The 211,565-nt window shown below is 46.8% G+C and overlaps 3 protein-coding genes across 6 annotated transcripts; all 3 read right to left on the minus strand.

Annotated features, from left to right (window-relative positions):
* Positions 1-869: 869 nt before the first annotated feature.
* csmd3a (CUB and Sushi multiple domains 3a) lies at positions 870-142,452 on the minus strand. Of its 4 annotated transcripts, none has more exons than XM_077012340.1 (70): positions 142,129-142,452; positions 129,401-129,623; positions 121,303-121,415; positions 113,209-113,403; positions 106,650-106,857; positions 102,068-102,180; positions 100,778-100,855; positions 98,571-98,658; positions 97,321-97,445; positions 96,549-96,670; positions 94,569-94,672; positions 93,596-93,708; positions 93,284-93,466; positions 91,833-92,165; positions 88,689-88,883; positions 87,836-87,974; positions 85,685-85,872; positions 85,146-85,334; positions 83,069-83,185; positions 82,486-82,701; positions 80,210-80,398; positions 79,545-79,714; positions 78,909-79,065; positions 76,178-76,369; positions 73,023-73,149; positions 71,751-71,953; positions 70,440-70,631; positions 69,054-69,192; positions 67,549-67,736; positions 66,965-67,159; positions 61,975-62,091; positions 54,547-54,660; positions 54,167-54,262; positions 53,871-54,074; positions 49,703-49,827; positions 49,173-49,269; positions 47,795-47,899; positions 47,458-47,576; positions 46,986-47,055; positions 45,644-45,760; positions 45,100-45,309; positions 43,625-43,813; positions 42,756-42,933; positions 41,406-41,551; positions 37,652-37,732; positions 37,256-37,369; positions 36,723-36,911; positions 35,019-35,177; positions 34,356-34,544; positions 32,127-32,312; positions 31,675-31,869; positions 30,459-30,632; positions 28,623-28,796; positions 27,727-27,900; positions 26,848-27,033; positions 25,520-25,693; positions 21,098-21,280; positions 19,491-19,667; positions 17,065-17,244; positions 12,487-12,660; positions 9,741-9,914; positions 8,200-8,273; positions 6,473-6,584; positions 5,920-6,099; positions 5,560-5,625; positions 5,044-5,202; positions 4,575-4,687; positions 3,206-3,293; positions 2,722-2,860; positions 870-2,398 (listed from the first exon to the last, which is right to left on the minus strand). In XM_077012340.1, exons 1-70 carry the CDS (start codon positions 142,304-142,306, stop codon positions 2,239-2,241), a joined length of 10,833 nt encoding a protein of 3,610 aa, XP_076868455.1. In that variant the 5' UTR covers positions 142,307-142,452; the 3' UTR covers positions 870-2,238. The 4 variants fall into 4 exon arrangements, with proteins under 4 accessions (XP_076868455.1, XP_076868457.1, XP_076868456.1 ...); XM_077012342.1 differs by having other exon boundaries at positions 35,031-35,177; positions 142,129-142,451; XM_077012341.1 differs by having other exon boundaries at positions 35,031-35,177; positions 106,650-106,860; positions 142,129-142,451.
* A 26,324-nt stretch (positions 142,453-168,776) lies between these two features.
* On the minus strand, positions 168,777-201,010 carry eif3ha (eukaryotic translation initiation factor 3, subunit H, a). Its single transcript, XM_077012359.1, has 8 exons — positions 200,899-201,010; positions 195,870-196,026; positions 178,279-178,446; positions 176,490-176,589; positions 175,622-175,771; positions 172,763-172,883; positions 170,094-170,226; positions 168,777-169,058 (listed from the first exon to the last, which is right to left on the minus strand). The coding sequence occupies exons 1-8, from the start codon at positions 200,977-200,979 to the stop codon at positions 168,961-168,963; spliced, it is 1,008 nt and encodes a 335-aa protein (XP_076868474.1). The 5' UTR covers positions 200,980-201,010; the 3' UTR covers positions 168,777-168,960.
* A 402-nt stretch (positions 201,011-201,412) lies between these two features.
* rad21a (RAD21 cohesin complex component a) lies at positions 201,413-208,052 on the minus strand. The gene is made up of 14 exons (XM_077012361.1): positions 207,896-208,052; positions 206,724-206,906; positions 206,469-206,598; positions 206,256-206,355; positions 205,770-205,876; positions 205,363-205,560; positions 205,095-205,220; positions 204,713-204,844; positions 204,238-204,461; positions 203,813-203,966; positions 203,399-203,547; positions 203,070-203,249; positions 202,730-202,813; positions 201,413-202,363 (listed from the first exon to the last, which is right to left on the minus strand). The coding sequence occupies exons 2-14, from the start codon at positions 206,865-206,867 to the stop codon at positions 202,172-202,174; spliced, it is 1,920 nt and encodes a 639-aa protein (XP_076868476.1). The 5' UTR covers positions 206,868-206,906; positions 207,896-208,052; the 3' UTR covers positions 201,413-202,171.
* Positions 208,053-211,565: the final 3,513 nt, after the last annotated feature.

A 211,565-nucleotide genomic window follows, 5' to 3' on the forward strand; every position in this document is an offset into this window, starting at 1 on the left:
AGAGGGTCAGACACACTTGCCACACTCGCTCAGATGCTGCTCAACTTCCAGCCATCAGGGAGGTCTTGCAACCTGTATCACACGGATCTGCAGGGTGTGAAGTGAAACCACTTCATAAAGCACTTTGAAACCAATCGCAATCTTTTGGAAATAAATCCATTTCATCTTTAACACGGCAGTTACTTTAAAGTGCCTTCACATGTAGGCTCCTGTAAAGCTGCTGGAATTTGCGCCATGAATACTAATTCCACCAAGACTGATTTACAGTGACTTATTTACTGTACATTGCCAAATGTCCTGTCTGCTCATCTACTAGGTCTACTCTATCTACACCTGATTTGATCAGCAGAGGTCTAGCTTTGTTTTGCTGTCCTCTCCAGGGTTTGAATACCTCAATCATGCCAGAGCTGCACTGTGAAGAACAGAACATTTGTGACATACCTGTCCAGAGATCTTTGATCTTCTGCCTTGGTTTGGCACGCAGTTTTCAGGGGCTGCTGGTCTGTCCAGGGCTTGTGAAACCCTCTGGCTTTTGAGAACACACTTTCATTCCTACTCATGGCGTGTGCCCCACGTCATCCCAGAGAAGAAGTGAGATAATATGAACACAGCCCACATTCAGCTTCTTCAGTCATCGTATGCTGAGGTCAGACCAGGCTGGTGCCTGAAAATCCATCCTTCACATCCACCCCTGCAACCGCCCCACCCACCCCTGTCCCCTCTCACCCGCCCTTTGCCCCTCCCACCGCTCCTGGCTCCTCCCCCATGCCTCACACACTGCTGTAGGCATTTCAAATGAAGGCCTTCAGCTCCCAACACACCATGGGATGATTATTAGGAAAAGCAGTTACATTTTATTTGTAAATGGCATTTACAAATGGATATTTACATTACATAATCTTTTGTTTTTACAAATTTGTACTTTTCGCAAAAATATATCTCTTTTCAAAAAGTTTAAATATCTGTACATTTGTTATGAATATATTTACACACAATGTGGACCCATCTGTAGGAGCCAATATTCAAACAAAACCCAAATCTAAAGTTTTCACATTTACTGTGAATAAGAATTTTAGCCAAATACACTAAACAACAACACATTTGTCAAAGAAAGAAAAACAACCAACCAACTTTGTCAAAGAAACAAATGCATGAAAGGCCATATAAATATACAAACTGCGAACAGAAAAGCACGACAGGATTTTCAGCACAGAAAATTCAAACGTAGTAGCGATGCTACACCAAATCACATTTGGCAGGCGTGTGCAAAAGTGACGTCTCATTAAGAGCTTTCCTCTTCAAAGTAATGAAAAATGAGTAAATCAGAAGTATGAGAAGTAAATATATATATTTTTTCATAAGCAAAACAGGTGGAGTATTCAACAAGGCACTGATATGAGAATGGACACACTCGATGATGACTCAACCACTACGTGGTGGTTTGTCAGATATCACATGCGTAGGGACAGAACTCTTACTCAAATAAGAACGCAAATCATTGGCAAATTGGCAAGATCAGGGGCCACGTAATGGTCCAAAACTCCTCCATGATGAAACTCCTGATGCGGAAATGCAACCCACCGCGAGTGGCTGGCCGAGGATTAGTAGCACTTCTTACCAAATCACAAACCAAATAAACAAAACTACGTGGGTGTGGCGGAGCGTAAAGCGTGGCCAATCGAACGGCAGAGTGGAGGGCGCGTTCGCCAACCACTTCCTTTAACCTGCTCAGGACCGATGTGAGGGAGGGTGCGCCATGTGTGAGAAGGGGGAGGCCAGTTCAATAAAGCAATATACACACAATGACGCAAGGAACCTCAGAGCAGGTCAGCGCAGCAGTCTGGGAAAGGCTCACGAGACCCTTACTCCGTCATACACACGGCGCTCGATCCCCGAGGGGTTAAAATAATGCACGGACAAAACCTCTTTTTCTTTCCCTCTGAAATACAAAAATCTACAGCACTCTTAGAGTGAGATACGCAGCTTAAAACACTCCACTCCAATTGTGAAGCTATCTTCTCCTCAGACTGCACCTCCCCCACTCCAAAAAGCAGGCCATGCTTAAAGCCACAGGCGGATGTGAGTATTGGCTCCCCTACTGTGCTTGAGTTCCTCCTCTACGCCCGTGCGTCCTCCCAGACGCGGGGCAGACTTCCTGTCGGGCCTCCGGTGCGGGAAAAAAACAGATCCCTGCACCCGACGCAAAGTCCTGCGGCCCACGCGGCTTCCGGACCGGCGTCAAACCATTGTGCAGACGGTGTTGAGGTTGGGGTCGAAGCGGACCACCTTCCCCTCGATGGTTTTGGAGTTGGTGTTGTACATGGGGTTCTCGAAGGTGGCCTGGCCGTTGCTGTTCTCGTGCGCCGAGCAGCCTGTGTATTCGGCCTTATCCGTCCTCCTGGAAACACACAGAGGGCTGAGCACGTTCACGCCTGTGACTCACAGCAACGCGCCTGCTGCCTCTGGTTTTTAGCTTACCTAATTGACTTCCAAAAAATGACTATTACCAACATCAACGCAAACTGCCCAAAGCCAAATCCCCCCCCAGGTGTGGGGGGGTGGGGATAGGGGCAGGTGTGGGGGGGTGGGGGGGTGGGTGGGTGTGCATTCCCAGAAGCAGAATGAGTTATTGTGATCCCATATATCATCAGAGAAAACAAAAGTTGCTTTGGGTTTTACAGACAGGAGAATCAGGGAAGCGATTCCAGTGGTTGTACGTACCGCTGTTTGTAGAGATAAAATCCGAACCCTGCGCATATCAGGGCAAAGAAAGGCACGAGGATGGCCACAGCCACGGAGCTGCTGCTGGTACCGGGCGGTCCGCCGTCCGCCATGCGAGTGCTGTCTGTGACGTTCACACCTGGGTGGGAGGACACAGGACTCACCTCAGCAACACAACACATCCCTGCCACACGTTTACAATGCAGGATCATTAGAAACACGCCACCTACAGTATGATTGGTTGTACTGCAGTCTTAGACTATATTCCTGGTTTGGTAAAAGTGGTGTATTAAAAAACCTGGAATTCTAACGGTATTAACTCATAGGGTTAGGGGTAGGTTTAACGAAGAGGTTTCAAAGGGTTAACCCTAATCCTAACTTTGGATGTAAACTAACAGTAGGTACAGCTCATTGAAGGTCACTGCAGCATAAGATCAGTGAGAAGCATCATGAGGGCTTTGATCAGGAGTGGAGCGTGGCGTACTTTGTCTCTGCAGTCCGAACTGTCCGTAATCCCGTCCCTGTATGTAGCCCTGGAACACGTACGCGTCCCCCTCGTGCTCCGCCGAGACCTGCAGACGGAAATGAGTTTTGCGCAGCTGAAAGAGAGTGCAGCTACTTGAATGGTGAGTGCTTTCATGCCTAAGTAGCCCCTCTAACAAAGTGACTTCGCCTGGAGAAGAAAGGCGTCATTTCACAAGCCTTAAGTGTTTTAGTATCAGAGTTCTTCACTCCAGTTCAAAACAAGTGCTTTTTTTTTTTTTTTACATTTTTAATGGTTTTTCCACCAAGCTTTTGGTTTTACATGCTAAATTCTTCTCAGTCATACGACGTAGTCACACGACCTAGTCACATGACCTAGTCACATGGCCTCTAATAGTCCCTCTGGTAATAGTGCAAATCGGATAGATGCATCTGTAGCACAGCAGGTAGTGAGTTAGACACTTTGGAACATGATGGATTATACGAGAAATGTAGAGCAGAGGAAGAAATATCAGGTAATGGGGGAAAGTGTGGAGACGGTGTTACTGGCTAATTCACTCCAGCACAAGCAGGAAGGGTTCTTGGCGGAAAATGCTACAAAGGTAAATAAGGCCCTAAATCCTGATCTAAATCTGGTGTAAACGCAGAACATGCAGCTGTGTAATCGGTGCTGCGCATTTCTCATGTCTAGCCGAGTCAGTGCTAATATAACTCATAATACACCACTGAAGTTTGCTTTAGACTGCCGGAGTTTTCAGGCTATTCCTGAAGATTTTTTTAGACCAATATATTGTGCTGAAAAAGCTGAACAGAAGAGATAATCAACAGTCACAATATCCTACTATGCAGTCATATTAGCAACATCCACAATGACAACAGGAGGAGTCACCAGGAGGGTCACTGGGGTTCATCACAGCCAGTTTCACAGTCTCCACAGAGCAGACCCTACCAATGGCTCCCAGAGACTGTTTAGTTAAAGAAATGGCCCACATACTCTCCTGTGAGGTCCAACAGTGAGCCCTAACCCCTAACTCTATCCCTAAACCCCTAACCCTAACTCTAACCCTAACCCCCAACCCTAAACCCTAACTCTACAAGTATAGCGTTTTACCATCATGATAAATATCTGCTGAGTAACACATGGGAAGAAATCATATTTTGTAGAACAGTTAATCAATGCATAAACAATCACAGTACGCTAATGCATGTATATAGTAAATAAACCCTCAATCCAGCTGCCAATAAATTACAATACACATCAGTTATTGTAGATGCAGTATTCAATTAGTCAGTATATTATTGCAGAAATGGCAACAATGTTTCAGAGTGCAGGCAAATAAATCAAGAATGACAAAGAAACGTGTGGTTACAAAGCCATCCATGGTCCAGGAGTCCTCAGTGGGCGTAGTGAGCGAGTCGCTATCCAGCGCCCTGATGAGATACAGCACCAGGGTCAGACGAGCCTCTCTGCTCTTATACATACCTGCATTCAGAGAAGAAAAACTGAAATTATTCATGTGCAAAAAGTCTGGCTGCAAACAACAACAACAAAAAAATGCAGTTTGACCTTAACAGTCATTAAAAAGCAAACAAAGAAACGCCTTTGATGAACTGCGACCACAACATACCTCTAGAGCCCAAACATGAAAGCACTACACACTCTTTAAAAAAAAAGACGCAAACATGACTTAATAAATCATACAAAGGGAATTAAGTTCTACAGAGGAACAAATGTCTTTATGAAGACCCACAGGCCGACGTAATAACACCGCGTGGGCTTCTCACGCAGCCCTCTGGACGTCTGCGGCGTGCAGGAGCGCGGCGATTACCACGTCTCACCTGACAGCAGGAGCTGCCCAGTCCTGCAGCTCAGAGTGGCGTTCACTCTCCCCGTGGTAGCGTTGAAGCGCGTGATGGTCAGCGTGCTCGGCTGTTTGACTGCCCTGTACTGCAGCGATCCCTTCCAGACGGACGCCGCGGCGAACACGTCGTCGGGAACTGCAATCGAGAGCGTTTACGCTGTCAAGAGGAGGGGGGGGGGGGGGGGGCGAAGCTGCCGGGCCTCTCTCTCCCACACCGTGCTGGATAATTAGTCCTTCAGAGAGGAGCCCTGTTGTTTTACTTTACTGCAGATCTCAAAGCGAACAGATGAAGTGGTAAAGCTGGTGGCTGTAATGACGTCTTGATTTAAAAGAACTAAGAAAGCCTTCAATAAATACACATTATATAATGTTCAATGTAAAACACACCCCTATATACAAATATTACATATAAATAAAGTTGATCTATGTCTTCCCAACACATGTTAAAAACATGTGCCACATAGATTAGACGAGAGGTGTGTGTGCATCTCACCATTGGGTTTGGGGTTCGGTGTTCCTTGAACAGGCACTGTCAGTTTTTCCAAATGTTTTGAGCCGACTGAAAGAGAATTGTGAGTGTTGTTCACCGACAACCACAGTAACACATTACATGCCTGACTTCCTCAGGCTGAGACAGATAATACTGCTACTTAGTTTCCACCACAGAACACACAGAGACACACACACACACACTCACACACAAGCAAAGTACCAAGCTACAAAGTTCAAGCACAAAGAAAATTGAATTTCAAAGAGCTCTCGGTGACAAAACAGGCACACACAAAAAAGGCGTGTTTCTGTGTGTGTGTGTGTGTGTGTGTGTGTGTGTGTGCGTGTGACTCCGGTGACCTACTTCTGCAAACGGGCACTTTCCCCGTCCAGGATCCATCGGGCCGGCACACTCTATGCTCAGAGCCCCCGGTGAGAAGGAAGCCGGGCTGGCAGGAGTAGATGAGGGTGTATCCAAGCGTGGGCAGGTCCATGGACACCACGTTGGCGTGCAGAGGACTGCGTGGCTGCTTGCACGAGTGGGCTGCATGGAGAGACGTGGGGAGATGTGGGGAGAGGTGGGGAGACGGGTTAGGGGCTTCCGTCTCCCAGCCATGGCCTGCCTGACAGATGACGGCTCAGGAAGGTTGCGCTAAGCGGTCCGTGACAAACGAGGCCGCCTTCACGCAGCCCGAACCCTGGAAGGCTGGGAAAACGCTCCTTTATTATTCTTTCTGGGGACGGAGATGAAGGGGTGGGGGGCGGTACGGGGCGGGTGGAACACCTGGAGGGCGATCCTGACACGAGAAGTGTGAGGAAAACCGATGGCTTCTCCTGGTGGTGCTCATGCAGCTGCCGACCAACCCTGGAGGCCCTGGAGGTGTGTGAGGAGCAGACGGGTGGAGGAGGGGACTTACGTATGCACTCCGGCTGGGAGCCACTCCAGGTAAGGTCCGGCTGGCAGGTCCGCGTGGTGGAGCCCAGTAACAAGTGCCCAGTCTGGCAGTGGAACCTCACCACGCTGCCCACCTGAGATACAACACACACCTTTAAAACACAGGTCAGAAATATCCAGACATACATACACAAGATGCATGAAAGTGCACACAGACGCGCTCAACAAACTAATCATAACCCAATGAATGAACTTTGATTGACTGAAGCATTTTGTTTTAAGTCTGTCAAAGTACTTCAAAACCAAGAGGATTTCAGATGCAGCCACTAAAAGAAGGCATTGCTCATCTGGGGAATCAGAGTGGTACTGAAACACTCCCCGTACACACCAGCCTTTCCTGTAAACGAATCCTCAACATTACCCATAAGGTTCTCATCATGTGCTCATGGATGTTTAAACATCATCTTCAATAAAGTCATGGCAAGATAAAATGTGTGCATTTGTTACAGAACCTATTTTAATTTGATTTGGCAGGCAGGAATTTTCCCAAAGGCTCACAGACTGCACACAGCCACGTTAGGATGGCACGTTCCTCACTAGACATCCACCGCACCGCACGGATCCGTTCAGACCCTGAAGCAACACTCTTCATACTACATCCACACACTTCGATTAGCTGGCACAGACGTGGACGAGAAGGTCTGGTCAGGAGGTGTCCAGGAGGTGTCCAGGAGCACCTGGGCACTAGTTTTGATCATGTAGGAGGCCGTGGCAGCTTTGCTCAGCACTGGCACGCATGGGTCGCGATGCGGCAGCTACGTTCCTCAGTCATGGTCACTGGAGAGGAGTGAGAGCATGCCTGCCTCAGAGCATCAGGGCCCATTATGTCATCTCCAAACGAGATGTCACACGACACCGCCGGGCCCAGTGCGCTGGCGGGAATGGCTCGCCACTAGCCAGGAGCAAATGATGATGGCTAGCTCTCCATCCTGCCCTTCAAACCTCATTCCCCAGTGGCCAGAGGAGGATCACCAGTCGAGCTGAAGAGCAACTCAGCCTGTGTGGCCTTTAGACGTTAGCTGGCTGTGACGGGCTCCGTGACCACCCAACACCACCCTACACCACCCTCCCCTCCCCCAACACCACCCTCCCCTCCATCTTTCCCCGAGCCTGGCCCTTCTGAGGCAGACGGCTGACAGAACCACCGGCTGTTAACGCGGCGACGGTGGATCGGGGTTCTGAAAGCGAGCGCTAGGAACAGCGAGTCTCCGCTGACAATGGGAGCTGACAGACACGGCAAAAGTCACACACATCTTTAAACGGCCGGAAGATTCTCAGACGGCAATTCGCTGAATGATCCTGACAATAAGTCAATTGTGCTTTGGAAGAAAGGGGCAAAAGGAAAAATACTTTGTGTAACACACACACACAAACACACACGCACACACTTAAAATGAACAGTCTATCTACAGTATTATGGTTCTGATGTTTGCAGAGGACTTAACAATAAAAAAATGAACAGGGCACAATGAAAAGCAGATGTCAAGCAGGACATACTTGAATTCTGAATTGCCAAATACATTGATGAGGTACTGATACTATCAGTTACTATCAGTTATAGTAACTAATCCAATTCATTAACGCATGTATAGCAATTCAAGATAACCAACCAGACTGCAGTGAAAGTTCTCCTTTCTAATGCAGTCACACGCTTGCCTGTCTGACGTCATCTAAGTGCTTCTCCTTTACCTTGAAACCCAGGGTTGCGTTCAAAGAACCATATTCTGGAGATCCTGGATTTTCACAAGTGGTGCTGGTTGGTTCTGCAGTGAGAGAGACACATATGGTGATCATGATCATGATCATCCCCATCATCATCATCATCGCCATCATCATCATCATCCTCCACCAGCTGTACCACCACTAATTACTCAACCTTAGGGACAATCTGAACTGCATTAGATGCAGCAATGACACAGGCACAGCTGTAGAAGACACTCCTGTGTTGACCGGGCCGTCGTGTTGGGTCAGCGCACGCACTAACACTGGCCTTGGAACGGCAGATCCAGCCGAACAAAAGTAGAATGACGCTGCATTTTCAGGCACTGTTTCATATGCTGTCAGGTTTCCACTGTGGCCGCTAAGCTGTTATCCTATAGAGTTTGAACAGTCTGTAACATTCTTTGCTTAAGTTTCCACTTGAGGTTAAATACTCCAGTGGGTTTGCTTTTACAGGTGGAAGTAAAGGACCTGTGATTTATTCTGGTTATACTGCAGAACTTCCTAGAATTACAGGCAGACTTCATAAAGACGGCGGGGAAAAAAAAATCTTTTATCTCTTTTGCAATGAAAATGACAGAAATCTAACCTTTCAGTTAGGTAAATATGTATTTGTAATATATTTCCCTAATGGAAGGGCGGGCTTCTTTCATATTTTCAGTGGAAGATGAAGGAGATAAACATGAAAGCCTTTGTTTACTCTGCCTTCCTGGCTCGATGGTTGCCAAGGATGTCAGGAATTCTAGAGGGCAGAGCAGACGTATGAATTTGGTAATTAGATGTTCCCTCTTCTTGATTAATCTACCCTTTTTATTGGAGAAGTTCTAATGTCACTCAGCGATCTGTTACTAAAAGCTCATTAAACCAGTCTGATATTGATGTCAATTAACATTATCATCAGTAGTCAACAGCAGGGTGAATGTTTACATTAGGGAGATGGGAGTGGCTGCAGAAATGAAGGATTTGAGCAGAGGGTTTATAAACAAGTGCTTGTCTTTCCCTCGTGGACTGCTTTCCATTCAACTAGGACTGTGGGGTTTCTCTGCTTTCAGAGATGTAGAAGATACAAAATCCCTGTGTGAGGTCCTGGGCTCCTGGTGAGCAGTTACCTTGTACATGCTTCCTGTAGTTTATATATGACAGCTACAGCTGCAACAGGTCTATGCAAATCAGCCAATTAAATACAGCACCATGACCTGATTGGTAGGCTTCAGGGTAAAACGATCATATTCATTTACATGTTTTTTTCCCTCTAATCAATAACCCATGTATTTCCTGTTGCAAGGTCAACAGTCAATCAGGAACAAGCAACATACCAGTGAAATTAAAGATATACTTAAAGATATAGACAATATGATGCTAAGCAGTGTATTTCATACATAGGAGAGCTAGGTTTGAAGCATTGGTGTAAAAACTGAATGTATTTCTTATTTGTCTCATATATGGTCTGAACAGGGTTTTGTGAAATGGTCTTTCTCAGTGCCTTCAGAGTAAGTTATTGATTACTTTACCTATACATCGAGGTTGGCTCCCACTCCAGGTACCGTCGGCCAGACAGATGCGTGTGGTTGAGCCCACCAGCAGGTAGGGGGCGCTACAGCTGTACATGACCTCTGATTTAAAGATGAAACTCTGCCCCTCCCTCTTGGCATGGGAAGGGATGCCTGGATCACCGCAGAACTTGGCTGTAGGAAACAAGGCTTCGATGTTGACATAAAAGACAGTAGGAGACAGTAAAACTGGCTTTGATCTAAATTAGGTCTAAGAAGGGGAGGAGTCCGATCTCCACTGATAATAAGGATTCTGCTTCAAAGCACTACAGAATGTTTGGCTAATATGTACACACTGTTTTCTGTGATAACGTTCTGCCGTATAAAAGACCTGCAGCATTCTGTATATCTGTGATTCATAACCAATCGTAACGACCGACAACGTTGGTATCACGCTGGATGTGCGGACAACAAGCGCACACTTTCACGGCTTACACAAATTAAACGGGAAAGAAGAATGAATGATCAAACTTGGGAATGATTTCACAGAGCTCAGTTTCCAAGGGCAGACTACAAATCCCCCCGTGTCCCAACCTCAGACTCCCATCGTTAATACTTCCTCATTATTCATGGGGCTCAGTGACCTCGTGGTTCTACGGTCACCTTTCACCTGTCGGACTGGATCAGTGAGATGAATGTGGGGGAGGGGAGGAGATCTACTGCAGGAATCGGCTGCGATGCTCAGTGTCAATAAATTACCTGTTTATTTAATTACAAGCATGAGCTAACGTTAAGTGCCTAATCAGCAGGGAGAATGTGATTAACACAAGGTGAAGAGAGTGTGAGCACGCCACGTATCGACAGGCCGACACGAATTACATTTTTCATGTGTGTGAGGTGCAGAGGGCAAAACTGCATGACATATAAATTACAGCAAAGCTGCAGGAAAACGCTGATCAGAGAACTTCAGCGTTTGTGTCCCTCATGCCAGAGGAGCGCGCACTGGAACACAAAGGTAGCGCCTCCGCCGGAGAGGAGCACGAAGGACGAAGGGTCATGGGTCACGAGCAGGAACGAAGGGAGATGGGGCTGGGATCCGGTCCGGTCCGGATGGGAGGATGATGAAATGGGCCGCGCGAGAGAGGAGCTTGTGTGACCGGAGTATGTCGGTGTGAAGTGCATCATGACGATGCATTGGCACGATAGTGGCTCACAGGGGGCCGTGACCAACAGGCCTCAGCTAAGCGCTAAGCGCTAACCCCTTTGCTAACCATTTACAGATCGAGGGGTCATCACAAGGGCTTCAAGTCTCCTTAACTTCTGTTTCATGGGAAATCTCACACATAAAATCCTTCCTGATTCCTCCCTGCAGTGACAAACCTGGAGCCGTCATGCTCAGTGAGTGTCCAAGGTGGTGCGTTATTTAAATCCACAAACAACTGTACCAGTTCTAGAGTAGAGCGGGTGTTGCAAACTCTTCAGCCCCCTCAGCTGGGGGGTGGGGGTTGGGGTGGGGGGGGGGTCCCATGAAAATGCAACAGGGCGATTATAGACAAATATGCAAATGGGAGGTGGGGCAGAGGCCTCTCCAGAGCAGGCAGACCAATAGGATGCGCTGTTGTCTATTCTGCCCACGTCGCCGGGGCGACACAGGCTAAAGGCGCCTCTGCCGTGAATGAAGCAGCCATGTGCCTACTGTATGCCACCCCAATTTTAATCCAGGCTGTTTGTGTGTGTGTGCGCGCGTGTGTGTGCGTGTGAAAGAATAATTTAAACAGCTCCAGGCCAAAGCAAGTTGTGCATAATAAATGGAACTAGAGAAGGCCCAGCCAGGCCCCGGTGTCGGCGAAGTTCCTTGATGAATAATACAGGACTTTAGAGGCGCCCGAAACAGCACACAACAAAGGCGGAATCTTAATTTCGTAGCTGCAGCTTGGCTCGGATGGGCAGCTTTATGTGTGGCGTTCGCCGTGGCGCTGTCCGTGGTGCTGAATGTGTGTTAGCGTGATTAAAAGCATCCATTAAAGCCACTGATTCAGGTCTTTAATACTCACACACGCCGCTGATCTCCGTATCTGAACAGCAACTCTAGCACCTGAGCTGCCATTCCGGTTTCTGCACAGACATGATCTGCACTGCTATAACTGCACATTTCTACTGTAACAGTAATCCGGGAACAGAGAGTCAGTTCCTTGCTGGAGTGAATTATGATTTGTGCCTTATCAGCACTAAAGAAGTGACAGAATGTTCAGATCCCCCCCGCCCCCTCACTCCCACTGACGTCATAGTTCCACGTTCTACCCCTGCGCTTTTTCTAATAGAATCACAAATGGAAGCGTGTGCTAGGAAAGAGGCTCGGCCTGGACCGGCTCCTTGCCAGGAGCGAACAAGCAGAAAGGGTTTGAAAACGTTTCTCCAGGGCTGAAGTTAGCAGCGTGCTCAGAGCTGAGGGGCATGCAGTGGTCAGCGTCCACCTCCGTGACCTCTACGCCAAGGTCAAAGAAAGAGTCGATTACCTAAAGTAGTGCAGCTGCCTGGCTCAAGAACTGAGGAGAAAAGCTCAGCTAAAAAAAAAAAAAAAAAAAGAAACCTTGAGTAGCCAGAGAGGCTCTTCCCACTGATCACCGCATGATGTCGGCCCTTTTAAATATTAACCAGGCCTCACTTCACCGGGGAACTTAAATGCCCAGGAGGAGATAAGCAGCATGCTGTCTGTTATCATCAAACGGATGTGGATGGAGCCGGTGCAGGTGGGGGGGGGACTCACGCATGCACAGGGGCACCTCGCCGCTCCAGGAGCCGCTGGCCACGCAGGTGAGCACCGCCGGGAGGGAGAGCTCGTAGCCGCTCAGGCAGCGGTAGCTCACGCTCGTGCCCCACTGGAAGAGGGATCCCTCCACCTCACCGTTGGCTATCTGGGCCGGAGGGGGGCAGGTCACCACTGCGGAGGAGAAGATGACAGTGGAGAGGGGTTAGGGCACATTTACTGCAGAACAAACGAGGATCAGCTGGAAAAATGACATTTGAAGACTTCATTTATACTGTGTGTTGTAGTACTAGTACTATGTACTCATAGACTACATGAGTCATAGACTACATTTTACTATCTACTATCACTTTGTCCCCGATAGACAAACCCCTATACTGAAACCCCTATAAGATAACTTCCCTTCCCCGAACCTTTATCCCTTATATATATCTTAGAAACTGAGCTACATTAGACAGCCTGTTAATAATTTAAACATCTGTAGAACAAAAGAAAGCTTTAGGTACCCCCTCCACACCTTGGATGTATGACACAGCACCTTAAAGCTGAAAAATCTAAACGAATCAAAACTTGTTCTGGGTCAATCCCAGGCAAGCGGAGAGTGTGGGCCATGCATTTTGAAGCAGTTCTTTTTGCCCTCCAGCCACTCTGAAGTGCATCTTCTTGCTTCCTGCTCCTGGCCCCCCCCCAGCACTCCCTCACAGGGCCCCCGGCTAAACCGCACTGTACGCCGGACGACAGTTGCTGAACAGCCACCCGAATCCATCTTCCGTTACTGCACCGCTCATCCACCTGAGGTTCTGGGGGAGGACGTTACGAGGGAGGCGTGTCTGCACACGACGCGCTGTTGCCGGACGGCCGACCGACCGACCGAGCCGGGCACCTTGCCGCTTCTCACCAAACTTCTTCTGCCAGTGAGTATATATGATTATGCACAAGCAATATTGAACATGCTAATCGCCCTTGCATTGACAAAATCAACGCCTGTCGATTTGCATATGCGGGGCCTGGCGTGCAGTTTTGAATTGCAAATCAGTGTATTGCAGAAGTATGGGGGTTGGGTTGGGGGGGGGGGGTGTGGTTGGGATGCAAAACAAGTCCACTGGTATTTTGACATAGATGGAGATGAAGCCATAGGGAGCAGCTGGGATTGAGCAGCCAATGAATAAATCATGAGCTGTTTTGACGAGCGAGCGTCCCAATAAAAGAAAAAAGAAAACAAATGACAACATGCCGTGTATCCTCCACTGTATGCCCCTATCCCCCATTGCACCATGGGAACCGTGCAGCAAGCCCGTCGGCGAGCTAAGCGACGTCGGCCGCGCTTCCAAAACGCAATTACACATCCCTTTATGCTGGGTGACTTCACCTCCCCCTCACCTTATTGTGGCAAATAAAGATGACCAGCTTGGCGCTAATGAAGTCGGGCGGGACTCTGGGAGACACCCAGCCGCGTGTCTTCTCCTGGACTGGAGGAGGCTTCACCGGAGCTGCTGCCCTCGCCGTCTTTGGCACCAGGGGAGGAAGATTGGCCGGTGGAAGGAAGGCTCTGGTCCCGAGCCTCCGGTTCCGAATGCTAATTCTCCAGTCAACATCGGACTGCCGGAGGGGAGTGTGGGACCTCGAGGGGCACAACCGAAGCGCTCAGGCCTCTCGCTTCCGACCTAAACCCGGCCGCCCCCCCCAAGAAAGGACGTGCAGTCGATACACGGCGCCTGAACGGGCTTCACGCAAAACTGGAATCTGGACGAGCCAACTCGCGAGCGATGTTCCGGCACGGTGCCAGGCGCTCGATGAGGGGTTGGGAACGGGGTGAGCTTAGCCGCCTTTCCCGTGGCTCGGTGAGCGATAGCCCCAGCTGCATCTCCTCTGCTTCTGTCTGAGGTCAGACCCAGCAGGCGCAGTGCCTGTGGGACGTCTGCGCAGTCAAGCCGCAGACCCCACGAGTCATGCAGGCCAAGCATGAACGGTAAGATGGCCTGGATGAGGAGCCCGATAGCTCCTGGCAAACAGTTCGATGGCAGGCACTGAGCTTGAAGCACTTGAAATCAGGGCATGTCTGTATAAATTAATTTGTCCTGTGGGGAAACGTGTCAACAGGTGCAACTTTCAGCTAAAGTAAGGTTTGTTTTGTTTGTTTTTTTTTTACACTGTGGCCTGCAATTGAAACAGGAAATCCCAGAATTTGCAGCGGTGCAAATGCACTAGTGCTAATAGTGTTTATAAAAAACCGAGCACTTAGAAGCTGGTGAGGACCGTGAGGTGAGGTGAGGACTGGGTAAAGATGGCAGCGGATCAAAAACGGGAGCTGCAGAACCAGTGGACCGGACCGGACCCAGCAGCGGAGCGCGGCAGAGGCAGGCGGGCCAGGGCACGTACAGCACGGCAACATCGTGCACCGCCACCATCTCAGCAGCGATGATAGGCACACTGCCTCTTTGCCAAGTCCAAGATGGGAAGTAACCACACATTAATCAATGTATCGACTACCCCACTCACTACCAAATAATACAACTATAAAGACATGAACAAACTTTACGTTGGCTTGATATAGCCTGCAAAAAAAAAAAACGATTATACTCTACGTAGAAAAAAAGATTTTCATTGGACATTGTGCAAATGCCATTACGCCAAGCACAAGCAACCTGCGTAACCTGGGCAACAGACGAATGACGTACGAGAGTCTGATGGATGCGATGTGCAAGCAGAAACATGCAGGAGGAGTTTGCTGTGAGTCCAGGGTGAGAACGGCGGAGATGTTGGCCCTGGCATTCGTGGGCCTTTCTGACAGCACATCTGCAGCAGTATGACTTCAAGCAAGATCTGCGAGTTCTTTGTGGGGACACGTTGGACGGGGAGAGAGAAAGCGGGTCGACATATGGAGAGATGGACCTGTCTGTGCTCCCGCCTGGCTGTCTGTCCGCGCTCGTGTGTGTTTGCTACGTGTGAAGGCTCTCTTCTGTGTGCGGAGAGAACTCTCCGGGCTCAGCGTCTAATCTCACACAGGTCAGTGGACACTGACAAGCCTCAACCGGGCTGTCCGGGGGGAGAGTCAGAGATAAAAAAAAAGAAGGAAAAAAAGAGATAGAGAAAGAGAAAAAAACAGGAGAAAGAGAGGAAGAGAAAGAGAGCCTTGAGGCGGGGGCGGATGCTGCCTGATGGGCTGACGGGGGGAGCCTCGGGGGCCGTCCCCCTCACACAGCTGCTGATGCTGGCTTCAGCTGACCACTCTACAAGCACAACCTGTTCCCGTAGCAGCACCAAAGGAGCGAACATCACCATCATTACCACGCCACACGAGTGCTTCACAGCAGGACCCCACAGCCACTTGCCCTCGCTGCTCATTAAGAGAATTGTAACGGGACGCGCTGTGATGAAGGAGACAGACAATTTTGCTTTTGTCTTGGTGAGAAATTCAGTTCCCACACAGCTATATAACCTGACATGAACTAAGTAAAACATTATTATATCCGCGTTGAATCATGAAGAACCTTTGTACGTGTGCAGCTACAATGTTTTTCTGCCACGCCTGATTATTGCTTCAACAAACGCTCCCGCATTCCCATTTATTCATGATATATTCCCATTTCATATTAATGAGGTTAGAACATCTACAATCAGCAAACAGCAATCACCTGCTCTTATTTTTACCTGTCACAATCTTTGCTTATTATTTATGTCGTTATTAGCTGGAAAATTTGTTAGTGATTAGTTAATGTGCCATATTTATGAGAACAATAAGGAAAGTTCAAAAGCAATATTGTAAAGAAAGCCCCTCAAGCCAAAAAAATATATAAAAAATTCTCTCCAACATCGTGAAGAAAGATCACACATTTGGAGCAGCTGCGATCCAAACCCGCCTCCCTTACTTCAATATTGCCCAGTCAGTACTGATGAGGGGATTCATCTCAAACAGGGAGAGAGGCTGCATTTGAATGGGTGGGTTCTGCAAACCCTGCAGCCGTAATTCCGAGAGAGATTGTGGAGAATTAGCGGCTTGTGGCTGGAAATCCTACAAGCGGGAGCCTTCGAAGAGACAGCAGCAGTTTCTCTTTGGTCTGTGAGGAGGTGAACCACCATACAGAAGAGCACAGAGAGGGGCAGATCCAAGCAGGAGAAGCCCATCTGATTGGTAGGGGCCACTGGGATGTGCTCAGTGACTAAAGTGCATGGCCTAGTTAACGTTTAAGCCAGAAGTTGCTTGGAGCAGGCGATGTAGGTGCCATTATTTATTCATAAAGTTCCACCAATCCCCCCCCAACCCCTCCACCACCTTCCTCAATCTCCTGACTCTCCCTCTCTGTGTGGGAAAAGCAGAGAGAGGTTCTTTGATGTTCTTCGTGACGGGCTCCTCAGAAACAATGACCTGTTTTCTGATCGCAGCTGTCTTGGCAGCGCTGTAGAATCGCAGGGGTTTTGCGTTTGGTCTGTACATCCTCCGAAAGTCTCTAAATATCTCCCCCCGGCATGAGACCAGACAACGATGCGAGACATCACCCGTTACCTCATACTTCTGAACTTCTCGGAAACAGACAGACAACGGACGCGGACGTGAGGGTATCTCAGACCAGGGCCTACCTTGGCAGGCGGGCGGCCGGCCGCTCCAGGTGCCGTTCTGGGTGCAGGTGCGCGTGCCGATGCTCCCGTTCTCCATCAGGTAGCCCGGCTGGCAGGCGTAGCTGACGTTGTGGCCCACGGTGAAGAGCTCTCCGAAGCGCAGGCCGTTGGCGGACACGCCCGGGTCGCCGCAGCTGATCACTGTCGGACAGGTCGCACACGCCGACAATGACTAGCGGCAGTGCAGATCAACAACATGACAACTTACGTCGTGTGTACTCTGGGTTATTCACACACGTCTGCCTACCAATGAAGACTCAAGTTCAAACACACCATAGCGTGCACTCTAACCAGGGCTGCTAGGAAGGTACCCTACCATCATTCATGCGTCTGAAAGATGCCCTTTACATCAGCGGGGTATCATTCACGGCAATGTGAAGACGTTCAAACAAAGCTCCCTTTGGTTGTGTACACAGCACTGTCAGCCCTACTCAGAACTCAATAAGGAGGTGTTTTCATTGGCTAAGGTGCAGGATGAAATGATGATGGATAGCAGCACTTAGCCCATCTCTGTGTGCTGAGCAGTACTTGCGCACGGTCATCTGTGCCTCTCCACGCGCTAATCCACTCTCGTACCACAGCGTTAATAAAGAGGGTCTATAGTGTAGTGGGCCAAGGCTGCGCACCGTCTAGACAAACCCAGTACGAGACACGAGCGTGTGCTATGGAAATATGGGCCAGTTCCACCTGGGCACAGACTGTACATATCTTGTCTTGGGGGGGGGGGGGGGGGGGGGGGGGGATTGGTTTATTTATTTTACAAGCCATCCAGGATTGGCTGAGCAGAGGGGGCGGAGTCCTGGCCTGGCAGCAGATGGAGAGATGGGGTGGTTCAATTGGGGGCTGTTCAATGTAAACGTTGTCTGCTTGCTATTGATCAAATGGTCAACTAGCTGTAACGAGAAGAATTCAGAAGAATTCATATTCCTTCTGCGTGTTGCTCACACGTCCTGAAGGCTACTGCGAGAGAGAGAGGCGTGAAGGTCTTCTCTTGGACTTCTTCCTCTATCCCTGCCCCCTCCTCTTCGTTCTCTCTCAATTCTATTCTTTCTCTCTTTCCTCTCAATCACTCTTTTATGACTTCACGGTATTCCCCGTATTCATTTATTAATAATATCCTGCACATAGCCTCCCTCATCATATTATTCACACATTTGTAGACACAAACTTTCCTTGTCACACTTCTAATAAACCCATCTGTTTCCTTAAACCCACACACAGCCAGGCTCGCTGAAACAGCAACACATGCACATAAACCTAATTGGTTAAATGCTAATCAATAATTAATAGCTGCAATTATAATTGCATCCCAAGCCTGGATGCCTGTTGCAGGCAGACACGCTGTTTGAAGCAATCAGTCACTTGAATGCTTCACAGATGCCCAAAGCCGGCCAAACAGAATGTTCACCCCCACACTAATGATCACCAGCAGCACGGACACGCGGTCTTACCCCCCAGATCTCAACTTCTGGACATAACTTGTGCAATTCTTCACAACCCTTGATGTGCTTTTTGATTCCGAATGCTGGCGTTTCCTTCAAGCTCCACGTTGTTTTTTTGGCCTGCGTTAATTGCCATGTGTTGCTAAACTGCCTCCTCACTATAATAAGTAATTTGTGTCATTGCCCTCCCAGGCAGAAGAGGGCGCCACCTTTGGTTCGGGCGCCTGTCAAACAGCCGTTCTGTAGCCAAACGAAGTCCATTAGTGACGCTGCCCTGTGCCTTATTACCCCCGGCTCCCATCCAGTGTTAATCTCTTGACTTCATCCATTAACAAACTGCACTGCATCATGGGAACGCAGGCATTCACTAATAACAGTGAAGAGGCCTATTGAAATTCTCCATAGCCACACTTTGCTGTTAAACCCCACCCCACCCCCCACCCCCCTTTCATTATTTTGTCTCTGTGCCGACATCAATCTCACATTATTCGTCAGTCAGAGATTGATCGCCCGAGTCGCTCCGTGCAGCTATTATGCAGCCGAAGCCGGCAAACAAATCTCTTTATATTAATGAGATTTCTGGCGAGGGAAGCTGCTGCCGGCCCCGGCACGCCGCCGTGAGGGCGGGAACTCTGCAGAGGCCGTCCAATTACAATCAAGCTGCCCGGCCAGTGGGAATGATCCAGGAGCACTCTGGGAACTCTCCTGGAAGGCCAAGGGAACACTCCGGGAACGCTCCTTTGCTGCTTTGGCAGCGTTTCCTCCACAGAGGCAGTGAGAGGAGAGCCAGGGTGGAGAGGAGTGGACCAGCCAGGGGAGAGAGCTGGGGAGAGAGGGGAGAGAGCTGGGGAGAGGGGGGAGAGAGCTGGGGAGAGGGGGGAGAGAGCTGGGGAGAGAGGCAGCTCGCACGGGCTCAGGTGGGGTGTGTTATGGAGGAGCGCTTACGGGTGCAGTTGGGCTCGGAGCCGGACCAGGTGCCGTTGGCCAGGCACACCCGCGAGGCCGCCCCCACCAGCCGGTAGCCATCAGCGCAGGAGTAGATGACCGAGTGGGAGAAAGCGGTGCCTTCCAGGCAGGAGACTCGACCGTTGGCAGGGCCACCGGGGTTACCACACTGAATGGCTGCAGAGGGGAGGAAGAGGAGGAAGAGGAAGAAAACATGTGGGGGGGGGGGGGGGAATTGGAGGCAAAGAGTGAACCAAAAGAGAGAAGAGAGAAAAGAGGGATGAGAAAAGAAGATTGGAAAGGCAAATAAGTTAAAAACAGGGGCAGATGGAGAACGAGACAGAACATGACCATCGGTACTCAGTACAGTACTAACGGACAGGCTCCATGTTTTGCATTGGGGCAGGTTCTCAATATAGGGGCATTACTGTAATGTGTGTTTCCTTTTGACTTAAATCAGTGACTTCACGAGAAATATTGATCACATTTTTGAGAGTTTGTTTAGGAGCCTTTATTGCACGCGTGCGCACACACACACACACACACACACACACACACACACACACACACACACACACACAGGAAATAAAAACATTACACCAAAGAGAATCTAAATGAACTTCCCAACAGGGCTGCATGGTACCAACAAATCTGTTATTATATTGCCACTGTGAAATGCCTTGCGATAGATCTCCCCTAATGTGACAAGGGTAAAGATTGGCCTGCATTCTACTGACTAGAATTATTTATGCTTGTTATACCACGTCAGTGTCATGATTTATCAAAGCAGCCCAGTACACTCATCTGGAAGACCCGAGACCGGTTAGGAGACGTTCAGGACGCACTAACAAACACTGCTAACAGACTCGTTTGAAAATCAGTTTTCTAACAGTCAACAAACAGCTCTGCTATCCAGATCAAGGAAACAACACTCTGAGGGCAAGTATTACATTCATTGTATTCTAAAAATACATTAAAAAGATTTCACATGGGCCAAGAGGCCGACGGGACCTCGGCGCTGTTCTCTCTGCTGTTGATTAAGCAGCAGGAGGATAAACGCCGTGTGGCCTCTGTGGGGTTAAAGTGTGGGGGCAGCATGGGCTCTGAAGGACCAGCATGCTTTCTGGGGCCTGATGGGATTTAATGTGAGACAAGCTGTTAGATCAAAGTAAAAAAAAGAGAAGAGAGAGAGAGAGAAAGAGAGAGAGACCATTTGGGCTGGAGAGAGTCTCAGAGGTCCAGAGAGCTAACAAAGTGCAGATCAGTTTTAGAGCACGGTCTGGGCGGTAACCAGTCACCCTGCAGAGACCATGGACAGGGTGTTGGCTTGAAAGATTTCACAGCAGAAAGCAAACTGTCTAACCATATACCACCCCCCCCCCCCCCCACCCCCCCCCCCCCATTCCCTCGGTTGACGAACACCCCGGGCCTTGCGGTCCTGGGGGGGGTATGTAGTGCCTTGGCCGTGTCCGGGCACTGTAGCAGAAGGCACGCTCACACAAATATTGGGTTAGGGAGGGAGGGTTCTTGTGGATGTGTGTACTGTGGATGCATGTGTGTGTGTGTGTGCAGGGCGGGGCCCTGCGGTGTCGAGGGCTCACACGTACGCTTGCAGGTGGGCTGGCGTCCGGACCAGGTGCCGTTGGGGAAGCAGATGCGCTCGGCTGAGCCGTACAGCGTGTGACCCGGGGGGCAGGTGAAGCGCACTTTGGACCGCAGCTGAAAGGTGCCCTCCTCCCGCGTGGCATGTGCCGGCGTGCCTGGGTCACCACACTCACCCGCCGTCTCTCCTGCACACACACACACACACGGCGTTCATCATATGAAGACTAACACTCCTGCCTCTCCTCCTATGTCTTCCTCTCACTCACACTCCCTGCCTGTGGCTGGGGAGCAGTGCTGTGTGATCTATCGGAAGGTTAATAAGTCAGGGCCGAGCCGGGCCAGCGCCGGGCCCGCGTGCGTCACCCGGCTCCCTGAATCATTCTGCACTGCCACTCACTCATTTGTTAGAGACGTGATCTCAGACAGCCGAGCGTCTGGGCGGATGGCAGGTGGTTATCCCAGAGGACGGCGCTACCTGTTCTCCCTGCCACTGCTCCACGGCTCACGGGAGATCCGGGGAGGGAGCGTTCTTTAGTCATCTGGTTAACCCCTTATTCGGAGCACTGGCAGCAGTGTAATTACCATGAGGCTTTAGGAAATGCCACCTTAAAGGGTACGCTCTGCTATTTCCCTGGGGTTTTGCTACTTAAAGCTCCATAGCAAAATGGCAACTTTGTCACAGAGAAAGATCGTAAAAAAAAAAAAAAAAGGGAAGCAATACAGACATGGTAATTAGCAATAAAACTTGTAGGGCGTCAATAGCATAAACGTTAACATAAACATTAACCTAAATGTCGTTAGCATAATATTACCATAAGTCATTATTATTGGAAAAGGTAGGGGATTTAGCAGAACACGAACATTGCCTCCCCCACCGCAACCACCAAACCAAGTCAGTTCATTGAAAGACTCAATTAGATCAAAGAAATACATCATCAGCACTGCCACGGCACAGAGAAATTCACCTAGCGATAAATCACGAAGTACAGGGTCCTACAGAATGACGATTATCATCCTGATGCTTGCTAGCATAAATGATTAGCATAAATCATCTCCATAAAGCACGAATGGAGCGGTTGTGGCCAGGAGTCATGTCAAACGGCATCGATTCAATAGCAAAGCAACCCCTGCCAGAGTCTCCCTTGACCCTGACGAAATCCTTTTTAATTACACGTATGGGTACCCGAGGCTCGATCTATGCTCACAGTAGGCTCAATCTATGCTCGCGATAGGCTTGTGGGGACCCAGGAGAGGAATTTAGTTGGTGATTAAAAGCAGTAGAAGCAGCACAAGCGTTGCTGGAGCGTTGCTGGAGCATTGCTGGAGCGTTGCTCTCGCCTCCTGGACACTCCAGGCTTCCTTCGGAAATAAATGCAAACGCGCTCCTCTGCCTCTCGACAGTGCCGCCGGTGAGGAATGAGTTTCTTTTTTCAGTTTGGGAGAAATCTAGGACGTTCTTCTCCTCAACGGCGGCACGTGACGGGTTGGAGCGGGGCTAGGAGAACGCGGCGTGCGTTTTCGTCCGGTCCGAGCTCGGCGCCCCTGACGAAACCAGAGGGAAAGAGGAAAACAAAAGGCCTCGGACTTTCTGCCGAGCCGTCTGCGCGCTGAGCAGCTACCACGGACAGAGCCAGCCTGGCACGCCAGGTGCTGATCCGTCGCCAGCTGCCGTCCTAGAAAGTGCCGGAACGCGCTCGAGGAACCAGAGGCCAGCTGTGGGCTGCGCTGGGGCGCGGGGAGCCGGAGCGGGCCGAGCTGCTGATTGGGTGGGCGTGGTGTCTCTGAAGTGCCATCAACACCCTGCAGCTTAGCGCAGTGCGACCAGGCTCAAGCGTGGATCAGAGCAGCAGCGCTAACTTGGGCACGTGGGAGCGTATCGATTTGGCTTCCTCTGCCTACTTCCGTGTGCCGTACTGGAAGTATTGGCTTTCTGTCCACGCACAATTCGTGCTGCCAACTAATTTGATTTAGGAGCAAAACACAGTGCAACTCTTGGTACAGCTCGTGGTAAAACTGTCGAGCTTTCTGCATATCTTCCAAGCCCAGGAACCTTCACGCTAGCCAAAGCCAACATGCTCTTGGCAGGCCAGAACGGGTTTTAAAATGGAGCTGAAGGTAAATAGTACCTGGGTGTAAGGTACCGTCTTTCAATATTTGCGGCCTGCAATTGGTATGTTCCAGTTGGTTGCAGGCGGCGTTCGGGAGCCCAGGTGAAAATGTGAGCAGGAAAAAGAAGCAGCACGCTGGGCAGAAAGTTGCGGATATCCAGCAGACCGAGGATGAAGATCAAACCTAGCCTGTCAGTCTGGAGACGTTCACACAGAATAGGAGAGTATTTCCAATACAAAACTCACTGAGAAACAGAGGACACAAAGTGTGTGAAGGAGGTAGAGTGGTGAGAGAGAGAGAGAGAGAGAGAGAGAGAGTAGGGAGAGAGAGAGAGAGAGAGAGAGAGAGAGTAGGGAGGAACAGGGAGGGAAGAAATAAAGAGATTAAGAAAAGTGGTGGAAGAGGGAGAGAGTGAGCAGGGTAAAAATGGGGAGCTAGACTGAGAGCAAGAAAGAGAGAGAGAGTGAGAGTGGGTGAGAAAAGGAGAGAGTGAGAGATTAGGTGAAAGAGAGTGAGTGAGCATTAGAGAGTGAGTGAGAATTAGAGAGTGAGTGAGAGCTAGAGAGAGTGAGAGAGAGAGAGAGAGAGTGAGAGTGAATGAGAGAGAATAAAAGCTGGCCTGCATGTGTGCAGCTTTTAAGCATGTGGTGGCTGCGGGTGCCTCATTCTTTGGGATTTTGGGGGAGTGGGGTGTGGAGTTGGGTGTGTGGGGGTTTAGGGGCTTGGGATTTGGAGTGGGAGGGTGTGGAGTGTGTAGGTTTTGGAGTAAGGGGTGTGGGGTGGGGAGTGGGGGTTTTGGGGGTGTGGAAATTGGAGTGGGCGGTGTGGAGATTTTGGGGTGTGGGGGCTTTGGTGGTGTTGGGTGTGAGGTGTGGAGTGTGGGGTTTTGGGGGTGTGGGGTATGGAGTGTGGGATTTCGGAGGTGTGGGGTATGAAGTGTGGGGGTTTTGGGGGTGTGGGGTATGGAGTGTGGGGGTTTTGGGGGTGTGGGGTATGGAGTGTGGGGGTTTTGGGGGTGTGGGGTTTCGGGGGGTGTGGGGTATGGAGTGTGGGGGTTTCGAGGGGGTGTGGGGTATGGAGTCTGGGGGTTTCGGGGGTGTGGGGTATGGAGTGTGGGGTTTGAGGGGGTGTGGGGTATGGAGTGTGGGGGTTTGAGGGGGTGTGGGGTATGGAGTGTGGGGTTTGAGGGGGTGTGGGGTATGGAGTGTGGGGGTTTGAGGGGGTGTGGGGTATGGAGTGTGGGGTTTGAGGGGGTGTGGGGTATGAAGTGTGGGGGTTTCGAGGGGGTGTGGGGTATGGAGTGTGGGGTTTCGAGGGGGTGTGGGGTATGGAGTGTGGGGTTTGAGGGGGTGTGGGGTATGGAGTGTGGGGGTTTCGAGGGGGTGTGGGGTATGGAGTGTGGGGGTTTCGGGGGGTGTGGGGTATGGAGTGTGGGGTTTGAGGGGGTGTGGGGTATGGAGTGTGGGGGTTTCGAGGGGGTGTGGGGTATGGAGTGTGGGGTTTGAGGGGGTGTGGGGTATGGAGTGTGGGGTTTGAGGGGGTGTGGGGTATGGAGTGTGGCGGTGGGAGGGAGTAGATGAAGTGCTTCTGGTTACAGGGTCAGACGCAGCAGATGTGAGACCTGAGGGGAAACAGGTGGATGGAGCGAGAAAGTGAGAGAAAGAGAGAGAATGAGAGAGAGAGACGGATGGAGGGAAAGATGGATCGAGTTAGGTAGAGAGGGAGAGAGGGAGGGAGGGAAGAGACACCAGCTTGTGAAAGCAAATGGGGTTTTTACAGTCTCCATCATTAAAACGAGTGCGAATCGTGGCAAGCTGAGGCTGGAATTAGTGACGCTCTATCAATTAGACGAATGGTCTTTGAGGGACAACACTACACACACACAGACAGGAGTCATTACTCAAAAGGATTTAATTACAACACAAAAGGCCAACAATTCCAAACAGGCCGGCTACACACACAGATGCTGCATGCTCTTGTATGCAGCTATAAGCGTTTCATATTTCTACCCCCCCCTCCCCATTTCTGTCTGTCTTTCTGTCTGTCTCTCTCTCTCGGTCAGCGGGTCTCTCTCTCTCTCCCAACAGCCCTCCATAGCCAAGCAGAATAAAGCGATAAAAATGGCTCAAAGAAAGGCAGGTAGCACAGTTTCTTATCTTTACCACTAAAGTGAGCAGGCCCCCAGTGTGACTGAGTCCAAGTCTACTGACCACTACCCTCCATAACACAAAGCCTACCCTGCAGGCCCCGATAACACCAGCCAGGCTGCTCTCTCCTGCACTCCCCGACCTTCCCACCCCCAGACAACACCTGACCTGAGCAGTGGGGCACGGAGCCGCTCCATTGGCCGTTGAGCTGGCAGTTGCGGCTGGAATCTCCAATCAGCTCTCGGCCCCCGGTGCAGGCGTACCGCACAGTGGCGCCGAAGGTGAACTTGTCTCCAGTAAAGACCGCGTGGGGTGGAACACCAGGATGGCCACACTCGACCTCTGAAACACAGGGCACAGGGGTCAGAGGTCAGTGCAGAGGCCTTGGTTACTTGTACTGTGCCTTCACGCTGTGGGAACTGCTCTTGTGCTTGGTCCATAAAGGCAAGGTTTTCATTGCTCATTTTGAACTCTCTGTGAGCCCCTAGTGACCAATATCATTTTTGGGACTACATTTCCCAAGTCCCGGTGGCTACCATAATAGAAGTTTATTAGACCAGTCTGTGTGTAAAATCCACGCATGTTGAACCTGAATAAAATGAAAAACATGTTGAATAGTGTGGACCTAAAACCCTATTCTGAACACGGTCCTCGTGAATTGCATTCATATGAAGTAAGAAGATGTTGGTGAACTTTATTTGACTTCTTGCGTCTGACATAGGAGTGTGTGTTCTTCACTGCAGTCCCACATCCTTCTGTACTACACGGTCTTCCCAGAGAGATTTAACACGCCGGAGAAGAACAGGATGGCTGGACATCATCAGCCGTGGTCCGTTCACTGCACAACTGAGATGGCTTCTCCAGCCCCATCCATCAATCATGGGCAAGGAGGTGGGGCTAAAAAGGAGGCATAGCCAATTAGTGCCTCACATGCAAATGAGGTAAACTTCCCCCTCCAAAGTGCAGGAATGAGAACAGCTGTCCACCACACACTCATCTCAGAAAGAGAGAAGAGAAAAAATAAGATTTACAATAATGTTTCATTTTGTGCCTTCAAGGGAATAAGATTCTGCATGTGATGCTCTGGGCTTTAAACAGCTTTGGTGTTTTCTAATCTAAACGCAGCAATACAGAAGCAAGCTGTGGTCTAGTCTCTGCTGAGGGATCGCTCTCCTAAGTTGATTCACAAGGTTATGATGGACGTCTACTGAGAGGACGCCAGCAGAGAGAAAGCTCCCCACATTTGCCAATATATTCAATTTAAAATCGCAAAGCTCCCAGTTTGGTCATACAAGCCACGAAATTGTGCAAATGTTCTTTTTATCCTTTTTTTTTTTTTAAACCAACTTTTATTTTATTGTGACATATACGTTTGTACATAAATCCTTCCCATAAATGAAACCAAAATAAAACCAAACAAAGGAGATATGATAAGATAAATAGTATCACGGTTTCAATGTGCTAGGATGAGGAAGAGCAGAGGAAGAGTAGCATACCCATGCATTCTGGTAGCGGCCTGTCCCAGTAACCCAGTGGCTGGCAGGTCAGAACCGCTGCCCCGAACAGGGAGTACCCAGGGTTGCAGTCGTACGACACCACCGTCCCGAAGGTGAAGTTCCCAAATTCGATCTTGCTCTTCCGTATAGAATTAGCAGGTATCCCTGGGTCGGTGCAGTTAACCACTGGGAAAACAGCGACGAAAACATAAAACACAGCTCGTCAGTCACAAACACAGCAGGACGTGCGGCATAAAGAGCCATCAACGGAGCTGGAATAGTCTAATGCTGCACAGTTGCCTTTTGGTGTTTAATATGCATTTGCATTGCCACCTGGATTAATGGCTCACTATGCTGCTGTCATTTTAAGCGCGAGTTAGATCTTCCATCTGTCATCACCTATTGAGAAAAGTTTGCTCAAACCCCTTTAAACACAAAACGAGTTTGAACGATGAGACTGGCTTTTGAAACATGACAAAACATGTACTGAAGCAGTATTGAGTTATCAAGTTTAATTTAATGAGCAGAACCAGATGCGAGATCACAAATGCCTCTCCAAAGTGGCTGTCAGCCACATACAGCCATGCTAGAGTCTCCAAAGAGACTCAGTTACGCTCGTGTTGAATGGACAGACACTGGTGAATGCAGGTATCCACACGGAAGCTGTTATTTCTTGAGGCACAGGGGTGAAGCCCGTCACAATCCAGTTCCATAATTTCATGAATTACCCTTTGTCTCAGAGGGGGAACCTACAGCGGTGGCCGGCGATATGGATCATTCCTGCTCTAAATGAAGTGGCGGTCAGCTGGGATGTTGAAATAACCATGGCGACCTTTATGGCTGTCGCTAAGGTCGGACCCTGGCGATGGGAGAACCCACCTCTGCAGGTGGGAGGCTGATGGCTCCAGTGGCGGTCGGCCTGACATTGCGCGCGCGACGGCCCCTCCAGCACGTAGCCGTCGTTGCAGACGAAGGTGACCACGTCGTTCAGGTTGAAGCCGTCACCCGCCGTGCGGCCGTAGATCGGACTGCCGGGGTGGCCACAGCTGACAGCTGCCCGAGACAAAGTAAGAGTGTTAGCAGTTGCCTCGGCAACACGAAAGGACACTCCGGCGTCCCGAGGTGTCGCCGTACCGCGTCGGTCTGTGACGCCATGAACACTTTGCTGATACTGTACTACAAACACTTTTGACTATTTTAGCCCTCAAAGCTACATATGTATGACATAACAAAAAACAGGCAACAAAAAAGTGAGAGTAATTTTTCAAGCGTCTCTGCACCGCAAATGTCTTTCCTTTTAAACAGATGGAATTAGATCAGTGCTCCGTGCCATGTTTGCTATTGTGTGTTCACACTGAGTCAACCCCCCCCCCCTTATTTTTGGCTGGTTTTATTGTGTGCTAAAGGTTTGCTTGCTTTGTGTTACTCTGCGTTCATGTCGACCTAATCCTGCAGATCAGACCCTCCCACAGCCTGGAGATGCCCGAGGCGTTCTTCTGTTCCAGCCGTGCCTGATCCCACTAACCGTGATCCTAAACCCCTCAATCACCTTGGCTCAGGTGTGCCGGAAGCAGCAAGGTGGACGGGGCTGCCAAAGGGCTTCTGGAGAAGAGCACTGGGAGGTCTACAGGAGATAGCAGCTTTAGCGCTCTGCTCACCTGGGCAGGCACTCTCTGCTTAACCACACCCTCAAGAGACTGAGCTGTGGGCGGGGCTAAAACGTGCAGGGGGGGCGGACGTACGGGCGGGGCGGGAGGGAATGCGGGGGAACTCACACACGCAGGATGGCAGTTGTCCCGACCACGTGTGGTCCTGCTGACAGATACGCACGGAGGAGCCCAGCAGGCGGAAGCCGGGGCTGCACTGGTACACCACCGTGTCCCGGTAGCCGAAGTTCTCGCCGATCACCTGCCCGTTCACGATCCGTTCCGGTTCGCCGCAGTGACCCGCTGGGAGAGGGAAACGTGTTCTTAGGCAGAGTTTACGGCATGCGCCTTCTTTGACTCATCTTTTTTTCACTGTCGGTTTAAATGAGAGAGACATGAGAGAGATGTTTTGATCTTCGGTTTCACCCCGAGTTGGAACCCCAAGAGCATCATCGACTCAAGTGAGAACTAGTTTTGCTAGCGGGACTCCGTCTGGTAGTCAGCGATTCTTCACTTCCCTTAACGGCACGCAGCTCTTTCCGACACATCCACGCGTGAAGTAACTCTTGCTAAAGATAATCAACCAGCCAGCTCGCTAGATGTTAAAATCAGAGGCTGATGGGAAGTTATGACACACCTGCTCTTCGCAAAAGGAAAGCCAGAAGCAGCTTAAAAAAAACATTACATGTAGTGTGAACCCCCCCACCAGTATTTCAGTGTGCTTCGCGTTCAGCCGTCCAAACATGCACCACGAAGCCTGCGCCATCCGTCCACCCCCTCCACCCCCTCCACCCCCCTCCACCCCCCTCCACCCTGACGCGGCGTAAAGGCCTGCGGAAGCAAGCAGCCTCCAGGGTTGAGGCGCGGCGTGTTAGCCTTCCACAGATGGTGCCGTTGCGCTCGGCTGTTGCAGAGGCATCTGTTGGGCATAAGGCAGGTGTTTGGGGCCCACCGCGTCTCCGGAGCATCGCGAGGGATCTCGGGCTGGGAGGCTCTGGTCTGACTATCTGGGGGGGGTCAGTTCCAGTGCTACGTCACCTGACTCCCCCTGCTAGGAGAGGCGTGGATCACAACAGCTATTCTGGCCCATGCTCCTGCTTCAAGAGAAGGGAAGGAGAATAAAAATGGCTCCTGTCCGACCCGATTCCCATTCCTGCTCTCTCACTCCCATTTCCTGTAGCTCTTGTTTGAAAGTGAAATTCATTCCCTCCGTCGGAGCCACGGACCTCTTTGACATAGCTATTATAACACTGCCGTGCTCTGGAATGACTTGGGAGGTGTTTCGAAATATCAAAGCAGTTTTAACGCTGGCAAGAGAAAAGGCCACACACAGCAGGTGTCCTGCCGGGGAGAGATGTGCTGTTTTCAAACCTGCGAAACTGCTGAGATTATTTCTGAGAGGTTATTTGTACATTACGAGAGCAGCTTTGATCAGAGACGTGATATTGAGGACATAAAGTCTTCTACACTTTTAGTGACACGTAGCTGGAATGAACTGTTCTGTTTAGAGACAAGGAAAATCAAATATACAAGCCATTCATTTACCTTTAGTGAACTGACACAATATTACAGAAAGCAGTGACATCCCTGGTAAACACATATTTCTTCATCACATCAAACCCTTTCCCCCAGGGTCGACTATAGCTCTTACAAGTCTGAAGTTTATTGACTTTGGACTTTGATCATTTATATTAAAGTCCGCTGATCAGATTTACCCTATTTAACTTCAACATGAACTCTGACAGTTCTGACATCTATGCTGAACTGAACTAAACCATCCAGGAATAACAACAACACTGGTTGTAATAGTGTGACTGTATCCTAGAGTGTTAACATGACCAACACTGAAATAAAAGCAGGAAGCAGACGCCCCCGTGTACATGAACGATCTCCCAACAGCCCACATTAAAGTTAATCCTCGGCTGCAGTGTGGGTAAGTCACGACGGAGAGGTCGGTGTCGGTACCCAAGCAGCGTGTCTCCGTGCCACTCCACAGCCCGGACGCCAGGCACTCACGTACGGTGGAGCCCACCAGAACGTAGCCCGCCACGCAGGTGAAAATGGCCGTCGCGCCGAAGGTCGTTTGAGTTCCAATTTTCTTCCCATTAGGAGGAGTGGGCAGCGTCCCGCATGAAATAACTGTGACAATAGAGAGGGAGAGGAATGAGCAGGCATGCACCTCAAAGTCAAAGGTACAGCTGTAATTTACACCCAATTTGATGGTCTCCTTTTTATACCACCCTCCCCCCCCCACCCCGCCCAAAACATGCACCATGGTTACAAGGACAGCACAAAAAATGTCTCGGCCAGGCTGCCAAAATGACTAATCTTGATAACGCCTTGGTTTATTGGCTTTGGAGAAAGTGAGCTTCTAGAAGTGTTGGATCGAAACAAGCCTCTGTATTGAGGCGCGAAGATACGGGCACCGCGTGTGGTCGTGACATAAATATATGAGCCTCTCGCCAGCCTTGTAGCTGAAGCCAGACAGCTACAGCTGAGCCATTATCTCTTACAATAGCGACTTGTGCCTTCTTTCCTTTGGATAAGCGTCATTTTGGAGAAATGCCGCGGGTCCTTCCTGGCCCGGGAGCAGGACTGCATCACTGATAACACGCATGATAAGGTGCGTTATAGTTCAAGGTTCCGCCACCCGCTCGAGAGGACCACAAACGCATTTGGCTTCATTCTACCCTCCCATTCATCTGTTCACTTAAGTGGGGGGGGGGGGGGGGGGGGGTGTTTGATTTTTCACGTAACGCTGGAAAGCCCCCTGGCCGATAACGCAACGTGCTTGATAAATGGCCCCCCGACTGTCTTACGCCAGCGAGGATTTTATCGAAGGCGGCAAAGTCCGTCACTGGTTTTAGCCGCCGACTGCTTCCCTGACAGCGATAAGAATGTTTGTGATATTATCGCATAACCACGGGTTGCATTTGGAATCATGCGTAACCAAGTAGGCATCTCATCATACGGCAGTCTACACCTTCACGTAAGCGCCTCAGCTGAGCGGAGACGCCCACGCGTCCCCCTCTCAGTGCCCAGCTCACAGAGACAACAGTCCTGCAGGAAAACACACAACCCAAGCTGCCTGATAACCTCAAATGAAGCAGCCGCTGCATTATATATAAGGGGCGGTCACGGTCGAAGCTATCGCGTCTGATCATGACAACCTCTAACTCACTCTTGCAGCGGGGTCGGTCATTTCTCCAGCTCCACGTCCCATTGGATGTGCAGTGGATGTGGGCGGGACCCAAGCGGTAGTATCCTGGGTTACAGTTGAAGGCGACTTTGGTTCCATATTCGTAGCGAGAGCCATTAACAACCCTCCACTTGCCGTGATCCAAAGAGAAGGAGCCGATACTTGGGCACACCATGACTGGGGAAGGTAAACAGAGGGAAACATTGACACCAAACACCTAGAACAAGCCACCTTCACCCTGAAAAAAACAAAGGCTGGATCAGTGAAACGTTTATCGAGTTAGCGTGATGAAGATGAAATCGGCCTGAACCATAGCCATGTGGTCAAATATGCACACAAGCCGTTATTACACCGTTAAGTCCTTGTTAAGATCTCTGCGCCCTGTGGAATGCACCCAGCAGATCAGGCAGACAGGAGGCGCCGTGCCGTCTCACCGGTGCAGCGGGGAATCTTGTTGTGGCTGCTCCACGTGCCGTCTGCCTGGCACACCGTGCTGGTCACCTCCTTGGAGGAGAGGCGGAAGCCCTCATTACAGAAGTACGTGGCCCGCGTGGCCGCAGAGTAGTCGGGCGCCAACACTCCTCCGTTGACGGGGGCCTGTGGCACGCCGCACGACACCGCTAGGGAAGAGCACACCCAACCCATCAGCACACATCACGGCACAGAGATCACCGTGGCAAACTCCGCCCCCGTGCCGCTCTCACCCATACCGGGTCACATATTTTAACCACAGAGAACAGCTGCTTCCCAAAAACGTGTAAAAGTGGCCATTCGTCGATGGAGTGTTAAACTGGGAATTGCATGTAATGTAGAAACACATCTTACCAGACACAACCGAAAACATCAACCCAACCGCTGCTGTGAAATATGCTCGCCATCTAAAATGAGGAATTAATGTTTTGTCTTTGAGCAGACAGTAGCAACGGTGCCTTATAATCAGCGTGAAGACTGTGTAGAAGGACAAGCTCCCGTTACATTACGGGAAGGCAAAGTCCGTCTGTGCTCTGTGACCAGTCCCACTGATTCAGTAGGATCTCCGTGGACGTGGGATGAGTTGGAGGGCTCGTCATGCTCCTCCAAGCAGGCAGAAGCTGTCAGCTATGCTGTGTGGCTAGTTGCAAACAAACATGGATGCAAACTGCATGCCCATCTTAAGAGCGTGAAGAGTTTATGCTTGCAGGCAATTGGAAATTATTTCAAAGTTGCAGCTGCAAATGATGAAATTGGGTGAAAACTGCTTTGCATAAATCTTAAGACTTAAAAAAATATATTTATTTATCTAAAGACACCCAGCAGGATTACCTCCCATAACAATGGAGGTTTGTTAATCATTACTACTATTAGTATTTCCTGATATCATTACGGGCCTGCTCGTGCACTAAACTATTCTTATTTGAGATCTGGATTAGTATCAAAATTCCATGTTTTAAAGTTCAAAGAACAGAAGAGGAGTAAATGCCATATAAATACCACAGCATTGCCTGTAGAGAGTGATTTTAACCACAGAGAGTTACACAGTGAGAAATATCCAGGCTGTTTTGTCTGCAATGTCAATTTAACAGCAAAACAACCATTTGCAATCTGCGAAGGCAGGAAATGCAGACGAAGGTGCAATTTACGGTGTCTTTAATTTGATCAAATGAAGGCGTTCGTATGCGTTTCTTTGTATTGCTCAGTAGCTGTAATTAAAATTTTGGTAGCAGCATCCTTATTGGCTTCCAAAAATGGGAAATGCTGCCTGGCTAATTGTTAGCCTGTCAAATACCAGTGAATCTACGCAGCTCTCAGCAGTAGCCAATTACCCACGAACAAGCTGAATGGCCCTATGGCCAGAAGAACAGGGGTTGAGTCAATGCCATTGATTCAGCTCCACTATGGCAAGTCCGATCTGACCGTTACCCATCAATTATCCCTTCAAGACCCCATCCCAAAGTTTAGCGGACTTGGCAGGTCAGTAGGGGTCTCCCCGGGTGTTGGGCTCAGCTTGACCCCGGGCACCATCACCTAGTGTTCGCTGTGACCATCTCACAGGACCATGATTAGCTAATGCGGTGGATATATTTTAAAATTAAGCTCAGGGAACAGACATAGTTGAGGGTCGTTCAAAGCCGGCATCAGTAAGGCTGTGGAACATAATGGGAAGTACAATTATTGAGCACTAAAAATCTAATCAAATAAGTCAAGCAACAATGGCACTCACATAGCTTGCTGATGACGGTCTATGAATAGAGAGAGCCTTTTGTTCTTTAATTAGAAATCTATGCTGATGCCACTTGATATAACATCTTTCTGAATTGACTAGCCAACCAGTACAAATCCTCTCTTCTGCACGTTGCCCAGTCTGGAAGAGGGCATCAACGTTTCAGACAGCTTGGCAATGCAGCTAGCACACTCTCGCTTTTTACTGAATTTATCATTTATCATCATTACATTTGGATCACTTAAATGACAGCCCTAAGGAAGATGTTTGTGAAAGGCAGTTTAGATCCGTGAAAAGGCTTTCTGACATACATATTACACGCCAATGCTTCTATAACGAGACTAATGACCACTGACAGTGGAAGCACAGGGAGAATAGTTATGCTAGCAGCACGAGGCTAGGCCTGACGTCTACCTAACTTGGTTAACTCCAATCCAATCAGGTGATCGGTGCTAGCTCATACCTTGGCACGCTGGTACGGAGGAGTCCCAGACCAGGTAACCGAACTCGGTCTTCCTGCAGACGGCCATGCTTTTGCCGATGAGCCTGTAGCCCCGGTCACACGCCCAACGGACGACGCTGTTGACGTGGCCGCCAGTTTGGCTAACCACGAAGCCATGCTGAGGAGAGTCTGGGGTACTGCAGTACATTGCTACAGGCGAACACACAGGCCATGAGGAACATATAACAGCTCAGACAGGCATGTTCATACTGTAATCTCTTCCTCTCAGTCTTAACACAAACACACGATTAATATATTTAACACACAATTATCGGTAGTCAGAATTGAACGTATGTTGCGTGATTATCTAACACATTTTTTTGCTATAGTATCAGTAAAGAATGTTCTGCAATACTGATCTAATAAAACATCCACAAACATTTAACAGAAAGACAACATGTGCTCACAGAGGACGGAACGAGGAGGTGAGGGTGGAGGTGAGGGTGGAGGTGGGGGTGGAGGTGGAGGTGGGGGTGGAGGTGGAGGTGGGGTTGGTTGTGAGGGTGGAGGTGGAGGTGGGTGTGGTAGCAAGGCACGACTAGAATGGGCAGACACAGACGCACGACGACAGGTACGCATGCAGTCGACAAAAAAATCGTTACCGATCGGGAAGGGGATACATACTTTGATACTCACCCACGTACGTGATGCGGAAGCCCCTCCTGTTGGTGCCGTGGTCGGACGACCAGCGCAGGAAGAGCTGGTGGCCCGTGGTGGTTAGTGTAAAGGGCACAGCCAAATCTCCGCTGAGAACAGCCAGACTCTGGCTATAGCTGCTGGGCCCTGAGGGAGAAAGCCCACCGACAGAGGGGATCAAACAGATCCATACACAGCAACCGGACTCCCTTTGATCCCGTTAACTCCATTAGTATCCTGCTCTCACGGTTCTTTCTGCAGCTGTGACTAGAGATGTTAAAGGGTCACCTTAAAACACTACACAGTCTGGGTCTTCTCAAAAAGACCCTGGGTACTTCCTCATTTTGCAAGCCTACCAATTACCATGGGCACAGTCCCCAAGGACTGCATAGTGATTAGCTTAACATTACCATTTATCTAGACTGCATATGCACTTGAATAACCGAACAAATGACAACAAACCAGTGAGCAAAAAGGTAGGCGATCAAACACAGACATTGTGTGGGGTTGAACAATTCCTCCTCTTACCACTTGCACACGTGTCTTTAATATGCTCAGATGGCATAGACAAAGTGGGCCGGGGGACCTCAGACATGCGTGATCAAATGGAATATATTACTGTGTCAGATCGACATTATAAGTGAATTCAGCTGGTTTTAGCAGCGTTTGATCAAAGTTCTATCCTGTTATAGCTTGTAGTACACTTTGCAGGATGATTAATATAATGCTCAAGGCTGGTGTAATCATTAACTTAAAAATATATATTTTCCACCTTTTTTTTCCCTGGGACTTAAACAGGACTTTTTTGTAAACCACTGGATTACTGTTATCATTAACAAGGCTAACAATACATTAAACACGTCGAGAAGCTGTTACCATGGTTTCATATGCCTAAAGCAAAATTCCCTTAACTGCACACATTATTAGCAGCAAACATGCTTAAAGCATTCCTTTAAAGCCAAACTTATTTAAGACCATTTGTGGTGATTCATGACATTATAAATAAATAAATAAAAAAACACACACATATCTATATATATATATCTCATGATGCAACATATCTCAACTTCAGAGCAACCGAGAACCTCCATAATCACTGTATGTGACATGTACAGTTCAAGCCAAATATGGAGCAGGTCAGACAAGCATAACATCTAAAAGTTAAAGAGAAAAGAAAAGCCCATCTGGATCCCTGTGAAGTCCTGCAGCTACCAGGTCGTGGAAGGGTGAGCGTGACCCGGCCAACACAGCAAGGACGGCACCACCGAGGCTCACTGCTCCCAGCGTGCAGGAGCTTTACAAATGCCACGGGCATCTAACGAGCTTCCAATCAATGATGAGTAATCGGGCAATTTACTAATAGTGCACACTTAAGTAATTACTGCCTAATGACATTCTAAATGAATTCTGGAATAATAAATATCTTGATCATCAATTTCGGTCATCAATTAGTTCTTCAGGGTCCTTGATGTCTAGAGTATCTCATGAGTCTTATCACGGGATATGGAAAGACGTGTATTTATTTTAATACCCTCCCCTGTTCGTCAAGAAACTGAAAAATTAAACCCGCAGTTCATTATACAGAATTAGTAATCATGGAGATTACGACAACCATGCATTGCTAGTGAAAAAAGTGGCACATTTTAAAGGGGACTGGGGTGAGAAGCATGCACAGGAGGACACTATATATACCGTCAAAGACCTCCAGCATATCAAACTCTTTTTCGGTCTGGAAGAACTCGAAGTGCAGGGTGACGTTGTAGCCTTTCTCCACACTTATCATCCAGGAGCACATCTGCAGATTGGGATAAGTGTCTGGATACCCAGGGCTCAGGATCACGCCCGTCGAGTCAAACAGGACCTTGTTATCAGGACATTGCACTGTAACGAAAGTGGTGAAAAATCTTTTTGTTTCAGCACGAAAACCATTTGCATTGGCTTTTAGAATCACTGTAAAAAAAGGTTATCTGGCTATACTACTAAATTGTCCTGGTCAGTATGAATGATTGTATGTGTCTGCATGTCCAGTGATGTCTACTCTAATAAAAGTTGGATATGTTAATTATAAAGCAACCTTGAGATCCTTGAAAGACGCAATATAAATATAACTTGGTTCATTCATAAAGACCTTAAAAGCCTTAATGGCTGCCATCGGGACCCATGGTGCAGGACATTAATGAGGCGATCACGAGCAACAAATGAGACGGCGTGCGAGACTAGTTCACCTTGGCAAACGGGAGGCGGGCCATCCATCTGTAGCCTCTCGACCAACCTACAGGTCAGGACCTCACTGCCCACCAGTGTGAAGCCAGGCAGACAACGATACCTGATGATGTCTCCTGTTGAGTGATAACACACACACACGCATACGTGCATGGGCTCCGGCTCCTCAACACATCAGCTAATTAAGACTGACTTCTCATAAAAGCAACCATCAAGTGCTCTTTGGTTGACAGGCTGGATGGATTGAGAGTGATTTGAATGTTCGTTGGTTTCGTTATAGAAGCGGCCAGGAGGAGACTGGAAAGACACCTGTTCGGCAGTGGGTATCAAATAAAGAGGTCTGATAAGGGCTGCGTGTGAAAAATGACAAGAAACGTGTGAAGCAAACGCCTGTTTACCAATTTCCAGCTCGTCATCATCAGCAAGGATCTCAGCGTTCGTGACAGGTGGTGGGTGTTGGCACACACGGAGCTGGTATGCTGTGAGCGAGAGAGCAAGAGACAGAGAGAAAGAGAGAGAGAAAGAAAGGCAGAGAGAGGGAGAGAGAGAGAGAAAGAGAGAGAGACAGAGAGAGGGGTGAAAGAGAGTGCTGGTAACTACTATTTGTAATACAAACATTTTATCACCTCCCACTCAGGAAATATAACACCTGTCACAATTATTTGTGTCATTCTGTTTTAGCACATTATAGAATTAGTTACCCTGCAGGTAACATGTACCAGTGGACAATCCGTGTGGTTGTGTTGACGTTCTGTTTCTTTGACACTGATGACTCTTTACAGCTAATAGCTCCTTTTTTAACGAAATGTAAACACTAACGATGGAGGTCACTACTGCCATTCTCAGATAAAAAGAACCATGTGATGTCATTCTGGGTGTCAGTGTTTCTAATTGGAGAGCAGCAACACATTTCCACAAAGAATACTAATTACTTGCATGAGGTTTGTATGAGTTTATTGTGACTTTTCTAGTTCATGGTTGAGAATTATCGCGCTGTTCCACACTGTAGCCAGTTTTTACCACCATAACTGTTCTCCCACTCTAAACGCTCTTCCACTGTAGCTGTTCTCCCACTCTAAACGCTCTTCCACTGTAGCTGTTCTCCCACTGTATCTGCTCTTCCACTGTAGCTGTTCTCCCACTGTATCTGCTCTTCCACTGTAGCTGTTCTCCCACTCTAACCGCTCTTCCACTGTAGCTGTTCTCCCACTGTATCTGCTCTTCCACTGTAGCTGTTCTCCCACTGTATCTGCTCTTTCACTGTAGCTGTTCTCCCACTGTATCTGCTCTTTCACTGTAGCTGTTCTCCCACTGTATCTGCTCTTCCACTGTAGCTGTTCTCCCACTGTATCTGCTCTTCCACTGTAGCTGTTCTCCCACTGTATCTGCTCTTCCACTGTAGCTGTTCTCCCACTCTAAACGCTCTTCCACTGTAGCTGTTCTCCCACTGTATCTGCTCTTCCACTGTAGCTGTTCTCCCACTGTATCTGCTCTTCCACTGTAGCTGTTCTCCCACTGTATCTGCTCTTTCACTGTAGCTGTTCTCCCACTGTATCTGCTCTTTCACTGTAGCTGTTCTCCCACTGTATCTGCTTTTTCACTGTAGCTGTTCTCCCACTGTATCTGCTCTTTCACTGTAGCTGTTCTCCCACTGTATCTGCTCTTCCACTGTAGCTGTTCTCCCACTGTATCTGCTCTTTCACTGTAGCTGTTCTCCCACTGTATCTGCTCTTCTACTGTAGCTGTTCTCCCACTGTATCTGCTCTTCTACTGTAGCTGTTCTCCCACTGTATCTGCTCTTCCACTGTAGCTGTTCTCCCACTGTATCTGCTCTTCCACTGTAGCTGTTCTCCCACTGTATCTGCTTTTTCACTGTAGCTGTTCTCCCACTGTATCTGCTCTTCCACTGTAGCTGTTCTCCCACTGTATCTGCTCTTCCACCAGGGCTCTCAAGTTTTGGAATCATGTCAGAGTGTGAGAGTTGTTGACGTGGGGTGGCGCGAACGTTAATTGTTGAGCGGGGGGGCGAACGTGAGTTGTTGAGCGGGGGGGGATTGTATATCGCGATCGATCACCAGTGAAGGGCGACATAGATATGGATCGGAGGTAAATAAACTAGATTTTTTTTTCTCGCCGTGTAAAATCGGAAGTGTGGCGTGTGAGCGTGTGAAGACGGTCAAATGCGTGTGTCACACGCTCAATGCGTGAGACTTGAGAGTCCTGTCTTCCACTGTAGCTGTTCTCCCACTGTATCTGCTCTTCCACTGTAGCTGTTCTCCCACTGTATCTGCTCTTCTACTGTAGCTGTTCTCCCACTGTATCTGCTCTTCCACTGTAGCTGTTCTCCCACTGTATCTGCTCTTCCACTGTAGCTGTTCTCCCACTGTATCTGCTCTTCCACTGTAGCTGTTCTCCCACTGTATCTGCTCTTCCACTGTAGCCATTCCACACTGCAACCATTCTCCCACTATAGCTGTTCTCCCACTGTAACCATTGTCCCACTGTAACTGTTCTCCCACTATAGCTGTTCTCCCACTGTAACTGTTCTCCCACTATAGCTGTTCTCCCACTGTAACCATTGTCCCACTGTAACTGTTCTCCCACTATAGCTGTTCTCCCACTGTAACCATTGTCCCACTGTAACCGTTCTCCCACTATAGCAGGGGTGGCCAACCCGCGGCTCGCGAGCAGCATGCGGCTCTTTGCCTGGTTTCATGCAGCTCTTTGCCTGGTTTCATGCGGCTCCCCAGCCGGTCCGGAGGCTCACCTGCACAAACGGGGCGACACACTGCTACATTTTCGTGGTGCGCGGTTTGTTTACAAGCCTAGCGAGTCGCTAATACTTTTAAAACCGGCGTAGTGGAAAACACGCATTTGACTATCTTCACAGCTAATAATTTACACTCGCCACCCCCCCCAACAGATTACACTCGCCACCCCCCCGCTCAACAATCTACACTCTCCCACTGTAGCTGTTCTCCCACTGTAGCCGTTCTCCCACTGTAGCCGTTCTCCCACTGTAGCTGCATTCACCTCGTTGGTTCACTGTACTCGGTTGGCTGGAGAAGTCCACAGCCACTGTGCTAATGCATCACACGGATAAGTCGTTATTTAGGGTCCTGTCCAGTCTGCAGGCAAGTAGCCATGATTTGTTTCCATGGTGGAGGGCACTGAAAGCTGGCAGGATGGCGAGTGCCTTCTAACCCTGCAGAGACAATCTGCACGATCCCTGAACATTTAACACACTCTACAATCATTAGCCAAGACGTCAATATTCACATCAAATAAGCATCGGAACGGGAGAGTGCACTCAGAATGCATCGTGGCACGGGAACTTCGAGGAGCATTATAAAGAGTTTAGGCGAGCGGGGAGATGCACTTGTGGGGAGCGCTGAGACCACCTTCATTTAACTTTATTATCTTTTAAATTCGTAATGAGCTTTGCATTGCGCAGTAGTTATTTTAATTCCCTAATGCTGTACTGTTTTATTTGTATTTGAAAGCATCAGCACAAGCCACGCTAACACCAACAATCCTGTTATCCTGGGGGGGAGAGTAGCCACGGTTAACCTGCAGACTGATGAGAGAGAAGCGGGTGTTGTAATGCTTCATTAAGCTTCATAATGAAATTAAAACCGCTTCTGTTGTCATGCAAAGCCACACAACAGTCCTGGGGCATTAGATGGATTTTTCTAGATTCGTACACTCAGTAGGCCTACATTCAATGCCTGGTAAATGGGCTGTATTATGTCTGGCTGTTGTGTGCACTTGCAAGACGTAATTTGACCTTTGATCCCCCAGGGAGCACGATGGCAGTAATGAATATGGCAATTTTCCATCAAAAGAAACCCACATCGTTACTCTGCGATGTCTGGGAATGGCAAAAATACAAATGGAAAAAACAACAGCTACATGTCATGCTAGCGTTTAAACGCGCCCGCACGCGTTGCTATTTCACGCCCAAGATGCTGATGAATGGGGAGACTACAGTGTCGCCATTGCACATTTTTGTAGACCACAGTCCACTGCGCAGCTGAGAGGTTGCAACAAGATAATGAAACTGACAACACGTGACATACACGGGCCCGCAAAGAAAACTGTGCCCATGCAGAGGAGGAACATTAGAGTTCAACAGCACAGGCAGCCACTCACCATGGTAACGGAGAACAAAGAATCCGCTGGTGCTGAAGTCGCTGTGGAACTTTATGAGGACGTGATTGGATGTGCTGGAGACCGCCTCTTGGGCCGAGCTGCCGCTGAATTGGCCGATCTGAGGGGAGGCTTGGTCCGGCCCATCCCTGGGGGGGGGGTTGATGGGACAGCGTGAAGAGAGCTATGTTTAAACCGACATAGGTGCCACTGAACAACACTCAAAACCCCCCTCTGGAAAGAGAGGGAGATGTGATTCCTCCCAGGGTGCTCTCAGCCTTCACTGTTATTCTCCTTCATCTGGCTGTGGGCTTACATGGGCCACCTCCTTTACACCTCGTAGAGGAAATGGTTCTGCCGTCGAGAGCTCGGCCCACTCTCGGGGACACTCTGACAGGAGAGACAGCAGGAGAGACCCCACGGCCCTGCGGCCCGAAAGTTTGGAGGGTCTGAAATGTCGCCATGCGAATGCAGCTTCCAACACAGTAATCTATTTCATTCAATTTGCAAAAGCACTAATGTACAGCCCTGGGACCAGACAGCTCACGCTAGACAGCGGTGCATTAATGAAAGCTCTATGCTGACAACATAGTCAATTGTCAGGTCCACTCAGACATGCATGTACATACGGAGGGTGTTTTTATATCTGACATAAAAAAATATTACACTCTGCTAAAAAAAGCCTTGAAGGGAGTGGACTGATGGATAGCAGAACTGCTCAATATCTCCAACCTCCACATTCAGCACCGTAAAAGGGCAGGATCCATTTGTTATTTAAAATATGGAGGACCTGAAATACTTGTGGATTTAAAAGCACAAGGCCTGCACTGCATGTTGCCGGCAATTACACGGCCCAATTTACAGAGCGCACTTTATAATGTATATTTATGAACAGGTCATAATAATAATCAGAATACTGAAACACACACACAGATGTATATCAGCTTTTATGGAAGCCAGAATGCAAGTTTTCTGCACTAGAAGAACAAATGGTACTTGAACTCAAGTACCTTAACACCTTCAAGCCTTTGCTAAACCTGACCATAGTGCTTATGCTAACGCTCAATTCACAAATGACCATTAATTTAAATGGTAGGCAGCTAGCAATGACATTTTATGGCAAAGCAATTATTTGTGTTGTAATGTGTAAAACTCAGTAACGCCGTCACCAAAAACGGCAGTGAGAGGGCACGAGAGCAGCAGAACACGTTCTCAGTTCATCGAGTTTCAGCAGGACTGTCACGAACACAAAGTTCGCAAGTCCAGCTCTGTTTGGAGAGCTAATGGCGGAGAGATTGCCTTCGCCATGAGCACCCCTCCCCCACCCCCACTCATCTTCTGATGAACGCTCACCAGATGGTGATGTAGTCATAGATCGGTTCCGTGTTGAGCACGGTGAAGTTGATGCGAATTCCGTTGCCCGGTGGAACCCTGATGGTCCACATGCAGTCTTTCAGGTTGGGGTAGTCGTCTGGGTGACCTGGGGAATAGATGGTCCCCTGCGGGTCGGTGAGGTTACCCCCACAAAGCGCTGAGGGAAAAAAAGAACAGGAGGTGAGAGGACTATTTATTCCACGTCTCCAATGGTACTCAAGTGAACAAGAGGCCTTGTCAGCTCCAAGCAACCTGCCAAAGGCCCGCTGTGGACGGGAAACAAACACGCTCTGAAGTTTCGGCCCTGTTTTGAAAGGTCAGAGCGCAGTGGACACTCTGTTTACCTGAACCACACATGGCGATACAGTCATGGACAAGGTAGGAAGGAAAACACACATCCCAAAAAGTCAGCAGCAGAGTGCCTCTGCCACAGCAACATCACCACCATGTGAGGGATAGGTCAACCCAGCAACTCCCAACAGTCCAACAGAGCACCACAAAAGGCACAGAGTGTGGCCTCTTGGGCTTTGTGCCCTGCTAATGTGAGTCAGACACGGGTTGGGACTACAGCATTCTGGGTAATCCATCCCTTCAGATGGCCCCTAGGCTTTAGCATGTCTTCATCATTCTTCTGGTTGTCAGTGCATGCTGCGCTGTTGCTGTACTGGCTCGTATGGCATCATTTCATGCTGCCCGTTACATTTGAATTTTATAATTAACAGCAGGCACCCTTAGCCAGAGCGATCCATATTTATCAGTTTGACAGATGTGTGCTCCCTCCTTGACCTTGCTCTACTCACACCGTTCCTCACCTGCACACCTACAGGAGAACCATCGAGGCGGTTTACCTTCGCAGCGAGGCACCGGGTGGTTCCAGTTCCGGCTGACACCGTGCAAGCATGTGAGGGAGGAGTGTCCCAGCAGCGTGTACCCCGGCAGGCACTGGAACCAGATGGTCATTCCCACGCCGAAATCACTGCCCACCACCTGACCGTTGCGAAAGGGCCTCGGGTCAGGACATCTCTGGAGCTCATAGGCTGGAGATCAGAGAGCTAGGGTTAGTGGACTCAATCACCCAACAGCCCTGTACTAAACCATCGCCATAACGGCAGCTTGGCAACACCAAAAAGCAAAAATGTTTCTTTCCAGGCCAAAGGTTGAAGGCTCCATTTCCTTCTAGAAGAGAGTCTTATCTCACGATAAAGTCACCAGAGAGCGTACCTCAAAAAACAAAAACGCATGACAGCTAGCTCCTCTGAAAACATAACAACAATCGATTCAGCAAAGCTCACCAGACACAGGCATCCACATACAAGAGGGCTCCAGGGAATCTCACTAACGCCAGTCTTATGATCCTCTCCCTCTAAACTACATCATACCAGGTTGAGATTCTTCATGTTTGATATGTATATTTAAAACAACTCTGTCTCAACGCAGCATAATATTAGGACTGTTAATGCATCTCTAGGAGATCTCATCCGGTCTTTTAGATTAGTGAGACGAACAGAGTTCTAATAACAGACTTAAAATGAGGACATCACTTTATTTTGCAAAGTACTGATGGAAGACGGTTGGTTTGCAGGTGCTACCAGTCACGAGGAGGGAGGGGTAAAATTAAAAATGCGCACTACAACCTCGTCCTCGTCTCAGGGGGATAAACAGACTCGGTCTTCAGTCATGGCTTCCTATGTATATGGAGCCTTCCCTCATTTGCAGCCCTAGTTTTACGCATTTAATGTTTGCTCTAGTTGTTTGTGCGATTCCTGTCACTGTGTTGCTTATCTGCTCTTCATCCGCATTTAATGTTTACTCTGTTAATTACACATTGTTCGGTAAGCTCGCGCACACCTGTGTCCAACAGAACAGCAAGTTGCTGTTTTTGACAGAAGGTGTTTGCAGCCGCACTCTGGGTGGGACAGATCAACGATGGCCCGAATTGCTTAGGCTACAATGCCTTCCCTAATTTTTTCGGTGTGGTCTCAGTACTGACGCACGCCTTCAATAGCACATCACGCTGCATATGCAAACATTATTATCTCCCTATTGCTCTGAAAACAAAGTCAGTTGGTTCAAAAGCACCGCAGGTAGTGTTTACAAGTGTAAACCCTCAAGGGGCTCAAACAAATACATGAAACACTAGCTGCAGAAGCTCTGATGTCAATAGGGTCATTGTTCAACAGTTCTGCATAAGTAACGCTCTCGTAAGTGTCGGGGAGGGTGAGCTCCAGAAAACATGGGACTAGATGAGCTCTGTTCTGGACGCATGAGGAGGAGACCCCCTGACTCTGCTCATCCCCCAACCCTAAACCCTAAACCCTCTTACCCTCGTAAGTGATGTGGAACCCAGCCTTGTTCTGTGAATAGTCGCTGTGGAACAGGAAGCTGGTCTCATGGGTGGTGCTGAAGAATGACTCCGGCACCGTGGAGCCGCTGAACCGGTCGATCACGGCGCCGGCTTCCCCACTCCCACTCCGAACCTCCAGGTAGTCGTGGACCGCCTCCGTGGAGAAGTTCAGGAACTGCAGGTGGATCCCTGCAGCACGACCAAATAATGTCAGAGGACGAAATGATATAGCGGCGTAATCTATGGGATTTATGTGCTGTAACATCTAATAAAAGAAACAGCACGAATTTATCTGTTATGGTTTTAATAATTCAGCGCATTTTTTACATTTTAAATGCAGAACCCACATAATAAATTAAGTTAAAATGCAAGTACATGGAGAATAATATAATAAAAGAGATGTTACAAAGGATGAAAGGATGGACGTAAGAAAGGAAGAAAGAACGGCTGAATAAAAAGGAGAGAAAGGCCGGATGAGAGATGAATACACCGAGGGAGTGATGTAAGGTTTTAAGGCACAAACCAAAGCCGATGGGGAGTTGGACCGTCCAGATGCAGTCGAGCCCACTGGGGTAATGCCCAGGGAAGCCCGGGCTCAGGATGACTCCTTCCAGGTCAGCGAGAGACCCGCCACACTCAGCTGTAGAGAAAGGCAGAGTGGCAGTTCAGCTCTCGCTGAGGACTGAGACAGTAGTGAACCCTCCCCACTGTGCTTCTCTAGGCTTGCTTCCAGAAGCTGCTTGATGCTACGATAACAGGACCTTCTCATCAAGACATAAACCCAGTGAACCCTGGCTCTGATTCTGGGCTTGTTCGCATTTTGTGACAGGCAGTTCATTTGCACTTATAATGTATATCTCACTAAATTCCTTGACTACATAACAGCTGTGTAATGATGTTAATAATATGCGATTTAAATGTGCTAACATTCTAATTTGGAGAAATGTGTTTGCTTCATTATAAGAGTCATAGAAAAATGAAACTTTCCTACATTATATCGTAATGAATTCCCAAATGAATACCACCAGAATTTAAATGGAATTTTGAAAATGACTCGGATACAGTAGAACGGGTGTAGGGCATGTTGGGTGTGCTTCAGGGGTATAGAGATGTCTTCCATCAGGATGTGTGTGTGTGCGTGTATTCCTGAGTGCATGTCTGTGTGCTTATTTGTGTGTTTTAGTAACCAGCACATAACAAATAGCTACTTGGAGTGGACATGTCCATTTGAGATATTCTAGAGTGGCTAAATTGACTTGTCGATACAGCACATTGAACTGTCCATTTGCAGTGGGGGAACATGGATCAATGTGCCTTTCACCTGCACACACAGGACTACAGCCCTGGGAGAGAGGAGGACGGGTGGTGCATAGGTGGAGACGCAAGCAGGGTGGAGGCACAAGCAGGGCACCGGCTCCTCTCTCAACTCACGTCCTAACTGGGCTCAATATTCTACTTAACTTTGTTTCTTAAAAAAGGAAGTGACCGTTTTTTCGGGGAGAATCCGTGAGCGAGCGGCTACACGTCACCTTGCCCCTGTTCCATCTTTAAAGGTACCGAAAAGTAACTCTGAGGCTTATGGAAACAGCATGAAACAATATTCAAGTCGCTGTGCGTGTGAGACGGCCACGGCAGCACAGGCTGTGTAGGATTTTGTTGGTTTAAACTGCAGGAGACCCAGTTCTAAACTCCTTGATTAAACGGCTCTGGAGGAATAACTGCACTGAAAACAAATATCAAATCGCCAAATTGTATTATTATCAAAATAGCCTAAAATTGTTATGCCATACCACAGTGGGATTGTGAGAATACAGTAATGGAGACACTGAGGTTGGAATAAAGTATGGTATGAGAGATGAACATACCTAGACAGAGAGGTGGTGGATAGTTCCATCTCCTGACAGGTCCTGGCATGCATGTTATATGTGGACTACCCTGTGAGACAAGGGGAGACGCTCGCAAAGAAACTCTCAGCACTTCCAGATTATGCTAGAAGGAGTTATGGAGATCATTTTCACACAGAGGGCCCAGCACCAAGGCTACAATCACAAAGCCCGAGCTCTCTGAACAACTGTTTAATGAAACATTCAAGAACAGCAAGCGAGATGGCAAGTGGCGGCTGCTCCCCTGCAAGAAGCAAATTGGGTCCTGCCAGTGTTTTATTTAACACCATCAGTCAAGCAGCTCGTGTCTTGCCAATTACGCAGGCTGCATGACAGCCACATGTTACCAGAGCGCAGCCAAACAGGCCCCGGGAAAGCACATCTGCCTCCTGATGTTTGTGGCTGGTAGAGTCGAACTAGCGTCGCTGTGTTACCAGCCCGTGGCTTCGCCTACCTTCAGAGTGTAGCCTTGCTCGCACTGGAAGGAGACCACATCTCCAACGATGTAGCGGTCTCCCACTCTGATGCCATTGCTGGGGTTGTGTGGCTCCGGGCAGGAGTCCAAACCTATTGCTTGGGACGCAGAGAAACGTTTGCCAGCGATTACCGTTGTGTGCCCTTACGGTCCGAGCTCACACACAGCAGCGCAGGGGTGCGAGTTCCCGTGCAGGAGGAATCTTACGGTCTACTGCCGCTTGATCAAAAACAAACGCTTTTCCTCCCGGTGTAAGCAGAAATGTGAAGCAGTTGTGAGCTGGAGGAACTGATGGAGATGATGTCCTGGCCTTTACCTGCATACTCCAGGTGGAATCCGGCCCCAGACACGCTCATGTCAGTCTGGAAGGTGAGGTACAGGTTGTTGGACGTGCTGTTAAGCAGCGGCGGGATGGTGGTCCCTGGGGGACAAAAAACAAACCAAAACTGCATTAGCTGGATGTGCGTCACCTTGACACGGTCGGCGTCCGGAGTTAAAGCAGAGCCGTGCGTGGCATACGGCCCTGGGGCAGTCGCCAGGGCAACAGGGAGAGAGGGGACCCCAGTGTGGGGCTGAGGGGCGTGGCCATGACGGAAGGTTCCGGCTCTCTCCGCCCTAGCCCTTAAACCCATCCTGCCAAACGCCGGTGGGCATCCAGAACGGCTGTGCGCCTTAAGGTCAGCGTGACGCTCCGTCCGGCCAAACGTGAACGACAGCATACACATAAATGTGCTAAAACACTTGAGACCAAGCAGACGGTAGATCTCGGAGTGGAGAGGGGGAGGGGCGGAGATGTTGCGCTGGGCGGGGGACGGGGGGGGGGGGGGGCGGCCACATATATCCTGCTCCCGCCTGGCAGATTGAGAAGCACAACCTCTTGCTTCTGCAGCACCTGCCTTTCTTTTTAAATCATATTTCGGTCGCGGGACGTTCTGTCTTCCCCGCGCATGGTCTGCCTCTCGCCATGAGTTCCTTTAATCTTTCATTTGCTGCCTGGGCAGATTAAACATCAACCTGTCAGAAATGGTTAATGCTCCATCTGAGAGGGGTGCCATCTGCTAAGGTCACCGGCGAATTTATTTTGTTCCATGTTTTTCCGCGCGTGTATCCGCGTGTGTGTTCGAACGCAGTGACAAATAATTAAAATCCGTCTTCCAGTTGGGGAGGCCTTCTCCGTTTCTGGCTCTGCGGGCTGAGGAGTGGTTGGCATTAGGCTGATTGCCTCCCATCGTCTGGCCGCACCGCCGGCGTGCGCAGGCCTTTCTCCCATTTCACCCCCGTTGCTCACGAAGCCACCCATGCGTCACGCTCTCTGGCGGCCCAAATATCGATGTGCTTTGGGTGATAAACCCAACCTCCAGATGAAAGCGAGACAGGATATGGCAAAGGGGGGAAAAAGTCTGAACAACGAACGAGACCGAACGCACTTCATTTCGCCTTGGCAAGTGTCTGTGAAGAGGGAATTTTACCAGAGCTGTCTAGGACGGGAGAATGTGGCACCTGTGATACAATTCAATCTATGTGGGGCTTGGTACGGCCCGCCCTGCGGCCCCGCTGTGGGTACAAAATCCATTTGATTTGATCCGCAACTACAGCAGGCAGAGGAGAAATTCCTTTATTTGGAACGATTCATCTTTCATCATATTGGAACGCTGCTTTTGTGTGTGGAAGTTGCATTTGCTGTAGGATCGTACCGGAGTAGCTGCCGAGGCGAGGAGCGTTGCCGTCCACGCCGTCGTAGAAATCCAGCGAGTCCCAGTTGTGCTCGGTGGAGAAAGTCACCACTGTTATCTGCACGCACAAGAGAGAACAATTTCACAAGCCGAAGACCTCACATGAACAACGGACCCGGGTTCTGAGAGCCGGCAACACGATTTTTACGGACTCCAGCAAGGCTGCAGGCTTGTTGTGAGTGTGATGGAGTTCAGAGCTCAGAACCACAGGACTTCCAGACATGGTACCAATGTTTAATAGAACTAGTATAACCAATCACTGTTTGGAAGCAGGTTTTGGGTTACCTACAGGGTACAGGCTTCATGCTGCAAACAGCAAAAACCATAATAAATGCAAAATTAATTATTCAGAAATCCAATAGTTCTGGAAAGAAGCTGTAAACTCGCTCCCCATGGCTCTCATCCATTGCAAACTTTAAACAACTTTTTTTTTGTTGGTAAGAGCTCTGATGAAATAAAGTAGGAAGTAGAATGAAGAGATTTTGTTTTACCTGGATCCCAGCCCCCTCTGGCACAAAAACCTTCCAAACACAGTTCAGATGATTGTCATAGGGATCAGGGTAACCAGGGGAGAGAATAGTGCCTCTGCGTGCGGTCAGAATGCCTCCACATGGAACTGCAACACACACACACACACACACACACACACACACACACACACACACACACACACACACACACACACACACACACACACACACACACACACACCACGGACATGTCAAAAGCCAAGAATCAGCTTGTGTCAAAATGAAGATTCAAAACAAGAAAATCAGGAAGTGCAAACAGAGTACGTCTATGCTGGGGGGGTCCTTGATGATTCAGCATCCTTAAATTTGCTGTATAAGCAAGTAGAAAGACGTGCAGGTGTTGGAAGACACTAGAGAGAGTTAGGGTTAGATCTCTCTCAAAAACAACAACAAAATCTTGGAGTATAAAGCAGTATTGATTGCCTTGAGGCAGTAATATTCTCGACACTAAACGGGTCATTAGTCAAAACAGTCTGACACCTCCCAAAAGCAGCGCTGATACACGGCGAAGGTATTGCATCAAAATACACTGTTAACTAACCATCCAATGACTCATACATTACAGAGAGATGAGCTAAGAAGAAAACAGAGTTACGCTAAATCTATTTTATAAAGTATCTGACTACTTTTAAATTGAATCACTAGATGCCATAATTATTGATATCAACATCCAACAGCATGATGGTGGGTTGCAGCACCTGACAGATGTCGTACACATGTCTTATCTACAGGGAAGAGAGAGATTTGACCTCTGATGCTTATTACCGTTATGAAATTTGCAAAACTTTGATGATTAAACTGGGCTAAATGTAATGAACTGGAAAACACGCCAAGGATTTAGACTACCACAGACCATGAAGGACAGAGGACGTTTTTGTCACCACCCAAACACCACTGTGCACATACTGGACATCGGAATCAGACAGCAGGTACTTCTTGGAACTTCTCAAACATGCCACGTGTCTCTCGGAGGTCATGGATGCTAAGCAACTACTTCATCTAAGCTGCGCCATGCTAACCCTGAACCCTGAACAATTCATCAAACAGGTGGAGAGAACAGCAGTTGTGGAGGCAAGCCCTAACCCTAACCATAACCCTGACCATTTCCCTAACTATAACCCTGACCCTTCCATTACCCTAACCATAACCCTGACCATTTCCCTAACCATAACCCTGACCCTTCCATTACCCTAACCATAACCCTGACCATTTCCCTAACCATAACCCTGACCCTTCCATTACCCTAACCATAACCCTGACCATTTCCCTAACCATAACCCTGACCCTTCCATTACCCTAACCATAACCCTGACCATTTCCCTAACCATAACCCTGACCCTTCCATTACCCTAACCATAACCCTGACCATTTCCCTAACCATAACCCTGACCCTTCCATTACCCTAACCATAACCCTGACCATTTCCCTAACCATAACCCTGACCCTTCCATTACCCTAACCATAACCCTGACCATTTCCCTAACTATAACCCTGACCCTTCCATTACCATAACTATAACCCTGACCCTTTCCCTAACCATAACCCTGACCATTTCCCTAACCATAACCCTGACCCTCCTGACCCTGACCCTCTGCTGCCTGCTTCACTCCCACACATTCTCATACACAGAGAACATCTGGCGTTTCCAATCCATCGATCTTAAGTACAGGCATGGTCGTGGTTCTGCCCTCCGTGATGCACTGCAGTCGTTGTCTTCAGTTCCATCAGCCATGTCCTTGGAGTGGGTCTACATTCTTTTTTCTCTTGCGGTACTCCAAATGCACTCCAGCAGTATTGTAACTTTCTGAACTAAACCCCCTTTTTGCCTTCTTAATATGCTTAATACCCATGACACAGACCCTCTGGTCATAGCGTTTATTCATGTGTGATCGCTGAAACATATTCTGGTAACAGTTCCATGTCACTGGCGTAGGTGATCATGGTCAAATGGTTTTGGTGAAAAAAAATTTAATCTTGGCATAAATTATACATGTATTATGCCATCACCATCTCAAAACACATAATTTCATGCATGGTTTGGCAAAAAATTTAGTCATTCGAGCCAGCAGACATATCTTTAAAACCCGCTATGAAATCCACTCAAGTATTAACTTGACAATCTGAACTCTACCATTAACCTGAGAGTCTAAAAGGCCAGCAAGGCAGGCAAGCAGGAGCAAATGGGAATGTGGCGTTTTACAGTGAAGAGCAAAGACATCTGCTTCTGAATAACTGCATAACGTTTGAAATCCCGTATAACCGTTACCCTGGCAAGATGTGCACAGCAATCTGTATCAAATTACTGTATTTTATGGAAAATTGCTCGTCTAGTGCAGCTAACAATTATGGTGCAGCTTGGCATAAATATTGACAAAAAGCACAATAAACAAACTGCAAATACTGTAATCATTAACATAATTGCACGCGTCCGCAAAGCACGAGCCTGCAGCAAATCACAGTGGTTAAAAGATTTTCCTTTTTCTGCTGTTCTATCAAAACATTTAAAGCGTGCAGATGTTGGCCTGCAGGGTGAAAGACGGGGGCGTACAGCCATCGTGCGAGAGAGACGAGGAAGGGACCTCCGAATGCCGGCGGCTCTGTCTGGGAGCACGCACCGAGTCATTTTTACAATCGCAAGCCGTTTCCTTTGACTGGGCCCGCTCAGGTCACTGCCTGCCGCTCTCAGAGCCGCGGGTGGAGCTGGACGGTCACAGCCGGTGATCGTGGGACGTTAAATATCGCAGACGCAGGGTATCTGCTCGCCGTCCAGGACACCTAAGCAGACGCAGAGGCCATGACTAGTCGCTGTTTCACACAGCCGTCTATGGTCCTGGACGTCGTATCAGGAGACAACATCGCATCGCTCTTGTTTTTCATTCCTTTTTAACAGTTTCCATTAGTTCCCAGTAGGGGGGACGGATGGTTCGTTCTGGTCTGGCGCTAATGCGCGCGTCTACATTCCACAGGTGGTGCGCGTGCCTGCCCCCGCTACAATCACCGGGTCTCCAGCTACGTTAATGTCATCGTTAGCCGCCTGCCCTTAGAATTGTGCCATGCAGACGGTGCTTATCTCTGCCCTCAAATGGCGCTCCTGTAAACAGGTTAACGCACCTGTTCGCGAACAGCGAACGCTAACCAACAATTACGCCAGCTAGAGATGACCTGATACGGACATTAATCGAGACCGGCGTGACTAATTAGCCATTGTTTCTAATTAACACGCTGGTAACGTAACAAAAACAAGCTAGTCGCCATTGTATTATTGTTTCCACAAAAAAAAAAGAACACTGGTCTGGCACTACTGAACATACTAATGCATTATATAACGCAGCGCTCTGCACTTGTGAGGAGACTACGATATAGAAGGAAAAATACGTGGTTTGGTTTCCAATAGCAACCCCCTCCCGCGCACACTTACGAGAGGGGGGGGGCACGTAATAGTAAACATACCACTCTGTGGCCTGATGACTCACTGAGGTTGTGGTCTCAGGAGAGAGCGGCAGAAGACAGGCAGGTGGTGTCGGAACCAGAGGGACGCTATGAACGTTGCCCACACACACGGCGGATGGACAACACCCAATCTCTGATTATTTGCTCACTTTCAGTCGGAATTTACAAACGAGCAAACACTTAACACGCATCACACATAAACTGGATCGTAAAACCGGATAAGAGAATCTATGGTCCATGGAAATGAATGTAAAATATATATATATATAAAAAAGGGTGTTGTACTGTACACTTGAGTTTATGGTTTGTGGCAGGCAATTTTTGAGGTGCTGGTGAGCGTGCTAGAGCTGGAGCTTAGCTCTGTGCTGTGGTGGCTGCTCTCACAGGAGATAGGAGGATTTCTATTAACCTGCACAAGGACATTGCTGGAGGGAGAGAACTTCCATAGGGCAGGATACAGCCCCCAACTCCTTCCAATTCACACGGGACTAAAAATCACATTTCACAGGGTTTTCAGCACTTGTCATTGCTATCACCTGAAGGTGAAATTGTGATGTATTGATTAGTTTTCCTCTCCTGCTCTCTCCTGCATTGTCTGACTTGTCTCCCAATACAAGCACTGGACATCCTCCCCGTCAACAGGAGGCGCTGAGGAGTCTTTAAAAAACGGCATACTCACCGGAACACGTAGGCACGGTGCCGTTCCACTGGGCCAGGCTGTTGGGCACAGCCTCGCACCTGATGGCGCTGGTGCCGTGCAGGGTGTAGCCAGGGTTGCACTCGAAGAGCACCAGCGCTCCCAGGCCAAACGCGCTGCCCGAGCGCTTCCCGAAACGCGGCTCAGGCACGGAGTTGCACTGGGAGGCGCTGGTCCTCGGCACGGCTGGAATGACGCAAACAACAACGGTAATCATGTCGTAAAACGCCTCGTTCTTTGTTCGGCCAAGCGAGCGTGCAGAACATCAAAAGGTTTACCTTGATAGACAAAATGGAAGCCTTTGGCTGTGTTTGGCCCCTCTGTGGTGAATTTGATGGTGATTTCATTGCCAGAGCTCAGGGGCAGTGGCTCCCCTTAGAAAGCAACAAGAAGGGGAAAAAAAGAGAAAGAGATTAAACGTTGAGGATGGCTGAGAATGCCAGCAAGGTAGCAAAGCAACAGGGTTGAGTGTAAAAAAAGAAGTTAAATAAGACACTAATTATTATTCTGCTTGTAATACAAGACGAGTGTTTGTCGAGAGCAGGGGAGAAGAAAAGCACAGTGGTCAGTACAGGATGTGGGCCCCAGGCACGTCAGGGAGCTTGCCCGGCCCAGCAGTCTCCCGCGCTGCCTGTTTCACTCCCGCGGCAGTGTTTACCTGAATGCCAGCCGTAGATGGAGGTCAGGAGGGGAGACTCAGGAGAGGGCCCATCGTAGATATCCACCACATCACTGGGGGTGGTTTGAAAGAACAGAAACTGGCCAAACAGCACTGAGAAAGGGAGAAACACAAAAACGTATGTACAAGACAACAGCGAACATGTTCAGCAGAAGCACAACCGGTGTCTTTTGACACTGCATTCTTCTCCGATGCTGACGTTTTCTCTGAAAGTCTAACAGGGTTCCCGGAAGGCAATAACCAAACCCAAGGCTGCCATTCGCTACACTTTGCCCCAGTATCACTCCACAGATCGCACTGTGCTTCCTATATAATAATCGCTTATCAATTCTGTCCAAGGCAACGCAGCCAGGGCCAAGCAAGCCACTCTTCACAGCCCTAACGAGGACTCTCGGTCCTGAAAGGGGAGGGGAAAAAAATCCAATAAATTCGCATTGTGAGCGTGAAGGGAACCGTGGGGGGTTTAGAGGTGGAGGGAGGGGGTGGGGGGAGGGGGAGTGGTTGTGGGGGGGGGGGGGGGGGTGGTAATGGGGGTGGAGCTCCTGAGAGCAGGGCTGTGCTTGGTCCGGAGAGGCACCGAGCGCCTCCAGGCACCCTGTTCCCGTTACACCAGAACTAAACAAGCTACACGCCACTGCGCTGTAGGTGAGAAAAACAGCAGCATATGTTTGTCATTTAATATCAATGATTTAGCAGAAAACCTTTGCTTCCGGTCCAACTGCAGGCGGAAATGATATTTTTCCCTGTGGGACTGACAGGATGTTTCTGAAGCTGCAGCACATTTAAAGGTCCTGCTGAGGCAGTGTGCGTTCGTCAGTCAGAGCTGATGAGTACTGACAGGACACTCTGTCAGGAGCTCGAGTATCGAAACACAACCCAACAAAATGACTGTGTGGTCACAGTCATAGCAGGATAATAGAGCCATCAGTCAGGTCAAAACCAGTCGGAACAACAACTAAATGTCCTGTGAGGAGAAAAAAAAACCCCAAAAAGAAACCAAAGGCCTCCAGCCTCCATGACAACAGCTCTGTAATGGTGATGTTTTTTTTGCTCTGTCCCCAGACTTCCTTTAATCTCGCCACACGAATGCTACGTTTACCTGCTCGTCTTCTATAATCAGCTTCATTGTCTGAGTCCGCAGCAAAGCCACAAGGGAAACCATTGCCCTCCGGTATTAATGTGCATTCAGGGGATGGCGAGTCCTCCCCGGCACGTGGCTGAAGACGTTAGCGTAGAGATAATGATAAAGCCGTTTTGTCAGTAAGTCGGCATTAGGAATTCCAGGCTTGACTGGAGCTGACACACGACACCCTTGTTCCCTACAAGAGCCGAGAGGAGGTGCCACCTGACTGTCAACAAAACCAAGCCGTGGTCTACGAGGATTCTATTTTGCGCAGTGCGGTGGTGGCGCGGTGCGTGATCATTAGCCATGGTGTTAGCATTCATGCAGGAGAACAGCTGCTTAAACGCTCAGCACACTGCGGATCTTACAGCCTCTCCGGCTCCCGACGTGCTTTCCCAGAGGTCCTGACGAATTCCGATGGCTTTCGTGGGATCGGCCAATCAAACTGGCCATCACTCCCGCCCTGTGTGGAAATGACATGCATGTGGGGCGGAGGCCTTGCCAGCATGACAGCACTGTCCACATTTAACACTCCATTACCGCAAGAGAACGGCACTGGCCTTGGCAGGGCAGACCCTGCCCCCTTACTCAACGAGATGATGGGAAATCATTATACTGTGGGCGGAGCTAAGCGGGAGGCTGGGAAACGGCACCCGCGACCGCCTCCTCTCGTCCCCGCTGATGAGCTCACGGCTGTGGGAGCGGAGACACGACCGAGTTCGTGCTGTGGAGTGCACCGTTAGAGAGCACACTCCGACATAATCGCGGAGGGTTCACGACTCCATACGTGCGCAACTTCGGAGAGAGGGAGAGCCGTGTAAGTGATCACATTCGTCTTACTTTACGGCTAACCTCTAGGAAAGAGGAGGAAAAATAAAATCAGCTGACCCTCCAAGACTTCTCTGGCATCTGCAGTGTCTGTGAAAAATTAGCCCAGCCTCAGTTCTTGCCCTGGAGAAATGACACACAGAACCAAAGAAAGGACCGACTCAGTGCAAAATGGGCTTAAAATGCCTGCAAATGGTCCAGATTGGCCTGCCACATGGTTAGGGATTTTCAAAACAGCACGGAGGGCTATCAGTGGCCTCTGGGGTCACTGAGACTAAGTGTGAGGTGCACCCAGCAGGCTGCAAGTCCAGCTAGGGCTCCTCACTGAGACGGTTACAGGAGAAAGCAGCTGTGTCCAGTTCGGAAGCCCTGACCTTGAACCCCCGGGGGGGGGCACAGAATCCAGGCTGCCCCACGGCCAGCTTCCCTTCTCCCCCAGGTCCTCCAAGCAAAACTGTACATCGATCCTTTGACATGCCGCAACAAGACCGTGACAAGTGCAATGTACAGCAATAAAGCGTGGGGGGGCTGGCGGTGTGTGGTGGGTGGGGGGGCTGGCGGTGTGTGGTGGGTGGGGGGGCTGGCGGTGTGTGGTGGGTGGGGGGGCTGGCGGTGTGTGGTGGGTGGGGGGGCTGGCGGTGTGTGGCGGTGGTGGTGGTGAGGGGGGTTCGGGAACATTGGCGTCAGCCGACAGCAGTGACTCGCGTCTCTGGAGCACGTCACAGTAATCGCCGCCAAAACCCACAGGCTTGCCGGAGGGGATAGTCGCTAGCCCCGAGGTCTTTCATTCCAGACACAACGGGAGGAAAAACAGCGAAGAGACGGCGAAGAAGACAGTTTTGAAAAATGTTTACATGAATAAGGCTGCAGAGAGCCGAACGAGCAGCGTTTCTTAAATGCCACGGCCGTCCCGGTCAACCCCGCATCCATCAGCCAACTGCTGGATCTTAGTATGCAGCGCAACCAATCAGCTCGCAGAGCTGGGCTCACAGAGATCCTCTCAAGTTCATATTAATTACATCCATTTGTGGTCTGGTTCGGGAGGCAGGGGAGTTGGAGGTCAGGGGTTCGAGGTCACGGTGGACTGCAATGGGGCTGAGAGTGTGCTTCAGGGGGGACCTGACACAGTCTTCTTTTAGAATGTTTTACACTTGAGGAGAGAAAAAAGGGGAAGTAAAAGAGGAAAAGTGCTGAAAGAGAGAGAGAAAGAGAGAAAGAAAAAGGCTGAGACACAGAGGGGAGGGACCGTGTCCTGTTTTGAAGCCAGGTTTGCCAGGTGGTAAATATGTGCTCTGACCATCAGAGCAAAGAGCAAGCTAACAGGCAGAGCAGCAGTCTCTGATAGAGAGACAGGATTAGACAGAGACAGACAGACAGAGAGAGACAGACAGAAAGAAAGGAATAGAGACAGAAAGAAAGAGAAGAGGGAAAGACAGACAGAGAGGGAGACAGGAAGATACAGACAGAGAGAGACAGACAGGAAGAGACAGACAGAGAGAGAGAGAGACAGACAGAAAGAAAGGAACAGAGAGAGAAAGAGAAGAGACAGACAGAGAGGGAGACAGGAAGAGACAGACGGAGAGAGAGACGGAGGCAGAGAGACAGACAGCGAGAGAGACAGAGGGAGAGAGACCCAGCGAGGGTAGCAAAGCAACCTGATGTATGTGGGAGTCTGCAGATGGATGCCCAGGCTGCCGCACGGCTGACAGCGCCTCCTCATACTCCACCACACCACCACCCACAGTGCCCCCCACCCCCTCCGGTCAGGATTTTCCTGCTCGCACTTTTCAGAATGCTAGAGGAGGTGGTGCTTCTGCCAAGCATGAGGGCGCGGATTTAGCGCCGGGAGTCTGTTGACGCCAGGCAGGTGGCAATTAGAGTTAGCGGCCAGGCTAGCCGACGCCGTCATTACCAGCGGCTCTGCGGCCAGTCGCTGTATGCAAACCTGAAGCCCTCTGAGTGTCCCAGGAGCAGAAGTAGCTCGTGAGCGACTATGCCAGGTTTATACACCGACTGCAAATGCAACGGTATAGCAGTTTAACAGACGAATGTATTTCAGGCCACAGTAGGCAGCTGTACTGAATTCACACTGAACTTTTTCTGTACACACTGATTCTGGAGATAATGAGGAGAACCAGCATGGCTCTGCAGCTCTGACCCGAGGAAGGAGTTTGGCCGCTGGGAGTGACCTCCTTTCCCTGCTCCCTTCCAGAACAAAGCAGCCAGGACTCGTGCTTAACGTCAGAATAATAAAATCTCGGAAAGCCGGAAAGAGTCTGAGACATAGCCGGACTACTCTCTTCAAATAATGTTAGTTTTTTTTTGCGTATTGATATGAGATGATTTCTAAATATGTTTATCTTTGAGAGAGACAAGCCCATGGGAACCGCGCAGAGCTTTCCTTGAAGATGGAACCGCTAACCCAGAAAAGAAGGTCTGAGTATCGACTGCTGTTGAAAGAACAATATTTTCAGAGAAAGACAGAGGAAGAGGGAGAAAGAGAATGGGTGAGAGGAAGATGATGAGGAGGGTGGGGATACGCCAGGGAGGGAAGGTGAATAGGCTGAAAAGAGGTGAGAAAAGAAAGAAGATCTGAGACACAGAGACACAGAGACAGAGTGAGAGACAGAGTGAGTACTGAAAACAAGGTTCTATGTGGAGGCCACTTCCAGGATCTGGACTCACCAAAACCAGATAGCCTCACCTAACCCTTAAAATATCCAGTGTTTCCAAGCTAAATGCTCTGGCCATCTCTCCCAGATAGGCCATTATATATTAAGATGCCTTTTCACAACTGGCTGCCACAATTTTGCTGAGATGCAGAAGGTCAAGGAATAGGAATGGACCCTCGGAACAACCTCAAACAACAACCTCATGCAACGACCTTGTAGAACAGCCTCACAGAACAACCTCAAACAACAGCCTTATAGAACAGCCTCACAGAACAACCTCAAACAACAGCCTTATAGAACAGCCTCACAGAACAACCTCAAACAACAGCCTTATAGAACAGCCTCACAGAACAACCTCAAACAACAGCCTTATAGAACAGCCTCACAGAACAACCTCAAACAACAGCCTTATAGAACAGCCTCACAGAACAACCTCAAACAACAGCCTTATAGAACAGCCTCACAGAACAACCTCAAACAACAGCCTTATAGAACAGCCTCACAGAACAACCTCAAACAACAGCCTTATAGAACAGCCTCACAGAACAACCTCATGCAACAGCTTTATAGAACAGCCTCACAGCAAAACCTCACACAACAGCTTTAGAGAATAGCCTCACAGCAAAACCTCACAGAACTGCCTTAGTGAACAGCCTCACTGAACAGCCTTAGAGAATGGCCTCAAAAAAACAGCCTCAGGCAATTTAAAGCTCACCAGTTCCTTAAAGAGAAATACAGTATATGTTTAAGAAATTATAAACTCAAAGTATTTTTGTAGCTCATTAGCATGACATAAAAGATGTGCCGCTGAAACTTTGGATTTGTGCCCTAGCACAAGGGATTTAAGGGCAATGCCTTTCCCCCAGGAATGAATAGCAGTGCAGCTGTAGGGGCCTGTGATAAGGGTACACATAGATTAACTCAAGGGAAGGGCTGCTTAGGAGACGTGGTGATAGGTGGGAAAAAACAGCCCTTGGGAAATGCCATCCAAGAATGTTCTTAAACAGCCCGATCAAATCTGGAGCTGTTTGTGTCCTTTGGTCAGGAGGCACTTAGGATTTGACCGGAGGCCATCTGCTTCTCTGATGATAATGCAGGACTCCTTGTGGATACTTGAAACACATCAAACACACAGAGATGAAAAATCAAGCTTCCAAAGTTAATTTGCTGATTGGGTCAGAGCTCGCAAAGTTTCACAGCTGTCCAGTATTAACAGGGAATCCCAAAGGTTGTAAAAGTGCAGGGTTGCTGTATTACCCATTACCTACACATCACCTGCAGTTAATATAGGACTCCAGTTAATTAAGCACTGGTTCTAAGTTTCTGTAACCTAATGCAGTAAACAGAGCAAACCCCACCCACTCCTGGCCATTCCCACCAAACAGAGCAAACCCCACCCACTCCTGGCCATTCCCACCAAACAGAACAAACCCCACCCACTCCTGGCCATTCCCACCAAACAGAGCAAACCCCACCCACTCCTGGCCATTCCCACCAAACAGAGCAAACCCTACACACTCCTGGCCATTCCCACCAAACAGAGCAAACCCCTCCCACTCCTGGCCATTCCCACCAAACAGAACAAACCCCACCCACTCCTGGCCATTCCCACCAAACAGAACAAACCCCACCCACTCCTGGCCATTCCCACCAAACAGAGCAAACCCCACCCACTCCTGGCCATTCCCACCAAACAGAGCAAACCCCACCCACTCCTGGCCATTCCCACCAAACAGCAAACCCCACCCACTCCTGGCCATTCCCACCAAACAGAGCAAACCCCACCCACTCCTGGCCATTCCCACCAAACAGAACAAACCCCACCCACTCCTGGCCATTCCCACCAAACAGAACAAACCCCACCCACTCCTGGCCATTCCCACCAAACAGAACAAACCCCACCCACTCCTGGCCATTCCCACCAAACAGCAAACCCCACCCACTCCTGGCCATTCCCACCAAACAGAACAAACCCCACCCACTCCTGGCCATTCCCACCAAACAGAACAAACCCCATCCCTTCCTGTTCAATATTCTTCTCCATTGCAGGCCATTTCAAGCAAACAATTCTGACTGCCAGTTCCTAAGAGCCATAAGGACATAATATGAAAAATGGAGGCAATTTCTGCCCTGGGGTTCATGGGAAATTTTAAACACAATGTATAAATGCACAGGATACAAATCTCAGTGCACAGTGTACATTATACATGTTTATAAGTTGCTGTATTGTTTTGGGAGTCAGGAGAGTTGAGCTGACTTAAAACACTGAGAAGGGAGTTGCTGCACCTCCTTAAAGAAAGAAAGGAAGGAATAATCCTCCATCCCCTGTTTGGATGGGTTGTTGCCAGAATGTAAGTATACCCAGAGTCAAAAGCAGAGCAGGACCTTGCTGAAAATGATTACATAAAGCACTGAATGCACTGAGCTTAAAGGAGCGGCTTCATTGTCGTTTCACATGCACGGACACGCACACACACACCCCCCCCCCCCCCCCCCCCCACACACACACACACACACACACACACACACACACACACACACACACACAAATAAACAAGTAAACGAAGGAACTACTGCGAAACTTAAATGGCCTGGACTTTTTCAATTTCCTGTCTTGCTTTTATTTTGTCTCCACTCAGCTTCATATGCCTCTAAATGTAAGTTCTTCAGAGTGTGAAATAGAATGTAATCTCCTATCCACATGATCTGCACATGTGACTGATGGTGGCCTCTACTCTAAGGCCATTATGACTGAATTGCCATACATTTCCTCGAGTCTCTTACCGAACTCCCCCGGCACTGCTATGTGGTAGACGCAGGCGTGGCCCTGGGTGTAGTTGCGAGGGTAGTTGGGCGAAAGCACTGTCCCTTCAGAGCCCGTCGACCTGCTTCCGCACGGTGCTGTCAAGGTGACCGGACGTCAGCCATCACGACGGCGGGGCGCGGCGGGGAAAGACATGGGAAAGAGGAAAAAAAAAAACGTTCGTCAAAGCTCACGCTGGGGCCCTTCTCAACCGGCACGGACTCAGAAATGTCTGTTCCGGACGGAGGGCCGGTGGAGCCCGTGAGCCCGTTCACGCTGTGTATTACAAAGGCAACGTGCATGGGGAAATAAATGAGGACATGCCTATTTATGACAGATCCTAAAAGCCAACACAGCCATCAATCACACACGCTGCAGGAACCATACGCCCGCCACTGGGCTTGCTTGGGATACGACCTGAATTTAAGGACATGACAGTGTGCTTACATGAGTCCATCTACTCCAGCATGAAGAATTCAGAAGAACTAACACAATCCCCAGATAAAATACTTCAGTGTTATGCATTTTAGTGTTAGACAGTATAATACAGTATTATATACTTCAGTCTAGACCAAGTTTGATCAGTCTTTTTCCAATTTCATAATGTAGTTTAATAGAAGGCAGTAATCCACACTGAAAACTGAAACAGTAACCTGACTTGTAAATCTGTCCTTTGAGTGACATTTAAAGTTTCAGGCTGGCAGTAACAAACAAGCAGCTTTAGAAACGACATACTCCAAAGAGCCTAGATCTGGGTTTACAGCTGCTGGTTTTTCAGGACTGCATGTGCTGGTTTTGCAGGACTGCACGCGCTGGTTTTGCAGGACAGCATGTGCTGGTTTTGCAGGACTGCACGCGTGGGTTTTGCAGGACTGCATCCGTGGGTTTTGCAGGACTGCATGCGTGGGTTTTGCAGGATTGCACACGCTGGTTTTGCAGGACTGCACGTGCTGGTTTTGCAGGACTGTATGTGCTGGTTTTGCAGGACTGTATGTGCTGGTTTTGCAGGACTGCACGTGCTGGTTTTGCAGGACTGCACGTGCTGGTTTTGCAGGACTGCACGCGCTGGTTTTGCAGGATTGCACGTGCTGGTTTTTTCAGGACTGCACGTGCTGGTTTTGCAGGACTGCACGTGCTGGTTTTGCAGGACTGCACGTGTTGGTTTTGCAGGACTGCACGCACTGGTTTTGCAGGACTGCACGCGCTGGTTTTGCAGAACTGCATGTGCTGGTTTTGCAGGACTGCATGCGTGGGTTTTGCAGGACTGCACGTGCTTGTTTTTCAGGACTGCACGCGCTGGTTTTGCAGGACGAGCAAGCCCAGATGTCAGGCGCTGGATGATTTGACTCAGAGCGCTACCCCTCATCTTATGAATGGTGCATAATGCACTGGCTAATTAACAGCAACAAAAGTATTATAGTCCATTATTACCGCATTACATCTTTGATACCCAGTGATGTATTGTTTAGTATTCAGGTCTTATGTTTGTAACTCACACACAGGTGCATGAAACACTGCACCAGTGCGATCTTCCTGCCTGCTTGGTTGGCTCAACAAGGGAAGGCAAAATAAACACAGTGTGTGTGCACATTTATGTGTGTATGTGTCTTGGCAGATGACACAAGTGACTCAAGGCTCTTGACTGCTCCTCCAAACACACACACACACACACACACACACACACACACACACACACACACACTCACCGGCATTCATTCTTAATCAGGGCTCTGTTGTTGAAAGTGTATTGGCTCCGTCGTAGAACACAGAGTGTGTTCCAGAACACACACACACACACACACACACACGGCGGAATCCATTCTTAATCATGGCTCTGTTGTTGAAGGTGTATTGGCTCCGTCGTGGAACATACAGTATGTTCCAGAACACACACACACACACACACACACACACACACACACACACATGGCGGAATTCATTCTTAATCAGGGCTCTGTTGTTGAAGGTGTATTGGCTCCGTCGTGGAACATACAGTATGTAGTGACTGCAAGAGGCGGTGAGACACGTGGCCGCTCCTTGGCAACCACCCGGAGACGAGCAGCTGCAAAGCCTTCCTGTGCATGGCTTTCATTCGGAATAATCACGCGGTGCTGACAAAACATAATCTTGTATTTACTGCCGTCTGCATATCGACACCTCGTGCTGAGGCAGCAGACAGATCCCTCTCTACGGCAGACGCAGGCCCGCAGCAGCGGTCTGCTCTCGGGGAATCTCACGTCTGCTCTCGGGGAATCTCACGTCTGCTCTCGGGGAATCTCACGTCTGCTCTCGGGGAATCTCACGTCTGCTCTCTGGGAATCTCACGTCTGCTCTCGGGGAATCTCACGTCTGCACCGTCCCCCGCACTCTCTTGCATCACGTAGCACGGGCCGCTTTGGTGATCGGGCCTATGAAAACACTTTCTTGTTTTCCGCAGGCTTTCGGCTCAGTTGCACCTTGTCAGCCTGTTCAACAGGTTCAGGTACAGCTGAGCTTTAAATAAGCAAGAAGCAGAGAGAAAGCTGGAAACGCTGACACGCATAATTCAACGAGGCAAAGCTCCTGTCCTGATCACAGCCAATTAAGTGGCAAGCTCCTTCCTGACTTTGTGCCGAGAGGCAGAGGTGAGTTTCCACGGAGAGCTACAGGCGGGATAAGGCTCGTTATAATACTTCTTAATCTGCCGTTCGAAGGCGTGATTTGAGACGTCTCCAGCAGCCGGGGTCCTAGAGCAGTTATGAGATGCTGAGGGCCACGGCTATGCAGGGTGTCCTGTTTTTCATGTTTGGAAAGAGCTGCTCACAATCTGAGCCAGTGTGTGTTTACACAGCAGCGGTACCAAAACATGCAAGCCCAAAGGTTTGGGACTCCAAACGCAGTGATCTGGCACCGTTCGCTATCGGCTACTTCACAATGGCAGTAGTGCCAGTCCTGCATCGATCGCCTCATCAGTACTGGCATTACACATTACAACATACTGTAACTGAGTAAAAATACTCAACCATGTAAATCCCATAACATATGCTACTCCGAAATGAAGGTCTCGCATTTGTGGTCGTGGAGAAGCGGACGAACACTTGGCATATGCAGCTCAGCTAAACGCCACGTTTCAAAGAGCCATCTGGACCCGAAGAGAAGGCAGAGGCGGAGCCTGAGAGCAGCTGGGATACCAAGAGAAAGTGGACACGCGCTGGCCGAAAGTTGGACGCCCCCTAGAGGCAGGGAGGGGGAGTGGCGGGGGGAGGAAGTTCATCTACATAAAAAACCAACAGCAGCAGAAGCAATGACAACCGCAGTGGTGAAAATAATAATAACTCACTGACTGATTCGATATACAGTTGAGCACACCGAATGAAATTATGGATGTGGTCAATGGTGTCACTGTCAGCTTTTCTTTAAGAATAAGTCAAGAACATCTATAAAAAATTATCCAGAGTGTAGATATGTCAAAGACTTATCGCAGATAACGCAAAAGATATGATGTAGCTGTGTCACACTACCACGAAGAAAAGAGCAGTTTGTCATTCCCCTCAGGGACAAAATATCCAAAACAAGATAGGGTGGAAAACAGAACAGAAAGTCCAGGTTACAGTTTGGTAAGAAAGGTCGGGTTCTGCAGGGGCGAGGTACCGACGCTGAGGCGATGAGCGGGCGGCGCTGCTGGGTCCAAACACGGCACCTAACCTGTGAAACATGGCGCCGTGACCACCACACGGATCCCAGCAGGGCTGCCTCACTTGTTGCCATGGCTACAAACAGCAGCAGGAAGAGGGATTTCTGGAGTGCAAGAAGGCATCTTACACTGCTTAGGACTCCATGTGGAGAACGAAGCTGTGGTTCACCGCAGGACGATAGCCTGAAATGGGCTACAGAAGCGGCTCAGGACGTCCTTCCTCTGAGCCAAAAAGGGGTGTGATTTTGACCTTCCAAGACTTGGACCAAACTCTGGATAAAAGACTTGTTCATTTCCACATGGTTTACCCAATATGGACATCGATTCCTTTAAATGAAAGCCGACTGTGCTTTAACCTCACACCCATTTGATTTCCACTCCAATGTGCTGGAGTACTGAACCAAAACTACAAAAAACAGCACAATTACTTCAGCACTTCAGTACCTTAGTCAGCACTGCAAGCTCCGTCAAAGAATATAGCTTGTCACCCAGGAATCAGTTTGAAATATTAAAAATATCTGCATGTTATCAAACTTAAGTGCTACATAAAATTTGACAGTTTTGAATGAAAAAAAATATATAGAAATAAGATAAAGCACTGCTCAAAAACCAGCTGAGCTCTCCAGCTTCATTGAGCTTCAAGCTTCAAGAATCATTTGGGCATGGTGGTTATGTTTTAATGAGCATTCTTGATTGACGCCTCCGTGTAGAAGACTCTCAGACTGCTACGCCTCTCCAGCAGTGCTACAAACTACAATGGCGCAATTAAGGAAGAATCAAGATGGTTTACCACTGCATGTAGAAAGTGACACTGATTTCGAGAATTATGGTGGTATGCGATGCTTGTCAGACTGGCTTTCGCCGGCTCCTTCTTTCTCGCTCGCCAGGTTGCTCAGGTTTAAATAAACCGATCGAGCACAAATGTATCGTTTTAATTAGAAGGTGTACAGAAGGGATGAATGACATCAGTCTTGCGATTGCAGGGGGTAAAGATTACAGCAGCTTTAACCAGGATTAGGATCACCCAATTTATAGTGAAAGGAGAGAAATTTTGCAAAGGTACATGCAGATATTGGAAACGTACCAATTATTCATAATTTGTGCATCTATTTTACACGCCAAGAACAACATGACTACTAATTACAAAGCAATCGTGGATTTGGGACCCACCACCCACGACTCCCTTCTCCCAACAAAAAACACTGACTTTTATCGGTAACATGACATTCAAGGAGCTATTTGTTTTCAGGCCGTATTTGGTGACCATGCGATGGGCGAGTGGGTGTGAGAGCGGTCACCTTGGCAGCTGGGTAGTGCCCTGTTCCACTCAGGACGGTTGGTGTGGCCCATGACGCAGGTGAGGGTGGAGTACCCCTGCAACTGGTAGCCTGGCTCGCAGCGGAAGGTCACGGTGGAGCCCAGCTTGTAGTCGCTGCCCAAGCGGGTGCCGTTCATCACGCTGCCCGGGTCGAAGCAGGCCTCCCGCAGCTTGGCTGGGGACCGGGATGGAGGTGTGGAGGGAGAAAACACTCCGTGAGAGGTCTGAGAGGTGAAGCCGTCAACGCTTCATCAAAGTCCACCTTTAAACCCGTGTGTGTTTTTATTAAAGATGCGTGGGTACTTTGTGGGAGTAGGCAATAGGGGCATTAACAAAGAGCAAACTGCATTGTGTTACACTTTTCCTTGTTACACCCTTATGAATTTGACAAGAGCGCTTGATTGATTTCAACAATCTGCTCTGACCTCTAAATGCTCCTTGAACATGAAAATCCCTACTCCCTGTTCCACTTTAAAATGAAGTCTTTTGGCTACGGGTGTCGGGGCTGAGCGCTGTGGGGGCGGTCTGCCAGCAGGAAGCGGTTTGTGCGGGCGGCGCGCTCACCCTTGTACTCGAGATGGAAGCCGGTGTAGCTCACCGAGCCGTCGCTGCGGAAGGCAATATGCATGACGTTTGAGCTGCTCTCGATCTTCTCTGGCAGCTTGCCATCCTGAAACGTCCCGATCAGGTGGTTGTTGGTGTGAGGGCCGTCGTAGATGTACAGGAAGTCGTAGTTGGGCTCAATGCTGAAGCTGACATCAACAATCAGGGTGTGACAGTGTAATGTGGGGGGGGGGGAAAGAGATAATCAAAAACAAATGGTACAGTTCAAGACGTAATGAAGCATCCAAGAAACACACAAGCTGTGAGTCTTATCTACGAAGAATTCCTGGGACATCTGTAGCGATAAAAAGAGACCTGAGAGAATGAGTAATTATATGGCTCAGTGCACAGACATGAAAACCTTTATCAACAACAAATAAGCTAACACTATATATGTTTAGCAACCATGAGTTCAGGAATTGTGAATGTTAAAATTTAATTGTATATTCCTAGACACAATTCATCTTCATCTTCGTATGATGTTAGTCAATCTCCTCCAACGTACCCTGGGAAAGCATGGTTAGAGCTGTGGAGTTTACATGGACTGCTTCATTAACTTTTTACAAAAAGAGTGCGAAAGACACTGCAGGCTTGTTTGAGTGGGCTTCCTCCCATCCGCTCCCATGTAACAGAAAACCATAAAGCAGAGCCTCGATAACTATTATTATGAAAATCCATAATAAGTTCTTGTTTAGTGGACCAAAAGGCACCATACTTCTTATGTCAGAAAGATTAAAAAAACAAACAAAAAAAAAAAACCAAACAAGAACTTGATGATTTTGGAGCATAAAAGCTTGTGAAGAATTATGCTCTTTATGTGCATTTCATGAGAGGAAACTTCAGATAGTGGAAGAAAGTGCCTAGAGCACAACCATCAGTGGAAATTGTGGGTGGAGAAATGGTTTCAAATGGCAAGAGGTTTTCTGTGAAAAGGTAGTCAGAAAGTCAACATTTTATACTCACGCGCAGAGAGAAATGAATATATATATATATATATATATATATATATATATATATATATATATATATATATATATATATATATATATATATATATATATATATACACGCACACACACACACACAAACACACACACACACACATACACAGTAGACATATGAAAAACATCTAAATCTCTGTTCAACAAAAAACATCTTTGCTTGAAATTACTTCCATGCCTCCGGTAAAATATATATCTTTTTCCATTTACCACATGGGGAGAGCACATTTTCAGGTACAAAGTCTAAAATTAATTGGTTTGGCGAACACTTCAATAGATCAAAGGGCAACGAAACTGACAGGTTAGTTTTCATTTACTTCCTTTTACAATTGCATGGGACTGCCATTCAAAGCAGCCAGGCAGCTGTCTATTATATGTGTGTTCTACTTCTTTCAATCGCTTTCATATCCACACACACAATTACCGTCCTAAAACCAGAATGAAAATCTTAAAAGCAGATCTTACCTGATGAATGCTAATGAGATGACATAATCAGAGTGGACAGTGATGAACCAATCACAGTCCTTGCTGTGAGGATAGGGGTGGGGAAAGTTTGGGGATAAGATGAACCCAGATGATCCTGTGATATTTCCTCCACAAGGAGCTGGCACACAAGGGATAATTCATATTATCAACTAAAACATACACAGTAAAATCCCATCATTACATTTGCTTTAATATAATAGCTTTTAACAAACTTAAATTTGTTCTAAAAAGTAATGCTCGGTTTTTAATCCGCAATATTTAGTCAGCCAGAATGCTCAATATTTAACCGAGAGAACCATGTTGGAGATTATACACAGTAAGTGCAAGCATTGCAAAAGACATTTCATCCCAGGTAGTGCTCATACACAGCATTCGTTTGCTGTACAAAAAACATGCCAGCCAGTGGGAAAAGCTTTACAACATATACCACTGCAGTTTGGAGTTCAAGTCACAACACATTTGGACAGTGTTTTTACATTAGTCAGCCAAAGTACCTGTACCTGACAGCAGCATCACACGGCCTGCTGGCACCTACCAACAAACAGCCCGGCACCAATTAGCTGGCTGCGTAACAAGCCTGACGACTTTTCATGTAGAGTGGTAGAACCCAAAAAGGTCACTTTCCCCCAGATAGATTAAGCCTCACACTACAAACTCACTCCGCTTGAGAAGCATAATGCAATTTAGTCTAAATTTAAGCTTAATTAGTGTTCAGGAGGCCAAGGAGAAATGGCAGGTGTAGTGGGCTTCTGAACAAAACACTAACGCTGCACCTGCAGGAAACTTTCTTCATTACTAATGAATGAGATGTTTGGCACACTGTGACTACAGTGCAAAGTGTTCACAGTGGGGAAGGCAGCGGTGTATTCAAATTCATTCTGAGGCGGAGAGGTTTGTTTGTGTGGAAATAGCTGTTTTAACACCACTGGTTCCTCCTTCCCATGCACACACAATGCATGACAAATCAGGTCAAATTAAAAGGCTGCTTTGTTTGATAAGCATCACCTTTATCACGGCCAGCCTGGCATTTCACAATACTTTCAACCCGGAATTTGGAAAAGGAATCTGAAGCACTTTGATGACAGATGTCAGACGGAGTAGTTTTCCAAACTGCAGGTGCCTTCAGAACACCAGCAATTTCCCAGTGACATTTATCGTGGGACACTCCTCACCACACAGTGTATGTGCATCTGAGTGCTGGCCAGACACTCTATCAGACATTTCTGTCAACGAGATTTACTATTACAGGCCTTCCAGAGCCTTTGAAAGAGTGAAGTCCATTTTGCGGACTCCGTGACGGGTATGAAATGAGCTATTCCCAATCCTCCTGTGTCTCGTGTGGGATTTCTGAAAATGGAATCTCACCGATGCAGGTCGGAGGACTCGGCTGCCAGTAGTAGCGGTTCTCCACCTGAATACAGGTGATGCGGGGCTCGCCCTGCAGCTCGTAGCCCGGGTCACACACGAAGGTCACGGGGTCACCGGGCTCCTTGCCCTCGCCGCTTCGGGAGCCGTTCATGGGCGTGCCTGGGTCCCTGCAGGCAGTTGCCACGGAGCCTGTGGATAGGGTGAGGAGATGGGGCAATAAGAGAGTGTGTTTGACCCTAAACCAGCTCCCCTCCAGCACAAGGCAATATCATTAGTGATGAGTGACAGGGCTTCAAGGCTCCATGCTGGAACTGCCCACTTATTGGTGTAAAGCTTACAGGCATCTTCTTCCAAATCTCCATGCATTGTCTTAACAGCATTATGACTTTCCAGTGACTGTAGACAGGCTGCACTTTAGCCTGTTTGGAAAATGGAAGAGCCCTGACACTCTACAGGTGTGCAAATGGGAGTCCCCAGAAGAGCCCTGACACTCTACAAGTGTGCAAATGGGAGTCCCCAGAAGAGCCCTGACACTCTACAGGTGTGCAAATGGGAGTCCCCAGAAGAGCCCTGACACTCTACAGGTGTGCAAATGGGAGTCCCCAGAAGAGCCCTGACACTCTACAGGTGTGCAAATGGGAGTCCCCAGAAGAGCCCTGACACTCTACAGGTGTGCAAATGGGAGTCCTCAGAAGAGCCCTGACACTCTACAGGTGTGCAAATGGGAGTCCTCAGAAGAGCCCTGACAATGTACAGGTGTGCAAGCTCTCAGCCTGGAGTTCAGCACTGCCCCCCCACACAGTATTGTTTGGCTTTCTTCCACTTTGTATTACATCTGTCCAAGGTAAATAACATTTAAGCATTTAACCTGGTTCAGACCTGTAGAGAACTTGAAAACTGGTCAAATTTAGATGGGGTTGTGGTTTGGAAAAATCCAGTGAAAGTCCAGTCAGTGTCCAGTCAAAGAGCAAGTCTCCCAGTGCTGAAGTGAAGTGTTCAATCTCCAAGTCTCCAGTGCTAGATTAACTCCTGAAGTGTTCACTCTCCAGGTCTCCAGTGCTAGAATAACTCCTGAAGTGTTCACTCTCCAGGTCTCCAGTGCTAGAATAACTCCTGAAGTGTTCACTCTCCAGGTCTGCGGTACAGGAATAACTTCTGAAGTGTTCACTCTCCACTCAGGTCATACACACAGCTGGGGCTTATTCAATAGTCCGCTAGTAATACTGATAGCCATGACATGCCTAAACATGTTTATTATGAAATAGTATATTTGTTGAATTCATGCTATAGAAAATTCCAGCAGCTTACTGGAGAAGTCGATGGCGAAGCCAGACTTGCTGATGTAGAAATCGGTCTCGAACTGGATAGTCACCACGTTGAGAGTGCTGTGTATTCCGTCTGGGATCAGGGAGCCACTCACTTCCTTCAGAAGCATCTCATTCCCGGGATTACCATCCCACACCTTCAAGATGTCATGAGATGCTTCCGTGTCAAAGGCCAAGAACTGCAGGCTATAAATAATAATAAAAAACATCATTACTCGATGTTATTCTCAAACTAAGGTGAGATGTATGTGAACATTAGGGCTGAATATGGAGAGAGACGCAGGGTCAGATGCAAATGCAGGAGGGACTTTTTTATAGAAACAAAGGAACTCAAGCAAAAACCACAGGAGCATGAAGACAACGAAATTCAAATAAATGGATAAATGAACACAACACTAGCTAAGGAAGTAGCAAAGTAACAAACCACACAAATCATACAATAACAGACCTCGATGTCAACAAAACACAGGGCATAAATACACGGCTTATCAAGGGATTACTAGACACAGGTGAAAGCAGTCAATGGCCGGGAACTAAACAAAGAGGTGGAACAGGGGAAAAAGCAAAACAAAAAGCACATGGAGCCATGTTGCCAGGGAGGGTGTAACCATGACGGTTAAGACCTTTCTAAATCCACTTTTTCCGTCACACAAACAATATCAGCCAAACAAGTCATATTGGGATTAAATATTGTACAGTCATTTGATACAGCAGAGCGGGGGTCTTTGCTGGATATGATGATCAGATCAGAAGGAACAATCCTGAGGCTTTGGTCTCGACAACAATGGAAACCCTAAAAAAAACACAGCTAATAAGCAGCAGATGAAATTCCATATGGGTCTCTGCCCACTGAACCAGTCTGAGTGTGGGGCCAGGTCTCTTGGGCACTGGTTTAGTCATCATCAAATGGTTTTAAATGCTTTTTTGTAATTAATTCAGTAAGCACACGTCTAAGATTTTAGTTCAGTTCTTCTGCATACGTGATGGTTTTATCTACAAATCTACAATTAAATTCCATTGTAATACTTATGAATGATTTCCATTTTAACCAATGATCTGGATACATGTTTTAACTGTGCCTTAAGTCCCCAAGCTTTAATACCACTTTTGTGTCTTTTGCCACATTCAAAGGTAATTAGGTATGGCAGTGTGATTATAACTGGAGCTGGACTTGGCCACAACCTTGATCTCTTCTTAATGAAGTGCTAAGTAATATTTGCACATGTCGGTAATTTGCCAGGTAATTATGGGGTACCTGACGGTATTGCCTGAGTCCACCTCGATGCTCCATGTGCAGCGGAGGTTGTTGTCGTAGGGGAAGGGGTATCCTGGAGACAATATCCGCCCCACTGATTCACCTTTGAAGCTTCCCCCACACTCAGCTTGAAAAGATCAAAAGGAAACCGGTTATTATTATTACATTATTATCATATTACTATGCTGTTAGCTACCAGTCATAACAGTGAAGGATCCTGTGCTTCTGGAATTCCCGAGCATCCTATCACAGTTCCACGCTGGATTTTTCACAAATGTTTGTAAAAACAGTCTGCATCCTTAGGTGCTTATTTTATACAACCTTGGCCATATGTTATACATAAAACATATAACAGCTACTTCTCCCCATCTCCGTTAAACTGGTTTAAAAGCATTCTATTTATGCTCCATGTATATGATAACAGCATGATTAGCTAACCATGCTTGTATCGTTTCACCGACAACTTCTGGTACATGAAATTGCCAATATTAACAACATTTAAACCAATTTATGGGGTTTCTCTGCTGTGGAGGCATTCTTCATTTTGTTTGGTTTTCTTAGACTCTGTAAGGCACTAGAACTCTCAGGACTGTGTTATCCTGAATACCATCGCATTATTCACATGTGGTCCAGGAAGGAAACAGCACCGCTCAGCTTAATGCCCTCATCAATCTAACCCGAACCGTTTGACCAGCTGCTGGGGAAGAGTAGGAGAAACATGACACCGGGAAGACCTCTGGCTCTACCACTACACTGGAGGAACGCACGTTTTTGAGGGGGGAGAGGTTGGCACAACCAGCATTGTGGCATTGGTGACGGACCCTGACTGCTGGTGCTAATGTCACACATCAGTCTCCTCCACAGTCCTGCTGGTGCACACACAGACTAGAGCCACTCGAGTGTGGGCTCAGTGTTGCCTTTACGTGCGGTCCAGACTAGCTCGGCCTACTCTGTTGGCAGGGGACCATCGCATATGTCCGTGCTGAAATGGAGCCCTAATCACACTCACCATGCAGACTCTGAACCTACAGATGGACTAATAGCGCCAAGGTTGTTACTTGCGTTAAAGACGAGGAATTAGCAGAGCAGGAAGCGCTGGCCCTGCTGTAACCGGCTGTCATCTGGACGGCAGCCTAAGGGTCACGCCAGGGTCAAGGTCAAGGCCCGTGCCACAAAGAGCCAGTTGAATCGATTCGCTTGATTTGCTTCGATTCGCTTCGAGTCGCTTGGATCGCTTCCATTCGCTTTGATTCGCTACCATTCGCAAAAAAAAAAAAAGGAAACAAAAGAAGAAAACAAAAGAAGATTGCTCGGAAAAGAGTTGATGAGTCACTGCAGTTGGCAGCTGTGAAAGTGGGAGGGTGTTTCCCTCCGCAAGTTCACTCTGTTCACGACGATGGTCATTTTTCAGCATCCGGCACGACTGACGGCGGAGGAGCGGGAGGGTCAGTAGCAGCAGGCGGGTGGAGATAAGAGTGCTGACGGAGCCGCCTGCCCCCACACGCACGCAGCTCCCACAGCACAGGAAACCAATGGCTGCTCAAGTCCCTGCATTTCAGATTTGCCACATCTTGTGATTTGATGAGTTCCACTTCATATGGGGGTGGGGTGGGGGGAGGGGGCATCCATCAGCTCACACTCAATGAATCTTTTCCCCCAGTTGCTTATGCTACTGTTTAGAAGCTCAGATTCCCAAGGTCCCCTTATCTGTGCAAATGGGTCTCCAGGCAAAGCTCCAGGAGCTGATGAGGATGTTTCTGCAGAACTTGAACGCTGTCTAGCACAGGAGCCAAGAGACCGCCCATTTTCCACAGAGCTATTGTTTGAAAATTTGGCAATGACTCATGGGCAGGAGAGCTGGCTGACTCCGTATGCGCTCACCACCGAGGGTCAGAGGGCACGAGTCCACGCTGCCGCCGACACACATACTGACAGGTACAGAGACAGATGTGGGTCTGGCGGAACCCCTGCCTTGGCTCTGATCGCTTAGGGACTGAACGGGCCGCACCTTGCGGAAGCAGATCTGAACTCCTACAGTTTCTGCCATTGTTGGGTGCGTCAGCAGGTGACGTCTAGCTTGTGTGGGAAACCTTTACCTCTTTTATCCCCAGACACGAACAGGCGAGTTTGACCAGGCCAGGCCGCCCGTTTACACAACAGTGAGAGTCAGTAAAATCATGTACGCTGCACCACTTCCTGTTTGTTCTAGCAATTGATCCTCTGAAGTTCTATCAATCGGACAAGCAATTGACAGAATCTATATTTATTGCTACATATGTCCACATAGTCTGATAGTATTTTTCAGTATAACAAGATCAGTATAACAAGATGAATAACAATAACTTATCAAATTCAGATCACAATTAAACAAGCAGACACAAACATGGTACTGAAAATGCAGGAATTCTTCTAAAAGATCAGAGAGATAATGACTACACAGCTACAACAAAGGGCTTTTCTGTTTTCACCAGCAATAACTTCAGAGACTTAAGATTCATTACGAGTGATTTCTGGGTATTTATATCCTCCCAGACTTCATATTCTAAAGGCCTCGTGTAACACGCTGCTGCCCCTGCTCAGCTGCATCACAGCCTCTTATGACATTACGGGATCAAACATATGATGCAGAACTGATCCAAATGCTAATTAGCGTAACAGCACACAAAATAAAAGAAAACATGGAGTAGCACTAGTCACGCCCCAGATATGGCAGACATATGTTGAATGTATTAGAGGCATGATTGATTTCATCAAGTAAACAAAGAGATAATCTCTCTATTGTCCTATAAAGAACAAAGCGCAGTGGTGAAAAGATAAAGATATAATAGTCCTAGCAGGAAATCCATACATAATGTCATTAAAGTCCAAACTGTGACTGAAAAGTGACATTGATCTGAATCTTTTTAATGCATGCAGAGTGCAGTCTAATTGAGCCAGACAGGCTGCATGCTACTGAGAAAAGCATGCTAACGCCAGGCATACTAATATACTTACACTGTATGCACTAACACTGAGCATACTAACACGGAGTACACTATCGCCGAGTATACAAACTCTAGTATACTGACGCTGGGTGTACTGAGTGTGCCAACAATGAGCACACTAATGCCAGGTGGTGCAACAGGGTGGAGGTGTGGAGGGTGGAGGTGTGTTACCGATGCAGGAGGGCAGCTGGTGGTTCCACGCACGCCTCTCGCCCGTCATACACCTGAGCAGACTGCTGCCGTGAAGACTGTAGCCGGGGTCACACTCGTAGGCAACAGTGCTGCCAGCGAAGTGGCCTTGGTCACTGACTTTGGAGCCGAACTGTGGGACACCTGGTTCATCACAGTGGGACAGCTCGAAACCTGTGGGAGGGCACGAGGGGGAGGGGCAGGGAGAAGGGGAGGGGTTTAGCAGTAGCAGCCTCAAGGGGCCGGCCGCCAGGGGCCAACTATGAAAGAAGACCATGTGTTATGGACTTCAATCCACTCCAAATCCATTATTTAAGGGGTTTGGAGGAGTTTTTACTTAAGGGGTTTAGAGGAATTTGTTCTGTGTTCCTCAGAGATTCAGTAATTGGCCTAGTTGGGTTTTGTGGTCATGGGACTTGCTGACTTTGGGATAGAGATGAATATCGGGTAGCCAGATGATGAGTGTGAGTGTGTGTGTGTTGGGAGGTGGGGGGTTGTGGAAGGGGGGGGCTGTAAAATGCTGCAGTGAGAACAGCTGTGGGTTCGGGCGTACCTTCCTTCCAGAATGATCTACCCTGAGAGTAAGTCACCAAACTTGACTTGGGATGTGAATGCTGGATCTGACCCCTATTATCGTCCGTTCCATTTTGCATTCAATTCCGTTCGGCATTCACTCAATTATGAATTGTGAGCAAACCTCCTTTGTCCTGCCATATACATTGTTAATTATTGCATGCTGAAAGACAAATAATATCATTCAAATCATTAAAAGTTAATCTGTTCCTAACGAGCAAGTGATAAGAGCTAATTAACTCATTAAGAAAGGTAAGAGCGAGACAAGCTCCAACAGGCCCGTCAGGAGACGGCGTCCCCGAGGACAAAGTGCGGCAGGAACACGGCGGCCTCCTGACGCTTGCTAACATACCCAAGTGAAGAACGTCAGCACCAACCAGGATGGTCCCGCTCGCGGCAAGCGGAGACGTGAAAGGAGAACCTGGAAGGGTGTTCTACTTTGACTGCTAATTAAGGCTTCATTGACGTAGGCGTCCCTGGCCCAGGTAGGCCTGCCCTGAATATAGTTCCGGAAAGTTCCGCGTGCTCCCTGGGCTTACGGATGACACAGCTCTTTTTTCTCTTGGTGCAGTGATTAGAGGGCAGGTTTACGCATCTACGCAGTTTACTTTGGACACCGGATTCACTTCAGAGCTCCGTCAGCGCTAATGATACTGCCCTCGCACTACTGATGTGATATGAATACGTTATAATGCCAGTCAACAAAACGTGTTAAGGGAACACAGTACCATAAAATGCTGACAGTGCCATCAGTGAATTAGTGGGAGCCTGTAAGCAATATGCAAAGAAGGTCTTATAGTGCCCATTTTGCCTTCATGCCTTGTCAGGCACATTAGCATTTTGGGTAAATTCCTTCAAGACCCTGTTGAACTTCAGTAATTCATTTTCTGATATTTTCCTCAGCCTTCTAACTAGCGCGACACAGATTCGCCGGCTTCCGTAACCAAGCAACAAGGCTGCTTCGCTGACGACTTCTATTTCATATGGAAATGCTAGTCTTCAGTTTCTCCTGAGGGTCTGAGAATGATCCCGACGTGCTTCGCTGGGCCCAGTATGATACCTCGCAATGCCAAACATTATGACAGGCTCAGTTTTTTAAAAACAACGCTTTCACAAAACTGCAAGAGTCGGTATTCTTCTGGAAGTTAACATTTATGACGGGTGACGTGGTAAAGGAGGGGCAATCTCTGGTTGGATCACACCCTAGTCCACGTCATATGGGTGTGGTCCAATAACACGATCCAGAACTTCTGGTTGGATCATGTAACGGGACAACCCCCACAGTCACTTTGATGAGCCAAAATGACAGCACATGAAACCTTCTTCTGTTTGCGGCGAGGGAGGGTGAAAGATGGAGCCTTCAGCTGGGTTTTACTAGTCTAATCTTCTCATACATAACTGGAGCAGTTGGAGGGGGGGGGTACCACGGGGACTGGAACTTGGCACGCAGAGAGTCTGGCACCTCTCGTCCTTCTTCCAGGTTTATTGTTCGGCCCGGCCCAGTCACGATGGCTGAACATCGCCTATAGTCACGCCGGAGTCATGTGGACTTTATGATTAAGCTTTCAAATAATACGGCGTTAATGGCGGCCAACTGCTGCAGGTAGACTTATAATCTAAAAAGAGAAAATTAAATGCTACCATGCATTCAATATAATTCACACTCATGCTGATGTTAGTGTGCCTGTGTGTGTGTGTGTGTGTGTGTGTGTGTGTGTGTGTGTGTGTGTGTGTGTGTAATAGAGAGACAGACTGGCAGAAATAGAGAGATAGGAAGGGAATACAATGCAAGAAAGAAGGGTTGTATTACCAGAGTCCAAGCTCAAATGAAATGAAGAAATCAATTAAGAACTGAAAATGAACTGAGGTTATATATTCCATTAGATAGAAAATTAGGTGAAAGATTGAGTGGTTGCCAAGAGTGAGTGGGGTAGAAGGAAGGAAAGAGAATGAGAGAGGGATAGAGGGAATGATAATCCGAGAGAGGGGGAAAGAGGGAGGAGATGAGATCCTCAGAGTGAGAGAGAGAGAGACAGAGAGGGGGGGAAGAGGGAGAAGATGAGATCCTGAGAGAGAGAGAGAAAGAGGGAGGAGATGGGTGCCTGAGAGAGAGGGGGGAAAAGAGAGAGAATGCTCGTACTGTTGTAGCTGAGACTGAAGCCTTCGGCGGTGTCTTCCTGATCAGAGTAGAATTCCAGCCAGAGGTGGTTGGAGGTGCTTGTCAGCAGGACTCCCTGCATGGAGAAGCCAGAGAATGCCCCGATCATGTCCGCAGAGCCATCCAGCCCGTCGTAGACCTGGAGACGTGAAAAATAAGTCATCTGTCAGCTAGGGCTTACACTGGTGGCGTACCCAAATATGTGCTTCTGATTATGGCTTTACTGGCAGGCAGAAGCTATGGGCAGCCCGGCGGAGAGCTGCGAGGACCCGGAGGACCAGGAGGTGGGACCCGCTATAGTACGCGCAGGTATCTGCTGTCACAACTGTCCCTTCAACCGTTCCTCACTGCTTCTTTATCTGAATTTCGCTAGACCAGGTGCCAGCCATTACTAATGTTGCTGTAGACTCCAGTATGATAAAGTCCTTGGAACAGTAGAGTCGAATAAAGCGTTGCTGAACGTTACGTCCTGTCAGCTGCAGATACCTGGGGGCGGGGGGCAGTGGGGGGGGGGGGGGGGGGGGGCTAAGCAGAATGGATAGCTTGCCCAGCCGTGTCGATGTGTTTGTTTATCATCTCTCATCCCCGAGGAGGGGCGGCGGACGTGCACGCTCTTACCTTCAGGACGTCGCCCTGTGCCAGGTGGAAGCTACTGGCTGTAATGTTGATGCCTTTTCCGGTCTGGACCTGGATGTTATAGATGCACTCGTGGTTGTTCTCGTAATTCGACGGGTAGTTTGGGGACAGCAGCACGCCGGCGTTCTGGGAGACCGTTGAGCCACATTCAGCTATGAGACGAGGGGAGATTGACACAGAAGAACAGGCCCAAATGTCAGCCACACACACGGCAGGTAATATCCATGAAGTGGCTCCAAGAAAATGAAATAACTAAGTGTAAGGCGGAAATAAGAAACAGCATATGGCCCCTGAGTGAGGCACCTTTCAAACACACTACATGACCTTGTCAATCCCGAGTTGCATTTGAGCCACTGGTCACACGGACGCCAACTGTTCAGCTCATGCTGTCACGACCTCCGAGCTCCCATAATAGCGTCCGGAGGCGTGCCGTTCGTCTCCATCGCTACGCTGACGGACCCCGATCGCTTTCATCCCCCCGAAAAAGCGAGGTTTCACGTTTCCACGGCGAACCAGCCGCCCTTAGCCACTCCCACCCCCTGGAAATGCTCGACAAGCCCCTCCCCCTCCACCAGGCTCCAATGCAACCCCAAAGGACGCGTCATGGGTGTGACGACCAAGCGAAAGGAAAGCGGCGGACCACGTACCCACACACCTTGGCAGAGGGGCGCTCCAGGTGCGCCGGCCACCGCCCAGGCACCTGATGGCCCGCGGACCCTGCAGCCGGTAGCCGGGCTCGCACGAGAACGTCACGGAGTCGCCGATGCCGTAGCTGCCGCCGGCCTGGCGTCCGAAGCGTGGTTGGCCCGGGTCCTCGCACGGTTCCAGATCATACTCTGAGTCACAAACAAACATTTACATACACATCAAATATTAAAACAGCCAGGAAAAGGACTCTTCTCTAGAGGACTCATTACAGTCCACCTTATGAATATCTTATGATGGCGATAGGAATAGAATGTTAAATGATCATGAAATGTGAAAATCTTATATAGTTCATGAGCTTGAAAATGCCATTAGAAATATTACAAAAAGTTATATGGTTAGTCATATGACTAAAAGTCACAGACATGGTAATTGAATTAATCTATCCTAATTCATGCTTTTTAATGCTATTCAACAAATAGACCAGTTAAATAACTAAAATGCTTTTGAACAATGCCTCCATCATCTTAATGTTTGCTTTACAATTACCTAATAAATGAACGCATTGCATCAATAACAACACACATACATTTTAGTGCATGGCATTTTGAAGTCATTTTTGTCTCAAGGGATTGAAAAAGTAAAAAATAAATCCCCAACTCTCAGAAAGAGAAAACTGGGAGTTAAAAGTGTCCCACCACGCAGCACCTACCGTCATGATTTCTAAAATAAACACAGCGTGCGAATGCAGGCTGAGGCTAATGGTCCTCACACCATCCCCATTTATTAGGGCTAATGTGTACAGACGTCCCAGTGCTTAGCTGGCACGGGAAACCCCCCGCTCTGCCCCCCCCCCCCCCACCACCCTTTCCCAGCGTTCGAAAACCAGTAGCAGGTTCATCGTGCATATACCCGCGCAGATCGCCCCCCCCCCCCCCCCCCCCTCCTCCTGCCGGCCGGGGGACGTGATGGACGCTTGCTGCGCTACACGCGTACATGTCTGACGCCCTCGGCCCCCATCCATATTTAAAGGCGGCAAAAGGTCAACATGTGGCTTCAAACAGGCAATCTATATTATGCTAATCCCCGGGCCCGGCCTGCGGACGATGTCATGAATATTCATGAAGCGTGGCGCCTGGGTTACTGTACAGCGGTTCTGATTTCTGCCTGCCGTTTCCAGGTCTCTTTGGACAGCAGCTCACACATACATTGCTGGTCCGTACAGTCCGTCCTCTAAAAGCACAGCTTTGAAGGCCTTAAACTGCTTACTCAGGCAAAGAGCCCTTTTCTCAGAAAGTGCTATTTAACCAATGGCATGAGCAGGTGGCTAAATGGGTGAGCCTATAACAGCCAAAAGAGCCTTTAAAACCATTGACTTTCTGGGGCTTTTCTTCTAGACAGAGCGTCTCGTTTTCGGCTGTTGGAGAGTGCCCTCTCCCCCTTTTACATTACATGGTGGATAAGTTCATTCCATCAGCCTAGTAGCCCAGTTTAACCCCTGGCTGACCTGTGGCCAGGGCCGCACTCTGCTGCAGACTGATCCAGTAGGGATCCGTGGCTTATGAAAACCCCCAGGCCTGTGCCAGCTCTCATATCGCCCCTCAGCGCAGCCTTCAAATCCAGTCCGCGAGGTTGCAGGCGCCACTGATAAGTCTCAGCTCAGGATCGGTGGCGGAGGCAGAGGTTCGGGCCCACAGCGCCGGATCGCTCTTCATCAATGAGCCGGTCTCAAGGCCGTTCGGCATTCACACGGCGGCGCGGCGGCTTAGCGCGGGCGATACGGGGCAGCGAGTGAGAGGGCTCAGCGGAGACGGCAGCGCTGGAGTGAGTCCAGTTAAAGCGCTGCAGATGCCACCAGAGCTCCGGATGGTGCCCACACACTCAACACAGGGACCGCAGTAACTTCGCTCGACTCGAGCAACTTCGTGAAATGTAAAGATTAACTTTTTAATAAATAATATAATCATTTCCAGGGAAAAGTTGAAAACTTTAAAGAGCTTGCAACAAATCACCGATGGAGTTAAGCCATCCGTATTTGATGGAGCTACACACTCCTCAAACAAACCCCCAAAGTTTATTTAATGCTATAAGAGTTAATTCAAGGTTAAGTAACCTTGAAGAAACAGTATGAAAACTTTATATAGCGTTATAGCTTATAAATTTTATATAGTATAGTCATTAACAGCCATGGGAAAACAGCTGCTTTGCTGACACACATCTTTTTCTTTCTTTTTTCTCTCTCTCTCTCTCTCTCTCTCTCTCTCTCTATCTATCTTACCTGTGAAGGAGATGTTGAAGCCATGGAAGGAGATGGAGAAGTCTGAGATGAAACGCAGCTGGGCCCTGAAGTTGCCGTAGAGGCCAGCGTTGAGGTCCGGGGGTCTCTGGGAGCCCGTCAGACGGGCCAGGGGTCGCGCAAAGCTGTTGTTCTCGGTGAGGAGGAGGTAGTCGTGGTGGTCCTCCAAGTGGAAGGCGTGGAACGTGAATCGCACCCCTGAACAGGAACGGAGGAGCAAGAGCAGAGACAGTCTGGGTGCAGCCAAAGAATCAGATACAATCAGACCTCTGGCAAATCATTTATAGGTTAGGGGCTTCAGGGCGTTAACAAAACAACAACAAACATGAAAGATGGAAAAAAAAACATCTTTAATAGTTGATTACAGGTCATTGTTTACAGAGGGAGAAGGATCCTTTTGAGCTGTATTTAAGAGTGATGCTGAAATTCAGATGTCATTTTTAACAGCTTATGTGATGGAACTGATAAGCTCGCTTGTTAAGGGTCAAGTGAGGTGTGGTATTGTGCACACGTGTGTGTGTGTGTGTACTGTGCTTGTGTGTGTGTGTGAGTAGTGTGTTTCTACCTTTTCCATGGCCAACCTCCACTGTCCATGTGCAGTTTAATGAGTTGGGGTAGAGCTCAGGGAACCCAGGGGAGAGTATGATACCATTAGACCCCTTCACATCCCCACCACACAGAGCTGCAAGGCATGAACACACACACACACACACACACACACACACACACACACACACACACACACACACAGAGAGAAACGCATGCTGCATCTCAATGTCTCCAGCAATACTGGTTTCCTCCAGGAAGGAGGACAGTGGATCGGTTCTGGTGGTTCCGCACCCTCCCCACGTGCCACCCTGAGACCAGACAGCCGACGCACAAGCATGAAAATGCCACCCAAAAAGGTTAACAACAGACGTTAAGGAGGAAATCCTTCATCAACGCCAGTCTCAAATGAAGGTCGCCGTCACTACCAGAAATACTCATAAAAATTCATAGAAACACTATTACTACTAATTATAATGATAACACTAAGAATAAGTTTCTCATATCAAAGGTTGCTTGGTATAAATGCCAAAAAAAAAATTAAAATCAACAAAATCCCCCCAAACTCTCCCAAATAATCACAGATCCAAATTCATAACAGTTCCCACCAGATGTAACGTGATGTAAACAGCAAATAGCGACATGTTTCCTCATTTATAAAAGTGGACTGCAGGCATATTTTACAGTTTACATAATATATGGTGCTGCTGCATTCTGTGCTCATTTGCATGTGGTGTTAGTGATTTACAAAAGAACACAGCTCGGCAAAAAACAACCGCTGGGTCAAGAGCCAAGGAGGGTTGGGTTATCTTTTCACTAACCTCACAAGGAGGGTTGGGTTATCTTTTCACTAACCTCACAAGTCACACAAGTCACCAATAAACCTCTGCACGCCCACCTCTGTAGCTAATTAGCACACTTATCTAAAAACCACATTCCTAGTGTGTTTGGAGCGAGCGTGACGGCTGTGTCTGCATCTGCAGGAGAACACGGACGGGAACACGGGAAGCAGACCCGAGCAGGAGCTCCGAGTGCTCCTTTCGCCATAAGAAATGCACATGTAGATGTTTCACAGGAAGAAACCATGAACAGACAGACTGAGGAGAGACACGATTGTGTTGCTCCGAGGTTGCCGACCTGGTGAAAGTTAAACACGTTCCATTTTTCTGTACCTGTCAGTTTACCAGCATACCAGCAGTCTCACAACTGGGGTCAGTCTCTCCATGTGGGTCTGTAATATGTGTGCATAACTGGAGTATGTAATAATCACACTGATGCCAAACTGATTCATAAATTCATATTTTCACTCGGAAACGAAGTCTTATTCGAGTGTGTATTAGACACGAGCGCTAATTACACATCATTACAAAGAACACAAGCATTGCACACACCCATAAATGTGCACACACGAGAGTAACACAGAGGTGCAGCAGTGTAATTCTCCAGCAGGTCCGGGGCCGACAGGTCTGGCCTTAGCAGACGTCTACGTCAGTCTGCCCTCTCCTCCCGCCAGCATTACAACCCCTCCAAACTATTACTGCCCATCTTTTATTCATACATAATTACATGAAGTCATTAAAACTGAATAAGCTCAATAACCCCGACGTGTGACGGAGACTGTCTGGGGAACAGGAGCGTGGTGTTAATATTCAGACTGGCCTTGTCGTGTGTGTGTGTGTGTGTGTGTGGGGGGGGGGTTGGGGCTCACGCTATAACAGGGCACCTGGAGGAAGGGGTCTGCTTCTGCTTATGGGCTGCTTACAAATGCCATAATGGCGCACGCATGGGCCAAACCCTTTGGTTAGCGGACCAGCCGTTCATGGAGGCTTAAGGGATTTGGGAGGAGAGGCTGAGTGTTGTACGCAGATGCCTGGCAGACGGGGCCCGGAGCTCTCCTGAAGCACCGTGGTCAGAGCAAACGCTACCGGCGCCGCGTGGCTGGACACCGGGTGATAAAAATAACAAATCGCCCTGGTAACTCTGGCCCAATGAGACGACACGAAGGGGAGGGGCGGGAGAGACATTTTAATTAAGGGAGATAACTGGCGTGACAAGTGTGCCCGATTAAGGTGACGTGCGTAATAATAGCATCCTACCGTCGCACGTGGGGAGGGGGTGACTCCACCAGTGGTTCTTCTCGCACACCAGCTGCTCCTCGTGGCTCAGGCGGTAGCCGGGTTCGCAGACGAAGGTCACCACGGAGCCGATGGCCAGGTCTCGGCCGTGGCGCACGCCGTTGACGGGCACGCCCGGGTCCAGGCAGGAGTGGGTGTCAAGCGTCACGCCTGCAGAGCAGGAACAGGTGAGGAGGGAGAGGTGAAGAGGACAGAGAGGTGCAGACAGAATGAGAGAAAGAGGGCGTGCATATAAAGAGAGAAAGAGAGAGAAACGACGGCATTTAAGATAAGGAGAGAAAGTAAAGGGTTGAGATGGGGGTCAAAAAAGAACGATTCGGTGGATGGATAGGAGGAGAATGAGAAACGATGAGGAAGTGAATGAAAAAAACCGACGTTCCAGATGTTAATCAGACCCCAAACTACACACACACACACACACACACACACACACACACACACACACACGAAATGCCCGCCAGGCAGAAGAGGCGACCGAGCTGGGGAAGCAGACGGCTCACTTTCATAGAAGAGCTTGAAGCCGCTGTTGGAGCGACTGCTGTCGGTGGTGAAGAGCAGGTACAGGACATTGCCGCTGCTGAAGAGGAACTGTGGGACTTGGGTCCCATTCAGGGAGGCCAGGAGCGGCGAGAGGAGGTTGGGCCCGTCGTGGATCTCCAGGAAGTCGTAATTGAGTTCTGTCTGGAACCTGCCCAGAGGGGATAAAGAAGTCGGAGTCACACTGTGCACTGTGCATGTCCCTACAGCACACACTATCTACTTAACTGTCTGCTGTTGGGAGTTTTGCTGGGTAGCAACATCTTCGCATGGAAATAAAGTTATTGAAGGATGTCTAACTCACATCTGTGTAGCATTTGTGTCTGCTTCTCCATCACCTGCCACTATGGATGCACATGTGCACGCACACGCACACACACACGCACACACACACGCACACACACACACATACGCACACACACACGCACACACATACGCATACTTGCACGCACACACACACACACACACACTCATACTCTCACACATCTCTCTCTCTCCCTTTCCTAGACATGGATTCAATACCAAGCATTCATGAAAGGCCACGAGTTTAAAAGCTATTCACAATGAGAAGTCACTTAGGCATACACTATACAGACTACACAGAAGGAACAGTCCCTGTGCCATCCACCTTGCCTTAAACAGACTGATTAAACCTTAATATCATGGTAGACATCTCACAAAGCCACAGCATCGAAGCACCATCCCAAAAACCCCCTCTCGGCCAGTCTGACCTTTCATATTATTCTTTCTTCCCGTAGCGACATGTCCCCAAAGTCTGTTCCATCACCCTGAAGATCTTGCGCTATTTCAGGCCACACCCACAGAAAGAGCAACTACACTAATGCAATAACGTTTGACGACCCGAGGTGGCGTGTTCTCCATGTTCCTAGAAAAGCCCCGCAGCAATAACTCGTGCTAACCGAGGCCCCTCGTCATCACCCGCCCACCCCTGCGCTCAGGCACGTGGCCCGACGGACAATAGTGGGAAACGCCGCCATAGATCTCGTGCTCTCCAAATATGTGTGAGCAGCCCCTGTCAGAAGCACGGGAGGTCTTTGATGAGCTTGTACACGGGCTCAGGCTTCACGCATCTTTACAACGAAGGATTTCGCGCATCTCGAAATCCGGAGGGTGTGAGCAGCTAAAGCTTCTCATCATTGACGTCGTGGCCAATATCTGCAGCTGTAAATCAGGGATCAGCCTTTAATGCTGGGTGTTCCCGGGAGTCTCCTACCACATCCTGCTGGGCCCGATTCAACAGCCCACCAGGTTGGAGTTTGGGAAAATAAATAAATATCACATTCTGCTTTAGCGAATGTTGTTGTTTTTTGTTTTGTTTTGTTTATTTTTATTTTTTTTTACCAGAATGTAATAGACACTCATTAACTCAGGCTTTGTTTATTGATGCTTAGAATGTAGTTATTACATTTTATTACATTATTATAGTTGTTTCATTATCAAACAGTTTGGTATAGTTGGTTGTTAAGGTGCCAGTTGCACCGGTGAAGCCCTGTGATATCACGGACAGTGTTCATTGGATGCCGTCACTTGCTGCCAGCCAATGAGGCAATGTGTTTCTGTAGTAACTTTGAATTACTTAGTTTAAGATAACGGGGTTTAAATTACCATTCTGCAGCTTGTATGAGCCCATTCATTTGTCATCGCAATATCTTTAGCAAACTGAACATGTGGACCAAGAACTGTAAAATCTAAGATAACTGAATTTCATGACCACCAGTGATGCAATTTCTCCATTTCAATTTCAGAGGAAGCAGGAAGCTGAAAGCAGATAAATGTGCAATAAATTCTAAGACTATATATCTATGAACTATATCTATAAAATGAAAAAGTTGTTTTTTTATTTTGTTACCCTGTTACACTATCTGTAGAATATTCTTGTTAAAACTTTTGAAAGAGAAAAACATTTGAATGAATAGATTTATTTAATAAAGGTATTGTATCTCCCAACCCTAAATTTTGTTAGGGCAGACGACTGATTTACAGTGGGTTTGTGAATGCTCGGGGGCTGTTACTCTGATGCACACCCAGTTTGAGAGTCCTCAGGGTGCCCAGAGCCAGCATGGAGCCTTGGGTTACATCCGCCCTGAACGCACCTGTCAAAGCTGAGCTTGATGGAGCGGCCGAGCTCAGCCTCGATGACCCACTCGCAGCTCAGAGAGTCTTTGTAGTAGCCGGGCCACCCTGGGGACAGGATCACCCCCACCGAGGCTGTGAAATGGCCCCCGCAAGGTGCTGCAAGAGGGAGAGAGGGAGGGGTCCAGAAACGGAGAGAAATAACGAGAAATAGGGAGAAATGGAGTAGCAGAGAAACGGGTAAAGGGGGGTGAGGGTGGAGGAAGTGATGTATAGAGAGAGAGAGATGGAGAGAGTGGGGGAAAGTAATAAAAAGAGAGGAAGATGGAGAGAGGGAGATGTTGGTGTGGGTCAGTTTTGCTGACCATGCACCAAATGCCCAACATGGACTCTATCATTAAAAATGCATTAAAACCATTTTGACACACGGATGTTGGAACAAAGACAGCATGTTGTGTGTGTGTGTGCGTGTGTGTGTGTGTGTGTGTGTGGGTGTGTGTGGGTGTGTGTGTGCGTGCGTGTGTGTGTGTGTCTGTGTGTGTGTGTGTGCGTGTGAGATTACTGTTCTAGGCCTGTCCTCTCATTACAAATGACAGAATTAGGAGATTGTCTTGGGAAGTTCACTGTTGCAGGTGGTGGTGCTGATGGTGTTTCACCAATTACCTCAGCCTCAGCCAATAGTCTACAAGCAGTCTGACAGTTTACTGAGTTTCTAATGAGCAAAGAAATTAAATCAAGTTCCAACAAGTTCTTTGAAAACGACTAATTAGAAGAGAGTCATTCAGAGCAGTACATTTGCCAAGCTCAAGTTTATAGTACATGCCAAATTTGCCTGACTGAAATATTTAAACGATGCAGTGCTTTTCAGCTTACCCTCACACTTGGGGATCAATCCACTCCACATCACTCCACCTTCCTCCAGCTCACAAACGATGGTATCAGAGCCCTGGGTCTTAATGAAGCCTTCCTCGCACACCACAGAAATTGAACTTCCTAGTTGGAAATTATTACCAAAACGTTTGGCGTTGATGGGCACTCCGGGGTCTGGACATTCATTTTGTCCAAACGCTAAACAAAGGACAAAGAGATACGGCATGTAAATTAGACATCTATACATAAAACAGCCCGTCTCGCCTTTCCAGTGGGTGGTCCACTCATTTTTCGGGCCTTCATCTGGAGAGTCTGATGTTGCTCCCAAGTTGCTGGGATCTGTTGGGGTCACTCTGGTTCAGGGGTCAGAGGTCACAGTGGTGATGTTAAACTCCCTATTTCCTCTTTCAGCCTTTTGTATTTTTCCCGCTTCCATAATGCGTTGGATGTTTCCATCACTGGCAGAGATACTCCCACTTCTGTTTTCATCTTATTTACTATCATGATAACTGATTGGTTTGTCATTACTTGCTTATCTGTGTGGATACAGAGACACCAAAAGATCTTTGTCTGGTTCTCCAGCACTTTCTGTGGTTCCTTCAGGCACACACAAACACACACACAAACACACACACACACGCACACACACAAGCACACACACACACGCACACACACACACGCACACACACACACGCACATACACAAGCACACACACACACACACACACACACACACACACACAAGCATACACACACACGAGGCTTCCAGAGATGGGATGATTCAGTGGTCCTTCATTAGCTGTGCATTAGAGTGTTTCTGAAGTTGAAGGAGGTGAAATCAGTTCATGTTAAAAAACATTTTAAATTATCACAATCCATGGAGTCCTAAAGTTACAATAGTGTAGATCAAAATTGTTTTTTTTTTAGTTTCCTAACTTTATTGCTGCCATAGCAACAACTGCCAATGCAAACAGATATGTAATTAACACAAATGTCCAATAGCATTAAAATGCCAAGCCACTGAAAATCACAAATCTTTAAAGTAGCAAACAGCATAAAGTAGCAAACAATATTTGTGTTAGTTTTTAGTTAGTACTTTTACTAATTTTTTTTATAAAATTGCTTTGTTGTCCTCAAATGAAGCAGTTTGAACTCCAGAGTGAATCCGTGTTTAAACTAAATCTAAATCATAAATCTCTGAAACACCAAGACCAAAAGGCATCAGTATAACGGCTGTGTCATAATGTGATGAAGAATCAATGGAAAAATGAATTATTGCTCCTTAAGGTTCCTTTGTAGGTGTTCTACAAACCAATCATCAAACCTTCTCCGCATTCTCCAAAAAAAAGCTAATTACATCTTTTGCATCAAGTAATGCAAGACAACAGACGGCTCCCGCAGTAGTGCGTGAGGAGGAAATGGTGATGACAGGAGATGTGTTTGTGTGGGTTATTGTAGTGGCTGTGTTGATACGATCAGATGCAGCACATCGAGAGCAGACGGTCTACTGAACCACAGATCTCACTCCTGACGAGCATGTCTTTGAAGTTGTTGTCCCTAGGAAATCAGTCCAAAAATGAATGCACGGTCTTGAAGAGTAATACTGGACAATCTTATTTATAGGATGGTAAGTGAGCACCACAGGGCCGGTTGTCTTGGTTTATAGGTCAAGGCATCTGCTCTATAAACAGGCGAGACACCAGGAGAGACACCAGGCGAGACACCAGGAGAGACAGCAGGCAAGACAGCAGGAGAGACACCAGGCAAAACACCAGGAGAGACACCAGGAAAGACAGCAGGAGAGACACCAGGCAAGACAGCAGGAGAGACACCAGGAGACAGCAGGAGAGACACCAGGAAAGACAGCAGGAGAGACACCAGGAGAGACACCAGGAAAGACACCAGGCAAGACAGCAGGAGAGACACCAGGAGACAGCAGGAGAGACAGCAGGAGAGACATCAGGAGAGACATCAGGAGAGACAGCAGGAGAGACACCAGGAGAGACACCAGGAGAGACAGCAAGAGAGACACCAGGAAAGTCACCAGGAAAGTCACCAGGAAAGACGGAATTTCTGACATCCTTAGGAAAGTCACAGTTGTGAAAATATGACCACATTTGCAGACATTCTCAGTGTAAATGCAGGGCGTGCAGCCCTTGGAATGTGAACAGTTGAACTGCAAATAAGTAAAAGTTTTAAATAGATTTTTCATTAAGTTTTCATACTTAACTGAAACATAAAAAAGTCCTTGTTTATAAATAGCAACGTGCACACGTTTTTCAAAGGAACACAACATTTCAGAGATCAATCATCAGCTGTGTGTGCAAACTCTCTGGAAACCCTGTGCACTACTCTTCAGTTCTTACATGTATGTAAGGTACCGTAGGTCTGCTTTTGCACACACACGCGCGCGCACACACACACACACACACACACACACACACACACACACACGCACACACACTTTGTGTACTTTACAATTTACAGTGAGAATGTGTTCAGGGCATCATAGGTGCTCAGCGTACATGAGAATGTGTTCAGGGCATCATATCTGCTGCCTCATGAAGCTGATTAAGAATACCAAGAGTATCCAGAGCTCCCACACTGTCCAGTAATGGGCGGCTCTGAAGAACTTTACAATCTACAGCCATCTATTAAACCGAGCCTTAGATATCACACAGTGCTGTCTGTGAACACTACCACCAGCTTACAGTAATACCTAAAAAAGACATTTAAGATGTCAATGCTTGTGGGTTAAAACTTCTAGACCATGCTTACCACACAGCAGCAGATCGAAACATCTGTACAAGGATGCTAAACAGCATTGTTCTATTATTTAACTGGACATTTTTGTTACAGTTTCAGAAAAACTGCAGTTTCTTAATGAAAGATAAGTTTCAGTGAGTCAGTGGGTAAGGGTTACGTGTAAGGTTAAGGGTTAAGTGTAGGGTTATGGGTTAAGTGTAGGGTTATGGATTAAGTGTAGGGTTATGGGTTAAGTGTAGGGTTATGGGTTAAGTGTAGGGTTATGGATTAAGTGTAGGGTTAAGGGTTAAGTGTAAGGTTATGGTTTAAGTGTAGGGTTAAAGGTCAAGACTGGTATTGGCTTCATGATGGGGACAACCTGCCAAGGAGCAGAGACACTCACTGCTGTAGGAGATGTTGAAGCCTCGGCCAGACATAGAGTGGTCAGCCTGGAACTCCAGCTGCAGGACGTTGGAGTTGCTGGTGAGGTGTGAGGGCACCTCGGCCCCCGTGAAACGACCCAGCAGGGCGGCGCCAGAGCCGGCCTGCTCCCCGTCCCGCACCGTCAGGAAGTCGTAGGGCGGCTCCAGGTCGAAGTCGTTGAAGGTCAGTTGGATGCGGCTGCCCACCTCGGCGATGATCAGCCACACGCAGTTGAGGTTGTTGCCGTAGCCCTCTGGGTAGTCCGGGGACAGGACGGTGCCAGAGGCAGCGGTGAAGTTGGACAGACAGGGGACTGGCAGGACAGGGAGAGACAGATCAGCCATGGAGGCAGATGAAGTTAAAACGTTGCCGTGACCGCCACGACGACGGCCACAGTCCACCGAGATAGCTACCCGTGTTCCTGACGACACCTGTACTCGTGCTCATTTACCAACGAAACAAACAAATAAAAAATAACCTATACAAGAAATACAAAGAAAAGAAAAATCTATCCGTCCTGCATTGTTTAGACCAATATTATTCATGTTTATTGGATGAAGTAAATGCAGTGAGAATTCATCAAAAAATCATCAAAAATTCATTAACAAAAACAAACAGAACAGACTCACTTAGAACATTTGAGTTCAGGATTCTCAAAGCACACAAGAAAAACAATGTTATTTCTTACAGAGCTTGTTTGGATAATGCACCTTTCAACAATATCAGTGTCACAAAGGACAACTTGTGTTAATGGTTTGCACATGATACATTGCAGCAGACGACACAGACTACTGTTACTGTTGCAAAAATGAAATATCTTTTACGATGGAATATTCCTAATGAACTGAATGAGCAAATCTGCAATCCTCTGGTTTCTAGTCATTATCCCCCCCTGACTGCCGTTTGTGCTCTGAACGTCACTCGGTCCAGGGTTTAAAGGGCAGAGGGGCATTCTGCATTGTCCCTGTTCATTTAGTCAAACATGCTATTATTTATTACAGCGTGCAGCGCTAACACTGACTCTGCAGCCCTACCCTGCATTCTCCTGGTATAATGCGACTCCCCGAGGAAGCACTCTTATCTCACTCCTAGTCTCCTGCAATACCCTTGAGTATGCTAGCCAGATTTGGCTGTGCAATAACAGAGTTGTTTACCCAACAAGGCAAGCTTTCAATTAGCCAACCCTGCCTGCATAACCTCCCACAGCCAAGAAGTCAAAAATCACTGCACAATTCATGGGATCGTCATCACACGGATGTGCAAACTAGCTCGCAAGCCTGTCGCATTCCAGGGGTTATATGCCATATGCACACTTCTCTGAAATGATTCTATTGTTGATATTACCGAGCTCTTGAGCTCCGCGGTGTAATTTGCCACACTTGATGTCCATCAAGTGCTTTAAAGGTAGCGGACGATGCAGCAAGCACTCACATATACAGATGGGGATGTTAGCCGACCACTGATTGTTATTCTGACAGGAAATCGTTCTCTCTCCGATCAGCTCGAATCCAAACTGGCACTCGAAGCGCAACACGTCGCCGTTGGAGAAGCCTCCACCCTCGCGTAAGCCGTACAGGGGGACGCCGGGGTCGCCGCAGCTCTCCTTGTCGATCTCTGGTGGAGCAGGTGGGGTTGAGAAAGTTCAGGGTGGAGGGTGGATGGCGCTCCAACATAAGAAGAACGATATTTGGGGTGAAAGGCTTTTTTGGGGGGGGGGGGGGGGGGGGGGGGGGGGGGGCGAACCTTTGTAGTTGATCTTGAAGCCAATAGAGCCCACGCTTTCGTCCGACTGCAGGTGAAGCCACATCTGATGGGTCATGCTAACGATGAGGTCAGGCACGAAGCTGCCCGTCAAACTGCGGGCAGACAGCGAGAGACAAGACGGGTCAACGCAAGTCAGGTCAAGAAGAACTTTCCTCTCACACCGCTATACAAGATGGTGCACTCAGGTTTCAGTGCAGTGGAGACAGTGCCTGTGTTCACCTGCTACCAGAACAGCGGCACACAAGGTACAATGCAAAACAAAAGTTTGGAACACATAGTGGGATTACTGCATATAGTGGGATTAGGCAAGTGTAGCACAATACAAGAAATCATTAAATAATGTATTCACAACCAATTTAAATATGCAAAGCAGCATGAAACAGACAACAGTGTCCAATGCAATTGTTTTGAAGGTGTACAGACCTCTGAATGAATTAGCAGAATTTGCAACATTTTTACATGCGATGCCGACAAGTCTTACCTCGACATGTTCTCACAGTGAAGGAGAGACATGTTACTGGAGCACCTCAGCACTGATAGAGCGGGAGACAGCAGCTACTTTTACACCCGCATTAACGGGACAGTTCGAAGTGGTCAATTATTTTAGGTGCACTTTTTGCATAGTGAATTTGGCAGGAAGACCTTCAGGGATGTGGAGTCTGTGCTAAAAGTACTCTGGCTTGGCAGCGGGCCAGGCGTATAAACCAGAATGTGCCAGCTACTGCTAAAGAGGACTCACCAAACCAGGACTGAGATGTCCTACTGCATTGTGGGATACATGTATGTGCAGAGGGAGAAGATTTTTGGATTTGGCACCTGACAGTGTGCTTGGAGTCAAGCCTCATCTCCAAGCATATTTAAACATGGTATCAGGAACAGAAGGGAGGGTTAGCAGTAGCAACAGAAGCCCTGCTCGTCACGCGGGACGATTGGCTAATGAGCCTTAGCTTACACTTGGATTATTGTCCTGGAGTCGGCAACTTCTCCTCCGTCCCCTATAGTCAACGTGTCGTATCCGAGCTCCAAGTCGAACTCCTCAAAGTTGATCTGGATCACCTGAAATGGGGGGAAGACACTCTCACCAAATAGGTTGCGTATAAAAGCAACAGTTTCTCATTAAAAATGTCTGATGCTGAAGCATTTCTCACATAGTCCGGCCTGGTATTTCTAATTGTGCACGGCAAAGGCCATAATTCTCAAATAAAAATGACATACATTCAGTATTCACATGCTAGCAGAGACCAGTAATTTGCTATGGAACACGTTATCAGTAAATTACCCTTCATTTTCCGTGCCAATGGCTCACCATACATCCCTTGGTATGACTGCTGCAATACACTCATTTATGATTTGTGGAAAAAATATAATCATGCTTCAAAAAGATAAAAACTTTTGATCATGCTCCATTCCTCGTTCAGTTCACTCCCACCTAAATCGTCAAATGATGCCTTCCACTTGTTCCTCGTTTAAATGAGTGTCACGCGCCTCTTGTATGTGAGCAGCCACCCGATTCACATAATTGCCCTCTGCCACGTTTGCCGAGGCCGTGACGCGCAAAGAAAAACCAACCGTAAGACACAACGTGCCTACCGTGTACTTTTAGTGAGCGTGTCTGCTGTAAAGAATTGTGCCTACATATAAATCTACATCCCTACACATATCTCTATCTACATATATCTATTTGCAGCATCTAACTGTGCGATAATGCAGTAGTGCTGCCCGTGGCTCTCTTATTATGAGGGAACCGCAATAAAACTTAAACTCCACAATTCCATCTGGCTAAGATAAATGAGCCAATAAGGCTCTGTCTTTTAGAGTCCATTTGCATCTCACAGCACCAGGAGGGCATAGATATAGCGGAGAGTGAATATACAGTTCAGCTATTTGCAAACAGCTAATGGCACGTCGTGACACGGTTTGGGGAAATATTTCTGATATTTGATCCTGGTCATGCAGAACGGTGCAGTAATTCCGAGCTTTAAGTGTGCAATTGTGATAACTGTTAAGGAGAAAGTGTTAAGAGAAAGTGTTGACTCAAACAAAGGAAGCTGAGTGAAAAGTATAATGTTATGTACCTGAAGGGACCGTCACACTAAATCATTCTGGATTATACCATAGGATCAGAACAAGGTTTTGACCAAGCCTGCATGCTTTCTGCTACTGTGATAGTAGAAAGTGAAATGTGGCCATCGGGAAAAGAACTTGAAGACTTGAGTTCTTTGGATTTCATATCTGTGATGCATCTAAATAACAGCAGATATCTCTCAAAGCCAGAGCCACAGTAAATCACACAGATGCACACACGGCAAATGACAATCCATCACCCCTCTACTATACAAGATATGAATGTATATTCATCACGCTCGCGAATGGATTTTAGATTTTTCCATTTACTCTGTGCCTCGCTGATTGATCCATGTCAAACTGTGAAAATAGGAACTCTGAACAGCGCCGCTCTCCTCCGGGCCGTAAAACCACGGCGGTGTGCTCTCAGCGCGTGTGGCCTCACGCGTCGCGGTCGTGCTGCCGGGCCCACGGGAGTCCGCTCGAGACCGCGCCGTGAGTGCCCGTCCCTGGCTGCAGGGACTTTATCCAGCCCGTTCGAATCCTGGCCTCTCACGGAAGAACTCTGTACTATCATCCATCTCTCCGAGTCAAGACGCCGCCAGACAAAATGACCCATGAACCTGTCGCTATATTACAAACCACCTATTATCAATGCACTGCACATACACATGAGAAAAGCAAGCAACCAATTAGGTTCGCGGCTATGAGCATAATTACCCACAGGGTTGGCACATCATATATCAACGCACAGTCAGTGTCCTTGTGTGTGTGTGTGTGTGTGTGTGTGTGTGTGTGTGTGTGTGTGTGTGTGTGTGTGTGTGTGTGTGTGTGTGTCTGTAGCAAATGCAGACAGAGCATACTGTACCTTATTAGGGTTACTGGCGGTGATGATCCAAACACACTGGGAGTTACTCTCATACTGGATGGGGAAATTAGGGGACGTGAACGTGCCAGACGGGCCGTAGAGGTTGGAGCCGCACGTTTTAGCTGGAAGACATCACACAGGGATAATGAGGCGGCTCTGCCTTTGTGGCTGTGCGTGTTTTCGGCGGTTTAGCTGAGTTTATCAGCGCTAAGTACGGCATGGATCCACTGCAGGGGATCAGACAGCACGCGCACACCGGGAGAGTAATCACATAAGGCTCGTCTCACAACACTATCTTTTAACTTATCATGGCTCGGTTATCTAGTTCACTGGAGGAAAATGATGGACTTGTGTGTGAACCTGCAGGACTGCACCTGCTTACAGAGCTCCTCTTTATATTTAAAACACAAGACCTGGATTTGAAAAAAGGTTCCTGTTTTTTTTAAAACCCTTAGGGCCAAATATCACTTCAGTGCTCATATTATTGCCTGGAACTCAGTGTTAAGAGTTGCACTCAGTACACACAGCTGAAGGTTTATTCAGGATTTACTGCTGATTCTCCTGGACATCTAACTGTCCCTGAGTTATACTGTTGCTCCAATCAAACATATTCAAACGTGGTAAGTGGGCCAGACGCTCCCAGAACACTGAGGACACTTTAAGGTTCTCCTCACTGTCACGGCAGCGACACGCGCATCACGCTCCTGTTGACTGAATGGGATTAGCTCAGATCAGCCAGCGGATTTTCCTGGTGGTGAGGAGCGGCGCTCACCTTTACACACGGGCCTGTGGTCGCTCCAGGCGGCAAACACCTCCGCCACCCTCTGGCACGTGATGCTCTTGGAGCCCTGCAGCACGTGGCCTCCGTCACAGGTGAAGCCCACCGTGGCGCCGATGCTTCAGGGGGGAGGGGGGTTTATTTTCCCCACCATTTCAAAAGCGATAAAAAAAAAAATACAAGGAAAAAAAAAACAAGCAGGCCAGAAGAGAATCGATGAGTGAAACCTCCTCCCACATCACACGAGTCAGGTGCCACTTTAACCAGCGCAGAGTGTGATGTCTGGTGTCAGAGCAGATAACGGTGGAGGAAAACAGGCTGGGAGTTTGTTGCGATGGAAACCACATCTGCTAGATACGGTCCACGAGGACGAACACACAACCACACCCACCCACATTCAGGCAAAGACACAGCTGCTGGATGCAGACTGTTAGGACAAACGCACACAGACATACCTGCATACACACACACACACACACACACACACACACACACACACACACACACACACACACACCCGCCCGCACACACGCACACACACACACACACACACGCACACACACACCCGCCCGCACGCACGCACGCACGCACACAAACACACGTACACACACACACACACACACACACACCCGCCCGCACACACACACACACACACACACACACACACACACTCACACACACACACACCCGCCCGCACGCACGCACACACACACGCGTACATGTGCGCACACACGCACACACACACACACACACCTGTACGCACACACACATACACACACACCCACACACACTTACACACCTGTACGCGCGCGCACACACACACACACACACACACCCGTACACACACACACACACATGCATGTGCGCACACACACACACACCCTCACACACCTGTACGCACACACACACCCGTATACACACACACACTCACACACCTGTACGCGCACACACACACACACACACACACACACACACACACACACACACACACAAAGACACATGCATGTGCCCACACACACACACACACTCACACACCTGTACGTGCACACACACACACACACACATACCCGTACACACACACACACACACACACACACACACACACACACACACACACACACACACACACACACACACACCTGTACGCACACACACACACACACACACATGCATGTGCGCACACACACACACACACTCACACACCTGTACGCGCGCACACACACACACACACACACAGGGCTTACCTGAAATCCGAGCCAATGCGTCTGCCGTTTTCTGGGTCTCCGGGGTCCGAGCAGTGGTTGGACACCTGCTTCACGGCTCCCTCGCTCACTGCAGAGGTGGAGAATGCGAACGTGTCTGTTGAAGAGACCCGCAGCCGCGCCGCCCACTGCATCCCGTTACCGCACAACAGTCTCCTGGCAACCGCATCCCGTTACCGCACATCAGTCTCCCAGCAACCACACCCCGTTACCGCACAGCAGTCTCCCAGTAACCACACCCTGTTACCGCACAGCAGTCTCCCAGTAACCGCACCCCGTTACCGCACAGCAGTCTCCCAGCAACCACACCCCGTTACCGCACAGCAGTCTCCCAGTAACCACACCCCGTTACCGCAGAGCAGTCTCCCAGTAACCACACCCCGTTACCGCACAGCAGTCTCCCAGTAACCACACCCCGTTACCGCACAGCAGTCTCCCAGCAACCACACCCCGTTACCGCACAGCAGTCTCCCAGCAGCAGCGTGAACACGGATGTGGTGGACCGACACTTCCCAACCCCGCGGCCTACGGACCACACCCAGCCCAACACGCTGCCCGTGGAGATGGGCAGGAGTCAACTACTAACGATTCCTTCCGAGAACACATCTCTCTATGAATTTTATAAAGGTCAACGTACTTTCTACACATTGCCAAGTTTTTTCTCTAATTGTCCGTGTTCTCCATCTGCTACACTATAGCGGGATGTTCACTACAGGCGTCCCGTTGACGAGGAAACGATGTGGGCGCCACCCTGGTGAGTCACGGACCGCCTGCTTCCATATGTGCACGAGGCTAACCTGGAAGAATCCACTCCACTTCTTCCGAAATGGATTTTTTCTTATTGCAACAAGTTTATAGAGGTTGATCAAACTTACATTTGATCAACAACACTTTGCCTAGAGTGTCGACTGCGAGTGTCACGTCCGCCTGCTCTGTCCCCGCTCTGTCCCCGCTCTGTCCCCGCTCTGTCCCCGCTCTGTCCCCGCTCTGTCCCTGCTCTGTCCCCGCTCTGTCCCCGCTCTGTCCCCGCTCTGGGAGTCTAAACTGGCGTAACAGTAAAAGGCTGAACCCATTTAACAGCACTGCACACTTTGACCAGAAGCCCATTTTACAATCAGAGCAGATCTGGAGTTGATAAATTAAGCAGCCCTGATCCACACGGAGGTGTTTGCAGCCGTACTGGGGCACTAACCGAGGGCTTGCGGAGTCCAGCGCTCATAATTCATAATTCATAATTCATCTTTCAGAATGCACGAGGCAGCCGCCGTGAAATGGAGGGTAATAAAAAACTCTATCCTGTTGTAATTAAGTATTTGAAGTGCTACACTGTTGCCTTGTAATGAATCGCTGTGCTCAATACCTTATTACAATAGCGACCAGGCAAGCATGCACTTATATTGGTGGAAAGCAGGAATCAATGACAATGATAGCAATCAGTCAACACTGACTGCGCGTAAAGCCCAAGGCTGTACCCAGACCAGAATGACAGTGTTCCCCTTTACCGTCAGACCATTAGAGTCACACTAAGACATCCTTACCAGTAAAGTGGTGACCCCTGGGATATAGAGGCAATTACAGAAATGTTTTCTGGCGTCACGTTTATAAATAAAGCTTTAGGTGTGATCGTCAATAGTCATTATCCTGGTATAAAAATGTGATTTGAGTTGTTTCTGTTTATGCTGCTTGTCAACAATGGGTATGAGGGGCATCATATATTGGCTAATGTGGGGGATAAGAAAGTTGTTCTTATTGTTTAAAGCACACATTGCATACTGAATCTTTAATGGATAACAGATGGTACTGAAGATCCAAACAGGATTCGTTATTCACTTTTTAACTTTGGGTATTTTTGCTGGAGTCTTTTTCAAGGTACGTAGAGAAGCAGGAAAGCTGGTGTTCACGGCATGTATTTTTGATCATACTCTGGTGTGATCGTGCCTGTTAGGGTTCTATACTGTGTGCTTTATAATGTACAGCCAACGTGTGTTTACTTCTCAGTGGGTCAAAGCATTAATAATTGCTGAAGTGGAAGTCTCCAAGCAGAAGAGTCTGATGAGAGAGTCAAAAGCAGATTGGTTGCCCGTAGCTATAAAACAACAGTGCTGACCTTGAGACAGCACTGTCTATCTAATTTAACTTGTGATTAAAATCCCATTACGTATATGAATCCCAAGTAAAGGCAGACTTACTTATAGAAAATTTACTTGTGTTGTCCTTGCCAGGAAACAGCTTCACGCCTCTTGATTTGAAATCTCCAGACCGTTTCACTATTTTTAGAAGGGAGGGGGGAGAGAGAAAAAGAAATCAAAACAGTGAATAGTTCCAGAAAACAGCTGCAGCAGCGAGATGACCAGTATCTGCTGACTTCACTGCCGCCGCACGGTCAGAAAAGAGCGCGCTTTGTGCTCGAGAGGGGCGGGGCAGAGAGGGGCGGGGCCTCTGTGCTCCTGATCCCCAGTCATCCCACGGCCCACAAAGACATCAGGGACCGAGAAGACAGCTCCACGGAGCAGGATGGCACCCGGCCACCACCGGCTTCTGCTTATGAAGCAGGGGCGTCAGAACCCAAGGAGATAGCACCTGCCCCCGCACACTCACTAAAGCACACGGCTACTAATGCAGCTCGTACTAAAACAGAGGACAAGCGAAGGGGACAGGAGAGGAGCCTCTGAGAAGTTCCTGCAGACACAAGGAACGCTGCACTGACAAATGGTGGTCAGGGGCTCTCATTAACTAATTACGGATAATCAATTACAATCTTGCATGCAACATTAAAAGTGTAATCCTGGAAACGTCAGTGGAAGTCTACATGTACAGATTCTTCTTTATGAGGGTTTTCCATATTTAGCAACAGTTCAGAGGTTCGTCCCTTATGTACTGCCTGTGAAAATTGGTTCCATAACCTCCTGATACCATGTATTAATTATTATTAAGAAGCTTTCGCATCATCATCGACCTTGTTTTGATACAACCTGACAGGTCATTCTTATTTCATAAAGGTGAGAAAATCAAATTAGCTCCTTTAATGTGAAAATAATTACCTGCTGATTAAAATAAAGAAGGCAATGAAAGATTCTGTGATACACAAACTTTCTTCACATATCCCAACACTGTTGCGTAGCACATCAGCTAGCCGCCATGCTTCACAAAATGAAGGTTCTTGCAGCAAACAAAACATGCGAACCGGGACCCTCCATGTGAGACCAGCCAGGACACGGTCCCAGCCAGGACACGGTCCCAGCCAGGACACGGTCCCAACCAGGGACACGGTCCCAACCATTTGTTATTAAGTGTTTAAATGCACATCTAGCTCCTGCATGGTTCACAGCAGGACACAGTAGGACTGTGTCCTGGTGGGACTAGGACACAGTCCCAGCTAGGACCAAGTCCCACCAGGACACAGTCCCAGCGGTGCGACACAGCAGGACCACACAGGAGACGCTTCACTATGACATTATAATAAGAATCCAAACATTTACCTTGATACTGGGCACTAAAGCCTTTGTGCCGATGACTGTTGTCAGTGTGGAAATGCAACCGCAGCCAGTTTTTACTGCTGACAATGGGCACAGGAATATTAGCCCCCGACAACCTGCAAAAAAATAACACACACATGCACACACACACATCAGCTAGTGCTAATCCCACACGTACTCTATGACCCGGTAACGCCCACACGAGTGAACGGTGGTGGGCTTGGCGCTCGGTTCCTCCCGACAGTGCTGCACTGTGAGGCGCTTTCACTCCAGCTGGAGACGGTCACTTCGCCTCCTTGGCTGGAGGCTCAATTAAAAGCAATCTCGCCCCGGACTCAGATTAAGTGCTTAAACAGCAGGGCACTTTCCTGAGGGGGCTTAAAAAAAGAACAATGAATCACATAGCAACAGTTAGGCCTATGTGGGGGTTCTTCATTCACTGCATCAATCTTCAATCCACGCGACGTCCATTTTCTTTAAGTATAAATGACCACTTACGAAGAGCAGTGATGTAGAAACGTAATGGAACTCAAAGCGCATAATGGTGTTAGAACAGGCTGCTGTGACTTGGTCTCATTGCACTTGGATAGCAGCTCCGTGCCATCTCATGTCACTGGAGTTCAGAAAATGACCCTAACAGATCCTGGCACACAGGACTGTGTACACTAACACTCCACAGTCATCATGAAGAAGGATAGACATGAAGGCTCATGAAACATGAAAGCTCTCCTGAATGTGATTTCATCTTAATGATAAATTCATAACAGTTCCATAATATCAAGGAGTTTTACATAGAAATGGTTAAAATGTTTATAAAGTATTGATGCAATAACACATTACTACATGAAATAAAATAAACTTAAAATTAAAGAACTAATAAGTGAGCATTATCCAGCCAGATTTGTTACTAAGTGTTTAAATACACATCTAGCTCCTGCATGGTTCTTGTATGGAACAAGGCACTTTGACACGTAGTGTCGACTTCAAGTGACCTGACATTACGCCACCGTTCCGTCCCACATCTAAATTAACCCAATTCTGTGCACAGGCTAGTTTAGAGAACAGAGTTCCAGAACCAAACACTCAAAATACTCTTTCAAAAACAAACAACCAACAAAAAAAACTTATATAAGCAATAGCTAGTTACAGAGGTGAACCCACTCCGGGGCTTTCAAAAGCTCCATGTAGGAAGCTGAGATGGTAACTCTGGGTCATGTTATTATTCGGCAGATGCTCTAGGTGTTGGTTATTTCAAGCACGCACACACACACACACACACACACACACACACACACACACACACACACACACACACACACACACACACACACACACACACACACACACACACTGCATTCAGACACACCTATACACACCTATATTTCCCCTGATGCACGCAGATGTACCCACATTCACACACACTAATGTATACATGTTTCCATTTGTGCCTATCAATGCACTCTCAAACAACATTTACACACACACACACACACACACACACACACACACACACACACACACAGAGAGAGAGAGAGAGAGAGAGAGAGAGAGAGAGAGAGAGAGAGAGATGATTCGAACACATCACAAACTGTGTAACAGTCCGCATAACACCAGCAGTGAGCAGCGGTTAACCAGACCTGCCGACAGTGGAGATTAGAAATGCAAAGAGAGAGAAAAACACGGTGTCAATATGGGATATGGTGAGCTTTACCCTGCCATGCAACCGGTGCTTTATCAGACTTTTTATTACTTTCTTCATTTTTGCCTCCCATCTGTCTACTACCTCTGTCTGCCAGATAACGTCTACACCTTTGAGCTTTGCATTTGTTTCTAAATCACTGCTAGTGCCATACGACCTCTTCATGATAATGACTCGCCTCGTGCTTGGGTACAGCAGTTCTACAGTTGACTATCCGATTTTTAAAAGGCTGAGGTATGAGGTCCTTGAGAAGGTTTTCATACATGCTGTAAAACTCGACTTGTATAAATCAACGTACTATTTACCGACACATAAATGAAACAGCCAGTACAAGAGTTCTGTCGTTTGAAAAGCCCCTAAAAATAGACCTCCTGTTTCGGCGAGCAAACGCCTCAAGGTTCCGGGTGCGTGGACGAGGGAATTGGCTACAGCGGAGAGATGCCGCCATTTCAAGGTTAAGCCCAAATTCTAAGAGTGGCTCAGTCGCTCCTGCTAATGCGTAGCAGATTGCTGCTTTGCTGTAATTCAATAACTAACCGCTGCACGGGGCTGACATTGGACTTTTATGATCAAAAGCTCAAATATCTCTGCTAAAACCCACACGTTTCAGCCCCACAGGACGAACCTAAAACCAATGTTTCACGCAGCGACGTTAATGTGGCTAATATTGGCTAAAAAGCGCGCGAGATCATGTTAGCTGGTCCCTGCTTGCTTTCATTAATTGTTAGCCACATTAGCATATTTGACTGAACTAACCCGTTAAGAGGTTGGATGATAAAAAGGAACTTAATGAGATACAGAGCCGTGTATTAGAAGATTCTTGGAGCTGGGGAACCTAACACTGGCCAGCTGGGCCCTATGCTCATTATCAGTTTACACAAAGCTCTGTAATGTGCTCACTGACATGGCGCATTAATAGACTCTGGGTGAGCTTTTACAGGGTCTGGAAACAGCATAAATTTTCTACAGATGCTCTAATGCAATACTGACCAAGAATTTTTTTAAAAAGGTTATTAAAGAGTGACCGACGAATGACATCCGACAGCAGACGTTCTATTAGTGGTGGCTGATTGAGGACGAAGTAGCAACCGACAAAAGATAGAAGAAAGTCGCAATGAAATTATAACCAATTCAACTACCCAAAATGGCCATCTAAATACCCTCGCCTAAATGACTGGTGTAGAACATCTGGCACACGGCTGGTGTTTCTCAAGCTGCCTGTTTTCTAAATCAAATCTCTGATGTTGTGTGAGTTTCTGCAACACAGCTGTGGACGCACTGCGACTCCAGTGTCCCTGTACCGCAGCAGATTTATTATGTGTAAAATAGTCGTGCAGTACTTGTGTATGCAGTAGTCTGTTTTTAACCCTCACCTTTGAGACAGTATAATGAGTTTGTACCTTGAATCAGGGATGTTAAACAACTGCTATGGGTTCTTGTGCTGGGGGTTTGGTAGAGCCATGATGGCATTTTATAAATGGGGCAAGAGAAACCAAAAAAAGCTCACGTATGTTATGAATGCGAGTGTGTCTACATGCACGGTGAGCCAAGGGGACACTGTTTGCCATGCACGATGCTCCCCATGTAGCAGGAGAACATGATTCGCCCTTGTCCCGGAAAGTATCGTTAAAACATGCAGCGAGCAACATAAGGCCTCCTTGACCCGTATTCCCAGCACGCATTGGAGCAAAGCTGAAGTCTGGAGATGTGGGGCGAGCGGATCCAAAAAGCCCCTGTGCGAGGCATGAGGGCAACCAGAAACGAAGGGAGCAAAAGGCATTGCAAGCATGGGCTGAGGGGGCTTATTTAAGCCCTGCTGTGTGTTACAAGCGAGACGGAGAGCCCGCCTTCACAACGCAGCAACCTGTGTCGCTCCAGGTGTGCCGTGTGCTTCAGGTACGGCCCAGAGAGAGCGCTCCTCTCTCACTCCTTCACGCGTTCGCCAAACGTCATGCGATCTGTTCGTGCCCTTTCCAGCACTGGGGGGGGAAGTGTGGTGGAATTATATAAAGGTCACTCCGACAAAGCCCATTGATTTGTTTGTTTGGCTGGTGTGATAGCTCACCCTGGCCCAGCAGAATCTCAACACCTTTAGTCATGTAGCTCGCCGCAGCCGTGCTGACGAATCAATGAAGCCATCGGCGGAGAAAATCGTCAGAAGATCGGCGTGACAACTGAGGTCAAAACAATTATAAAACGTGCCCACCTACACCTTGCCGCTCCAACACACAAATGTGACACATTTACCTGAAGGTTTCAAAAACAGTCGTAACAAAGTCGCAGTTATATGTCTGCAGTAATTACCGAGGCTCCCATAAGTGTCTCTGGAAGCAGGATGAAAAATACGTTACAGGATACCAGAGTAGATTTGACAACAGCTAGCCACCTTACTTCAGCTGAGTTCTTAATCCTTATGTCCTTATGTGACGTCGATAGCTATTTCAATAGCTGAACAAAAGCCTTTTGGAGGAGTTTTCGAGCGAAACCACCAAAGTCATCTGCTTCCACTCTCTGTAATATGCCAAATGCAAATGGACTGGTGGACAGGTAGGGAAACTACGATTGTATGTGAATATGTGGGTGTGAGCATTCAAGTTCATATATATGTGTCTGTGTGTGTGTATATAATTTTATAATTTTTACACATACACAAACTTGGAATGTCACTTTGGGTGGGAGCAGTGCTGCACTGCTGGAACACACTCCATGAAATCTCAGAGGACATTATCACAGTGTGACAGCGGAAGTACAACGTGTTCCTTCTGTTACCCGCCAAACCGTGAAAAAACTCTCAGGAAACTGATACATGTGTGATCCTCACTGTGAAAATCAGAGAGCGAGACAAAAGACACGACAGCACTGTTGACGGATAGCCTCCACACTTACCATATAGATGGTGGCTCAGATCCCTCCACCTCTAAGTAGTCGAACCTGCTGTCCATCTGAAAGTCGGTGAACACCAGTGAGATGGTATCTCCAGGGTCAGCCACGATTGTCCAGGTGCACTCGCCACTGCTCTTGTAGTCGTTCTGAAAATCTGGGCTGGATATCACACCACTGGAGCTCCGGAACGTTTCTCCACAGGTGTCTTCGGCTGCTGGGGCCAGACGCAAAAGCACACAACGTCATCCAAAGCCAACACAATGCTCCGCATGCTGGGGTATTTTAACATCTTGACTGTCCAGTCAGACTACTACGCTAAGCAGGGTTGGAATACAGCACACGTCTATAAAAACTCAGAGGTGTCCCTTGAAACCTTGCAAATGCTCTTTCCACTGCACTGTTCAGAAAGTGTGCTTCTAATGGCAATTAACATTCATTCTACAAACATGAAAAAGCCTTATTGTTCTACCCACTAAAAACCACAGGGAGGTTGGGCTAAATTACACACTCAACAATAAGTCCAATCAATATCACTCACGTGTTCTGCACCTAATTGTTGGCTACGTTTCTCTTGCTCTGTTCTTTCCTGTGTATTGCATGATTTTCATGAAACCTTTATTTGGTTTCAAAAAAGAAAATCAATTGGTTAATGATGCAATTACTGTGTAGCCTGAAAACAGACACAACAGCAGTTAATTAGTGTTATTAGCTACACATCTAAATAGGAGACGGTTACAATGTTTGTATGATATTGGTGAATAATTAGCTTCAGAGTGTCCAAATATTGCTGCACTGCTGAATGGTTTTAATAGTCTCGTTTAATTGAAAAAAATATTTTTTACATTTGTAACTATGCCTTTATTTTATTTTTATAAAAAACTAAGGATTCATTTAAATGTATGAATTTCCAGTACTTAGATTTACACTTTGCTTTACTTTGTTTTGCATGATAGATTAATCCCTGAATCCGAATCTGCCTGATATCTTTATGTAAAAGTCAAATCCCCAGTATATCTGAGGTGCTACCAGTTGTGAAGCTTTTGTGCACACTGGCTATCCAGTTTGTGTTTGTTCAGTTGTTAATTGCCCCATGCATTAGCTTTTCTGCCCTTAAAGGCCTATTTTAAGCAAATCCGTCCTTGCGCGCACCATTCTCCAGACGGATCATTGTAACAGGAAATAATGAATAAACAGCTGACACGCTGAGGGACCAGACCTCCCTTGCACGCTGGCTTGTAATACTTGCCTAATGCACACATTTGTTATTCGGAAAGCTATATGATATTGATGTATTGCACACGATGGAACAGAGGAATCTTTCTCTCCTTATTCCAGGTGCTGAGCAGTCAACACTGGCTGGATATAATATAGGCTGGATATAATATAGGCTGGATATAATATATGCTGGATATAATATAGGCTGGATATATAATGTGCTTTCTCCTTCACCCCTCATACTCCTCACTTTAGCAGTGGCCAGATTATGAATATATCATGCTATCAACATTTAACGTTGCTTTTTATGATTTAATTTGGATTCTCATTATCAGATGCATGAAACGGAGAGAAGATAAACTGCTGATTCTCACCCCTTTGCCTTTATCTGATGAAGCGCATAGCTCCCATCTCTTCTGGCTCCTCAGGTACAAGACGAAACTAATCCGTCTGTCTTAGCAGATTCTTAGCAGCTGTAAATCCTGGTCTATAAACCACCCTTACCACTGGAGTTTTGTGGATTACCATTCAAAGTAGCTCTTGGAACGAGGCCCGTGTAGACGCAGCCAGTACCTCAGACAACAGGCTAACTGCACACATCCACACTTCACTCAAGGTGGCTCACAAACCCAAATCATACTAATACAAACAGCCAATCAACATGCTTTAGTGAAGTAAAGGATGGATGTAAATTCTCCAAACTTCTTTTCAGAAACTCTACTTGTTCAATTATGTAAACACGATGCAACGTCAGCAGAGTAATGTCGTAACAGGCAAGAGTACTGAATTGAAATCCATTCACGATAGTGAAATTCTGATGCAGCTTTGATTGAGGTTATAAAATGCCTGTTTAACTCTAAAACGGTCCTAGTTTGTAATTTCACAGCTTGAGAAAAAAAGTGTTTAGAGAAATCAATGACTGTATTAAAAATATTTTCCCAAAAGGAGGGGGAAAAACCAAATGCCTTCAGAATCACATCAACCAAAAAACGCAGAAGAGATACAGATATTGACTAGGGTGTCAAAAGCTGTTTCATTTAATGCATGAAATACCAAAGGCCTGCCAAGAAAACTTTGATCGTACATTAATGGGACTGAATAGCATTTTTAGAAGAGTACATAATATTGTATAATATAGGAAAATTATATAGAAATACCATGCTTACAATAAGCAGAACTTAAACATTATTTCACATGGATGTGTAAATGTATTTGACCTGTGTTTTAGTCAGAATACAAGTTTGTATTCAAAGATGAAAAGATGTCAACACTTCACTAAAGACGACTGGAACACAAGGAGGGCAAAACAGGATGCCAGACAGAGGATGTTCTCTGGACGTGCACACACTTATTAAACACATAATGCACACATGTGAAGTTAAATAAAGGATGATGAATGATGCTCCATCCTAACAATGGCATGAAAAAAATAAAGTAAACAAATATATAAATAAGTGTCTATGAAAACCTTTGCATTCTGTATTTTATAATGTCTGAATATTTAAAAATCTGTATAACACTAAAACTGTAAAACATAAACCAAAGTTTATCATTTGGCTTAATTAGGTTAAAAGGTTAAATGAAAGATTTTTATGATTCGCTATGTAGTGTCATGAAGCTGTTATGTAATGTATGTATATTTTTTGTAGTCCTTAAGTAAAATGAGTTTCATAAGGGTGTTTAGATGTTTTTTATTATTCCTTATGCATGTCTTGACACTTTAATGATCAAATGATGTATGCTTTCTCTATCCCCTAAGTAAAGCGAGTAGACTGAACTATGCATTTTACACTGTTACAATTAAGAGTAAAATACAATAAAATTAATGACACATAGCAAAAGTGTTTGGCTAATATTCTTAAAGTGCTTTATTAACATCACAGGAATAAGAACCTCAGACTGCCAAGAGATAATGTTGATGAACAGGATGTGTTGTTGCTGTTTGGAAAATTTGCAATAAAGACACTACATGATTTTGATAATTAAAACAAAGCTAGCTCATTCGCTCAATACCGAATTATTCACAAAACACACTGCTCTGTTTTGGGGGCAATTGTTTCCATATCTTATGTTGTGCCAATATATCTTCCTTCATTCCCAGAGAATTCCTGAACATACATGGAAAACTGAAATACATTCAAATACAGATACACTAAAATATTTCTTACACACCAGTACTGCATGTCATTATTATGTATGAAACATCATTGCTATGACTATGTGGAATGCCATTGTTAGGACTATATGGAATGTCATTGTTATGACTGTATGAAACATTGTTATGACTGTATGGAATGTCATTGTTAGTACTATAAGGAATATCATTGTTATGACTGTATTAAACATTGTTATGACTGTATGGAATGTCATTGTTATGACTGTATGAAACATTGTTATGACTATGGAATGTCATTGTTATGACTGTATGAAACACTGTTATGACTGTATGGAATGTCATTGTTAGGACTTTGGAATGTCATTGTTATGACTGTATGAAACGTCATTGTTATGACAGTATAGGAACTATTACAAAACTATTACTTTTCTCAGGCATCCTCATTTAGCAATATGTGTCATCAGCATTATGTCATGCAGCAAAGTCAGTTGTCATAACATGCTATGGCATGTGTGTGTTATGACACATTGTGATGCTACCATAGATGTCATGTCAACTTGGCATTAAAGTTGACACAAGCAGGTTTTACGACATCAGACACTTTAAGAAAAAAGCTTTTATTTTAAAGCTTTTGAAGTATATGTCTGTTTACGTTGTCATGATGCATTTATGGAGGTGTCATATAGTCTTTAGTGAAGTGTAACCATCTTTTTCACGTATTAGTACAAGCTTGTGTTCTGACTAAAATAAGCAAACCCATGTAAAACACTTTTATACATCCATGTAAGAGTACATTTGAAATTATGCTTATGAGAAGCAAAAATGGCATTTCAATATTATTTTCTATTAAATACACAATGTTTTTTCCTGGTGGGCATTGTGCAAGGATTTTAGCTCAGGCACTAAAAGGGACACCTCCTATGGGTCCTAAATTTAGCAATCTTAAATTGAGCCTTTGAAATGTTAATGTCCTTTCCATTCTGCATTACATTTTCATGCCAGACTTTCAATATTCATGTTAAGCTCAACATCACCCAGAGACAAACAGGTCCTTAGCAATAATGTGTTTGAAGTATTCAGTCTTATACTGAGGTTTGAAGCAAGTGACGCTGACTTAACTTTTCCAGCAAGTGAAGTGAATCAGTCACATTGTATTGCAGTGCATCCTTGTGAGTGTTGCCACGTGTTGGAGCCCGGCTCAGATCAGGCAACGTTGTCTTAATATTTTATAGGGCTGCATTTCGAAAAACCAGACTCCTAACTCAGAATTCATGGAGTGCTACTCTTCAGAGTTTGACGGAGACAGATCACGCAGACAAGAACACGTGTCTGACAGCCAGACAAGCGACAGCGTCCATTGTGTCTGATTTGGATGAGTTTTGAGGTTTTCTGAAGAGGTTTTCCTCTGGCTTGGTTCGTTCCATCTGGCCCTTAAGATATCTTCTGCATGTATTGAATGTAACCCGGCCCTGGTTTAATTGCTGGACTGGGACAGGCCAGCAGGGGAGGGATAGCCGTGGAGATGAATGGGGAGGGGGGGGGGGGGGGGGGAGTCAAGGCTCTTGGATGTGATCTAACATCAAGAGAATGGGCAGGTTCTCGAAGGAAGCAAGATCAAAAGACCATCTGCCTGTTCTGAGGGCCCCGCTCCCTTTCCAAGGAGGCTTGAGACTGGGCTGAGAGTGAATAAACAGCAAGAGGGACTATTTTTCACAGCAGCTAGGAAAAAAAACTCTCTTACTCTCTCTCACATGCACAGACACCATTTTTAACCACGTCCAGTTAGATGTGTTATATCCATTAACAGCAGGGTGAGAAAACAGGATCGATTGTATAGCACATACATGCAGTCTGGCAGTCTCTTTGTGAACACTGTGCATCTTAAGCCCTTAAGAGGTGTGTGTGGTCACAGGTCTGGGGTGCCCAGAAATGGGCGAGCACCTGTCCATGGCCCGTCCCTCCCCTCCGGTGCCACCATCACTTCCCTCCCGAGCATTTCAGCACCGTATAGATCGCTTTGACAGCACCAAGGTCATGGTGTATGGCTGCTCTAGCCATGGCAGGCCTCCAGGCACAAAAAATCGTCACCAAAAGGGAATCAGCTTGCCTTGGGCACATGGGTTTTGTAATCCAGATTTATAATGTCAGCTTGCCATCCCACAAGCCTGTCATGGCTCTGTTGAAATGCATTATTCTGACCCTGATGTATGACAAACCTCTGATAGTACTGCAGATACCCACGCTGCTTTGCTTTCTCACTTGATAACCCTTATAAAAGGTCTACTACAACTACTGCAAACACTTAAATATGTTCATACATTTTTTTTCCTCTCCCATGAAGAAAGAATCTTGTTTAGACTTATTTAGGGCGTGACATTTTTAAAGAAATATTTTTAAAACTCAAGAGTCATCTGATTAACATGAGTCAGCTGTCAGTGACTCAGCCTTTCAGTGCCTGGGCTCACTCTTCTCTTGCGTGAGGTGAACGTCACACACACGCTGACGAGCCGGGGCGGGCGCTAACAGCAGGACTCCTCTCAGTACGGTTCCCTCTGTGAAAACACGCCCAACCTCTCGCCTACACACCTCCCCTTCCGTCCCGCCACCCCCAAATTGTGTTGAGCATCAACGAGCATCAACATTTGGCAAGGGAGCAAGCGGAAAGTCTTTCTTCGGGGATGAACGTCGCCGTTCTTGTGAAGGGTCACGTGCCATGCTTAAAACCCCTTTCCTTGGAAGATCTTCAAGATAAAGATTAAAGCAACGGCTGAATTATTCATAATGTCTGACACACAACGAGGTGTAACGCGCTGGGAAAATGCCACGTTTCATTACATGTGCATTCACAGTTTTCTGTGACTAAATAAAACCACGGCACAAAAAATGTGAAGTTCCACCAAATGCACAGTGCATGCTACAGTGTACTTTGGTTCACGGACAAGAAACAGTCTGAATAACTTGTAAAAATAAAAACTACCGATAACTTTTGAAAAAGTTTTGTTGTTTTAATGTGGTGGGGTCTCCCATAGCTACACTCCTGCAGAGTTTAGTTACCCAGTCTCAGGAAATCAAGCAACAGAAAATTAAATGCTAAGAAAGGAATGTTTTTTTTTGCTTCACACTTTTGAGCAAGCAAAAGTAATTAAACTTGGTATACCAAATATTTTCTAGCCTTCTTGAAATTTTGCTTAGGGGACTTTTAAATTAAAATGATGGTAAAGGAAGTCTTACCTCGGCAGATGGGAACGGGGAAGTCCCACACCGCTACACTGGACGTGCTGGTGACGCAGGTCAGCTGGGCGTGGCCATCCAGAGTATACCCAGGCACGCAGTGGTAGCGGATCCTGTCCCCTACGCTGAAACTGGTGCCATTCAGGATCCCTTTGGGCGGCACGCCTGGGTTTCCACAGGAGCTGCTCTGGAGCTCTGTGGAGAGTTGGGGGTAGGAAGGTGGAGGGGTTGGCGTTGGGGGTAGGAAGGTGGAGGGGTTGACGTTGGGGGTAGGAAGGTGGAGGGGTTGACGTTGGGGGTAGGAAGGTGGAGGGGTTGACGTTGGGGGTAGGAAGGTGGAGGGGTTGACGTTGGGGGTAGGAAGGTGGAGGGGTTGACGTTGGGGGTAGGAAGGTGGAGGGGTTGATGTTGGGGGTAGGAAGGTGGAGGGGTTGATGTTGGGGGTAGGAAGGTGGAGGGGTTGATGTTGGGGGTAGGAAGGTGGAGGGGTTGATGTTGGGGGTAGGAAGGTGGAGGGGTTGACGTTGGGGGTAGGAAGGTGGAGGGGTTGATGTTGGGGGTAGGAAGGTGGAGGGGTTGATGTTGGGGGTAGGAAGGTGGAGGGGTTGATGTTGGGGGTAGGAAGGTGGAGGGGTTGACGTTGGGGGTAGGAAGGTGGAGGGGTTGTGTTAGTGTGTGAGAGGATTCAAGGGTCAGATACACTATATTTCCAAAAGTATTCGCTCACCCATCCAAATGATTGGAATCAGGTGTTCCAATTACTTCCATGGCCACAGGTGTATAAAATAAAGTTTGGTGGAGTGGGGATTATGGGGGGGATTATGGTGTGGGGTTGTTTTTCAGGAGCTGGGCTTGGCCCCTCAGTTCCAGTGAAAAGAACACTGCATGCTTCAGCATAACAAGACATTTTGGACAATCCCATGATCCCAACTTTGTGGGAAGAGGCCCCTTCTTCTTCCAACATGACTGTGCACCAGAGCACAAAGCAAGGTCCATAAAGACATGGATGGATGGAGTCTGGTGTGGATGAACTTGACTGGACTGCACCTCAAACCGATAGAACCGATAGAACACCTTTGGGATGAATTCGAGCGGAGACTGAGAACCAGGCCTTCTCATCTAACATCTGTATGTGACTTCACAAATGCGCTTCTGAAAGAATGGTTAAAAATCCCCATAAACACACTCCTAAACCTTGTGGACAGCCTTCCCAGAAGAGTTGAAGCTCTTCTAGCTGCAAAGGGTGGACCAATGTCATATTGAACCCTATGGATTAGGAATAGGATGTCACTTAAGCTCATATGTGAGTCAAGAAAGGTGAGCGAATACTTTTGGCAATATAGTTTATGTTGACTTTGCTGTTCAGCAGCTCAAATGGAATTTTTTTTCTCAGCTGTCCTTTTATTAAAGTGATGGATTACTATTCTTGTGACAACTGCTGGATATATTTACACTTTCACATCATTTTGGGCAGTTCTGGCTAGTTTGGTTCAGTTTCCATTACAGCCATCATACCTCTTTGGCCTACTGCAGTGAACCAGCATGTGCTACCTTTACAATATCTACTAACCAAACTACTGCTGGTCCATCAGCTAAAGCCCATGCAGGCAGTAAGTGTGAGTAAGCATTCGGGCCAAGATAGTCAAAGAGAGTAATATTCTGTACAGACTTTTGGACATTAGTCAACTGGTGTGAAAGTACTTTACTAATTATCCATTTAGCATTTACCTCCAATCAACACATTTACTCATTAATATTAATATTTAATTGTAACATTTACTCATTAACAACTTTATATTTATTTTTTTTTCCCCTCAATGTTACCACCACAAACTCTCAACATCTCAAAAACTCCCCCAACGAATAGCAAAATAAGCCCACCAATTCCAGGAAAGGTTGACGAGCTACTCTTTTCCACGAAAGGCAGCCAACACAAGTGAAAAACAAAGTCAAATGATGGTGGAAGAAGGATATTAAAGCCCATGTTTTACACCCCAATTACACAGTAAAACAGTGTGGAAAGAACTCTTATTTTGTTAATCTGCATCCAGTTGGATTAAAAAACATACTAAGTCTGTACTTAAACATACACTGTACATGTGAAGTCTTCAGTCTTTTTTTGGCAGGACACATTTGTACTACTATTATGTCTTGTTGCAAAAGCAACATTTTAGACCTTTTTTAAAACCATATCCATCATATTTGCAAAAATTACCTGAAAATGAAAACAAACAGCAGATGATAACTAATGATGCTGAAATGATGTGATCAGGACGCTTATCTGTCCTCAGCATCCTGAACACGGATTAGCCACTAATGAACAGATCTATTTGGCAGAAAGCTTCAGCATTTAAAGAAGGGCGGGGAGAGCTGTGGGACTAATTGCCCTGGTTAAATTAGTTGTCACCTGGAATGGGTCCATAAAGGGCAAATTCCTCAATATTTTTTTTATTTTCCCACATCAGAGAAATTAACATTTCCAGGTTAATGTACATGTTGTAGGACTGTTCCAGGACCTTAACGACACTCAGCAGCAGGGGTGGAGCTGACCTCTTCACCAGGCCAAACAGTCAGACAGCTGTGTGAAAGGCAGCATATGGCCATGGTTACTGAACATTTTGGACTAATGCGTTAAGCCACTGGACTGACATGTTAACGAAATGACTACATAATGAAAAATCCTGAGAGTAATCACGATTGGAGCAAAGGTTCTCAAAAATTTCAAAACAAGCATGAATCACACCTGGAAACCTGCAACCGCCATCCAGACGGATCTTAAACCAGACAGATTTTCAACCAGACGGATCTCAAACCAGACGGATCTTCAACCAGATGAATATTTTACAAGGTCACTTTGCATTGTCCACCAATAGCAACGTGGTTTTGCTAAAAGCACCTTATACAAGGCCTATTTGCGGGAACAGCTAATGAAACGATAATGTGGGAAAGATACGGATGAGTGTTTCAGGAACAGCAGCTCAGAATGACCTCGGTGCTAAATGGAGGACTGGCACATTCCTTTGATATAGTTGCAGTAAAGAACACTGAAGCCACATCTCCCCTTCAGGGACGGGAAATGCAGCATGAAGTTGCTAATGGTGGCCTGCATTCTCTGTCAGATAACAAACAACACAAACACCTGCGCATTTAAATATTATACAATATTATCCAGCATGAATAAAATTTGTAAAGACTTTAAGTATGAGGCACGTATTTTGTATAGGAAAAAAAACCAGGAAAATAGGGGGCAAAAAAAAAGAGAAATGATTAATTTCTCGGCAGAGTAGATTTGACATATGCAGTTGAGTGTTAATTTAATTTCTGAGCCATCTGTCTTAATGCTAATTATACTCCTGACGAAGGTCACTTATTAATCATGTGACTGTACACAATATATTTTTAACGTTTGAAGTGAACTTGTCTTTCAGTCTGCAGAACATCACCTTCATCCATAGAAAGCCAATGACGCAAAGACAAAACAATCGATTCAAAGCAGAAACTACTTTAACATATCCACAAATGACACACTCAGTGTCACCATCCTGACTTGGTCTAAATGTGCCACACTGTGACTATTGTACATAAACTCTGCTGTGCTGCACATCAAAGTTCAATGATTACATTTTTTTTATGGTGCTACTGTGTTTTTTTGTGATAGGCCTGTCAAAGGAGAAATAAATAAAGCACCAGATCAAATATCTGTGATGTGTTTGATGGGGGAGGCTGTGGTGAAGCGTATGGGAGACCAGAGATTTGAGCACAGGAAATAAGCAAAGCAACATATCAAACCAGGGCTTTACGACACACTTGTGATCTGCTGGCTGCCTTTCCGTTCACTGGCACTTTTCTAATGGGGGGGACAAACAGTCACAGAGGGAACAAGGAACAGGTGTGCAGAAAACCCGCTCTTTTCCCCACCCACTCCCTGCCTCCTCCTCTCCTCCACACAGGTCACGCCCCCTTGTGTTACTATGCAAATTAACTCAGCATCAGGCACCAATTACCTGACAAATATGAGCATGCCTGCAGTGCTATTTTATATGAGCCAGTATGATGAACCATCGAATCTATTCATTCATGAATGACTTACTCCCTGGAGGTGCAGACCGGGGCCACGGAAACCCACCAGGTTGCTGAAAGCTCCATTTTCCCAATACTCTTTCTCCACATCTCCAGCCAAGTGATCACACTTAGGAGCGTTGCTTTGCTCTGCACAAACAAACGCAGAGGACTGTTTTATTCAGACCCCCCACTGCCACAATGATAGCGAGCACTAGAAAGTAATCAAATGTTGCCTCTACAGGAATGCAATAATCTCTCTCTTTATCTCTGTGTTTTCCCAATTGGACACCATTAATCCTGAACACAGAGCACCCATCTACCCCTCCCAGCCTGCATCACAGCTGCCTCTGGGTGCCTTGCTGCCCTTAACTGGGGTGTAAGGGAGGCATCTCCTGCACAGGAAGGCAGGCCTGTCAGGCCAGCACAGGACGTCAAGGCGAGCACAGGCCCGTCGGGCGAGCCCAAGCCTGAAATGAACCAGGCTCATCTCAGAAGACACAGTAAGGCAGTTCATTGCTAGCAGACACTGCTGTTCTGTATTTGAGAGGTAATTACAGGCCAAGTCTCTCAGCAAGCGATGCCAATCGCAGGAGCTCCGACAAAAGCACAGCGTGTACACATCGGTCCGCTCGGATGCAGTGACCCAGCAAGGCCGAGCGCACGGACGGAGGGCGGAGTGACACACCCCGAGCCGAAAACGGCTGCTAAGCTGAGCCAATACTCCATAATTACTACTCAGGATCTGTGGAGATATAAAAAAGATGAGCATATTTATGTCATGTATTACATCCTCTTTAAAGGCCTTAAGGGGGGAAAAATAATAGATTTGAAATTGCTGCCCTGTTTAATGACAGTGCATCTCGACAAGAAAGAACCTCAGGAAATATTCTGGACCAGACATGCTTATATGTTGCAACATCCTGCCTGATTTATCAAATGTTGGGACAGGGGACTTGGTTTTATACACCACCACTTTATCGCGACATCCTTCATCATAAAGGCAAACATAAACTAATCATAAATGTGACATGGAACCCAACATAAGCACTCCAGGTAGGTTAACCTCCCATTTGACAAATGACCCCACTCGATCAAAGCTAACTAGCAGGACATTTTCTGTCAGTTCACTGGCAGGCCAGAAAAATCCCAGTATGTATGATCAGCAATACAACTGAAATCGAGAAACCCGTTTAAACCAGCTAATGGCTTGTAAAAATGTTCCAGAAAAAATATATTTTCCCTTTAAACCATTTATTATGTGGTTAAAAGGGGCCGAGACCCTAATCTATACATAATTTTAAAAAAAGGTAAAAAGCAAATCAATAGTTAATTAACAGTTCTATTTTCTGTCAAATCAGTTTAAAATTCTGTCAGGTAATGAGTGGATAGATCGAACAATGTAATCAATTCAGTGATATATCAAACAAGACAAAGAGATTTGTTATTCCTTTGAGGCATTTCCGAGACAATTCCTAATCAATTTATATGTTATGGACAAAATGAATGCAAGCTACACCTCTGTATTCCTACAATGCCCATTTCAGCTTCTCCTTTCTGAGCTGTTGCCACCGCATGTGCACATTCCACTCCGTTCTGTGAGCCAGACACCTGAAGTGACTGGCACACGCCCCCTCCCCAGGGAGGAGCTACTTATTCAGCCGTATGTCTAATGAATCTTTGCAGCCTTTGAAGATGATGGAGGTTTGTCGGAGCTCTGTACATGTGTGCTCTCTGCCTCTCTCCCCCTGAAAGACAAGGCGGCTAAGACTCCTGCACGATCTCCCTTACACTCGAACCGTGTGTGAAAGCACTACAGAAAGACGCTTGACAGGCGCAGAATTTCCTGGGCTGAACTCACATGAAAAATCTAATGCCAGACAAATTTAGTGGGTGAACAGGTACAAAACTAGGGGGTCAACAGGGACCTTTTTCCATTTTTTCTATCAGTGAGGTGCCAGATTTTTGGAGCTGTTATAGAGCTCATGCTGTTATAGTGTGCTGATGTGTAGCATGCGGCTAATAGCGTGGGAGATCCCGCAAAGCACCCTCACACTTGTGAGGGGCAGCTCTATCAGACGTGCCCCCATACACAAAGGTTAGGCTGTTGTATCTTAGCCTTGACAAACACAGACAGGGTGCCTGATTTGTGGCGGACGGCAATAGACACATTAATCAACACAAATGCAGTGACTGTCAAACATGGTTTCGCCTGTTCAGGGTGACGAAGGACCGACAGGAGCTCAAATGAGATTTTCTTTTCCCCGGTGCTTGGCCTTCCCATCCATGCTCTCCTCACTGTCTTCCTGCCCCCCCCATCATACACACACACACACACACACACACACACACACACACACACACACACACACACACACACACACACACACACATCATGGCATCATGAACACACACCCAGAAGCCCAAGACAGAGAGAAGAAATACATAAAATGTGTAGAGAAAGAAACTTAAGAATGTATTTCAATTGTGAAAATGTTACCAGGCTGTCCCTTGAATCAACGTAATACACAGACAAATGTATAATGAACAAAGGACTAAGAGGGATCATGACCACAGAGTGCATGAAGGCTACTTAAGAGCTGTCCATGGTGCTGAATTAATCAAGCCAGACCTGTAAGCTGCAGTTATGGTAGAGCTTTTTAGATTTTAATGCGAGGGAAGAAAAGGGCAGGAAAGTTAAGCAGAGTTTGCTAGAGCACTTAAGCACAAAGTCCGAACATTAATTCATGTTGAACATGAATTAATGCCACGTAGCAGAACTCTAGCTAAGAGATGAAGCACTGTGCCACCTTTGAAGACATTTTGGATCATCATCAACTAGTGGTTGAGTAGCGGAATGACACCTGTCATTGCACCTGGTCCCCTTCAGCAAAATCCTCAAAATTCCCCCCTAAACAGGGCCCCTTAATAGGACAATCCTTCATTTACATATCCTAATCTGTGGCAATGAATGATAACGAGATTGCATCTCTTTGTGGATGTGATGGCATTCAATGCCCTCCAGTGTGGAATTAATATTCCAAAACCCATAAAATTCCAAAGAACATTAAGCTGAAAAGGTTGAGCCAAGGCCATCGCCGAGCCGGAATTATTCAGTGTGTAAATGATGGAGCAGATGGGGGAGGCGTCCTGTGGTCAGGTCAGGAGGATGGCAGGTGGAGCGAGAGAGAGAGAGAGAGAGAGAGAGAGAGAGAGAGAGTCTGTGTGTATTTGTTTGTGTGTGTTTATGTGTGTGGGGTAAGGAAGGTTGTTAAATGACTGGGAGTCAGGAACTGGGCTCCTCTTGTGCAGACGCCCCTGTAGACATAACCAATCATAACCCACAGCTGAGCTAAACTCACACAACAGCAACAGCTGTTTTGCTTCGCACGTTCACCTCTAAGCGAGGGAACTTTATTTTTGCAACAGTCTGGACAATTAGCTGCTATGCTCAAACATACCAGAAGCTGAGACCTTTGGTTTGTCAGAAAGCAGACTCACAGTGAGTGCGCTTTCTTTAGGGTATATACTGACTGCGGGTGTTTTCGAGCAAGAGTTTCCATGCCACTGTGTTGTCTAGACATGTTTGACTCTCCGGTTACGAGGAGGCTGAAGCGTGGTTTATATTCAAGTCGAGCGTTTCTTTGTGGCAAATCAAATAAACACAGATGTGTAACGAGGTGACATTTTGGCTCTCAGCTGGGGCAGTTCTCTCCGCATTTATGGTGAGGTCTGTCATTTGGAGTCATTGCATTCAATTCCACAGTGCTGTTCTTCCAGCCCTCAACATCCTTGCAGTACCCAGGACGTGAGACCAGGAAGAAGATGACATTAAAATACCGACGTTAAACTAATTGTCACGTGTTTTTTAATGTCTATGTTTTTGGTCACCACCACCTTTGACAGGGCTCGGTATCAGCGGGCAACAACACACAGCCACAAAAGTGGGAGGTCTGAGGGCTTCAAACAGGCCATCCGGACAGCTACAGCTTGAAGTCAATGGCAGAGGTTTAAGAAAAAAAGATCACCGCTCACCTTCATAATAGATTTTAAATCCATGAGCGCTCACAGCAAAATCGCTGGTAAGACGAAGCGAGAAGATGGAACCAGTGCTGGTGACTGGTGCTGGCACCTGAAAACCTGTTAACCTGTGAAGGAATGAGAGAGAGGGTAAGGGGTGAGAGAAGAAGAAAGAAAGAAAGACAGAATGAGAAACAGAGACATTCAGAGATTGGCATCCAGCGATATAAACAACATAATCCTAAATCTCATGTATTCATTTTCATCACACATTTTCATCACAGTTCCATCTCTGGAGGGCTCTTCCTTCTGTGCAAGACTCTCTGCCAATCCAGCTCACAAATTACAGAACGCTGGGGGCCATTTCTCAATTTCACATCAAAAAATCGCTCTCGTGCCGCGTCCTATTTGAACCTCTCGCGCAGGGTCTCTGAAGTTTGACTTCTGCTTAAGACGACATCAAACGACTGGTGTAATATCCGAACATCCACAGTGTTACATTAGAATATTGCTTCATGGAATTTCATCCTCAGCACTTTTAGAGATGATGAGTGCTTTGAGCTGAATTTTGGGATGTAATAACAGCAAAATTATTTGTGCATAATGCTCACAAATGCAGCTTGAAAAGGGAGCAGCAATTGCCAAGCAGCAGACGGTTCAGTCTCGAATCAAATAACTGAACTTGAAGCGTGTTTCTTTTACAGCGTAATCATTTGTTATTATGTCTCACTGACAGGGCAACACTTGTGATGGTGCTTCATAATTCTGCAAACACGGCACTCAAAACTCACAGAAGCAAGCATCACACTGTCATGCTCTTCAAACGTTGGTCAGCTCCTTGCAGACACTCCGATTGTCAGCACACGCTGCCGGGAGGATGAGCGCACGGCGTCGTGGTACATAATGTGGAAGTGACTTTCTTTGAAAAATAAAATGTTGCAAGGTCATAAGAAATCATCTGCAAGTATTGCAGGAGAGACCCCTGCCAGCAGTTAGAAATGTGACTCCCAATTCTGAAGCAGCTTTCAGAATCACGTTCTTGACTGAACCGTGTAATATACAGATTTGGTAAATTGATTTTTCCTACTGCATTTATGCATTTTGATATTAAGTTTAATTTGCTGGGTTTAGTATTTCCATTTTAAATTAAAGTACAACATGCATTTAACCCTAAAACACCTACCAGGTAAAATAATGCAGATATGTCATTCATTTGCTTAAGAAACCTCTTGCTTGGTCCTCCAAGCTATAAATAGAAGACAGCTGGTTTGTATCTGTGTCAGTGACACTTCAACCCTAGTCCTGTAGTATGTACCATGTACAACAGTCACTCAATGTATGATGTGACCTAAATTCACCCCGGTGAAAAATCTAATTCAGTCTCTTCGGACAGAAGAAAAAAAAAGATATTACTTAGCAAGGGGCTGATGGGTAATGAAGTTTTAAGGGTTGCGTGGATGTTGACATGCTGTAAGGGATTAATTACCACTGGGTAACAATAAATCTAATAGGTGGATATAGAATATCACACACACACACACACACACACACACACACACACGCACACACACACACAGACACACACACAGACACACACACACACACGACAGACAAGTGAGTGAAATTTTCGTGTCCTCACAGATGTACTGTATCCTAATGACACTGTCCTGATCCACTCTCATGCGTTAACAAAGCCTGACGATTCAGACCTGTTAATGACCTTATTTTTTTCCTTCTAGCTCAGTGAAATCTGAGAAAGTATTTCTCACAAGAGAATCTCGGGATTAGGCCACGAGGGATTTAGTCAAATTTAATTCAGCCCGTGAACTGAGGGCGCTCTACTGGACGCTGTGGAATAGAGCAGTTCGGCTACACCTGATTAGGTAAGGGAGTATTTGGATTACACTGCCAGAGCAAAGTGGTTTCTCCCCGTTCTGAAGACTCTTTCGGGGAGGCAAATTAAGCTGAGCTGTTAATGCCCCGGTGCATTCCTGCGACATTCTCCGTTAATTACTTCCCGTTGAAGAGGAGCACAACATGAAATATAGCCATTGTTATCCCAGAATGCCACAGTAAAAAACCTTGTGGGAACAAAACGTGTGGAGTGGGGGGAGGTGGGGGGGTCTGTTACCCGTGTGACCACTTCACTTATTTCAGTTCAAATGGCTTCTGCTCGGAGACGTGCTGAAGGTATGTCATTCATCAAAGTGTGATCCAGCTGGCTAGTCAGGCTGGAGATTCCCAGGCCCTGTGCCCCGTGATGTATGAGAAAAAGTGAAGTTGGGCTGATGACAACGTACACGGTGAATGTCAAGTGGAACGCGTTCTGTCTGGCAAACATCAGCTGTGCGGGACAGTGAGGTGATGGACTACACGTCCATGCGGAACCCAAACGAGAAATCCATGGCTGCAGCTTCACCCAGCACTGGCGTATTTGACACGTTTGATCGGTACCATGGGATAAAATGACAAGAGAGAGGCAGTTCGGAGGACGGAGGACAACGGCAATTACTTCAAAACACAGAGCGCAGGTTTGTTTGCAGTTTGCATGATGTGCTCTGAAGGGTTCAAAAATTAGGGCTCTTTGAAATGCTCCACTGCACTAACTCCAGACGGGTCATGCCAGAACTCATCGCCTCGATACCATAGTGTTCTGGCTGAGTGTGGTTATCTTGGGCCTCCTCACTTTCTTGAGGAATCAGTACTTAAGACACACTTGGCGCAGGCTGATAATACTATGATCATTATAAAGCTCTCAAAACTGTCCAAGAGAAGAAAATGAGACCATTCATCTTTGTCCTAAAGCTAGTGCTCGGATCAAGAGAATCATCTGTGAGCCATTTCCTGGTCTGCGTTATTAGAGGTTGTCCTTGGAAACATATTGAAATTCTGGACGTCACTGTTCGTGCTGGCAGGCAACAAAAGATAAAATTAGATTTTTCTGTCATTCACTCCTTACTGTTTATCTCTTACAGTAAATTGGATGCTTCAGAAATTAGCAATTAGAAATCACGTATACGCTCATATTTCAGTAAGTAATGTTCTCTGTGTAACTTTTCAAGCCTTTGTGCAACCGTGATTGGTCAGTGGTGGGAAATGCTCCACCCTTTCCAAAGTTTAATGCAAAGTCTCTGGCAGGAGAGTCTTGCTAGAGGGTTCTGTCAACACATGTCTATTTCCTTCACAAACCTTCCCAGCCAAGGACACTGTTGCGCCATGTATCGGGTCTGAGCCGGAGGGTTCATGCTGAGATGGACAGCGGTGTGGTGCTGAAATTGAAAACTTATTTTGTGAAAGGTTCGGGCCTGAGCATTACGAATGGCCACTGAACATGCACACATAGACTCCTCATGGGGTCATTTCTTTCACTCTTCCTAATCTTTCTGCTGCACATTTTCTTCAACTATGATAAGGTATTTCTTCTGAGCTACCAGCACATTTCAGGAGTCTGGTGTGCGTTATGGTTTGAATTCTCCTTTACAGTTGTGTCACGCGGCAGAACGGTTTATCTCCAGAAATGACTAAGTGGACGTCTTGGAGCTGTCAAAACTACAATGAAGAACCTTACCGACATTAAGGTCAGGCTATAATGATAGCTGCATTACAAGATACGTGTGCTGCCTATGTAGCAGTTGGGCTTTGAAAATGGGTTGGATTGGCAGATCCTGAGAAGTATTTTCCTGGATCGCTCCTACTGTCAGAAGTCAGGCATGTTGGAAATTGCCATTACATGCTGATCTGAAAGCAGCGTCAGGCCCATAATAGTTGAGGTCAGGATTCGTGTTGGCAGTGGCGCTCCTAGCTGCAAGGACAAGAACACCTTCTTTACAGAACCAACATCTGACCTATTACCTGTAAACGGATCTGAGGGTTTCCTCAGCAGAAGCCTCGCGGAGGTGGCCGTGTGACCACGTCCTCGCATGCGTGTTTAAGCAGGTCATTGTGCTGCAGTGCTGTGGCCAGCCTTTGGATGCTGGGAGCGGTTCAGCTACTTTACCACCTTAGATCTTGTATTGAAGGAGACCCACAGCAGCAGGTGTTTGAAAGCACCACCAGTGTGATGTACCACTGTGAAACATGCGCGCTCCCCACGTCTGGGATCACAATAGAAAGTCGCAGATGCGATGAGATTAGCACTAGAGCAGCCAGTGATCTACGAATCACTACCCTGCTTGGTCCCCTAACCAAGAATATAGCAGAACATGACAAATTATTCTGTTTTGCTTTGGAATATTGAGATATTGTACTTGGCACAGTATGTATTTGACTTTAATAATGATTGTAATCCAAATATCCACCACCAATTAACTAAATCTTTGTGAAAATTGCAATTAATGAATTGTGATTCAATAACAGTTCACTAAAGCCGCTTATAAATCTGTCAACTAAGTCAGGGGTCGAGTCTTAACAGCTGAATTAGCTGCAGTCTCTGCCTTTCCTGAAGCTTCACTGGATTTTGGCTTGTTTTGGGTTTTTTGAGGCAGTCGCTTGTGATGTTGATGGAATGCTATTTTGGGAAGCTATGTTACAAAACAGAAGCGATGACAAATTGCAATGTCAAGGAGCTATTGGATAAGCAATGTGTCAGGAGTAGCTGTCTGAATTGCTTTGATAAATGGATTTTTTCCTCAATAGGGCGCGGGATCAGGGGTCACGTGAATAAATATTCTCTTTTCTTCTTGCTTGATATTAGCTAATGCCTTTCCCAGCGGACTTCATATGATGAGCAGTACCACAGAATTAGTGTTGCTTTACTCCCTTAAACTGTACAGTTTAAATGCACTTCTGTGTGTGCTTTAAACCAATCTAGGAGCTGATAATTATATTAATAATAGGGTCAGCATATTAAAATCAGCTTCTATAGAGCTGCAGAGCATGAATAACATTTATGATAGTATACTCATGTCAATATATACTTTCCCTATAGATTAAATATTTTATGTGCTTTATACTTTCATCTATAATTGAATCTATAGCTTTACTGAAGAGATATAAAATAAGTCACTCCTGGTTTACTTAGACCTGTCCAGATCACATTATCAATTTAGCAAGTAATATCTTGAAACAATACAATACAATTGTACAGACACTGCAGTTAACGTGGAACCAGTGAATTCAGTTCAATTGGGTAAATCCAATTGATATATTTTCTAGAAAATTCAGTCAATTCCCTGAATTATTTTGGACATTGCCCTGAATTATTTTGGACATTCACTAAGCAGTCACTTCCTTCAGTGGAATTTACTCCAGGACACAAAACATTTGGAATGGAATGCCTTAATCTATTCTGCATTGTTAAATTACTTACTTATGAAAGGGAAAAAAAGCTAGAAAGTTTTGTGAAGAACCTCAATTAGAAGAAGTGGTGATCCACCATCTTCTAAGCATGAAATTCATCTTGCATCTCAGAGTTCTTAAGAGGGAACTTCAAGGCAAGATATCTCCATGGAAGCACCATGAAATGCAAGCCATAATGAGGCTGCTGCTCTCAGAGGCACCAACGTTTCAGAGAGGAGGTGATACAGTGGGAGGAAGATAATATGCTATGAAGTATTTCTCAGGGTTTAATGGAGATTCAGGTTTGTCATCCAGACAGATTTGAGCTCTGTGAGCACTGCGCACTCTGCAGCAGTGTGGTCCATCCTTCAGGAGGAGGGGTCCGTTTTAATCAGCCCCATTTGTGTACGTTTCCCATCCCTCTCTGGGAGTGAGAGGGCAATCATAGTGTGAGTAATGCTCACATTAGACCCCAGCGAGACCAGGAGCGTCTCAGATGACACTGCCCATTCTGTATGTTAGGAGATTAATACGTTAATAACGCGATAATATCTGCTTTAACCGTGCTGAAAACTATCGATTTATGGGAAACCTAGCTAATAAAAACTTATTTAAAATTCCGCAGTGTCTAGAAAAAAATGTGCTGCACTCATATGGAAGCCTATTGCCGCTGTAGAGGAACTGACCTGCACATGAGAGCTACATTACGTGCGTCTGACAGCAGATAGCGAGAGGTCTGTCTCCGCCTGTCTCGCCTCCCGTCTCCACCTGTCTCGCCTCCCGTCTCCGCCTGTCTCCCCTCCCGTCTCCGCCTGTCTCCCCTCCCGTCTCCACCTGTCTCCCCTCCCGTCTCCGCCTGTCTCCCCTCCCGTCTCCCCTCCCGTCTCCACCTGTCTCCCCTCCCGTCTCCACCTGTCTCCCCTCCCGTCTCCGCCTGTCTCCCCTCCCATCTCCACCTGTCTCCCCTCCCGTCTCCGCCTGTCTCCCCTCCCGTCTCCGCCTGTCTCCCCTCCCGTCTCCGCCTGTCTCCCCTCCCGTCTCCCCTCCCGTCTCCACCTGTCTCCCCTCCCGTCTCCGCCTGTCTCCCCTCCCATCTCCACCTGTCTCCCCTCCCGTCTCCGCCTGTCTCCCCTCCCGTCTCCCCTCCCGTCTCCACCTGTCTCCCCTCCCGTCTCCGCCTGTCTCCCCTCCTGTCTCCGCCTGTCTCGCCTCCTGTCTCCGCCTGTCTCCCCTCCCGTCTCCGCCTGTCTCGCCTCCCGTGTTCCTGCTCTGTTCCTCTGCTTCGTCTTTCATATCTGGGGTGTTGTGATGAATAGTGTGTCTAACCCGGTGATTCTTTTAAGTTCAATTGGTTCTGGGCTTTCATTTCAGGGTTATTTAGTCATCATGCACTAAATATGTGGTTGAATATTCTACTTCAGTCTCCATTAGACAACGCTTACTGATGCAAAAACATAAAAAGAGAGAGAGAGAGACACACACACACGCATGCACCTTCTGAAGGAGTGTGGCATACGAGGAACAAAACATTACCATTTGGGCAGAACCGATTTTATGTCACCATTATTTATTTACTATAAATAATCTTTTTTCCTGGGGTCAGACTGGCTGCCCAGGGGGATAAGAGTGAGACTACAAAGGCTTGAATGGGGTACACAACACAGACTCAGTGGGTTAGCTTCAGAATGTGGACAAAGAGGTCTAGAATTCCACAGTGATGTACTACTAACACTATCAATCACTTAATCCCTTCTTGGTGAAACACAACGCCTTGGCTATTAACAGGGCTGCTCAATGTTTGGTCTGGTGCACATTATACAGGGCCTCACAAAATTCTACTCAGTGGTGGTATAAAGTCTTAGTGAGGTGCAAGGCTTACGGCTTCTAATTAGGAAGAAATTAGGAGCACATTGAAGTGTGTGGATTTTAAAGCTATAGAGAGTTTCTAGTCATGAGGCTTATTTGCTGTGTTTTTGAGAGGAGGGAATTCTTTAGTTGGAACATCGAGGAGGGTTGTTATCAAGAATCGAACTGGCAGAACAATCAATGGAATAATGACTTTGTAAGATGCTGTGATTTATCAAGGCATAAAACAGCACTTAAAATGTTTGCACAGCGGCCTGTGTTTCTCAACCCCAACGAATGCTCTTCGTTTAATATTCAGGCCTGGGAACAGATTAAACACAGGCCGCAAATGAGTTTAAATGAGTTTAAATGTATATAAATAGAATATCAGCTTGTGAGCAAGAAGACGTATGTAGAGGGAAGGAGGGGCCTTAGGAAGAGGAGACTGAACGATTGGCAGTGCTCCTGTGTCCCACCTCCTGCAGTGTGAGACCAGCATCACTACAGCCCTGGAATCACCGCTGCATGGGGCCGGGAGACGTTACAGTCTCACTGGCTGGGAGACTTAGCAATTGTTTCTGGGTGGGCGTGATTTTCGTTTCAATGACAGTCGGCATCGAAGTGTTTAAAACGCTTCACGTTACACCCTGTCAGAGTCACACACCTCACCAGTCCAGCCATGAGCTGCTGGGAAAACACAGCAGCGGAGGGAACCACAGTCCAGGAAAGGCCCAGCACACAGTCCAGCAAAGACACAGCACACAGTCCAGCAATGACACAGCACACAGTCCAGCAAAGACACAGCACACAGTCCAGAAAAGACACGGCACACAGTCCAGCAAAGACACGGCAGAGAGCTGGCCAGCAGCACATGAACTCCTTATATGTCAAAAAACTGGAGGGGAGGAGGGTCTGAGAGGAAGGGCGGAGCCTGTGGGAGGAGCCTATAGAGATTGCCAGACATTAAGAAGCACACTAGATGAACACATACCTTGTTCTGAAGTTTGCAGGGTGCGGGTGCCCGTCATATAAAGATAAAAAGTCATATTCCTCTTCCACAGCAAAGGATTGAAAAACTATATGAATTCTGTTTCTTTCCTCGGCTACAATAACCCAAGTACAGTTTGCACCATTTGGATATCCATGTGGAAATCCAGGACTTTCAATGGTCCCGTTCATCCCTTTTAACGTCCCGCCACACGTATAAATGAATCCTGAAACACAAGAAGGAGAGAGAGAAGAGAGAATAGAAGTCATTTCATTGGCTGTGCAGTATGGGCGTGCTGTTCAGTGCCATATTCAGACATGCTTTGACACAAACACACAAAGAGAGAGAAACACTGCCATTTGCCCTTGAATTTACTCCACTCAATTCCCTCCAGCTTGTGTGCCACCAAAAGCCTGCATTGCTGTTTTTGTGAGAATATTAAGAAAAATAAATGTTGCTAAAAATCTTTGGCAAGCCAAGTGAATGAGTCACAACAGGTAGATGGTAATATTCAGAGATGCTAGATTCCGTTCCATGGCATGTGATTTGAATTTTAATGAAAACTTTCTTCCTCACAGTTAAGCAGATTGAAAGGTATAAATGCACACCTGGCAACCCATAATATATGAAGCAGAAATTGTTTTTTTTTTAATCAGCATCGACAAAGTTGAACAAATACACTGGTTTTCTATTTATCCATGTCCTCTTCCTTTAAGGAGTAATTAGCTTTTACAACCACAGCAAACAGAGGAGCCTTTGTCTCCTCCCCCCTCCCCACTGTCCCACCTCCTCTGTGGTGATTTAAGACTAGTGGCCGCTGTTTTAAAGGGAACAGGTATATGCTGACTCACAGACGCCCACAGCCCAGCTCTGACACGTACAGACACACCCACATGCACACATTGGTGGAGGGTCACCACAGCTTCATTTCATTGGTTCAGTGGCACATCCGTCATATTACTACATTGCTGCAGAACCTACAGACAGCATTTCCAAACAAACCAGCATAAAATAATAACGATAATAAAAACCAATAACAACAACAACAAAAACAGTAATAATAAAAACAGTCACAGTGTACTGTAATTATCTGAGCAGCATCTAAATAATAAATGATTACAATTCAGATTGGTTTGAATGCTTGCATAACTGCAGTGCAGCACCAAAACATACATCAGTCTGAGTGAGCATTCACGATTCCCACCGCTAAGATACATTGAGAGGGTCAGCATGCAGAGGTAGATTTCTGTAGCATTGTGTAGCATTGTGTAGTGTTCTGTAGCATTGTGTAGCGTTCTATAGCATTGTGTAGCATTGTGTAGTGTTGTGTAGCATTCTGTATCATTCTGTAGCGTTCTGTAGCATTCTGTAGCATTTTGTAATGTGTAGCATTGTGTAGCGTTGTGTAGCATTGTGTAGCGTTGTGTAGCATTGTGTAGCGTTGTGTAGCGTTGTGTAGCATTCCAACACATCCGCCGAATTCAGGCCTGCGTTCTAAGCATGCCCTTGTTAAAGGCGTGAAATCCAACAGAGATGGTGGCGAAGTGTTTGCAGTGCCAGTCGATAGAATTTGCATTTAACCTTGATTACTCGTCTGAGAAGACGTTGCTACTCGCTTGAACAGTTATGCATTTGTCATGTGAAAACTGTCATTAATTAATGGTCTAGAATAGCGGCAAAGACCCAACAAATGCTGCCATAGATCTGAAGAACAGGATTAAACCTGTGTGGCACTATTGCTATGTGCAGTTTGAATAGAGGACGTTGGGTAAACAGCTCACCATGAATTCAGCTGTCCATCAGAACACTTTAATCATACCCTCACAACTCTACAACAGTGTGTTGGACAGCAACAAGTTTAAACTGGTGTGATTCCTCCAAATAGGAGATTTTAGGTTAATTCAGTTGCTCAACACTTGAGTTATACACCTCACACCTGAGGTAATCAAGGCCGCTACAAAAGCAGCACGTTGATACGTGTAGTCACTGCATAATTCTACGTGACCCTCACTGAGACGTTCTGTTCATGCGCAGCTCTGACTGCAGGAGCGTCTCCCGTGTAATGATCAGGCCTGGAGGTCCAGGGGAGGCAGCGGTCCCTTGTGAAGAATCCCTGACAGTGAAGCCCCCACACCTCCAAACGACATAGCGCCATAACACCCAGGCTGACCAAAACACCTTAGAGTGATTCGTTTGTCCTTATTTTTTATTCCATTTCCATTTCCTTGAGGCTCAAAATGGCATAAATATGGTATATATTTAAATATGCAATATATTTAAATATGGTATATGAGATTTCTAAACATTTATTCATTGTAAAAAATATGTAAGGGGAACTATGGCTGTGATGGAATGTTGTCATTGTTTGTTTTCATTCACTTAGCAAGTTAATAGCATAAATTCATCATATTTGAGCAGATTAATAGCATATATTCATCCAAAGCTCAATTCTTATCTCATGTTTTTGTTGTGCTATAACAATGAGACAACAATGTCATTTGGCACTAGAAAAATGGAATTGGCTACATATTTAAGGAATTATCAGGGACAATTGCACATCCTTTGCAAGTCTGATAGCAATATGTTTTTTGGATTCTTTTGGCATACAAATATATTATAAATGCTGTTTTTACCAAGTGTTTAACAATCACGAAAGATTTTACCTCAAGCAAATATTATGGAAGCATGCTAGTGCGTATTGGGTTGACCGGGTTGAGAGTATGTAAATAGGGACACTGCGGGACTGTAGTCGTCATGGCTGTGTCTGTGAACAAGACCTTTAACTGCGAGGGCTTTCACAGAGTAGGTACCAGTAGCACTTCTGCCCAGCCTTGAAAACCTTAAAAAGAAGAAAAACTCAAAAGTGGAATAGAAAAAAATGCTAGAGCAAAAAGTTTGCCATACATTTTGAGCATAAATATCAGCCAATGTATTGGTAAAAGCAATTTATTAATGTGGGTCCACAGGTTCCTGAAGGCCTAGATTGCAATGAACTCCAGCCACTGTTCATACAGCTCAAGCCAAGGTTGGAAATTGCACCATTATAGGTCCTTTTCTCCCTGCGTGTTTACCGTTTAAACCCGTCTGCAAGCTTCTCTCTCGCTCTCGAAGGGTTGAGCCTTCACATTTAGTTCTATGTTTAATTCCGTGTAAATGGCATGTAAGAAAGAGCACTGCAGATCCAAATTTAACGTGACTGTTCTGTTCTGTTGCTATCAGACACCCACACACAAACACACACACACACACACACACACACACACACACACACACACACACACACAAAATAAATAAATAAACAAAACAGCCAACCTGATGGGCTTTTCTGATGAACAACGTACATCAAAATCCATTTCAGAGCCTTACAGGGGGCCTCATTTTCTATTTTTCTCTCTCTCGTGGCGTGGCATCCCATCTTATCTGTCGTTTGTCCTGATGGTGTGTCGCCCTCCCCAGGGGTGACTGCTGACACCGCGATGGAGGCAGTGCTGCCACTGGACGCCATAAATCTCCAGGAGAAACAGCATTAACTGCAGGCCTGGCACGCGGGCCAGGGAAAATGGGTCAGTCGTATGAATCAGCATCTAAACACATAAATCTCATTCAGAGAGGAGCGGGAACGGGAGATGGAGCACAGCTGCTTCTGTTGTGGTTAAACACATTCGGCCCGTCCGGGAGCACTCGGCAGCCCGGGCCGGGCCGCCCTTCGGAGGGCCATCAAGACTGATTTGTTTTTAGCAGCAGAAGCAGCGGGGCAAGGCTGGCAATAGAGCTCCATCTCATCCGGTCACATGCAAACAGCCGGGTGGGGAAGAGACGGGGGCGCGGACGCACTCCAGATGCTCGGGGAATTGGACGTCCAAGAGGGCTTGTCCTCGGGTTTGTCCTAGTACAGTGTTTGGATATGCAAGACGTTGTGCTGATGGTATGTCGGATGCCCTTGTAAAATTAAGACAGAGCTATTTCAGAATGTCTTTACAGTAAGAGTCGCTGATGTCACGGTGGACCTCTGTGTCAAAAATAACAGCGCTTCATCGTTCAGTGCATCATCTCCACATAATTACAGAGTAATAGCAGATAAGCAGATTTTTTTCCCTACTGCTCATCTTCAGGTCTGCACTGCAGTGTTCACTCTTAAAGGATCTTAAAGGACCTCAGGTGTAACTGGAGCCTTCATGGCGTCCAGCACATCCCCCAGAAACACCTTTCAGCTGGCCTCAAAATTTACCTTTGTTTACAACTGCTGATCATACCGCACGGGTCCTCAGCTGGTACCGTCTAAAGAAGACATCCAGCCTTGATTTCCCTGGAGACAGCAGAAGAGTGAACCGTTTGGGGTTCCCTACGCGAGACGATCACAACGGAGCAGCGAGCCCTTTGAAGTCGTGTAAAAAAGGTCCAAGATATGAGCTTAGCTCTACTATGGAGAAGGTGAACCATAGCTGCTGTGAATGTGAAGGTCCTTGTTTACCTCACACCTCACGCTGAAGCACCTGCCTCCACTCAGATGCATTAGAAGGAGCTTTGAGATGGTCTTCACCTGCTTGAGAAACCAAGGCATCTAGAAGGAACTGCTTAAAGGTCCCTTATGTTAACCTATTTTAGACCACTCAAACCCAGGCTGCTTTGTGTCGAGCATATTACATAGAACCTGTACACAATTCACATCTTGTGATTATTACAGAAATCTCAAAAGCATGTCAAATGCACAATAAGCTTCTAACATATAACTCGAATATATCAACTGCATCATGCATGTTTATTCATAGACGTTTGCCTAATCAAAGTGACAAGCCATATTTAAGTAAAGGAGACCGCCTTTGGCCAAACGGTCGGTGACAGGATTTTCTTTTAACTTGTCAAACCTGAGTGTAATGGTTTTTGAAAAGGCACAGTCTTGCAGGTTACCCAGAAATCACTGACAGTTTAATAAAAAATGAAAAGTCTATTAACAATGACATTTTAAAAAAGTCAAAAACACAATAGTTATTAGTCAGGACAGAAGATAAGAGAGTGCTCTTTAATCATTAGAAGTCCCTAAGCTCTCTCCAGGAACATTAAAGTCCACACCTTAATGTAGCTAATCAAACATTATCACAGCCAATTAGCAACATTCCCTGTCCTGCTCCAGTACGCTGTGATTTTAATGTCTGATCTATTTAATACTTTTTTTTAAAGCCTTTGCTGGTTTGCCACTGAAAATTTATGATCATCCAAGTATGCCATCTGGTTTTAACCTTGGGAGGGAAGATGTCAGCCATGTGCATGTTAAAGTGAAGTCATGTGACCTGAGCTGTGGCTAGTCTGGCAAGCCTGGTGGGCCTAGTCATCTCCAAACTGACATATTGAAAGCGCTTAAAATACACATCTGGTTAAGATTTGGGATCGGCTCAGCGGTTGCAACTGGAGGGCTCTGTGTAATTATGTTCTTTTATGCCAAATGAGTGTTTTAGTCTTTTAACGTGTATGTAGTTGAAGTGCTGTGAAATGTTTTCTCAAACGCATCATACTAACTGCCGGCTTTGCACTCTCAGAAGAGACGGCGTGGTTGCAGCCGTGTTTCCCAGTTAGCTGCCAAGAGCATTTTGAAACTTTCTGAGCTGAGCCAGTGTATAAATATGCTGTCACTGAGTATTAGACACCTCACATAATGTTGATAGAGTCAGACAACAAACATGGAAATACATACAGAATAACCCATTCATAATATCTATATAATATATAACCGACATGACAGCCTGCATATGTTTTCTGTGCATTCATCTCCCTCTCAGGGTTTGTATGTAGCAGTACAGTAGATGGGTTCTCAGGCTGTAATTCAGTGCCCCGGGCACTAAGTTACACACTCTTATTATTATTATTCTCACAGGCAACATACCTCAACTTACATTACATCCATATTTGCACAGCATAGTTAATATTTATTTTAGTGATTCAATTATGAAGGAATAATGAGTTGAGCTACAATGCTCATCCTGTCCCGTCACTTACATGTAAATCCCTGTTTTGAATAACGATGCCCTGCCAAGCTAATTAGCCATTTTATAATTAAAACTGTGCAATTATTCTTTAGTAATGGATAAAAATACAACTCAAGCCTTGTTATTTTGAGAGTGAAATTGTAGTAGTTAGAATGGTACATTCAAGGAAAGGCTCTGATGAACCTCAACTACAGTAACCAAAAGGCAAAGAGAAAATAAAAATACTGATAATTCCCCCAATTTCATCAGCTGGTCTAATCATAAATATTAACCAAATGTTATTTGGGTGCAACCTTTCAAGCTAATTACATCAGATGAGATTGGAGAGGTTTATGACAGACTGCCCTGTGAATAACACTTTCAACTACTTCACATGACTAATTGATCCACTAAGTGACTCTCGGCCCATTCCACACAGAGTCTGAAAATGATTCTGCATGGTTCTCAAGAGTCCTGGTGCACTCCTTGCATTAATGGCAAAATATTTCGCTCGGCAGCGAGCCCAAATATTGCAGATACAGAATGAGTCTGTCCTGAGAGGGGCGCTGTGATGAGGAGGTAGGAAAGACACACTGAAAGAAGGAAGCAATTGATATCGCGCTGGTAATGTCAAGCTGCCACACTTTCTCAAGCAGGGTTTCAAAATGGCCGCACAATTCACCCTGTGTTGTAATTAAAATAATGATCGTCCTCTTTAGGGCAGGGCAGTAATATCCCGAAAAAAACCCTGTTCTTTTCGTTCTAAATAAACTGTAAGGTTTACTCTGAAAGGTCACCCCCACCGTCGCATGGATTTTATTGCACGGATGAACAGAGCCGCGTAGGTCGCAGTCAGCCGCTGCCATTAGAACTGTAATCAACTGGCAGACGTGCAGACGACGCTGTGGTGTAGCTCATTAGAGTCACACAAGAATCCAGTGTTATTTGAGAATCCAGGTGTGTGCTGTGACAAGTGCAACACCGTTCCTAGGATTAGGACGGATACTGAGTGACTCCGTCTGCATCCTTCTGCTAGTGACAGACATTGTGTTCTAATGAGAAAGAGTTAAATCAGTGGAACATGTGAAGTCTACTGAAATTTCTCCAATCCGTTTAAAGATGCTATCATGGGCACAAACTAATTCAGTTAATTTGTACTTCCTGCATCCAGTACATATTTGTGCATTTTACAGATCAACGTGATTTTTCCAGATTGTGTAATCATCACACTGTTTTAATCTGTAATAAGACTGGGCTGCCATCCCGAGTTCAAGCTAACAAATTTTGGCAATTAAAATGCTGTTTTGGCCAGAATCTGTGCCACAGTCAAAACCCGTAAGGCCTGGACCTACGTGCGCATGTTCCTACATGTAGTCTGTGGGTGAATTCTCAGTCTCAGCTCTGTCCTGCATGAGGACAACATGGGTTCTTCGGGTCTCGCTCGGGATCGGTACTGGTGCAGTGCAGCAGAGAATGGCTCAGAAGCACAGAGGCCAGCCACAGCTGAGCTCCAGGAAACAAATACCGTCTCTGCAGCCAACGGTGCGATTTCCTTCGCTTCATTAACTCTCAATGACTCACTGATTATGAACGCAGAGTAACACAAACTGATAGTGTCCACATGATGCAACCTGTTCTAAATAGAGCAAAAAGAAAAAGAAAGAAAGAAAGAAAGAAAGAAAGAAAGAAAGAAAGAAATGAGACAACAAAAGGAAACAAACTTAATAAACCTACACTTCAGTGCCACTGCTCATTTAATACAATTAGGGTGGGGGGGGACGGGAGACGGGTCCAATCATCATTGCTCAGCTGTGTCACCGGGAGCTGGGAAATCAGAATTTCCCACCGAGGTAATGAAAGCATCCATGTTATTTATCCAAAGTAAAGCCTTGGCTGATACAGCAGCAGAAGGGAGAGAACAAACAGGCTGCCATTAAACAGCGACACTCTGACCCCCGCGACACTCTGACCCCCGCGCCAGCAACAACGGGATCGATGGAATCAAATCTGATGAAAGGTTATTTCATTTGGTGGCCCCCACCCACTTCCCAAATTTCCAGGGAAGATTAAAAATTATTACAAATGTATCAGGAGGATCTTGAACGCACAATCTCTGCACTCCTTTTTTTTAAATAAAGACAATACAGGATTTCAGGACTTTAGGACTTGAAATGTCTGTGGCTCACTGCTCATCATAGGATAGTCTTCAAAGACTATTTATTTAGGTATCTATCAATTGGCCTTTTATTTTTAAAAAGAGATGAATGGTACGCAGACTCTTTTATAAAGATGTCCTGTGTACAGCTGCCTAATGTGAAAGGTGTATAGTTTACAAAAATAGCTTGAGCTCAAAAAAAATTTATTTAGTGATAATGACACTGAAGGAAGTAAACATCAAAACATGGTTAAAATCAAACCAGTCCTTAGTGCCTGTTTCCTTTACAGAGTGCCCAAGTAAAACATGTCATCCTCCATCAAAATAAGTGCTGAGTCACTAAAAGATCATTCCACAGAATATTAGGCAGAACGCAGAAATGAATATTTGCATAAAGCCATTTTATCTTTCTTGTAAAATAGTTGGATGTAATGTGACCCTAATAAGATGTACCACTTCTTCAAAAACTAAGGATAACCCTTAAGAAACTAGATAACCCTATTTGGGAGACCGTATTCCATCTGTGTGAAGTGTCACCTCATCACAGATCCTGTAGAAATCCTGCTAAAGACAGCAATCGAGTGAATCCATGTATTATCTGCCAGACGTACAATTTGTGAAAGAATATTGAAGTGAGATCTAGAAATCAGCGTCACCTCACACCTCACACCTTCTGCAAATTACCGAGATATCTCCACTCTCCACTCAAGGTGGAACAGAATGGAGTTTAAAATTAAAATAAAACTTTTTGCAGTTTTAAGTCCTAAGACATATCATTTGTAAATCATTAGTTGAGTATCTGGTCACTGAATGTAGATATTCATGCATAGAATAACATTAATACCAAAAATTTGTCTGCCACTTGAGAAATTTTGTAGAGCTCATAGTTAAACCATAATTTTGACACAATTTTCTTATATAACTTCAGTACATTTTTACATGTATTTTTCTGGAAGGTTTGAAAACATTAAAACTAAATGCCATTAATCAAGTTAAGCAATATTATATCCCAAGTAATCCATCATATTAACCAAAAACATCAACTGTTGGCAGCTCCTGACATATGACCGACCTAGCTCGCTGTAGATGCAATGAAGCAGAATTATTTCACAGTTGAATTCATCTAGTTATCTCCAAAACACTCTCTGATTGACTTCTCCGTTACTTTTGACATCCTTGTTGTAAGAACTGGAAATCAAGGCAAGTAGATAACGAAGACCCTAACGCCACATTCTGCAGATCTCTTCTGCCCACCAAGTACACCCACTCAGGAGAAGCTGCAGTCATGGCCCCCACATAAGTCACGGCCCCCACACCAGTCAGGGCCCCCACATAAGTCACGGCCCCCACATCAGTCAGGGCCCCCACATAAGTCACGGCCCCCACACCAGTCACGGCCCCCACATAAGTCACGGCCCCCACACCAGTCATGGCCCCCACATAAATCACGGCCCCCACACCAGTCAGGGCCCCCACATAAATCACGGCCCCCACATAAGTCACGGCCCCCACACCAGTCATGGCCCCCACATAAGTCACGGCCCCCACACCAGTCAGGGCCCCCACATAAGTCACGGCCCCCACACCAGTCATGGCCCCCACATAAATCACGGCCCCCACACCAGTCATGGCCCCCACATAAGTCACGGCCCCCACACCAGTCAGGGCCCCCACATAAGTCACGGCCCCCACACCAGTCATGGCCCCCACATAAGTCACGGCCCCCACACCAGTCATGGCCCCCACACCAGTCAGGGCCCCCACACCATCCAGAGTCTTTACACCAGTCAGGGCTCCCAGAGCAGGCCGGGCCCCCACACCAGTCACAGCCCCCACACCAGTCAGAGTCCCCATACCAGTAAGGGCCCCCACCCCAGTCAGATGCTCTTGGTCTTCACATGACTGAATCACTCCCACTGCCCTCCTGGCTGCCCCACAGGCGTGTCTGCCAGTGCCCACCTGCTTGGCGGCTTCCAGAAACTTCTCTCATGCGAATCGTCTACTGATCTCACCACACACAGCAAGGGCTGAGAAGATAGCTCTAATCCTGGGCCCTGCCTCTCACTTCACACGCAAACAGAACTCCAACCAAGCCTGAATCTGAACAGGGAGCCGGGCCAGTCCTCGGAGAGATAAGCATGCTCAGGAAGAAAGATCTTTCCCTCTCTGGGTCTGGGTCCTTGTGCAGTGGGACCTGATTACTTCTGATGTGAACAGCCCATACTTTGTCTTTCCTCCAGGACAATACAAGCTGGGACCCAATACACAGCTGCATCTAATACTGCCACAAGAGCAAAGGACTTCTGAAAAATCCAATTTAAAAACAACTACATGGGCTCCGGTGATAGATGTGGTTTAATAACACTCATTCCATGTGTGAAGCTGCCGCAACAATCATCTTGATTTTAAATAAGAATATCTAACTGCACCTGTTGTTTACTTTCACCAAAGTGAAGTCCCACGCTGTATGTCTGCTCTTCAAACTGGTTGCCTTAGACTGCAATTAAACTCCACCAGCAGACAAAAGAATAGGTCTCTTTTTCCATGTATTTTATTTTTAATATAGTAACATGGATGGCTTTGTGTTATAAGCATCAGTTATGGTTATTTTGATTCCATACCTCTGAACATGTCAAAGGCAGCCCACACACAAGAAGATGCTTATTATGGTTTGCATATAAAACTATAAGTTCTAAAATGAATTTTAATGAGAGAATTGGGCTCTTTTTCAAAGTGGACTTGTGAATGTGGAGTGGTATTCTCTCTAAGACCATACTGCAGTATTCAAAATATGTATATGCGAATATGGACACATGATACATGGTTATGTGCTCCCCCGGCTTAGCTCGCGATCTGGACTTCATGACTAACAGCAAGGTTATATCATGTTGATGCATGTGCAGAACCCACATTCTGAGTGTGGTAGCACATGAAAACGCTTGCTCTTCTGCTCAAAGAAAGTCAGCATAATCTCAGGAGAATACCAGCTCCAGATCTTAAAGGCTCTTCAAATGTTACCAACGGACGCGTGTTGCTCCAGAGATCATCAGAGAGAATGTAAGATAAATCACTGGTTAATATTCATGATGAAAGCAAGCAATATATATTATCCAAAACATTTTTTAGATTGCCTCTTATTTATATTAGGATTTTATTTTTAAATGAATCTAGAGGGAAAAATGTCTTGTGCAGTTTTTGACGGTAGCGTATCGGATCCTACGGGGTTAAATCAGACATGCAAACCAGCCACGGCGCCCGCTTGCTGCTTCACCTGAGTTTCTCATTGGAAACAGAAGCACGTTCTTAGAAGCTGACCACAGCTCTGGTGTCCTCCTGTCAACGAGTGGCAAAATATGCACAGATGTAGTCTACGTTATGAGGCATTACAAGGTAAAATAGTGCATCACCCTAAATGGGTAATACCCATGGTCGTGATACACAATATATATAATGCAAAATATTGCAGATGCAAAATACATGGTTTCATAATCTTGATATGGAAGTGAAGGTACCGTTAAGAGGACAGGTAGTGTGAGGGAAAGACGGCGTTGTGACAGAGGGAACGGGCCATGTGGACGGGTTGGAAGAGCGAACTCTAGGTCCATTAGCAGTTAAATGCTCGGGTCCAATCATTTGTTCTTTTCCTAAAAATATGATGCATTCCATTTTTGAAGCGCTGATGTGCAGTGCGCTGTCATGTCAAGCGTCTGCGCCTGCGCGCGCAACAATTAGTTCTTCAAGATGTGTGCTTTGAAGAGTAGAAAAACGCGTCATTTTTAAATATGCGGGGGAAAGTGCCACCGTCCTGACCTCCGTTTAAAATCAATGACACTTACCGGTTCGAAACCGGTAAGTCTCGTTTGTTCTTCCGTTAAAGATCATTTCTCGTTTTAAACATGACAATACAATAGCGTATTTTGGGAATGATTTCTGTTCGCACCCGTGTGTAATAGACAGTAATCTAAAGTAATCAATTTTAACGCAAACTTCAGAAAATATCCAGCATGCTAACTTGCACTCGGGATACATTTTGCATGCCACTTTAGTTCGTCGCACCGCGGACAAAACGCACAGAAAACATATAACACTATTTATTACACCTAACATTATTTGGGTTCTCATCCGGAATGCTTATGAACACAGTAAATCACTGACGAGGAGGCTGGAGGAAACCCATTGCAAACACCGCGCAGCAGCACATATTCTGTACACAAAGTGTTAATGCAGTAGTGCCTGAGAAATACCCCTAATCAATGATAATGAGGACAACCAAACGCTAAAAACGTATTTATTTGTTATCACAAGGTACCTTATTTCATAGAATGAACCCTAATAAACGGTGCGTAGGCTCGACATGACCAACATTTTTGAAAAAAACCCTTCATTTATAGCATTTAGGATATAAACGTGACCCCAGTTGATTTAAATTCCTGTCTATATCCTTCCAAACGCATGTTTGTTAACCGCCCTGACTCAAAGCCTGCACTGAGCTGGATCTTCGCAGCGAATCTCTTCAACTCCTTCATGAAACCTCGCATTCTCTGCAGCGCGTGCACGCACGAGCAACACCGCACCTCCTTACGAAACGAGACAATCTAGAGACCTCGTCCACTTACCATGCACACAAGTGAATGCCAACGAAAATATTATATTCCAAATTAGAAATCCGGCTTTAATCCTCATTATTTTAGCGTTATGGGAGTTCGTCCGACCACATCTGATACATCCTCTATTAGAAACGACTAAATATCCGTTCCACCCGGCGGCATATCCGTCACTATAAACTGTTTTCATGTTCTCAAGTGTCCTAAAGAAAATGAATATTCCACGCGCGAAGAGGCGGCGCGCTGCTGGGTGGCGAGCGAGCGGTCACTTCTCAGTGTGAGGAACGTTACAGTGATTTTTAGGATAGTCCAGCAACCTTGACGAGGACTCAACCATCTCACCGACAGGGGCACAAAGTAGATTCTGTAGTCCCCCGGCACCTCTCGTCTCTCCTCACTTTCTTCTCACTCCGTCGACAAACCATCTGACAGCGGCGGCTGCCGTTTTGACGAATGTTTAATAAAACAGGAACGAAGGAACGACGAACGGCTTGGATTTGTACCCATAAAAAAGCGTTCAATCCATCCGAGTGCGAGCACAAGTTCCCGCAGCTTGCAACATATTTTCGTCCGTGAAGCAACCAAACAAACGAACTCGGAGCGTACAATACTTAATGTGCGCAACAAACTGCAACTTTTCATAGCTGCATTTTGGACTATATTTTATATTTCTACTTATGATGGCAATCCACTTAAAAATATGCCAAGAAATGTGCGATTTTAGAGGGAGTCGTCTGCCATCTATGGGTTACACAACTCTCAATTCAGGCTTCTGTCTCACGATCTTTCTCTCGCTCTCTCACACAGTTGCGCGTCACACTGGGTGACAGAATTCGAAGGGCGGATAAACTAGCGGAAGTTATGACGTGTGGATATCGCGTACACGAACATCAGATAAATGTTGCTAATATCCTAACAGAAGAATAAAAATTTGAAGAACTGCAAAACAAGAAAAGTGTAGAGCGAACGCACAGAGGCAATTAAGAGCTGTCCAAGGTGCTGAATAAATCAAGGTAGAGGTGCAGGCTACGGTTGTGAGTTTTGTTAGATTTTCAAGGGAATGAACGTTGAGCTGGAAGCTGGTGAAACATTTAACCGTTTACTTTGTGAATCAGGCTCAGAAATTAATGACTGAATTGATACTTTCCTACATGTTCTAGATCCCTGTTTTGGACTTATTTCACATCTTTCAAAGTTCAGCACTTTAAGGTACCTGTGTGTTGGAACCTGTTGGCATCATCAGGATGCAAACACCCACACCAAAAACCGAGTAGAGAACTTTTATACACTGAAAACTGACTCACTGCTTTGACCCGTGCGCCTTGTGGAGACTCTGTAAAGAGCTGGGTTTCTAACCTATTGATCACTGTGAATCATCGGGGATTGTCATAGGTTAAAGGGACAAACAAGACCATCAGTAAGTGAAAAAAAACATGCACTAGTCTGTCATGTTTGAAAAGCGATGGTAGGCGCTCCAAACAAAATACAAACAACCATAAGAAAAAACTCACCCAATGCCACAATGCATGATTATAACCTTTCACTCATTTCATTCATCTGAGAATTTCCCTTCTGAATACTGAAATTGTCTTCATGGTCTGTCAAGGAGGTAATCAAAGAATGAGGCTCAAAGCATTTCAGTAAGAACTGCCCACCCCTCCTCCATCTCCGCCCCCGCCCCAATCACCAGACTTTTCCTTCCCCACTTTCATGACGGTAAGGTGTGCAGCTCTCCTTCGTGCTAAGTGCTTTCATTTCTACACCTCAGGCCCCAGCTGAGAACGCCTCTCATCCAGGCCGCCTCGTCAGTAGTGCTGGCACATAGCACCAGTCAGTTTGCCTTTTTGCCCAACTCCACCTCCTTAGTTACCCCCTTAGTTCCCATCTGGAGGTGTGGCTTTGAAGATCTGGGTGCGCATGGCTGAAGCTCATTAGTGGCAGGCTCTCCAAGGCCTTGTCTGCCCCCACATTCTGCCAGTTTAATAACCAACACTTTTAGCTCCTCTGATCTAACCACAGAGGTACGACTACGGCTTTTCATCCATCTGGAAGTGCCAACCCTCCTGCTCCCTGTAGCTCTGAACCGCACCGAGGGGTCATTTTGCATCTCACTGCATTCCATGCTTCTTCTTGAGCAGTGAGTATTAGTGAACGTTCCTTACGTCATGCCTTTCAAAAGAAAACATGCACATACTGGGAAGGCTATCCCTACTTGTATTTAACTTCCTGTTGAGAACCTTCAGCATTTATGGACTTTAGGACCAGGAAGGCTATACGAGTCTTCACTTTTTCTACTGAACATAATAAAACAAAGTTAGCATGGGGGGAGGGGCTGCTGGGGGTTGGCTGGCCGTGTTTGGGATAATGTCCCGGACTCTGTGCACACTGGCTCTTGTACTACGGGTCTCGCTCCGCGGGGTGGTCCGGCATTTTTTAAATCCCCACTTTCCTGATACGCAGGTCCTGTGTGTGAAGGCATCGCAGAGCAAAGGCACCACGCTCGCTGCGTTAATTCACCTAATAAATCACTCTAGCTCACTGGAGGCCGTGCTGAAGGGACTGGCCTGATTGAGCACATGTTGACTTTACTGTGTCTATGCTGAAATTACTTTATGGGAGAAAGGAGGGGGTAGGACAGGTCCTATTAGCTTGCAGGGCTAGTGCAAAAAGTTTCCTTTAAGTGAAATTATAAGAGATGTAAAGGCTATTGTGGGGTATTGTGTGCGTTATATGTGAACCCGAGGCACTTGAGCTTCTGTACAATAGGGGGAGAACCAATCAATAAGTTTAAGTCAAGAATGAAAAATAGCTCACTGAAAAAAAAAAAGATTTTTACTTCCAGATAGTGATGGAAGTTTTTCTCATCACAGTCAAGCGATGGTCCATCTGTTTTCTTGTTTTCCTTACCCATCATAACAGGCTTCTTCTTCAGTAAGAATGGCAAATGTTACACGCTCATTGCTGTAGCATTCAATTAACAAACGGTACAAACTGTAGCCAAGTAGCGATATTTCCAAACAATGTACTTGGCGCATTGATTTTTATTACTCTTGAGAGAATGTCTTGGGTTGTTAAATATTTCTCACAGATTTTACAGCTATTCGCCAAGCTGGTTCAGGTGATGATGGGCAGGGAAGCGATGAAATCTCGATGTCATTGTTGTCGTAAGCATGTTTACCTCTCTACTGCAGGTCAGACGTCTAGTAGTTTCTGTTAACTCAAGGACCCATCTACAATTTGACCACCAAACCATGCATAGTTCCATGAATGATATAACAAACGGGCAAAGTCACAATGCTCTGCATTGTGGGTTAAAGCCAGAGTAAGCCATGCTATAATGTTCTTTATACGATATGGGTATAAAAACAGACATTAGGCAGAATTGCTACGGTTCATCTAAATTGCATATGATTGCGAGACATTTCAGCATGAGCCCATATTGATTGTGGGCCTGATTGAATCCCCCTGCTGAAAATGCACTCGCCCACGTTGGGCCGCTCAAATGCGGCCAGGCAGGAGGCCGAGTTTTTTGGCTTTAATTAGCAAGTCTGAAACAAAGGTCTGATTTGTATGCAGGCACCACAAGCATTCCTCTGTGAACAAAAGACAAACATACCTCAGGAGCTCTGGCGAGACAACGCTGGTCCAAGTTACAAATGCCTGCTTTTCTGTCCACTCCAGGTTCCATTAATTTGCTAACGTTCTCCTCACCTTTCTGCGTGAACCCAAACTTGGAGGTCTTTGAGCGGAACTGGAGGGAGTTCAGACTGGCTGCGTCTCATTAGATAGGCGCCCAGCCTGACGAGCTTCCATAATTACGGACTTCATTTAAAATGCTTAGTTTGGAAACTGACCCAAACAGAGCGCAACAGAGTACTGTAATCCCTCTGGCGTTTCCTCCCCACACCAATGGCAGACTTCAGTCTCATTTAAAATGATTGTTCAAATGCACTTTTTATTCCCCACGGATAAAACGGTCTGCAAGTTCAGAGCAGAAAAATTACCCATATTAAATTACCAGCTATAGTGTTTGACTGGTCTCTAGAGTACACTGCATGGCAATTCCACTCTCCAAAGTATATCACATTTCATTTAAGACTGGTAATTTTTACTGGAGGAAATGAGTTATTGTGGAGTTTTGTGATATCCCATGGAATTAAAAAGTTTTAGGAGTTTTTTTTAAAGCGCTCAGAGCTCTAATAACTCTGTTCTATTACAAATCATGACGTAAAACCATTAGCGCAGACATACTGGATATTCCATAAGCGTAGCAGAAATGTGCAGATGCCCTTTTGTTCATATGCAGTATGAAGCTCTTCATTACAGATGCTTACCAAGCAGCTTTAAAATGGGTTTACGGTATTCTTCACTGAACAAGCTATTCCTTCAAACAATATTCAGTTGTTAAGAGTCAATATTGTCGTTTTTGTCTTGCTCTTTTTCCTGTTACAGGTTTGACCGATTTAATGAAAACTTACTATTAGTGTTTATTTTTACTGCTTTTAGTAGTAGTAGTTTAGTAGTAGTTGTATGCAAATATATTATTCTTTCATTACCTAAAACAGTCATTTTAATGAGCTATTGTGCTGTGTGTCTTTTCGATTCCATGGCAACGGCAACAGCAACAGCAACAGCAACAACAGAATCAGCAGTAGGTTCCAACCAACCACGGCATCAGAACAGTGCAAACTCCCAGCGGGGGTGTTGACAGGGTCTCGGCCTGCTCGGGCCCTCATTCAAGCCAGAGCCTCGGGTGTCAGATGTCGTCCCTGCAGGGCTGCTGGGTTGCTTTCCTGACTGAGTGGATCAAAGGGCTGATAATTAGCTGTTGAACTGGACCGGGCGCATTAAAGCAGGGGAGATGCAGGAGCCGCGTGGTCTGCCCTCTCTGTGGGACAGCGCCGACAGCCACAAGCAACGGTGCGGTGAGAAGTCCAGCCTAACCACACTCTTCCCTCCTGCACTGACTTCAGAGAGGAGCGGTGCATCATGGGATTAAGCTACACGCGAGTCTTACGGCCGCCTAATCCAATCAGACGCCCTGAAAGCCTGCTTTCATTTTCACTACTCACTCGCTGCACAGGGGACGTCCCAGTGGGACAATGGGACTCCAGTTTGCAGTCACTCTGGTTTCATAAAGCATTAAGTCCTCTTTGAAGGCTACGCATACTGAAAAAAGTTCAAATGTAAAACACAAGTGTAATTAACCCTCAGGCAATTATCCCATTACTAGCATTTATAGGCGCAGTCGCCACAGTTTATAGTGACCCGTCATATGCTCCTCTGTAATTTAATACAATAGACTTTTCATTTTCAAATCAGCATCCTCACAAACCATCTGTTATTGTAGCTCTAGAAGAGATACGTGCGTTGTGAAAATGTGTGAGTTAATTTATAGTTCTCTCCTAATGGGAGGCATTGACCAGCCATTGTCACCATAGCTCTTGCTGTTGGTGCTGTAGTGGAAGTCTTGACCCTAAGCTGTTCCTTATCACATTCATTAAAATGTCAAGAAAATAAAAGGAAGAAGTCAGACTGGGACTGCAGTGTTGTATATATCTTTTTAGTGGGACGTTCGTACTCTCCAGTCCCTTCAGCAGAGGTCTGTATCAGGGGGTTCTTCAAAGATCTTGCCCACTTTACCTTCAGCTATGCACTTGCTGACACAACACACAATCCAATCAATATTTTGAAAGTTTGTAAAAGAAGCTGTTAAGTATAATGTGAAAAATATAGCCGTTAACAAAACAACGCAGACACACACACACACGCACACACACACACACACACACACACACACACTCACACACACATATATACACACACACACACAAACACCTTCAGGGGCCTGACGTGAAATCTGTGAAAAATGTGAAAGAAGACCTTGATTAAGAGACAGATCGTGAGTGTCTCAGCCAGAGCTGCGTTAGATGCCGCATTTGTGTTCTGCGGATGTTGGCGTACTCAGACAAGCCGAGGCATTCTCAGGTCCGCGTAGCAAATATCCAGCTCCAAGGACGCTCTTGCTTAACTGTAGTTCAAGAAGAGAGTCCCAAAGCACACGTGGATAACAGTGACTCATCCAGACAAGTGCATGGGCCAGTGACCCCCCGAGCAGCTATCTGAGGAAAGTGGTGAGATGTTATGAAGACAAAGGGCATAGCCTGTGTCTGACCTTCCACTGACACTAATTACGAGCCTGCCTTAAGCTGAGCGCACAGGTGTGATCACCCACTCTGATCGCTCTTCCTGCAAGACAGCGCCAGCCGCTAACGAGACTCAGAGGGCAGGACAAACTGCGCGGTGGCGGATTCTCGAGCATGTTTACCAGCGAGACATCCGGCTTGTAGCCTATAGAAAACAAGTCGCTGTTAAGTCATGGAAGATGAACAACCTTTCAAAAAGCCTAAAGACACTGCCAGCTGTAGCTCTACTTCGGTTCACATGTCAAATATCCTGTGTCGAACCATTCGTTTCTCATAGGGCCCCGTCTGCTCACATCATTGTAGAGAGCACAAAACCACAAAGCTCTTCAGGAGTTATCAGGCTCAACACCGAGGTCTGGCATCCCAGACCCACAACCCTCTAAGCTCACGTTCAAAGCAACCACATACAAAACCTCCTTAAACATAAACCCACATCGGGCCCCCTGGTGATTAAGGCTGCACCCAAACCCACTGACACTAGTAATGCATATTCAGTGCCACCAGTTCAAAATGGACTTTACACCCTATACCACAAAACATTCCCCAGCACAGCAGATTCATACTGGTCTCCCCCTATCCAGCCCACTCACACCAGTTAAAGTATGCTCAGTGCCACCACTTCTATCTGCTACTACCATTCTAGACTTGACAATGACATGACACAACAATTCGCTCACCTGCCCAGTGCACCCGTCCCCAGGACACCCAGCACCGTGGCCATTATTCTGTGCGATGCGTTTTCTCCAGCCTGTGCTCTCCTCATCCATAACCACTGACTAACCCTTTCAGCTACTTCAGATAATTCCTTCACAGCTTCCCTAAGATTACAGCCTCTAAAACTAAATTCCACAAGCAAGAATGTGGCAGACGTAGCTACAAATCCCCTAGCACCTATCTCTACTGGCCTTATATATGCCTGCCACCCACATTCTCTCACTACAGACAGCATGGCACTGTATGTCAGCTTCTTCTTTTCAAATGCTTCATCAACTACATCCCCAAATGTAATCGTTAACTCTATTGAATATATCATCCGCTTACATTCAGAGTACAACACCATGTCCGGCCTCAGCACAGTAATACACTGTGGAAACTGTAGTTTTTTACCTATATCTACTACCAATGCAAATTCACATGCTTCAATTCATCTGCCGATATCATATAGCCCATGGACGCACAAACCAAACTGCACTTTTTATATCACTTCACTTCATATTGAATAAATATGCTAATGAGCATATGATTATGTATTCCTGCATATGATGTAGAACTTGGATTCTTTGATTTTCACCCACCGTCTCAAACCTACAGGTTTTTGCAGAGTTGGAAGGACGTTGTAAGTTGCCCACACCTGTCGACAGGTAATCCTCTGCTTCTCCAGATTTCATAGCCATCATTCCCATTTCCCCTGCAAAGCTGCAATTGCACGCCACACTTCCGTTTCCTGTTCACAAATAAGATCATTAGCCGTCTCTCTGCGACGTGGCCTCATTAAAGGCTTCCCATGATGCACCTCACCCAAGCCTGGTCTTCTGCCCCTGCTCTACCACCCTGTACGTCACTGTGCACACAGCTAACTGGACCACTGCTCACGGGTTCTCCTTGCATTCGTGACCTTTGCAGCCACTTATCACCATGTCTTTAGACTCCCACAGAAAGAAAAAAACACGACCATCCAGAAACACCTTTTATGAATTCATTTTTCACCAATATGAATTAAACGTGGATGACCTCTAAGGAGTGGGAGGTCGTATCCACAAAGGCCCGGCTTGGCAGCAGGGTTCTGTTTGCGTCCCAGGAGCATAACCAATATATCAAATCAACAGTTTGAAGATTAAACAGTCAGGTGTGCTCCTCTTCTGCTAGGACGAATGTTCTCACTTTGGGCCCTTCCAGTTTAAATCAGTCCTACTTTCCAATCTGTTTTCTAATCATTGGTAGTTAATTGAACTATTTGTAAAAGTGGCGGGCTATGTTGACACCCACAGGAATGGTGAAATATCAGCAACGCCGTTGAGGAACCCAAATGAAGAACTCCTACTAGAAGTGCTAACTCGGCACTGAAGAGACAGTGATGTATCATTTGTGAACATGTTGGGTTCCCAAGGTGGAACATTTATTTCACTCCCAACTGTGTGCAGCCTTGGGTGCATGAGGACTGAGGGTCCATTTACTCTTGGTTGTGTGTAGGTACTCACATAGGGCACTAGGGCAGTGGCAGGGGTATCAGGACACTTATTTAATAAATAATCTAAAATTATGTCTTGTTAACTAGAAGGCAAAAGTAAGATTTCCGTGAACAATTTGTTAGTGGCATGCAAAAAATATATAGGTCATAGTATTACCAACATTGATTTTGAAAAAAAACTGACAATTCTGCTAAACACAGAACACAGTTGTAGAGTTACATGTTGAAAACTGATCGAATTGATCTGAGTCACTGACTGGAACAGGAATTCACATTATTGCGGTAACACGTCGTGTGCATGTGCAATTTTAGGAGCAAGACTTGGGGCAACGTTTAACCAGGACATACGGTAGGGTTAGCAGTGGATTCCCTCGGGCCTTGGGGCATGACTGGTCAGTCATCATGCCAGCTGACGTGTCTGTCGGAGACAAGTGACAAGTGGAACCCATGACCCCCAGTGCTCCTCTGTAATTGCAGGCTTGACCCCTGTGACTTATTCAATATCAGCCCCTACTGAGACTTATCGACTCCATCGCAGTCAAAACCGCTTGGTATTCTTCAGCAGAGCCACAGCTTTCACATAAATAGACCCACACACATAACTTACCACACACACACACACACACACACACACACACACACACACACACACACACACACACACACACACACTCATATGCACACATACACATGCTTTTGCACAAATCCACACACCAACACAAAAACAGCCCAAAATGAATATAGACATGCACAGCCATACACACACACACACACACACACACACACACACACACACACACACACACACAAACAGAGGCCAGGAGGCCATTTCTGGAGGTCATCCTCATAGTCAGCTAGTCAGTTTGGACACTTTAAAGAACCCTGCGTAATGCATGCTTAAAGCAGGATAATTAAAGGGTGGCCACCATGCTCCCCAGAGCTGTCAGAATTAACAGTTCATCAGTAGCCCTGGTCGCTCTGATTTACCTGCATACGACTGCACCAAAGCCCTGGAGGACTGGCTGCTAGATGCTCCACCCAACCATGGGATTCAGGCCAGCAACCAACACAGTGCGGAAGGCACTTCTTCTCGCCATGATGGCTAATCAGTTGTGCACAAAGGCGGCCCGCGAGCCCGCTCCACAGAACTTAGCGTGCGGCCGAGAGCACATGCCACATGCACGGCACGTCTGGCACTTTCTGCCCAGGAGTGGAGACCCACGGGCACAACGAGGATGTAGGAGCGCACGCAAGAAAGCCGTCCTCAGCTGGAAGCCTCCGAATATTGCATGAGGAGCTCAGAGATGAGTAGAGACATCGCATCAAAGCTGTGGTGGAATATTAATGACTGGATTCCTGGGGCCACACTGAAGTCTGTGTTGGCTGAAATGAATCACAGTCCATTGTGCAGGTTTTAATTGAGGAGCTGCAGGTTCACCAGCTGAAGTCCCATATGGCATAAGAGGAGAGCAGCTTTGTGCTACACACTGACCCAATCAGAGTTTCCCACGAGGGCACTACCACATTTCCATAAACCTTCTTAAACCTCTCTCTCTCTCTTTTTTTCTGCTTAAGTCCTATTAAACAGGATACTAGCACACAAGTCTAGCACTCCTGTAACAGTGGCCACCATCAAAATCATCAGCATTTTGATGCAGAAAAATTACAACAATCATGAAAATGATATGGTAACTGATTACATTTTTTTCCCCCCTGATTTTAACCGCATTCATGTGATATCTGTAAAGGCACTGCAAATAAGTCTGAGATAGTTATAACTCTGAGCCAGGCAGGATGATTCAGAAAGTCTCCTAGCATTAGGAGCCACTGACATATGTCCTTAGGACAGCAGATGTTTGGTCATGCCAAGACAAAGGGGAAAAGGGAATCTAGAGAAGAAAAGCTCGAGCTGCCGCACGAATGTAAAGTCCCGGCAGCAGGTGCCCTCGTTAGCCACCATCAGAGAGCGAGCCCCAGACACCACAGGATCCGATTGCCATGTCTGGAACTATAGCGTCGGCAGGATCGCATTATCCTGCTCCGCAGAGACCGATCGCATACCCCACACCGCAGTCAGCTCAGGGACTAGGGCCACGGCCCGGGTGCCTCCCACCTCCTCACCCGGTCTCCTCCCCCTCCGCCCTGCTGCACCTCACATGATGAGGAGGCCTCATAGTGAAGGCCACGTCTCCACAGCACAGCCCTGGCGACTGTTAGAGGACTACGACGCGCATTATGACCAGCACCAGGACAAAAAGGGCCACTGCAAGATGAATGAAAAAGTGATGCTGTTAAAAATGAAGTCGTGTTTGCATATTAGAGAACCACCGATGACTTCACCACGTACATTCCTGTTCCGACATATAAACATAATGCTTGACCCTGCAACACTTCAGAACTCATTCTCTTTAGGGAAAAGTATTTTTCCTCATGGCCACAAGTAATGGCTCCAAAAAGGGGACCTTTGGTCACTATAAGAGAGAGTATAGACACACACACACACACACACACACGGTCTGTCTGGCTTTTCCAGTCTATATCAATAAACTATATCTCACATTGCTTGTCATGTAACTGCTCAGATTTTACTCTGTAGATGCAGCCAGTTCAACATGCATTTGTAAAGGGACTGTAGCACAAAACAGTGTGAAGAAATTCACAGTGTGCTGTTGGCAAGAATTCAAACAAAGGCCTTGACAGAATATAGATCTTGGAGGGAAAAGATGGCCAATCTCACAATCAATTTGCACTCAATCCTTAACACCTCAGACAAAGTGACTATCCTCTGTGCTCCGAATGAGCTGGAATGAAATGTTCAGTTTGTTTGGGGCTAGACATAGAACATTCGGTGTCCTGACATCCTAACACACACACCCACACACACCCCCATACACTTTCCAGTGAAAAGTTGCATCACAAATCCAAATCTTTTTCAGAGGTTGAAGACTTTGTTCGAACAGGCCCTCAAACCTGATTTCATTTTGTCACATTTAACATTTGGCTGTAAGGTAGACTAGCTTCTATATACCTTTTATTACTGTACTTTGCTTGACATCCAATGGGCAAATGGCAATACTGAACCAGACATTTTGAATTTTGACTTCTCAGCTGACCAAATGTCTACAGATTGAATTGAATCAGGTCATAAAAGAGTGAATCCAATTTGAGCATCCACACGATGTGGTCTGAACCTCCTTCTCTTTGGAGCGAACCGAGTTCTGCTATTTGGAGTGATGATGGTGTAACACCTGAGAAACCCACTACAGGATGTGCACTGCATGAACGTGCCTTCTGATATATAATATTCAGCATACCCCCATTTAATTGCTGGCTGTCAGACGAAAGCTCGATAGATGCATGTGGCCAAATGACCCTAGAAGAACATTCCCAGAGTGCCGCCTCACTCCCCTCCTATTACTGACCAGTGTCAGCCGTTTAGAGGCCATGCAAGGCTCTCGGCCACTGAATGTGGGTGTCAAATTATTGCAGGCATATCTCAGGTGCAAGGGAGATTGGGTTCTCCTCCTGCTATTCACCATATCTGCAATGCATTCTGGGCATGCAATTTGTCTGCCTTCACTTAATATTCCTTCCAGTCTCTGCCCCTCACTGGCTGGGAAGCCTTTTTTTTTTTTAACACAAGCAGCAGAAATCAGCTCAGAGTGACATCTTCTGTGGTATTACCATCACTCCACTGCGATGTGCCGGTTGTCAGTTTACTTGCACTAGTTCTGAGCCATTGGTCTGATAATGCCTATTAGTGGACTAATTATTTCCGCTGTTTTTGTGTCAGTTGTTAAAAGGGGAGACTGAGAAGAGAGAAACCAAAGCCCTAGGTGTCCATACATCTAACTGGAGGTATTGCAGTTTATCAGTGTTTCTCACATGTTCACGCTCGGGCTGGTTCTCCCGGGATTTGATCCAGGCTGTTGGCACCGGGACGCGCCATCTTTCGACGGTACGACGACACCCCGGTGTTTGCCGTTCACCACTCGCTGCAGTTCTCATAAGCTCAGAAGATCCCGAAGAAAACAGCTGGACTGCAGCCAACAGGAACCAGAGTTCCAGAGTCAGACCGTCTGCTCCATGCTTGAAAGGTCCATATGGTTCAGTTAGTTCTGATAGCCTCTTTTTACACAGAAGTGGCACAACTGAAATGTTGATGTGATCTGAGGATAGGATACTGTGTTATAATTTTGAGGACACACACACAAGATGTTTTCTTGCTCTGAATAAAGGTGATTTTTTTTAAATAAAGGTGATATTACCATGGATTTTCCATCCAAACTCGATCATATGGATGCCTGACCCAACTAACCTGAGCCTTAGTAATCAGTCTAATAAAGACCAAGTAATCAAGTCAAAAATAATTCTATGGCCAGTATTAGGGTGACCAAGAGAGATAAAATCAATCTTACAGCAATAGCATTCCTAAAACCCACATAGCATCATCAGACACAGAATTCACATGGCAGAATTCACAACCGGTAAAAGCTACTGAATGTGTGCAAATGAAAAATTACCTGCATCATTTAGGCCTGGAAATGAGAACAGAAGATTGGATAAACACAGGCACATGTTTTTTTTTTGTATAGAGAAAAATGATACACAGAACACATAATACAGAGAATGCTCAAGGACACAAATTAGCTTCCAGGTAATTAGGCGTGAGATGGTGTGATACTGCTGCACCCCGTGGCATTACTGTAAGCTTTGCTTTCCAATAAGAGCTTTGCTTTCCCAGTTACACATAATGCAGCATTAGGGTTCAGGGGTAAAAGTTTTAAAGAAGCCATACATTGCAGTCTCAATGACCCTTAACCGTTAACTACAGAGTAGACTAAATATCCTTTTGTCTTTTTATGTGTGCTAATAAAATGTAATGGATAAACTACAGAAAATGTCAACCCCATCACTGCAATTAAGAGTTATGAAAGCATTTTTAATTGCCTAAACCCAGAGACCCAGGATGAGGTTGTCATGGTGCCAGAGTCACAGACATATCAGGTGCTATATGCGTTATTAGTGCCTTTAGTGCGAAAAGGAGCTTTAAAACCAACTCCTCGATAAGTCCTAATACGTTGCCATGGAATTCACCTTTAACCATTTGTCTTGCTTGCACTTTCAAGGGCCTTGCCTGGGCTTGTTTATCTCCGAGGTCCTAATGAACCCCTTAATCTCTTCAAACGTATCTGAGAACACTTGGAGAAAGAATTCACAAACCACAAAGTGACCAAACTAATCCAAAAGGGAAAAAGGTGAGCAACAATCTCTCCATGGCAACCTGTATTAGTTACCTTAGCTACAATGACTAAAAACGTCTTGAGGACTCCAGTGAGGTGAAATCTATCACTGTGGGACATTTAATTTGTCAAAACCACAATGTTAAAGATGACAAGCAAGGGCCTGTTTCCACAGAAAACCATGCTGGGATTGACCAAATCCGTAGAAAGGAACAAGTAGAACGGTGTCTGGCAGAAGAGTCTCCGTGCTTTAATGTGGCAGAGAACACTTCTTCACACGGTGCCCAGCATCACAATTCACTTCCACTCACTGCTGCGAACAGTCCACATCATTTTAGAGCAGCTGGGAATCGCGGGGTAGTTTGAAGAGTTCCCTGGTAGGGACGAGCGAGCCTGGTTCATATGATTTGCTGAAGGCGACTAAACTAAAACGACGGCGGCGTGTGCCCATGGGGGAGTCGCGGCACGCGCGCAGCGGAGGTCTGGCGCGTGCGTTTGTTTATCTGTTGACCCCCCCCTACTTTGGTCTCTCTAGATCTGATGCAGCACTTTGTCAATACTTCAGTTCAACAGAAACACTGGTTTTGTTTATGCTTGTGCTGAGGCATTTCGGTCTCGTGTGTACACATGTTTATCGCTTATCCTCCAGGTGAAATTCAGAGTGCATCTAGGCTAAATAAACATTTTTGCACTACAGCTGGTCTGCCAAAGCATTTTTTTCCCAAACGCAGCCCCATCCCCCAAGTAGTCTGCAAAAATAACGTGCAAAAATATTAACAAATCAAAAATACAACTTTACATAAAGGGGCCAGGAACACAAAATTGCACCATTGTTAGCATGTCCACTGAGACAAATGACGATCCTACTGCGTATCCGACTCTGTTGTGCTCATTTTATTGTTCTTGGGTCCTTCATATTCACGTGGCCTGCAGTTGAATTTTTGATTACCGTAGCGGCCCGTTCCTCCACACTGAATCCTAAAAATAATAAAACTGCAACTGGTTACAGATTCTAGCAATCCAGTGCTAGTACAAGCAAAGTATTCCCCACTTTTACATCCACACAGGGCGCGCTCCACCTTCCGATATGATCTCATATTTCTCACACGCTTCTTATACGCACTCAACGGCGCCAGACCTCCCTGTTTTCATTCCACATTTAATTAGCTCGGTTATTCACACAGTTCGTGATTTTTAATCAAGCTGAATCTAAATGGATCGCGCACGGGACCTGCTTTTCAGTGACTAATCCAACCAAAAGGGTGCATTCCTTACTAGACGGTAATTTCATATAGATAGATTGAATGATAAAATTGTCCGATCGTTGTGATACATATATTAAAACAGAGCAGGGAGAAAATATTGCTTCAAACTGCTCTCCGGTAGCTTTGAAGGAACAGCGGAAAACTCTTCTCGATGGTCTCGGTGGTGTTAAAAGAACTCTGGCAAGACGGAGTCGCGAGTCTGGCCCCGAGATGCACGATGCCTGGGAATTTATCTCGGCGGCGCATCTCGCTTTCATTGGCTTCCTAAACACGTGCCTGCGTCATGGAAAGGCCCCAAGGCAGGATGAATGCGTCCCATCGCGCGCGCGCGCATACACACACACACACACACACACACACACACACACACACACACACACACACACACACACACACACACACAAATACAAACATAGACGCGCGGTTCAGCATATGAAGTAACATCACTAAAATGAAGCATTCCTACTGAGACGCATTACGTAGACAAAAATACATTTCAATAAAACATATTACTTAAGGTAATGGAGAGCAGAGTACTCTTTAAATTACAAGCATCAGTTGACAAAAGAGTTGCTAGCTCTGACATAAGGAATACAACAGACTGGGAAATTGAAGTAGTTCCAATATTGATGATCTGTATTTGCTGCTCAAATATCAGACCAGTCCATCAAGATCAGGATTGCAGCTCCACACCATGCGGTCACATGGGAAACGGCCACACTGATGACAGTTCTTGTAGCCTTCTGCATTGGATTACACCCGGAGGTCAGCAGGTACCCAGAGCCCTGGGCAGATCTTCAGGTTCAGTGTTGCATAGGATGCGGGCTGTATGTGGCCTGCCCTCTACATACACTGACTGGCCAGTTTTTTAGGTCCACCTTGCTAGTACTGGTTTGGGCCCACCTTTGCCTTCAGAACTGCCTTAGTTCTTTGTGGCGGAGATTAAACAAGGCGCTGATGATGTTCCTCAGAGCTTTTGGTCCACACTGACACAATGACATCATGCAGTTGCTACACATGCATGATGCGAATCTCCTCTTCCACCACAGCCCAAAGGTGAAGTAAGTACAAGTAGTAACCGCAGAGGCCAATTGAACACAGTGAATTCATTGTCATATTCAAGAAACCAGTTATTTGAGCTTTGTGGTCATAAAGGGAAGGACATTGAGCAACAATACTCGGGTAGGCCGTGGTGTTTGAACGATGCTCACTTGGTATTAATTATTTTTAAAGGTATTACCAAAGGTATTAAAGTATGACAAGAACATTCCACCCACACCCTTACACAACCACCAGCAGCCTGAACTGCTGACACAAGGCAGGGTAGTTTTATGCTTTTATATTGATTATGCCAAATTCAGACCATACTATCCAAATTTCACAGCAGAAATGGAGACATCAGAGCAGACAGTGTTTCTGCAGTCGTCCAGTGGGAGTCTGTGTGGTTTGTAGCCTTGCCTGTTCTAATCTGACAAGAGTGGCACCCAATGTGAGTTTCTGCGACTATAGCCCATCTGCTTCAAGGGTTGACACACTGTGCATTCAGAGATGCTCTTCTGCATACCACAGATAAACCAATAGAACGTTGGAGTTACTGTTGCCTTTCTGTCAGATCTAACAGGTCTGGACTTTCTCCTCTGTCCTTTGACATCAACATGACATGTTTGAACTATCCTTTTTGGACTATTCTCAACCCTAAAGATGGTTGTGCATGAAAATAGCAGTTCATCGGTTACTGAAACAATCGTAAAAAGCACGTCTAGCACAAACAACCATGCAAACAATCTCCATTCATCCCCATTCTGATGCTCACGGCGTTGCTGTTGTGTTGTTGTTGTAGTGGGGAAACAGCCATGCTTTCATAATCAGGTAGAAAGAACATTACACTTGCAAGTCCATGTTGAAAATAAGACTAAAAAACAGACAAAAGATTTCAGTTGAACTGAAAACCATGTAAAGATATTGTAAAGTTAGTGTTCCCCATCCCGAAGTGCTCTAATACTGCCCAGTTGGGTGTAGACTTGTCCACTACTGTAGTCTCATGTAACCCCCAAGTATGGACCATGGCTGTAGAGGTGGAGCAGGTGAGTTACAGTACAAACATGTACAGAGGTAGACACTGGCTGTGAGACTAGCTGAATATGAACGCGTTGAATATGAACCTTGGCTAACTCCAGTAGCACGTCACATAAATCAAACACTCTAAGACTACATTAAATTGGTGCTACATTTCTTTTTATCATTCAATCGTTTTTATCATTTTGCTTTATCACTTAGGGTGATTGAGCAGGCCAAGTAGTCAAGCCATTTCGTGGGCTTAATGAGAAATTCTGAAACTTTGCCCAAGGCACAAGCTCCCTTTCCTTACTCAGAAACCTATATACATTCCCATAAAGACTTCTCACCTATCTAGAAGAGACCTCCCCTTCTCTCCTCAAATAATCCAAACTAATTTTGAGAAGGTCCTCATTGTCCCAGAAAGAAGCATATATACAATCTCAATTCTTCTTTTTCAGGACGAATTCCACCACTCAAAAGGGAAGTGGATCTTTTCTGGACAAGTGGTGTCCAGCCCGTCATTCATCAGCCCACTCTAACGGGCGACAACACTAATCATAGTGCTACTATAAATGTGTTGGAGCACGTAGAGCACGATTCATACAGGAAGCGGTCCTGCTGTTCCAAGGTGGTAATGACTACCATCTACTGTCGCAGTGAGTCACGCGAGGGAATCACGCCACGCATCGCCAAGGTTTGATAAACCCATCGCCAAGAGCGGCCCGGTGCCACGAAAACTCAAAGCCTTTTCAGTTTCACTTCTGTCAAAGTCGTGCCTCCACAAAGGGTCGACATAACCGGTCATCAGCTTTCATCAGCACCGTTGTTGCTGACCTTGAGGTGTACAAGCTTTCTTGTTGAAATAGTAGGACTCCTTTCTACAGTGTTTCTTTAGTGTCTGGTTTCTTAAGTGTTTTTAACTACAAATCATTCATAATATTCACAGTAGATTACACCGCTGTTATACACAGCGTAATAAGTGGGCCTTACATAAGAATATTAAGTGATTAAAGCAAGGTTGCAAAAGTTGGTAGGAGTGATTCGGTATTGGCAAATCTTTGAATAAAATTCTTTGCATGTTTATGCTTATTGATCTGGGGTCGTATTGATCTAAGGACCCAAATGCATGAAATTGGACTAAAGCCTAAAGTCTGAAATTAAGCCTTCAGAACGATGCACTGAAATCAAATCTGTCCTCTTTGTCTTATTGCTGTTTTATCGCTATAGCAACCAAAACATATTTCAAATAGAATTGTGTTGAATGTGGCAAAATTAACCTGCAAAATAATGTCTTTGAACTTTGAGTCATGCTTAGTCATTATTAATATTCTCAAACCGTAAATAGCGAGAAAATCAACTAGCAGGCCATGGAAGGATTAAGATGGAAAAAGAGCATCTTTCTTTTCTCCCACATGACAGCGGTAAACGACTTGGGTTCACACTGCAGCAGACGTCGGGGCCCTGTTCCTCCTCTACTGCAGCTGCGTTTCATGGAGGTATCAAATGAAACACCTATACAGCCCTCACACCATCACACACACACACACACACACACACACACACACACACACACACAGAGCCATCCAGGCACGTGTTTAAGATAGAGCTAAAATCTGCATGCACAAGACGGATCACACAATTGTTAGATTTTCTTCCGATTATTTCAGCACCGACTGTGTTTGTAAGAGCCTCATATCTATATTCAGTGGGATCCAGCCTCTGCCCTAAATGGCCCCACATGCATGAACCAAATGTGAACATGAGCAGCAATAAAGCGTACTTTTTGGGAAATGGTCCATCAGTGAAATAGGCTAGTTAAATGAATAAAATAGCAGCGCATGCTCTCATTATAAAGGCCGTTTGCAGCGGAGGTTAGCTGATAGCTCGGCAGCGGCAAAGGGCTGGGGTGGGAATGTGGAGGGGGGTGAGACAGGGCTGTAGAGGGCTGGGGTGGGAGTGTGGAGGGGGGTGAGACAGGGCTGTAGAGGGCTGGGGTGGGAATGTGGAGGGGGGTGAGACAGGGCTGTAGAGGGCTGGGGTGGGAATGTGGAGGGGGTGAGACAGGGCTGTAGAGGGCTGGGGTGGGAATGTGGAGGGGGTGAGACAGGGCTGTAGAGGGCTGGGGTGGGAATGTGGAGGGGGGTGAGACAGGGCTGTAGAGGGCTGGGGTGGGAGTGTGGAGGGGGGTGAGACAGGGCTGTAGAGGGCTGGGGTGGGAATGTGGAGGGGGGTGAGACAGGGCTGTAGAGGGCTGGGGTGGGAATGTGGAGGGGGGTGAGACAGGGCTGTAGAGGGCTGGGGTGGAAATGTGGAGGGGGGTGAGACAGGGCTGTAGAGGGCTGGGGTGGAAATGTGGAGGGGGGTGAGACAGGGCTGTAGAGGGCTGGGGTGGGAACGTGGAGGGGGTGAGACAGGGCTGTAGAGGGCTGGGGTGGGAACGTGGAGGGGGTGAGACAGGGATGTAGAGGGCTGGGGTGGGAGTGTGGAGGGGGGTGAGACAGGGCTGTAGAGGGCTGGGGTGGGAATGTGGAGGGGGGTGAGACAGGGCTGTAGAGGGCTGGGGTGGGAATGTGGAGGGGGTGAGACAGGGCTGTAGAGGGCTGGGGTGGGAATGTGGAGGGGGGTGAGACAGGGCTGTAGAGGGCTGGGGTGGGAATGTGGAGGGGGTGAGACAGGGCTGTAGAGGGCTGGGGTGGGAGTGTGGAGGGGGGTGAGACAGGGCTGTAGAGGGCTGGGGTGGGAATGTGGAGGGGGGTGAGACAGGGCTGTAGAGGGCTGGTGTGGGAGTGTGGAGGGGGGTGAGACAGGGCTGTAGAGGGCTGGGGTGGGAGTGTGGAGGGGGGTGAGACAGGGCTGTAGAGGGCTGGTGTGGGAGTGTGGAAGGGGGTGAGACAGGGCTGGTGTGGGAGTGTGGAGGGGGGTGAGACAGGGCTGGGGTGGGAGTGTGGAGGGGGGTGAGACAGGTCTGGTGTGGGAGTGTGGAGGGGGGTGAGACAGGGCTGGGGTGGGAGTGTGTAGGGGGGTGAGACAGGTCTGGTGTGGGAGTGTGGAGGGGGGTGAGACAGGTCTGGTGTGGGAGTGTAGAGGGGGGTGAGACAGGGCTGGTGTGGGAGTGTGGAGGGGGGTGAGACAGGGCTGAGGTGGGAGTGTGGAGGGGGGTGAGACAGGTCTGGTGTGGGAGTGTGGAGGGGGGTGAGACAGGTCTGGTGTGGGAGTGTGGAGGGGGGTGAGACAGGGCTGGGGTGGGAGTGTGGAGGGGTGTGAGACAGGGCTGGGGTGGGAGTGTGGAGGGGTGTGAGACAGGGCTGGGGTGGGAGTGTGGAGGGGGTGAGACAGGGCTGGTGTGGGAGTGTGGAGGGGGGTGAGACAGGGCTGGGGTGGGAGTGTGGAGGGGGGTGAGACAGGTCTGGGGTGGGAGTGTGGAGGGGGGTGAGACAGGTCTGGTGTGGGAGTGTGGAGGGGGGTGAGACAGGTCTGGTGTGGGAGTGTGGAGGGGGGTGAGACAGGGCTGGGGTGGGAGTGTGGAGGGGGGTGAGACAGGGCTGGGGTGGGAGTGTGGAGGGGGTGAGACAGGGCTGGGGTGGGAGTGTGGAGGGGGGTAAACATTTTGCTTTTTTCAAAAGGATCTGGATACATTCTTTAGGACTATCATGGTGCATAATACCATGAAAAAGTTTGAGCAGACTTTTCCTTTCAGTTTGGGAGCAACTTTTTAAAAAACTTTTTATTAGTTTACATTTAATTTACATTTGGGGCATTTATCAGATGCTCGAATCCAGAGAAACTTACAAAGTGCTTGGCCATCTGCTCACAGAAAGCACAAGTCAGAATTCGAGATACCCTTGAACCATACTAGAACTAACTACAGGGATCAATGCCAGTACCTTGAAATGCAAATAAACATAGATAATAAACAATATGTCAAAAACCACAGGAATTAAAAACCAATACCTAGAGGGAAAAAAAACAATCATAAATGCTATAATGTAAAGTAGAAGAACAAATGCCATCTGTAGTGTTAGAGGTCATTTAATACTCACAAACAGGTGAGTCTTCAGTCTACATTTAAAGACTGAAGGGTACTCAGCAGTACAAACAACCAGTGGAAGATCATTCCATCATGTCGGAGCCAAGACAGCCAATAGTCTTGAAGCTCGTCTTCCCTGAGTCTTTAATCATGGTGTTTCAAGGCAAGTCGTACTTGAGATCTGGAGTGCCTGAGGTATGGATCAGGCTTTAACGTGGTCATCATGTAGGGAGGGGCCGGTCCATTTTTAGGCTTTTATAGGCAAGCATCAAGGTTTTGAATCTGATGTTTGCAGCTGTGCAGCAGCAGAGTGACATGTCAATGTGGGGAAACTGAAGACCAGTCGTGCTACTGCATTCTGGATCAGTTTAGGGGCTGCCAAACATTAGCACTTCACACAAGGTGATTGGATGTCTAAGCATTGCTAAACCAAGACACATCTAAGCAGTCTTTATTGAGACCCCCTTCGCACTGCACCAAGACAGTTAGGTGAACAGATGGACTTTTGCACAGAGGCACTCACTCTGGCCCAGGTAGACTTGGCACAGGTACTGAGCATTGCTTCATCATTCTCATTGTGTCGTTTCTGAATGACTAGAAAAGAGACTAATTACTGCTCACTTTTTACTGCTGAAAACTGTGACAAGTGTAAGAAGTGCATGCAGATTAATGGCAAATGATAAGTAGCATATTTAACATGTGTAATTTAAGTCCTACATGAACAAACGCCCACACGTAATGAACACTTTGGTACACAGACTCTATAACTGCCTTTAACAGGCTGCCGTTTATATGCAATTAGAAGTTGTAATGCACATATTTTTAGCACTACTGTTGTGGGGACTATGCCAGGGAGTTGGATCTAGTCGAGATCACCTACTTGGCCTCTTGCAGTTTAACCAAAGAGAAGGTGGCAGCTCTTTGGGGATTTTTTTTTGTCACAATTACATCTGTGAATACTGTTTATGCAAAAGATATATGACGCAATTCTCCAGTGCGACAGCCCGTTTCTGCCATCAGTGTGTCCGCTGTGTGCAGGATGGTCCCCCAGCCAAATACTGTCCAGTCAGTTGTCCTGAGTCCAAGAAGCAGGGACGGCCTGGTTAAAAGGGCTAAGAGAGTCTACACGGTGTCCACTTGGCTTCTGACTGTAATTGTACTACTGTAAAATGCATCCGACATCTACCTACTCGGTGAGGGGGAACGTAAGGTGCTTGTAATACAGCAGGTGGTGCATCGATTTGTAATTCATAGGATATATACAGCATGTACATGCACTAAACATTCAGGCAGCACCTGTGCTGTTGTCAGAATGGTTAATTTCATTATAAAGGTCAATGGAATATGGCACATTTGTGTTCAGTGATGATGCCAAAAATGTCTGGATTAGCTACAGTTTAAAATTCAAGGTACAGATTACGTTTTAGGTATTACTGTAGAGTAGCTAAACTGTCAGCAAAGTGTGTAAAATTTCATATTAGTTACAATTAGGTACAATATTTGTGCAGGTGTTGAATTTTAACATTTTCCATGTCTAGACACCGTCACATGCGTGGCATAGCAATCAACCTGGGGGCACAAACCACCTCACGCACTAAATCACACTTTCAAACTTGACATGCAATACACAACACAGGGCATGCAGAAGCAGCACTCCCAGAAACCAGGCTCTCTAAATCAAAGCAGCAGCAAACATTAAGTCCTTTTGCAAATTAGACTCGGCTTGAGATTTTCTGGTACACTATGAACTAGGTGTTACTATTCTGGCTACATTTTGGAAGCAAGATAAAAACCTATTACATGTCACTCTACATGTAATTTTCTAAATCTGTGCACTTTTATTAGTTTGACTTTGCTGAACGGGCTTAAGATACCTTTGTGATTGACTTTATCTTTGTGATTGACTCCATTTGTGATTTCAGATAGGAACAGGTGTCTTTCTGTCCTGGGTGTTTAACACCTTTATACTAAGCATGGTTGTATTGGTGGGCAGTGACGTCAGTAACGCGTTACTCTAATCTTACAACTTTTTTCAGTAACGAGTAATATAACGAGTTACTATTTCCAGTCCAGTAATCAGATTAAAGTTACTTATCCAAGTAACTGTGCGTTATTTTTTTAATTTTCCTTAGTAAATATATAGATTTTTTCTTTATTTTTGGCTCCATTATACATTATACTCCATTATATAGTTATCGCTCGACTCCGCACGCTGCGCGCGAACCCGTGAGAGCGCGAGCGCGTTTTACACGTCATTCTAGTGTACAGTGTTCTCCGTAACGATATGTGGTAGTATAAAGAAACACCCCTCAAAAACAGGGGAAGGAACATTTACCTGACCAATTTTAATGTTGCTTTGTGTTCCAGGTTGCTGTCTGACTGAATAGTTCGCTTGTATTACGTTTACAAAAACATTTACAAATAATATCAAATCAAATATATTTGTATAGCGCTTTTCACAGCATATGTTGTCACAAAGCGCTTTACAGGATTTACAAGGTTAACAATACTATGGGTCCAAATCCCTAATGAGCAAGCCAAAGGCGACAGTGGCAAGGAAAAACTCCCTAGATGGTGGGGAATAGGAAGAAACCTTGGAGGTCCTGGGAGGACCAAGACTCAAAAGGGAACCCATCCTCCATCCTAATACCGCGCAGCGACACTAACCTAATGTCAGGAGATACATTGTTACCGTTAAAAATGAACTTCCAAAAAAAGTGGGTACTGGAAAAACTAATTTTGCTGCTGAATGTAACAGCTAAAGTAACTTGTAATCTAACATAGTTACTTTTAAAATCAAGTAATATGTAACGTAACTAAGTTACATTTTATCAGTAATCATATTACTTTTTCAAGGTAAGCAATCACTGTTGGTGGGTAATTTTTCAAATTTGCCAAGTTTCTCAAACTATCTAAATACAGCTTTTGCGACAATGCTCAGTAACCACAAAAGTTAGCGCCACTTTCCGTTTAATGTTAACAAATGTTAATCTGGACACCGCAAAGCTGATTTGATTTACGAGTATGCAATTAAAAACGCTTCCCCCTCAAGTCCATGACCACGCTCTAGCTTTATTGTGACACTTGACTCAAATATACCAAGGGAAGCTAGTCGATAGCACCAGGTGGTCAAGGTATCCTTCCATCAGCACAGTGTTTGTGGGGGGTTATGTATTTTTTAACACAGAGCTTGAGAGATCTCAGTGAAGGCCATGGGACAAACAAGTAATTTCTATTCTGAAAATTGAGTGAGAATTTATTCTCTCATCCCTGAGGTAAGCAATGTGAAAATGCTGACACTTTCAGAGAATTTACTGGCCCCTCAGCCTTGAAAGTCTCAACTCCCAAGGTTAAACACCACAGGAATCATTTGTCTAAGTCACCTGTGTCTGCAGCAACTCAGCCTGGTTTGACCGCTGATGCGCTGTCAGAGAGCAAGGCGGGTCTAACCCGTTTAGGATGATTCTTCTTAGCCCAAGTCTGCTTGCTGTCAAACAGGGTCACCATGGTTTCCTCATTTCTGATTGCTGTCTGACGCTGTGTCACTGTGGTTACTTTGTTTCTCCTTGCCGCCTGACAGTATGTCACCAAGGTTACCGCGTCCCTGTGTGCTGTCTTAACGGGCACGTCGGTGCTTGACCCAGGACGGCGTCTGTACTGTCACAGCCAGCCAGGGACCCGTCTCACTTGCATTATACCACCGGGCAATTTAATACCACCGGTTGTTTTGAACACAGCGTGTCACTGCTGTCGTGGTGGACACACTGCACGACCACACTGACGGGGCAGCCATTCCCCGAGTTATTACTGTGGTGCCTGGTTTACGGTGCGGCACAGAATGCAAATGGGCCCCTGGGATGTGTCTGATCAAGCATTAGTTGTTTCATCTTTGCCATCTGGTGGTGGTGGTAGGCTCCATTCCTGGCATAGGAAACATGATGTATGTCATAATTATCCATGACGTCTTAGGCCAATCTACTTCAGAGGGGTTTCAAGATAAAATGTGCAGCAGTACAGCATGAGAAAGTGATCCTTTCATTCAGCCTTGTGTAAATAGTCTCAAGCAGCCATCTTGACAGGCCACAAACACCTGTTCCAAATTGTCATAAATCAGGATGAGGTGATGGCAGGCGTTTGTGAGAGACCCCAGAGAACAATTTACGCATGATGGCGACTCTTGAATCTTCATGGCAGAATTACCAGGCTGGTAACAGGTGGGAGTTTTGACGATTGTTTGTGTAATAAACAAACAAGAAGTATGTTTTACATTTTGAAGTGCAGGAATACAGAGACTGTAGCTTTGTATGGTATTTCCACTGAATATGTACTCCCCACACTGGCTATACACTTACCTCCAATCTTCTCAGGTATTCTTCTCATTTAATCAATATTTTCCTCAGGTTTTAGGGAATTAAAAAGATAAGGCAACTTTTGGGGGGCGTTGGGGTCAGTGTGACACAGGGACAGTACTTCACCTCTTATGCGCTGCATCAGAAACTACAGTTGCCATGGTAATTTTTGCTAAGGAAGGAAAAGAAACCATAAGCGTCATGACTTAACAGCGAGATAACCGGTGTCATTAAGACAGAGGATTTTCCATCAGAGCTGACGAGCTGATCTCAACATTGCTGCTGTTTTTAATCAGCATAGCATATTTCAGTAGCGGGCGGGAACAGACGTTTTCTTTCCACACACACACACACACACACACACACACACACACACACACAGGGTAAACTCAAATAATCTCAGCACCACAGCAGAAAATAAAACATCCTTTGTAAATGAGACAAACACATAGCCAAAGCTCTCACCAAGACTTCAATGAGTCGAGTTCCCTCAAGGCTTAAGTGAACATGCCCACAGGAGAACATGCAGGAACAACCCACCACCAGAGCAACGGTGTCTGGGATCTGAACTCAGAAGGCTCGACAGCCCAGACAAATTCATTAAAATGTTGCCATTTCAATTTTGACACAAGGCAGCGTTCGTGCATCTCGTCATGACCTCAGCTCCTCTCTGATCTACACACAAACGGTCCGCTGACGCGTTCCTGATGCTCCCTTCTATATGAAACAAAGGAGGTAGACGTTCACCAGACGAGGAGCACAGATCACCAGCCGCCCTGGAGCTCGGCCGTTATCTGACCACCACCCACGTCTCACCAACTCCTGTTGCTCTTGCAAATCAGAGCTCACATAATTGGTTCTCCTTCCATGGGAGGGAGATGGTACAGTGAGTCACCATTCCACACCTAAGATGAAGTTCTACACCAGGGCTCAGGTCCACCAACGCTGGCAGCAGAGCACACAACAGTGCGAGTGATTAGGACAGGCGCCGCCCCGCCGAAGACAATGGCCCTAATTGTTTGTGATTAAAACTGATTGGACGGGTTCATTAAGTGCCGCAGATAAGGGCAACGGTCCTCTGTCTCCGGGAGAAAGGGGTGACTTTGGAGACTCTGGGACTTCGCTTAGAAATCAAGCTTCGAGGCAGACGGCGATTCTTAAGCTACTATGATTTAATATGACAACACGGTTTAACAGCACTTGCATGTTGAAGGAACATCAGAACGATGTAGCAGCACACACGTCGCCTGCATCTCTCGGGCCCAGCAGACACACCTGAGCAGATGGGAGACACGGCGCCAAAACAAAACAGTCCAGACACCAGTCAGAGATGCACACATTTTTTTTTTATTACTGATGCACCAATTACAAACACCACATATGCAGACCTCCTTTGAGAGCATTGTAAGTGTATTTTAATTTGCACTTGAGATATTAAAAAGCACAGGGTTTGGCAGTGTACACTCGTCGGGGTGGTTAAATTGAGATCTCTCCCCTCCGAACGCTCCTCAGCTGCTGGGATGCTGCAGGGCTTGTGCCATGAAAAGCTTGCCAAGATTCTGAGAGGTGAACTCCTTCACGTTCTGACAGTAGTTGTTGATTTGTCCTTGTTGAAGCACAGAAAACATGCATACATATGTAAATCACAGGGTCGTTAAGTCAGATCAGCACCATCCCTTTTAGACTATGTATAATTTTGTGCGTAATTGGATGGAATCCAATCAAGCCTATTGGAACTTTCCCAAGGAGAGGAAGCACACAAGTGGCAGGACTCGTCAATGACCAGCGCGGTCGGAATCCCGTACGGATTAAACAGGTGCAAATGGCAGTTACAGAGGCCATGAACTTTGTGATATGGCCCCAGAATATGAAATACATAGGACGGCGATAAATATCCATCTGAATCGTTATATTCGAGTTAGGAATACGGCTAGGTAAGGTACATTGGGGTGAGATGTGATTTAAAACACACAGTGATTATCCCTGATCAACTTAATTATGAACCATATGTGGGTTTTCTAAACAGATATTTACAGCCATAAAGAAGCCTTCGTTGTGTGAGTATTTCTTGCAGTGCTGTGGTACAGGTTCAGCATTTTAACATTCAGTGTAAATATGCAGTAGTCCACAGTCTGTCCTTTAAGAGACTTTACAGCTTGGGTCACTGAATGTCATATCTTGGGTTAGACCAGTGAGCTTAAGCAGGTAAAAGGTCTCGGAGAGAAAGGACGGCAGGTGTAGCTGACGGACACTGGAAACAAGCTACTGGAGGATCAGGAAAGTGGGCTCAGACACAGAGCAACTTAGGTGGTTCTGGGTGATCCCAGCCTAATGCAGCTGGTACCAAACCTTAACCCGTTTGGAGACTTGTGGAGTATGCGATGTACAAATTCAAACTAAATTGAAAGCACTTTGTACACACCCTCCGTCACCTAGGGTCTGTATGGCATTTGTGTAAACAGGATAAACCCTTACATAACAAGCTCCTCGCACAAGTCGATCTCCAGTAGTTTGTCCCCAGAAACCTATCCTTCTCCCTGCTACCCTCCTGGAACCATGGAGATGGGAAAATCAATTTGCCTACGAGTGAATAAGAGGAATTTAATGAGAGCTGATTGGTTAAGATTGCCTCCTCGGGTACCTGCGATGAGGAGGGTGTCCATGCGCGGAGGTGGAGGTGGAGGCTTGAACATCTTGCTGATGTCTTCCTCAGGCAGCGGAGGCTCGCCCCGACTCTGCCGCTGGGCGTTCTCCTGCTGACGCCTCTGCAGATACTACAGAGAGCAAAACACGAGAGAGAGAGAGAGAGAGAGAGAGAGAGAGAGAGAGAGAGAGACGGATGAGGGAGCATTGGAGAAATCAATTAATTGTGAAAGACACCACCAACGTGGGAACCTTTCTCAGCTGCACTGTCTGCACCAGCAACTGTGATCACAGTGTGGGAGGTTGAAACAGAGAAGAACTGGAGGAAATAACATGGAGCGCAGACAAGAAGAAGAGAATTGAAATAAATCCAGCATTCCACCAGTGAAATCCAAACACGGGCTTACAAACATCGCCCATTAACAGGCTTATCCATGTAGCTCAGGGGTTTTCGTTCTGTTGTCAGGAATACAGAAAAACACCCGGTAACACCGCACACTGAAGATCAATCCATCCGGTGATAATGGAGGTTTACTTCTTACGTCGTCTGATTTTGCCCACGAGCCTGAATACATCACGTTCTGCTCCGACGGCCTTCCAGACCGTTCAGTCATTACCTCCTCGTGCCAAGGTTCACGTTGCCTTGAACGCTTTTAATGGGAGATGCTCAAAACCGGAAACGGCCAGGCACCATTCGGCAGCGTGATCTTCAGCCAAGTCTAGCATGCAAGGCCACGGGAGGGTTTGAATGGGGCGCAGCCTTTCTGAACGCAATAAACGACCATCGGGAAAGAAAACGACATTTCACTCCCAGCTTTCATTACACGGACTTACACCACCACAGAGAATATTGGTCATTTCCGTTAAAAACTTTGGGGACGTGATTTAAGACAGACACAGCGTCAGTGGGGTTACAGATTAAACGGTGATCGATGTGGCGTGTATTGTGCACCAATAGGCGGGGGGGGGGAATCTGGGGGTGACTGATGTCAGATGTAATTACCCAGGATTCTGCAGTGGAATAGAGGGGCCCGTGTGTTGGAATATCGGGGCTCATGTTCTCGTTAGCAGCGTTTTGCAGACGGGTTGAACGGGCGCAGCAGTTAAGCAGAATCCAGAGCCATGGCGGCAGTGCCTTGAGGGGTTAGCATGAGGCTAACACGATACCCCGCCCACATCCAGCTGCTCTGGGAGACAACTGCAGCTACTGGGGGCCCACAGATATCCTCACATAAAGAGTTTCTTTTATACAAGTTTTATTTTGGCAGCACTGAATGATATAGGAGAGACGCGCTGTGAAGCTGAGGTTTTCTCTCCTTTCCTCCTATGATGTCTTAGAATTCCAGTGCCGAAGTAACACGCTCTCTGTAGAATAGAATAGTGCGCGTCATTCCACTGACATTTCAGCTGCTAAGCCAACTTTTCCAGCCATATTCATGGCACATTATCTTTAACCTCGATCCACTGAAAACCTGGCTTCTCTGAAATGATGAATCTGATATTGCGTCTTAAAAAAAAAAGAGACAGACACCTGATCAAACAGGTGACTTGGCAGGAATGTGTCTCAGATCTTGTTCACCACCGTCACCAAAGCACAGAGGTCTAAGCAGTGATCTCCCCAAAGCACCAGCAAGGTGAAGAGGCCTGTAGAAATGTCAAGGGCTTCTCACTGGGAACAAAACGAGAAAACGTCCATTTTGAAGGAGAAAATAACGCGCAGAATTAAAACGTCCTCATGAATCCTGCGTGACTGTCTGCTGGTTAGCTCAGTTAGAGATGATGGATGTGCACTGATTAAGGCATGAATAATTCACAGGTACTTTAAACTTCTATCCACTGGCAATGGACTACAATAATAAACCTGTGAAGTACAGAAAACTGGAGGTTTTCTTAATCAGAGTTTGACAGTTGCCAGCATAGGAGTTAGAATTGTAACAATATTAGGTTTACCAGAGTACTTTTGTGGGCCCTTAATACATACAGAACATTTTACTCCATGAGTGTAAGATCAGCCTGAAATGTTCACGTGAATATTTTCCATAAAAGAATTTTAAAAAACCCCACAGAGTGTCACTCGCAGATTCCTGCTAAATGATCAAGAGGTTGTGTCTCCACAAAGGCTTTTATAAGGAAACCTGGGACAGTGACCTTTGATTTAACAATGCTGTTTGATACCTTAGCCTGGACTGGGACAGTAGTAGTAAAAAAAATAAGTCTCCAGTTTGCTGAGAATGTACTGTGAATGTGATCGGACCAGAACATGACAATGTGAGGACACACAAATCGATAGTGTGTCAGGGGGAGAGAGAGAGACGGAGATAGACAGAGAGACAGATACAAAGAGAGTGCAAGAGAGAGACAGATGGAGAGAGAGTGTAATGTTCTTGAGCTTCTCTGAACAAGAGGTTTAGTAAAGAATGACACAGCAGTTTTGGGTCCAAGCGCCATGCCGAAGTCGTCGAGACACAGATCCTCGATCAAGAGGCAGACAGGCGAATCCCTGCACCTCTCCAGCCAAGCCTTACCAATTTCTGCTTGGCTAAATGATTTTTCTCCCCCCCTTTCATTCTGTCTTCCCCAGTTACCTACCAAATGATTTATATGAAGGGCAGAAGACATGAAGGGTGCGGTGCTCCGGTGGAGGAGAGAGGGAGGATGGGCACGTACCTGGTGCTTCTGCTGCTGCTGTTTGCTGTGGTTACGGCAGTAGCTGTTGAACTTGACGATTTCTTGGCTCATTTCGTCCACCCGGTCCATCAGCAGCTGCAGGCTCTTCTCCAGATGGTTACTATGGTTGCAGATTGACAGCCGGTTTAGCCAACCAGAGTGAGCCTCATACACAGGCGAGTGAACAGCCAAGCACGTTCGCCCCCACGGCAATATCCTCTTCAATTAAAAATCCCAGCAGACAAAATTAAGATTGGGCCGATAGGAACTACTACTGTCTGCTCTGCGGACGATCTGGGGACGGTTCCGTTCGCGCTCTCAGAAGAGCGGGAACATGTCCCACACCTCCAGCGCTGGCCTCGTCCCATTCTCATCTTTCACTTCCCCCTTTTCTCACATTTTCCTCTACCCATAATCCACTAAGTAGGAGAGAAGTAACCTTTTCTGAGAATACTGTGGAATTACGCCGTCTTCAGCAGTTGGCCACCCACTAAACTCTCCCTGGGGAACATCGGTGAGCTCTGTGCGTTTGGACCAGCACGTGTGCTCTCTGTGCCTCTTGGTATTTGCTCAGAGAGGAAAAGGGCAAAGCGGTGCACATTAAGAGAGAAATTACACCCTGAATGCATTAATGCATCTCCTTCCCTGGCTGACACGAATGGCTGCAAAAGTCTACACGTCTGCCTATTAGACACAGCAGGTCCTGCACGGCTTTGAAATGCAGATAACTGAAGGAGCGACTGACCGAGGAAAGAGGAGGCTTGGTGTAGTTAGAAACGCTTTAGCCGAATCCGCCATTAACATAACTTAGCGAGTCGTCCGTTCTTGAACGACGTGACTAGCTTGCCAGCATAATTCAGACTTTTGTAAGTACATTTACTTGTACAGCCACAAATGCTGCTGCAGTATCCGGTGCAAAAAAAAAATGGAGAACGTGGCCTTTCTTGTTACTCTGGATTTATGTGCTGCTTTAGGTACCAGAGTCCAGAACATCAGTTTGTAAAAGTGGGTTGAGTCTGTCTGCCAGTGCCCCCGACTGGCTATGGACGTGCATTACAGGAGACCGTGTTTGTGTCAGGCTTTTGAGGGTGTGTTTCTGACGCACACAACACTGAGGCGTTCCTTAAACATCTGTTCTTGAAACACACATATTCCATCAACAATGCTGCCACTGGCTGTCTGTGTGAACAGATTCCCTCACGCTTGGCGACGGTAGCGTTGCTACATGTTTACCAACAGCGTTGGGGATATAGAAGTGTCACGTTAACCATGTGGGAGGTTCAGAATCTTTTTTTCCTTCTTCCCCTCAACACTGTGCTGTTTTTCCGCTAACATTAGCTTGGGAAAACCTCTTCTTCCATAACAAATATATTCTTCTGTCCAGTTCACACAAACGTCCTTTGCTGTCCCTTTGCCCCTCCATGTACTCCTCGGGAAAAATAACTTATTTTATTTTTTTAATTGCCATCTTAGAATAAGCTGTCTCTAATTAGAGAGAATTTCACTAATGAAACTAAAAGGAATGGAAATGTAAGCAGAACTTCAATATTCATGACAGCTAACCTACCTCAGCTCGCCTGGTAGATAGAAGCAAGCAATTAAAAGACTGAGGGGGTACAATGTTAGTAGTGTACCTAGCCAATTAGCTAGCTTATAGAACTCTCAATATTTCTGTGAAATGAGCTCATATGCTGTTGAGCAGTGTTTTAAGGGTCTGTGTGAGTATGGCACTGGTGTGGTTCTGGTTTAATATAATACTGTGAGTTTGCTTCGTCGTGATTGGCTGTATAAAAATAAGTGAGGAAACCGAAGGATTTAAGCGTTCAGCACACGTCTGTGTTTGGGGATGTCCTGATTTCACCTGGCTGCTGACCTGCTCACTCACTGTCCATCTAATCTGGAAAACTGGATGAAGATGAACCTGCAAGCTTCCATACAGCCACCAAGCCACAGACACAGAGTCTCTTAAATAAAGTGGGCAGTCCAACTTGCTTGTCAAGCTAAAAAAGTAAGAGACTCTGTGGTCACACTTTACTCCAGCCTGCAATTCCCATTAAGTCTCCCCATGACAGTAGCACAGCTGCTCTTCCCTGGACAAACAAGACCACGGCTTTATTTACACTGGGAACTCTCAGCATGACCGTGTCTCTCCTGGGAGCTGCACTAGCAGTATAAAGCAGGCACATAATAACAATAATTATATAATATCAATCATAAACATCATTATTATTAGTATTATTAACAATTTATTATTATTTAGTAGCAGTCCTGCTAGTTGCTCTGGATATCCCATCACCTGAAGAGTAACTACACGCGATGTGTTCTGACCTGCTGGAGAGAGCGAGTAACTACACGCGATGTGCTCTGACCTGCTGGAGAGACCGAGTAACTACATGCGATGTGCTCTGACCTGCTAGAGATACAGAGTAACTACACACGATGTGCTCTGACCTGCTGGAGAGACCGAGTAACTACACGCGATGCTCTGACCTGCTGGAGATACTGAGTAACTACACGCGATGTGCTCTGACCTGCTGGAGAGACTGAGTAACTACACGCGATGTGCTCTGACCTGCTGGAGATACAGAGTAACTACACGCGATGTGCTCTGACCTGCTGGAGAGACTGAGTAACTACACGCGATGTGCTCTGACCTGCTGGAGAGACTGAGTAACTACACGCGATGTGCTCTGACCTGCTGGAGAGACTGAGTAACTACACGCGATGTGCTCTGACCTGCTGGAGAGACTGAGTAACTACACGCGATGTGCTCTGACCTGCTGGAGAGACTGAGTAACTACACGCGATGTGCTCTGACCTGCTGGAGAGACTGAGTAACTACACGCGATGTGCTCTGACCTGCTGGAGAGACTGAGTAACTCGTGCTTGTCGGCCACAGTGCTCTTCTCCTCCAGCTCCCACATCAGCACGTTCATCAGATGGGAGTTCTTGATGACGATGGGCACTTCCTCGAACATGTGCTCATAGCCAATATTGGCCTTCTTCAGCCTGTGAATGGCAAGAGACAGAATCGTTTACCACTGGCCTATAGTCAGCTCCACATTCACAAAAATCACATTCATTACACTCAAAAATCAATAACCTTTCTGTACACACACCCAAGTAGATCTGGGCTGCTGTGCGTTCAGCGCACACATTCCAAGTATGACATTCAGTACAGGACAGCCAGACAGTGAAGACCGAGGTCAGCAGAGTCCAGTGAAGTGGCATTAATATTTCACGCCAGAGTCCCCTTTGCCCACAGCCTGTTGTGTCGGGGCTCCGGGCCCGGCGGCCGGCGCTACGTGCCCGGGTTTTGCGGCGCCACTTTCAAGGCCATCGCTCCTTCGCCGTTAGCTCGTCTCATTACGCTTCCTTCTCCTCGCAATTTAAAAGCAATTGCCATCTGGCAGGGAGGCAGGGCGAAACCGAGAGCTTTGGACGCCGGATAGTTCGGCCGGGACTGATGACTGAGCCCTCCAAGTCCGCTCGATCTGCATTCTGGTTTTTTTTTTTTTTACCTGCCTGCTGACGACCAGCGTGGCTGGGGGGGGGGGGGAGGGGGGGGAGATTTGGTGCTGCCTTCATGTTGTCTATTGGGAACGTACCTGTCAGTTATGGTTTTAAGCACCGCCGTGTGGTTTAGAGAACACGCTTCCTGGGTGATCCCTTCGGTTCGGTGGTGCGTCTGTGTGTGCGCGCGTACACGTGTGGGTGTGTTGCTTACCCCTCTGGAGAGAAGTCTTTCTCTTTACAAATCTCCATCAGTTTGGGTGTTAGCCTGTATGCCTTGAGGCACAGTGAGCCTTGTGCCGTCTTGAGGGGATCTACAAAGGAAAGATGTTACAGAGCGGCAGCGTTATTGTCTCCGCGACAGGCAGTCGTTCCGTCTCCCCACCTCTGTCTCCCCGTCTCCCACCCAAGGCATCGGAGCGTTGTACACAATGAGCAGTGCCCGAAGTCAACGCACCAAATCAACACAACGCCAGAGCAATCTTTTACAATTAGTATCACTACGCTTTCTGCTTGGAGACATACATACCAATACTCACCCGTCATCACTCCATTTTGGACCCAATAGGAGGTACTAGAGCCAAAATTGAATGATCCGACACGCGTTGCGGCCTTGGTCGCTAGCTATCTAGGAAGTCCATACGCCTGAATGACTAAGTGAATGTTATCAAAGGTCTTAAATAGATCACGTTCTTGTTTTGCGTACGGCACGGAAATACGCGAACGTGTCAGAAAGGTCGAAAACGAAACCGTTGTAGAAACAGCCATCACCTTGTCTGTCTTGGCTCTTTCACGGAGACGTTTAATTCATTTTTTGACAAACCAATCTCAAACGCGAGACCCAAAAGGTCAGCCGGCGCGGGGCTTCCTTTCTCCTCACGAGGAGGCACGGGCCACAGTGCTTGTCGGCGGTTTTCGTAATCGAGTTGTAACTGAATTAATGTGGCTGGCAGACAGTAGTCAGAAGGCTTAGGAATGCTTTCAACATCCTTATGGGCCCAAGCACTCTCGGGTGCCTCTTGGACTGGCCGTGCTGCCTCTGGAGATTGGAAACAAACGCGATGTCGTTCTCCGAGAGGGGAGATAGATTGATATATTACGAGCAGTTCAATGGAAGATCATGCGGAGATAAGATAAAGTCAGCTTTAATGGGCCGTATAATCTGGGCCCCGGCGGAGTCGTTTTGCATGACCTGTGTTTATCTGACCGTTCATACGAGCAACGGCGAGTTACTTCGCTTGATCAAGACAAACTAATAAAACAGATCGAAAACCCAGTGCAACACCAGCCGAAACCTTCCCAGGCCAGACGAGTGTTAAGCAACCTCATACATATGCGAAAAGGCCTCGAGGTCTTTTCTCAACTTCCTTCCTCACGATTATGGGTCACATCGGTGCCGGTTTTTTCTCAGGTTTTCTTCCAGGGCTCTTTAATATGGCGGTGTGCATTATTGATGCCTTTTAAAGAGGCCGTGATTAAGTATATGCAGGAGCAGCCGGGAGCCTGCACTGGTCCCCACTGGCCCCCAACGCCCACCTCTCCAGAGGACGGCAGCAGATTAACGAAAAGGGAGCAGCGATCCCTGACCACCCCAACACTCCATTCCTACCTCTCATTATACAACCGGCCCAGCGAAAGTGCTAAATTAATAGTGCTCTAAACACATTGGCCATGTATAGAGACGCATATCACATTTATTTCAATGCAAAAACCTTAATTGAATAGATTAATAAAAAGTATAAATGTGGACAGCATGAAAAAGCTAAGAGCACCATTTAGCATTTCCGACAGAGCTCCATCATCACCATCAGCGACGGTGTAGTAGGGACGCTAATTACGGGTGGATTCTAGGCAAGCTCACTACTGCTCGTGAGATTCTGAATGGTAATTTAACCCGCAGGTGTTGTTGTATGACAGATCTCACAGCACCAGGCTGGAAATCGGCACGATTGCTCAGCTCTTGGGGGGTATGGGGGGTGGGTCACTGGAGAGAGAAGCCTTACCGTAAATGAGCACCACGGATTCTTCGATGGCGTGCTGGTAGCTGAACTGGGAGTCCAGCAGAGCCCTGCTCACGAAGGAGCCGTAGTACGTGGACTGGTACCAGCCCACGTGGAGGTGGTCAATGTTGACGTGACGCAAACTCCTCATCATCTCCATCTGGTACTGAACTGGGGGTGGGACGGAGGGAGAGAGGTTAATGTCTAATTACAGTTCTAGGTACAACAAAGGGTGTCAGATCATTAAGAACATCAATGAACACAGAACACTAATGACAGCGAAACAGCAATCGAGCCATTACAATTCCCACAATGCATTGAGATGAAAAGGAGAAGCTGTCCTAAACTGTACATCTGGGTAATACTGTTATTACCGATGCTCAGATCTGAGGTAAACAGAGAGTGACTGCGAGAGAGAGAGAGTGTGTGTGACAGCGAGAGAGAGAGAGAGCGAGCGAGAGCGCAGGAATGTGTCAGAAAGAAGCACACCGGGCGTGAGAGTATCAGAGCCTGTGAGAGAAGGAGAGGGTGGATTTGGCAGCACTGCCAAGACAAAAGCGTGAAGAGGGCACAGGTGTGAACTTTAATGATGCTTCACACAGGAAGCTCACGACACAAGCTGAACATCGTCGCACTTCCACGGCCGAGACGAGGGGTGTGTGATAAGGAAACACCATGTTTGTAAACGAGAACGCTAAATTACCGCCTCTCCCACACACACACACACACACCCGCACAGCTGCAGCGGTCGCCCGCCACGAGAGGCACCAGGCTGCTGGTAGACCACAGTGGGTGGGGGCACAGGAGGGCAGGGGGCTGGGTAGTTCGATTTTTGTTTTTTTTTTTTACAAACATCTAACGAATTTATAATGAGCAGCTTAACAGGCAGTGCCTGGATCTCTCCCGGAGGCCACAGTGGAGGAAAATGTTCGTCACGCTCCTCTTCCATGGACGCGGACAGTCTGACGGGCTGTCAGCCTCTGGAGAAGGAGCTCCACAGGCTTCTGTTTCTACTGGATGAGAATGGGAACAGGGCAGGCCAGCAAGGAGAACAGGCACACGTGACCGACGCAGGAGCGCCGCGTCCTCCTTAAGACGTGAGACGAAGCAGCAGTTTCCCCTTGCGGCGGTTCGTACGGGCCTGTACGCTGGGAGCAACAGACCACAGCGAAGCACCACCCGGGTAAAGAAACCAGAACCTTAAAGGACGAGAGCGAGTCACACAAGGGGCGTCTGTGGCCCCGCCCACGGCCCACAGGCCCCGCCCGCAACCGAGCCGGCCGCGTTTGGGACGGACCTGAAAACACTCGGAGGGTTTAATGGGGGGAGCAGAGACGTGAGAACTGCGGAGCATCTCCAAACACACGGTAAGACCCCTGCAAACACCGCTGACACCAGGAGGAAGCTGATGGGTTGGTGTGGGGCTGAGGAGGCTCTGAAATTGGTCTGGGACCTGCCAGACAAGCCTGCCAGGCGTTCCCGTGGAGACAGAAATGTTTGACACACAAAGACGTGCTGTGCCTGCCAGGGCCACGGGGAATCACACACACACACACACACACACACTCACACGCCACCACAGACACGTACACACACGCCAACACAGACACGTACACACACACACACACACACACACACACACACGTACACACACACACTCACACGCCACCACAGACACGTACACACACACACACGCCACCACAGACAGGTACACACACACACACACACACACGCGCGCGCCCAGCTCACACGCCGCCACAAATCAATGCCTATAAAGTCAAGAGTAAGGGCTGGATCTCTGCACTGGCCTTACGTTGCTTTTCCATTCTGATACAGGTGCGTAATAACATTCTTACAGTTTCTCACCTCCTATTTAGTTGCTCTAGTCACCAATCTAAGCTCTCCACAACAGTAGGCAGTAATACTCCAGCGAGAAAAGAACCTTCTATTATTATAATCATAAAAAACAACTTGGCTGAGACATTTCTTTCCCCGGTTCTTGACATATTTTTTCATCTGCGTTCAATGACCGGTGACTGGTCTTCACATCACAAAAATATAAATGTTAATAATAATAAATAAGAATCACTCCCCATGGACAGAACACGGAGTGGATTTTTATCAATATCGTTCACTTTGGCGACTGCAAAGAGAATTCACCCATCACCACGCCCTAATGCTCTAGTCCTGAATAGGAATGAGGCAGTGAGATGCAATTTACCATGGAACCGGTTTTGCGCAAGAGGAGGGTGCGTGGGAGAGACATTTCAGATGCACGGTAGAAACAGAGTGAGTGATTTAAACCGCCGGGCCCCTGCTAGCACTGGAAGCCCTTGGCGTTCGCCAAGAAAGCTATGCTGATAAAGTAAACAAACCCAATGGTGTTGCAAAAAATTCTGATCTCCATGGCTGCATTAATTCCAAACGCTGCGTTACACATTTAGCAACATTCTTCCAGTTCTGGAATCTTCCTTGCTTGTAATGTGCTCCGGAACCAAGCCAACTGAGAATAGTCTGGCACACAGCTTTAAAGTTGCATTAAAAGGTCCTTTCCATAAAATACAAATGGTGACTCTGCCAAACGATTTGCTATTAGATAAAAAAAATTAAAAAAAGAGAAAGCTTATGGGGATCTCCAAGCTTGTGAGTCTAGTAAAAATGACCGTTGTATCCCATGAAGCTGATATAAACACAAAGTGCTTTTAACAGAACAGGAAAAGCCCAAGATGTATTTGCATAATGTCGAGCGCTGGGTGCCTCCTGCCAGCTTTTAGTGGCGATCGCCGATTTCTGTATTTTGGGGGTGACGCACTTCAAGTCAATTTGGGCCCTGGCCACAATCAATCGGGGGCTAAACTCTGCTCGACAAGAGCCCCCATGGAGACCCATTCAAGTAAGGTTCACCTTCATTTTTGTGCCACAGGAGCCATAATGAAGAAACAAGGCCACTTCCATTTACTGTTTAGCAAAGTCATGGCCAACTATCCAAACACCACGAACCATGTAGGGGATCTGACGGTTTAATATAGCAACTGACCTTCATGATCTACTCTTCAAGTGAACTGCAGACATTGTGACATTTAATGAGCTTCAAGTAAAACTGAGCCACCAATAACGTGGTTCCATGCTATATTCACAGCCTAACAGAGTCTCTTCCTACCAGATTACTGTGCTAATTGGCTTAACCATACCAGGCATCTCTGTCAAGGTGTGTGATGTATTCGAAAAACAATTCATCACAATCTGGAACTTGAAGAGAGATGAAGAGCTCATACCAAAAAAGTATATGTACTGAGTGATGCTCAGTACATATACTGAGTGGTTCAGTTACACATTCAGATATTTCTCAAAGCAAAGTTACGTGGAAACTTTGTCAGGCAAGAGTAAACACTTCCAGAGGTAAAACGGCAAATCTATTCAGCCACCTTAAAAGCAAAAATCTGAAGTACTCTGCCGATTGTGTTTCACTCAGGTCAGTACAACCACACTCATCTGGATCTCAAGAGGTCCAGAAACGGTTATTGCTGACCAACCTGTTGAGGCAGGTCTAAGAACCACAATAAAAGCAGCACAACAATGCTAAGAGGCGTCAAAGGTGGTCACATTCCCTCTAGCTAAAGATATCGTTCTGTTCAAAGCTGTGGGCAACATGGGATTTAAAGAAAGTGAGATACACAGTATGATCTGCCAAGTCTCAGATATTTTTTGAATACCACTGTCCCCATATGTGCAGAGAATGCCAACAGTGGATTTCTTACGAGTGACTTATGCTCCAGTCATACATCTGAGCTGCACTGGAGTCTGCACGTCCATTTTATTGACGACTGGAAGCTAAAGAGTGCACGTCTTCAAACAAACGACTCCCACACCGGAGAGCCGACTGCCCGCGACCCGAAGGAAGCTCTAGTGACTGAGGTGCGAGGGAGGACCAAACGGCTTGAAAACAGACGGTGGCGTAAATGTGGCAATTGCCTTGCGACTCAGCACCTGGACTAACCTGCCGTGATGAATTAAAGCAATAAAAATATACTACTAGATAGATAGATCACTTTATGAATCCCAGAGGGAAATTGACAACAGATTACCAAATTGACATTAGATTACTAGTGTCAGAAGTAGTAGTATTTACACTTATGGGCCAAAAAACTGCCTAAATACAACATTAAATTTGATGGCCCTAACAATAAATCTTTAGTCTGGTCTTTAAGAAGAACTTTCTTTAAAAGTTGACTTCTGAGAGGTGTGTAAAGGGTGCAAAACTAGAAGTCACTTCCATAGTGTTCATGTACTCAAAGATAAAATCATGAAAAAAATGTTTACATTTTGATAGAAACCGCTAATCCCAAGCTACGACAAAATATGCGGTTTTGATAACAGTACGAGAAAGTACAGCTCAATAGGTACTGCACCCATAGGCTTAATTCAGACCACCAGTGCTGGCTTTATATACGTTAGTCTAAACAATCAGTTTGTTTTATGAATATTTTTTTTCTAAAATTACAAAAAATTAACACAGAAGCATCCTGATGTGTTAAGTGGGTGCTATGGCCATCGTAGTGGGAGTTACAGAAACTCCAAAGCCCTTTCTGGTACCACCCCTGATAGGCGTGTCCAACCAGACACTATAACTGAAAGAGTCCTTGATGAGGAAGTAGCCATTCCGCAAAGTTTTTGATGAGAATGCAAGACATTGTGGCGAGTTTCTGATGTTCTGGATTCTGAGAAGGCGGCCTGGGGTCCTCCCAGATCTCACAAACACACCGCTGGGTGAGCACTGCGTAAGAGCACCATAGTCGAAGCCGGTGGTGCATCTTTTGAAAAAATTAATATCTTGAGTGTGTGAATGCTGAAGGCTCTGACTGAAAGACAGTAAAAAAAGAATCAACAACACCTCGGTAGGAAACACGGCCACCTGGCGACAGATGTCCTAACGGACATGCAGCCTCTTCAAGGTCTCGGGGGCATGGCATGGATGAAGAGCAAACGGAGCTCCACGTCCTTCTGTCTGCACTATGGTGTGATGGTGGTGATGGTATGATACTGATCCCATACAAACACCTTGTATTTGAATGTCACCTAATAGATACAAATCTGATTTTTATTATCTTGTTTTATTATTATTATTATTAAAAGCCACCATGGAACTGTAGTTGAATTGTTTGGGAGAAGATGCATTTTATATGTTTAAATTAAATATATTTCTAAGAACTTCTAAACTTTCCAAGTTGTGTTGGCTATTGGCGGCTGATTACAATTTGGAGTTGAACCTGAAAGTGAGCATTTTTCTTCAAATTTTCAAATGTGCATGTGTCAATTTAAAAGTATTAATTTGTGGTATTTACATTTTACTACACCTTTTATTTTACAGTTCACTACTACAAATGTTTACTCGAGTTCTGACTTCTGAGTATTTGAAAAATTTGTGTTATGTTAAGGTTATTTAGACTGGTTTGATTGGAGCTCTCTATGGCCAATCAGAAGAATTGATTAAATGAAGCAGAATACACAAGACATTCCTCTGTTTGTAGCAAATGTCCGCTCTATAACGTCTACCTGGGTCCAGCAACAGTATGCAAGGCATCGAAAAAACGCAATAAAAATTGCTACATGCAGTGTGTGTGAAGCAGAAATCCCTTGTGGTGGAATGCAACAACATTTTGATACCAGGATCCTCATTATACATTTGAGAAGAAGTTGTCGCGTCAAAGAACACAACAAGTATGAAAGGCAAGGCCAGACAAGTGAAGTTAACCCTTTAGCAACCCAGTCATTCCTCGCTCAGCTGTCAGTTAGGGGGACATTTTAACGACAGGAACGTCACCACAGGGACAGCAAGACGTCAGAGGAAATATCAGCCAATATAATAGAATTGAATGCCCTTGATCAGTAACCTTTCAACGGTCCTGATGACCTACTACCTATTTGGAGCCAAGCTGCATCTTTCCCGGACATAAATGCAATGTATATCTGTCCCTGCAGCAGTTATAACAGCGTATGTGCATATTGACAGCATTTTAAAGCAGATCCCATCGATTGTTTTTTACAAGTGGCATCTGGAGTTTGAGTGCGCGTGGCACGTCCCTGTTGAGCTTAACCGCACTTCACTGATCAAAACGTCAACCACCACAATGATGTTATTCATCGTCAAGAACTCACAGGGGGCCACACAGCAGGGGCAGGTTCTGTTTCGAGAAAATCATGAAAGGGGAGAAAATCCTCTAAAGGACGAAGCTAAGAACACGGACGAGGACAAGAATGAAGCGGATTTAGCCGGCCCACCCTCTGTGGCACAAACACTCCAGTTTGTTGTGGCCAAGCTAGTGCTGGCACAGTAAAGCATCTCCAATATAACATCTGTTGGGAGACGGACCGTCCGCCATACTAAACACTTCCCGTTAAAACAACAGCGCCAGCCTAGATAAACACGAAAGTGTGTTGTACGGAGCAAAAGTCTTAGGTCATCATTACATCATTAGGATATCACCAAGAAGTTGTTTAGGGAATTTGTATCTATTTAAGTAAATATATATTTAAAAAAAACAAACAAAATCGGTGAAAAGTATTTTCATGCGGCCTCCCCTTACATTTGAGGAGCAACAGGAAAAGGCTCAATCTAAAGAGCTCTGAAGTGCTGAAGGAAGTCTGGACTAACATAAGATGATTATTACAGAAAACTTCAGCTCGGTCTCAACAAGAGTTCAAGATGTGATTAGTGCCAAGAGAGGTGAAACGACATATTGACAGTGGCCTGTAGAAGCCTTTTTTTTTTTTTTATTCTGCGTACATATCGAATGTATTTTCGGTTTGTTTATGTCTTAATAAAGACAGCAATATTTATATAATTACATACGATATTCATACTTTTGTTAAAACAACAAATCAAATGGCGGCATCCGCGAGGTGGAACGGTACTTGTATCTGCTTATACAGCTTATTCCGAGATGCCTTCAACAATCATGCAATCAGTGGAAATCAACCTGAAATACGCTCACACCGATCCACGAGCTCAGAGCTCACGCATCTGATCAGCTCATCAGCTGCAGACGTTAACCCGCTCGTTTAGAGTCTCCTTCAGAACACAGCGGTACCAGGAGCAGCGAGAGCGGCTCCCAGCCCCCAGAGAAGGTGCCACGAGCTGGCTCTCCGCGCGCCGATCTACTGGATGAAGTTGTGCAACATGGTGGCGGAGGCGACACCGGAACACAAACCGCATGGCAAACGAACCCGCGCTCGTCAGAACCCATCGCCACACTAAGCGGACAGCCGCTTGGTTTCTGGCAGAACAACAAAAGCCCCTCCCCCACACTCCCGGGAGCAGCACCAGGCCCACGTCTCGCACCAGGCCCACGTCTCGCACCAGGCCTACCTCTGCACGCCGCGCACAAGTGCACACAGCCAGCCATTTTTCAGCAGAGGCAAATGTAGATGAGAAGAGGTACAGAATTCCAAAACCAGATATGTCTATATTTATAAAGAATAACTCGCCACTGAAGCGCAAGAAGTATGCTATGCTAAAGAACGGTAGCCACGGACCGCAAACATGTAAATGTTGGGGAATATACGGTGTTTGGATGTACCTTTACTTTGCTGTTACACATCGTCTTAAATTGTAGCAGGTCTAAATGTAGAAATGTGCTGTATTTTGCTTGGTCTTTATCACCTTATTTAGCCTATAGTAGTTTCTTGTGCTTTCAAATGCTTAGAAACAACCTAAAGTGTTGAGCACATTTTGATTTTATTTCAGAGAAGCTCAAAGATTTGCTAAACTCTAGCCAAGCTTAAATGCACTAATACTAATATACAACTGAATTGACATTAGTGACAAGTTTCATAGCGGACAGAATTTATGTAGTATCTTTACATAATACATAATACAGTGAACATTTATAAACTTAAATGTTTGGTTGTGGTTCGGTATAGTACTGTAAACCATAAGTGAACAGTAAATTCACTGTACTGTAACAAGTAGAAATAATCCTTTATATAATCATGTATAACTGCAGGAAAAAAACAGCAATTATTCAGAAGCATTATGGGTGCAATTATCAAACTATACTCATTAACTTCAGTACTTCAATACTTACCCTTTACAGCTGAGTATTAGTTAATATCCTTATATTGATATTAATGAGTGGCTTTAATTTGAAAACAGACAGATGTGAAAACTGCCTAAGACTCAAAGTCCATAAGCTGGTGCAGGTTTATATATTTTCATTAGTGCTTTTGATAATTGTGAAAAGAAAAATCACTATTCGGATCATGTGGCTGGCTACGTGTGCATGTGGCTGGCTACGTGTGTACACACCTGCCTTCACCTTCTTGGCATGGGAGTGCCGTGTGGCGGGGAGGGAATAGTGAGCCAGTGGGTGGAATTCAGGACGAGCGCTGTGAGAAAGGGGGCGGGGAAAACGTGTGATCTGAGTTTTTGTGAATATTGCCTACCCCTAATCCTCACCAAAGGCCAATTTATCCGTTTGATCTTCCGACAAAGTGGGGCTCTCTTTGGTACAAAACAAGCACACACGCGCACGCCCGCATGGGGGGGGGGGGGGGGTGGGTGCAGGCTCTCGTGTTCCGTCGGCGTGGAAACACTGGCGTTTCCATCGCGGCGGTATAATTTAAAGGCTTCTGCGAGCAACACGTAGCTGAGGCTGAAACCCCCGTCACCCCAAATTACCAACACGATGTAATACTACCTGGGGAAGAACATTCACTTCATGATACATTGGGCTCCACTGTCATGCCCAGAGTACAAAACAACAGAGGGGCGGGAGGCAGGGAAGTCATTAAAACCTGGATGAGCGCCGACATTTGATTTGTCACTGACCGCACGCCAGAGTCCTTTTATTTTACTGAAACTCACCATCGGGGCAGCCCAGGTGCTCTGCATGGAACGACACAGGTAATAAGGGCTTGTGACAAATGGAACTATGATTCAGAGCCCCCCCCCCCCTGGGCACGCCCCTCACCTTCCCCCAACAGCAGGCAATTTCTTGTCGCCACACCAAGCACACATTTGCACTGGGGCGAGCGGGCGAACTCGGGAGACACGAGCGGTCATCAGCCCCCGGAACTGCACGCCATTACTTGCCTGAGTTGTGTGGTGGTTTGCGAGGGCTGTGACACACGCTGGTGATCCTTCACGGCTTTCGGCAGGAGATGGACGGACCGTTATTGGCCACCGTCGTGACTCGTATGCACCGGGCCTCAGGACGGGACGCGTCCCGTTTATTACACAACCGTTTCCACACACAGATTACCAGTGACACGCACGCAAAAGTGTGAGCAATGCGAAATGTCACATGTAAAAGGCCATGGTTTTTCACCAGTAAAACGCTGATGTTAAGATTTACTGCTAATCCACTGAACGTCAATGGAATTTTCTTCGACTCGGAAACCCACTGCCATTTGTCTCTCTCCCCGTCACACACACGCACGCGCGCGCACACACACACACACACACACACACACACACACACACACACACACACACACACACACACACACACACTCCTGTTGTGGATATGCTGGAACAGCACCATAAGACCAAGCCCAAGGAACCCTGATGTTCTTTTCTGTGGACAGACACACACACACACACACACACCAAGCATTAGCAGATACCCAGACTCGCCTGAGCCACAACTGCAAATTACACACCTTTCACGGCACAGGCCACGCCTCCTGAAACACAATCAATATGAACCAGCACCATCAGAGCCATGACGCCGTGATTAGGCTCCAGTATAATCACATTCATTCAGGTGGCTCCGAACCCAAACCTCTCGGGCCGATCATCATCTCCAGGTCGGCATCCAGCAGAGCGATCCATGCACAGAGGCGGCCACCGTGCCCAAACATAATGCCACAGTGTCGGGCGATCTTGGTGATGAGAAACGAAGAGGAAGGCACATTGCATTATGCATGGGCCTGTTCACACACACCCCTGAACCGCAATCCTCTAATTTGAGTCAGGCAGTGTGGCTTGCATGATTTCATCACTCCATGGGGCAGAAGCTCTCTTTCTACTGGATGATTGGTGGCACAAAAAAAAACAACATCTCCACCAACCTCTGCATGTGTCTTAAATCAGCCCTTCAGACCTCTTCGATTCCCCACAGCACATAGCAGCTCCAGGCTGCCCGTACACTTTACCACATTCATTGGATCCCTGTCCGTCTCAGCCAATCAACATGCTTCCCTACCACAGGTAAGGTCCAATTAACCAGAAGCATGAAGACACTCCAACTAATTAACTTTTAATTCACCCACCCCCCCACCTCACAATATCAAGCTGAAACGACCTCATTATGTCCAATTCCGGGCCTTCCTGTTCTATCCCCAAAAGAACACTGAGGAGGGATTCAGTGGGTTTAATAAGCAATAAGGATGAGTGAAGTCCTGGGCTACATAAGGAATGCATGGTTTTACAATGCCACGGTGCACACTGACACTAGGGTTCAATCCAAAAGCTGAAGGCGTTCAGCAGAACACAGACGAGCTGCTCAATACGTTTTATTTGGAAATCGTTATCACAATATTAGCAACTGCAGAACGGAAACCATCTAAGCAAACGAGGCCTGTGTAAGAGGCATGCGTCAGCGCTTTAGGCAGGACGAAGCCGAACGCCCAGCGGCTGGAGAGCCGTCCCTGACCGTGAGACCACGCAAGAGCAAAAGACCTGAAGACCTGTTCTCAAACTCTGGGTTAGTCCTGAAGGCCAAAATGTTTCCTGCGATAGACGGAATGAACAGAAATGGCAGAGGCTACTCGTCATGCCATACCATGGACCATGTCGGTGTTGAAGTGAAAAGATGCCGTTTCTGCTCGTGTAAAGATTATTTTGTGCTTACAGGATAAGTCATACGAGTCTTTCATTGTAGATCATCAATAAATCCGCATTGCCATGCGAGACGTAACCGCAGTTACGCTAATAAACATCAACACGTGAAAATACAAAGCAGGGATCGCAATAATAATCAGAGTGAGACTGGGATTGATCATTAAACCCAATTCACGTTTATTTGCCTGACGCGTGCCGGGAATAATTCGTCTTGGTATGTCTGCTCTGTTCACCGCAGGACGTTTAATGAGAGAACGCCGAGGTGGACGCCACACCAAGGCAGAAGATACATAAAGCAGTTTGCATTTTACTCCATTTCAGTTAAGTTTTATGTACAGTCCATTAAGTGCACTCAGTGCTGCACAACCGTTCAGTGCATCAATTCCGGTATATAGTTTTGGAAGAGTGGGGAACCACGAGAGAAGTACTTCAGTGGTCCCATGGGCATTCTGTGGCTGGTGGCATTCTATAAAGGCGACGCGCTCAGGCGGGACGGCCGATCTAAGTGGCTTCCTTTGGGACGGGAAGCTGCGAGGAGGCCCAGTGCTGATAGACCTGAGAGGGTTTCCGTGCTACCATCTATTACTATTACAAGAACTATGCCATCACGCACAGTTGAACCGCCTGAAGGCGAATTTCAAGTGACATCTGTACCTGGAGTTCGAAATGACATTGTAAATGAGGGCCGTATGCTCGGACTCGCTCCACTTTAATACGGCCCCCTTTTCTTTTCTTGCTGCATATGCACTTGTTGAAGTGATGACTTTCATGACTGATAAACAAGGGCTGGTCCAGGGCGGGTGCCTCGTGAGACCGACGTTAGGTACCGCAAAGCAGGAGCGAAGCAGCGGTTGCGAACGGCGGCGAGGAGAGATATCTCGGAGCCCACGCTTCACAGGTGGGCCTGGTTCGGGCCCAGTCGCGGTTTGGATGAAATTCAGGGACATTTGTTCAAATCGGAGTTTTACAGGGGAGGAAATCAGACAGCAGAGAATCAGGGAGGCGGCTGCCGCGAAGCAAGACAAGCCAGCCCACCCAGGTGAGGCAGGATGATTAGTGCCTGCTGACGGCCCTCGCCGGACTGCCAACGCCCTCGCTCACGGAGCCGAGGGGAGTTTATGGCTCAGCATAGCAGACGGCATCGTTTCCCCGTGCTTGCTGAAAAATTATTCCAGCTCATGTTTATTTTCAATACTTATTCCATAAGAGATACATTTAAATGTACTAGAGTCCATGCGGTTATACAATGTAACAGCTGTTTAATGGAAACCGTTATACCTTCACGTCACTCTGCACATGGTTCTGATGTGTTACTGTATTTAAAAAAAACACTGTGGGAAGACATTAGTCATACTGCTTCAGGAAGTGCAGAAGAGAAAAAAAAACACAAAAGTTGATGTGGAAGTTAGCTGTCTATCTCTAGACAGAAGGACTGAGGACCAGAAGTATTACAACAGCCAATGAAGGTTCAGTAAATAACCTGAAAACCGAGCCTCATTAACCACATTCTCTAGAGAGAGGACAATCCTATACACCACTGTCAGCAATAACACTTTTTAGGGCTGTGTCATTAATGGAAGATTAATTGTCGTCACAACTTTGGCCAAAATTAGCACTGGGCTTTAATTAATACCTGCAGCCACACGCAATCCAGCATTCCGTGTTCAGATATAATACATCAGTGGAAACGATGCTAAGCTGATAATCGCGATTAATAATTACTGTCACAACGTGCCACACAATAAGAGAGCCTTTTTTAGGTGTTAATTGCACGAGCCTGTCTGCTCCAAGAGGGGTGTGAAGCACTCTCGTCGTGGGTTCGGGAGTCTAGACATCAATGTGAAAGCAGCACACAGAGGAAGACTAGGGAGGAGGTATGGGAAATCGCTGAGAGAGAGAGAGAGAGAGAGAGAGAGAGAGAGAGAGAGAGAGAGAGAGAGAGAGAGAGAGAGAGAGAGAGCGTGTGTGTGAGAGAGAGAACACAAAAGAGAAAGACGTAGCGATTGCAAGAGAGAAATCAGGGATGAGCTTGCGCGCCACACCGCACGAGCTGCGTATCGACCGTGTCAAAGGCAGCGCCGGTTCTGTGGGCTGCGGACCCATTAGAGCCCATGATTTTCTCCCTTCTACGTCCCAATGCTTCTAACCCCCCAGATTCCCACCGTCTGTGGCCGCATCCACCCAGCCCACCCCACCAAAGAAGGGTGTCGATGACACAGGCTTCTCTTAAGCAAGATTAATTGCAGCTAATGCACAGTGCCTGGTGGAACAAGGCAAACCACAGATCCCATTATGCAGCTGCTGGTGGCGGGGGGGGGGGGGGGGGGGGGGGGGCTTGGCCGCTTGATGGCAGCATGAGAAGTGAGCCCTGGATAGGCTGTTCCAGCCACACACACACACACATCTGTCAAGAGGTGTGTGTGTGTGTGTGTGTGTGTGTGTGTGTGTGTGTGTGCGCATGCTTGTGCATGGGGCATGTGTGACAGTGGCAGTCCATCAGCTTTTACCCAGTTTTCTTTCCTCTCCTGGCTGGTGAGGAGAGAAATAGACAGTAGAATAAAGGATGGGGAGGGAGGAGAGGAATAGACAGTAGAATAAAGGATGGGGAGGGAGGAGAGGAATTGCTCTCCCAGCAAACGCTGCCCCAGTGCACATCTGCAAATGGTGGATGATTTCATATTTCACACTCATTCAGGAGAGAGCACCCCTGGTGAATCCCTAATGACCTGGAGGATTTCAAGAGAGGTGGCAAGAAAATTCAATCGGATTTATAGTGGCACAACACCGGAATGACAAAGAAATGCGCAAGACGTGCGCACGCACACCGCTGTCCGAGGGGAGGGGCATTCGAGGGGGCGGGATCATGCAGATGTCCGTGCTGAGGGCCACCGGTGATTGCCCCTTCACTCATCACCTGGAGCTGTGATTGAAATTGTTGCCATCAGCATTGTGGAACCACCCTCTGTCTCCAGGCTCCTGCCTTATCCCCCCCCGCTCCATACACACGCGCCACCTGAACAGTAGGCACTCAAGCGCAGGCACGTGAGACGACAGTGGTGGGCACGTGAGACATGAGTGCAAGCACGTGAGACGAAAATGGGGGCACGTGAGGCGAGAATGCAAGCACGTGAGACGACAACGGGGGCACGTGAGACGAGGGCTCGCGCACGAACCCGCAGGCTGGCCTGGTTCAACGGTTCAGTCAGTCAGGACAAACGGAGGAGGTGACGAGCTCGCTCCGTGCAACATCCACCATTTTCAGTATAATCTCATGTAAGAAATTAGGATGGCAGGGTGCCACGAATAGCTTCTTCCTCTTCCAGGCAACATCAAACGGCTCCTGTCCTCCTGTCTGTTTACCCCCAGAAACACCCGATTTCACAACAAAAGCTTGTGGATTTAATGAATGGCTCACAATCAATCTGAAGAAACAGAAATGCCTCTGCTAGGTGACAGAACCCTCGCCCGTTCAGAAGGAAACCTACGACTTCGGGGAGACGCAGAGTCTATAAAGCCCTGACAGATGCCAGATGAAAGCAGGTAGTGGTGCGTTTGAGGCTGCGTCTTTTGAGTTTTCAAGCACTCAAATTTACTCCAGTTTATTCCCAAGTACTCCTCATTCAAATGTCCTTTTAATGTCCTGGTTTTAGAATCAATTCTTTTGCTCCGAGAGCAGACTTGGAGAGTTTGCCGCCTCATGATCCAAACAGATAGGACTTAAGCTGTTCATTTCCACCGTTGTTTGTACATGAACACGCAAGCCGGCATGTAAGCCATTCCCATCTCCATAACAGCGAGTGGTTGGTTGGTTCTTCTGTGGAGAGGGAAGCAATGGTAGTTTGTAGGCATGTCTAATTATGGGCAGCAGTTAGACGAGGCTGCAGCCTGCTGTCTCCTCTCCCACAAACTTTCTCCCTTTTAAAGCAGTCGCATCTACAGAGACCCAATTTTCAGTTGGCTCCAGTATACCCGAGCGGGCTCATCACCAAACTTAATTACCCCGCTACTTCAGTGAGTACATCTGTCCCATATCTTCAAAGCTCTGGTGATAAAGGTGTTCCGTTCGCCTCGCCGTTCAGCGCTGGCCCAGCCCGGGAGGAATGACCACGCAGGCCTACGCACCAACACCTCGGTGTGGCCCAGTCCGACAGTGGGCTCAGGACGATATGTGCGTTTCAGTGGCGATGCCCATGCAGCAAACATGGAAAGAGAGGTGGAGGAGCGTCAGCATTAGCACCAGGACCACAGCAGTCTTTTAAAGCCTCGACTTAAAAGGTCCTGAGATTGCGCGTTCACCCACATCTGCCTCCAACTGTCAAGAGGCTTGAAGGCGGCCACATCAGGACTCCTCCCGGCGTGTTGGGCGAGCTCTTTCCCAATTCGCCACAACTCATTCCCCTAAGACGCCCTAGTCATTGCAGTTGGTAGGCTTTTGTCTGATCACCCGGGGCCCTTTGATTAATTACAGCTTTAGCGGCGGGGAGAGGGTACGAGGCAATCTGCTAAAACCTTGGACAGGACATATTCCACCGAGGCATCGAGGGCCATTAATAAATCAAGGCTTTTAAATGCGAGAGATTGGCCGAGAGCCAGGGCCATGGTGCCAACAACCCGTCTCCTGCGTGCCTCGGGCTGGGAGGCAGCTCTCGTGAATGCGGCCCGATGAGCTCCTTGCCGGGGGAACGTGCGAGGAGCCCAGCGGTGTAGAGGTCCTGAAGCTGCTCCGAGGTCACCGCTCACCGTCGATTATGCGTTTTTTTAAAATCCCGGCGACACTACGGGTAATATCGACAACCCGCTAGCCTCTAATGTCAGCCCTGAACTGGGCAATTAAAATGAGAAAGCCTTTACCCCTGACTTGCATCTTAACGGGGCACGGGAAGGAGAGCATGTCGGAGGTTTGATTCAGTGCGGAGGTGGGAAGAGAGGGAGACGCAGTAGACGCGAGATAGAGGGACCCCATCGTCACCCTAATCTCAGGGCACACCGCCCCTGGCTGGAAGCCTCTGTTCTCATAGGATACGCCTAATCAATGAGCTGGACTCTCCAGGACGCTCCTACTGCAGGCTCTCAGCTCATATACCATTTTGCTCACCTGACACCCCCTGACCCGGGACCCAGGAACCCAATCAATGGGCAAAGCTGCAGGAGCTCACAGGCATCTTGATTCGAGCTAGGGGTCCATGACCGGGCTAATGCGCTCACAGAAACTCCTCGGCAAATTGCCCATTTAGCACGTCCATCCCGAGCTGTAGGACTGGGATGAGCTCTTCTATAATAAATCCCAGATCAGGCTGCACCCAGCACCACCACCAACACCGCCCGTTTTCCCACTCAGCTCGCTGGCTCACCTGCCTGGCCTCCATGTGGAGACGAGAGCCTCGAAACGAAAGTGCAACACTGCCACCTTTTGAGACCAAAAGGGAAAAACAGCCAAGAGGAGAAGGAGGAAATACGAACTAAAGAGCAGGCAGGGACGCCTCTCTCGCAGTGCGGGACGCGGCGCGGGACGCGGGGTAACGAGGAGATCCCCACATAACTTCCCACCTGTCGTGATGTATAGATCGTACAGAGAGAGGGAGAGGAAGTGCTAAATTATGACTGATCTGTATGAGCTTCCTGGGAGTGACGAGCTGTCTGGCACAACAGAAACAGTCAGTGAGGCTGAGCTGAAGAGAGCTGGAGCGGTAGAGAGGCAGACAGCAGTCTGGTAGGACTTCACAGGAAAGGTAAGACTTCAGAGCGCCAGATCTCTGCTTTCAGTCAGCGGGGAGGCGCGCAGAGCTAGAACACAACGGGACAGAAGGCTTTCTGTCGGTGGCAACACACATGAATACGCGCGCACTAACGCACACACGCTCGGCCGCTTTTAGGACACCATATAAATTGAATCCTCGGCCAAACAGGCTTTTGGAGGGAGATGTACTGTTAACATAATCCCTTAATGAGAAAAAAGGTCGTGTTGAGTCTTCAGGCTTGAATCTTCAACAAAACGGCTTTCGCTTTTCGTTCTGAAAAATATATTCTGGGGTATACTTCAACATTCATGCAAACACGGCCTTATGTGGGAACCAACCAGTACACATGTTGGTATAAAGAACAAACCAGGCCTGATTTCTTCCAGGAAAGCTGCGAGTAAACTCCTGACCCTGGACACCCGTCCCTGGACACCCGTCCCAGGCTCGGCCCTTTGCTCTGCTGCTTGTTAGCGGTGCTATTCTGCTTTGGGCGACCCGAGCTCTAACGAGCAGCCTGGACCAGCGAGACCGCATGCTGCTGGCCAAGGGCCAAGGGCCGGGGGGCCGGTCTCCCCTGCAAGGCCACACGCCAGCCTGACAGAAGGCCGGGAGCTGATCACAGCAGCTAGAGCACAACCACGTCATACTAATAATCTGTTCCACGGGCTCGGAGCGCGGCGAAGCGCCGCGGCTTCACGGATATCGCGGACGAGAGCCCGCCGTGATCGGCTCCCATAGAAAACGTGTTCAAATCTTTTATATAATAGTCTGGACAAAGTCTATGAGATCCATCTTGCATGATGATGATGCAAATGATGGCTTCGAATCAAGTGTGCGCTGCCATGCTGTGAAAGTTTCGCTTGAAAACAAGACGGCGGACCCCCGAGACACCTACCTGCTTAAATAAAAGGTTAAAAAGGCAATTAACGCTGACATTTACAGGTTTAATGGGGTGGCCCCGGTGTGAATATTGCGAGGACAGGATCGGGCTTGACGGCAGGGTGGACCCTTACCTTCATCAAAGTCGGCATCGTCCTCCGTGTGCTGGGGGAAGGGGAAGCAGTTGGTGATCTCCAGACGGTCATCAACCACCAGGCCCAGGAGCACCCCCTGTACCACCTCACTGCCCTGGCCCTCCTCCTGATAATGCTTGATTATCTTCAGCACCACCTGCACACACACACGAGACGTTCAGGCTGAAGGTATCGGCAGGTATGCGAGTGAATGCGTTAGGCAACATCTGAGAAGCACATAAAAATAAAGTGCGTGGGATGAGAAAGGCATCGTACGAAGGTTCATCTTCACCGACGTGTGACGGGGGAGGAGAAGGGTCGGAGGGCAAAGGTGAACATCAGAGCACACGCTCGTGTTTGCTACAGCGGCTAACGGGTAAGAGCCTATTACAGGAACCACCCACCGCAGCCACAGGTCCACCAGCCTGTACCCCAACAGCTACGCAGGGGTGGCGGATTCACGGAAACCCAATTACCCTGGCGGTCTCACCGTGTCCCTGCTGGGGGGGGGGCTCCCGGCATCTGCGCCGGGCCGGACGGACCGCAGGGCCCCACGCCCGGTCTGATCTCACAAGCCTGATGCTTGGTCTGATCTCGCAGGGCGTCGGCTCCGTCCGTCCTCGGCACTGGAGTTCAGGTTTTTACATGCGGGGCATCACAGTTTCAGTTATGCTTTTATATGGCACTCTGGGATCGTGCGAGGACGATATATGGACGGAAATAAACCGTAATATAACCTGAGGTTTTTCAGAGGATGGGGCCAAAACAATGGAAGATGTATGTTTCAAAGCCGAAAAGCTACTCTTCTGCTGATCCAGGGCTATAGAGGGTCAATAAACTTTTAAGAAAGTTAGTCGTGCAGTTAAAGAGGTGCCTTATTCACTGCATGAGGCAGGTGACATACTGATTAACTATGCTGTTAAAGTTTTAATATGCTGCTCAGCCCAAGCAAACGCTACAACTAAGCCTAGTGCCATGCACTCCGGCGTTATCCAAGCCTGTGCTTAAGGCTGTTAGGGCCGTGATGAATGTGAGCGCGGCGGACACCGGCGCCTCGTGTTCCCTGGCCCCTTTAGCTACAGATACTCAATTCACAGCCTTGGAAAGGCCCGGGGTCTAATAGGTCTCCGCGGAGGCACCGTTGGGGCCGTGCCGTTGCACAAACAACCTGAGCAGGCAGTGATTAGAGAGAAACAGGCCTGCAGCTGCTAGCCAGACGCCAGCGCGCGTGTCCCGTACCCAGCTGGAGCCCGGCATCGCCCAGCATGGGCGGCTGTTACAATGCACCACTTTAGGTGGTTGATTTAAGGCCTGGTGCAGGCCGGTGGGGGGGGGCAGGCTCCCCGCAGAGGCAGCAGGGCTTTCAGGACGGACGGTAGGTCGGAGCAACGGGGCACAACCAAAAACCCGGACCAAGTCCCAGGGAGGAAAGGTCGCGTTCAAAGCCCACCGCTTTCTCCCCACAAGCCCACGATGGACTTTAAGGTCAAACGGGGAATGAGGCGAAAGGACCGCCAGCGCAGCCCACGGTCCCGCCGGGCTTATCGGACTCGCTCGCCACGGGGACGCGGTGAGGGAGCTCTGCCCGCTAAATCTTTTCATCCGCTGCCGAAACGCCTGCTGTCCTGAATGGAACGGACAGCACAGCAGGGTCACGCTGGAGCGAATTACGGGTCTCGGGTCTCCGGCGGGACCGTGGCGCCGTCCCCTTGAGGTCACCGTAGCCGGGACCAGTTAATAAACAATGTTATCTTTAAATGACTCTCAGGTAATGCAGAAACGAAAGGAAATTAAAGGAGAAAGCTATTTCTTGTGGAGAAATTAACCGTTGTTTGAACGCTAGCCGTCCTCGGCGGCGCGTACTAGCGCTACGCTACGCTGCAGTGGTACGTCCTTTCTTTCTTCTGCTCAGATTTCTCTGTCCCTGTGTTGCCATCTTTTTTTTTTTTTCTCCTGTGCTTCTTGTCTGGTCTTGTTTCAAATATACTGGTGAACTGACAAGAGTGTCTTGTCTTCTTCTGCATATAATTTGTCTGTGTCAACAGCAAACAGGACACACTCTCTGTTTTCTCGATTTAGAAGGAGCCGAGTCCAACCAGGGAACAGCGCTCGCCTCCGCTCATGTGTACAAAGTGTCTACGGCAGACAGACAGACAGACATCAGGCATTCTGCAGAGGCACCTAGATCCCCATTAGGAGGTGGAGGATGAGGATGATGATGATGATGATAATGATGGTTAGGACAGCTGTTCACAGTGCATCTGGGTGTGGCCCAACTGATTGGATGCTCACACCACAGAGACTGCTACTTTTGACTCATCTCTGCAACCAATTGGTTTGCTGGAAAGAACTTCCCGTTTTGTATTCCCCAAATCCCGCCCGTCTCAGCAATGCAGTCAGGTGCACAGCACCAAATTCTGGGCCCGATGCACAAGCAGTGCCAAACTGTCAAATTACTATGTTACTGCAATGGAGTGGTGGGAAATGAACACAAAAATATATTTAGAGTTTACCTCAGATTACAGATAAGGCATCGAGTTATTTATAATTTCGTATTATGCAGTTTCCAGGACCGACAATTGCGGTAGTATTGAAGTGTTTAATAACCACAGGAGCTCATTTAATGTACGCTATGTGCTTTAACATTTGGGCTCCCCTTTTTTTTGAAAAGACGTTTGTTTTCCCTCATTTCTCTTTCCTGCCTCTTATTTTCTGAAAACCAGATTTAGGACTTTTTTGGACAACCACCTTCCACAGCATGGACACAATGCGCACTGAATGAACGCCAAGTCAAACGGGCCTGCTTAAAAAGCCTGGTGGAGAAGGACTAAACCATTTCATGCAAGGGGTGAGGGTGCCTGTCCTCAGAGACCACACGCAGGCTAGGACATGCTATTCAATCCATCAGTCTATTTATTCAAAACATTACATTTAAATTAGTTAGCAACATTTATTGTTATCTTTAAATGATAATATTTAAAAGGAAAATAAACTTCCCAACTCCTCAAGGGCCCTCCCCCTACTTGGGGCCCTGGTAACTCAGTCCTACGTTTCACCTCACTACGATGAATGTAGTCACCTGGAAAACCAAGTCAGCTCCGGCTTTTTCCTCAAAATGATTTAAGCCATCAGTAACACACAGTTAACCTTCACTCTTCAACACTGGATTAGGTCAGATACCATGCACTATATAAACGTCATGCAAGCCTTAGGCGGAGTTTAAAAATATATAAATCAACAGAGGGAAGTCGGGCTTCAACCTCCACGATCGCATCTGCAACCAAACGAGGGAGTGAAACTCCTACATCTGACCTCCACCTTGTGCTCACCTCCATCTCCAGCCAGGTGTTACACAGGCAACAGTAACGAGGTGCTTATTGATGGCACGCTACCGTGTGGCGCTCTGTTCCATCATGCCGCCTCCACTGGTGCTGCCTGGCCTGAGCTAATGAGCCGACCAAACCCCGGTGGGTCCACTGCAGAGGCGAGTTCCCCTCGATCTGTCCTCCGCCACGCTGCAGTGGTTGGGGCTACAAAGTGCTGAGGTATCCATATATTTGGGGACCCACCCCGTCTCAACAGCAAGCTGTGATGCAATATCGAGAAACCACGGCACCCCAAATTCAGGACAGGAGAATTACTTATTTACCTCATTCTCCACATTCCCATTCAGTCCACACTACTAGTCGTTATAGAGGAAAGAATGGCCAGTGAAAATAAAGTAACAATGCGCTCAGATGCTTTACATAGACAGTCTTGACACATAAAAAGACCAAAATTAGAAAGAAATTAAAAAAAATGAAAGAACTTGTTCTGACACTATTCACATTTTTAATAATAGCCACATAAAAGTAGTATGCATTTTTAGATTAGAATGTAGCACATTCACCGTTGAAAGAAGTTCCTCATTAAGCATCCTGAATGTTTTTAAATGTTGCCACCAGCAGCTATTTGCAATAAGGCCAACTTATTCCCAAACATTGATGAATGTCTGCCCCCTGTTGGCCACCACAGAACTGCATGGTAGGCTTGATACACCAGAGTCCTTTTACTGACGCATTTAATAATGTAGTTGACCAGATAAAAAATCTCCCATTTGAGAACAAACAACATCATGATCATAACAGTAACAAACAGATATCAGAAACAAACCTGGGCTATCTGCAAGAACCATAAACCTAATGCAAGAAGAAAAATCCGCCATAATTGTAACCAGGATATTACAACGAACTAGACTATGACAACCTAATACTCTTCTAAAACAGACCTTTGAGTGCCCTTACAGTACCAGTGCTCTTCATTACAGCAGGAGGCCCGAACCCTGCACTGGGGTGACAGGACGGTTCCCCCGTTCCCATGTTCAAAGACACCAGTTTCAGATTCAGACACCAGCTGTGTGCTGAGCTCCAGGTACAAGCAGGTGTAGGATACACATGGTGTATCCCAGATCTGTGACCCGATTCAGACAACAACCATTTAGGCAGAAACACAAGATGGTAAAGAAGGTCCTTATACTTCCTACACACAACTGGTCATTATATGTTTGGGCAAAAGCGTCATCGTGTTAATTAGGTGATTTGATCGCATTATAATCGGCTAAACTACAAGTATGGGTTTCTAGTGGACCTAGATGCAATAGCTAATGAAAATATGTAGGACTGATTCACTTCAGAGAATTATTCAAACTAATGATCCTCGACTAGCTAGGACAGCCATGCTTTATTCGTTGATGATGCCTTTTGTCGTCAGCACATTTCCTTTCATTGTGCGAACCCTTTGTTAGACATTCTTTCGTCCTCGGTGTTAATTTAATGTGTGTGTGTGTGTGTGTGTGTGTGTGTGTGTGTGTGTGTGTGTGTTCGTTTTAGCCAGCCAACGTTATCTGGGCATCTACATATGACGCTAGCTGCCGTTAGCCAGTAAACCCAGCTAGCTGCTAAACGTTAAGGTAAGTTAACAAGTTAGATTCCTGCGACAAACTAAATTAAAGTGAATTAAACAGCGTGTGTTTTCATATGTGAACACTCACCAGTCCGTCTATCTGGATCCGTTTAACTTGTGCATCAAGCGAGCATGGCGCGGCCGCCGCGGGTTCCTTACGCGTAGCCATTGTTGCGAGGGGAGAGAGAATGGGCGCCGGAGTGCTTCCGGTGTAAAGATGCACACCCCGGTAGTAATATACGAGTTTTTAAAAAGTAGAAATTATGATATTTAAGCGAGCATCAGTTGATCACAATATTTGGCCGTGGCCAGATATTTGACATTGACCGCAAATATCCAGCAGTATAAAATGTAATTACTTTAACTGTTAAGCACAGATTTTGAAATGTATACTTATTGTTTAAGTGAAGATTACTTTTTGGGGGGGGGGGGGGGGGGGGGGGGGGGGGTCATGATTAATTATCAGAAAATAACCTGTTACACGCCACTTCCATCTCGCACTTATGTAACAAGATTTGGATGATGCATCTTCATCCTTCAACACCACTTTTTGTACATTTTATAGCAAAACATTGTGTATGAAACTCCAAAAAGTTCCTTGATTCACTGTTATTTTTTGGCATCTTTATTAAAAACGAAGCTTTGAATCATAGAAAACTCAGCTTCACTACAATGAAACTGACAGCTCACCCACTAAGGCAATGTACATCAAATTAAAAGTGGAAAGGCAGGGACTTGTCAAGATTAAACGGTATTATATAGCACAGGCTGAAGATGTGGGGTACAGTTGAACAAACTGGAATACTAACAAACGTGAAAATAAGTAACAGTTTAAAGATTTAGAAAGAAGCATCTGCTATATGGGTGTTCACATTTAAGCACAAATTGCATAAATTCCCAAATTTATAGTTTTAATAAACCTTTAATAACCATAGAACATCCTTAGACATCAGTCATTAAAAGAGATACAAAATGTTGAGTGTCTGCATCATTCAACACTTACACCAAAACGTCCAAAAATAAACCTTTGTCTCTCAAACATGACATTATCAAAAAGGTAAAAATGTATACACCTAATCTACTAGTATTTGAACTGTAAAACCTAATTAGGTAAAACCAAATGTTAAAACAATTTGTGGAACATGATGGAGAGTTTGTGAAGTTTCAATGGTTTTGAAATTGTGGAAATACAAGTGACCAATGTATAAGCCCCCTGCTACACACTGTAAAATCTCTTCATTATTAACTTGTCTTACAATTGGTCCAAAAACAGGACAGATACAAAAAAAGAAAAAAAAAAGACCAACATAAAAAAAAGAAAAGTGTTAAATACAGCTACTAAACACAGTAACATCATGTGCCTATACAATATGGAACCGTGGACCTGGTGTGGCAACGATGTCACTGTAGGGCTGGACCTGGGATAGGTCGACAGCTTGCTGCTTCTTCAGGACCAGAAAACTGTAGAACTTGGCAGCAGCCTGCTTCCTGTTGTTATTCTTACACAATTCCAGCAGACTGATGGACTGGGCACCAGTCTTGGCCACCACACGCTGCCAAACACACAGAGAGAGACAGAGTCAGGCTCGACATGTTTCATTAAAAGAAAAGTGCTGTCCAAAATGACAAACATTACTGCCAAGGTGAAAGAACTAGTAAGAGGTCAGTTTTCATTGGGGCTAGACCAAAATTCCTGATCCTGACTCCTCCGTGTTTGCTGTCAAACAAACATGCATTCTTGGATGAAGGACTCAACAAGTAATGAGATGATTACCATTATGAGCACAGAACAAGAAGATCGCTCATTTAAACGCAGAACCATTGCTCATACAAAAAACCCTCAACCTGAGCAACAATTTCTCCCTTATATACAAGGAACCATATCTTGACATCATAACGTAGGTAGATCAGAGGCATACCTGAAGTCCATGCAGCATTTGCTGGGTTCTCTTGTTCCATCTCCTCTCCTCTTGGTCCTGGTCTGTGCCTTGTCCATCGCCCTCCTAATCATTTAAATCAATCGATTATAAACTGTAATCATATAGAAATCTCAAACATATCAAAGAAACAAGGTGCCTAGACAAGCGTAACTTTTCTACACAGTCAACACCAACAAACATGCCGGAACGCCTCCACCTCTTCACCATACATCACCTCTTCATACAACATCGAATACGACCGAGACCCTGTACGTGGGTGCCAAAACAACATGCGCGTGTTTTATTGTGACTGCTTCTGTGGGAGGATGAAGGCCCTCACCTCCTCCTCCTCGCTGTCCTCCTTGTCCTTGCTCTTCTCTCCCAGCAGGTCGAGCTCTGGCGCCAGCCTGGAGAGGCTCATGCTCTCCTCGGGAGGAAGCTCCACCTGGGGCATCTCCAGCTGCTGGCTCAGCCCCACCTGCTCCACCGGCTGCAGGCTCTGATCCAGCATGGCCATTGGCTGCAGAGGCATCACAAAAACGTATGTAGTCGAACAGACTGGACCTCAACAAGTCTACGTGACCGTGGCAAACACAGCTACAACAAAAACGAGACAATGGACAGTCATCAACATTGAGCCCCCTGGTACGAGGGGAGGCGACGGCTCACCTGCAGACTGGACTCAGGAGGCTCTTGGGACTTGCGCTTGACGCCACGCTGCCTGGAGGGCGGCGGCATCAGCGTCTCGTCCAGAGCGGTCCGGCTACCCTCGATGGACGAGGCCTGCAGCACGCTGGGCTCCTCCAGGATGGTCTGATCTGCATAAACCACAACAAAGCATTTACTCTTCAGAACCAGAGGAACTACAAGGTCTCCACTCTCTGGCCTACTACCAACATTATCATCTCAAAAACACCTAGAACACCCCAGTATGTTTCAAGTCTGAATAACTTGGTGATTGTCGAGTACACGTTCTTGTCGGAACACAAGACATCCACGCGGTTGACAACGCTGAGCGCCCGACAGGGACACGGCGACCTCGCCTGTTGGTCAGGCTCCATCTCCGGAGCACAGGCCACTCACCGATGACATCTCCCCGGAGACCTGGCTGCTCCTCGCGGGGAACCTCGGGGTTCTCCAGCTCCCTGAGGAACTCCTCCAGACTGTCTGCCTCGCCACCACGCCTCCTCTTCCGCAGCTCATCAGGTACCAGAGGTGTCAGACAGCGCGTGAACATCTGTCACACACAGATACACATGCCATAATTAAGCACTTGTAATTTACGCTTCTGTGAAGCCCAAACAGTAGCTTTCAGCTGAGTCTGGCTGTTCTCTGGTGGTGAATTCTTTTGACTGGCTTCAAATTTTAGCAACTCAAGGTCAACTCAACCCAGCCGTTATATAACAAACTCAAAGTGTAGAAAGGTCAGATTCAGAGTCCAGGAGATGCCCGTGGATGCCACTGGCCATTTTCCCTGACTATTCTGCACCTTCAGTACTGAGACGTACTTTGAGCAGGCGGCCGTTCCAGAGCGGCTGGGCGGGCAGAGCGAAGAGCTTCTCCACGCCACCCGTCTCCTTCCACATCATCAGCTTCTTGGTGGGCGGAGCCAGGTCCAGCGTGGTGACGATGTCGGAGTAGTCGCTCAGCTGTGCGCGGATGGTCTTGCTGTCCAGCTCCTTCAGACTGTCCACGATCAGCTTCCTCTTCCTCTTGGCCTTGGTTTCCTTCACTGAGAACATCAGGGACAAGGTTAAGACCACACATCACTCCCCACGTCCCCCCTCATCAATGCAATGAACACAAATTTCTGGCAATTTCACAAACTAAAATAAAATCAAAGTCCAGCAGGAGCCCAATCTAAACGCATCCTACTCCATTAAGAGCTCAACGGCTCCCCCTGGTTTTCTCCGACCCAGCAGGACTGGCCATATTTCCAGCCAGCCCCCAACATCAAATGGTCTACGAGGTCCATAATCTTACCAGTAATGTCGATGGGCTCCAAAGCGAATGCCTCCTCTACGTTGGGCACCAGTGTAGTCTGCTCTGTCTGGTCCGTGGTGTTGGGAAGGGGGTCAACCGGGCCGGAGTCTGGGCTATCAGGAGCACCAGCAGCTGGAGAACAAGTGTTGGGCAGAAGATAGAAAAAAAGAGGGAAATAGATTATTAAAACGAGGATCAAAAGTAATCAGAAATGCAGCAATTGGACAACAACCTATGGTTTCCAATTTCAGGAGGCTCTGGTACAAAGCAGAGAGAAGATTCAATCAAACTAATGATTATGATTGTTTAGTTTAGCTTTGATCTTGCCGCTTTGTTTTTACAGTTATAATAAAATGGCACTGCTGTGTAATGAGTGGCTTACGAGAGAGGTTATCAAAGTCATCTTCGTCGTCATCTCCATGTTCTGGGGGCATCATGACACTGTCTGTGATGGCTGGAGGGTCATCAAATATGCCTCCACCACCATCACTGCTCAAGAGCTTATCCACTGAAAATAAGCAAAAGTCATTGTCACCTTTCTGAACCGTAGTCATTAACTTTGAGACAAATGAAAACCAACTAAACAGATGCATTTAACTACTCATCCAGAAAACCCAGCATCAGTTCATAAGCACCAAGCCCATCCCTACCAAGTATTCCCCCGTCCGTGTTGTCCAAGTTGTTCTCTCCAAAGTCGTCATAGTCAAGGTTGGCGGGCTTGTCAGGAAGGTGGGCGGGGCCAGGCTCCACCTCTAGCAGAAGGTTGGAGGCGGAGGATCCGTGGATGATGTCCACCTCGAAGGCGTTTTCTTCCCTCATGATGCCTCGGTCGTCCATGCCAAAGTCACCTGCAAATACCATGCAAACTGCAGGTTACCGGTGTCCGACTGCAATTAGTGAACAAGCAAATGGCCACTTTTCCAGTGATCTTATTTACATTCAAGTATAACAGCACTACAATTAACAACATTAAACACACAAGCCGCAACATAATTTGAGAATTCGCACTTAGCAAATCTGGTTGATGCATTTGGAGTTTTTTTTGTTTTTTTTTTACCAAAGTCGTTGTCGGCCATGATGCTGAGACTGCCCACTTCCTCCCGCATGGTGATCTCTTCTACACGGCTCTGGTTCAGCGTGAACTGCTGCGCTACGTCTATGTCACTGGAAGAACAGATCAAAAAGTCACTTCACCTCCAAAAGGCTCCGACAAGCATTTGACCGAAAGTCACGCAAGACAAAATAATCTACACCAGACTTTAATGCTTAAGATTTAAATTCATTTTTTGGGTTTCTAGACAGTACAACTTGCTCATATGCAAATTTACAGAATGAATCAGGAGACGGGCCTCTATATGGACACGGTGTTAGTTTAAGCATATCGAAACAACTGAGACTATGGAATGGCTTAACTCAACTCCCTCTCTACACAGTACGCTCCCTCCATATTACATCTGCCTTCCATCTCCTCCAATACTAATACACAGCAAGCTATTCATAGAAATAACAGCATGCACCCTACTGGGGAGAAGCCACAACATACTCGAGATCAGGAAGGGGCTGATCAAAATCATGAAACTCTTCTGGCAGGGTGATGGCGTTATAAGCAGCCTCGCGATTGTCTTCGGGCAGATCGACAACACCTGAGGTACACAGACAATTTCAGGACAAATTAAACACCCCATCTTCAACACAAACATCCCAAGTTTCACGTAATATAGATTACCTAGATTTTTTACAACATATTTGACCTTACCTGGCCGGAAAGCCATTTTAATCTTAATGAAAGCCTCATTACAGTCGGCAAGCAGGTATTTGGCTTTTCTATGGTAGATCCTCACTACACCCAAGAGGAGATGACCAGATGTACGCAGGGCCATTTTTACCTGGAAAAGAAAAGATAAATCAGTGAAATTGTGCCACATTACATTTAAACAGGACGTTTCTCCATGCAATTATAGCTCAATAAGCCCCACATGACCGAGAAATGCCCTGGCCAGACTGAACACACCTTGGGTGAAATGATGCTCTCCACACTGCTCTCCAGGTTGCACTCAAAGACGTGAGCTTTGGTCAACTTCTTGTCCCAGTGGGCCGCCAGCCATATCTTGGCTAACGGCCCACGCTTACTGAGGACGAAGTGGGCGTAAAACATTGCCCCTGCGATCAGTCAAGGCGTAGGGGTCAGCTACACCTGTCGAAAGAGAGACGCGAGAGACAAATTTAGCCCACAATCAAAGAACTGGAACCGACCCAGTTCACACTTAGGAGAACCTTGGTGCCATCACAGAACTGGGCCGTGTTTGCACCAGTTTCTGTTGGAAACATTGGTGCGATGGTAAACTACTCCGTCTAGAGTACATGGCTCATATCTATTTGTCTAGTACGAGTCAAATACGTCCCCACCATTAACGGTATACATTAACATAAACTGTTTGTATTGCTGAGCTAGCAATTACGTCCACAACATTAGCAAACACGCCTCGATAACCTAGTTATCCATGTTGTAGTTAGCACGCTAGGTTAGTTAACGAATGATCCACGAACATCTATTTAAAAACACAGAAACTAACCAGCTAGTTACACAGCAAGTTACCAACAAATCATATCCAGCTAGTTGGCTACAGGTCTTGGCCAGACAGCTAACAGTGCTAACTTTACAAATAAAATATGTACGTGGATAGAAAACAAGATTAATATTGGCCACCAGTCAACAAATTATCATCTATAATTGAGCATTTAATTCATTAGCTATTTTATTCACCACAGTAGCTAGTTATTTGCAATAGCCAACATTGATTTTCAAGTCAAATAGCTAAATTAGCTAGCTAGCTAACCAGTCGAATGCATAGCTGATAAGCAAGGGTTAGCCAAATTAGCCAGCTAGCTGTGTACAAAAATAAATCATTGACTTCCACGGTTTTTCAGACAACATGGCTAAACCATTCGGGCATACATGCATTATGTATTAATCGTTAAGCACAATGTGAAGTTAATAACAATCGTGCATCATCCAAATCCTAAATTAATGCTAGTTAGCTAGTTGCTAAAATAACATAGCGAGTTTATCTGGCTAGTGAAGTTGTCCAACTGGGTAACTAGCAAGTGGCTGCAATTTTTCTGATAGTATTTTCCAGCTGAGTAACATTGTTCGACTACAAAAGCACAGCAAATTAAACTCACCATCCGACAAAAAAACAATCTTATGAATTTAGGGTGGTACGAGTTCTTCCTTCCCTCCTGAAGAGAAGTTAAAAGACGTCTCCCTCCTTCCTTGTCTCTCTCATTGAATCTAACAAAGATGGCGCCAGCTTTCTTCCTCCCGCTTGCGACGCTTAAAAATCAGCGGGATGTTTACAGTCAAAAACTGGGTGTGGGCGGAGCTATTGGCTGAGCGACAAGACGGCGCTGCTACACGCCCTTGGCTTGTAAAGTTGCTGTTGAAAGAGGGCAGTGTTGTTTTACAAATCAACCCCACCCCCGTAAAACTAGGTAGGCTCCTGCGGTTCGGCCTTGCATCTCTTATGGAAACACGTAGAGGAAGACTGTTTATGATTGCTTTTTAAGTGCGTGAGACCAGTATTGGTATAATTGGTACAATTGTGTCTAAATTTGTTGTGTAAGTCTGTTGTTGATTTGTTGCATTTCTGTCAGAGTTTACTGATGTAATACTAAATACTGAGACGTTTTTATACTCCTTGAGAATCTCAACTGCGTCGTTTCCTGTTGTGCAGCCCCACTCAGTAAATTTTCCATCCTTTTTTGTGGCTAGATAAAGGTCATGCCATGTTATCCATTCATCCTTACACTGTAAACTGCAGACTTCACCTAACAAATCTTTGCAAATTTTTGTTTTGAAATTGACTGAAGAGATTTTCAACAGACATTCTACATGCGTTTCCTGAAACATTCTAGTCAGCCTCGTGTTTGTCCTGTTTGGAAGGTGTTATTTTCAGATCAATACTAGCCGTTTTCATTTTATGTAAAGTAGTTTTGTGGTAGCAGCATATTTGATCCCGCCTCATGCAGCGTTATGGCATGTGAACTGAATATTTCATATCAAGTTCACAGAAACATTACACAATAGAAAACCTTACATAATAGTTGTAGTATACACAAATGAACATAGCAGAATAAAATAAAATAATTTAATAGAACATGAAATTCTGATTTATCACTATTAACTGTGATGGCACCTTAACCTTGAAGATGACTGTGACCCCGCAGGGATGAAACCACTCGTCTGTAGAGTATGGCTGCAGTAGTTAATTCAAATAAACACTAAAGATCAGTGAGGCAGAATTTCCTGACATTCTGATTTCAGGCAGTTTCAGTCAAACTAGGCTACAGAGAACCACTGAATCCAGCCATTTTGATGGAACCTGATCGCTGTAAATATATGTGGCGTGCCCTCCCACACACACAGACCTACTCACTTCTTTACAGGATTTCTCAGTGCTGTAAAGATGCATTTACATCGCATTTCATTCACTGCTCAAGCGTTTGCAGTTAATACCTTTCTTGAGCACATTTAATGACACGGTGGGTGGAACCAAGAACCACCAACCTATTTCACACCTCTAGGGAATGTAGTCATTGTGCAGTGTTGTGTTTGTCTGATTTGTTTTGCTTTATTGTGGTACGTTTGAATGTATGGTGCTTCTCTTGAATCTTGTCATGTGTAAACTGACTGGAGAAGAAATAAGCATTGCAACGGTTATGTCCAGTTTAGCTTTTTATAATAGATGTTAGGAATTTCATTTTTGTATTCATTCTTGCACACTACAGCTAATATGATTACATTCACACTAGACACCCAATGAGGAACCCCACTGAGAATATTAAGACAGAAATGTTATTTTGAAATGCATAAATCTTTTTGTGACAGAAGATGTGACTGATTCCTTCTTCCGTCGTTGCAGCCTACGGGTTTCATTTTCAGCTGTTTCTGTCAAATAATGATCAGCAGTAGCACATAGTTGCTTGACTGGTCAGAGTTGCTGCTACATTCAGTGTACAGGAAGTATGTAGAATGAATATATATATATATATATTCTTATGCCATCTGTTCAAAGTACCACTTAATTTAACACAGTATAAATTTGCCCAGAGGAAATTTGCCAACATTCAGTGCAACAGAAGAAATGCAGATGAGCCAAAGTGTCCTCAGTGTGCTGAACGGGTCCTGATCCAGACTAACGCCTGGCAGTCCATCCCCGATTGTTCCCTCGTGTTGTTCACACAGCAGTTAGATGAACCAGATCTGCTCTTTCCCACACCAGCTGAGGAAAGATAGCAGAAGCCCCCCCCCCCCCCCCCCCCCCCCCCCCCCCTCCTTGGGATGGGCAGTAATTGCTCTGGCCACATATAAGACTTTCATGGGGGTTCCCCAGTAGTTTGTGCAGATGGAAATTAAATACTGTAGCTCATTTGGAGGAGACTGGACCACCACAGATGTGAATACCAAGCCAGAACGTTGCAGAGCAGATTTTTCACTGACCACAGTCCCCAGCTGAAATGGTTGTTTGAAACAAACATTTGTGTGTTTGTTTCTAAATGATAGGATGGGACCAGTGGGAGTTCATATACACTAGACCTGCATTTCTGAAAAGCTGCTTTGGGACGATATCTGTTTAAAGTGCCATATAAATAAATGAATATTAAAGAATTTAGATTACTATTTCAAAATCAATGTTTTATAATCCCCAATGCTCCCCCTCCTCTGCAAGAATTTGCATTCACCCTGCAGGGACAAGACAAAATGGTTCAGTATATGAGATGCACAAGATGGAGATTGAGAACCCAAGGTCTAAATATACAGCTTTATAATCACACAATGCATGGCAAGCTAAGAAGTAAATCTGATTTAGGCCTGTGATATTGTATGGCACATATCACATTACGTGAAACACCCAGGCTGGTTGTTATCTGAGCCTAGTAAGATTTACCATGTTCAACGGCATGTGGCACTGCTGTACGGAGCCACAATCATCACAAAACTATTTTATGTTTTTATGGTTTTTGTGCCGTATATAGACTGGTAAGCTTCTTTAAGTGTTAATATCTGTATAGATAGTGGAGATGTGGAGTTTGAAGGTCTTTTTACCCCCAACTGACAAGGGAAGCTAGTGCTCACACATACTTCTCCCACATATCCATATTGCGACAGCGGTGTCCCAAAGTTTAGAGTCTGCTGCCATGTCGAAATTATTTTGGAGGGACGATAAGTTTCTGGCACTCAGAATAATCAGTCAATTAAAACGAGCTAAAGGAGGAACTGGGGTCGTTCACACTTCTTTTGCAGGACACTGCTGATCCTGTCAGTGTTTGCCTTTCCTAACCAATATGGACCTTTTACCGTAAATGTATGGATTTTGCAGATGGATTTCCCAGCTCAGCTCAGACTGAGTGACTCCAAGGTAGCAGAGCTTTGGTTCGTGTTATTTCCCCCTGCATTTAGGTTTATGTTAATCAAACAATTCACTGAGTGCAAACTACAGTAGCCGTTGTAGTCCAACTATCCCTTCAGTACACTTCAGTACTATTTGTAGCACACTGCCTGGTTTGCATTTCAGGTGCTTATTAAAGGGATTAGAGTGCTAATCTTGTGTTTGACTAGGTTTAGCCCATAATACTGGGCAGGCCGTTGCTGCATATGTAGGCTACAGACATCTAAATAAAGATAAGGTAAGGCATCTGTATAAAAACTAATGGGGCTAAACATAAAGGTCTGAATTATATATATATATATATATATATATTCATGCTATATGCAGTTGGCAAAACTCTCGAAATAACAAAATAAACACCAGGTCTCTTTATGCAAGGAGATATGAATCGCACGTCTTAGCAC

Source organism: Brachyhypopomus gauderio, chromosome 7 (genome assembly GCF_052324685.1).
Source record: "Brachyhypopomus gauderio isolate BG-103 chromosome 7, BGAUD_0.2, whole genome shotgun sequence".
In the NCBI taxonomy this organism is placed as follows: domain Eukaryota; kingdom Metazoa; phylum Chordata; class Actinopteri; order Gymnotiformes; family Hypopomidae; genus Brachyhypopomus; species Brachyhypopomus gauderio.

What these genes read in the sequence shown, in the direction of transcription:
- csmd3a (XM_077012338.1), bottom strand. Translation starts at nt 142,306, where the DNA reads ATGAAAACAGTTTATAGTGACGGATATGCCGCCGGGTGGAACGGATAT. An exon ending in ATTGATCCCCAAGTGTGAGG is followed by an intron (nt 87,975 to 88,688) that starts GTAAGCTGAAAA and finishes TCCCTCTTGCAG; the next exon opens with CACCTTGCGGGGGCCATTTC. An exon ending in AGCAAGGCTACACTCTGAAG is followed by an intron (nt 47,056 to 47,457) that starts GTAGGCGAAGCC and finishes CTTGTCTCACAG; the next exon opens with GGTAGTCCACATATAACATG.
- eif3ha (XM_077012359.1), bottom strand. Translation starts at nt 200,979, where the DNA reads ATGGCTACGCGTAAGGAACCCGCGGCGGCCGCGCCATGCTCGCTTGAT. An exon ending in GGATCCAGATAGACGGACTG is followed by an intron (nt 196,027 to 200,898) that starts GTGAGTGTTCAC and finishes GTGTGTGTGCAG; the next exon opens with GTGGTGCTGAAGATAATCAA. An exon ending in CGATGCCGACTTTGATGAAG is followed by an intron (nt 178,447 to 195,869) that starts GTAAGGGTCCAC and finishes TCCCACCCCCAG; the next exon opens with TTCAGTACCAGATGGAGATG.
- rad21a (XM_077012361.1), bottom strand. Translation starts at nt 206,867, where the DNA reads ATGTTTTACGCCCACTTCGTCCTCAGTAAGCGTGGGCCGTTAGCCAAG. An exon ending in CTCCTGAGTCCAGTCTGCAG is followed by an intron (nt 203,250 to 203,398) that starts GTGAGCCGTCGC and finishes ATGCCTCTGCAG; the next exon opens with CCAATGGCCATGCTGGATCA. An exon ending in AGGACAGCGAGGAGGAGGAG is followed by an intron (nt 202,814 to 203,069) that starts GTGAGGGCCTTC and finishes TTAAATGATTAG; the next exon opens with GAGGGCGATGGACAAGGCAC.